At 39.1% G+C, this 230,189-nt stretch overlaps 2 protein-coding genes, 2 non-coding genes and 1 pseudogene across 4 annotated transcripts; 2 read left to right on the top strand and 3 right to left on the bottom strand.

Annotated features, from left to right (window-relative positions):
- Positions 1 to 4,974: 4,974 nt before the first annotated feature.
- Positions 4,975 to 187,961, bottom strand: Ddr (discoidin domain-containing receptor 2). Its single transcript, XM_071708469.1, has 19 exons — positions 186,887 to 187,961; positions 140,292 to 140,354; positions 86,163 to 86,410; positions 80,475 to 80,577; positions 65,640 to 65,871; positions 52,725 to 52,872; positions 50,429 to 50,608; positions 45,955 to 46,094; positions 45,228 to 45,435; positions 40,923 to 41,078; positions 36,290 to 36,465; positions 27,606 to 27,729; positions 26,211 to 26,362; positions 24,808 to 25,121; positions 21,901 to 22,092; positions 18,476 to 18,568; positions 15,952 to 16,093; positions 11,495 to 11,644; positions 4,975 to 10,702 (listed from the first exon to the last, which is right to left on the bottom strand). Exons 3-19 carry the CDS (start codon positions 86,341 to 86,343, stop codon positions 10,541 to 10,543), a joined length of 2,853 nt encoding a protein of 950 aa, XP_071564570.1. The 5' UTR covers positions 86,344 to 86,410; positions 140,292 to 140,354; positions 186,887 to 187,961; the 3' UTR covers positions 4,975 to 10,540.
- On the bottom strand, positions 84,524 to 84,643 carry LOC139773782 (5S ribosomal RNA). The gene has a single exon (XR_011718424.1). It is a non-coding gene; the product is annotated as a 5S ribosomal RNA (ribosomal RNA).
- LOC139773781 (5S ribosomal RNA) lies at positions 107,743 to 107,862 on the bottom strand. The gene has a single exon (XR_011718423.1). It is a non-coding gene; the product is annotated as a 5S ribosomal RNA (ribosomal RNA).
- A 35,996-nt stretch (positions 187,962 to 223,957) lies between the features above and the next one.
- LOC139773754 (putative gustatory receptor 28b) lies at positions 223,958 to 225,084 on the top strand. Its single transcript, XM_071708458.1, has 4 exons — positions 223,958 to 224,098; positions 224,219 to 224,665; positions 224,828 to 224,914; positions 224,989 to 225,084. Exons 1-4 carry the CDS (start codon positions 223,958 to 223,960, stop codon positions 225,082 to 225,084), a joined length of 771 nt encoding a protein of 256 aa, XP_071564559.1.
- A 1,516-nt stretch (positions 225,085 to 226,600) lies between these two features.
- On the top strand, positions 226,601 to 227,634 carry LOC139773753 (uncharacterized; annotated as a pseudogene).
- The last annotated feature ends 2,555 nt before the right edge of the window (positions 227,635 to 230,189 follow it).

Below are 230,189 nucleotides of genomic sequence, written 5' to 3'. Positions count from 1 at the left end.
TTTTCGTTATTTTTTCATTATTTTTTCGTTTGTTGTCATTTCGACGATTACTCCTCGATTTTTACTCCGCGCTCTTGCTCCCGAAATAATAACAAACAAATTACATCTGAATCAGTGAAAAGTTCAAAGTGCAACGCACTGAACGAACCGCACGAGATAGTAGCCACCTATTTTCCACAAGTAGCCATCTAACACGCTTAGGAATTAGTTATAAAATTGATTAAATGTAAGATGTAAGATATATGAGCGTTAGTTATTTGCAAGGTTTGATGGTATTTCTGACAATGGAGGGATATTAACCGCGATATAGACGAAGCGGCTCACGAAGCTGCCGACCTGCTCGAACGTCGCGGCGCGAGTGATAGCGCGGCGACCTTGTGTACATACAATGGCTCGGCGTACGTTACGAAAAACAAGGCCGCACGCGCACCAGCGCGATTGTTGACGCGTTAAAAATGTTTAACGGTTTTATATAATTTATTCACGCTGAATGGCTTTTCAGTCACCCGTGTAAAAATAATGTAAGAGAACTCGAAAATCTCGCGACACTTTATTCCGCGGCACAATGTGCTGTTAACAGAGTCGAATTAATTAAAATTAACACGATAATCCGTCCGAAAATGTACAATTGAAACTCAGCATTGCACGTGGCACGTGCGTTTCGAACGAGCGTAGATGCCGCGAAATACACCACGTATTATTAATAAACAGCCGGCTTTTTCGCGAGTGTTTGAATCTCGCGATCCAGCGATTGATCGTGTATTATTCCGCGCTCGCAACCTGAAAATTACATTAGTTACATACGAGCCGATAAAATGTTTAAAACGCAATGAGATTTTGTGATTAGATTGGAATTCATCCCGTATTCTAATAAATAAGTCACGCCGCTTTGATAATTATGATCTCGATTACGCAATTAATTATTATCGCGGATATCAATTAATTTGTACGGATTGGTAATCGTTAAATATTTATAAGTAACGATCGCGTTTGGTGTTTCATACTGCTTGCCACGATCGCGAAGGATAATGTGACGACACGCGGAACTACCTGCTTGCTTGAATACTTCCGTACGAATGTGCAACGATCTTGCGCATATACCTAATGTAGTACGCTGGAAGTCGTTTAAATCAAGGCCGCGTGCCGATTGTTATCGTCCCGCGAAATATTTGACATTTTGTAAGATAAATTCACACTGAATTTTCGTCGACTTAAATGTTTTTATTGTCTTAATTTACTTATTATTGTCAGAGTGAAAGTGGAGCGATACACAAATATCTATTATTATTCTCGATATTATTGGAGCAGGTAATTTTAGCAACAAAATATATATGGGTATGGATGTATTCCGTATACGATATTTTTATATTTAATTATATATTTTATACACACATATAACAGATATATTATGAATATATTCTCTGTATTATAGATATATTACTTACGTTTTATTATATATTTTGTATACATATTCTGTTTCTTGCATTCCAAATTATTACCAAATGATAAATTATCACCCTTTGCCATTAGAATCAATCGATTCGGCAATTCTGTGTGTTATTTTATACTCTCAATCCGAAAATAATACAAATTACATTTAAATAATAGCGCGGCGCGACACAATCATTAAAGAAATAGTATCGCCCGTAACGGAAGGATAATTTATAATTGCAATTCTCTATTATTTTGATTTCTACTACGAATAATTCGCACGATTGTTAACATACCATGTTTGTTCGTAAATAAGCTTTGCTTTGATATGTTTACGAATATTGTTAATTGTAATATAAAATTGCCAAACGATTACAAGATACGATCATATTTCAAAAATCAAAAAATAACGCGATAACGTACGGGGCAGATTTTTGTGACCAATGGTATCGAGGTAGCGCATCTAAGTATAGATACTTGTATAATCTAGGATGTGCGATAATCTGCATCTAATTTCCCTGATTATGTTTAATTGGATTCAAGGATGTACAATTACGTAAAGCTATACTCTCCGTCATGGAAGGAGGAAATCTATAGCTGTGTATTGATTATGCTGGAGCAGAGCAATCCTTCATTCCCTCGTCGCTACCTTGGGGCCGAGTTTCCGGGTTGTTATCGTACATTGTCGGGAGAATGTAGTAGCCCACTGTTCATAATCCCGCAGGACAACGAGGGATTCGTGAAGCTACGGGTGAAATACTTCACGACGGATTAATATCGATTGCGTCCTTTGGCTTTTTTTCCGGGCAAACTTAGTCATAGCTATTCGTATAGAAATATCACTGCATAATAGACAGCTAGTTGAATCTGACTGAAAAAAAAAAAAAAAAAACGGGAACAATGTGCTCTTTATTTTAACTAAAAATAGAAGCTGAATCAATTTATAGTTGATCTGGTTGCAAACGATATGTATATATCTTGATACTTGCCGCTTATAAATTGATTTAGTAGTGGCATTTTTGCCGTATCCTGTTCCCTTTTTTTAAATAAACGCTTGCAGTTTTCATATCTACATAACATTTTATAGTTAAGGAAGACAAAAATGCCTCATTGGATTCGATATTAATTTCCGCAATTATTATTAAAGAGGACATTTCCATTTTATACATTACGCCTAATAAACTTTTCTACATATTATTGTTAAAATATATTTCTGGCGAAAATATCGAATTTAATATTATACATTTTCTATTATTAATTATCATAGGAAATATCTACTTATATTTTTTATTAATATTTAAATATTGCACGTTTTGTTGGCAACATGTATGTATATTTACAGCTAAAGAAAAGTAGATATTACGATAATATCGAGAGAATTTTAACCGAGATGACAGAAGAAATTGTGTTTTGACTAAGGCTATCTGAATTTGCATAAGAATGTCCTGTTTCTTTGCTGCATCTTTTGGATTGTATTTGGCGTAATTATCATAATCTATCACATCGTTCGATATCCCTGAAAAATACAAATGTAGAAATTTTAAAAAATTTTAACAATTTTAAATAATTTTTTTACTTTCGGCACGTTATGATTTTTCTTTAATTTTATTGTTCTGTATAAATAAGATCTAGACTAAATAAACGAATGAAGAATCTTGCTTCAATGAGTGTGGATAGCGTAAATACGAACGAACTCAATTCGCACCGATAAACATATTGTCATATTCCATCCTTTTTACATCGATGGAACAATGCTCACTACGTTCATTTATAAATAATATAATCGTTTGTTCTTCTTAACTTGGTTTGGATCTGCCTTTTAACATATAAACATATGAATTTAAAATATTAACAATCTTAACGTACAACGTACAACTGTTAGTAGCAATTACAATAAACGAATAAACTTAATAAAGTTCACACACACATATTATATAATAATAACGAATAATTCTAGAAATTTTAAAGCGATCAGACAACCTTTTGTGCTATACGCACATCTGAATTATTATTATTATTAATGCTCCTTTACCTCACGCGGGCATCAAAGCGATCGAATTGCTCGCTTGGGAGGAAAAAGAGCGTTCTGTCGTACATAATCTGAGTGGACGGGAAAAAATTCCAAAGAAGCGTTTCGCATCGGGCTAACAGCGGTGATCCCAGCGTGAGCTTTCACACATCTCCGCGCCCCTTAGCTTTCAATGGTCGTAAAGGTCGTAAAGCACACGCGATATACAGGTATCGGAGCGCTTATTTCGCTCGTTCTTCCGCGAGTTTTCTTATCAGATGCCCAGTCACATCGTGCAAATCCATCGTGATGCCATCTCGATAAGGGCTTATTCGTAGAAATAACTACATGGCGGAGTATCCAATTATACACGCACTGTGTCGTGGCAGGCTCTCTTTGGTCGGTCGGCTCGGTATCGCTCGGTGCGTGTCGCCGCAAGGAATCGCCGTGTCGATGGCTCGAAACGCAATTCGTTTTCATTAACCACTCAGCAAAAAGTTTACGATGGCGAGGCAGCACGAGAGAAAGGTAATGATTTATCGTGTATCCCCCATCGATACAGCGACCGACGCAGTTTGAAAGAAACGCGATATTGTGCCATTGACGTTGATCCAATAGAGTTCGTTGAATCGGTTTGATTGATTTAAAGTTGTTTGAAGCGAGTACGGACATTTTTCAACGAACAATCTCGACAATACGCGTGGCGCGAGCACAATTTGTTGAACAATTTACGTCCGAAATAAAGTGATTTGTCGAAAGAAAGTGTTATTTTAATTCCGAGAGAACCGCAAATGCGACGAGCGATCACGGCGCTACGTACCGAATTTCGATAATTCCGCGACGCTGCGATGGGAGAGAATCTTCGCAACGGAATTTAACGAAACGACAACTGCGTCGCATCTCGTGCCTACCTAAGTCGGTGCGACGGTAATGAATCGGAGTGACTTAATTAAAGGATGTTTTCACGGGGAAAAAAAAGAGAATGTCCCGACGAATCGAGAAACTCGAGCGTGCTGCCCGTTTAAATTAAGGACGGAAAGGGAAAAGGGAAAAGAAATAAGAGAGGAAGTAAGAGCGAATACTTCGAGATAATGGAAAGGTTGCGTCTCTCTGCAGATATATTTTACAGCATAGCGACGTATTTTGGAAATATTTCTGAGAATATTACTCGCAGTAGATACTTCACCTAATTTATGTAATTACATTTTTACCCTCTTTAGAGTGAAAATAATCTTAAAAAGATATATTAAAAGGATGAAAAAAATGCGGAGTTATATCGTTAAAGCATACTGTTCGTGCACATATATGGTAAATGTATTTATCACGCTCGTGTAGAAGGTGGTAACACAGAAGGTAGTACCTAGCTTTCTTGCCCGATATTATCGCGCGTATATCTGACAAGATAACTTAAAGCCATCTTGAAAGCGGAAACACCATTATGACTAATGTACTTACCTTGGTTTCTCGTATTCTCGTTCTGTATATCAGGGTGAGTATCGGGTTGTGGTGTGTGGCAAAAGAATCTACAAGCCGGACCAGAAATCAAAGCGTTGAATATTTATTGAAAACGAATCGCTATGTACAAACGTATTAAATACAGATGCGTGACATTTATACAGGATCGCAAGGGAGGAAGGAGACAGCCGGGGAAGGGTACGTCTGATCGCGTACAGTAGTCAATATGTCCGCCGATAACAATAGATAACTGGCTTTATACTAGTGACCCGCCGTGCGCAGTCTGCTTATTTACAACCCATTTCGCCGTTTATATTTGCACGCAGAGATTGGCGTGTGCCGTTTCGCCGTGCATGTCTAGCAGCCTGGAACGACGATATTTATTTGTCTAAAGGCTGTCGTGGGCGCGCGCGCGCGCGCGCGAGAGAGAGAGGGAGGGAGAGGAAGAGAGGGAGAGACAGAGTGAACGCACGCTTTTTACTTAAATTACTACAGACAACGGTAATATGATAGACGAATGCGAACTGGAGATATATGTCGGGTTCTCTACACGAAATCAATAAAAGCATCTCTTTATATATATCGCAATGTTTATATCGTCTCGAATAACTTGAGATTTTGAGAAATCAGAAGCCAGATCACGCTTACGCGAATATTTTGAAAATAAAATCGTAGAAACTTGTGAAACATTAATTTTTCTATATTATTAAATTTTACGCGATACACAGATGTAATACAGATTTTCTTTTGTTATACAGAATATTTTTAACAAAGAGTCAATCATCAAATTTTCTCATACATATTTTATTTCACTCACGCGAGTATGTCAGTGTGGCTACCTGGAAATCAAAGAATTCCCAAATTGGCATGCGATGCATCCGAACAACAGCGATGTTATACGCGAAATGCAGGAATTTAATTCGATTTGTGTCCCGAACACTGCTGTTCCATCTCGTTCGATTCTATCGTATGTATTTTAAGCAAAAGATCGTGTCTCTCTCTCCGGCCGATACCTCCTCGATCGCATTGAGAAACGAGCGCGAAGAATGAATAGTGAGGGATGAGGCGAACGAGTGGGGAAAAGGGTGGGGAAAAAAAGCGATGGCCGTGTGTTTCGTAACGAAGGCAGCAGATATTAAATTCCATCGGCAAACGCGGAATCCGCGTGTACTCGGGGAGCGTCCGAGTTTCGACTTTTGTTTGCGTCTAACGGCGAGAGGCGAGTGCGCGATCGGGCCGCTGCCATTGGCTGCGTACGCATGAAAAATAGAGCTCGTTTGAGCTGGTAAAAGAGAGAATGCGTTGTTCAACGAAAATCAGACTCCAGAGCGAACGGTGGATACGCTCGAGCGATGCCCGAATAAATTGTGTAAATCTTTTTCGTTCGCCGGAGAAATGGTAAAGTTCTTTTCTCATTGAATCGTATTTCGTACCACTGCCGAAGCGCATCTCGCGATATTGTCTTCCTCGACATATATTGGTCGATGGCATTGAATTGTGTTATACGTATTAGGCGATTAAGCGACGTCGGGCAGTTTTCGAGACGGTATATAAAATCTCATTGTATAAATTTTGCAAACGTTTCTTCTCTCACTTTACTACAAGTCCTGCTTATCTTCGTTTATTATTTAACGTATCTTAATAATTACGCTGTATATCAAGTTTATGTAATATCACTGTGCGTGATTTAAGGAGGCTTCTGCAGTGGATGGAATTTCTCAATTCTGCGGCCTGATCCACTTTCGACCACTTCGCCGATGCACTCGTTGGAAGAAACGTATAATGGCGAGATCCCAGAGTCGATGCATTTACAACAGTTAAGGTTTTTTTCATTATTAAAAATTGTACAAAGTGTTCTCTTCCGTCCGCTTAATAGATTATCGCTATGTTGAGAATAAATAGTCGGCGGAGTCGATTCGATTACGTAATAATCTATAATAATTTTCACACTTACGGTTTTTTCTCTGAACATCAAGGAGAACGCTTCCTACAGAAAGAACTGTCGTTGTAAATTGATTTATTAACATCAATCATCTTTTGAAGTAAAGAGAGACGACGATATGTATGCGATATGTTGAATTTTCAATGATAATTATGATAATTCTATCATCAGAAAGATATGTTCATTATTTAAAGCATATTTTTTTTATATAAAATAATTTACTACACTTTCGTTAAGTGTCAACAATGTAATCCACGATTTTGAACCTTCTCTTTGAGTAAATTAAAAGGACTGATACAAAAATATACAAAAATATACGCGAAAGTTTCTAATTTTACATTTCTTTTTGTAGGAAGAAGTACAATAATGTAGTTTGAGTCACACACGTTCGATCATGCAGGAAGCAGTTGTCTAAAATTATCACCACATAATATATTCTCCCAAGTGATTATATGTATATACATCGGCCCTGTAAAAGATACACCCGTGAATCCTGCAGGATCGAACACATACGGATTTTCTGGCGATCGTATCAATTACATACATTTGAAAGATTGAACATGGGTATATAAAGAATTGAGATATTTTATTAAGTATTGATCGCTGAACCTCGAATCGAAAGGTCGCGATTGATATCACTCGATATATTCGTTTCGCTAACGCAGTGGCAGACGTGGCAGTAGTCCTTAAGATATTCTTAACCTTTATATATTAATTCATCAACGTCATGTCAATATTAGACTTCGCATTTTCACAATTAATCAAGCGACAATCAAGCGAAATCGTGCAAAACTTCCTTGATCCGTCGTTTATTTGTCGTTGTCAATTTACAGAAACTTGAATCTTGATCCAACTAATGAATTTTTAATTAGCGATCTGGATAATGTTTAAATAATGAGAACGAAAATATAAGAGAAACAGATAAAATCATTAATAGAAAATATGAAAATATAAAGATTAACGATATAAAGATTAAAAAATTAAAAAGGACATTTATTAATGGACTCACGTATTGATCTGACAATGAGATATAGTCTTTTTAACTGATTTCGCTTCTGATATAAATCATAGAATAAATTCCACGAAGGACACGTTACAAAAAAGGAATGAGAATCCTTTTCCATAATTGTTTAATCGTACACATTCATCGCTTATATGTTCTACTTTTAATTACCTTACAGATCACGAGCATGAGTTTTTTTTAGCCTGCGCGAGGCTAGGTACCTAGAACAACGTATCGGGATTTACGCGACGTACAAGTTTTTGGACGTCACGGAATATCTCTCGTCGCGTTTCGCACAACTATTGTTTTCCTTTCGCTATATACGTACAGAACCATTCTAACAAGTATATAAGTCTTTCAGTATTTCATACTAACGACAGCCATTTACCTGGAAATGTATTTTACTGTTGGGATATGTGTATCAGGTCGAGTAGGGGGACAAAAGTCCAAAGAATAAATGATGACCTCATAAATTTGATCGTCAAAAGAAAGCATGTATACATAATATATATAGTTAAGCGGATTATATCAAACGTTTATAGTCTATATAGATTGTTTGGAGAGCCGATCGAATTTTTATGCATATCAAATGCAGCAGAAACATTTACCGGGTAAATCGCCCATCTCTATTCCATACTATAAACTTAACATCAGGTCACATGTACTCCTGTTTTCCCCATCTAGAATCACGATATATCCGACATATTACGGCTCTTGCCGAAAGTCGAGCAACGGGGCACGAGAGAAGTTTTGTGTATCGATAGAGCTAACAACCCTAAAACGATTATGCGATACGACCGCCAATAGAATGCCGGTCTTATAGAATGATCTAATAATTTACATTGTCGATTAATCCTTCAACATTCTTTACACACTTTATATGAATTTATACTGCAACCTCTAATGGTATTGTCAAACATTTATGCACTTTGGCTAAGCGCATCTTAAGCTTAAGAGTAGTTTAAGAGAACTTAACGCAGACTTAACGCGCGGCTTAAGAGTACTCCTTTTCCCGTACTCTTCGCGAAAAATGCTTCCCGTACGGCGCAATGATTAATTTTACAGAACTGTTCCTCTTAACCCATTTCATAAATTTTTTTGTGCATTGATAAGCTCCTTGAAGCGACGTTCGTATAATTCTTTCTGCGCGCCGCTGTGGCGAGTGTTCAATTAAAAAGTTAACGAGAGAAATCGTCGTCCGAGTGAATTGGAGGGAAGGATATTGGTCGTGCAATTAAACGGTTGGATGAACGATAATTAGCCTGTCTTTACATTTGTCTTCTCGATAGGTTGAAAAATAAAACGGAGCAAAGGGTATAAGTAGTTTTGTCGCGGGAAACACATTGATTAATATTGTGATCGATTCGGTCGTATACGCTCGTAGATTTTGCTTTCCTAAAAACAACAACGCGCTTAATTGTCTTAAAAATGGCATATGTATACGTGTATATAGATCTAGTCTTTTTTAGAAAAACAAATTTCTTTTTCGTGAACACGTTTATGAAACCGACATATAAAAAACCCGAGAACAAATAACGTAATCCCACGTAAAAGTCGGCGAGACTCCGATCTAAAGGTCCACTTTTTTTCATTTCAAGGATCGGAGTTCAGAAATGACTACGTTATTCGTCGGTGGAAATGTTACGTAGAACGCGCGATTTTCGAGCCCGATCCACGTATATCCCAGAACGTGACACGAGTGCCGTTACGGCGGGAATATCATAAGCTTGTTTGCTGACAGTATCAATTTCGGAACAGCGTATGTGCGATTTATCGAACGTGCTCCCCTCATATTGCCAGCACTAGTGACGTTCCATTTCGTATCGAATGCCACGGATCAAAATCATAATCTATCGATTTCGATTGCACGGACGTGGATACTCGATGTCGTGGATACTCGGTATCATTATCGCTCGGACTATCCGTCAATCCGTAACTTCTGTAGATTGATATAAGAATAATGAGCAAAGAAAGAAAAGAGAAACGAGAAAAGAAGTTGCACGAGAGAACAAGTCGGAAGATCGAGTAGCTATCACGTTAATTAAGCGTGTAATATAATAATCACAAATTTCCAATGATATGTCAATCAAATGATCTATACAAAATTTAATATCTCGCAGATTAAAAAATAGTGTGCTTATAAAATTAATAATCTATCGCTATTGTCAAGCATTGCGCATTCTTAGATTATGCGTATCTCGGTGAGACAGATGTCCATTTGCAGCGATAACAGTCTGCAGTTTTGATTCGCGCAAAGAAATAATTAAAAAAGTAAATTTTGTATAGATAATGTCTTTGTAGTTTCCACACGGACGCTACGGCGTCGGTGATTTGTGCGGTTTATACCAGTTATCGATTAAATTCACAGCGCTATTCACAACGATGTATGTCAACGGCCAAAAAAAATGTGATATTAATGTCGTGAACCGTGGAAAGTTCTTGGAGCGATCAGCTCGTAGATTCCTAACATCTTCGTAAGTGCCATCGTACAATATAGTTATTCATCGACACTGTGAACGCATCCGACCATGCCGCACGAACAATTCATGCTCGTTTATAGCCGATTTACGTATCGTCACCCTAAGTACTAACTTGGTCTGACTTGGTCTAACTTGGTCGATGAAGGGCAGTTCCACCAATTGCCGTTTAACTCGCCGATCATAGAAAGCCGGATGAGGTTCCAGCCTTCCAGTTCTCTATATCAGGTGTCGTTCGACTCACCGGGCTTGTAACCGAGATTTTTTCGTTGCAGGAACAGATGGATCTCGCGAAAGTTTGGTCGGTCGACGTCGTTCCTCTGCCAACACTCGCGCATCAGATCGTAGATCTCTTTAGGACAGTTCTTTGGCAGCGGTAGTATCATCTGTGTAAAAATAAGCGCAAGTCGATTCTAGCGTCATCAATTATATACATCGCGAACTGAACATTTTATGTATAATACATAGAAAATGTGTTGATATATTTTCGCATCGTGCCAAAATGAAAAGCAGATTGCTCTCGCGATCTAATTTTAACAATAATCTCATTATTTAACGCGGTATTACCGAAATAAACGGGTACAAATATAATAAAAATATTTTGCGCTCGTAATTAATCGCAATATTTGTTTTTGCAATTAATCGTTCGTAAATATTAATGGTCTACAAAACCGAGAGAGCGGAATAACAATTCTTACAGTGCGCATGTTTCAAGTACCCTCTCGACGTTGGGGAAATGAGCGCGCGACGGGCGCTCGAGTACGACGCAATATTTATTACATTATATGAATTACTAAGCAAGTAGTTCTGCCATTTTCATGGAAACTCTCGCGACCTACTTTTGTAATTACATGTTCGACATGTGCGCGTTTATTAAACCTGCTTTTTCAACGACATTAATTGTCCTACGGTCCTAGTCTCGGAGAAACAGCATAGTCCACAGACTACTCTTGAAAGAAGTTACGCAGAAAAAAAAGAGGGAAAAAAGGTGCAGTAAGAACCTACGGAGTAAGGTAATCAGAAGTCTGAAAGACGAAATAAATAGCGGCGTTCAAAGCCCTGAAAGCTTCGCGAGGCACTCAACGCGAAATCAAGTAACTGAGTACCTACGCTCATTATATTAAGTACGTCGGACACAATGAGGGAAAGAAGTCGAAGAATTACTCCCGTGCACTTACCCTTCGCTCATCCTCTTGATAAAAGTAAGTCGCGTTCTCCACTATTCGATGATCCGGAAACTCCTCAAAGGGCTGCTCGCGCGCGAACGTCAGAATTTCCCACAGCGTGACGGCAAACGCCCAGACGTCGCCCTTGCACGTGTGCCTTCCCTGTATAATGTAAACACAATCCCAAAAAGTTTATGAAAGTTCGCTCGCTATGTTCGTTAGCTCCGACAGATTTTATTCGCAGCTTAAGAACACTTGGAATTTGTTGAACATTCTGATATAATTGGATAAGTTTGTTTTCACGGTGCAATACACTTGAAATGTATTATATCAAGTTGAATTATTCAAGAATAATTTTTCTTACACATCGCACTTGTGTACGTTTGTGTAAAGGTTGCTTATTAAGAAAATATAACATTGCGACACCCAAGTATATATTTTTTTAATACACACATTTAAGTTAATACTCGTTTTCGGTAAGCCGCAAAAATAATTAAAAGCCCGACTTGCTCGACGCGGAAACCTAATGTTTGAGCGTGAAGGAGTAATTTATGGAAACTGTATGCGCCTTCGAGTTTCCCAAAGTTCAACCGGGTAACTCAGTTAAGCCCAAGCTTCGCGGAACGCCATAAAGCAGTTACACGATTTTACTCTTTTCCTCACATTGACGTGGTTGGATGTACCTTCCGCTCCCGTTGGCATGCGTATGACCCGTCAAGCAAAATAATTGTACGATAAAATATTAACGGCAAGTTATATAAAAGCTTTAGTAGCTACAAGTTTTAATTAATATCAGCGTTGCGATTTATACAACCATTAACGTTTTCTGAGGAAGAGTATAGAAAATTAATGTATTCTATATATCTCTATATATATATAAATGAATGTATGTATGTATGTTTGTCCGCTATGCAAATGTACAGTTTTCAAATTAGAACAACTAAATTTGGTATACTATCTCATGATACTCTAACTTAGACCGTAGACGTATTTTGAGAACCGCATCATTACCGATTTTTTGGGAAACCGATTCCAAAATTTTTCTAATGTCTGTCTGTCTGTCTGTCTGTCTGTCTGTCTGTCTGTCTGTCTGTCTGTCTGTCTGTCTGTCTGTCTGTCTGTCTGTCTGATCGCGAACTACTCATTCATTAATGGACCGATTTTCTGGAAACCGATACCAAAATTTGTCTAATTTTTCGGGGATGGTGTCAATAAAGAATAAATTAATATGAGAAAATAAAGAAAAATAAAAAAAATAAAAAGAGGCCCTCATACAAAATTGTCTAAAAAAGTCTCTTAAAAAAAAAAAATTAATAAATATTACTATTCGGGGAAAAGAAGGAAGAGCTTTGAGCCTGCGCGAAGCGCGGGTGAAAAAGTTAGTATTAATTATAGAAAGAACTATATATTTACTGTTGAGAAAATTTATAATAAGCTCGATCGTGAAAATAAACATTTAGAATTACTTATCGAAAAAGCCATGGGCAGAATGATATAAAAGTAGAATATTAATAAAAAAGAGAAAGGCTTTGCTGTGCAATAACATCGTAATTTTAGATCGATTTATGATAAACGATTGTGTACTTGATGCGAAATTACCTCGACTTAGGTACTTAAATTACATAATCTCTGCTGCCGGTAGTACGCTGGGAAGATTGCATATGCGTGCAGAGTTTGTAGTTCGCGCATGTTCAGGAGGATCTTAAGACATGATTCGATTATTTATGAAGTGCGCGATACAAAATTACGTGCGCATCATTACTTGTACATTAATTCAATTGTTGGAACTAAATAACGTGCATGCGATAAATAACGATCTATGTACAAGCAATAAACAAGTAACAACAATAAATTAATGTTGGTACGTATACCGGTGTATAAGGCAAACGTCATTTGATATAATAGAAAAAACGAAGTGAAAAAGTATCAATATAGCCTATATGTAATATAAATTGTTTTTCTATTTAAAAATGCCGTTTTATTTTATACTCCCATAAATATTCTGGAAAACAGAAAATTAAACATGGTCGCACCGCGATTTAACAAACTCGGTGATGCGCGATTGTCGAATGATTCCTCTTATGAAGAACGATCACCATGATCGCAAGATCGATATGAAACCATTAAATCGACGATAATCCTGGATAATTTTTGAAGCGATATTTCGCGCGTAGGAGCGGGATCGTTTCATTAGCGCGGCACAATGGCGGAAGTTGGATAAATGATGGGCAATAATGAAACATTAATAGCGCAGTCAGTTTGAAATGACGAAGCCAACTAGCTATTCAATACTATATTTCCCAGCCTCATTTCTCTGTTTTGTCGAATCACCATTTTGATATTAATTTGCCATTACACACACGCAGGCACAATAAATATACTATTTCCGTAAATGTCGACAAAGAATAATATACTATCAATATAATATCTATGCATAGTTAATAGGTACTAAAATTAAATTAATATTTTTGATGTATAATTAATTTATCAGACGAAAAGATACTCAATCGTAAACATACGTATATATTAGACAAGTTAAAAGAATATATAAAAGGATAATAATGACTTTATAATTTTTAAAAAAATTTTGTTAACAGTTTATCAAATCCTTTTTATCTTTACATAATATGGTCTCACAAAGATATATACTTCTGAAATCTTGCACTATTAAACATCCAGGTTTAATAAATCCTTATTTTTTATATTTCTAAATCTTCACATGATTAAATAATTCAATATTTAAAGATTTTCAGTCAGTTCATTAAATTTTCCAATAAATGAAATTTCGCATTCAAGTCGCTTTATATAATTTTTACATTTTCGAATTGATGTCTTTTAGATTACTGATATCTTATATTTTATGTGATCAAAATGGTCAATCACATAAATATACTATTATAATTGTGTTATTATTAAATATACTACAATATTATATTATCCGACCGCCATAGTGTCCGACTATAGCGCGGTGTTTTGACTATAGGGCGATTACTCCACTGACACAGCGCACTCGTAAACGCTTTCAAGCGAGCCGGTATAAAAAACCTCGCTCCTTCCGTTGGGGTCCCAGTTGGCACATATTTTTTCCGAATTTTCGCGTAAAGTAAACGCGAGTATCTTCCATTCGTCGTCCACGTTGTAACGCCAGCGGAAACAGCCCATGTTCGACTACGCGTAGCCCGCGAAGCGGAACGATTGTGTTTGGATTGTCGAGCGGTTAAGCCGAAAAAGCCGCTCAACATCGAAAATGAATTTCCAAACGCGTATCGCATATTTTCTCCGGCACTTTTATAGCTCAATGACGCGTATCGCGCGCTTGCAATGGGGCAAGCTCAATTCGCTAATACCAACGTGACCGCAGACAGCTCTATCGGCCTGATGTCGAGCGGTTTCGCGGATCGACAGTTCGACATTGGCGGCGATAATCGAGAAATTAAAGGCAACGTATATTAAATGAAACGTAAAACTTAATTTCCATTCAGAAATAACGGGAATTAAGCTTTATATTACGGGAATTATTCTTAATCTTTTATAAATAACAAACTTCGAAACGTCTTTATTTCCCAAGAGTCGAACGGGGATCTCTAATGCAATTCATTTTACGTAACGGGAAGAACAAATTAACAAGAAGAATAATCAATTACCGTTCTAAATCAATTTTATCGTACATGGCTTGGTATCAAATACCGATTAAATTGCATAATTGGTTTCAAAGATGGAAATATCGGCGATGTATCATACGTATAATCTCATTGGCAACAAAATGCATTTTACCGTTTATTTTATAATACACAGATCTTTGACGATCCATGCGTCGGAATTTTCACCTAACGCTTTTATCTATAAGAGCTTAAATCTATAAGAGATACTTCTTCATTGCAGTACCTTAACCGCGATATGCATTTATGACGGATAGTGAAAAAATAACCTCGACTTTGGGCGGCGCGCGATATGTAATGGAGGATGGGGGGTTTTTACTTCCGGATGCGAAAAACAATGGAAAAAAAGTACGCGTCCGAGCGAGACCGAATTTCATCGCGTGGATGCGTAGCCGTAGTTCGTCAAAACGACGCGACGCGTCCCACCCATGCATGGAGTGAAATCAAAACGACCCGACGCGCGTCCCCGTTTTGTCCCCCTATTTCTATTTCGCTCGTTTACGAGCGAAAGTCGTTTGCGCCAATTTGATTTATCCTCTCTCTTTCTCTCTTTTTTTTTATTTATTTATAATTCTATCGAACTTTCGCATCGCCGATCTTTATTGCCGCTAACGCGCGAGCGCCCGTCTAAATCGGAAGCTTCCGGAAAAAGCGCACACGCGGAAAGCTATGCCGCACGAGCGCTAAATCTCCTGATGCCGAAAAATATCCGTGAGAAAAAGAGAGAGAGAAAGAGAGAAAGGAAGAAAAACGAAGTTATAAAATATATATTGTTTAAATGTACAATATAAGCATTTATTGTACACTCACCATTAACATCGATTCCCATGGCATCCATCGAATTGGTAACGGAGGACGTCCTTCGACACGGAAGTAATCCGCCGCGTATGCGCTCCGTCCGCTGCCCAAATCAGATACCTTAATCGTGCATCCGCGACACACGATGCAATTCCTGAAAAACATTAAAAAAAAAGTTCGTCCCTTAATTTCCGTGAAGCCCCTTTGTCATCCCGCTATGTAACCTATCTCGAAATATTTCCATTTCGCGAATTTTGAACTGGAAAACAATAGAATTACTTTTTTTAAAATCAAATTAACACTTCCATTCTTTTTATTAACGCTGGCCATGAGATCTCTAACTGCACAACTATGCAATATTCGGCTCGTATCGAGTATACCGGCTAAATGAATATGTGTTTGTGCGTTCTATTTTTTATATGCTGCACGTGGCAGCCGTATCAAAAACAAACAGAGTAGTTTATCGAAATAGCGTACGAGCATATAACTATAAACACTAGTTTTTCAGTTTATGATTTTTTTCCTCGTATAGTTGAAAAAAGATTTTAAATTAATATTTTTTACTTTAATTTTATATACATAAGTTATAAATATATTTTGCCTTTCAATACAGTACATATATCAAGACAAAGATGCATTGTAAAATAATTAAGGAAAATAAAAGAGGTGAAATATTAGAGAATAAGCTCTTCAATAATTAACAGATAAATTTCTTCATTAAAATACGACGGCTGTGGGCGGCTGATGCGCAAAATCGTTCCTTGTTTGCGAGCTGGTGGAACCTCGGCGTTTAAGCAGCTCACGGGTAGGTTCATTGCGAGCATGTCGAAAACGGCGGTCGTTCCAAGTTTCGCGCTGATTTGCGCGTAAACCTCGTCGTTTATCGCGCTCCACGGTAAAGGGGTGATTCGTGGGGCGACGAGGGGACGGTTTAGTAGCTGCCACACGACGCTTTTATTTTACGCGCACCGGTGGGTTTCACACCGGTTGTCAACGTCTGCGCACTCTTCCTGATTTGCCGGTTTGCAAGTTTTTCCACTTCTGCCGCCGTAAAAATCTTGCTCATCGACCTTTTTCTTGTTCTCCCCGGGCATTCAAATGCAATCATGCTCTTTTACGAGTTTTTGAATAGCTTCGAAATCGCACGATTCTATGTCTTATACCAGCTCATGTAATTTCGATTACACGCACATATGTAATATACATTATTGCCAATTTTAATACTGGAAAAATGTTTCCCTGCGTATCACAAGATACTCGGAGAAAAGTTAATAAAAATTACAAAAGACGTTAAATGTCTACGCGAAATGACACAATCTGCAGTGTTCTAAGGAAGCGTATAATACTTGGATTTGTGTGACACGAATAAAAAATCGATTTGTCATTCTGTGGACTCATTATTCCTCGCTCCGTTTCCTATTCTCCCATTAGCATAATTCTCAGATATGGTATCCGCCGTTTATTTCCTAATAGTAGAACTATTCAGCCAGTTGCCGCATTCGCTCGTTAGAGTTTAGCCTTGAACCCAATTCTATAAATCACGAATAAATTTCACCCCTTTCGTCTAGCTTCTTGTACCCTCGCTACTGTCGCGACAACGATCGCGCCACGGGGCATGATAATTAAGGTTTACGATTAGAGTTAATAATTCGAACACACGGCCCGAACACCCTTCCGGCCGTACCTATCTCATTCCCCTCGCTTTTAATAGCTCTACGATATTGGTTGCCGTGCCGCGCCTGGGCCGGCGCTGTCGGATTTCAAGAGTTTCCAAATCGCGTGGAGGGTGGAAAAGCATATAGTCTAGGGGCGAGCCGGAACGGTTACGTATATGGAAAGGGAATGAGACGCGATAAAACAATCGACTACCGTAATAAAACAATTCCATCGTAATGCCCAGAGGCAGGCTCGTACGTTTACAGAAAGATCGAATAGAGTATATGCATATCGTTTGTTTGCTTGATGCACGAAACGATTTTCATCTAGCGATCATTGTGAATCACTGCGAGACAAATTGAAGCGTTCTTCTGGAAATGAAATTAAGATCAGCGAAGTTTAATGAATTTCCAAACAAAGACTGTACCGTAGCTATCTTATAATCGAATGTACTTCAATTTATCTCGCAATTTTTTTATACTCAATATATATATAATTATTGTAATCATAAATATGTATGCGAGGGACATTGTGTGCGTATTAATTTAAAAAATCAACATATAAAAAACGTTAATATATTATATATTATATGTCAAAAGTTTAACTGTTTCTCCATACGCGAAAATGTTAAAAAATCGTCTCTGTCACGTTTGTTGCAGCAAAAAGGTACTGGCTAGTTCATCAGGGACATTATTTCGTTCTCTGCATTCGCTCTCGTATAAAAGCTTTGTCGGGGCGAAAAGAAGATTGGCAGGTTCTGCGGTGCACGGTATTTAGTATCGCTTTCAAGACTGCGAACCAATAATATGGCCAAACAACAGCTTGCTCATTAATTGAGCGAGCCCTCAAAGCAACTTATGGGAAACAGTGCAACGCTTACCTTGTGGCAAGATCCCGATGCACGAAGTCCATTTCCTCAAGATACTTCATGCCGGATGCTATTTGCGTGGCCATGTAAACCAATGTGCCGAAACTGCAACACGAAGAACGGGGTCGGTTACGTCGTTGAAGTTTACTTGGAGAAACTCCTCGGTATACATAGAGGCGTTTGTAGCAAGCAACGCCACAAACAGCGGACACTCGACCGTACCAACTCGGCTGTAGTCGAGCAAACATTTTTGACGCAAGTAAAATAAGGTATTCCCCGTTAAATTACTTTACAAAGTAAATCAAGGAATCCGAATTAACTTGTCGAGTTTTCTTCCTTCGAAACATGAAGACATGTTTCGTCTTTCATAACTAGGAATGACGCAAATTATTGCAATAAAAAATACTTTTGTGTTTTTACCATACTGTAAATAATATACCGTTTTCTTGATCGGTCTATATTAAGTGTATTTGATATTTTCATTTGTCAATTTGTAGCAAAAGAGTTAACAGAAAGCTCCTTTACTTTTTTATATATACAGCAGACTTGTTTCTGTATTATTCCTAGTTCCAGCAAAATTGAATTTGAAAATCGAGGCGTACAAACGTACGCGTTAGTTACGATTTAGCGTTAGTATTCGTTCGCTGAGGACGACGGTAGCTAGGTATTACGTTTTTACTATTTACGTTTGTAGGACGCAAACCATTTACATCGAAACAGCTCCGCGTGCTATTTCTGCGAGAGATACGCCGATAGAGTCGTTTCAATGGTAGCATGTCCCTTAACGTTGTTACAATATAAACAATATAAACATAGATATATACTAACAATGTAGATATAAAATAAGAGCAATAATACGTAAAATAATTGTAAGAAAAATCCATATCTAATTCGTTAATTTGTCAATATATTCTTATCTTAAACGTTTGCTTAAAAAATTGGCATATTTGAGTTCGCTGCATACAATATAATACGAAAAAAATGCTTGATAAAACATCATATGTACGTCTCACAATATTCCTTCTTGATATTGATAATAATTTGCAATTTTTTCTTAATGAAAATATCGATATGATTATTATTACATTTAATGGCCTTACATTACGAAACAACATAAGGCGTTAATTATACTTGGATTTAATTCTTGCATATAGCCCGTCCACTGAAACAGAAGTGAATTTTCAATACACACGACGTGTCTAATATCGCGCCACGTAAAAATTTTCACTCACGACGCGATTCTTAAAGCTTCATTTGCGACGTCGGCGAAATGCAATTCGGTTACCGGCGTAGAAAGCGGCCGTACTGAAAGCTCTCGGGCTATTCTGTTGGTCCTGGATATTGGATTCGCTCGTGCGACAAACTGACTGCAGTTAAAACGGCGCGGACTCGCGGAAATAAATGAAAACGATTTCGTTTATGAACGACAGTATACACATGTCGGCAATTTAATTAACTACTTTGGAGATACTGCCGTAGGTGTGGCGCACTGTTAAGCGCAAGTTGTTCAAACCGCGTAATAAAGCCCACGCACGTATGTCGCGTGATTCGCGCGAGCAGCATTAGGTCTTTTTCCGAATCTTTCAAAAGATCAGATTGCTGAAGATATCTGCATCTCGCGTACGATCGCGATAATTATTAGCTCTGTTTCTGCATCTTAATGTATATGTGTTAACCCGAGTCGAAATTTTGATCCTACTTTTGACCTCAGTATTCAATTTAACGTCTACTTTGGTACTCTGAAGCTTCCGAGTTGAAATTTTGATCCTATTTTCGACCTCAGTATTCAATTAATGTCTACTTTGGTACTCTGAAGCCTATAACAACCTCTATTGATTCTATTTAACCTGCAACTACTATTTAAAACCTATAAATTCTACTTGGATGGAATATCGGGTCGTCCGATAGATGGCATCCGATAGAATCCGTTTCTCGTATTTAAAATGCGACGAACGATGGTATAAATGACGGAACTGCAGAACTTGTATCAGTTGTATCAAGAATTACGAAAGAATTATAATCTCATCGTTTGCAAATTGATTTTTTCTTTTGTAATTCTTATAAAGAACGTAACGATAAGATGTAACCGTTGTTTTTACTATTGCAATTGCGAAATAGTAAATGGCGCTACTCGCATTGCATAGGCACGAATGATTGAATATTCCCGTACATCAATATTTTCCGCGGTACTCGGACGGGAACAAAGCGCGCGAATCTCCGGCGGGCGGCTGCTTCATCTCGCGCGAAAGCTGAAAACGTTCGCGCGGGAAAACACGCTTCGCCGACATCTGTCACGAGCACCGATGATCCTCTCCGTCGCTCACCTCTCATTTTCAGCCGATTTCTCGTATTTCGAGTACTTTCCGCGTAGTCCTGGTCATTGCGCGTTTTCACATGCCCTCCGGACTGATTGGAACTGACGTTCTTCGGCGACGGAATAAAACAAAAATTTCGCACGATCACGCTCGTCCGGCAGGCTTATTATGGAGTTGCTCGAATACTATCATCGATACATTTATAACAATGTAAAAGGTAACCGTTCTGTACACGTGCACACGCGGGAATTATTCTTCGTATATTTGATTTCACGATATTGTAAAATATTAGCGGCTTCTCCCGTCAAGAATCTCGATAAACGGACTTTACAATTAACATGGCACACGATAATCTTGATATTTTCATTATCTCAATTAGTCAATTTGTATTAGTCAATTAATAAACATTGCGTTTCAATTCGACGTTAATTAATTAAGCAAATTTATTTCATTAATTTTAATTAATGGATATTTATTATCTATCGACAAATGTAAAGGTGATGCTAGAACAGACGCAACAACTTACGCGGAAGTACGGTGATCGTATCAACGTGAAATTTGGGGCACACGTCGAAATATGGTTCATTGATTTTACGTCAAAATGGTGATGATCACATAATTGCGTATCTATTTCGGATGATATGTTATTTACTTCGAGTGTCGCAATGCCGATTGGCAGGGTGCATTAAAGCGGACATCGATAATGTATCGCTTTTAAAATGATACCGATGGTACCGATGTTACAAATTATTCCGCGCCGCAGTATCAAATTTGCGTTCATTAAATTATGTTAATTACTCGAATAACGACGGTATTCGGGATGCATGTGCATTTTTTGTCACGCACCTCTGACCAAATGCGCGAACCGAATTCCCCAACGATCTCTTAAAAACGTAATGGTACACGTATTTATGAACGACCAAGGACTGTATTATGGGATGTGCCCCTCGGCGTGATGTAATCATCACCGATGTATTGTCAGTGAATAAATATAAAAAATTTTACATAGAATATCATGTACATATACACCCAGCACCGTTATCCTCGCGCAAATGCTTAACAATTAATAGTATCAATTAAACGCGGAAATTAACGTTAGAAAAATATTGTGCTTGTCGGTACCTGAGCGTTTTGGCCGTGTGCAAGTTGGAAGTTTCGGCGATGTGACTCTGCAGGTATTGATTCAAATCCCCGTACTCGCCGTTTTCCAATACGATGCACATGGGATCGTCCTCGAGGCTGGCACCGAGTAGCCGCGCGACATTTCGATCGGCGAGTCGTACCAGTCTCTTTGCCTCCTGTTGAAATTCTATCCTGGAAAACACACGGAGAGCATCCGGAAGTAATATCTTTATTGGTGGTCGCGGTACCAAGGCCGTGGGTATTGAATACGGACGCGGGTATATACGCTGGAAGTAAATGCAGATATTCCGTTGCGGAATATCGCTCGCTTGTCTCTCGGAAGTTTTCGCTGTCTCTCGCGTGGAGGGAAGAAACGGGGGAAGAAAGCGATACTAAAGTGCCAAGGGTAAAAGAGAAACCTATCTTACGGGGGTTATAGCGCGAGTCACGAATAAGAATAAACCGCGAATAAGAACTGCGACTATTGTGCTACACACGTGAGTAAATTCCGGCGAATGCAAACGATGTAGAACATGATATAAACCGCCACATCGAATGGTTTGTTGAATTCGATAAAAACTCGATTGACTGTATGAAAATTGAAACCGATATTTTTGGTCGAGTTTTTTAAATATAAAATCGTCTCCTCATATTATAAATTACCCCGTGAAAAATGATTGCAGCGATTAATGGGTCAATTTATTATTTTATAGTTGAATAATCAATTTTATCTGACCGTAAAAGGTGACCATTTCGTAGACACTTTGGCGCAAGATAATTTCATGATATCTGTGAAATTATTAAAGATTTGCATTTTTATTGACTTTCACGCATTTGCATAGGCGAGAGCACGCTTTTATTTAGAGAAGTAAACACGAATATATTTCGAATAAATGGCGACGTATTATAATATTGAGTTCCGTTGATGAGATACGCGCATTTAGTCGACCAGCACAGCTTTATATTAATTTTTCATCATATTAATTTTTGAGAAACATTTTAAAAACCATCAGTATATATTTTCCGTAGAATTTTTGTCGCGCGTGCACGCGCGACAAAAATTACTTAATTGAAAATGTCAACATGGAAAAATGAAATTCCTTTTTGCATTGAAAAATTCAATCGTCAGACGACGAGAATGTAATAGGATCAAAAAACGAAAATCTATCAGGCAGATTGGATTGATGGACTTTTTCGGGATGCTGTAGCCAACAGAAAGGAGAAACGTGGAAAAGAATAAAGACCAACCGAGAACGATCGCGCTCTAACATGAGTTGCATCCATTTCGCCCCGACAACATGGGTTTCGTGAGCTTTTCCCAGTTGGCAAAATGTGTTTTGTAGACAATGCCATCCGTGATCCTGTCTACGGGGATCATCCTTTCGCTACTGCGACGACAACGCGTCCGCGTCGTCGGGTCAGTGAATCCGGTGCGACGCGCTCCGCTGCCCGTTCCCATCTCTATCGGCCTATTCCGAGGGAAAATCACAATCGTCCGACAAACAAAACATTGTTATAACGGTATCGCGAATGCGATAAAAGGATGTCTTTTATTGGCTGGTGTAGCGCCCAATGATTGAGCTGCGACAATCTCCGTTCATGCGTGGAATCTAGAGTTTTCTGAAATGTTCCTTATATAAAAAAGAAATCCTCTTCGAGGTGTATCGGAAACGGTATCGTGTGCGATATTGCGCATTACGTGCAAAATTACGTAATGACGCGTAATGCGAGGTATTACTCGCCGCAATTTTTATTCATTGTATTTTACATATTCATTAAAGAGCGCGCAGAAAATAATTATTTTCCTCATGCAATATTATCCAATTAAGCATATTGCGTAGTATCGTTCTGTAATCAGTGGTTACTGATTTTCAAATATTTCCACTGAAAAAGCCGTGGATGAAGCACGTACAGCGCATACGCGCTGATTCGTTAAGTAGGTCGTAATGGTGGATTTAGACGGGGACGGGGATTTCGAAAATTGCGAAACATAAATAACATTCAGGATAAACAAGATTATTGACGAATATATTTCATATTGCCGATCGCGCTAAATCGCGTGCTGCCCGCCCGCCCGCCCGCGGAAAGACGCTTTGAATATAGAATAGTATTTTATGTTTCCAATTTTCTAAAGGTGAGAGAGAGAGAGAGAACTCTCTCTCGCCGCGCTTTATGAAAAATTATATTGACGCGGACATGCGCGTGCGAGCACGGACGGAGTTATTCGATTACATGCCAATCATCGATCGCTTAAAGCCCTTCCGCATTATCCGGCCGCATCTACTTAATGCGCGTAGCGTGTCATTACATTCGGAATCACTTTGCGCCGCGTTATTGAATTACGCCGTTAACGCGGCACTCTATAATCTATTGGAATAATTTTCTATCGTCGATGTATATACGTATAACTTTCGCTTTTCGTTTTTATTTGCTGTAGAGGAGCGATTACCTGCGCGAGAATCCAAGCTTTGTATAAAATATATGTTTACTCACAAAAGTCGATGCGTGCCTCGATCCTTTTCATACGATAGAATGCAAATGTCAAGTGATTACATTTAATTAACGTGTCGATGTAATATTGTCAATAATTGCTGGAATTCAATCGACGCGAGGTCTCACGCTATCGCATAACGTTGATATATTAAATATATTATTATCCGTTATCAAAATATTCATCAAATTATAAGGACAGAATATAGAAAAATGATAAAAGTTTTCATTATAAAGTAAATAATAAATCAAATTAAAAATTTTAGAACGTCACTCATCATTTGCGGACTACTGCTGTTTTTCGATTACTGACAAGACGATTGTTCTCCTAAAAAAAATTAAGTATTCAATATACCCACGACTTGCTCTTATATATCTTTGTATAAATTGAGAAAAATGTAAACACATAGTTCTTACCTAAGAGCGTCAGAAGATCCTGGTTTTAAGGATTTAACAATAACTAGATCGCTGGAGGTATTTCTGAAGACCTCGTCGTATCCGGGAAACCTGTCGACCTCGCAGAGGTGAACATCGCCGAAGTATCCGCAGCCAAGATTTTCAACGATGTTGAGTTTTTCCCGTGGAAAATCAAGGACGCACTCGGGTATCTCCTCCTCTTCCTCCGTGAGCATATCCTCCGGACTGTAGCTAGTTACGCTGCTTGAGGCTTTCGCGCTCGTTGGCGGTGGCGTACTCGGTGTCGGCGACGGTGGCAGTGGTGGTAGAGGACTCTGCGATGATACACACACGCGAATTCAAATTATGTCTTCTCGAATTAATACAGTGTAATATCAATATGTCATATGAATATGTCGAAGCAAATAGTTATATGTGTAAATATTCGTATTTTTATCCACCACCGGGCGAAATTATTCGAAAAATATGAAAGAAGCATAATATTGCGATCAATATAAAATGGAATAAATATTTCTTCCTTTCCGATATGAAGGAAAATACTTCGATAAATATTGAAATAAAAGATAATATTGGGATTCATAATCGTGATATACCCTTTTTCAATACAATTTCGCTTCCCTCCCGGTAAATTAATCAAATCTGATAATATAATCAAACAGAAATACACGTACGCTCTCTCCCTTGTAGAACTACCGTAATCAATAACCACGCCCTTTACATTATCGCTCTATAATCTATGTATGCCCACGAAAGATGTTTTCTTCGCGGTAGTTATGATTGATAGTGGCCCCGTTGTTTCCTCGTTTTTCGGTCATTAATCCTCATAATTCACAGGATGAAGTATTTTGCGTCGTGCATATTGTATAGAGAAAACACAACCCCGGTTGAAAACGAGATTAAGTCGGAGTCGATATGTACAATACAATGATATACGCCATTAAAATACATTTTATGCAGCGCGTGATTATCGTGGTCAATGTTTCAGCACTGTGGAAAGATGATCAATAATATAGTGTTTCAAATAATTTACATGAAGAAAAAAAATATTCGACACACTTGCGCGAGCAATATTTCGGGGACAATTTCACGTTGCGCGGTAGCGGAAATATTACACGTATATTTGAAATATCTTAGAGCGTAGAAAGCGTAGAAAATTGAAAAGTCAAGCGGTATAATATTCGAATTAACCTCGCGCCAATTTACATAAGCCCCAGCAGTGGCCGGTTTCGCAAGGTTGCCTCCCTTTCGGCGATCGTGACGGAGATCCGACGCCGTCACGAGACGGCCGCGGCGTTTGACACAGTTTCGCGTTCCGAAGTACCTACCTACCCCTCGCGTTAATGCTAGAGAGAAGGACTTAATCGGCACGGATCGCATGTCTACCGTACATTTTTGCGACTCACCTTACAGATCTCCGTACTGGCGTAATACTTTTCCGGCGGGGGCGGTATGGGCGGCGGGTTAGACGGATATTCTTGGACCGCCGGAATTGGCCTGGCAAGATTGATCGTCGAGTTAAGCAGGAGCGGAATAACCGGCTGCACCTCGTTGATCCCTGGTCCGAGGAGCGGCGAAGGAGAGAGCGAAGCGGAAGAAGAATCAAGAAATTCGACAAAGTTAAAAATATAATCACGGCTAGCCGTCGACGAGAGAGGAATTGCCGCCTGCCACGCTTTTTTTCCTCCCGTTCTCTCGCGCCGAGTTTTCCAAGTTTCGGGAGAGGATCGTTACCATTTTTTAACGAGACTCCGCGCGCAGCGCCGCGAACCTCCCAGCGTCATCCGCGACTGTGCAGCGAATCAAGTTCTTTCGGAAACTCGGAGGTAACGAGGTGGAGAATGTCCCATTTCAATTTATTACGATATTGCCATTATACGCTGTCGTTTCGCGCTCAGGCACACGCCCGCGCACGATAATCGTGACATTTGTGGACTCGCGAAATTAGCGCGACCTGTCGACGTATCACGGCGCGCGCTGTCGTTTCCCGATAGTTAATTAATCAAAGACCTCTAGTCTAATTCGATTAAACAAGGTCGCGCGACGCGACAAACAGTCTCTCTCTCTCTCTCTCTCTGCGGACTGCGGCTACTCCCGCTGTGTCCGGCAAGCTGTGCCAACTACGAGACGCAACGGCATAGTTTGTCGGACTATTCCAACTACGTCCGTGCGGCCACGGGCAAAACCAGGCGCAGAGATTCGAAACCTCGGCTTGACCGTCACTCCCGGGACAGCCCGTTAGAATTCCCGCGATAACACGAAACTATCCGTGTCGAGGCGAGGGACGAAGTCAGCGAATACAGAAGTGGAAACGTCTTTGGCGAAATTAGACGTAACCGGGATGCCAATCAACTTTTGTTGTTATCCCTGCTCGCGGAGATGGTAAATTAATTTTAGAATTTAGTGCACGGCAAATTATCGACGAAATGGAAGAGGAAAGACGAGGAAGAGATAAAAACGTGTATATAAATTAAAAATAAACATAAAGATATTATAAAATATAATGAGAGAAAGAGAGAATGAAACATTATTAACGAAATTGGTGAAGCAGATTTTAAAAGTTAACCGTCCGAAAGAACACTGGTTCGACACAAGTTCGACGATTGCCTTTTAAGGAACGTAATTGAACTTGCAACAATCAGAATTAAAAGAAGTCTTTAGGTACGTGCGTATTTGCGCGGTGCTTTACCTTAACGACCGTAATCCCGGCTAAAAGTGAACCGAACGGGCCGAGACTGTAGACCGCGCGGGCGGAAATACTTAAGCGGCAAGCGCGTATGACTTTCAACATTGGTACCAACCGGTGTAATCCGTGACGGTTTTGTGTAATTGCGGCGTCGTCGTGCTGTAGGTGGCTGGCTGATACTGCGCCGGAAGCGGCGGGCAAATTGGTCCCTTGTCCTCGCCCTCCTCCGGCACGGAGACCTGCGGTCGAATATCGAGCGTTATCGTTAATGCACCTGACATTTATGCACACGCCGACCCGTGTACGTCGCGCGGCAAAAGCGATACACCGTCGGTTATCCTCTCTTATTTGCCACCTCTCCCTCGCGGCCCCCTTACTCATATTCTTCTCAGAATATTCATAACCGACGAAACGAGGAGACACAACGCGGGCCCCGAGGGAGTTGCCGCGCGCGTCTGGTTATTGTGTGCCGAAGCGACGAATACCCGTTAGCCTACTGACTTGTTATGTACCTATTGCCGATTGCGTAATTTTACTTTATGGTAGCGGCGCTTGGCGCACGCTACCGTAGACAGAATGTAAAAGGTAGCGCAAGCTTATTTTCGCCACCGATAAAAAGGATAATGCTGGAATGACTCCCTTGCCACTCGCGAAGTGTATAGTTCCATAAACTTGCGCCCTCTTTTCCCTCCCCAACGTCGTTAGCTTCGAGATAATTTGCATTTAAATACATATTACAGATACGGGTTTCCTTATCCTTCAATTCGTGTTAATTTTAAAAATCGTTAATATATTTTTTCTGTAAATAAAATGGTATCGCTCTCGTTTGCAATAAGTTAAATCCCCCTCCCTCTAAACGTCGTTCGTTTCGAGATAATTTAAATTTAAATATTGCAGATACGAATTTCCTTATCCTTCAATTCGTGTTAATTCTAAAAATTGTTAATATATTTTCTCTGTAAATAAAATAATCGTTCTCGTTTGCAATAAGTTAAATTTATCTCGGGAAAGCATAATGTAAAACAGGTTAGTTTGCAGATAAGAACAAAATCTCTTTCTTTCATAGCTCTGATATATGAATATATTAAATCTTCACATAAGGAATTCGGTTTTACGATCACGGCACGAGAACGGTTAAAGAGAGATTAAACGCAACGAAAACTTGCCGCATCTCAACGACTATCTAGCAGAAATCGCGACGGCATCGGTATTAACGGCAACGTATTCTCGACTTACGCCGTGGCGACTGGCGTAAGTTGCATTTACCTTTCTCCATTAACGGGATTCGTCATGGTAGTGCGCTTTCATCTAAAATGCGACGGTAAAACCGCGCGCGGGTGCCCACCCGTAAAGCTCTTATCTCGCGTCACTTCCTCCCGACGCCTTTATCTCGGTTCGCAAACCTGGGCGAAGGTGCACAAGGGATGTCTGGACGATCGAGCCCGACATGCCACCTCAGGAAATTAGCAGTTTTATTATAACAAACAATCTAGGGGTGTACCCCAGACACCGGCGGCGGGGGTGTTTACGCCGCGGTCTCTCCTCGTCACTTTTCTTCGCACGATAAGACAACTCGCGAGGGATCGTAGAGGGACATGACGGGTGCCGTATGTACGTTGCGCGTCTGTGTGAGTCGCGATATAATATCCATTGATTTTTGCGTTGCTCCAGGCTCCGTGGGTGCCGAGGCTGACTCGCCGAGGACGTAGGGGATGGGTGTTAATTTCCGTTTAGGGAGCGTTAGAGGGTGCCAGACTGGTGAGATGCTGTGGCGCGGCCGTTAAGATAAGATAACCACTTAACCATCGGGATTCTACGCGAATCTCACTACTCTCGCCCTCTTTTGCGCCGCCACGCCGCGCCGGCGTATACACGCGCGCGCATGTACATACGTACGTTGTTACACCATCCCCGTCGCCTTCTATCTTTCCTGATCGCTCGCGTTTCTAGCACGAGGGCTTGCTTCCCGCCATCGGTCTTAACCATCTAAACATCTATTTCTCCATTAGGGCTATCTGAAGTCCTGTCGCGCGCTTACCATACTCTTATGGCCGGGCATTCGAGGCGATGTTGACAACTCGTTTTCGTCGATCGGACCCCGAAACGGCGACGCGACGCTGCGATGGCGGTTTGGAAGTATTATTGTTGCCCGCGAGAGATAGTGATCCGGTTTATGGAACGGCCTTGCTTATCGTCGTGCAAATAGTCCGTGATTCGGATACACCGATGCGATTCTTGATGCAGTTAAAGGGATCAGTCTAAATGTAAAATCGTTGCTAAAATCGTGCTAATGAGGCAATTGATCTGGATCGATGTTTAATTATATGGATTTGCCTTCTGAATACATGAATACATGAATACATGATTGTTGCAACGACTCTTGACATTAACGGGATAAAGTTTATTTTTGAATCGTCGGTCTAGCGTGAGATCTTGTTTGCACGTCACGCTTGCCCGATAAGAGAGAAGAGAGACGCGGCAGGCAACTATTAAGAATTTATTAATACACAAAGTTATGAAAGCCATTATTAACAAAGCTGGCGATATCTAGAACGGTCTGAAATAACTCGCTTATTTTTAACGATAGAAAATAACGTTCCAAAAATAAAGCAGCTTGGTATCGGACAATTTATTTATTGTTTTTCCCCCTATATTATTTAGTTTATAAACAAACACAAGAAAATAAATTTTATAAAGTTTGCGGCTGTAATATTTTTAAAAATACAAGCTACGCGTATATGTAATAGCGCAATGAAAATCTCTGTTCTCACAATCGTATCGTGATATATTAATAAGACCATTAAAGAGAGATTACGAGAAGGAGGTTAAGCCTCGGGAATTTGGAAAGATAGATTTTTCCTGACTTTGCGATGAAGTGATTTCACAGAGTCACTTCATGCATTATTGACACGATCATAAGACGCGAAATACAGCGCCTTTTCCTTTCGCATTGTGGTATATCAATCGGGCGTACAAAAGGATCTCCCCCCTCCCCACGGATCCATGTGTCCGTGATTCCTTTCGCAAATCCGGACACGTTCGATTGACCATACGATTTTATCAACGTATCAGTCGTCCGGCATCGTCCGACGTCGAAGAAGAGAGGGACTTGATATCTTTCCTTTATAACTTTGGTATTCCGAACGGGATATCCGCCTGGCGAAATAAATTACGGGCGTTGCAGCGAGAGCTTACGTGCGTACGGGATTTATCGAAGTGGCGTATTTGTTTAGAGATATTGCGTGTTTGCCCGCATACTAATCGCATATCGAGTTTAACCGCGATTACGAGATCGGCAAACGATAGCGTCGAATAATCTCTTAACGAGGCGGTTGAATTAAAGGTGCGTTTGAATTGAGTGGATTATTGTTAATTTATGTGTACCGATTCCCGTCAATTTCCCCCTTTTACGCGCACGACACCGAATCGTGAAATCTGATTTTAGAAGAAGAAAAACAACGCTTGCCTTATTCGTTTCATGGTATCCGTGATCCGCGCGTTTTACGCGAACACGCGAAAACGCAAAATTTTATTACGCAAAAAACGATGCGCAAAACAAAATGCTGGAAACTAAAATTTCCTGACGCGCGTAATGCATTTTACGTATTTATATATTTATGCGCAACGGTGCTCCATTATTTGAGCCACTTTTTTTTTACATTCGTTTGCGCGCGCCGTACTAATCTGAGAAAAATGTTAAACTTGTTAATGCAGCCGCCGGAAATACAAACAGTGGATGCGAGAGAGGGAGCGCGCTGGTGGGCGTAGAGACGGAGTAGACGAGAATCGAAATCGTGAAACGGGTTACCCGACAAATTCCGTGAAGTGCTAACGAAAAGATTCCGGGCACAAAACGATCCTCCATTAATTAGCACCGGAGTGCTTTTTGCCATTTTCATTACCATGAGTACATCTTCGCCTCGTTTCCGCAAAGGCTGCGCGACCCGTCCAAGCTGTTTGCACATTTCCCAACTTTGTCCAAAAGTGTCTTCCGCGCATTTCACTTGTTTCATGGGTTTTTTTAATTAATTTTTCACGGCACTGACCCGCTTTTAATTAACGCATTCTCATAGTTTTTCTACTTTGGCATATCTTGTTGTTACAAAACGTCCCTTGGATACCGTTATAATTATTACATCCAAAGAGTTTTAGCATTTGAAATTTGCAGCGACGCTTTTCAAACTTCCAAACAAATTTATGACAAGTCTGAAGTGTCTACACAAGAGTGCCGTTTCTTGTTCCTTTTTTTTTGTTTGTTTAAATGTCGTCAGTCTCTTCCAACAATTTAACAGATAATTATTCAAACTATGGAATCGTTGCAGTACGCATACATACGTATATATATATATTCAACTCGCGGTTAGGATTACAGCGCACGAAAATCAGAGAGTTTGTTGCTTTAAATTAAAATAATCTGTTTTCACTCGACTGTCTCTCACACCCTCCCGCCTCTCTCTCCGAGCTAAACCTGGTAATCGCATTAGCACTTACTTTTGTATGGAGTCCTTCCTCCATAGCCCTGCCATGCTCTTTTCGCACGAATGCAGACACACGTGAACGCGCGCTCACAGAGCTGCATCACGCGGTGAGAGCTGCGTCACGTTCGATAATAATAAATTCTATGGATTGAATAAAATTACGCGCCGTATCTGTTATTGTTTGTCCGATATATTTCGCGCATAACGCATATGATTCACGCACATGCCCTTAAGGCAGTGTCGTAAACGGGTTATTTATTGCAACGCACTGATATGTGGGTAATGCAACGTAAATTTGATTTGCTAATTGCTAAAAAATAGCCTGACCCGTAACACGTGGATGAACGTTTGCGTAAATTAAATAATCCTGCGCAATGAAATCTGGAACAAGAATTTGCTGCATCGTAAATTCTCGGATAAGAGAGGGGGAGAAAAAAAGCACAACACTTCGCGGGGCTTTAAGCGATATACTATCCCACGGAGTTTTCCCTCCAACGTTTTAAAGCGGACCGATGGAGCTAAAGTGTCAAAAATGACTGGAGTCCTCCATCATATTCGCTCGAAATGGGATCAGACAGATCGATATGGTGTGTCATCCGCGAAACAAAGTTTAGTTTTCATAGTCCATGATGCCCGACAGATTGTCGAGGTCTTGTGCCCTGTAAATTGTCTTCTTGACTACTCCGGATAGTGGGATGAGAGGAGAGACCGGATCAGTTCTGCGACAGAATGAATGTGCGAACGTATCAAAACTCAATGCTGACAAACGTATCGCGCGAAGAATGATGTCTACAAGCACAAAATCACTCGCGATCGATAAGAATGAGCTGCAGTGATTATAATAAGTTGTAGTTTGCAGTCATAGAGAGATTAATTAATTAGGCTATACTCTAGCTAGTTTATTTTTGCGAACACATAAGAAAAAAATTTTTCCATTGTTGGAGAAGTCTTTTTTTTATTAAAATTGAAATTTTTTTTATACTTCAGAAATTACGTTAAAGATAGGTCTAAAGATTCATAAACTCGAACAGAAAGAGTGAAAATTTTTTCTTCATTAACATTTACGAGGAAAATACTCTGGGGTATACACCCCACGCGAATGCTCATGTTTCAAATTTTGACGCGATCATTCGAGGGTTAAGCGCTGATAGACGATAATACGGTGTTTAGCCAACGAGAGGCAATGAATAATTATGCCGCAGTAAATCGCTGTCTATTTAATTAATGACAAGTACGCGAACAAACAGATCTCGGGGAAAAAAATATCGGTATTCTCGATATGGTTCGAGCGGCTATATCGGCTCGACGTCTCGCCGGATTGAATCAGGTGCGCGCGAGCGTAGTGAGGACAAGCGAAAACGTTGTTTCTCCCCGACCCGTATTGCTCGATAAATTGACAGCGGTTTCTACCTGGCAGACATAATCTGCCATTCTCTGGAGATCCGACGTGGGTCGCAGGTTGCACGAGGGGCAATAGGGTCATTTCGTGGAGAAGGGGGGAAAACGGGGGATGGTGGCTCGCGCAACTTCAAGACGGGACAAGTAGCAGGTGGCTAATGTCGGGAACGTGGAGCAGGGGGGTAAAGGAGGATTGGCGAAGATGGGCGAGGAAGAGAAGAAGGCGCGTTTGGAGTGTATATGACGCCGCTCAGCGGCGGGTGAACGACGAAGATAACGCACGTCTCTTCTCGACGACGGCGTCGCAATACGGCCATCCCGACGGCTCTTTTAATTAAGGAGTCAGCTCGACTACCCGTGCACTTCTTCGGCGGCTGGTAAAAAAAAAAACTTAGCTGTGGAAGATATTGGGTTGTCGAAGAATACTTTGAGTGATGTATGGTAAAGGCGGCTAGGAGACTTATTCATGCGCGTCCACTCCCAGGCTTCGCCGGGGCGAATGAAAAATATTACATAAACGTGTTTTCGTGTTCTTTTTGGTTCCCTACATTTACAGACAGAATTGATCGAACGCGATTAATTAATTCCGCACCGCACATATTTGCTGAATAAATGAATATTATGTTTATTTCCGCGCGTATATCGCACAAATACGATACAAATTATTATTTAAAGTATTATTTTAAAACTGCAAACTCTCTGCTAATAATAGAGCACCAGTTTGGTAGCTTCTTGATTCCTAGAACTTTCTTTCGCCTCATTTATCATTATTAATAATGAGCCGAATGAAATATTCCGAGTGACTAATTAGTCACCTTGATAGCTAATGTCGCCATCGCCGAGTCTTCAATTTATTTCGATAGGTTGTTAGCGTCGTTATTAATTGTCGACTGTCGCTCCTGTACGTTTCTCCAGTTGCCTCCGGTCCGTGCAAACAGTTAAGTTAGGAAAGCTTCAAGGGTTTGCAAGCTCAACTGTCTGGCACTCATTATTTCTCATCGTTCAGCAAGTCGTTAATTACTGTCTTCCCGCTATATCCCGCGAAAAAGGATGGGAGAGAGCGCCGGGGCTGTCCATTTCTACGAACGAACTTCGCTTTGCTATTAATCCGGTTAGAACAACAGTGGCTTGGTAAACATACGCGAAGTTCTCAGAGTTCTTTCTTTTTCCTCCGTCAACCTCACTTTCTTCGCTCCGCTCACAATCCAAGTATTAACTTTTTGCGTAACACGCTCAATTCTCTTCTAACGTTTTATTCCTCATCCTTACTTTCTCGTCTCTCTCCACCAACGGCACTTTTATCTACAGAGATTACTCACTGCGGAATTCACTTCTTACCTTGTTACCCTGCACCTAACCATCACAAATCGTTGGTCTGATTTCGTACTTAGATAACAACCGGCTAATCAAGTAGTGAAAGACGTGTGTATTGGCTTCTTCCCTCGATTTTTCCGTCTTCCCAGTTTTCCCTTTACAAACGTATCTCGATGTTATCTTGAAGAGGCAAGATTTGAGGCATTAACCGATTAATTAATTTTCCGCTATACAAAATAAATGCGATTTCAAGCGAGCGAGTCACCATTGTGCATGGTAAAGAGCTGGGTTTAACGTTATAGACCATACATCGTGAAAGTCGTGCAAACTGTCCACCGGCGCGAGGGTAGTAAACGCGCGACGTTAATAATTCTTGTTGTTCCATAGGACAGGAGTCGGAGCGGAATTTACGACAAAGTTAGACATTCCGCGTTAGAACGAGGTGCGAGACTGAAAACGTCTCTTTTGCCCGGAAAACGTTTCCAGCGGGTCCTCCTTCGCTACGATGGAATGCGACGTCAGAGAAAAATAGCCTTGTCCGCGCGTGCATCGCAAGATATTTCTCGTTATTTTTCTTATTCGTTCGAAGCATTGTGTATTGTAATGGGGGAAGAATTACGAGAAGAATTATTAGGTGCATATAATTTGTCTATCGCCGCTAATCAAGCCGTTCACTAATTCTCTCTATGAGCTTTTTTTCAAACGTAATTTTCGTTATAACGCAAAGTAATTAACGCGTACAAATTCTACGGTTACGCGAAGCGCGCGGGATCATAAAAGGATTCGAGGATAAAAGCGCATAACGAACAATCTCGGAGCGTCCTTTTAATCGTCCTAGCACGATCTCGTTTGCGTCTCTCCGCCTTAAAGAAAATATTTGATCGCCGTGTTTTCTCCTTTAGTTACGCGCGCGCGCGCGCGCTTGTACCTAAACCGACGTACGTAATAAATAGGTATAAGCTGTTTTGCGCGATTGCTCAAAAGCGGCGTAAAGTGACCTGGAAGCATAGAGTAAATAGATGTGCCTGTTCGGTTTATTAGAGCCAGAGAGGCAAGACTCCGGCATTAAATCAGGTCGAGAGTCGGGCAAAGAAAAATCGCGACCGGAGAACAAAATCGTCGTCATTTACCGAATTGTTTAGTATCGCGATAATACGCATCGCTGCGCAAAGGGCTATTTATTATGCTCGAATTTTTGATTACTCTCAATTTTCGTCCTCGTGTGCTTAATGATGCCTAATAATTGGCAAAATGCCTTGCACGTTGACTTGTATGGTAATATTTTACGATCTGTATAAAACAGAATTATATATAATTTTTTTATATTAAAGGAAGATAGTTTTTTTTCTTGTTATTATACGTATATCTATTGTTTCAAAATATCGATAAAACACTAATAAATTACATCTCAATGCGCTAGACAAAAAAAATGCCGTGTTACGAAGTCATCTCTCTTGTCGTGCAAATAAATTTATTTGTATTTTACGTAAGAGAAAATAATTTTACTAGAATAAGGTTAGAGGTTTATATGCATGTGGCTACATATAGAGTACTATGACTTAATATTACGGCAATACTTAATTATGCAGCAGTTTATCTTTATAATAACCTTGAGATCACCCTGTTGATCGTAGAAGTTTGACGGTGCGAGAGCAGCTTTGAGCCTACGGTTCCTATAGAAGATGAACATGATCGCCGCGAGCAGCATCACAATTACGGTCGTCAGGATGCCGATAACTAAACCGACGAACTGCCTCGATTCCGGTTCCTTGCTCTTATCTGGAACTGAGAAGGATGTATGTGTATATGGAGTGTGTCTACATATAGTATGTATGTATATTATATATATAAAACGACTGGGTGTGTATATAGTAGTAAACAGAGATGTACCCGTCATGTTCGGGTGCGGGATACGGAGGAAATCGATTAGCTCAACGATTAACGGTTACACCGCAAGCTTAGTGATCTTGCATATTGTCACTGGCTTAGACTGTGCTCTAGAGATAATTTACATTAATTAATCGCGACATCGATCGTAATTCCTAAGGATTCGAAGTCAGTCTTTAACGTTTGAGTAATTATTTAATGAAATCTCTTTAGCTGTTTTCTTCTAACCGATTACTTGTAATTCATTTGACAATGAATGTAACTGATTCAATTTAATATGAAACTTTGCTTCGCCAGTAAATAATTAACAGTAATGACTTTTATTCGACCTAACTGGCCACATTAAATACAATTCGTCTCAACGTTTCGATTATTGGTTTTGGTCCTTCTCAAGTGTAAATCTATAAATTATAAATTCAATAAGCAAAAGGCATGTAAACTGTAACTCAATTTGACAAAGTTAACTTAAGAACCAATTCAATAAAAATTTTTTAAACTAATAAATACCTAAGTTATAAAATTAGTAATGTAGCCTTTTACAAATATCTCATCAGTCATAACATTGTGCTAAATCAAGTCATAAATCTAAAAGCTGAATTTAAGCTGGTTAGATCAAATGATAGGAGGAGATCACCGTGTAATATGTATAAGTTCAAAGGCTTACATGTTTTGTATGTCTTATAAATCGTAAAATAATCCGTATAACACTGTCTCAAATTCAAATAGATGACATTAGCATTACACATCGTCAACATAGCTGGACGTCAAGAATTAAAACACCAACAAATGTTTTTTATCAAGAAATATAATGGTATTATTAATTTAAAAAAAGGATTTGAATACTATATATGATAAAAAGCGCAGAAATGAAAAGAATCTCAGAACTTATATGTTAAAAATTAAAACATATAGAAAGCACGTGTCAAAGCGATAAAATAATTCAAATGAGCAAATATCAACACAAGATGTAAATTGTTAAGCCATAAATATGCTACAAATATATAAAAACTGAAAAATAAAAACTGAAAAATAAGACTATTACTTTATCATATAGAGCGTTCAAATCCTCGTATCTTTTTTAAATTGACGATGCCATTATAATTCTTGATAAAAAAAACATTTCAGCAATCTCTCTCTCTAGTGTGCTTCTCTTATTTGCATAAAACTTTTGGTTTAGACCAATTAAACTCATGCTCATATGAAAGATGATGTTTGCTTACTACTGAGTGATTGCTTTCGCACTTCCTAATGTTGTTTTGAACTGAAATGTTCCTGTGAACTCGCGTCTCTAAATGTCTCTATAGTTTGTTCTATATATAAAGTTACAGTTATCACAATTAATTTTATAAACTAATTCTGTAAACTGTTCTTGATATTTGATATCGGAAACGCATTAACAAGAAGAAGAATACGAGACAGAAGCTAGAATTATTTAATCGATATATCAATGATTTAATACTCACATAATTTTGCAAACAACAAAACCGCGAACTCTGTAATATATAGATTGTTATCAAAGTTATGTAAATATTAAATTATTTATATATACCGATTTTTATCAAGCAACGCTAGCTCCTCTTTCGTATTTTCTTCTTGTTAACGCGTTTTCATTATTACAATTATTATTAATTATTAATTATTATTTTACAATATATTTAAAAGTAGTCCAAAATAAAACGTCTATGAGACCTCAAAGATATCATAAATCGGATCTTATAGACGTCACAATGATGTCTTTTTGATAGTTTTATAAGACGTCTTATAAAAGTATAAGTCGATTTTAGACGTCTTTAAAGCATCATAATGTTCTCTGGACAACGTTACTAATTTTATGACTTACAATTGGATATTTATTAGTTTAAAAAATTTTTATTGTATTGTTTCTTAGTCATTTACTTTGTCAAGTTGAGTTACAATTTACATACTTTTTGCTTATTAAATTTGTGATTTATAAATTTACACTTGAGAAGGACCAAAACCAATGGTTGAAACGATTGTTTTTAATAAATGTGGCCAGTTGGGTCGAGTAAAAATCAATATTGTAACTAATTCATCTCTTTTTTTATTCTCCTTTCTTTATTTTCTTGTCTGACTCAATTTTGTCTCAACTTTTTTTGTCTCAATCACTAAATTTGTTAGTAATTGTTCAAAAAACGCGTAGCTTTCTATTGATAAAAATAAAGTCTTCCATTCAATTGAAAATAACCACAGTCTCGCAGATGTCGTTTCGAAGCAAATTGAACATCGATAGTAACGGTAGTCATGCTGATAACAAAAGAATTTTCCAAATAATATTTCGAAATCGCTGCACGCTGCAGACAGCTGACCCGCGCTGATATACGCGATAGCGGATTCACTCGCCCACGACGCTTGATGCATCAAGCAACACGACCTATCACCGTAGATAATGCCGCCGAGGTAACCTCGCATAATGTACGATGGAACGATAATGATGATTGCGTTCATCACGAAGCTCGTAACTAGATCACGGTTGATCAGTGCCCGGCTGAACAAAAACAATATCCGCTGATGGCTTTCGTAGTCCACCGCAACAGCCTGATCATCGCTTGAGTATTTTATAAATCAATAAACGAACGGGAAAATAATCGAATAAGACACTTTTTTAGATCTCGTGACATGATTGGCAAAATTGGTTTATATTCATAGTTTTAACATCATTAAATGGTATACAAAAATATTAAATAATGTATACAATTTTTTGGAACGAATGACATTAAAGTCAGTCAATCAATTACCAATGGCAAGAAATGTTTGTCTTAATATTTCTTTACAAAAAAAAAGAGTATAATTTACGCAGAGTATAATTTACAGAGATCGAAACTAAGCTATAAACTTTCTCTGATAAACTGCAATAAATTCTTTTCTTCGTCTTTCCTGCAAACAAAAATATCAGAGAGTTTAATTTTTCGAATAAAAATATATCTGCGATAAAAAAATTTCATCTTGTTTCATGCTCTTTTTGAGTTTTCAACATTTCGGTCTCGTTTCTTTCGCAGACCAATTGCGGCGCAATGTTGCAGAGCATCGGTCGACAAGAAAGCATAATGTTATTCTTCCTAGTGTATCGTTTGTCCTATTAGTTCGCAGATTATTACCCGCGTTGGTGCACATTCGTACCTTTCTGCGCGGTGTAATATGTAATGAGTGTTAGCTATACGTCGCGCTTTAAGCGAGAAAACATCGTCCCGCTTTCTTGCGCTTAACTTTGGGCGAATTTAACAAGCGGACACGCAAAGAGCAGTTCGAGCAGTGTACACAAATACAAACCTATGTTAAACGAGCACGCGAGCTTGAACCTGACAAGTTATGATGAAATTGCAGCAATTCCGACATCGTCACTGTGTGATTGAAAAATTTTCCGCTTATGCAGCGCGAGTCGCGGAACGTCAGTAGGAAGAAAACTTAAATTAGTTATTCGCTGTCCATCTTCGAGAATATCGAGTGTAATCAATTAGCATTAAAAGAGTTTCGTTAACGAAACTCGTGATCTTTTTAACGGCGTCTCGATACCGCGTCTCGACGTCTCAGAAGAGAAAGTTAAAGAATTAATCAGGTTAATTGCGCGGCTTTTGTGAAAATAAAAAAAAAGTATCCTTCTATATTGATTAACAAACTCGACCAAAGGACAAAAGCGACCGCTCTTTTTCTTCCGTGACGTTTCTTTTGCAGGTAATCGAGGACGTCCCTGGGACTACTTGATGTACTTTTTCGCACAAGTCTGTCGATCTCAAGGGGTCTTCCAACCCCATCGTCGCCGTTTTTCCATTAATTGCGGTGTAAGGCGACGTCGCATATAGGAAAGAAGATTCCTCTAAAGATGCAAGTATTTGCCTTTTCAATTTCATATAATTATAATTAAATTTGTGCTGTGAATCTAAGAAAAAAAAAACGCAAATTAATTGCGCGGTAACGTATTTCAGATTTCTCAATAATATCTACTTTTATATTTTAAATATAAGTTTGGCTGCGTTTATCTTCATTATTTAAACTTAATTTCAAATTTTTTAATCAAACTCTCAACTTCTAATAATATCATTAAAAAACTACGTCAATTTTGTATCCGTTCATGAAAAGCAGTTTTACGCTAAGTGCGTATCGTACAAAAAATTCAAATTAACATTTTTCTATGTTAATAAATCGTGTTAATGAATCTAGCGATTATCACGTAATGATCCATTTTTCCGACACACAATTCTTTCGCGATATATCGAGCTCATTGTTATAAAACATGACAAGGGGGGAAAAAAGCTCGGCTGAAAAGAGCGTCAATTACGCGGAAAATTATGAACGTAGCTTACCGGAGTAACAATAGAAAAATCGGACAGTAGACTTACAGGTGTTATCTTTGCTTTCCTCCTTATTAAAAGTAGCCTTCACTTCGTCTCTCTGCAGTGGACCCTCGTTATTTTGATAGGGGCTGCCGGTCGCCAGTACAATGGCGCTCTTGTTCTTCGCCTCCTCGTCCTCGGTATTGTTCCATTCGGAGATAACTGTGCATTCAGGATTAGAGCTAATGAAATCCACCGCCTATCAAGCTCGTATTAAATATTCGAGTGTGTGAAACGTCTATATGTGAGAAAAGCATTATCACACAGTGGGAAAAGCATTGTTGAAACTAATTGAATTAAATTAATAACTCGATAAATTCTATGCTGTAAAATCATCGACGATACACGACTAATCTACCAGTTAAAAGCGAAATCAATCTCTGATGGCATCAGTAAAATCAGTAAAAAGGAACGTGCGATGCTCGAAAATGAGTTAAATTTCGTGCGTCTTTTGACAATTTTATCGAATTGTACCAATGCCCTTTGTGGCCCCGGTACGGATACAGAATTTCATTTGTATGCGGGATAGTTTTCTACGATACATCGATCGTTTGAAAACGAACAAATATCACGACCAGAATTTAATTCGTGTCACACGCAGCTGGAATTTTCCCGTTAGGCAAACTGAAAATTAGTGCCGCGGCAATTTATCGACTAATGGACACCAGAAAATATTCCAATTTTCGAGCAGTTAGACGCGGTTCGTACGCGCAATTTATAAAAAGGAAAATTAATCGGAGTGGGCCGCGCGCGAGCGCTTGCTCTCGGTGCTCTCGCTCTCTCGCGGCGCGACTCGCTCCGGTAGAAAACTCGATGCCGGTGCCAAAACGAGGGACGGGTAAAGGGGGGGAGGGAGGGGGCGCGATATATTTTCCTATCGATGTCGCAGCTCAACGAAGCATTTGTGCGACGTGAATACGAGTTATGTGGTATACAGATGACGAGGAACATTGGTCGCCTCTGGGCGCCGCGCGCCGCGCCGGTCGGTCCAACTTATCGCTCGCAGTTGAGGACGGAGAGCACCGGAGTGCGGACGAATGATTAACGACGTACCCACTCCCGCGCGGTCGGCCCGGTGCAACGAAGCGACACCGAACTTCCGAAAGCTTGCATTACCAGAGACCGGCGGCTAAGTTCCCGTCTCGGATCGTTTGAGACGGATTAAAAGAAATATCGGTGATCGATATGCGGTCGCCCGTCGATGTTGGATTAAGCTAGTCATTGGGGTAAGTTGCCGTAACAGTTGCGTTTTGCCGGCTGCGGAACCGCGGAATCGATCTTCCCGATCGAATTTGATTTGAAAGACTATACCGGGAATACCGGTCTTACTCGGATGCTATATGAGATATATTGTCCGAGCTACAGCTACATCGCACAGCTACATCGCGATGAGAAACGCGCTTTTAATTCCTAAAAAAAATTCATGAACTTTTTCGTTCCTAAAAGTTATAGCGAACAGAAGAGTTTACAGTTTTAATCCTAACTGTTTGTATTTGTACTTAAAGAACCTTTAAGAAGTTCTTAAATAAGCTGTAGTGTAATCGTAGTCTTACAAACTCATAAATGTTTAATAAAGTTACTTGTTCTTATGTAATTCTGATTCAACGCAGATTCCCGATCGCGTTGAATCGCTATTGGTATCGTATTTATATCATATTTTTCGTTCTGTGATATTTTCCGCGTACGGATTGTATAATTCTCTGATCTCCACGAGGACTCGAATTATTTTCTATCCGAGCAAATAATAGTATATTACACTACAAGGGCCGAAAGTTGAATTTTCGGCCCTGCGCGTCATGATGCCCCGAGGCGAAGCCGAGCTCGGCTTCGCCTCGGGGCATCATGACGAACAGGACCGAGATTTCAACTTTTGGCCCGCGTAGTGTATACGATTTTTCTTCATAGCCGGTCGAAAGTACGTTATTAATTTTACTTTTTTTAACTTTAAATGTTAATAAGCATGTTTTTGATGCCTGCCCCCGACATTTGCGGCACGAGCGAAGCGAGTGCTGCTGGTCGTGGGGGCAGGCATCAAATACATTCGAAGAGTCAAGTCTTGTCATATTTTGTTGAAAATTATCTATGTTAACATTGTCTCTTGAATTTAATGTGCTTTTCAAAATTGACCAAACACTCCATAAAGTTGACGGCTTTAATTTTTTAGATAGGTCCTTAAAATACACAATCAAATTATTTTCTTCACAGTTTGACAGTGAAGTTTTGTGTTCTATCTGCCACTTTTTATACGTGTTGTAAACAAGATTGTATCGATCAACAGACTTCTTTGGCAACGTATCTGTATTTATTATCAATCGCGCTTCTGCATCGAAATTTCGTATAACTTCTTCCTCGTCTACGGATTCATCAGATGACATATTGTTCATTTTTGCTAGATTATTGAATTGACTTTAATAATATTTTAATATTAAATTAACTGACGACAGAACAATATTGATGACTATTTTTAAGGTTAAAGGGCGTTAAGGTTTAAGGTTATAGAGCGCGTGTACTTCTCACAGGGAGTAAATGTTAAACTTTCGTCCCTGCTATTAGGGACGAAAGTACGTACTTTCGACCGAGGTATGAAGAAAAATTATTGTTTCTAGAAAAATGTCACATATATTTCAAACAATTAACAAGCAATACATTATTCTAGCTTGTGCACAGAAAAAAAAGGGCATGGTTAAATCAAGACGTATATTCTTGTATATAAACAAGAATCTATAATCTTCTTATAAGAATTTCAACTTTTTTTTCTTGATTAAACTATAAATACCTTCATTCAAACAAGTTTTCTTCGTTTAACGCAATTTATATCTCATTTCAAGATTATAGATTCTTGCTTATATATTGAAGAATATAAGTCTTGATTTAACACTTCTTTTTTTCTGTGTGAGTTTACAAAGAAGATATTCTACTTCGGGTAATATTAACACCATATTGTTACTCTATAAATTGACGCAGCACATATTAATAGAAATTTATATAGAAAAAATTATACGTAGTATGATTTAAGAAAGATAGGGTGACACAATTTCGTACAAACACTACAAACGACGTTCAAAATGAAATACGTGCAAGTTTTATGTGCCACTTGATACGGGCGACAAAGAAAATCACTCGCTTCAGCGTTACGCTGCCGAAGTTATCTTTCGTGAAAGGAAAGAACACAGCGCACTGAGAGAATGATTAACGACGGCTTCGCTCGTCTGGTTCGTGCAACATTCCGGCTTTTCGAGACAAAACTTTTTGAGAGTATATATTCGAATGGGTATATGTGTGTGTATACGTGTGCGGTAAGTAAGTTTCGTTTCCGGTCCGCGACCACGTGCTCTCATTCGCACAACGTGCCGTGGATACTTCTGCTTTTTGCTTTCCACGGTGCTTTAAAGTCGAGCGAACAACAACGTAGGACTAAACGATTTCAGAAACTTTAAATGTTTTCGCACTGTCTTTTGTTCGGGATACGATGCTATTGTCCGAGCAATTCCGATAGTAAATATATGTGTTATTGCGAAAAATATTTTCCCTTAACGCTGATATTACGTCTATTTTGTTATCTATAAAGAAAAGGAGTGAAATAATAGAAAAATAATTTATTCTTGAATTATTAGGAGCAAAACTGTGTTCGTACATTGAACAGTAATAAAGTACATTTTAGTATCATAGTATTTCTTAAATACATCTAGTTATTTCTGTTTAATCGATATTTGTTTATACTAAATATTTTTTTATATCCATGTTCTCTAAAGTAGTGAGATTCTCTACAAAATAAGTTTACCTTATATCAGTTTTATAGCAGTACGCGTGCGTTTACTTTGAAACTACACTACCGTCGGAATAATTTTTCTCTCCGAGCTCCGCGCGCCTGAGTTTCGGGATGATTTTCCTTCCTACCGTCTGCAGTATCACCGCGCGCTCATATCTTCGACGAAAGTATGTCACTTAAAATTGGAAAATCGCGTTGAATCGCGCGGTCTTGAAGCGCGGACGCGCTTCGAAACTATTTCTATTTCTAGATTTCAATTTTCTGGACCGCCTCCTTTGATTTTCCGTTTAACTAAAAGCGCGTCTTTAAATGCGAGGGGGAGAGCGCGGCGGGGAAAAGGGCGAATCCCGGACGATGTTTTAGCTTCGCCATTACTCTCTCGGTCGTTTTCCGACGCGACGGTCGGAGAACGCGGGGAGGACGCGCGAGTGTTACCCCGAAAGTAACACCCAGAAGATAAATTTCGACTGCGCACGTGGGATGGCACGTGGGAGGTAGGTGAGGGACGGGGGAGGGAGAGGGGGGGATCGACTTTCTCTTACCTGATTCGAAGATTACTTCGCTGAGCATGATCCACCGCGCGGCGAAGTAGAGCTGCAACTTTAGGAAACGGCCGGCGCGCGAATGCAGCTTTATGGTGACCTCGCGCGCCTGCTCGAGCACCTGATCGGGGATGTAAGAGAAATGGACAGGCTCGCCGGTAAACTGGTTGCCACCTGTGCCGAGGTAGACCTTCGCGTACGAGAAGACCTGCGAGGGCAGCATAGAGATCGTGTGTACGTGCCGAACGCCTTACGGGAATGGAATCGGGCGATTGGACGACGCTCGAATGAGGTGGAAACAGTCGCGCGTGATCGTATCGCTGCTTCGCTCCGGAGGATGTCGTAAGACGGACGTTCATATCGCTCGTAAAATCGAATTAGATCGAACGTGTATACATATATATGAAGTATTGTTATATAGAAGCGCGAACACTATGCTCGTAATTCGTTTTTCTGAAAGATAAGCCGCCCGGATAGAAATAATTTCGGCGAGAGTGCACATTGAGAAATCCCCCGCTATCGACGGAAGCACTAAGCTCGCGAACAGGCGGCGCGGCGCGACGAACGGGACTGCACTCTGTAAATCGCGGGGAAAATGTTTTTAAAACCGCGTAAAAGTAGCGGAGACATCGGCAAATGTGCAATGTGATCGTGAAATTTACGGTAGTTCCCCGAAGCTCGTAACTTCTGAAATAATAACGGTAACGGGGGCGCGAATGGCCGATACCTGCACGTCCTTCGTGAAGTAATTGTTCATGTGTAGGTGTATGGCAGTGAAGTTCCTCGAGTAGTCGAACTCGAAAGTTATTTCCACCGGACGTCCGAGCATGTTGGGTGTGTCGTTTCGCCAGCCGACCCATTCGTATCCTGGAATCACAAACGAATCATTTCGTTATAACACCTCGCAGCTTTGGAGATTCCTGAAAAAAGATGTGAAGAGTCGTTAATTGCGTGAAATGCATAAACCCCTTATCTTTTAAATTAATAAAACTCCGGTAAATGCTATTAAATTTACAATGAGAAGACGGAACTCTTTTGCCTATTCGGATCTTTAACAAAAAATTCGTTAAAATCAATTTATCAGTGAAAAATTGGTTCACCGTGAACAGTCCATGTATATTAACGCAATTTTTATTTGTTAGCTCAACGTATTATGCCTTTTGATATTTAACAGTAATTGAAGGTTTGCTGTATGTGCTGTATCAAAGTCATTTTTTACGCATGGAGAGAACGTATCCAGTAAAAATTGCTACCTGTATATGTCACATAGAAAAAAGGTTCCGATATATGTATTTGAATTAAAAAAAAAAGGTTTTATGTTGCGGGTTGTATGATACGGTAAACCATTTATAGGTGCGGTGTGCATGCACCTATAAACAAGACAATAAAATCTGTAACGCGAATAGTGGACAATTCGCGCGTGACGTCGAATTTATTTGAATGTTGTAGCGTAAACGGAAAACATATGCATGAAAAACAAATGTCTAACATTCCTATGGTAAATACATGTCATATACGTATCTCTCTCGAATACGTAATAATGACACGCAAGAATTTTGAAACGTTGCAACTTGTTAATGTTTAAATTCCAATTAGGAGGTAAATAGATCACAGGGAAAGAGAGCAGAAGTAAAAGATTTTATTTTTCCACTAAAAACCTAATAAAGACTGATTTTCAATGAGGTAATGCTAAAAGAAGTTTCGTATAACTTAAAGTCTTCGAGAGAGGAGGTACCGTGCCGCGCCGCCGTTTTACAACGAAGATAATTTAATACAGATAACTCGGTAACTTAAATAATTTGCAAGCACGTGACCTTCGCAGTTTTCTTGGGATTTAAAGACGTTTTCCCTGTTACGTATAACGCTGCCAGAAACCGTGCAGGAGTGTTCGCTTAATAGAATTTAAATTACCCGTTTCAGATTCGCAAGTTAAGCTCTCGCGTGGGACTCGTATGCTTCCTCGAAACGTTAATTACGTTTCGAGTTTGTTTTCGTGCTTTCTGTTCCTCTCTCGCTTCATTTCTCCCGGAAATGTTCCGCTCTTGGTATATAGCAGCGCGAGAAGCGTGGTATGCGATACGGAAGAGTTTGCGAGCAATGGAGCAGCCTCAGCAGCCGCGCGCGGCAGGGCAGGTTATTGCGCGCGAGTCCCGCCATTAGATCCCACTATATGAGTACATGTGGAAACACACGTGTCCCGCGGGAATATGCGGATTGAAAATGGACTGCAATAACCCTAAAGCCCCTGGCCGGCACGGCGTGTTATGCGTTTCCAGCGTTTCTCAGAAATGCCCCTGTTACTTTCAACATTGACTCCGAAATCTCTAACTCCGCCGCGTAATATTTTTCCGCTGCATTTGAATGTCATGTATGTACACAAACGCGGCTCATCACTGTTCATTCGTTGCGCAGTACTTTCCGGAATTAATGATGAAAGAATGAAGAAAAAACTCGTATTTGACCCGCTCGCGTTGCTGCAGAAAAAAATGCACTGCGGCATGGTGATTGGATTCTGGAATATTTGGATACTTATATTATTTAGCTTTTTAGAAATTTTAGGTATTCAATATTTATTATAAAATTTTATTCATGCAAACACACATTTTGATTCTTGAAATACTGTGGTTTCAATATATATATATATTTTTTATAAAACTAAATGTAAAAAAAATATTTTATTGTATTTATTTAACAGTATAATCTTTAAATATTCGTTCATTTTTATATTTTTCCTCTTTTTGCTCGATATCGTTTTACATATTATAAAATGTTAATACATAGATCCTAAGCTCTTAGTGCCTTAGAAAAATCCGTTGCTTAAATATCTGTTTTATTTCTTATCTTTGCTTCTCGATAAAATTTCCGAAAAGGAAATAACAAAGTTACGAACGGGAAAGAAAAAGAGGAAAAGATCTTCCAGTCTCGAATTCGGTGTCGTCGCATCTGGGTTTCGACATCGTCGGAAGAGAATCGCGGGTACGTCGTAGCGACGCGACGTAAGAATCTTAGAGTATATTAAAACTTACGGGAATTTCAATCACGCAGTTTGCATTGTGTTGCCCGCACGCGACTTTGTGTTTGGATTCCTGTGCGACAACTACTACGATCGTCCCTTCCGTTTTCCAACAATATACCGGGTATTCGCGCGGTGGCGTTATATCGCTCTGACCTATCCGCTTTCATATAGCCCCCTTCCTCCCTTAATATCGTCCCTCGAGTAAATAGTTTCCAGTTTCCTGTCGTCGCCGCCTTCGGCCGCTATCTACCATCAATTCTGAACCTTCACGAGGATCGTAAGATAACCACGCTGGGCGAGTACGCCGTACAACACCTCCGTCGCCTGATGATTTTCCCCTTTAAAGCATTTCGGGGGAGTACTGTACAGTTACGAGCGTACAATGCTCGTAAACCAGAAATAAGGATGACCGCGACCTGTCAACCACCACAAACGCTTCACCGATACTTTATTAGACAAGGCAGAGACAAGGCGTTTGTTGCGCGAGAACGTTACGCTGTGTGTTTTAAGTTTTAATCGATATAGATAATTATAGTACGCAAGTTCCGTTAGCATTGAGAAAGTTTCTCTTACGATATTCTGGGAAGACTTGGCGTATAAAATTATAAATCGTCGTTGATCGCTTTTTTCTCAAATTCTATACGTTTCGAAAATATGATTAATAAATATTAATATGTAATAAATAACTTCATATGCATTTCTATATATAATTTCCTTCGTTTTTCGCTTCTCGAGTCTTCTCTTTACGTATTCCTCAAGTATTTTTAAAAACTTCCGAATGAAGGTTATACCGGCGCAAATATCGATCTTGAGTGAGAAATTCGTCTCGACCGCGGTAATATTGGACGACGGTGTTTCCCGGTTTAAAGAGACTCGGGCGAAGTTGTACGCAGTTTTGCCGGGTTTAAAAGTTTAAGAAGGCGGAAGTACGACGGGGTGTATCCGAGTGTAGCCGGCGGCGACGGCGGCGGCGGCGGCGAGGGTGTCTCGTGGCATAAATGGAAAGACACAAATGTATCCAGAAGGCGAGTAAACAGCGGGCCGACTGGTTGCAGCCTAGCTCGCGGTTCAATATAAATGTAAATTGGAACAGATTCGAGCGGGCGCTGCGGAACACGTTTGGCTCCGAAGCCCAAGCTCTTCCACCGCGGCCCTCTCTCCGGCTTTTCTAGATTCCGCTGACCCTTTCGACTTTCTCGTTTACACACCTACACACCTGGAGTAGACCGACGGGAAAATTTCATTTTCATTCTGCCGTACGCGCCTCGAAAACGACGGACGCATCTCGCATAGGCGAGACGACGAATATTGCCCCCTGATCAATCGTTTGAAAAACCGCTTCCGTACACGAACACATCCTTCTCAATTAAATTTTGACGGTTATTTGGTTTCCTGAATAAAATCCATATCCACCTATCTGTGTAGAACAGTTGCTATTGGTACCACAGACGACGCGTTATTTCCGGTCGGTGTCGCGCGCATTAATCATTGCTTCATTAAATGGGGGAAAAAACTTTCCCGATTGGTCAAATACATCGAGCAAATCCGTAAAAAAAAAAGGGAAATATATTGGCAAAGTAACATGTGCTTTTGATGCGTGAAATGAAGCGTATGAAACACGTGTAAATTGAAAATTCATGAAATAACGACGCGAATATGTCCGTTCTAAAGCGGAAGATATCCGAGATATTTTAACAGAATTCTCGTCGCACATTCACATATTTCAAATTATATGCGCCACGGTAGGAGGAATGCATTTCATACATAACAGCTAACGTACAGGATGCTGACATAGTGTTTTAACGTTATTCAAGACACGCGTTCTGCGCGCGCTCTTACGTCATTACCCTCTTCTTATTTCGCCACGTATACACATTACACTTAATAGGAGTGTAAGGCGTCCTGAAACATGAGCGTGATCGCTCGAAAGTGGCGTACAGTCCGCGCGTTACAGCGAATTACAACAGTAGTTACCGGGGCCCCGCGAGCCGCTATTTAGCCTCGTAGAAAGAAGTTAACGAGTAAGAGATAGCGTGAGATACCGATAGATTAAGAAGACTAGACGGTTGGCGGCGGGCAGGGCGGGCAGGATATCTCGGCGAAGACGGCTCTATCACGCTAATCTAGACACGATCTAGCGCCGGCGCTAATCTCGTTCCAGCACGAAGTGCAGTCCGTGCCTTACCCTTTCCGTTGCCGCTGACGTCCAATCTGAAGTTGTCGGAACCCCTTTGCCCGTCGACAAGTTGACCAAGTCCCCCGGAGAGGTAACCCGCTTCTTCGCGGCCATCATACGTCCTGTCGGAAAGGTCAACCTCGGAGCCCCTCTTGATTCCTTGGGGCATGGAATACGAGACGAGACCCTCTGGAAGAAGAAATAAGGAGAAGCCCCTGGATATAAGGAATATATAAGCTCCTGAACTATGCATCATCACGTTGCTACGTGGTCGGGCCGTGAACGTTTTCTCCCGACAGTACGTGATAAGATTGCGGACGGTTATACGCGGATAAAGCGCGCATCGTCGGGGAAGAAGTAACGAGGGTCAACATTTTTAATCTTGGCGCTCCGGAGGATTACCGGGGGATCGATCTGAAGGCGGATATCGCGCAATAACTAGACTGGAAACTCCGTGTTTCAATTCTCCTTTCGTTTCCACGATGTGTCGCGCGAGTTTTCGTTAAAAATGCGTCGAAGCAAGCGACTTATGTCAGAGGCAAAATGTACTCGTAGATTGTCAGACGTCAATAAGCACGAATGAGTTACACTCGGTTTGGTACTCGGGAGGGAAATGTCGCACCGTCCCGTCCGTCCGCTCATGCCAAAATAATCGAGCATTTTTCCGTTCAATGGCAGTAAATTGTTTTCACAGATTTCAGTATGAAATATGCACAGAGATATGCTTCTCTCGCGCACTTTGCGATGTTTACGTTGAAAACGGTTGAAAAAGACCATTTTGATTAAAGCGCCGATAAAATGAAAAAATCGATTCGATTTGCGCAGCTTTTTCATCGATGAAACTGGAAATAATAAAGTGTTGCGCGTATTTATCGTAACTATCCGTAGTTCCATTTCCGTCGACGACAATAATGATAAAGCCTTGTCAAACGTAGAAAGTATCTCATTACGATAATTATGGAACATAAATTTACGTCTTCTCTCCCTTCTATGTATCTTCCCTTTGCCATTTGCATGGTTACAGTCCTTAGCCGGTAATGGCCTGAACGTTTGCTAATGCCATTCAGTAAGTCACAATTTATTTTGCAAGTCAATATTATTGGCAGCCGCTGCAATTATGCGTTTAAACGATATAACGATGGTGGGAGGGCTATGCGGATGACACAGTTAGCGGCTGCCGCATAGTTCGTCGTTGGTTGGATTAATGTAGACGCAGCTGTGGCTCACGGCCTACGGTGATCGTAAATCTATGTTAATCTCAGATTCGGGAGAGACTGACGCGTTCCATCGCGTCGGCATCTTGTCAGATAGCCAGCGCGAAGGTTGACGATTCACGAAAATTCAAGTTCCGTCTTGTGGCGAATAAAATGCGAATTAATTACATACGCTTCAATTACGTTGTCATATATTTTCATACGTAAACGACATTGTCTAACACTGATAACAATGTTAAGACTTCCCTTATAGAAATTTAATAAAGTGATTAATTACTTATACCAATTTAATACTTCCAGTATTAAGTTTCTGTTAGGGTTTCTTATTGTGGACAAATCTAGAGATTCAGCGAACAGGAACGAGAATAAAGATCTTGAACTTTACGGTTAAATCTGTATCTGTCGAATACCGGCACTGAATAAAAAATTTCCCATCGTGTTCCTTTTTCGTGTACCTTTTCCCGGGTTCCAACCACCAAGCTAAGGCATAAATTTAAGTTACTGTTGAAATTGTGGTCGTTGCGGTCAGAAAGTTCCGGGAAAATGGACTACGTAACCAATGTAAAATATAAAATGCATGATATGTGGCACGCAAGCGATTCCAAAGGGATTTCTACCGCTTGTTTTCAATTTTATCTTTATAAGTGACAGTGTGTAGTAGGTGTTGATGAAATCACATATAATTGGCTTCACTTCTATACAGCGTAAAATTGATTTGTCACGGTAGTTATTAACACGACGGAGTAACGGCCCTCTAATTTGATTTAAAAAAAAAAATATCAAATTATATCTTTTTACATGTCGAATAATTTTATATATTGCATCACCATTTTGCGTGTTGCGCGTTAGTGATAAAATTTTTTCAGATCGGGCTAAAATATTTTTTTTTCGTTTATTTGCAAGCAGTAAAAATTGTAATAAAAAATATATATGGTAAACATTATGGGTTGAAACGTATGTCGAATCCGACTATATTTTCGCCGCCCGTGTGCGAAGTGGACGGCAAACTGCTTGTAAATAAATAGATGCTTGAGAAACGTGATAAAAATATGATTTAAAAAAAAAGGAATACGTCTATATATTTCACTCACCCGTCCAAGAACAGCCGTAAAGCTCTACGCGCATACACACTGTACGCATGTGAGAGGTGTAAGGGATGAAGCGGATTTTTGTCGCGACTATAGCTGGATCGAAGATCTGCTCCTCTTCCTTATATGGATTGTTATTGCCCAACAAAACCTGTAACAAAGAGAAGAACAGAACAATTGTTGATACGTACATAGAGAAAAATTATCATGACAAAGAGAAGGCAAGAGAAATATATATGACAACGTTACCGAGGAAAGCTGTGCAATTTGAATTCAACAATTTATATCACCGTTGCATACGATATTTTTGCGAGGGGTTTTTATGTTACCATGTATACACAATGGAGACGCACGGTGAAATAGTTAACTTTAGTCACACCCAAATATTTCCGTTCCGGTTGAAAAGCAGGAAAACAAGCGCGCATTTCATAGCATCTGGTATAGAACCTGTTTTTTGCATTGTGTGTATATTTTTTTTTAGTTTATTATTCAGAGTATCGCGAATTTTTTATACTATACAATTTCCCCGAAAGATAGCATTGAAAAAAAAATACACGTTTTTAATTTTATTGCCGCACGGACTACGCATGACATTTCCAAATACGTCGCGATTATAGTATTTTTTTTTCCAAACCTACTGTTTCAATCTCAAAATGACGTTTTAATTCCACACACACGCATATACATATTATGCATCAATTTGGCGTCGCAAATGAATTTGTGGGAAGATAACGTCTACGATTCGTTCATCGCGATGCATGAGGACGCGCGACAGTTGCGTTTAGGGATAGGATCGTCCGATGTTCATTGGAACACGCTTACAGCTTACTAAGAACGAATCTCACGGGCCGGAAGCGCCATTTTCCGGATCCGATTAGTAAACAATGGTCCGTCGTGAACCTCCTCTAAATGTAAATGCAAGCGTTAAATCTGAACTGGAAGCAGGTCTCTTCCTATCCTTGCTTCTCCCTGCGCTGTATACACATTCGCGTCCCCCGCATGTCGTATCGCGTCGCAGAGAGACGTACATATAGGTCGTCGCCATCGACGAACACGAGATTAACATTGAAATACGAACGTCAGCGCGCGTCCGAGGAAGAGATCAAGCACGCCGATATGATCCACCCGGTTGTTTGAGAAACAAGGTCTTAAATTCGACATATGTGTATATTACCGCGTGTACTCTGATAGACATGTTAGGGATAATAATACTGTATCTGCACCCTCGTGTTCGCTTGGAGCGCTATGTAATTCAGTAGCTGTGTCTGTATCCTGTTCTGTTTTGCATTCTGAGCATTTGGATGGATTAGCGGTTCTCATCCCCTCATTATATACGCGTCGTAAAATTTTATCTGTAATTACAAGCTTATCTTAGCGTCCTAAAACATTAATAATACCATTAAATAACATAGCTGTGAATTATAAAGAAGATATTTTTTTTTCTATGATGTTATTAAATATTTATCTTACAAAATAATCAGATTTTCTTTTTCTGGCGTTAAAGTAAAGAAATTAGCGACTAAGTTCTTTCCTTTTTATTAAGCTGGTCAGAAAGCTGGTGTGGACAGATTGATATATTTGTTTTCATATTGACCCCACCGTATTTTCTACAAAATAGGTAGAACAGATTGAGCTTAATAACTGTTTTAACGACTATTTATATTCAATTTTATATGCTCTTTCACATGCATTTCTCAATATTGTTATTTATCAACTATATTATCTTTATTAATAACTTTATCTCTATCTTTAATTTTATCTTTATTAATTGTAGTTTACTTTCTTTTTTTAAAGAAAAATTTATTCAACTATTTTAATTTTTCTCATTTTTTAACAAGCACTTTTTGTTATGTATTATCTTATTCATCTTAAAGCTATGTTTATATTTGTAATTTATTTTATCATTAGTCTTTAAAAAAATTATTAATGATAAATCAGTTTAAAAATGATTTCTTTATACAGAAATTAAAAAGATTGCTAACTAACAACTTCTATTTTTCTTATGCTCTACGATCAATATAGGTATTGCTTAATTGCCATTCACGTTAGTACGAAGTAATCTGTATCGCTGTATAGATTATAGAATCGTGTAGAGAGCAAACATGACACGTTGAATCGTTCAAACACGCTGACCGTCGTCATCCCGGAGAGCAACGGGTCTGCGTTGAAATATGAATATTCGCACGATACCAGGCACATCTCTCTCTCTCTCTCTCTCTCTCTCTCTCTCTCTCTCTCTCTCTCTCTCTCTCTCTCTCTCTCTCTCTCTCTCTCTCTCTCTGTACCGAAAACCGAGTGCGGTCTAAACACCGTGCACAAGCGTAGTAGATATGACACAAACGCTAATATGCTTTACACACAGAAACGGACTCGTGGCTCGAGCTGGACATCAGCGACCATTGGCCTTTGCTTTGATTTGTGTTAGCGGCAGTGCGCCGCGATTAGAATTTCTAACCAGGAATCTGTTATTTCGCGTTAATCATATAAAGCGCAATATCTGATGTCCATAGTCGCTGAGGTAGAGGTCGAAACTCAGAATATCCGCGCGCGGCCGCCAGTAGAGCGTCGTTTTGGAATTTCAGAATTACAGCGTGTAGTGGAATATTTCCACGTATATATATCCCGACGTGAAATATTTATATGATAGTTATTTACCCTTTGTTCATTTATTTTATATCTCTATATATATGTATATACGGGCAACCGCGGCGCTCTCTTTTATTAGCGAGTGTAGCAGAGACTACACAATATTATAAATAGGAATATTATGTAAAGCGAACGTAACAAAAGTAGAATGTAAATTAAGGAACAAAGTAAAACTTGTAAAATTAATTTAAATTTGTCCGAATGTAATTCTTAAATTTTATCGCGTGGACAATACGTAATGTGTTATAAAATCGTGATCTTAATACGTTTATTATAGAAGGTATAAAGAGTCCGCAGCTGTAAACGGCCCACGGAGTTGTAAACGGCACGCAAATGGAACGTGCCTCTCTTAAACGGGTGGGCCGCAACGGCGGAATGGAGTTTCCGCTATATCGGCCGTTTCGAAACGACCGACCGCGGATGCATTATAACTGCAACTGCACCGTGCTGGAATACAAGCCAGGCCGGGATCTACGCGATAGGAATAATTAATACACCTATATATAAGGACCGCCACGGGGTAGGAGACGACGCTTCTACGATATCGTCTCACCGACACATAAAATTGATGTCTATACGCTAGCGGCAAGTGTAGAATCTCTCCTCCTGAACGCTTCGCCAAAGTCTATAATTTGTCGGCGCGAGGCTGAGAATAGTTTCGATTATAGACATCATCATACTAAGTGACATTCCGAATAATATGTCTATGAATAATTGAGGGATGTATAATAATATATCTGTATAATACATATCTCTCTCTCTTTCTATCGAAGTTATCTATTAATATTAAATTACTTTTGGTACCTTTTATATACACATAATGGTTATAGAGCTTTTGATTTTTAGTTGCCCCGAATTCATTCAATATTTTTAAAACAATAGACCGAAATGTATCTTAGGCCTTCTATATGAATTGAATAAACTATGTCGTTTTAACTTTTCTTTATTTATTTGTTTATCGTGCGAAATGATTTTCGTGTTTTTCGCGAAAATATTGCTAACCATATCAATATACGGTTTTTAATAACCGTTGCGATTTTTTCGCATATGGGGGGCGGTTGTTAAATAAAACCGAAGATAAAATTTTGTGGTGTCGTAACGCTTATTGTTGAAACTCCAAAAGTACTTCACCGGTAATACCGGATAATACGATTGTGAAGTGACAGCTGTAAAAAATGTTTACCGGGCGTTGTAGAAATTTTACGGGATTTCACGCTGTTGCGATTATACACACATATGTATATTAAATTCCGCACGTAGTGCTTTTTAATTTCGGTACATCTCCGGCGGCGTTAAAATTCGCATCGTGTCGCGAATACAATATATCGACGAACTTTTAGGCGTGTGTGTGTGTTTTTTACATTCATACAATTAATTCCATCGATTTCGCTTATATCGCGGAACAGTCGACCTCGTTTCGCCTCGGTAATAAAAAGTCTCGCACCTTATCCTGGAGATCTCCTTCCACCGTAAGCGCAAAGAAACAGCTCTCAGGAGAGAGCCTGAGAAGGTTAGTGGGTCGATCGAACGTATTTCGGTGCAAGACAACGAAAGAAGGGAAGTTTATGTTATGCTTGCGCGTTTATGGCCATCTCGCTTAAAGCCGCTCGAGATTGCTCCGTTTTAAACGCGACCGTACACCATGTACTTTAAAACAATTATAGGCACACCAACTTTGCGACCAACAATCTCTTAAAACTATAATTTTCCAGGTAAATGAAAATCGTTCCATCTACTCTCGCAGTTCTCTTTAATGCGCGTCGTAATCGCCCTGTGGAAATCGTCGTAATTATCTTCTCTGACTATTAAAAAAAATTGCCCCGGTAAAATAGCAGAGATATTGATTACCGTTTAAAGTTTTCGAAAAATAATATAACGTTGTTATAACGACGATAATTTTGTTTCTTAATAATACGTGACTTTATATCATGTGATTAAAACATTATATTATATGATTAAAAATTGACACAGAATTACTATTAGAATCGATGATACACCAACTTGGGATGGCTTTCCTTAGCTTACCGAGGTTAGGAGGTCGAAGGCAGGTAACTCGGGCAGACGGATCGTCTTACGGTGGCGAAAAAGCGGAACGGGCTTACGCGGCGCGTCCTATTTCCGCCCGTCCGCCGTGTAGGCAATTACTTCCCCGGGGCGCTCTCGTGGAAAGGAGACCGCTTCTAATCTGTTTGCGGCCGAAATCAAGCTTTCTGCATTTCTCCTCAGTGAAGACGGTTTCATTTTAACGCCTTTAATTTCACACCAAAGAACCATATCTCGTACCGCACGTTTATTGATTTTTATTTGCATCCTCTCTGACTAGATGGCCTGAATTATTTAACACGTTAAACTTTCTTTCAATAATCACTGAGAATCTTTGTTATTAACCCGTAGACTTACCGTTACTCGCGACATTGTGGCAAATGCACGCTCCATTCTAATCTGTCTGTAGCTGATATTAGGTACCCTAATACTCTACTAACGAACAAGTGTTTAATTGTAACATCCCTAATTCAAGGCGGAAGGAACCCTCCTTTGCCTCGGTTAATGCTAATTAATTTAATGTCAATTAAAATAGGATCTTCTCTGCTAAGCGTGTTATTCCGACTTCACTAAAATACGATTTAGCACAAAGTACATGGTTTAATAAAATTAACATTACTTATACACAGCGCACAAATTATATAGACGCGGTCGTAGCAACGTCGTACACACGCGAGAAACCGGGGAGACCACCTTATATAGCCTATCCACGAGTAAACAGAGTTGGCAGGACGAGTCCCTCTTTTTCGTATAAACGAGTGCTTCGACGAGTATAAAACTGAGGGAAACAAAACCCTCTCCGAGTAGTAAGGAGAAGGAGATTTGACCCTTCCGTGAGCTCGTCCGAGTACTCTCGTCCGGAATTGAAATGCTCTTCTATCGAGACCGGATTTCTAACGAGGCTAATGAAGAGAGGGACAGAGAAAAAGAGAGAGACTTGGCGCTTATAAAAGGAAGGAGAAGCACGTACAATGTAACCGTGGAAAATTGTCGCCGGTTCATGCGGTAATCCGCTAATAGCATGTCCGTACGTACCGATAATCCATAATCCATCCGATACCGGGTAGAAGCAATGCACATATGTCCACATGGCAGGGAAAGCGCGCGGGCGTATATATTTTATCTGCACATATTTATGCCATACCTGCGCGGATTAAGAGCAATTTTATGGCGACCTTCCATCTACGGCTATCGATTATTGAATTCCCATGAAAAATGGCAGAGAGAAGCGAGCCAGAGATAGACATGTATATATACGCTTCCTACGTGCAATCGTATTCTTTAATTCCGTCAAACTGAAACAACCAAACGGCATTTTCTTTCTGCTCGGAGAGAATATGGTTGATTTATCAAACGCGTATATATCCCGCAAATCCAGTGGAAAAATAGAACGACGGCTGTTCCGGTTCGTTCGAACCTGCAGGGCTTTCCTTCTTGATTTGTCTGACTAGGGATGGACCTTCGCTACTGACAACTTTAAGAACGAACTTTTCGTTTTCCAAATGGAGTTACTAAAGTTCAAATTTCGAGCGCGCACGTGACCAAATAATAAATTACGCAATTTCGCTATTTCTTCACAATCGCCATGACGTAAAATGTGAAAGCTCAGTGAAATCTAATTACATAGCCGTAAACACGAGTTGTTTAACTTTTGCCTTAAAAATTTATTAGGTGCAAGATATTGTTTGCGGAACCTCTTTGCTCCGCTTGTTCCGCTGAAACTTTTCTCTGTAAAAATGTTTTAACGTAATAACGTAGTGATATCAAAATTCGCTGCGTCACTGGTACAGCCAGCCGGCGGTTACATAATGAGGGCGGCTCTTAGCCATTCCTTGTTTCGTTTATTTTTTAATACCGTACATTCGAGCAATTTTGCCGTGCGCGCGAATACGTACCCGCGGTAATGACCACCACACGTAATGACTCCGGAGCCGAACAGTATTTCGTAATGGTGCATAGCTCTCGCCATATTGCAATTTGAATTTCGCTGAAATCGGTGAAAAAAAGGGGTGCCGGGTGCCGCGGAATGAATATGTTAATTGGCTCTGGAATTGGCTGTCCCTGTCGGTGATTGATTAAAATTCGATACGTCGTGACGCCGCCGCGTTGGTCGACTGAACGACGGACGGGAGAGGGCGAGGAGGGGCGAAAGGGCGGCGAACACGACCGGGTTGGGAAGGGAGAGTTAGCATGACTGCAACGAACCGGCCGTTCAGGCGAAGTTACTTTGCGGATAAACGAGATTGAAATTTCGATGGAAATTACCGCCGATACCTGTGGACTTAAGCGAACTGTCACCAAGTCAAACAGCAGTGACGACTTGTCGATTACGTCAGGGGGTGTGCCATCATCCAACATGCCAGACTAAGAGAAATGGAAAAACGTTTTCGATGTTCGCGCGGTGTTCACTTTCCGATATCTTCCCGCGTCTTGAATTGCTTAAGGAATCGACTGCGGAATTACGCAAGGATTGACGGCATTCGGAAGGAGAAAGATACAATGGTTATTTAAAGTATATTGCTTTCATTTCTTATGAAAGCCATAAAGAGGAATATTTCTCAATTATTTTATCAAAATTAATCGCTCAAATATGATTCCATAAATTGACTCATATATCGAGGATTTATATTGCAAATATTGCAAAAATTGTTAAGTTTTCAATAATCTTGACCGTTATACGCTTTAAAACTTATATATAATACAAGGATATATATTTTGCATAGCAATGCGGTGTGGAATTCTGCTATGCAATAAATCTCACGTATAGGATTTATCGTAGTGCATCTCTGGGAATATTATCGTTGAGAGAAACTGCCGAGTCTTGTTTCTTGTATGCGTCAACATTTTGCTGAAATCCGCAAGGTTCGAGTATACAGAGCATGGCCTAATTCGTGACACAATGGAAAAAATATGTAATTCGTCTCGCGTGAAAAAATAAATAGAAAATTTAGATCAAAATTTTTTACTTTATTATTTTGTGAAAATAGAAAATTATTTTCCGAGAATTAATTTCCAATTTAAAAATTTTAAAAACATTAATATCTGTTTTTATGTAAGAGACCAACTAAAAATTAAAAAAGTTTGTTTAATTTCGAGTTTTATAGTTGATTTAAAAACCAGATTTAAAAACAGTTTATTGGCGCTGTTCCAATCTTAAGAAATACCGAAAGCTTTCCATAAAAAGGTAAACCGGATAATATAAAAGTTGGAAAATATGAGGAAAAAAATATAATTCTACCGTAAAAGAATAAACAAATTCATTTAGCTGCGCCGCGACAGGTAGGTATGTTCAAGAGCCGCAGCGAGGACTGCAAATATTACAGGGGAAGACGTATACGAGTTACCATGGGTGTACCTCTCTCACAAAGCCTCGTCCGTGCCGGTGTGTCGGCGTTAATGAAACACGTCCACCGTTGGCAATTGTCCCGCCGCAGGCACGACAGCGGCCGTCCGAACGTAAAAGGGAGAGGCGCTAGCTGGGCTGGCATGCTGTATTCCGCTCCGTTTCCATCAGGTTGCATCCAGCAGCCCGGGATCCGGCTACTCTCCGGCGTTTCGTGAATTTAGATGAGCCCGGCCTGTCCGGCTTAATTCGCGTGCACCTCATAAGAAGCGAGTCATAATCTCCCTCTCGCACAACACACATACGCGCACACGCGCGCTCACGCTCTATATTTTTGTTACGTTATTGGACGTTATTTAACGTCGCAGCCGGTGACCGTCGCCCGCTTTTTTTGGTTTAAAAATGTAACTGGTTCGTTGCACGCGTCAGCTCGGCGAACGTAGAAATATATCACGCTCCTATGCCAGACTTTTCTGTATTATTCATCGTATTTATCGTGCCACGTCCGCACGATTGTACGAATAATTACATAGTCGCGGATTATCCGGAGACGCAACCTCTACAGTATTGTTCTTTAAATTTTTGCAGAGATCACACGCATGACGCGACATCAGACATGCGTGTCATCCATGACCCATTATTCGCCGTTTTCTTGACGTACGTGACAATCACATCACTCTCATCGATTTCTAACTGTAACGTGTATTTTTGCATTAATTTCACTTGATCTTCACTGCGACAAAACGAGCAAGTGCTTCATCGGATACCGGAAAACCCTCTTTCGCGTTACGTGTTTCGTCTGAGACGTAAGAACAGCGACTATGTCTGCCGTGGAAAAATGCCTCCGGAGAGCTCGAGTCACGTACAATGGCGCGATAACGTAGTCGCTCTTCGTATATTCCTCTCTCCGTCTCTCTCTCTCTCTCTCTCTTTCTCTTTCTTCTCCTCCCGATGTTCGCGCTCATCTCCTTTCGTTTCCTCATTCAAGTCTCGAATGTTCGTTTTCCCCGCCCGTATTCAAAGTGTAAGGAGCAAAAAGAAGAAGCGCGCGTGCACAAAGATCACATGCCGCCCAGATTGAGGCTGCAGGGTAAACGTTCGTGTTCCCCGCTTTTGCTTCCGGGCGTTCTGTCTCTCCTCCGCCTTCTCGGATCTCCGGCTTGTTCTCTCGCTTTGAGCAAATCTGCGTGAAAATGGGAAGAACGTCTAGTACGAACCGCGCTGGGGAGAGAAAGAGCGAAAAGTGTGTACGTTGAATGTGTGCCATGCCTATATACGTGCACGCGTACATGTGGTACGAGCAAGGACCCGAGTGAGAAAGAGAGAAAAGGAGAGAGAAAGAGAGAGAGAGAGAGAGAGAGAGAGAGAGAGAGAGAGAGAGAGAGAGAGAGAGAGAGAGAGAGAGAGAGAGAGAGAGAGAGAGAGAGAGAGAGAGAGAGAGAGAGAGAGAGAGAGAGAGAGAGAGAGAGAGAGAGAGAGAGAGAGAGAGAGAGAGAGAGAGAGAGAGATTAGTGAGAGATAACCATGGCGAATATCAGAGCCCTTCTGATGACGGCCGGGGTCGAATAACGAGACTTCGCCATCCACGATAGGACACGGTTCGGAGTTGAAAATTACTTCCGCGTCACGGAGCTTTTCCTGCGGGGCCAGACGACGACCCTCCGACGAGTACCAGCCGGAGGTGAGTTATGATAGTCTATCGAAGTAAGTTCGTTACCGATGAGATTCTTGATTTTCTATTTATCGGGAGACCGTAAGGCAGCTAGGTAATAAGTCTCTCGTAGCCGTTGCCCACCCCTCCCCCCCCTCTCTCTCTCTCCCCCGGACGAAATTAGTTCTTGAAGGAAATATATTGCGGATGCCGAGGTAAATACTGAAAAATCCCGGCGCTTCAGGTAATCTTTTTTCTATTACGACCGGCAATTTGCGACGAAGCGCGATAAATTCGCGTGAGCGAGTGAATTTTAACACTTATACGTGGTAATATCATAACGCGGGCATTGAATAATGTTCGTGGAAAGATAGAGCGTCGGACGATGAAGCGCGCGCGCGAAAATTCAAGAAAATGATTACGGCAAAAGCAAATAAAGATATCTTATAAAGAATCATGAATGGGAGAATCAACATAGTTAGAAACAAGATTTCGGATTCCATTATCCAGAAATGGAAGGTAGAGCCGACAGTGGGTTTTATTGTAGACTAGGGAGAACCCAGCATGGCAAGGCAGCATTTTCTCGCTCGATCACGGAACTCCAATGATCCTACGTTATTATTAATAAGTTTGCGCGCGTGTACCTTCCGCATAATGGAATAAAAATGTAGTAGTGAGCACGGTGGAGAACGCGCATCTCTACCGATAGTATTTGAAAAATGAACCGCCCTCGTTACGATTGATTATGACTTACCGCCGCTGTTTCGGTAAGCGGAATAAATGCACTCGCTTTATTGTGCATCCATTAAAATTCCATTTACCATGGCAGCTTATGGCTCGTAGGATAATAGAGCTGCAGCAGCACTCGATGTCCGATAGAATAGCTTTAACTACCGATTTTCCGTCTTCAATTATGCTGTTTGATCGATTTAGTGCGAAATTTCTTCTGGCTTTGTGACTAATTCACAAGTCATTTTACCATCGAAATCCTTAGAGAGAGAATGTAGGTTATAATTATTGCGCTGTACAGCTATATTTCGATTTGGTAAGTTTTGCTGTATAAATTCGTGCGATTGTCGCAATGTTCTCTTAGCGGTCTTTCTCTTTTTCTCTTGCGTACTTTTCTATGTTTTTTTTTTACATATCATAGAGCGTAATGAAGATTACGACTTGTATTGATTAGCTTTCAATTCTTCAACAATACATATTTTTTACGAGATAAAGTGAAAATCAAAACCGTTCACGCGAAACGCACTTATCCAACATGAATTTAAGACTTTAAGATTACGTCCGTGGAATTTGCGTAGTTTCGTCGCCACAAGCAAATCGCTTAACCGCCGTGATGTATTTTGACGGGCTAATGGATATCGCGTACGGATTATCATGCTAAAGAGACGTTAATTAACACGTCGCATCCAGTAATGGCCGTTCAACCGGGACAGAGGTTCTCATATATGCAATACCCGTATCGTGCACGGCGTTTCCTAGGTAAAAGGAGAACGGAAATTAACACTAATGGTGTAAATGCCACTAAAATAAGTCTTACAATTCGTGCAATATTTTCGACAAAAACTTCACTGATTTCAGATGACGATCTATACGCAATGCAAATGTTATAAGAATAGTAAAGTAATTAAGAGATATATTTTGTATATAAAATTTTTACACTCTTATATTATAATATTCATAAAATAGTTTACAATTAGACGTTGATTATTATTCATTTTTCAATTATTTGAGAATTGTCTATCGATTAATTGTATATTAAATCGATAAATTAGGTTAATATAATATAAGAAGCAATATAATTAATATAAAAGCAACTCTCTTTACGAAAGGATGTAGTAAATATCCGAGATAATCTCGAAGATTTTGAAAGCATAAATCACGGAATATGCTTCGAAAGTCTGTCGGGCTAAACGGTCGCATTTCTACTTAATGCATTTACTAAAATAGGAACTTCTAAATTCGCACTTTTGTGTATAGAATCATGCTAAAATTGCCATGTATATATTGTTAATATATATGGTTATTGGATCGATAGGTAAATAAAAATCTGTAAACAGAGAATCTTAGAGCGTATATCCAAGAAAATTCTTTTGTGAGATTATTTTATAATCGAAACTTATCAAGATATGAAATGATTGTAGTACGTAGTAAATATAGGGATCACATATTTTAAGTTTATATGTCGGATTAAAAGCAGACGGCAGTATAGCTTTATCAATTCGTAACTTACTATGCTGAATAAGTCAGGAGGGGGAATTTGAGTTAAATCCAGGAAATCGAGCCGTTTCGCGTACGGAATCTGCTAATTTCCCCTCAACATATGTAGCATATATATAAAGTGAAATAAGGACATTAATATTTAGCTATATGTAGTAATTATAAGTAAGGGAGTCGGCCAGATATTCCATTATAACTAAAAGAGCTTCGCATGTGACGGCAAATGGAGATTAGCAAAATGATATATATACGTAAGATTAGTACTGCGCAAGCTGCATTGAACGCTATATATCGGGCAATCCGTCTTTACAATGTGACATGAAATGACGAGATTTATTGGCAGAAAATAAATTTCGTTCTACGATTTTCCGATATTTCATCTTCAATTCCGACCGTATAACGCCTGCATAAAACCTACGCGAGGCGTCAAAAAGAATCGAATTTCGGCATACCGCCGTGAACTTAAAATGAAATTCAATTGAAAAGTGTGATGATTTTTTGCAGTATCGTGCATTGAAATGAATTGCAATATCGAATCTTGTTGCGCAAAATGAAAACATAATTATTCCGCAAAAATGAAAATATCGAAGAAGGAGAAAGCAATTTTTCTGCGAAGATTTTTATATGCAAATTAATCATATACATTCTTGTAAAATCTTGTGGATGTAATAATATAACGGTTAAATGTTGTACAAATTTAAAATTGGCGTAATATTATTTACATGTGTTATTAAAAAACGAGTAATTTAGTAATTCTTTTCATTGGCAAATTTATTATTAATCGTCCGATTTAAATGGTATATAAATTCATTATTAGTTTGTTCGATAAAAAGTACGTATTCTCTTCAAGTAAATCCAAATATTCGTATACCACATAAATAATATCGATGGAGAAATTTGTGAAATCACCTAATATCAGCAGATGTGGAGTCAATTCGGGCTTATGATATCCGGGAAAGAAATCTCGGGCGCGATTCGATCGATGACCTAGCTAGACGGTATAACCTACCTCTACGCCACGTCGATTCCTCCATCGCACCCACTTGTTGAACCCTGGCCGCCAATACTCGACAAAGTACTCCTCGGTGTACTCGACCCCGTTGCCGTTGCCGAATCTGCCCTGCGTCTTGGTGGACGTCAGTAAACGCGGGGTGTGCAGGTTCACCTCCAGGTATTCCTTGCCTTCCTTGGTTACCATATTTCTCGGGCACCAAGCGCCACCGCCCTTGTCTTGTCGTAGCCTGAGAAACCGAGGAATTAGATTAGTCGAGTTATTACGAACGCTCTTGAGGGAAGTACGTCGCGTGAAGACACGCGAGGAACGCACACGTAGTAGACGCGACGTATATACGTTCGCGTGACAAACGCACGAGCACTTTCCCGTTATGCTTTTCTAGCCGCAAGTTGTGGCGAGTGCCTCGCACGCATCGAGAAGAAGGCAGGGTGAGTCATATCCGAATAGAAGATATGTATCTTCCATTCGAATATATCACTTACACTGTACCTTCTTTTCGTGTATATACATATATTATATATATATATATATATATATATATATATATATATATATCTTGATTATCGTAGATTTATTATATGGATGATATAATTAATGAGTTTTCCGTCCTGGTTTCCTTTCAAGATCAACGGCCGCCTGCGTGTAAATTAATGACGCGGCGATTGATTTACGGGCGATCTTTGAATCTGATCACGCTACCTCGTCCGAGGTTCACGCGGTATTGATTATGAATAACTTATTTTGCAGCGAAGCTTTTATCGCGATAACAGCTTCTTGTGGACAGAAGAAAATGGAAGTAATTTTTTCAGGGCTCTTGAAGCTCGTGGAAGGGACTGGTGGTTAATAGATTCTGGGGAGAGAAATTGTAACCATAAAAGATTTATGTACAAATTTAAGAAAAGATAAAGCATTAATAATTACAATAGTTTTATAGTTATAATTCTATATCAATTTCCGTTTCCAATAGAAAAGATATAAGGCATTAATAATTACAATAATTCTGTAGTTATAATTTCATATCAATTTCCGGTTTTAATAGAAACTTTAATGCTTTATTTTGAGATATATTCATCATGAAGCTCGTAAGATTTCTAAAATTTAGAATAAGGTAAATGTACCAATGGTATATTTACTGGGACACTTAAGATCTATGTTTGGACACCTTTATCATTTTAGTTTTTAAATGAGTATAACGCGAATTAAAATCAAAGCTAAAAATATAATACAAGAAAAATATTTTTACCTTTGATTCTTTGATTTTAATTTACGTTATAACGTTTCGACGTACGCGTATGCTACAATATTCTGCCAGTTGATAATTTTTCTTCGCATAATAAAATCGACCGAAGAAAAACGTTAAGAGTTTTGTGTGATTTCGATTATATATTAAATACTTGCAACATAACCCATGGAATACGCAGAAATTGTCGGATGCACAAAGCGTATTCTGTGTCAGAGCATCTTAACTCTTACTTTTCTGGCTTTTCAAAGCTGGTTGCTCCGACAACGAGCCTGCTAAATTAAATTCCGGAAATATATCTTTCGTCAAGAATTTCGCGAGGCATATTGGCATCGTTAATTAAATCTTAGAACGAAACTCCGCGCGATGTACGAAGCGAGTGACGAAGCTTATAAGAGACACGATCGCGTTATTATCAGGTGTTAGTTCCGACACGCGTCACGAACACACGCCTCGGAAATCCATTGAAATACATATATATATCCTACACGCACGGTTGTGTCACAAAGGGAGAGAGAATCTCCATGGAAATATTTCAGCTGGTTCAGTCATGGAGGACTGCCATACATATAGGCGGCATGCCCGCATGTAAACAATAGACCAGGCGAAATCCACTGAAAGCGTTTGCGGTTAATTAGGTAGCAATACTGTTAACAATGTCCTGGCTTTAGCAAGAATGCCCTCCGTAATCTTGCGTAGCAATCCGTCGCCGTCGCAGTCCGTAGTTACGCGGTTCGACGAGCACGCAGGTTTCGTTTAAATGAAGTCATCGCTGCTTATTTTCGCAACCAATTTCGCGATAGCTTGAGAAAACGCTGTTTATTTGACATCCATTCGTGAGTGTCAGCAAAATCGTGCTCAAGATAAAAAGGGACACAAAAATTCGGAATTTCCATAATAGCGTTAATTGCTGCAGTAAATGCACGCGACTATATATATTTAAATAGAGCGGATTGTTTTACAATAAAATGCATAAGTCATTTGCTGTGAATCACGCTTGATTTATCGAAATTTCTTTTTATCGTTATTTGCCCGGTTACACATCGATAATAACGCTTCCTCCTCTCTTCACGTTTATTCGTAGTCGGCATTTTCTATTTATATCAATTCATGATAAAATCCAAACCGAATGTAATATAATTTCTGATATAAAATAACCTGAATTTCGCTAATTCAGATATAATGTATTTTATTATTGTAGTATTTTATTATTAATATCTACAATGAAAACAGAAACTTTATCGAATTCTGTTTTATTTGAATATTCAAAAATATAAATATTATTTCGGAGATTCTATAAAATAAGATCGTTTTCATTATTTCGTTATTTCGAGAAGTGACTTCTGTTGGCACTAGGTACAATATTGACCATGTTGCAGCACTTCCGCCCGTTAATTGCGCCATCAACGTTTCCAGATGCTCCGTAAGTTGAACGTAAAAATAAAAGAAACGGCGTACCGGGAGCCGTAAAAATTCTCTTACGTGCCTTCTTCGAACCTGTAAGATTCATCGTGTAGAAATGTAGAACTGCCCCGTTGTTAAACAAAGAAACGTAAACGTACATTCGATAATGCGCATTGCTCAGAAAGTACTTAATCAGAAAACTTCTATAGGTTTCTGAACGTAACGAGTTTGCTAGGAATATTGGAAAATTTTGTGATTGCAATTTACTGTATGGCTTACTGCCTTGTAGTATTAACTTCAATCTATCATCAAACACTGTCTTTATAAATAAAATAGCTTATTGCAACGTTGATGATTCAAAGAAAAAAACTAGAAGTATGATGATGAAAGTATCATTAGTTTAAAATAATAAAATTTAACGGCATTCCGATAGTGACTCTTTTTTTTCTCTTTTTCCAAAAATATATTCCGTACATAAAGAATATAAAACTTGATATTATAAACATAACATCAGACTTTTTACAGTTTAGCTGCATGTAAAATAAAAAGAAATGTGACAATATGGAACTATTAACAATATCAGATTCTTACTATAAATATTTCATCTCATTATAAGTTTATCGAGTGATTTAATTGAGGAAACGATACGATACTTCGTTCAGCTCCGGTTTTTTTTTTCAAAAATAGATGGAGAGTGCGATCTTAATAGGAAGTCAATAGTCTGTAAGGTACAATTTACGGCAGCCAACCGACGAACCGACCAGCTATCCCTTAGCGTGGGGTACTCCAAAGTAGTCTTCTCGAGAAATGTACGAGAGGTAGGAGAGAGCTCGGCCCACGGGCCGACCAAAAGCATTACGCCGCCTCATCAGTCGAAAGGTGCATTAGCATTGCTAATGACCCGCGATCGTTACCGCCACACGCCGCAGCTCTACCATCCACGCTGCTTTGCGCGCAGCGTGTTTGTTATTTGGAAGTAGGCCACGGCGAGAACGCGGGAAGGAGAAATAAGACTTTTAAAGCGGGTGGGAGAAACGGGGGGGGGAAGGCCGGCATCCCTTCGTTAACCCGCAATAATTTTCGCACGACAATATCTTGCAACGTCACGTAGATATGCGTCCATTTGTTTCATTCGGCTAAAACACTAGCGGATATCGTTTCGGCTCGGCTGACCATAGAAACAGAATTTCCCGTTGCCTTTTACGCGAAAATTCCCATAGCTATTAACAAATTGATGCGTCAAGCTCTCTCCCGTTCTCCCCCCTGGTTTTTTTTTTTTTTTTTTGGTGGATTTAAAGCGCTTCTTGCGAAATATCTTCCGTAATTCTGTAAAATGCCCGACCCGTAATCCATTCAATTAAGGTTATTGTTTTATCACGATAAATACAGGGAATTTACAGTAAAATGAGCGATTTCCAGTTATTAATCGTGAAGAAATATACCGCGTGTGTTTGCAAATGTGATATAATGTGTGCGCAGTAAATATTGGATCGTAAAAGATATTACAGAGCTGAATTACTTACGATCAATAAAACCATTTTGTAATTTGCGCAGCCCTTTGTGTACGTTGTCATTCATAATTTTTCGCGATGATGAGGGAGGTCGCGTCGTTATTGCGAACACGTTCGCGTATGTATACATATTGTATCCTACGACGGTTACCGTCCGATTTCACTTGGTAAACCTGAATTTTCCAGCCGCAACAAAACGTTGCGGCCGATCACCTTCTACCTCTTCTTTCAGGCATATTTGTATTCAGGTCGCGCACGAGCACGCTTGCTTTCTTCTATTATCTCCCAGTGTGCTTCCAGCTTTAGTTTCGAGCTCCCTCCGTCTCGTTTCGACAATAGCTGGTAAAAAGTAATTAAATTTTCCCGTGATATGGCGATTTCGATGATAACCGTTATTACATTTTCGGGAGAGACCGAAACGAATAAAATGGTACATGCGGCTCTTGCACGCATTGCGCGACATTTTACGACCGTTTCGAGGCTAATCCCCGCGCTAATTAGACGCGAAATGAGCGACGATTACGTCACCCGGCGAAGGACAAAAACACCCGCTATGCGAGCGGCGCGGGCTATTCTGGAAACAAATGCTCTTGCACGGACTACGGAAACCCAGCTCGAAAATATGTCACTGTAGATAAACGGTAGGTCACGGTAGGTGACGATAGACACGCTTCCAGAGACAAAAGATTAGGAGATATGACGAGATACTCGCTGAAGATATATGGTTTTTTTTCCTTTTTTGCGCGTATATGCCGCTTTGTTCCCCAAAAAATAGCTTCACTGCAGTGTGATAACAATATAGTGAAAGATATTTATCTTCAGATTAGCATTTATATTATCACTCGATATGTAGTCTAAGTGGACGCAGAAAAAAATAATTATAGCTCCTTTTATTCTTTTTATTCACTCGCCTACATTGCACGAGATACGATAATTTACGAGTTGTACTCGCGCTTGCTGCGTTCTAAAAATTTTCATATACTCCCTACGTTTTGAATAATTAAATTAGCACGCTTCTTATGTCGCGCCATCCAATCGTCATCTGTCGTTACCGCAGGTTAAATTAAAGTAAATTTATCTTATTAATAAATATTATAAAAATATTTACATACTAGTAAATTTATTAGAAATATATTTAAAAAAAATATCGCCTCTCGTTGTAAAAGTATTCTAACACATTGAAATAGTTTCACAACGCGAAACAACATGATGAAAGATATCCCTCTTCAAGTTAATATTGTATTATCATTTGACATATAATCTAAACGGATGCAGTAAAAAATAATCGTAACTTTTTATTCTTCTTACTTATGCGCCTACATTGCACGAGATATTATATACGATAGTTTACGTGTTATACTTGCATTTGTGTGCATGCTAAAAATTTACATATATTTTCTGTATATCTCGAATAATTAAGTTTTCACCTTCCTATATCGCGCCATCCACAATCTTTATTTGCCGTTACCGCAGATTAAGGTAAAGTAAATTTATCAGTTAAAGAAATGTCGCCTACGCGTTGTGAAAGTATTCGTGCAGATCGAACTCTGACCTTATGTGCCAATACCGGAACGAGTTCACAGGAGACCTGATCCTCACGGTTCATTCGCTTGATCGAGCTTTACAGATAACGTGTAGGACTATCATGGACTGCATCTGCAGCGAGCGCACATAGACACGCTCTACCAGCAGCCGGGTTATAACGTGCCGATGTGAGAAAGAACGACGCATATTCCGCGTATTCGCGCGTTCGTCCGTACACACATAGACATCGTACCTCCCTATCTTCCAAGCTTGCGGGCATTGTTATCGAATATGCCGGGAATGCTGCTGCCGAATATGCCATCAGCTAAATGATCCGTGAAAATTCCAGCTGGCCTGTCCGATTTTACGCGGGCGCGAGCATTTTCCCTTTTTCCGTACGCGCCCGCGTGATCGAAGCGAACGGACAGCACCATCGCTGGAAAGAACGGGCGATGGATAGGGGCCGAGATGGTACCATACGAGCCCGGAATGTCGAGCCATCGATATTAAAACGTTCCCGAATCACAGGAACGTTCGGGAGAGTGCTGCGCGAATCGTGCCGCGTTATTATTCCGCGCCGAGGAAGATCACCAATCTCGGAACGCGAAAGCTCATGAACCGCGCCGAAGAATTTTATGGACGATACGCCGTTTGCAAGCAGACCTCGAAGTAAGCACGGGATTAGGCTTGCGTTGGCTAATCGCGATTTTACGCGAGTGGCATAGTAAAGAAGAAGTTAACATAGGTATTTTATTAACGCAATGATATTTCGCTGTTGAAAAATATAAGATATGTAAAATAGCGAGAGGCTAATTTTTCCTGAAACAGAAAGGGCCAGTCATCCGATTAAAATAATTTTAAATACTACCAAAGTATTGCCGCACAATTTAATTTGCGACTCAATCTTAAAAGAGCATCTGTATTGATTCTACAGCCAATCAATAAGCTTCCGTTGGGTATAATTTAATTAAAAAGCGAATATACAATTCCGAGTAAAATTATATTATTTAAAAGGCTTCTCTGATTTCCATTATCTCAATCTATTCTGGATTTCTTTAAAATATAAGCTTCATTAAAATTTTCCAATTAAAACGGTTAAATTAAGATACTTTGTATTTTTTGATTAAAATAATCTAAATTAACATTCCAACGCGACTGCTTTGCGCGCCATTCGTTCTGAGAACTTTTCCAACGTTTGTTTTCTCCAACAACATTGTAATATTATATTAAAACTAATGCGATATGTCAACTGCATTTATAATTAAAATTTAAGTCATTTCAATACTTTCAATATAAAACATCTGCCATCTAATAATAAGAAAATATCTGATAAGTGTTAACGACGTATATAAAGTCGTCGTTTAAATTTAATGGCAGCCGTTGCATTATATAAATTACATGCAGCTCCTATCTTCTCTCGTGGTCTCTATTTTTACTACCAATCTTCCATTAATGTAAGATGTTCTCTCTTTTCTGTCTTTCACAATAGCTACTGTATGCACGTTAGCTCCAACCACGTCAATCGAGGGCCTTTTTTCATAGTCTGAGCATCAAGAGCGATAACTGAGATAAAGCGGTACTGGCATATACATTTATAATACCGCATCACCTTATCTTGTCGCCCTTGCTTAACGCGAGCAAATGGGAGGGAGAGTCAGGATACATCCGGGTCGATCCCACGGGAGACGCCTTCGAGGAGTCAAACTCAATCTGCAAATGGTACAATCCCATTTTCGACGCTTCGACGGCGCTTGATCACTCTCTTTTAAAGCCGGGTCCGGTAATGTGCCTCGTATATTTCTCTTTACGGCGCAAAATGACATGAGATGATGTGTTTCATTGTCGTGTATTCTCCGTGCTAATATACCCCGCGTCAGTTGAATTATTATTCGCGGCTGGGACCGTAAAGATGGGCCGTGAGGGGGCTATTTAAGTTATACGACGGTATCAACATTTGAATTTCTCCTGAGATAATTAAAATGTTTCGACCGCTAGAGTGCGGTCGTATATTTCGCAACATTCTCTATATACGAGATAAGGATTATCATATAAAACGGTGTCGGCCTGTATTGTATTCCTACTTCTGTAGGTATATTTCTATATACAATTTCTACGTATTACGATATAGAGTTGAGAATTGAGTCTTGACTCTCCTCGTTTAACATCGGAAATTTTCTATCATTACTGCGAATCTCGGCCGCATGATGACCCAAGTTCTACAAAGCGCGTTGTACGTCGCATAAATAATAACAATTTGATTAATCCTCCGACGATTCTATATCGCAACGGAGAACAAGGGAACATTAATATCCGCAACAATTTAGAAACTTTTCTACAAAACCTCTGTACGGCATGGCGTCCAGAATGGCGATGAAAATTGTCTGGGCGATCATATTTCAGCGCAGACAGCCCGCACAATTCGCCGTCGACTCGACCGGAAACTATCTCGGGGCGAATATTTGTCTCGCGGGTCATGTTAAGCGACCCAACGTTTTTTCGTTGCGCTACGCTACACTGACAGAATTCGGCGTTGTCAACGAATCTAAAACTTCGAGTCATGTAGCGAATGTATCGATATCCCGCGCGGGCGGCGCTCGGCGGTCGTTAGAGAGAGAGTTTCGTGATTTTTCGGAACAACGAGAACTGGAAAGTTCCCTCTAACAGCGCCAGCGCACGATGTACGTATATGAAAAATCGAGTCCGTCGCTAACGAATAAGGGTACCTGTATTTTTATATTTTGGCCAACATTGTTTTAACAAATGTCGTCATACGTGTACGTCTGATCAATACTCGTTAATAACTATTATCGAAAAAATATAAAAATATGTTTTCTTGCAAATATTGAAACATGCGCCTCGGAAAAGTAAAAAAATTACATTTTTATAAAAAATTGTACGTGCGACTAAATCTATCTGCGATTATAAAGCTATATTTTATCAATTAGATATAATATTTTTGAAAGATACGCTTTCTGGCTAGTCCGGCTTGTCATGTCACGTCATATAATTCTTTTTCCATGGGACAATACGATGTAATACACTTTCAGCGTATAACAACTTCAGAATCAAGTTTATGGTATACTACTGCTAAGCCTAAGTCTTGTTTCGCTATGATGTATCTATCAGTAAAGATATTCAACGGTGAGGATTTCTTAGCACCGTATTATCGCTAGAGATATTTTCGGTTTAATATGTGTAATTTTTAAATTTTTTAATACCACAATAATAATACTAAACGTGGAAATGTACGTTTTCTGATATCACGGTGAAAAGTATGAATTGCTTTATCAGGTGCAGAGTATATCGCGCGATCTTCTAACTACCCTTTCCCACAGAGAGAAATAAATAAGCTCGCTATACGAAGCGAGCGATCAGAAAATGTGCATTTACGCGCCGATGTTCGCGAAAGCTGATGGGAAAATTTGAATATACTTGTCAAATCAAGCGCGCCCGTGAAAATTTGAAAGGTGAGTCACGCCCGCGCGTATCAATGACGATTTCATGGGCGAATCTCCGCGATCGTTAACGGAGAATTCGTTTCGGTTGCTCACGATTTCCTGACAGTATGAGGAATAGAGAGAGAGATAGGAAGCCCCGATATGTCAACGTCGCTGATATTCGATGAATCGGGGACTGAAAATCGCGCCCGTGTACACGCACGCATACTGAGGTATCGTATGCACATAAATGCATATATATATATATATATATATATATATATATATATCTACGTCGCGCGGATATATGTGTATTACGTGCGACGGTGCAGGTGTTCATGCACGCGGCATCATTCGTGTGTGCGGCTAAATATAGGGAGCAACGTTCACACGCTCGACACGGAACGTGGAAGCGGCGAAATAGATTTTCGTTATCGCCACGTTCTCCCCCGATTCGCATAGGACAGAATAATATCTCTCTGAGGCAGATCGACTGCCGAACTTCTCCATGGGAATTCGATATCGCGATACCGCCTTCTGCACTGATATTTTAAAAGAGACGCGAGATGCAAGATATTTTCGTACGATCATCAGATGTATCCGCGGAAAGAAGTTGGCAGAATTCTTAACAAATAACTTTTTGTCGAAGAGGCATGCGTTCGAGAAAAAAATCGTGGATTCGCTTAAAATGCGAACTTTCGAGGTTGCGCGGCATTAATGTGCTCCGCTGTGAAAGACGATTGAAATATGGAACCTTCACCACAAACAGATGAATTAATAAGACATAATCTTCGCGGCGACCTAGTTGTATTTTAACGACTATGTTAATGCAGCGAGGACAAAAGTTTTCTGCGATTGTTATCAATTCGACTGCGAGGGATAGTTTGTCTTTTCTTCTTACTTCATCCGCTTTAAACCAAATCATTCTACACAAGGAAAATCTTTGGGTCGTTAAGTAATGAGTGTTACATCAATGAAAAGATCCATAGCTAATGGAAGTAGTAGAAGAAGAAAAACTTCTAAAATCTGAGAAGGTCGAGATAATTCACAGAAATCATTATTTATTAAATCTCAATGATAAATATCATGTCTCTGGAGTAAAAAATATGATTTCCAAAGTTATGATATTGTATTATGTATAGAAAAAATATTAATCATATCGTTTGAATAAATAAATATCGTATAAATATACATGTATATGCTTTTATCGAGGAGAAATATGGAAGAAATATCTCTGCGCAATCTCTTCTTTGAAACGATCGTGTTGATTTTTGAATTATTCTTCATGGTTTCTCCTCGGCATACGTCATCACGCCAAGGAGTATGTTTTGCGCACGTTGCATATAAATACAGCGCGTCGCGCGGAATGCTTGCTTCGTTATCAAAAGAATTCCTGTTCTTGGCCCGGGTTCCAGAGAAACGGACGACCGGAATTAGATATCAGCGCCGTAAGACGGAGTCGGTCGCTGCTCAAGGCGGGGGTACCCTCGAAACCCTCCCGAAGATTTATACCACGAAAGCACATCGTCACGCGAGCGGCGAGGCCTAAGCCACGAAATGCGCGGCACATTTCCGGTGGCGCGATACGATGCAGCCAAGTGCCTATTTCATCAGACGACGACGACGACGACGGCGACGACGACGACGACGACGACGACGGCTACGGCGGAGGCGTACTTGCTCGAGCGATACAAACGCGAGAAAAAACGGGCGAAGATACCGAGGGAGGAGGCGGTGTTACATAAATCACCGAAACGAGAGAGCTACCGGAGGCACGGGGGTTTTCGAATCGTAACAAAGTGGAAGATAGCCAGGCTCGAAGGCTAGGAGAATATGGCCACCCATTTTTCCTCGGCTTCGGCTGCTGAAAGCACATGTAACGGCGTAGGACAGTTTATGTCCGCGTGATTCTAGCCCCCTCTCCCCCCTTTACCCGGCGATTCCTCACCCTCCTACACCTATAGCTCCTTCGCGCGTCGAAGATTTCGGCTTGTCACGCCTCTGGGGTCTTCGCACTCCCTTACTTCGTATCCGTTTTTTCTTCCGCCGTCTCTCTCGTCCCCCCTCGTCGTCCCTCGTTCCACGTCCTCCCATCGCCTCTTACATCGAGCTGCCTGCCACCTCGTACGCCTCCTTTTCGTGCCAACTCTAAAGCGATACGAATGGCCATCGGCACCACATACACGAAAACGAAAAACTTTTTCGTTACACGTACCACGGCATGTGCTCGTCCACTTTTCCGTCCGGGCCTTTATCGATCGTGTCTCTTTTGTGCGTGGACGCGCTTTCTCGCGCCGTCCCGACTTCCTTCGTGCTTTTGTATTTTGTACACTGCCTGCACCTCCATTGTCTGCCCCCGTTGTCGTTACTTACGCGGACGTTGCCACTGTACACTGATCATGACTACGTAAAACGTATATTAAAAGCTAAAGCGAATGTGGTTTCATATGATAAGCCTCAACACTTCAAGTTAATATAAGCAAGAATGCAGAATCGTGAAACAGCTGAATGGTTTACGCGTTGTTTAACCGAGCGCGAGTTTACGAAGAAACGAAACGTCGCGCGGAACTAATTGACTCGCGAAAAGCACTACCGCCCGGATGACAAACGTAATTACGTTTTCACATTTATTTACCACGTATATCCTACTTATCCGTCTGGCGGAATGGATATAACAATGACCTTAAAATGTTGCGGGGGCTGCCTTGTCGCGCAAACCCTCTCTAATAAAATATACGATGCAATTTCGTTACCGCCCGAGAACCCGACTACATGTACTTTGAAATGCGGTACTTTAACGCTACGTTGTATAACATTGTATCATATTCCGCCGGAGTAGCACACGGCGAGGCAATATCTTATCTCGAGTCCCTTTGCCCCTCTAGGGGGCAGTCCCCGCGACCTCTCATAATGGAAATCTATCTTTCATCTGTAATTATAATCGTGCGTTGGCGTGCATGATGCATTTCGCGTTATCGCGGATCCCGGCGCGATAACACGCGTATATCGCGATAAGCATCAGTTACTGAACTCTATATCGCGGCTGAAACTAGATTTAAGGCTAGATGCTCGTGAAACACACCGCAAGTGTCTTCGCTCGAACACCCTCGCGCTTCGTGACACCGAAAAGATTTTATCGCGATGAGAGCTTCCAAAGTGATTACCAACGAGAACCGGGAATCCTCCAATTATACAATCGCAATTGATAGTTACGGCTGATACGTTCGCCGTCCTCGCGATGCTAACTCTCTAATCGTATTAGGATCTTTTCTCAGGTAAACTATTTTTATATTGTTTCGTAATATATATATACGAAATATTTCATGCAATATAAAAAAGAATATAATAAAAAATTTATGTATATTCCAATAAAATAATAAATCCATGTAATGATGTTACTTATGTGTATATAATTTTTTATCACGATATTCATATAAAAATTAGCGATCTATGTTGAATAATGTGAGAGAAATAGAAGTTATAAAGGAAGTGTAATAAAGAAAACAAATTTAACAAAAAATTTAAATTAATATAATAAAAAATTATATATATTCCAATAAAATAATAAATCTATGTAATATCACTTATATGTATATAATTTTCTATCACGATATTCATATAAACATTAGTGGTCTACATTGAGAGTAATGTGAGAGAAATAGAAGTATAAAAGAAGTGTAATATAAAGAAAACGGAGTTCAACAAAAAATTTAAATTAAAAAAAAGAAACAGAGGATATTTGGTAGCGTCCATTGGAACGTGGTGAATAACATCGCAGACAACATGGCGGACGAATCACGGTCCTGAAAAATTAACCGGTCCCGGGTGTCGTACCCCTTTTGCGAGTGGGAGCGGCGCCTTGCTCTAATACAGATTTATTGCCACCTAAGAGCCGGAGCCGGGCGTTCTAATACAGGTATTATGCTGACGCAGGCACGAGGAATTTACACGAAATTGGAGGTAATTTGTAGGGGTCGAGCGCGCAAACCCCTTCTACCGCCGCGGCCGCCGCCGTCGCCGTCGACCCCCTTTCGGCCACTACCACTCTATACCCCGCGCGTTACATCGTGCCGGACTTGTGTGCGCGGCTGTGTATCCCGCCGAAACTCTCCGGTAACGACTTGCTCGAAGGACGTAACTCTCCAGCAAGGGCTATCTACCTCGAAATATGCAGCCGCATAGGCCGCTTTTTGATTTACGGAGTAGATCGTTAATTAAAACGTCACGGCTGATCGGTCTCGCGCGTACGGCGATTTAATTAAAATTTTTTAATTGCCAAGCGTGGCCTACGATAGACGAGCGATCTCACCGCGACGGTCTTCCAAAAAGTATCTTGCTCTCTTTTTTTTTTGTTATCATCGACGTTGTTTTTGATGGCACCCTAACGAGGGTATCGAAACACGAAACCGGTTATTATCAGAGATCGTGTCATGTGGGCGCAAAGAGCCTACCGTAAATTGTCGCGTATCGTTGACGAGATCGATCCGTTCGGCACACAGCTCGCTTCTGCGGTCTATGTGTTCGGGATAGGAAACTCGTTGTTAATGATGGGAGTGTGAAGAGACTATACGTACTAATCGCGGATGATAATCCTCCAATTTAATCAAAACGATCGATCTTAATTTCTTCAGCTTCGTTACTGATTATAGATTATTATTTATGGATCGATTAGAATATTCATGACTATCCTGTGAGACGCATGACTATCTTTGTTTTACAATGTTTACTTTTCGTATTTCTCAAGAAATAGGTATATTATGAGTATAAAAATTTCATGATTATAGTTTTCATAAATCATAATTATTGATAAATAAATGAATGCGGTTAAAAGATCGTCATCATGCATGAGCGAGAAGAATAATAACGATGCTCGTAAAATTAATTTACCATTTACTGCGCGAACAAATCGAAAGGTTTTCCACACCTCTACATTCTTCCGCTATCACCATTCGTTTCTTGATAACAAAGTTTTACAACCGTGCTTTTGAGGCCGCATGTTATTTAAAATTTTAATACACCTAAGGCGCGGAACGCAAACGCCGTACTAGTTAGTGATTTTAATCTCGGTGTTGTAATAAGAAATAAAGTGAACCATGTAGCAGATTCGCTAATGCCATTGCGCGAGAGACATTCTTTCGTGTCACGCGATTTACATTGCGCGAGGTTAAAAGAATTTCGATAATACGGCGTGATGCGAATGGCAATTACCTAATTTAATTTTTACATGAGACGCGTGACACATATATGTGTGTGTTACGTTATATTTTATCTTAAAATCTCTTTTGAGATAAACCATAATTTTTTAATTAATTAAAAAGTGCAAGAAAGAAAAATCATTTTACTTTTTAATTAAATGTATAAGTTTTTGTTTCTTATATTTTTTAAACTAACCGCTTCAAATGTACATTCCAAATTTAATGGAAATATATCCAGCCATTTTTTATAACATGAAGAAATAAAAGGGTACGATAAAGTAAAATTGTATGAGAAAACAGAAATACGAAATTATAAATTTCAATAACAGAATTTGCAATTATTATGAAAAATAAGTATTCGAATTTTCTATCGAGAAAATATGATAAGAGGATAATGGAAAACCGCTATGAGAATAAACGGACTCGATGATTACAAAAGCCGGATATTCGTTTCTCTGAGATATACCAAAATAGTCGACTTACTTGACGGCAGTTTCGTGATACGATTGTTCTCTTACCTGGCATGTTTCGGTCCGAGGCTGGGATCGTACATAGAACTCGCCGAGATGTCTTCATCAGGGATTTCTCCGCTCTCCATGCCCAACGCTGTAGTGCATTGTCCTGGAAACAATTCACGATGGCATTGGACAAAATGCAATATCAATCTTCATTTCGTTAACGTCGCGCATTAAAATGAAAATGAACAAGTTGAAAGGGACTTTGAGAGTTGATGGCGCGGTTGATGGCGCATAAGTTAACGTGATATCGATCTTTAATAACTAGGATACATAATTATAAATCGGACATTTCGGCTGCGTTATCTTCAGCGATCCGGTAACAATTTAATCAAAATAATCTTACTTTCTCCGACGAGAAATAAGTAACTTCAATGATGAGTAACTTTAAAAATTGATGGCCTAAAAATAGTGTAATTTTCTGCGAGGAAATCTAAATAAAACTTATAGCTAACAATAATTTATTATATGATTAAATCAAAATGACAGTCATAATTTAAATTAAAAAAATTCACCTACCAGCTCAGAGAACGCGAGAATAAGCATTGAAGCCGTGTGGTAAGAAACACCAAGAAACAATACAATTTGTAAATAGAGAACGCCGTTACAATTGAGACAATGGTGCACTTAAAAAGACAGTCCTGATTCCAAATGTTGTCATTTCCCTCTCTGTCAAACGGTGACTGAGATCAGGAGGCAACAAACAACCAACTTTCATCATACAAGATTGAAACCATTAACTTAGGCACCGTCAACCGCGTTGAACTCTCAAAGCCTCTTTTTACTTATAACTTATTAATTTCATTATCTAGAGTTCTTCCTTATTTATCAAATTATTAAAATGAAAACTTCGAGTAGAAGATGGGAGGTGACATAATAGATTATTCCCGCGAGGATTCAGCCTTAGCAAATCATATTATTGAATAGTTAATTCTACGTATTTGCATTTCCATTTGCCGTCAAAGATTCTCGACGATTTTATTTTGGCGTGCTTTCGTTTTCAACAATCTCGTCCGCCACTAACAGCACTATATCGCAGAGATGTGCAAATTCTGCAACGAAATCCTTGGAAACGCCGCGGCCGGTCGCCACAAACATGCGACTTCGTATTCCGCTGGGTACACACGAGAAGCAATTTACAATCGTGGCGAGTATGCTCGCGTCACCTCTATTTTCCGATTTCTTTTTTCTCCGGAAGTCAGTGGCTATTTTCACGATCACAAATAAAATGATATGTCCGAGTTATAATGTAATAATGTAGAATGTCTATTATAGTTAATATGACATATTCGATATGACCGACTTTTTTCTCGTTTTGCCGTTACGAGACAAATGTTGGTAAAAAGCACATAAGAATAAAGTTTCATTCAAAACATCTTATTGGCATTTTGATTCGATGTAGACACGGGCATTCTTTCTATTCTCGTTTCGACATCCGTGAAACGGAAACGTCGGAGAGACGAGAGATATTCGTATAAAATAATGCATAAACACTGCCGATTATTCGCGCGAAATGACAATAAAACGGCGTTTTCCGATATCTTTTTTTCGCCGTTTGTATGAAATGTCAGCGCGACGTCACCGCGACCGAAAAATCGATTGCAGGAATATCAACTGGCAATGGCCACCGCCCGGTGACAATGTCCGCGTATATATATATATGTGGGACATGATAAATTTTCGAATCCGCGGGAGTCAGAGCCCGGTCCGGTATATAGCTTGTCGCGCGCGTGCGACGCCGACGTCGCGCTACGCTTAAACTATACGGTACTGCAGTTACGGTGGAAAGTTTCAAAACTGCAGAATGCAGCGGACGTGGGATTAGCCTGGCCTCCGGAGCTACTACCGGCCCGGCCATGGTCTCCATGAGCCGGCATTACGGCGAACAAAACTTCGTTTGTGTTTGTAACTGTCCCCTACGTTTCACCTACCATCCATTATACCGGTGAAACCTGGTTCGACGTGTTGCGGTAGCGCGACTAAAATCTGCGTTCGATACGCTTCAAAGATGTCGAGCGCGTTTATAAGTCTTTTGTAATTACATCGCAATCGATAACAAAAATCCACATCTTTATCACGTATATCAATTTTAGTAGCTTTTAAGTAGAGTGTCAAGAGGATTCTGAAAAGGCAGACAAAAATTCATTCGAGCGAGCGAAATCAATGAACTAAAAATCCTGCCCAACTGGGAGAATCTGATAAACATTCAATCAAGTGAATGGCAGCTAAACAATTCGATATTTGTATTCAGTGTATCACATGATGCTTACAAATACAGAAAAAAGCGATATAAAAAATATAAATTCAATCATGTCAATTATGAACGAGAGTAAATTTGTTGTTGTAAAAACGCGCGGATGAAACGACGAGATTAAGAAGATAAATATTACAAAATTACATTTCGCAGATTGTGCTAAATATTCTTTGCGTTGAGATAGTTAATATATCGCGCGCAAAATTGTTGGCAATAGCATGTGATTCATTTAACGAGGTCCATTTAGCAGAAGTTCCTTCCATTGTGTTTGCTGTTTTATTAAAAATTTTACAAATGGAAGTTATGACTTTTACAGTGCGCTATCAACCGGCTTCTTCGCATTTTTTTGTCATAAAACTGGCGTGCTTGTCCTTTGTTATCAAGACTTTATTACATTTTCTTTATATTGCCCTTTTTAACTTAATAATAAAAATTATTACACACTTATGCTTCAAATTATTGTTGAGATTGCGCTACATGTACCTGTCAATCTTTTTCATTAATTTGTGTCTTTAATATATTATGCCGATCGAAGATAACGTGTTCCAAAAAGGGGCAGTATTGACTGAGATACGCGTGAAATTCGATAATTAACTATTCTATTCTAGATTTTGAAAGTTTTGAGAAAATTTACATTACGTTTTCGCGGCGCGCGCGCGCATGTGTGTATATGTGTATGTGAAAATTATTGTTTAATAAATGTTAAAGTTCCTCTCTCTATTCAGACCGCGCAGTTTCGATCGTATTTGCATCTATAAGTATTCGTCTTTATATTGCATCCGTTAATGCGACACGGTGCGACTGAGATGAACCGTGCTGTAATTATCGAGCTAACCTGGATTTAGCGGGCCACACACTTTGCATCGTGCATCCAATGTTTCGCGTCCGAAAATTATCCAGCAATCGAAATGCTCGTCGTAGTTAATCAACCGTTGTATTGTATTTTTCGGACAAAACGGATATGCAATATGAAGAGCGTGAAAATATCGGTAGATAAAACGATGATTTTTCTATTTACTTCGAGTTTTTCGAGTGGAGTTAACGTTTCCCTGTCTCTGTTCGTAATATGTGAAGTATTAATGGTAATTTTAAAAGTGCAATATATTCTGTGTGTAATTTGTACATTTTATCATTTGTGCATTTGTGTACTTTGTACAAGCGCGCATGGCGTATCGTGTACATTGAATATCCAATGTATACGACGATAACGGCTATGAACCCGAGCTTTAGTGTCATGTCCCAAAGCAATAAGTCAAGCTGACATATTGGAATATCCTAGATGCGATGTGTTTTCACGCAGCATGCGAGATAATGAACGATTTCAATGATTCGTGGCATGATTGACAGTCCAATTCACCAAAAGCTCAAATATATTCAGTAACGATAGTCAATAATTAATAATTAATATTTGTATAATGTTATTAATTATTCCAATTAAATATTAATGATTAATTAACGTATGGAAATTATATTAGTTAGAGAAATGCATGATGCTGGATGGAAGACCTTTAAATACATCTAATGATAATTTAATACTTTATAAATTTAAAACGCGTATAAAAAAATATTTAAAAATTCACTCTTAAAAAAGCCGTGTAAAAGATTTTTTATTGTTGACGCTTTTCCGCGATTGGTTCTCTCACTGTACTTATTTCGTGAGTATATCTGTCATCGCATATTTTGACAGTTTTATGTTTTATTTATCAAGGGGTTAATAATATAATGCAATAGTAATAGTATAATATTAAAGCTAAATAGCGCGCGTCTGTGTAATAATCAAAATGCAAAAAAAAAAAATTGGTAACATCACACGGTGTTCCCAAGCGGTCACCCATCCAAGTACTAACCGTGCTCAACGTTGCTTGACTTCAGTGATCGGACGAGAACTGGTACGTTACAACGTGATATGAACGTTACCCTGACGTGTGAGTTATTTATAATCAGTTTTATATTACGATTCTGTCCCAAAATTTCACTTTTTTTTATACAGCAATAAATGTCATAAGAATCGTTAAATCGTTAATGTTACAACATTAAATAACTCTCATTTTGTTAATGACATAAAGCAAAGATTTATGGACATCAATACGAGCTGCAAATATAAGCTAATGTATATTTTCTGTTTTATAAATGCTTCCATTTAACGCAGCATCGTCTTGCAAGCAACAATTAATTTGCATAAAAATATAACGGATGAGCGGTAAACAACGAATCAGAAGCGCGGCACGCCAGAACGAATCGGCACAATGAACTGGCTTCTCGCTCGTCTGCATCTGAGCAGCTATTAGATAGTATTGTTAATTCATCGTGCGGCTGACATTTCATTTACGAGGGTACAATACCTTGGTGAGGCCAGGTGTATATAGGGATGGTATTATTGCGTACGCGCTTCAGTGCCGGGGAAAAAAAAAATTATTACGCACGGGTATCCTCGGTGCTTGTTATGCCTTTTTCGTTCGCGCAACAAGAAGAACTGGAATCTTGTTCGCGAATTTCCTTATCAGCATTCTAATTTTTTTTAATTTTCTATATATTAAATTTTTAAATTTGCTAAATATTAATTAAAAGCTGATATTAACAATTAACAATCGGTTCACGTTATTGATAACAATTAACTAATTGCAGCGCACGCACATAAAATATATGGTGTTACGTCGGCGTTTCTTTTTAGTCTTCACAAAACGATTAAAAGAATTTTATTCGCGAGAAAAAACTTTGGCAGATCGTGCTATGTGATACGATCGTGAATGATAGGTAAATATTAAATCAAAGAGCGCAAAGTAAAACGAGAGAACGATAAGTAATTGAGCAATCTTCCAAGCAATTAAAACTGATGATGCTGTAATTAACTTATAAATACGTTGCCGGCGGCAGTTAGTTTATTATGGAGTTTGATCTACTTAATATTTCATCATACGATTTATTCCCTTCTTAGACAATTTGCAATAATGCGTGTTTGCAGCAGGAACGACGTGATTTTAATTAAACTGAAATCAACGAAATTGCAAAATTTGTTTATAAAATTATATTGTAAATATTAAATCTTGTCACGCTTTAAAATTTTTGTATTAAAGAAGAATTTTAAACGAATTTGTTATATGAGTTAGCTTCTTACACACAAATTAAACTTTAAGTGAAAAATTGTATTTGAAGAATTATAGATATATGGAGACACATATTCGTATTTGTTCCGAGGCTATAAGCATTTTAGTTTTGAGAAACTCGTGGCTGTCTCCACGGGATGCTTCGTATAAGATTTTCAATCGCAACCCTCCCGACTTTCGCGCGACGACGACAGTGCGCTCTGGGACAATGGGGAAGATTGTAAAGAGAGTGACGGAAGTTGGAAGGGGTCAAAAAAGAGTGTCAGCACTTTTCGGAAGTCATAAAACTTGGAGGTGTGTGACGCGTACTACGGGAGTTCGGATTCGACTTACCTAGATCCGTGCAGCGACAACGCGGCAGGGACAATAGGACGAAGATGGCGATCAGAAGTCCTCGAAGTGGAGTTGGATCGGCGCTGGGACCAAGGACTGGCATGTTACTGGTGACCTGGGCCGTCGGCACGCCGATAACTTGCTCCTCCTCATCACTAACTATCCGCTGTCCTGACCGCATCGGTCATCAAGCACGTTCCTGGCATCGTGATGGTCGCAAGGTGGTCACAGGCCCGTGTGTCGATGTCCTGAGCACAGAATAATCCGTGTTAGTTGTCCGCAGACACCTCGGAAATGTCTCGTGGATCGAGTATGAACTGTTATAGTAATACAAGCGGTGATATTTACAGACTTTGGACAAAAATAAGCATTAACGGTCGTCTCGCGCGTGACTTCCTTCGCGTACGTTCGTTTAAATGTAATCATAGCGCCCGATTGTCTTCCGTCTCATTGATAAATTTATCTCGCGGTTCGTGCAACGAACTCTCCATGAAAATAGTGTCGATTGCTATCGCGAAAATGTATTGTAGCTAGGACGCTACAATGGAAACTACTGCCAAGGTAAATTTACCGGCACGGAATAAAAGAAAGTAACTTTTATCGTTAAAAAGTGAAAAAGTTGTACTGCTATATGTATCTCTAGAAACATTTCTTAAATTAATAATTATATATATATTTCTTTAATTGAAAAGAAATTTGATTAAAAAATATGTAACATTACAAAATAAGGTACATATATATTTTTCGAGGCTTAGATTTGATTAAGAATTGCACGAATTAACATGTAACTAATAAGTATAAAATAAAACGCACAGTTTATATTCCTGTCAACAAAATCCGAATCGGTTTTCCGATGTAAGGCTGATTGCCACTGGCACAATGGAACGAACATATTTACGTAAATATCATCGCTAGACCTTGCATTTGTCGTATAAAGCGGAACTCTTATCGCGCTGTTACGGCAGCGTAGACATTTGTTATCATTTTTGCAAATAGCGCTCTCCACCCGCCCTCTCGTCCGTCTTCATTTTACGTCGCGCGCAATCTGCACGATAAGAGGTCTATTTTGCACGACAAATCGGCCCCCTAAATATTGCGCGCCCGTGAAATAAAATCGCTTACAATCGTCCAACTGGCACTTGTTAGTTAAAAAGCGGCCGTTATATCCAAGATTAATTGCGTTACCGTGAGCAGGCCGCGATATCAACGGCTAATCCGTGTCACCCCTCGTACGCGGATTATGCGCCAGCTATACGGGTCGTCGACGAATAGTGGAAACATTACCCATGCCGCGGGTCATGAAATTTTAATTGCGCCGGTGCTATTAGTAAACGCGATCGTTTTCAGGAAAGAGGTTGAGAGCGTCTACGCCGTGCTGCTCTGCCACTGCTGCTGCTGCTGCTGTTGCTGTTGCAATTGTATCGCGCTCATATGTACCGCGCACAGGGGATATGGTATAAGTACGCGTGTTCCATATGCTGTGCAATTGCAACTGCAACACCGCACAGATTTCGCGTCACGCCTCATGCATTATTCACACCTCGCCGGAGGTGAAATTATTTTTCCCCCTCAGCGTTAGTATTATTAATTTTAGGCGTTAGAGTCCAACGTGAAACTCTAAACCGCGGGAAATCCGCCCGGTGCATTTGAGTGTATTCACGCAGTCGAGCGTGACAAAAACATTCGCGTTTCTCGTTCGAGGCGTCATCGTTCCTTCGAAACCACGTAACAGCGTTATGTGCTCCATTGTCAACTTTCTTGACATCTCCGTGAATTAACGATCTACATTTTAAGCCAATTTTTTTTACTGATTCTTAACTTACCAAAACATTTTGAATACTGTGTCATTAGACATCTCCCCATCGATCTTTAAAAAAAAAACTATTTTATTTGCTGAGCTGTAATTATAATTACGTCGCGTACTTTCGTTGTTCACCTTTTTATAAGCCCCAATTATATTCTCTAAATCCCTGCGTGTTTCCTTAGAAATTACATTCATTGCATTGCATTAGATAAAAAGGAATATAAATAATAGTAATATATATATTACAGTTATGTAAAAAAACAATGTAAAACAGAATGTAAGTCCCAAGATATAATTAAGAAACGGTTATTTTGTTTAATATTTTGATTGTTTAACATAAATCAGGGTGTTACGTTGTATTGTTATTTAAAATGCAAAATGTATATTATGACTTGACATAGCATTTAAATATGTAACAACAAGCTATAACATAATTGTATTATGCTGTTATTAAGTAATTTTTGTTTTGGAGAAATATCTGTTGTCATAAAATCGAGTTGTAAATATAATATACTGGCATATTCCGACCATAAGGACTCTATATGCTTTTCGTGCCACGTCCAAGATATAGACGCAGAATACGAACGAGGCCCTAAAGCCGTCAGAAACAAGTGTTGCGCTCGGTATTGAAGTTGTAAGATACGGCAATACGTATGCACCAAAACCTATAATGGAACTCCAGATAGGTTGCTTTGAATACTCGATGGAGCTCGAGAAAGCTACATATATGTTGTACCTTTCAGCGAAACCCAGCAAAACTCAACGAGTACGCGTATTACGTGAAACGAGTAAAGTCATTGACTTGAAGTCACAGGAGTAAGCAAGATAATGGAAACGTGCTTTACACCGGGGACCAATGTTGAAAAACGAGTAGCCTCTCGGCACGTGGGGTCATTAATACTCCCCGCGTACAATGCCATTTTTTTCAAGATAAAGTACACGGTCATTGAGCTCTTGTCGAGGCACCCACCGCCGAAGGGGCACGCCTCGTCTCTCTAATTATTTATAATTATCGATCGCTAACGAGCAGTGTCCAGGAGAGATCGCATTACGTTCGCCCCGAAGCCACGGCAACGTCTGCTCCACTCTTTCCCTCGTAGAGGCTATTATGGCATGGGTGCGTGATTTTATAAAATTCGTCTAAGAGAAATAGAGAAAACTAGAAAGGTAGACGACCATGTACGGCGCATTTGCGGCCAGCCGTGCCTGTGTGACATAAGTAAGATGGAAAATTCCCGACGTATTACGACATGAATATTACGATGAGATTAAGATTTATTCACGGAGGAAAATTATATCCGATATTAAAGTTTAATCTCGGATTATATCTGATAATGTACGCGACATGATATAGCGATAACACGACAATAATTTACATTTCAAGTATATCTTCTTAATATATGCGGACTGAACTGAAGATGGAATAAATATCTCTCTTTAAATATACCTACTTTATTCCAAGTTTAAACTTCTTGAAACCAGTATGCCAAATCGCAATGCAAAAATAAATTTTATTTTCTAAATTATCATAAATACTGAAAAGTTCTTCAATTATTTATGTCTACAAAATATTATGTGTATTAAATTGTGCTACGGTTAAGCGGAGCATTAATGTGAACATTTTGGCCGCATATTGCTTTACGTAAGAAGATTAGCGATCTGCTAAAAAGTGTGTGAAATCGATTGATAAGTATCAAAGGTAGCTACTCGGTCGAAACAATAGCTCGGTTACTCGTTCCCATTACACGGGCGTGATAAACGTTTCACGTGCGGCAGTTAAAGCCCTAAAAATTCCTGCTTCATAGGTCACTACCTTGCAGGTCCCTTTTCTTGTAACGGGGCGAGCCGCAGTGGCTGAAGGAAGGAGCGAGCGAGAGAGATTGAGCGAGGGTTGGGGATCTGTGCGAAGTGCAGGAGGGGAGAGCCACCCCGGGTCTTTTGTGTGCATTCGATAGCCCGTGCAAAACAAACAAGCCTACGAGATACAAAACAGGATCCACGATGCAGAAGCGAGTCCCGCTTGTCCAATGGACGTTCCTTCCTTTTCTTCACGGAATACCGAGCACCGTCATTACCCTGTATATATACGAATAGCCCCTCCACGCTCCTCCTTCGCCGTGAGTGAAAGAGGGAAGCGACGGTGGGGAAACACGGAAGTACGGGAGGACGGGGTAAACGGTAGGATTTTGCGATGCAAATTTCATTCCGCTCTCTTCCCTCCGGCTCCGCTCCTGCCCCGACCTTCCTAGTCAGCCCTTTCCACCTATTCTCCGTTCTTTTATTTCCCCACTTCTAGTTTTCTTTATCTACGACCGCCTGTGCCCCCCCCCCTTTTTTTAAAATCATCCCACGGGGAGTCCTCTCTCTCGTGTCGTCGAGCACCCCGACAGAATTATCGCGATCGCCTCGCTCGGGCGGACACGCTTTTTCGCGGTTCGTCGCGATTTTCACCGAGGGAAAAGCTCGGCAAGCCGACGTCGCGGTCGGCGAGGATGGCCTAGAGGAGACTTGTCGCGGATACGGCGGTCGGAGCCGGGGAGAGCTGACGGCGCTGAAAGAAACGGAGGTGGAGAAGCGCCAGCGGAATTAATTAATTCTGAGGGGCTGCTCACCCACCCGTTCTTTTGAACGACAACGTGTCATCACGTCCGTCTTCGTCGAAAGAAGCTTTCCCTGTCTCTGAGACGGAGAAGAATCACCCCATTCGATGCGTTGATTTCAACCGAACAATCGTCGATTAAAAAAAATAATAATTATAAATGTCGGGCGGGACGACATCTTTTTTAAAACTGAAGCTAAACTGAAGGAAACGAATAAAACAGTCTCGTCTGGAGATTAGAAGCAAAGTTTCCAACTCATCACGATTACTGCAATGCGGATTCATCAATCCCGCAATGTATACGTTTCGTGAGAAGATTAGTTGACTGAAATATCGATGTATTATATCTCCGCAAGACAGCAACATTTCCCAATGACTCTTACTCGCGTAGTTTGAAACTAATTAGAAAACGTCCACAACATCCTTTTATCTGTCAGTATCTTTTTATATCAGTATTAACCGTTATCCTTTTCAATTTTCAAGTTTGCAGACTTTCATAAAAACAGGGAGTCCGAGAGAATAAAAAAGTTAATTACCTTCCGTAAACTTGTAATAAATATAAAAGATGTTTAAGAAATGAAATTATTTTATTAATGTGGAGCAAACATCGTGTACCCACGCTTTGAGAAGATTTATTTACGTTTTTTCCACAAACGCCACGTTACTCACTCTAAGTTTATTTATCATAACAAGTAGCAACACGAATTAATGTAATCCTCGTTAACGACCGCAGAAACGACGCCAGACATTAAACTCATTGCTCTTTAGGGGTCGCAGCTAATCCAGTATGGATTAGGTGCGAGAGGAAAAAAGAGCGGATAAGGAACACCGGACGCGCTTTTCTCAAGAGAGAAGAAAGCGTACACGGAAGAGAAAAAGTGTATGAAATTTAAAAGTCCACCGAGTCGCTCGTCATTAAGCAAGGGTTTAGCGATTCTTCCGAGAAGATAAGAAGTGCATGTAGATGCGACGGGTAAATGTGGACCCGGGCTATGCTTACCTCGCTCCGCGGAATCTATAGCTCCCCCGATAACGCGAGCATCGTTGCTCGTCTCGATGGAGACGATTCAGGTGAGGCTTCGCTCGGAATTATTCGGTTTGTACCAATTTCGAGCCCATCTCGTCTTCCCTCCGCCATTCTCCTTCGCCGACTACTACCACTTGTGCCGCTACCGCCTTCACTTCTATTCCAGTCACCATCCCTACCCTACCCGCAGTACCCGCCGCGTTCCTACGGCAGTTCCTACGTAACCGAACAATCGTACTCGTCTCCTCAGGAGGAACCGAAGGATTTGGGAAAACATGGTTATCGGATCGAACAGCGCCACTTTGCTACGGCAGAAAATCTCGCGGGAACCCCTAAAAGCTGATCGACGTTTACACCTCAAAGAGAAAACTAAGGGGATTCCTTCTCAGAGCGAAAAAATCCGATTTAAAATTTCGCTCCGCGTTAACCACGCTATATCCATTTAATTACAGATCGTTTACTGTCATAAATATATGTTGTATAGAAATTTTTACGTAGAGCATACATTGATGTTCACGTAATTACGATTATCATGTTATGTATTACATAGTCTTTTACTTTTATTTGTATGTATCTTTTTATTATTTACAACGTATTTAAAATTTCGTAAGCAACGCAGAAATAATAAAAAGATAAGTGAAGTAAAAAATATATAATACATAACATGATAGTGTTAACATCGATGTGTAACATACATAAAAATTATGTATAACATCGGAATATTGTATATACACTGAAAAAAAAATTTGCTTACTTTTAGTAAATATATTTACTAAAATTAGATTTACTTAATTTAAATAAATAATGTTAAAATATAAAACTTATTAATTTGACTATAGTAAACTAAAGCATTAAAATCAGAAAATGTTTTCTTCTTGAAACGTTTACTTGAATCAAATTCAGGTTTACTATATTACAGTGTAATAGTTATTGAAATATAGTAAATGAATTTTTAAAATACTAAATCCGAATCTTTTAATTTTAGATATGGCACTTTAATAAATATTTGCTTAATTTCACGTTTCCAAAGTTATAAAAATAATAAATAGAGTACTTATAAATAATAAATATTTTCTCTAGTGCAATTTATTACATTTAAGGAAACGTATACTGAAATAAAGTTAATATATTCGACAAAAAAAGGAAAAGAATATTTTATTTGTAAGCATTTTTAACTCGACGGAATCCTATAAGTTCGCAACGACGCGCGACGCTGCTAGGTGGCGTATGATGGGAAACGTTTCTCAAATTTAAAATATATCCAACCATAATATATAAGCAGACTCCCTGCGAGGCGAAAACCACAGAGTCCACTGTCGTAAGACTCATAAGTGGAAGAATCCCTTCTCTACAAGGATATCTCTTGGCGCTTGGACGCCAATTTATATGTTTTAGAAAAAATTTTTAAAGTTTTTACTTATAGGTAAAAATAATTTATAGAAAAATTATTTTTTTTAAATTAAATAAATATTATTAGAAAATCGTTAACTTATAAAACATAAGATTCATATCTCTATAAATATTGACTATATTGTACAAAATACTTCTTAAAGTTTATGAATTCTTTATTTAATGAAAAAATGCATTTTGTTGAAAGTAATAAATATAATTAGAAAATTACTAATTAGTAAAAAATAAAAATTATATTTCAATAATTATTAACTGCATTGTAGTAAATACTTGTTATAATTAATTAATTATTTCCTTTATAAAAGAATTATGTTGTTCAAATAAATACATACAGTTTCTTATTAAAAAAAAATATGTTCACAGTTGTATGCAAACTCGCCATTTACTAAAATTAAGGAAATTTTCTTTTTTTTAGTATTTTTTTTTTTCAGTGTAGAGAATTTCGTTTTATTTTATTAAACCGCTGAGGCGAGAGAATTTAGCGTTTTTGAAGACGTTGACATTTGTGAGGCCGGAGACCGGAGAAGTTGAAACTATCTCCACTGTCAAGTTAAGTACGCCACTTATCGCCACTCGTCGCGGCTCTTGGAAACTATGAAGTTTTCGAGAGCTTTCTGCTCGAAGAAGAATTTCGCATGCAACAGCATAGCCGATATCGAATGCGCCACTCTCGTAAAACTTGTTGGGCGTTTCGGATTTCGTTATTGTATAGAGAGACGAAAGAACGATGCCGTTGATATTAGAAATTTTCACAGAGTCAGACAAAATCCGTGGCGATCGAAAAATAACAAAATTATATAATGATGAAATGATATTATGATATAATGTAAGTAATTGTAATAAATATCCATTAATGTGATAATTTAACTAGCTTTTAAGTCAATAATTTAATTTAAATTTAGAAAGCAAATAAATTGTGATTTAATTCATTTAATTGGCAAGAATAGAGATTAATATTCTGATGAAGTGGAAAATCACACGCAGCGTCGCTGAATATAAAAGAAACATGTTTCTTTGGTGCGGACATTTACGTTGTTTCGCGATGCGTCATATTTTTATGCAATTTCTTCCATAAAATGGTTATTACCCTACAAAGTAACCATTCTATGTTTATCGTTTAATTGTAAGACATTTCTTTTCCTTTAAAATTGCTCTTTGCTGCAATTACGTACATCTTTTTCTCCTTAAAATGAAACTGCGTCTGAGTATATTTCAACCGAAAAAAGGGTTAATTATTTCATAATGCGAAGAGAGAGAATAATAATAAATTGTCGTATATATAAATGATATTAATTTTTAACTGAGGGAGAGAAAAAAATGGCATAAAAAATTTAATAAGAATTCAGTGAAATCTTCCATATTAAATTTCGAATTTGACGAAACCATATCAAAGAAATGCTACTCGCATTTTAGTATCAAATCGCTCAATTGCAGATATTATGTAAAGGGATTCCTACTGGAAGATATATACACCAACAAAACGACATTCGAAAGACTTTTGAGCACGTTAATGATCAACATTCATTTTATTCGGCCAAACACGTTGGATTTCCGCCAATCAACGTAGCAATTAGCAGGATTCACTGAACGTGCTTACTCCGTAATCGGGTGACACTAGCTGCCTAGTACTTCGGAATATCAACAAAATTATACAGCATACAGCAGAAAAGAATGTTTACACAAGCTAGTGATTTATTTATCGTTTTTAAGTTAATAGCTTTTAGAGATCGTTAGCATTTAAAATTAAATAAATATTTCCGTTTAATAAGAAACAAAAATAAGAGGTAAAAGAAACGCGATACATATACCTACCTACATTTAATCGATTAGTATCGGTCTGTCTCAAAGGATCTGTTTCATTTTTATTTGTAGATATTATTTGCATAAAAATACGAGCGAAGAATGAAACTTTACTCCGATATGTCCTAGTTCGAATCAAGGTTTCCCTTTAGCCGTGGGCTTTATTGTTATCTCACGGAACAGGAAAGTAGCCGTACAGAGACCTCTCTGTATTTTGCCTAGAGCGTCAAAATATCTGGGTTTAGCGGCCGTCCTTTGTGTGTACTCTGCACGCTACCGATATCTGCGCATTGTACGCTATAAAGCACTCGTGAATTCACGATATTTTAAATTGCTAGTTGTTCGATAACAACTACCTAAACGGCTTGAACGGCTTCAGACTAAAGCGTCAGATGGGAAATATTTCAATGTCTTCCGATGTTATTCAATATATCGTACCTATTGTTTGTGAGAACGGTAGCATTGCAATTATACTTAAATGACGCGAAAATGTTGTCATAAATCCGCTGTTAGAGATTAAAAATCTTATTTATACATTTTATAATAACCAGAATCAATAAGAATGTGCAAGTAAATATACAATATTCCAATCGTAGATCATTATTTTAGAAAATATTTAGAAATTATATTTTATAGAAAATGGAAATATGTATATGTATATAGAAACTTTAAAAAATAATATCACATATGTATATATGTATATATATAAATATAAATTTAAAAAATTATCAGCATTATAAAAAAGTGTTTTATTCAAGCATTCTGCTATCACTCTTTTTTGTCATTCGGTTATTATTATTTAAAGAAAACATACGTGCTCTTCTGAAAGTTGTAAGTTTTAGGAATAAACCCGAAAAATATATCGTACAAGTAGGCTAATATGACACCATATTCGTGAAATAAGCGTGCTTTCGTAATGAGAAATGCCGCTGTTGGAAAGACAATGAAGATGATAACTCGTGAAGCCTGACATTCGGACATCTCCATCTCCAAGCCTCGCAGCGCGACAATAGGGCGCATTTGCCGCAGTAGCCTGTCCTTCTGTAAATAGCACAATCCGAGGACACCTCGTTTTGCTATTTAAACGGTGTCCGCCCGTCTATAGCCTCCATACGAGCACGCACACTTTGATTGAGGTATTCATGGCAGCCCATGAAAAGCGACCCCGGGACATTTGCACGTGGATTTTCCTCGCCACGCCGCTCTCTCTCTCGAGGAAAATGGCAACGCGCGGAACAATAAACGCCCGACCAGGTGGAGGAAATATTTTAACACGGCATTCTGCCAACAAAGTGAGCAATTATCCTCTCTTTAGAAACGGCGCCAGCGTGATTTTACGCTTGAATTGCGCTCCCGCCTGGATATTTTTTAATCGATGTATTATTGACAATTAGTTGGCGAATATTGAGTAAACTGTGATATAACGGGAAACGCATGAAAAATGTTTGTGTATAGATGCAGATTGTTATATTTTTCAAGAAAAATATTTTTCTCCAGAATAAAAACTGTTATTACAAAAAACGAGAAATTTATCTCTATCGATTAGATCGCGAAAGCCAGTATTTATCGAAGTAATAACGATATGATATTTCCGTATTGTTTAGAAAGCGACGAGTAGCGTAACGGTAGTAAAATATTGTTTCAATAATAAATAATTGCTAACAACAACTGTGGGCACGGTGCGGCTCGTCATCGTGGCAGAGTGCACCGTTGCGATAACATTAGAGTGCTATTACGGAAAATCGAATGTTAAGCTCGGTTTGACGTTATTTGTTTCGGTCTGATCCAGGAATTACCATGTAACGGCGATCAATAAAGCCGCGGGGTCCTCGAAGGTCCGCAAGAGGAGCGTATTCATCGCTGAGGGAAATGCAAGATACAGCGCAGCGCCTCATGGAAGTCAAGGAAGCGTAAGGAGCTAACTTAGAGAATGGAAGGCTCTTCAAGGAGTAGACCACGGGTAGTAGAAGGAGATTGTCGGGAACGGGGTCTCGGAATAATCTCTTTAAGAGCTCCAGGTATTGAAGCGCAGTTCGAACGGAAGTCTCTCTCTTCTACTCGACCGCAACCCCTCTCGATGGTTGTCCCGCGTTCACAAGCGTGAACACGGTCCTAAGTTGGCCCTAGTTTATATGCGATCGTTGATACGATACCGTCGTGAAATAATTTCTCTCTTAACCATTAACAAGCTATATTTTGTGCGGGCGCGCGCGATCCGATCAGCATATATCTCACAGTGATTATCTACTTTGTTATTTTAATGACGTAAATATCGTGTTACCCAACGACAGCGCGCCCAGCGCACCAAGCTGAGAATTAATTATGATGGATTATATCTAATTAATTACAAGGAGAAAAATGCTTTATTAATCGCCCCTTTTTAAAAACGACGCCGTACACGCGGATTCTTATCGGCGGGCGACCTCATTCCGGGTTAATTGCGTGAAAAGTACACCCGGTACATTGTGCGCAGGGGCGAACTTGGGAAAGCGGCAACCATCCGGCGTAATTTGGTGGATGATGGGCCTATTAAGAGCCCCGCTGAAATGTTGCGCCATTCTGGACAATGTATAGCCGCTTCCGTTTTACCTTGTCATCGCTATATTTCGTACGCTCGGTGACGTATCTTACATCGCGGCTCATTAATGCCGCGGGCATGAAAAATGCGCCCGGTGAAACTTAACGAGGGAAATGCGTTAATAATGTTTTAGCGTATTAAAAAAAAAAAAGGTTGACGTTGGCTCGTGTCGGGAAACGTCCGATTCCGTGACTACGCGTTTTCTTGCGCGCGCGCGCGAATGCCGCGAGAACGGAAGGACCGTGTTTATGCCTTAATCGTAACGTTTCTTGGAATACGTTGCAATTCTATTATGTGCTTGCGAGCAGTGAAAATGGCGCTTTATGACGACAGTCTGGAAACTTCGGTAACGTCCGCGAAGCGACACAACTCACCCTATAAAGTCGACTTTATGGGAAAACTAGCGTCCTTTCCTGCCGGGGTGCACTTCTTCTCCCGCGAGGAAGTTCCGCGGCAGTGGCTACAGCTTGTAAAAAAATAGCTTTGTTTATCGCAGTCAGTAAACAGATCGCTCTCGAAAACAGGCTACGGTCGATTAATAGAGGTTTACAAGACTTGTGTAACGTTTTACGTCGTGTTATGCCGATAGTGATCGCACGTACTCGGTCGTAATCTCGTTTTTCTGCGTTTTATCAGCACGAAAAGCGGTGGGATCGTACTTAAATTTATTTCGAAAGCAACGCGAGGCACTTCGTAGCGTGATGACCTCAATCTGTGGGAGTTATCAACACCGGATCTCCACCGCGGAGAATTGATTTCGGTTGTGAAGGACGAACGCCTACCATTACTAAAACTTTAGCATTGTGGACGCGGTTGGAAAATCTCGGACGGGCTTCGAGAAATTAACGCGTGCGATAGCGAAAACGCAAATTAAAATTTGATTCTCAGATAACAGGGAGCTTCGCGCCGCCCGGATATCCTTCTTCCTCTCTTTTTCTCTTCATTTTACTCTCGCGCTTGTTTCTCAGTCTTCCGTCTCGAATGGATCGTGACCGGTTACCAACGTTCAATTTGACTCCGGAACTTTCCGCGTTCCTTTTATTCGGAGAAACTCGCGAAACTTGAGCGTCGTAGGGTAGAGAGAAAACGGCTTGCGGTTGGAACGGGCTCTAGGCTGGGAGGCGCGGAAGATGAATAGCGCGCGAGAAGGAACGACAAATAATATGAGAGACGAGCGGATAGCGTAAGAAAGACCGAGGGACAGCGTGGATAGGAACAACCTCGCAAGGATGGCTAAACGACACTTCATACATGAGAGATTATCGCGTCTGGCGGGCGCTGATACCAGGGATGTTTCATCCCTCGCGTCCTCCGCTATCCCGCCTTAGCTCTCCTTAGGGCGCCGCCACGACCGTGTCCTGTCTCATCTTCAGCCCCATCATGCCCGGGTTCATTACTCACATGCAAATAACGGATGTCCTCGGCTAGGAATTTCCTATTTATACGCATCACCGCGGCGTCTTTTAAAACTATATCTCCCTTTTTGAACTGCCCTCTCTCTCTCTCTCTCTCTCGCTGTGCCCGGCTTTCTTTCTCCTCGCCGCGACCCTCGCGCGACCTTCTCGTTTCATTCTTGTCGAGGAAAAAAACCGAGACTCTTATAACAAGGAAAGGGGAATGAGCGTTATTAGATTTCCAATATTTATGAAGCGCGCGCTACGCCATGCAGTACCTCCGAGGGAAATACAATAATCGTTTCCGGAACGACGAAGTTCGTGGGTTTGTAAAATCTAGTTACGCGGTCCCGAGCGTAAGTTAGATTAAATTAAATAAGGACCGGCAAGAGCGGTGCCACGAATCAACCGCGAGCGCGCTTCCTTGCGCGTCGCGCACGCCGGAAGAACTTCCATTCCGTAGAGATCGAGAGTTACGCGGCGGAGTCGGAAAGCCCGTCGGGACATTCTTTGTGCCGTGATTCAAGGTATATCATATAAGCGTCGGCATTACGGAGCCGATTCTCTTTCCGCGCCCCGACTTTTCCTCGAGTCGCCTCGACGGCCACGAAGAAAGTATGGTTTTGACGGCGCGCGGCGGAGAGAGTCCATAAGGGGAAATTCAGCCATGCCAATCTTACGGCGATCGCATTAACCGGTCGGGAACGGGAATGTGAGTCACGTAAGAACGGGAGCGAAATTCGTCGTTTAGCTTTCGTCGACGCAGCCCTGTCACCTCGTACGTATAAGGGCGGAGAGGAGTGGAGTGTAGAGAAAAAAAAATATATATAAGGAGAGAACGAGAAAGAGAGAGAGAGAGAGAGAGAGAGAGAGGGGACGGTAGCGTGGCGGAAAAATAAAAAGAGCAGACCTAGCGAGAGGTAAGAGAGGGTACCGTGAAAGAGGGATGCGGGAGAGACGGCGCTGGCGGGGGAGAGGGTTTAGGCGAGACGTCGTGCACGGTACTGGTCTGGGAAGGCGAGATCTCTGTATTCTCGGCAGGAACCCGAACACTCGATAGTGTGCTTTAGAAAAATTCGTGACAGAACTGCTAAAGCGAACGGCGCACAATTTACGTTATTAAATCGGCGGAACGGCTCGAAGCACCGGACGAGTGCTGCCTATTCGACGTTATTCCACGTTTAAGTTCCTTTCGACTCCGCATTTGCCCTCCCCCGTTTGCGCGCGTCCCCGTGGCCACCACCGACCGCTTATACTTCAACCCCTTCGTCGCCCCACTAAGGTGGTGCTCCGATCTGGCGCCCGTACGTACCGACGACGACGACGACGACGACGTTCCGCCTCCCTTGCTTTTCACGTACCTCGATAAGATTCTGCGGGGTTCCGGTGCGGGGCCATAAGGCGACCTGGATTTCCGCCGAAATTCAGGACTATACGTCCGTTCGGTGGTCACGTCCGCGCAACGGGACGAATTCGGAACTATTTCTTCGAAGCTACCCAATGAGACGGTTTTGCGCCATCCGACTAGTGCATTCTGACGGTTATCGACGCGTTCAAGCGAGTGCTGATTTACCATTCGATACCTTTACTATTAAAATATCGTTATACGAAATGATGCTAATTTCTGTGACAGGTTCCTACAATTACTTGAAATGAAAGCAACACGTTTTCTTTTTTATCAGCTATACCATTATTTTCGTTAATTTTTCTGCGAATAAATCTGTAAATATGCGAAGAATAGCTGCAGGGAAGATGCATATACAAAATATATACACGAGTGAACATGTGAATAGGTAGCTTATTCTAAAGCATTCTGAAAAATGTCGATTTATCTTATCTTCTTTTTTTATGCTAAACTCATAGAAGTTATTATTTCACCAAATTTTTTTGTTATGAAGTTACTACGTTAACAATCATCCGCGAAAAATATATAATTAAATCACTAAAATTTCTATGCAAATTGCCCAGATCTGTGTATATATAATAATGTCGATTCATGATATTTAATTTACGTAAAATAAAACGATATTATATTAAATTGTGATATCGAAATATTCTCATTTCTCGTTTGTAAACTTAATATCCTGCACAAGTCAATCGTGCAAGGAAATACATTGCTATTACACTGATTGAAATTAGTATTTTTGAAAGAAATTTTTTCCATCATTCTGTGTGAGTAGACTTAAAATAAAACTTAAACAATTAAATAAACATAAAGAAATATTCGATACGCCGCCATTGCACCGTCCATCGCTTTGCCACCCCGAAGTACCCTCTCGGCGATATATTTCCGGCGAGCAGAAAAATCCCTATTTGAGTTTCCAACAAAACTATTTGCCACCGTTCCATTGTACCGCGAGTATACACAGATATATTTCAGCGGTAAACAGTTCGTCGCGACGGTGATAGAAACAAAAACAAACGCTAGCAAGGATGGATCGTCCCCATAAAATATGATAACGCTCAGAAACCTTATAGTTTCCAGTGGATGTGCCGTTGCAAAAACATCATAAATATGCAGTACGGCGATCCGATGCGACAGGTTCGTTCTCAGGAGGTACCGGTCTCGGTTTACTTTGCATAAACCAGTGTATAAGAATTGCTGCTCGACGTACCGCGCGTTACGGTGTTTAGAGTTTTTACCGGCACTCGCGGACACTACCGTCAAATTTAGTTGTCAAGTATAAGAGCATTGAAAACATCGTTGTACATGAGTACACCCAACTCTCTTTTGATGTGGTAGATACGTTCCGCGTAAGAAGAAATCGCGTTATTTGGAAAAGTTTGCTAGTCACAAGTCACTGTATATATAGTGAGCAACTAACAAGGAAAGGGTCCTAAGTGTCCCCCTCCGATTTTGATGAGCTTTTAATATGCTGTTTTCTAGACGAAAATAAAGGACACATATTATTTTATACGTGCCCAATCGCATGTTTAGGAAGTGAAACATCCTTTGAAAAAAATCGGATTTTCTCTTTCGGGGCAAGTATCTCCGAAACTATAAGAGATAGAAAAAATTTTTTAAACAAAACAGTTTTTAAACAAAAGTTGAATGGTTTGAAGAGTACTTTTAAAACAATGACAAAAATGTTTAGTGGTGGGGATATTTTCAAAAATAAAAAAAATTTTGTCATTGTTTTAAAGTACTTTTTAAACCATTTAACTTTTGTTTAAGAAACTTTTTTCTATGTTTTATAGTTTCGGGGAGTTTATCTATCTATCTATCTACAGTTTCGGGGATATTCGCCCCGAGAGAGAAAATCCGAGTTTTTTCAAAGGTGTGTTTCCTCTAAATATATGATTGGGTATGTATAAAAAAAATACCTATCCCTTATTTTTGTCCTGAAAACAACATATAAAAAGCCCATCAAAATCAGAGAAGACTCTTTCCTTGTAAGAAGACTAAACTGAAACAATTGCGCAAACTTTAAGCTTTTATAGTTTAATTACGCGCACTCTCTTCGGTTGAAGGTGCATGTGTCATGTACATGATTTCTAATCTTATAAAAAGGAGAAAATATGCGCCCACTGTTTTGTATTGAAAACTGTTTATTTACGACTTACATTTTCTTCTTCATCTGACTATTACAAGTATTTGTTACGTGTTTGTTAGGACAAATACTTGCATATTAAGATCTGTGCTTTTGAAATTGTATACTAATTTTGATTCAGTAATTTGATACGCAATATTGAGATAGGAGTGAATAAATAACCATTAATTCAATTTGGCTTGACGCAATTCAAATAAATTTAATTGCGACAATAATTTCTGAAATTGCGATCGTAATCAAGTAGACCGTAACTTAACGCATCCAATTATATCACCAAGAAATATGTTTTGTGCGCATTATTATGATACCTATTTTGCCTGCACGATATTGCAGAGTACATACGTATAGCGCGTTTACAATTTCCGCAAATAGTTAAACCGTTCAATAGTATTAAATGTGTTGCGTGTACATAGCTGTATTATATGGACCCTCATACATGTGCAAACATTTGGCAAAATCTATTTCATCGCAGTTCACCGTATTAACCGCAAGCAGGCCGTGGAACGGCTATGGACACGACACGTAAAGCTCAATTTATTATAGTATAGTATAGTATTATAATTTCGCGTTCAAAAACCGACGTTGAAATCGATTGGACGCCAAGATCAATATAATGTACATACGTGCAAAATGTAGAGGTCAAAACACGTAGAGAGACACGCCAGGCTCACGCCAGGCTTCCTCTACCCTCCGTTTCTTATTGTCAGGGCAAAAGGCGATTTCTCTCCGAAACGACGTTACTCCGCATTCGGAGAATTTAAAACGAAGTCACGATTTCCCATATAGAATGCCGGGTATCTACTCGCGCGAAATACTTCGGGATAAAAGCGCGTAGAGGAAAGCTCCGTGCCGATATATAGAATCTGCCGATATCTCTACCTTCTATGAAACATTTCTACCAAAAGCAAAAATAATATGCGCTCTTTACTGAAGTTATATGTGATATTGTGCGAGTCAGCGTTATTTCGTGCGAATTTGTGAAAAAAATATCGTATCTAAAATTTGCAGATTTAAAATTTATGAAGTAACAAAATAAAGATATAATAAATGTATGAATAATGCTCGTTTTCGGAAGCACGTTAAACAATCATCACATTATCAAATGTATAAAAAATATTGTTGTTACATATTATGTTTTCCCATGATAAATGGTTGCAGCAGAGTGAAAGAAAAAATATATGTTATTAAAAAAAAAAAGATTAATAAATAAATCCATATATATATATTTTTTTCTTTATATACATATATACTGTAGACAAATGTTTCATTTTCTTGAAACTTTCAAGGAAGATTGATATATTTCATACAGCTCGTAATTTGGCGGCCTTGCTTTTTGAAAGATGGTTATAAGCTCAAAGCGCGTAATAACAATAGCCCCATTTAATTTTCATGCGATTCAAAGCGGATGAAACGTAACTAAAAGAAAGTAAAGGGTATACAAATTGCGAATTTCGTTGCTTGCCCGCTTTCGACAATTTCGTGGCGCTGAAGACCAAAAGCTCGCCAAATCCTTTGACGCGAAACAATTCGGCGTTACACAGAAGAGTAATGGTTTAATGCGTAGAACTTACTCGTCACGTACCAGCCAAATGATCATTGCGGGATTATCATTGCTTGTGTATTAGTTCTGAATCTATTTGTTGATTGCTCTTGCGTACATCATACCACAAAACATCATAGGCCAATAAAAAATTTATTAAGTATATAATTTGTAATTTATAAAAATATATTTTCTAATTTATAAAAACTTGAAAAAAAAACATATTAAGCATAATGACATGATTATTTTAATAACCGCATTATCGTTTCCCTATCATATGGAAGAGAATGCTAAATTTTGGCTAATCAAATACCAAATTAAATTTATTTATTAAATTAAATCTATTTTTGCAACAAGTGTGAAAATTTAGCCCAATATTAATAAACACAAAATTGCTGCAGTAATTTTCGTCATTTAATAAAATTGCAAATATTTTAATATACACGTTTTTTATGACAAATTTGTAGACGCGCTTAAACATTTCTATAACAATATTGAAATTTGTGATAAGGCGATTATGATTTGAATTTATTTTCAGATGCTATATTACGGCATGCACCTATAAGTTAAAAAGTAGCTATTATCTTACTAACGATAACCAAATGCCGATATTTTTCTCTCATAATCTCCATTTTCCGGTGGCTATAAACGACGATGCGACTGATTGGATTTTATCTTGAATATCGAAGTTTCTGATATAAAGTCTATGTAAATGTTCTTACCACGCTTATTTTTACCTATTGTATTCTAAGTGTTTAACATTTTCAAATAGAGGAAATTCAAACGAAGATTTAATTTAACACGTGCAATATCTTAAAATAAAATCTGCTTTACGATTTTAATTTCTGGATCTACATATAAAATCTAATATGTGGGTAATCAACTTGGAGATACATATTAAACTGAGTAAACGAATATATAATTATCTTTATAAAAAACTATTATATTTATTCTCATATAAGCGCACGGGTCAATTATAAAATAAAACGGTTCCGTGTATAGCGAACTTATGATTATTCAATAAGTTTTTTAGCAATTTCGTTTATAAAAAATAGCCGGGTACATAAATCTCATCAAAGAGAATAAATCAATGCCTGCAACTCGAGAATGGATACATTCACATATTGCCTGACAAAATGAAAGGTTAAGAGATTGCTTGCCGGATGAGTGAGAATGAACGAGACTCTCCTACTGTCCGAGAAAAACGACTCAGGAATCCAATTATCTCGCTCTCTCTCTTTTTAACTATTCTAATTAAACGCTCAATTCCATCTCGGATGCGTTGAGCATTTCAGAGTCCGCGCGATTTAAGTTCGATTTTTATATCACTACCTAATTTACATATCAATAATGTAAATTGTAAAATATAAATGGACTAAAAGTTCATATAATTAATTGACTAAATAATGTCTATAATTATTGTAATGGCTAATTTCATATGTGCAAAATTTGTAAGAAATGTGTTGAAATGAGGAGTACTGTAGTCAAATTTTGTAGTATAGAACAGAATGAAATTAGATCGTAGAATAAAGTAATAAAATAAGATGATTCAGGTATTTTAGGCATGTAGCGCAATATGATCGTGTTGATTTATCGCGGAAAATAAGTGCTCTAACAACTATTCATTTTCACAAAATATTTAATAATAAAGCTTGTATCCAAATAGAAACGTTTTATAATTTTCTGCCCACTACTTTTGTAACGCATGCGAATAATAGGATCGATCGTGAATAGGTACAATTAAAGTTAAAAGGTTAAATCATTAATAATATAAATGAATAATACAAGACTTATTTTTTATAGAAAGTCTTAAAAGCGAATTCGCTTCTAAATGAGACATTTTGCTCGGATTTTTTCTGGTGATACCCCTATGATTAATGTATTAATTATTTAGTCAATAAAAGAGAGAGGGAGGGACCGTTGGCACGGTGACGAGACGCGTAATTTCAAAACCGCTACCAGAGGCTGCGAGTTTAAAACGAATACGGAAATTCTCCGCGGACGCGGCGCACGGCGTAACAACATCAAGCACGGAATCAAGCACAGTGTGTGCAGCCAGAATTTGAGCGTTCCTTTGGGATTTTCGCGCTGCATCGAACCACAACACGTAGGTACCGTAATAACGCTCGAATTTTTGAAGCGTATACATAGAACCGTGATGGTACAATATTGATCGCGCGCGCGATTTGTTCGTATTGTTTATTCCACTGCATTTTTTAAGCACGAGAAATATTTCGTTGCTCATGTATGATTTGCTGCCATTTGCCATTCTAATTTTCCGTTCTCTTTCCATGTCATATATCTTTTTTTAATTCTAAAGATTCTACGAGATATTATTGGAATGTATGCTCGGAAAAACACGCGTTAGAACCATTCAATTGAACTTAAATTAAAAATGCAGTCGCTTCCGCGTTCACAACCTCGTCCGACATTACAGTCCGACAAAGATTCATGAACTTTCGCATCACAACTGGCTTCTATTTTTTGTTTATGACCAATCGGACATTTGCAGTTCGCTACTGGTCCTTTTGCGCATTGCGACCTGTCCTATTTTTCCTTCTTTTTTTTCGTTCTGCCATTCGATGTATTTCGCAATTTACAATTGCATTCTCTCACGTTACCCCATTTTTTTTCTGTACAGATTTGCATGACGCAAAATGCGCGCGCTTTGAGTTCACAAAACCGTAACCTATGTGTATCTTTTTGTTAATAAAATATAATTTACACTTCTCTTCGCTCTTTTAAATTTAGTACTTTTACTGCAGCAATGTATGTATCTTGCCGATTATTATATAGATACTAATGACATCAGATAATCCCCATAAAGAAATTACATAATGACGATACATAATCAGGCAATACATATCGAATTGTGATACTATAGCATAAGGATATTAAATAAAAATATCAAACTGCTATAAAATAATTTATTAAAATTAATTAGAATTAAAGGCAATCAGTCAAAACATAGAATTGTGATACTAAAGCATAAAGATTAAATAAAAATATTAAGCTATTATATTGTAAAATAATTCATTAGAATTTAAAGAGATTTAACTTAATATGAGCAAAACAATTAAAATTAATTAACCAAATAATAATAGTTATTACATAACTTCGTTATTATATATATTTGGATAATAAAAATAATTAATTATGAATAATTTATAAATTCACTTTTTTCTCTCGTCATTTTTGATTTTTATATTTTTCTCGTGTGTATAACGCACAAAATGAAAGAGAGGAAGAAGGAGGGAAGGGGGAGGAGAGAGAAAGAGAGAGGGAGAGAGATTTGGGGGATGCTTTTTTTGCAACAGCAGTACGGTTTTCACAGAGGATAATAATCAGTCCTATTCGCGAAAATTGTAAACACATTTATTTGCGCGCGTTCAATGGGATTTTCCGCCGCGTTGCGTGTACGGCCTTGCCGCTTTCGTTCCGTTTAATAGCTGGCGAGAGCTACCATAATCCGCGATGATAAATAATTCCTATACCGGCGAAAATCCTTTTCAGCTTATTCACCGCGTATTACTCGTATATATGCGGATTAGAGTATCTATCTCGACGAACGGTACGTATTGGTCCTTATTTTCCACGTTTTGCTATCGTTTTATGACCTAAATAGCTAAGAAACTCTTATCCGATTTATACGACAGATTTCCCATAAAAAACTGCGCTTCCACAGTCATTGGAGTTATAAATGGCCTTCCGAGCGAAGACTTTTCATTTCGTAATGTAGGTATCTGTCATCGCATATTTTGACAGTTTTATGTTTTATTTATCAAGGGGTTAATAATATAATGCAATAGTAATAGTATAATATTAAAGCTAAATAGCGCGCGTCTGTGTAATAATCAAAATGCAAAAAAAAAAAAATTGGTAACATCACACGGTGTTCCCAAGCGGTCACCCATCCAAGTACTAACCGTGCTCAACGTTGCTTGACTTCAGTGATCGGACGAGAACTGGTACGTTACAACGTGATATGAACGTTACCCTGACGTGTGAGTTATTTATAATCAGTTTTATATTACGATTCTGTTCCAAAATTTCACTTTTTTTTATACAGCAATAAATGTCATAAGAATCGTTAAATCGTTAATGTTACAACATTAAATAACTCTCATTTTGTTAATGACATAAAGCAAAGATTTATGGACATCAATACGAGCTGCAAATATAAGCTAATGTATATTCTCTGTTTTATAAATGCTTCCATTTAACGCAGCATCGTCTTGCAAGCAACAATTAATTTGCATAAAAATATAAGCCCCGGTCTCCCCTACGAATGTATTCTTTTAAATAAATAATTTTGGAAAGTGTGAACAATTAATTAAAATAAATTTCTTTCACTGTACGATCTCAAATTACCGATTAATTATATTGATAATGTATATGTTACAACTGTCAACTATGTCAAATCTGTAAATCATTAAAATCGAGAATCCAGTTAATGCACAGTAGGAATGTTCAGTCGCATTAATAACTCTACATTTCCGCGAAGGATTACCTGTCGATAATCCGTTATTTCAGTCGATGCACAGTATCTAATATGAACGTTCTGCATATTCTATCGCTATATGGACCCGTTAATTTTTTAACAGCACTTCCGGCGATTCTATTGTCGCGTCAAATTATTCAATATTTAACACAGTACTTCGTTCATTTGAAAGTAGATCGATGACCATGCGCGTGTTCTCTCGACCATTTTATCGAATGGTTTAAAAATCTAGTGGATGTGGAGGGGCATTTTTTTCAATACGAATATGTGTAAAGCTGAAAGCGAGAACGAGAGATAGAAAGGAAGACGAAAGATGAAATGACAAGAGTCGAGGCGCGGAAACGCTCATTAATCTTTCCTCGGTTCCTTTTCAATTTTCCCTCTCTTCCCTTTTGCGTATACGAATGTACCTGTGGGGCTGTGGCGTCCGACAATATATACACGATGCTTGCTCCTTGTACTCTGGAAAATATTCCTCCCCCCAGAAGGCAATTCTTGCAATTTATTAACGTCTACATCTCGGCATTTAACGTAACAACTCGGACTTTCTACGATACGGAAGGAAACTCGGAGATGAATTTGTCGTGGTGCATCTTGAATCCGCCAAGACTGCTTTTACTGCGTAAAGGATGAATGTTATATGACGTCATAAATTTATAACGTTTTCCATTTTTATGATGATATCTCTCTCTCCGCGAGCTCGACAAAAATTAATTCTTTTTAACAGCGTTTTGAAATATTTGTGTTAAAATAGCGTTATGCGCATGTGCGCATGCGCGCATGTGTGCATGTAATCATGTATGCAATCACAGAACTAATCTCTTACAGTTAATAAATAAATATGGACCAAATATACGTATAATATAAAATAAATCAATATTAATATTTTTTATTTTGTTGAATGAGAGCTTATATTTAATAATAATTTTTGTAAATTTTATTACATTCCGTTTTTATTTCCGCTTTAGAACCACGCACCAATTACTATTCGGTCTTGAAACACAGTTTTATAGCAAAGCTGGAAATGTACTATCACATTATTATAGATCAATTAATATTACTGATGCTGATAAGTATCTCATACAAGAAAGATTAAATTGTAATCACTAATGCATTACAGACGCATGATTCGAAAGCATAAAAAAGCGGGATGTATAAGATATACAAAAATTTTTGTTAGGCATAAAATTCGATGACTGAAAATGTCAGTATTGATTTATTCTGACGTTCCTATGCTATATTTTAAATAATCGATACATTATTTCTAAAGCTGACATAATAAAAGTCGTAAAAAAAAACAAGAAAGAGAAATACAATTGAACATTTTCATTATCTACACATATGAAAAATGACTTTTAAATTTGGCTTTATCTAGAGTCGGCCGGCCTATTCCATTGGATCGAAAGTAATAAGGTTGCGGAACAATCTTGGCTGGAGGGTGAAGAAATCTCACAGAATGCAGAATCGGAGATGGGGAGGAAAATAGGAGGAAACCGGAGGGAACAGAGCCCCAGTGCTCCTCCACTTTTAATGAGCGGTGAATCTGCCTGTCCTATAATTGAAGCGATGTTGCAAGCGCAAATTGCAGAAACCCGCGACTTGCGCCACGCGGTACGGCGGAGAGAAAATATGGCAGCTAAAAACGCAGCCAGCTAAAAACTTTTCGAGTGGCCGGGTACTCGGAACTTGCAGAAAAGTTCAAGCATCCCTCGCTTCTCATTTTTATTTACACACTTTTATGTGTCTATCAATGAAAATTTTTTTAATCGCTTCTAATTGGTTGCCAGATGTTGATTCGCGCGAATATTTCTCGCTTAAGTAACTGAAGACGCACGCATACCAAATTCAACAATTTAATTTAAAACAGTGAAGCTGAGAGAAATTATATTTTTTAATGTCTAATTGGGTTTTTTTCTTCAATATTATTTCAAACAAATTCTCTTACAGAAATTCGTATATGTAAAAAGGCAAGGAAGACAAAGAAAGAAAAGAGCAATAAGAAAATAAGAGCAAAAAGTTACATTTATAAAAAGAAGGAGTTTATCTTCATTTGCAGTTAGAAAATGCGAAATATGCGTAATAATCGTAAAAAGTAATTTTTTAATCGACTTGTATCCTTGTTAGTCGTGAAAAGAGTAAATCGTGCATTACTTAAGCCAACGTTATAGCGCAAATTTGCATGTTCTCAGAAAGTTTATTACTTTATGATCCCACGGTGCATCTTAAATTTTAAGAATACCACGTGAGTATAATTTTAATTAAACACCTCTACACTTTCTGTCGAAAAAAACTTCAGATTTTTTAAAAAATATCTGGATCAAATATATGTGCATATTAAATACATTTCGTTGAGCATAATGCGAGAACTATTATACATATTATCATTTCTCTTCGCCATCAATGGTATAAATTGTATAGAAATAGAGTATTAATTGATAGATTTAATTTTTTACTAGCGAGAATTGTGGTGGCATCAGAAATCAGACAATCGTCTTTGAGTAATGGATTCAGCACATGGAACTCATCAAAGATTACGGCGAGTCATTCGAACCAGCGGATCGCTGCTGAAATGCCGTAATAAAAGGGTTTTATTGGCATCGTGAGCCAATATCGCTTATATTTTATTCTTATACAAAAACGGCGACGAATTTCATCGAAGAATAAAAGAAATTGAATTTATTGCAAAACTTATATGTCATGTTAATAAATATCGCAAATATTAGCAACAACTCACGGCGGTAATAATAATAGTTGTCACTTTTTATTCTAAACGATAAAATTCAGAATGAATTCTGTCTCTAAAACGAAAGGATTTTGCATGCTGCGAATGAATGATACGAATGATAAGAAAAGACACGGAAAATTCAATATCAGATTCGTATACTCGCATAGCTACAGCGTGCAACTGTGACATGTATAATATCCTGCAAAATGCAGCAAATATTAATAATACAGTTTTTATCACGCGTTGTGTTCCGCGCGTATTACTAAAATGAACTTTTCCCGTGGAAAAAAAAGCGCGTGACTGGTGTGTACACGTCATTTGCAGAGACAATATTGTCACAAATAGATGGAACGGATCGGCGAATGATAAACTATATAGATTCATTCGGCTAAAAGTGAAAAAGTAGTGTGACTGGTTGACGGTACGGCATAGCGAGGCGCAGCATATAACTGATTAAATTGGCGGTGAGGGTTCGCGGCAACATGTGCACACAGCAACTCGTGCGGAAAAACGTTCTGGTAACACGAGCTATCCGTCACAATCAATCAGCGCGCGAGGAATGTCGGTTAGAAAAAATGAGCACTCCAATATCTTTGCAGGCTTTAACTGCGGCGTCCGGGCTAATATTACGATGCGAGAGTTGTGAAATTTTCTTGCCAGACATCCTAATCATGAAAAGCTCATCGACTTCCTTCTACAGAAACAGAAATTTTTCAATCCTCTTTCTCGTTTTTACGTCGTACTTTCTCGACGTTTTTACGTCGTAAAGAAAGAGAAACGAAACTAATAGAAATAATTCTCGAAGATTAAGGGAAAGTTGGGAGTCAAGTTTCTTCCTTTTTTATTGCGTAATCATACTCATTATAGAAATTTCTCGTCAGATTTAATCACTTTAATTGACTTACAGCACGTTAAAATACGTGTCGCCTGTGAACATTTGAAATTTTAACAACAGAGAATTATTTAGTCCATTAAAAGAGTAACAGTTTCTCAAAATTTATGAAATCTTCGTGGTCTTATCGAGCCACCAAAGTTGTACGTATGTCGCGTATACGGCTACGGTATGACGTGACGTACGATATCGCGCTGGAAATATCGATCGAGCAATTATTCTGATATGAGTTACGACGGACAACGATCGTGAATTAGATTAAGCCGGTGACACATGGTGATATGAGTTACAGGATCATGTCCGACGTAGACCAAAGCGCCGTGAAGATAATATGGGAAATGTGGAGTGCGGCGCACTATCTCATCCTTTCCCCCTCTTTCGTCTCGGACACTCCTCTCGCTTCGGCTTACTCCACTAGCTACCTACGAGCAGTTCGGTGTAAACGGGCTATCCGGAACGGGTCAGCAAGATTAGCCGAATCGCATGGAAGCACGAAACGGTCGGTTGGCAGTGTAATAAATTCCATCTGTTATGAATTCTGGTTTCTGGTTCATCATAAACGGATTCGTTGTCAGGAATGTCGAACAAGTTTCTATAAAGATGTTTCAATATTGGGTATATCAAACTATATTAGGTATCACGGAATAATAGAGATCACCTGTCGTATATGTACAGATCTAATATCAACATATTACTGGATATTGACGTAACAGTGCAGTATCAGAGAATAGACCGCCGTCATCAAACGACATAATACGTCTCGTGAAAGCTTAACATCGCCAAATATTAATCATGATACCCGGACATATTAATACATCATACCCGATTCACATATAATCGTGACATAATAGAAAGTATATTGAAACTCATTAAAGAAATATAATATTTGTAAAACCGCTTACGCTTGACATCAGCGCAATCACGATCTGTCTACATTCTACAATATAACATTTCTTCGGAGAGATTGTTCCTTCACTTTTCCTTCATACTTTTTGCTTATGTTTTATTTATATCATTATACGTTCTTTTAAGATTGGCCTATAAACAACTAGGTCAGAAGACTTAGCTGGATCAGCACGTGTGTGTATACACTGTTGGAAAATTTTTGTAGGTTTGTTAAAAAAGGTCCTTGTTAAAATTTCTGTGTAAAATAATCAACACATACATGTGTAGATTTAACATATGCCTGCTATGTTAATTGACCTTAACAAATTAAAAATGTAAAATTATTAAAATAATTAAAAAAATATGTTAAAGTAACACAATTTGAACGTATTTATTAAATGTGTTGAAATTTACAGAAAAAGAGTGTTGATTTTACTCTATAACAGAAATGGGAATAAAAATTTACAGAAAAGAGTGTTGATTTTATCTTACAATCTTAACTTTAACATAAAAGTTATGTTAATTGTACACATAATTAACCTCAAATTACGATCAGAATTACATTTCCTTTCTATTGAAATATTTTAACATAGTATCGGTGCATAGCATTCGATAACATAGCATTTAACACATCCATATTATGTTAAATTAACACAAAAATTTGAGTGGACCGTTTGGGACATGTAATTTATGTTATATTTAACACAAATTTTCCAACAGTGTATATATATATATATATATATATTGGAAAATTTGTGTTATATATACAGGGTGGCCCATTTTAAAAGATGCAGGCAAATATCTCGAAAAATATGAAACATACGGAAAAACGTTTCAGACAAAAGTTGTTTGGTTCGAAGGGGGACATAAGATGGTGTCATTGGTTTGACCTCGGATGGTCGTTTAAAGCTCACGTAAACGACACCTTTAATTTCTTAAATGGAAACCCCTATTTTTCAATGCATATTCTTGTAGCTAATCTCGAGAGCTTTTCAAAGCACTATAATAAAGTATTTTTTCGTTAAGAACTTTTGGAATTATGAGGCTTGAAAGTTCTAGTATTTTGACATAAAATACAAAATATCTTGTAAAACATTAAGTTTTCGGTAATGTTACCTTAATACTTTTATGCGCAGAATAATGAGACGAATAAATTGGTATGAAAAAAAGACCTAGTTGCTTTTAAGAAAAAGTATGCAGATGCGTGTTGCAAATTACATATTTTTTCTTAAAGGAACTATGCCTTTTTTTCATACCAATTGATTCGTCTCATTATTCTGTGCATAAAAGTATTAAGGTAACATTACCGAAAACTTAATGTTTTACAAGATATTTTGTATTTTATGTCAAAATACTAGAACTTTCAAGCCTCATAATTCCAAAAGTTCTTAACTAAAAAATACTTTATTATAGTGTTTTGAAAAGCTCCCGAGATTAGCTACAAGAATATGCATTGAAAAATAGGGGTTTCCATTTAAGAAATTAAAGGTGTCGTTTACGTGAGCTTTAAACGACCATCCGAGGTCAAACCAATGACACCATCTTATGTCCCCCTTCGAACCAAACAACTTTTGTCTGAAACGTTTTTCCGTATGTTTCATATTTTTAGAGATATTTGCCTGCATCTTTTAAAATGGGCCACCCTGTATATATATATATATATATATATATATATATATATATATATATATATGTGCGTATTTAATAAGTACTATATTATAAGATACTAAATTTTATATATATATTTCTGTTTTTCATTGTGCTTTAAAAGTAATATTGTAATATTATTCATGCAAACAAGCGAGAAAAAAATTTCATATAGTATCATACAATAATAAATGAGATAAAAACCTGGCATAATATAGTTCGATCTTTTTGATATTTTTCTTTCGTTTTCCCTCATTCTATTGTCCTTCTATATAACAGTTTAGGGCATAATGCCTTGGTCGGTTTAGTAAGATTATCCGGATCACATTGAAAGCACAAAGTTATTTTCGATATCAAAGAAACCACGATCTATTTTCTATTCTCTGTAACAATTCTGACAAAAGCGTACATAGCCGAAATATCTAAAAAATAATAATACTCGCATCGAGTTTCGATCGATTGAAATATAACTAAATATAAATTAGTGAAACAAACTTTAGTGAGATGACAATAGCGTACATATTTATGCGTGCCAAAATTACCTCAAAAATAATAATATACTCGTACCAATTCTTGTTTATCACTATCATGAAATAAAGTCAATGGCTAGATGAGTCCGACAGCGGAAAAATGTGTTAATGTCGGGAAATATATATCTTGTTATAAATATCATGTGAACTCGTGAAATCCTACCATTTTTATCTTTGACTACGTAGATATATGATGTACATCGACTTTCAACTTTATTCTTTTGTCTCATAGCCGAGCAATCTTTTCTCCTGTTCTAAATCGAGACACTATGCTTTATTTGGGTTCGCTCGGCAATAATTTTTATCTCAATTTAATCGAGGGATAACTATTGATTGGTTTTGACTGATGTAAAAGCTGAATGAAGATTTATATTCACAATTTATATTCGTAAACGGATGGTTCTCGTTGCAATTATTTCGCTAACGAGTCCTGATGCGATAGCTTCAAGTCTGATTGAAGGTATTCTTATGTATACTGTTAATATATCGTTAATACCAAATTATTATCATTAATAAACCCCTTCGCGAATCATTAGTTATGCATTACAGCACAGAACATTGTGGATGTGATATGTTTCAATAAAAGAACGCGAAATGCACATAAAACATAAATACATTTTCTGTACGTACTCTTATCGGTTCACATTGATTACAGGAAAAATGCATGAAGCGCGTAATAACGTAATTGAATCCGGCGGTTGAATAATTGCGGCGAAAACTTAGATAGATATATTTACGATGGTATTAACCCCGGGAAATAGTAGCGCATCTCATCGAATATCGATCGTGTGCAATCCAGGTGAGCGCTCTCCTTTTCCTCGCTTCTCGCGTCATAAATTAGCAGCGAATTCGTTTCAAGTAAACCGAAAGAGGGAACCGTGAGGACTTCGACGATTAGACTCGTCGGTCGAAAGTTGCCCAAGTTTTCTTTCCCCCGGCCCACTTCGGCACCTTCTTCCAACGTTATAACCAACCATCTACCGCACGCTTTCCCGTGAGCTCCCGAAACTTACTTCCGTCGAGAGCACCGAAGAGCGAGCGGACGAGCGAGCGTGTCCGCAGAGGAGAGGGAGTGGAGAGCGCATCCGCGTTGAAGAAAGATGGAAAGAAGCCGCGGCAACTTCTCGCGTACCTCCCACGCGCTCCTCCTTTTTCTTCCGCTTCTTCCCTCGAAAACTGCGTTGGCAACGAAAAGCTTGATCGTACTCGCCGCGGAATCGAAGAGATGAAAAGCTAACTTCGAGGCGCCATCTGATAATATACCTGGGGCAACGGGATCGAGGCCGTAATTGGCCTGACTTCCCATCGATGCGGAGTCGATGGAGCCCACGCGACGGTGCCGACGAAGAAACTTGGCTCTATCGATTGCTTTATACCGGCGTGGCGGCGTGGCGGCGTGGCGCGGCGCGGCGCGGCGTGGCGGCTGGGCCGATCCGCGGGTCAGCGATTCGAGTGCGTTTCCCACTCTCGCTTCGACTTCGGTACTCCCCCGACTTTACCATCCACTGTTTCTATTCTCGCCTCCAAAATTTGATCCCTCGATGCACCCCGCTCCTTATTCCTCTCCGTCGCCCACGCTGCGAGGACTCCGAGAGAGCGTGTTCGCATAATTCATAGGATTTTGGCGTTAAAGTGAGAGAATGGAACTTTCCCGGCTGGGTCCCCGAGTAGCGAGAATTCAGCTAAGTGATACGCCGGTGCATTCCCGTCATAGATTCTCCTCGTTGACAGCGACAGCGCCAACGAACTGGGTCGACTTTGGAGCACCCGGGGTCTCTGTCCCTTGCTGTTCTCTCGGCTGTTTGTACATTGTTGAATGCTTTGTAGCGAATTCCGTAGATAACATCACTCGCAACAGCAGGGAATCGCTCCAAAATCAAGCAAATCAAGTAGTTATTTCCTTGTTTAACGATTGTTTAGGAAATCTGACTGGGATTTGCTTTCAAAGTTCGCGGACAGTTGTTCACAAAGTTAATAGATACGCTAGTTTAGCATGAAATTGGTAAAGGTTCTCGTATTTTTGCTACAAATTGGAATGCGTAAATTCCAACTTTCTATTTTTCATGTAGTATTATGACCAATACTTTAATATTCTTAACAGTAGTATCTAAACTAATCCCTAGGGTGCAATACTAATCTGTAATATCTAGCTGTAAAAAGTTAAACGGGTTCCTCAATAATTAGCCATAAGCAATCAAGGAAAGAGCAAGCACGCGATGCAGATGTTTAACAATTACTATTACTATGTACTTATTATACTGTATGTACATTGTATCTCGTGCCTCGAACAAGGTGCTCTATGTTGTTTTATAGCAAATATTGTAGACTAGGTACAGCAAATAATACGGATCACGTGAAAGCAAGACAATTGAGTAATTATTTATTAGGCCTTGGCATACAGCATCGCGAAGTCTACAATTACTGGAGATTACCTAAGCGTGCTTACCGCCGGACTTTCGACCAAAGACCTTCATTAAGAACAATACCGCCAATGAGCTTAGTCGAATTCAACACTCCGGACTATTGTCTTATCAACGACTGAATGCATGCAGTTTACTGCTTTGTAGTCAATGCTATGTATAAGTACAAAGCATTACACAGAGAGACCGCTGCAAGTGGAATAGCCGAGTCTCGACTTATGCATTTGAAATAATATAACATAGATACTTTATAAGAAATATAATTACAATTGTAAAGATAGATTACTAGCCGAAAACACATTGTATACTTGATCCTTATTTAGAAATCATATTAAAAGAATTGCTATTAAAAAGCGTTGAGTCATATTCGTATTTTTAACTCAATGTCGGTTCCTAAAAACATTACACTTGGATATAATAATAAGTAGAATTTCCTGTCTACAGATATCAGTTTAAATATAAATGTAAAATTTTTTTCAATTATTTTAGAATTATTGAATTAAATAATTGTTATACTAATGTCCATTTCTACCAATGCGGATTAACTTTAATCTCGGTTTAATTTATCTTTAATTTGTTTCTAATTCTCCAAACTGGAAAAGAATAAAAAGTATAAAAAGTAAGTTAAACCGAGATTAAAGTTAATTGGCATTGGTTGAAATAAACATAAGGGCAAAATAGACATTTATTGGCCAGACCGAATAAGTAACATTTACTTCGCCAGTCAATAATTAACACAATTGAGAATTTAATTGACTATACTGGCAATGATTATAATCATGATAACGATGATTATAATCGTCGTGACAAATCGTCACCGAGTTTCGACCAAGGATTCTGGTCATTCTAAAGTTGATGTAATTTTAGATGCTTATAATATAAGCATCTTAATTAAATAATTAAATTTATTGCGAAAAATATTACCTTAGCCAGGGTTCGAACCTGGAACCTCCCTCATTCCGTGACGGGTGTCGTAACAATTCGACCACTGAGGCATGTGGTAATATTTTTCGCAATAAATTTAATTATTTAATTAAGATGCTTATATTATAAGCATCTAAAATTACATCAACTTTAGAATGACCAGAATCCTTGGTCGAAACTCGGTGACGATTTGTCACGACGCTTATAATCGTTACCACGATTATAATCATTGCCAGTATAGTCAATTAAATTCTCAATTGTGTTTATTGGCCAGACTCTCAAATTATCACGAAATTTCGCGCAAACTCGTAAAAATAATGCATAAATAATAGAATTATAAATTGAATGATAAATTGATAGAACAAAATGCATCAATTAAGAGAATTAAAATAATGCTATTGAGATTCATTAACAATTTCTCAGATTACTAGTCCAGTTTCTATTTAGTGCGTCCGTTAAGCTGCTTATCTCTATATTTGATAGAAACTTATGTATTATTATATAATTATGTATTCTCTCCACTATCCTAAATCTCCTTCGTTGACAACAACACCGCGAACGAACTGGGTCAACCGAGCTTTCAACTCACCCCGCCGCGCTTGTCCGTATCTCACGGATTGTTCCACATTGCCGCTTCGTAGGAGATTCTGAGCACGACGGTCGATATCATGGAGAAATAGCGGGACGTGCATATATACAGAGGGGAAAAAAAAGAGATGTAAAAGAGCTCATTTATCTGATTTTTAAATCCCTACGCGTCTGTTGCATTCGATGCAGATATACGTTTGATTGAAACTAGCGATGCAGATTTAATGCGGATTTAATGTGCGTACGAATATATACAAGTTCTACAATTTACGGATTTCACGTCATTGTCCGGCGAATTTATCATCCTCCTCTCTTACTTTACTTCCGTGTCTGATAATCAATGCGATAAAAATATGGTTCGACATTATATGCGCGGGGACAGCTATTGCATGTCGACGAAGAATTACATCGTATTTTAAATTGATGAATACCTCGTCTGTCTCATATCGGTACAAATTTAATTAAAGTTCAATTAATACCCGTTAAATCCGTATTAATTCGGAAAATCAATCAGATTTAATTATCGCGAATACTATTGTACAGTTTAACCCATCGCCAAAGCGAAATATTAAACGTGTCAGCAAACGCGTATCGACGTGAGTCATTACTCGTTTATTACATTTTCTTCGCGGATTCCAACGGGCGCAGCAAATTCTCTGAAGAAAATAACGCTTATTTATCTCAGCGTGTAATACACTATTTAGAAGTCGATGTGTATTATTTCATACCTCGTATGACGAGACGAAAAAATTATATATGAATATCCCAATAATAAACTACGCATTTTGTAGTTCGACGTAGATACTTTCTGTATTCCACTTTGGACTTTAAAATAAATCGGGATCGCCTGAATAAATTTTGTGCTTTCGCATCATAGTAGAATTTGTTTGTCTTCGTGGAACATTGTCGAAAGTGGTGGACAAGTTTGCGTGTCGATCGGCCGATCAGTATTATACCCGTGAAACGTGCATGGTACGCGGCAGGACGGCCTACGATGCGAGCTCGTAAAATCGCCGAGAGATTCGGACGATAACCAGTGTTTTCCAATTTCCGCCACGTCAAACAGCCAGCCAGATACAGATGCACACACGGCGATGATACTCGCCAATAGCTCGAAATCTCCGGTCCATAAAGAGGCTGCTCCATTTTGTCAAAAATAGACAGCGAATACATTCTATGACATCTTCTATTGGGTTCTGTCTCATTTTTTTAGGTCGTACCGTTCTTACATTTATATATGAGAAAATTTAAAAAAGAGAACGAAAATAGCGATAACGAATATCGTAAAGTAAATGCGCACGAACAGTATCGACTGTTGTCAAGAATTTTACAATAAAAGCCAATTCTAACATTAAAACTAATTAGCCAAGATTGTTGCTACAACGCAAAGCTATCGGAATGGGGACGGCGAGATGACAAGCTCAGCGCAGAGGGCAGCACCAAAAATGGAGACTTGTCATAATGTTTACGTTTAATGAGTAGAGAGGTTTGGAGAATTTTTCAACATACCGGGGGAATGTGTGTGGCACATTAATTTTATTGTAAACTAACTACTTTCAAAGCCGGTGGTAATATAATCCTCAGGTCTAAAGTGGTTTGTGCACAGCGAATTTGTATTCGGACATAAATCGCGTTTTATAGCAGTGATTCACCGTTTTTTCATCATCTTGTCCCTCGGAAACCGATGCCCTACCTTATTTTTACATCCATATGCCACACACATTCCCGGCATATTAAAAAATTCCAAAATATTCACGTTTATGTACACAGATTTTCTCGTTAACGATATGCTCGGTACTCGGTGACAGCTCGGTGTGTCTCCAATTTCGCTAGCGCCCCTAGCGGCTAAGAGTGGCACGCGCCGTCCCTATAGTATTTTATTATAATGTTAAATTATAATATTAAATTATCAATATATGTTTGCGTAGAAGACAGATTTATCGCGAGATTTCGCGCAAACTCGTAAAAATAATAATGCATAAATAATAGAATTACATATAGAACGAATAAAATTACATAAATTATATAATACAAAAATTACTATGCGTTGATTTGAATGAAATAATGCTATTAAGATTCATTAATAATTTCTCGGATTACTAGTCCAGTTTCTATTTAGTGCGTTAAGCGGCTTATCTTGGCCGATCAGATGTAAAAATATCAACAGCGGAAAAATTTTCTCGCACGATAATAACATGATCAGGTTGGACTCGAATGGAGTTAATGATGGAGTTAACGATGGAGTTAAAGAGGATGTTAATCGCGACGAAAATATTCTCCCAGGATTTTCAGTTTATTTCTCCGAAAATACAAGCGGCTGTGGCATGGTGCGGTCGTGCGCGAAACACAGGACGGTACGTGTGGTAGCCGCCATCAAAGTACGACCTGAAAATTAACAATAACCGTGACGAGGAAAGCGGAGGTACGGCGCTTGTCACACGGTGGTTCGTTACGTTTTGCATTCAGACTTGGAGTGTTCGACGTATAACCAATTCGTCGTGCACCTATGGGAGAAAATGGATATACATCGAGTTGGCCAAGGTGAGAAAGAGACATCGGAAAGTTGGCTACTTTCCTGGCGCATGGCCTCGTCGGTGCCTCTCGCTTATACGTCACGATATACGGGAGGATATATGGTAAACGAACATTATGCAACTTACTTCGTGAAGGGTGCACACACGCGCGTACTGCGAAATCAGAACGGGTTATTTCCCGGTGACAGGTGATACGGGATCTATCCGCGTTGTATGCAACCGGTGCCAGCGATGTGCCACTGCGATGCCACCGGTATACAAAGACTCACGAGTGTGTAGGCACACGACGATGGCATGTAAGTAACGTCGGACAACCGAGTGGAACGACACGAGGGGGTACGGCATTGGACGGAAAGCTGAACTTTGTGTACCATGGCCGAGGGAAATATTCCCGTGAGGGCGTCGTTGAACCACTCTGTGTCACGCTGTGAATGCGAACGCTCGTTTCAACGACAGGTGACAGGGTTACATCTGCCGAATGCGCAAAATCACGAAGAATGGCGAGTTTAAGTAAAAAGTAAAGAAATCTGTAATAATATCTATATAGAAATATATGCGATATTACAATTAGTTTAATGAACTTGCGATACTACAGTTAATTTAATGAACCCAATTGGATAAAACACGAAATCATACGCAATGTGATTAGACGTTTTTCTTGGAAATATCGCAAATGAAAATCATTTCCACATAAATCTATGCTCATTGTGCTATAAATTAAATTGACAATCACAAAATTATTGTATAAAACGATCAGCATATTGAGAATATATTTTCTAATATGTGAACTTATTATTTCTACCGGCTACATTTATTTCTAGCATTCTGTATATTTGATGATGTTATTAGCTTGATTGTAAAGTAGCTTTGAGCTAGTGTCCCTATGTTAAAAAGATTCTATAAAGTCGGAAGAAACTTCAAGCACTCCAATCCTTCAAACAATGTGTGCGGGCAATTGCTTGAATCACGTACTTGGGAAAGAAGAAAATTCGCTATCTTAAAAGAAAGGAACTACTTAACTCGGTAGCTCTGAAGGATGATAAAGGAAATGACCCCTTCTTAAGAACCGACGTTCTCTTCCTGCCATTTCGATATTCTACAAACTGCGGCAGAGTAAACGAACCAGCGATAAAGACAGATTAAGGGAAAATTTATTTAGCCGGCACCTATGTTAAGAACAGCAACAGCATTGTAATAAAAGAGAGAAAGAAAAATAGTTTGATCTTTGAGGAAAACTGATTAACTTACTAGAATTGATAATAGAATCGTAAAGTCAATGATTTTAATTGCATGACAGAAAAAACGTAATAATGGAGCAAAGAACATCCAGGAAGCATCAGTTTAATCTTTCACATGTTCTTTGTTTTCTAAAGAAAGTTGCATTCAAATACAGCTAAACGAAATTATTCATTTTTATACTTAAATATTTAAACGATTCGTATGATGGACAAGTTTCGCCAAACGGGAACGAGAAGAGAAAGTGTGTACTTACCAACACAGCCCGTAGCAGGGCAATAAATCATATGCGCGGTATGTATCGCCACCTACGTATCGTCCAATACATGCGCGTCCAACGCACGCCACGCTAAGTACCAGCCAGACGTTATTTAGCACTAAAATATTAGCACACGGCGAAGCCGCTGGTACGACGATTAAATTACGACGCCGCCGCAAGACTGCGCGCCTTCCGCTAACGCGGGATATTTAATTTTCACGGTTGGTTTCGATGGTGAAACAAGGAGATTAAGTAATCTCATTTCCCAGATTCTAAAGAGACAGACAAGCCGCTTGTGCCTTGGACGAAAGTAGATGGGTAGATATACGTAGGTAGGTACACACAGGCGACGGATAGATAAAGCGACTTTTGTGCGACAACTCCAAGTTCGGATAGGGGGAGAAGACGGGCGGGAAATGAAACTTTTCGGTCTTATACCGCGCGGAAAAGGCCGCGGGAAGTGTCGAACGGTCTCGAATCGCCGGCAAATCATTCCGAGATTAACCAAAGCGACTCGCGTTTTCGATTCCAATCTTCGTACCCGCCTTATCCGGCCGAGAGCTCGTTCGCCGCTTTCGGCGGGAGGAGGGATCGATTTGTACGATAATGAAGTTCTAATCTCTGACACGGGCGGGCTCCACGGCGTGGAAGACGTCCGGCGCAATATCGGAGACGCGTTGCAGGAGGCGATCTACACGTAAGGACGCCTGGAAATTGAATTATAAATTATATTCAAAGGCGTCACTTAAAGTCTCTCGGCGGGGCAAATGCGCGGCGAATAATGTTTCGTCCGCTGGGATTTAATTACGCTGGCGTTTCGAAGTAATTTAACGAAGGGTATTGCCAACTTCGTCCGTAAGGAAGAGAGAGAGAAAGCGCGCATAAAATTACGCCGTACATCTCCGCGCTTAATGCAACTATTTTACGGCGGAAATATCAAATAGAAGTTGTATCTATGTGGAGGTATAGTGATTGCCTATTTTATACGTTTCTACGTTTCTTCATATTTAATAAGCGTAATCAATGAAAAGTTTGTTTCTTGATGAGAGTGTTTCATTATAAATTTTCTTTTCTTGACAATCGTTTGTAAACGATTTTGTAAATTGCATTATAAATTTTTATCAAAGCGAACACATCAGTTAAATAAATTGTATCAAGATGGAATTGTCAATAACGTATCTCGTTGTTATTTCATGACTTCTAAGTGCCATCTCGTTAATTGTTGCCCATGGCCCCGTTCGAATAACCCTGTTCGGCCCGCCCTAACAGCGCAATAATGAACTCCGTCCTTCTCGGTTCCCGATTATTAATGCACATTCCCTTCTCGCTGTTTTCGTTATAGCCGCAGTTTGCAGTAGTTTGTTAATGTCAGCCCTAAACGGCAGGCACGGCGGTTCTATTATATCGCAAAGTACGACGCCTGTTACGCGCTCGAACCGCGCCATTAGCGCGACGTCTTCGGCGAGGAGCGGAAGAAAATCGCGGCGAAATTACTTGAATTTAGTGGAAGACGTCGGCACTCGAATATTTCATTGCCTGAAGGCCCTGAAGAATTGAAAATCAGAAGCTTTCCCGGCGCCGCGATTTTTTCCAAAGATAAAATCTTAATCCATCTATTCATCCAATCCACTTATTTTGACGCATCCTTGCGAAATGCGTCCAAATGATTCTGCGCATTATCATTCGATTATCTGAATTATCGAGACAAGGTAATTGTCGCTTTTATATAATTACGAGCTGTTGAACTTTTCGTTTGTTCTACCGAGGATAAAGTATCCAGACGCGCCGTTAACGTTCGGGCATCCTTAAGAACGAGATTCGATTCGGTGAAAATATCACCGCAGCCGTGCCGAGCGGTCTTGAGGCAGTTCTTGTTAACGGACGACGAAGAGAAACGATCGGCCGTAACTCCGAATTGCCGAGTTGCCCAAGACCATTCGAGAAACAGGCAGCATCGCATCGCTCGGCCAGTTTGGGGATAACAGGTTGCATCGATGTAGCGCGTAAAAGGGACTCGGGGAGAACCCGAGCGACGTATGCAAATCGAGTGGGCGTTGCTTTTAAATCAATGTTCTCGCGCATTATGTGACCGCTACGGGACGTTAGCCGGCTTGCGTGATGGCACGGTGTGTGCGTTCTCGCCGAAATGGCCCCGATACGTCGATATGGTATTCGCAGGCCGCAGCTCGCCCGGCGCGGCGCGGCGGGCGATGCCTGGTCGCTTGGGACCTTACGGAAATGGCTTTTCGTGCTTAATGACCGGCATGAGTGCGGCGACGTATTTAGAAAATGTTATGAAAAGTACACGATCGCGTGACTACACACTAACACTGCGTCTACATCGTCATCACCAACGATCGCATTTTTGTCATTACGGACTCTTCGGCACGTTAACATTGAGTGCTTCTCCGATTATTGAGATTAAACTCTATCATAGATTCGTTGTTATATTATAGGAAATATGTTCCTCATAGAAAAAAATGCGTGAAAAAATCTTTTAACCAAGGATTTTTTGTTAAAATAAAAATTGCTTTAAAAGTTATTCTTATTTAAAGTAGAAATCTTTATTAATTCTAAGTATAAATCATTTAAGTCGATCCATTATGTCGACTATGCGAGGAGTAGATAAGCAACGTTTCTCACATTGTCTTCGAACTGAGAGCTTTGTAGAAGTCGAGGAAGAAATCATTGGGTACTGTCCATCGAGATTTTGCAATAAGACAGGAAGCATTAACATTGTTGCGTGACAAAATTTTAGCCGGAGGAGCAACATTTTCGAAGGTAAATCCCGCCGCATGTAAATTTCTTTGCCGAAATATTACCCCAGTTTCCCTATATTGCCCGCTTTCATTTACGCAAAACGAATTTTTACACGTGTGCGCTAGGACGCCAGGAGAATCGAGTTTCCACCCGAGCGAAAGTTACTCGACACCGTTGGCGCAGGTAGGTATAGGACGAGGGTGAGAACGAAACACAGAAGCAAAGCAAAAGAGCAAGAGAAACAGGGAAAATGCGAGCGGAGAAATCTTTTACAGCGCGGCATGAACCGTCGACGGGTCCTCCTTTTTCCACCTACTGACGCCATATAGCGACATTCAATTTCCACGTTCGGCACGCAGCACGGTCCATCTATATGTACTTCTAAATACCGTGTGTGCGTGCCCATGTATAAATAGATGTATATAACTATCAACAATAATTCGAATACGCCCGGGTAAGCATACGCGCGCGGTGAAGTTGCGATAAACCCAGGTCCCGGTCGTTCGCACGCATACGCGCGCGAACGAGCGAGCGAGCGAGCGAGCGGTCGGATGCGTGCAAGAGAACGACACACGCGCCCGCGCACCATTGAACGTGTAACGCTCTCGATAAGCTTGTGCAGCAACGTGCGCACCGGGGCCGTTACTTCGTCCGGCTAACAGGTATGTCTATGCATTCGTGTTCACTACATTGCGTGTCGGGGGCGTGGGGCGATTCACCGCAAGTAATTAGGTGATGTGTTTATCGCACATCAGTTATCCGCCGTAGTATCACAACGTGACGGACTAACTAGTGATAATCGATTATCACCCTAGAATCGAATTTTTCACAGTTCGACGGCGCGTCGCGGTTACCAACGCGTGTGCACGCGTGTAACCGGATCCGGACACGCGGTTATCTTCGCCGCGGACGACGCGCGCCATTGGCGCCCGATGCTCTTTGTCCGTTTCAAAGAACGCGTTCGAGTGTTCATTGATTCGATAACGAAATCTTCTTGAATTTTAGAGCGATCGACTGCACCAGATTACTTATGAAATTTCGGGGAAAAACGGGATTAAGTACTCATTTGTTATTTGCCCTCATTACTTACTTGTATTTACTCATTTTAGCCATCAATTTTGTTATTTAAAATAAAAGGCGCTCTAAAAGTTATTCTTATTCGAAGTAGGAATCTTTACTAATTGTAAGTATAAATCATTTATGTCGATCCATAATGTCGACTGTGCGAGGAGTAGATAAGCGTTTGTCAACGTAAATATTCAAAAACGAGACTCCGCGGGTATAGCTGCTTCTCAAGACGGAACGGGGTGATCGATAACTTTAAGATCGCGGTTTTTTCTGGGTCACATCGATCCGCGCTGATAAAACTACTTTAGAAAAACTCAAGTCGAAGAAAGAGCCCCGCTATCTCTTTCTATCTCTTCAATCCTCTCGGTTACGACCGCTTAAAAAGCGGAAAGAAGCTGAACGCCCGGCCGGGGCAAAACGCGTATTACTTGGAAAGTGTATGTCGTTCCGTAACCAAGACGAAACTTTAGTCGAAAAATTGCGGTAAGTAGGTAATCCCGAAATCGATCGGGGAGGGCTTCCTACACGGCGAACTTTAATATCGCGTTTGACGTCACACAGAAAGGTATCGTAAAAATTATTAATGGAAAACAGAAAGTGTTTTTTGATACCTTCGTATTCGTCAAGACAAAATTTGATACTGTAATATGTCGTGATGAGAGATTCTCTTTAATTCTTCTCTTTAACATTGCCTCTAGAATGGTGAGCAACCAAACAACTCGGTATCTAGACGCTTCAGATGGTTACATAATATATGGTGCTCATAATAGATAGCTTTAAAGTTTCAAGAAAGAAATCTAATTATATCAATAATTAAATAAAGTGTCATGTAATTAGATATTAAAACTGATATTAAAACGCTGCTTTCAAATGTATTCGAGAGGAGAAAAGGCAGATGTTTTCCTTGATTTTCGTACAAAAACGATCGACAGACAATGGGCCCTCATTGAAAATTTGTTATTCCGGCGGTGTATTAAAATTCAGCTATAGTCAAGAAAGCGTGAATGTTTGAGTGAAGGTAGTTTCAACATCTCGTATTGTTTAACTGGAAAGTTTCCCCTGCTTGAATACTCGCCATGATTAAAGAGCTGCCTCGTCGGTGTTCTCGCAATGAAACTCGCCGTTTCCAGGACAGACATTGTTCTGAAAGTCCCCGCCGCACGACGAACGCGAATCGACTGTTAAACGTTGCGTTCGCGTGGGGGCGGCATAATGCGCGCGGAAAAATAACCCGGTTAGCCCGCGCGAATACGCAATGGACCATTTACAGAAACGCTAACCCAGTTTTGCATTTTAATATTCCTGTTGTCAACTATCCGCCATGTACATTGTCAATGGCGGCAGCCATCGAAAGCGGACAATGCGATTGTGTTTTAACAATAACGCATTAAAAGATACAAGCGTTTAATGGACCGATGAAGTTACAAGGACAATCGATGAAAATGCATGTTTATAACATGCAGAATCACTCGAATGCTTTTAATAAGGAAGACCGGACATTATAAGTTATATATTTTATCTGGCAAATGCTTGAAACATTTACAGGTGGAATAAATTCGGATAATCGCTTCATTTTATTTTTATACAAGATGATTCTCGGTAATAAAAGTGGATGAGGCTGCAGTAATAAAAGATTACATTCGAGCCATAAAAGTTTTACTTGAAGACAAGTGATGGGAAAAAATAGAATTTTTAATAAAATACGTCCAAGATCGCCGCGAAGATCGATATATGTAGATATATATCTGCAACATGTAAGACGTGATGAGCTTCACTACTTTAGTTAATTAATCACTTTGTATTTAAAAAAATTATTTAATAAATTAATATCATGAAGAATATAATGTGTACGACTCGCAAATCTGATTCACTAACATCGCATGCGGAGGAAGAATTTTTGCGGCTCCGAAAACTTTCACGTAGAAATTCCTTTTTCAGACATTTCCGCAAAATCTCCTCGTCACTATTCAGGAACCTCACTCGAGTTTCAAAGCTCAGTACGTGAGATTTTTTAACACGAATATCTACTAAGGTCTATCTAGTCGATGTGTTTTTAATGACATATCATGTCGATCTACTTTAAAACGGAAACTTTTCAAAGCGAGCTTTGACTTGATACAATTAATCGATATCTTCTTGAGAGGGGAGGGCGAAGAGAAATTTATTTTTTAAGATTATTATTACTGTTCCAGAAAATATGTTAAAAAGAGAAGACCTATAAAAATATTATAGCGCGACGAAATGTTTTACGGAAGGGAATATATGGTCAGGTTTTCCGGAGTAATTTCCACAATTGTACAATATACCATAATTGGTAGTCGCGTATTTGCTACCTCCGCCGTGCCGCATATTCCTATAAAATTGCAAAAGGCGCGAGTATTGCAGGGATATAAATTGTCCGTCATTATTTTTCACGTTTCATGTCTGATATAGCTGGGAGTGCTCGTGGCGCATTTCGACGCGACAACATTTATGATCTTTCGGCGAATATATACTCTCGATTGGATATTTCGGACGAAGTTATTCCACAGAGACGTTGCGCTACTTTATTGATGCGCGAGTCAGCCGGCAATTGCTGTTTTTTATCTTATTATGAGTCGAGAAAAATTAATTATTATACGAGGCAGTCCTACATCGATGAGATTAACGACTTCTGCACACACACATACATACCTAAACGAGCTCGCTGCCTGCAATCATCGAGGTTGGCAGAGGACACAAAAATGGCGGGCGAGACATTGTCGCACCAACACGACACATAATTTATGTACACCCCGTCGCGACGCTACGATAATGAAAGAGTCACGATGCGAGTTAATTAACTCGGCGAAACCGGAAAAAGGGACGCCGGAGTCGATTAGAGTTGGATATACTTTATCTGCTTACTTGAGCGCTCGTCTTTTTCTCCTCTTCTCCTTTTTTTTATTACGAACGAGACGCGTGGAAACTTTTTGATTTATACCGTGCAGCGTTTGTTCGTATTTCTTAAAAAAGAGTTTTTCCTTCATAATGCAAAAGATATACACCGGCGCTTAAGTGCCGGTTTCGAACAGTTGCGTTAACGTAACGCGAATTGGTTTTTTCCGTTTCTCCGTTTCTTGTTAAATTTTAAATTACATTTTTCCTCAGGCTGCGAAATATTTTTTTTTTATCTCCATCCCCAAAGCGCGTCTCGCGGTCGTACCATTTGTTCGCCGAAACGGATTCCAGAGCGCTATTCGGGCTGAGTTAACAGAGACTTTGCACGAGCCTCGCAGTTTACGTGAGAGGCACTCCTTTGGAACACACACGCACTTCTCCAATTTCACTACTTGCGGATTGTGAATTCAGCTTAACTAACCTAACTCAATTTCTCTCAGTGCACTAGGTCATATCGGTAAATTGAAGTTACTTGTCTTTCCAACACTATGTCGTGTCTCTCAATTAGTCGTTGGCGCGCACAAGAAAGCCTCTGACCTTCTTTGGCGCACAAGCGCACGACTTCCGGAAGAATCACAATGAGCTGCGGTAACATTCTATGGTTACTGTAAACTCCCCGGGAAAACTTTTTGGTCCGAGCCAGCAGTCTTGGAAGTTGTAGCTCACACTATTAGAATGCGGAATGTATTTGAAACCACATAATTGTATCTTTTTATTTCGAAATAGCGGTAAACGTCAATTAGAAGATTTTAATTTTCGCGCGTTCACTTCTCTATCTTATCAATGGTACCAATAGCGAGGGCAACATTCCGTATCGCGTGAACAAGAATAAGCAGCGGTGAAAGTTGTGATACAAAAACAATTTATTTTAGCCTGTAAGGCGGAATGCAGATAAAGGCAATAGGAAGCTTTATAAGCTGAATAGGATTATGAATAATTAACAAACTGTCTTGGCCGTTATATAAATCACGTCTAATGGATTTTGTATAGCTTCCAATGCAATTGCCTTCCGCTCCTGAGAATCTCTCTCTCCGCGCGCGCTTACAAGCGCTACCTGGGTACCCACACAATCCCCTCGGTGAAAATTCCATCTCGCTCGAGGCATTGCTATTCCAGCGAACAAATTCCAGCGCCACAGCAATTAAATTCTAAGACGGTGGCGCTGATGAATCGAGCTTTTTTTAATTACAGGAAACGAGTGCGGAATAAATTCTAACGAAGCTCTGAGGCGCGTCCGACGCGCCCGCCCCCCTCGCGATAGTCGGGGTAACCGTCGTCGAGACGATGGCGAAGGAGGCGGTTACACGGACGGAAATGTAGACGCGCATTCCAGACAGTGATTTTAACAGCGCCGTTTCGCGAAACATTAGGATTACTCGCGTAGCGCTGTCGCAGTTTAACGGCTTCCACGTTCGAAAGTAATTAGGTTAATTCCGCTAAAAGCCCGCGTGGCCGGAGGCCACGCCGAAATTATCAGCAGTTTTACTCGAGTTCAAGCGGAAAAATAAGATTAACTCGGAAACTACTCGGGAACAATGGACGAGAATCAAAATAAAGAAAAAGATTAACAATCCGCCAGCCGGCTAGACGGACGCAATTAGCCGCCCTTTATCCATCGTCGCATCTGTATCCCGCGTTTTAGCAGTGCGATTCGCGCTCTCGCGTGAAATATGAAAATATTCACATGCGCCGAAACACTCCGATACCGCTTATACTTCCTGGTGGCTTTCGCGGCATTCTTTCCGGACACGTTTCGATCGGTTGAATTCCTGACACGTTTTTATTCGGAGTACATTCCCATCGCGCTATTCGAATGGATTTTCACCGTGGCGAGATGACGTGGTACCGCCGCGCCGCCGCGCCGGAGAGGACGGAATTATCGATGTCACGAATGTACTCGTGCACGACAGCTACTTCCTGGCGCATTACGGCCCGGTCACTGCTACTACGGCGCCGGCGGCGCAAGTTTTTCAATTTCCAGGCCTCGAAACTCGAAAGCCGCCCGTTATCATCCGAAAGGCTGCGTGCCGTTCGCAGGAGGGGACACCCGGGGAAGGGCCACGTCACGCTAATCCAGGAGCCGTGCCCATGCAAGTGAGTGTAGCGACATCGTCTGTAATTAGTTTCGCCATTAAACGACTTTGAAGTTTGCCCCGGCGATAAGCGCGGCTTACATCGCGCCGGCACCTTCGCCATGTAATGCCTGAGACAAAAGCCCGGGCAAAATTCCGCTGATTGCTTCGTCGAAAACATTTATTGCCAGGGAAAATGCTATAAAGTTGGAGCGATATTTAACGATAAGAATCGACCGACGTGGACTTTTAATTATGGCGAATGATTACGCCGCGCGAGAATTTTCGTGACGCTTTCCCGCGGCTGTTTTTTCGCTACGCTAGGCTTTGACAATACGAAAATCATTGGCAACAAAACGCGACGATACGCTAGAGATAAGGAAATGAATTATTGTATAGCAAATGGCATCGACAAATGATTGTTATTCGCTTATGAACCTTACGGATCAATATTATTGATACTGCGTACACATTAGTAGCGCGCATCTCTACATCGGCAAAACACGTCACGCTTTTCTACACAAAGTAAAATATAACTTTCGCTTCAGCGTATCTCCGCCTCCCGGAACATACAATAATTCTCTGCTACGACACCGAGGCATCCTGTCTATTCGCTTAAGTTTGCCCCGAGCGAGCGCTACGACGAAATGCTCGAATAAGTATCTTGGTGCTCGTTGTAAATCTGATCACGATTTGTCTCGGTTGCGATGGTTACGTCGCGATGACGCACATCGAGGCGGACGCCGCGAAGACTATTCGAGAAATTTATCCGGGAAAAGATTAAAATCTCGTCCACGGAGGGACGAGAGATTAAAAAATTATAAATTTATTATTTTTCGCGACCAATCGGTTTGAGAGTAAAACGCCGCGGACTACTAATGGAATGCAAACGTAACGAAAAGTAACATGCCAATACGTAGATATATTCGCATCAACGATAGTCACTGCGCGAAATTACTTCTTATGAAAAGTTGTTCGGCGAAGGCGCTCGCGGTGAGTCGGGGAAAATTGTCGGTTGGGCAAAAGAAGATTGCAACGAGACCGATAAAGTACGGTGGGAGATGGTGGAAGCGCAAGCCGCGCGCGCGGCAGCAAGAAAAACGAGGACGAAGAAAAAGTAGATGAGGAGTCAACTGAATAATATCGCGTCGGTCTGTGTATTTGCTCGTCGAAAAGTTTTCGGAGTAGTCGGTCGCTTCGTTACGCGGCTCCACTTACGAGTAATTAGTCTAACAAGCATCGAGCCGAAGGCGAGGCTAGACTGGTAATCCAGTAAGGATTATCCGATCGCGGATAATCGCGTGAACCCCTCTCGACGTTTCGATTACGCTTCGAGATCGATCGACGGATCGTAGTCTCGAGGCTCGTATAATCTACGCCAAAACTAACGGGTGTTGTTTTTTTTTCCCGGGGGGAGGCAAAGCAGCTTGAAGGCATATATTCGGGAGTCTCGTTAGGTGATAAATTATCGCGCGATCATCGCTCGAAAATTTATTGCCGCGTTTCTCATCGCTCATACATCTGCAACAATGTGCCGGCTTATATTGGACGTACTTTACTGTAGAATTTTATTTTATCACCGGAAATATGCTTTCACTCCAAACACAAATAAATCAACATGGAGTCAAATGGATCACGTCGCTACGTAAACGTTTCGTTTTTATCGTACACCTGTATACGTTTGCATTCCATTACGCGCCGAGATCAACGTTACGCGATTACATTGATATTCGATTTAACGCGCGCTTGAGAATGCGCGCATTGCAAATCAGATTCAGACGATTTATCTGATTCTTCACTGTCCAACGTACAATGGAGGAAATACTGACTTTTAGGACTCTTCCCCGCCGACGATTCGTTGTTGGAGAACTCATTATGTGCTCACATTGTCGGGGTATATGGATATAATGCGGCAAAATACGGGACGTGCCGGCGGCAATTTGCAAAATTTATTTCACTGTCGAGCCAACCAACGACGGTGGCGAGATAGTGGCGAGAGAATCTGGGCGATTCTCTCCTCATCCTATCCATGGCGATTGCTTCGTGGTGAGAGCTCACGTTGCCAAAAGCTATGTAATCTTCAAGCCACACTATTAGCGAGACGCGAACCACTATTGTGTGTGCGACATATTTTGTGGATTTAAAGTTTAAACATATTTCGTAAAATACCACGCGTAAATGACTTGCGCGGTCTAAGTAGCCTAATTTTTATTAAACTTTTAAAGTGAGTGAAAGTATCTAAGCGGTAATATGTAAAAAGCAAATTTTGTGAGCGTACAATGAATAAAATCGATCATGGTGTCAATAGAGAAAACAAATAATTAATTAGAAGTTCTAATTAAGTAAATTTACGTTTGCGAAATTGCTCTTGCAAATTTTCAGAAAATATAAACTGCTTTCCGTCTGTCGATCGTAGATCGGGCAGACACGCGTAAAGGTATGCTCTTCAGCGTTACAAAGAGATTGCGGCGAGAACCATGGTGCTGATATCTCGCTCGCCGCACATTCGGCACGCGAAAGCTTCTCCTCCTCGGCATTCTCTCAACAGCACTTTGCGTTGCACGGCGATGCCGAACGTGCAGCGCGAAACTTTACCTACGTCGGAGCGCATAAAGCGATCGAACGAGAAACACGAAACGCCGAGTACACCGGCCACGTCGATCCGTGGCTCGTCGTTGCTCTCAAGCCTCCGAGACGACCTAATAATCGGCCGGCGGACATCCACGGTCGAGAGGTCGATCGAGATGGCGTCCGATGGCGGGCCGGGATTATACCCCGGAGGGAAATCGCCGAGAAGGAATCAGCACGATCGCGGTGAACGACCTACATGGTACGTATACGTACAATGCTACCGGAATCGTTCCGGATTACCTTCGGAGATCGGCAATTTCGATCTCGGCGCGCCACCGACTACTCTCTTACATCGCGGGAGAATTCCGTCGTAGCGGCATCTCGATTCGCGCGACAGATTTCTTCGAGAGGCGTAGGATGCAATTGTTTTCTGCTTTCAAAGGCGCATCTGGTACTGTTTCGCTGTGATTTCCTCGTTCTCCTTGTATGTTTCGAATAAAGATTTTTTTCTCGTAGTGTGAAAGAAAAGCTTTCGAAATTTACTAAACACGATTTTAGTGAGAGAAAATAAAATAGTGTTAACGTAGAACTACCAATATCTAGTTTTTGGATAATCTGTAATAATTTATAATATTTTTTCTTCAAATAAGTATGTTATTTTAAAATATTTAAAAATAACTTTCTTTAGGTTTCTTTAATTACTTCTGATTCACTTCTTCTGTAATAAATAAAGAGAGGAGATTATTATTTACTCAAACTTTTCTACAATAAGTAGTAAACTTTTTAGCCTGGTACACGTATATTATATCATAGCGCTTATCTTCAGCATAAAAGACGCACCTGCTTTCTTAACTTTCTTTAGCTACATCAATATATTAAGAAACTATGTCATTTATGAAATTAATCTTTCCTTTACGCGTGCATTATACGCGTAGATTACAATACTTTCTTCAAGTTAACCTTTGAATAATAAAGTTAAAATAAAATAAAGACTATACTGATATTTCTGTAAGTTTCTATAGAAATTATGCATAATGGGATATTTATGAAAGCTCTTTGTTTTTTAGAGCTCATCAAAAATAACACTATAATTCTCAAAATAAATCTCAATAATAATCTAGTTCCGTTATATTAAAATATTCACAGAAAACTAATATAATATAAAATATAAAATTAATGTACTATTGCATTATTTATATAATTATTGCATTCAAAAAACTTTACAGAATGTATGTTGTAGTTTTGTTACATATTATTTAATACATTATGCTGTATTTCTTTCACTTTTCAACGTTCCTAATTGTACCAGTACAAATACCAAGATGTTATAATTGTGCAACAAGATCCACTGTTTCATCAGTTTCATGCGAAACTCTAGTTTATAGCGCGTACTTGTCACTTGATATTGTACCTTCGTCGTTCAAAATCAAGAGCGGATCAGATCTACTGTAAGGCAACACTGTTGTACGGAAGCAGATCTTGATTCAATCAGGAAAAATAGATATATGCATTTGCGCGTCTGTGAAACTAAGCGAACGAAGTTGGTCGATTGTCCGTCAAATTCTCTTGGCATTTAGGTAACACGAAAAATTTCATAAAATTATTATGAGCTATGTCCACAAATATTGAATGTAAGTTAATTAAAATTTAAATGCAATTATTTCTTATTTAAGTTCTCGTCTCGCCGGTCTCGCGGAAAGAAGCAAATAACAAATTAAACCACGATTGACGTTAACCGACGTTAGTAGGAAATCACGGCGTCTGGTATGGCGGTAATATTATCCTGGTATCCTATCTGGTTGGTCAAAGCTCATCTCATAACACGGCGGCTCATCTTGAGGAAACCGGCTTTTAATTCGCATGTTTCTCGCCGCCTGCCTGGGCGGCGGCTTATAACCGTGTAGCAGAGGGTGTAAGCTGAGAACAATGGTGCCAGTCATATCGTCCGCTTGGTATTCGTGGCACCTTCCACTCCCGAAGCACAAGGATAAGAGATGAGGAGATTTAACACGGAAATAAGACGATTACGGCTTAGCTTAACGCTGCTGCCGCTAAAATCTTACGCCTATCCCCCCTCTCGCTTTGACTTTAAAGCGATATCGCGAATGAAGAACGTGTTTTACTTTAACTCTTTGATCCCCTGAAATGGAATGTCTATTCGTCAAACGGAATTTAAATTGTTAAGTTTCTCGATATTTCGATCGCATTTCATTATCGTGAATAGGGAGAAAGATCTATTTATATGTACCTACAATGGAAATTGTGTAGGCAACGAAATCAATAGCAGGAATCTCTTTCGCTCAAAACTGGTTACAATGCATCAACAAACAAAGGGAAAGCGGTGACGGATACCTACATCATCGCGAAATAATATAACCATGGGTTCGGAATTGTTTAAGTATCTTCGTAACTTTGTCATACTTAATCTATACATACACACACTTGCACCTCAGTCTCATTTCTTCCGCATTCGCCAGATGTAATTAGAGTCTCGTCCACAGAGAATCATCCGTATTAACGAAAGCTCCACTTCTCACTTTTTATCGATCGCCTTCTCTCAACCCGCGTTTCTCACGAATCGCTGCATCCCCGAGGCGATCCTATGGTCACCACGTTCCGCGAGATATTATTGGTTTGCGTGGAGAAGAGTGTATGTGTGTGTGTGTGTGTGTGTGTGAGAGAGAGAGAAAAAGAAAGAGATATATATATATATATATATATATATATATATATATATATATATATATATATATATATATATATATAGAGAGAGAGAGAGAGAGAGAGAGAGAGAGAGAGAGAGAGAGAGAGAGAAAGAGAGAGCACAAGGGTGGACCGCTGTCCGATCGGATAAGTTTAGCAGGACCAATTGGAAAAGTCGGTCAAGTGCTCTCGTGCTGTCCGTATTTGCGGTCGCAAGGGAGGATCGTCATCGGGTGTCCAATAGGGTGATTCCCACGAGGAACCGCCGGTCAGCTGTGAGCTTATTATTTCTGATAATAACAGGTCAACCGATATATCGGAGGCGGACGGTTCGCGCGAGGGATTCCCGACGTGAATTCCCTCGTAGACATATAATCCGTTGGTCCGCGGCTTGATTGGACCGGCAGCATCGGCAGGTCGCTCGATATATTTCTATTTAAATCCGCGTGATCGTTCCCGTCGGTTGGATAACGACGGAAAGAAATTCTCTCATAAAGTATGTTATCCGTTGGAATCAATTTTAATCACAGTTCTGTCGCCCGAATCTATTTACTTGGAGGATTGATTGCAATTTATAAAAAGAAGAAAGAATGTGCACGTATGCTGTAACGTGTATGCAAAATATGATCGATGATAACGAGAATTATACATGATAAATGTCAATATTTTGCAACTGTAAAATGATTACAGATCTTTCTCAATTGTAACATTAAAAATTTATGCTCGCTCATGAGATTATCGTTCGTTATATGTAACGCTTGATTTATTTGAAAGCTTTCAAAATAATATCTATTTATATCAAAATAAATAATATTTATATCATTATACTTTTTTTCAGGAATGCATATCCTTGATCTTTATTTCAGAAAGGCTAAGCATCTCTCCATTTGTGTAATAAGGTTGATATAATTTATTAAAGAGACGCAGAGACGTGCGAATAAGTTTCTATTCATGATATCACGATAAATTAATGCGTTTCCATTAGTCCCAGAAACCGTGTTTTAGCTCGGCAATGTCCATGGAGCATCCGCGAAACGGGAAAACGCTGAAAGGATTTCTCTCCGGTTCCGTCGCTCTGGTCGACTCTTTTCGCTCCAGCAAAGAACTTCCGTAATTCGCTTACGCATTCGCAGTGGACTTATCCTTGCCTCCGTTTTGCACGCTTTCCCAGGGTTTATCCGACCAGAAATCTCAGAAAGAACTTATTATGTAAAGGGTGAACGAAAGGAAAGAAAAAGTACGGATAGCACACAGAGAAGATGAGGAAGAGATCGTTAATTGGCTTCTCAGATTCTCTCCCGTATACGACATAGGTACCGTTGTTTCAGCTTTCCACTATTCGTCTTTGCACCATGTTCGGATATACTGCTTTCTTACTATCGCTCATTCTTATCTTTTATTTGAATCGCAATCGTTAAATCACGTTTGACCCATAAAACTGCACCTTCATATTGAAATAAGAGCAAGGATTTACTTGTTCCCATTTATAAAGAGCTTGAGTTTATATACTTATAGTGAATGGATTTAAATAAGAGAAGATGAGTATTGTGCATTTTAATTCTAAAAGTCCTATAACCGGAGTCACGTGATATATCTTATTTCTTGCTGCGTACAAAGTATTTGAAATCGAGAGGTAAATAATGAGCACGATTTATCTGCGTTGCATTTGTCACGTCGCAAAATCCAGTCACGGATATTGGAAAAACATTCGGAACCGGCGAAGATGCCGCCAATAAGATCGATAAAACTTGAGATGCGGTAACGACGTGAGAAATCTAGGTAAAAAAGCGTAGCGCGGCTACGACATTTGCGTTTCTCGTAAAGTTGGCGATGGTCGTGGTGACGATGGAGGTGGTGGTGGTGGTGGTGGTGGTGGTGGTGGTAGAATAGTTTGAGGGGGTTTTTAGTATTTCCTCATTTTCTGAAAGGCACTTCTGTCCTCTTGGAAAATGCGAGACTTACCCGGACTAATGCACGGTAATCGCACGGCAGCTGACGAAGGCTCCACAAGTCTGACCCCACATCGTCATGAATGATTCAGTGAGCGGACGTAGTAGCGGAGGGTCATTATCGTTATAAAGGGGAATGAATTTTACACGAAACACCGCAGACGTTGCGCAATAACGCGTGATGACATTCATCGCCAGGGAATAAGCTTCGTCGCGCGCCAATGAAAAAAGCTTGGATTAATAAATAACGAAAGTAAATCATTCCGATATTATCAAACTATGTTTATTACGCGACACGAGAGTAGAAGAATTTGACATGTATGAAGAATTTGTATGTACATATTATTCGGTACTATATCCAAAATTACATTTGTCTAGAACTAATTAGAAAACTGAGTTTATATTCATATTGAAAATAAGTGAATTATCTAGCGTATTTAATTTTTAATAAATACCTATTTGCATAATCAAGTCAATCTCTTTTCTTTGCAAAGAGAGATTCAATTTTCTTTCGCATAATTAATAATTCGTATTTCAGAAGTAACTGTCGTTCTCCAATTCTAAATCAGTGAAATCGAAACGATTATGGAGCGAATATATGGAAAATAGCGCGATCCGGGTTATGAACTTTTGTCCCTCTTATTTCCAGGCGCTTAAAAGCACCTTCCGTTCTCCCTTTATGAAATTCATGTTATAAGTCTCTCAAGTGAGTTGATTGGATTGGCTCGTGCGGCCGCGTGGTGTAACCCCCATTTTGTGGACGCGAAAGCCGATCGCGAGATTCCATAGCACTATGCGAGATATGGACGCCATAGCTTAGATTTCGATTTTGACGAAGCTTTACGCGAGCGCCGAATGGTACCAATTTTCGCGGGCCTCGTGAAACTCCCGATGTACAGGACGGATGAAACTTTATGAAATTCATGAGGGACGTCGGTGCACTTACCGACAGCCGAAGTAGCTTGGCACGAATATTTCTTGGAAATCGTCGCCGCAGGGAGTAAGAAACTTTTCATGGATTTTTATATAAACTTCGGATCTTTGATTCTGCCCATAAAATTTTCAACTGCGAATGAGCGACGGTATCGGGAGCTGAATATCTTCAAATCGTTTCCTGAATTTGTATATAGTTCGCGTCTTGCTAATCGACGAAGCAACTCGTCCATTTAAACTTATTTTGCACCGCGTTTTGCATATTGTTAAATTTTTATGTGATAAATTTGAAATTATATAAATGACTCACCGAACGTGATAACTTCCGCAAGAGCTGAATCCTTTACTGCATCTTCGGCGTGCGTCGTTAATTCTGTAAGCATATTATTACATTACATATAACGATATGATATAATAAGTTAGATGCTTATCGTAAAAAAAAATACGAGCTCATTCATTGAGAATTTTAAGTTAATTTTGCTAAATAAAATTTTATATTCTTTTATAAATTTTTATGTTCTTTATTAACACGATTGCTTCTTAAATAACGATCGATGATTCGAAGGAAAGACTATGGTCCGGGCACATTCACAGCTTTATAAACTTTAGTGCGACGAAGTACTTGAGAACTAAGAATGACCAGCAGTAAGAAGTTTTATCCACAGGACACGTTTAAAACGAAGAGGAAGTGAGTTTGCGGTACGAGTGCAAACTGCGACCGCACGGCGAGGATCCTCGTAAGCGATCGCGAGACTATCGCGAGAGAAAAGGTGTTGGGAGGGTGCGCAATGCGCATTGATTTCAGATGAAAGGCGGGCGACGTCGGTGATGGTGCGTTTCCATATGTATTCCTACATTTCAAAGTGGTCGGGCCAGTCAATACCCTTCTTTATCATTTTTATGGTCGAGTAGGAGGTAGGAGGCCGTGGCGGAAACGTCCGCATATTTATCCGCCGGTGCGGTGGCAATAAAACACAGGCCTGCGCGGCATATCCGGCTATCGTGTCGGTGGTGTTTTCCCGGCGGCGTATAATATCTCGCTCAGGAATTTCGCGGCGGCAAAAAGTTTTGCGGTATATGCGCGTGTGTAAAAGCACATCTGATTCGAGTAAAAAATGAGGATGAACGGGTCGGGATCGCGGACGGGCCGCCTAGCAAACTTGATGAAACGTTGGAAGACTATTCCCGGCAGATTCATCGGCTAACTTTAGCCGCCTTCTTCGCGCGCTTCTTCGGTTCCCATCGAAGTTGTCTAACTTCGTAGTGGATGTGTTTGATAATGGCATACCTCGGAGCACCGAAGTTGCTCTACGTACTGCCGTGAAGCGACTCCGACGCGTCTATACTTTCACGTATACAAATACTTTGATAAGTAAGGAAAAATGGCGAACGCGTTTCCGATACATTCACTTGTACGTATTGTAGCGACGGACAAGCTTAACATAAGAAGAAGCGTACGTAAGTCCGTAGGAAGTTATTGGTATTAAATACGCGAAAGAAACTATCAGACGCGCGATGTTATAGTATTAACTTGAAAACTTTAGTCAGGATCTATCTAAACATCCTTCTCCATTTTTACCGGGAATGACCATATCAAAGATTTATCTACAGATAAAGATAATCCTGTACGGTGCTCTCGGAATCGACATCCAAAGACAACACTTTGACAACAGAACAACTGTCTTGTACAATATGTACGATTTCTAGTTTGCCGGATTATCAGATCGATTCTTGAATTATACGTGGTGTAGGTATTAGATTAGACGTTAATGGCGCTACATGATTTATTCAAGTCGCACTCATGACAATAAGTCTGACGATCGAGGATAATAGGATACGTTTGTCGCTATAATTATTTTGCGTTTCAAGGACAATGTCACATACACGTTTTACACATTCTTCATATGCGATAACGTTTTAATGTAAGAAAACGATTGAATCAATGAAAACTGAGGGTTACTTTTGTGAAAAGACTCGTTAAAACATTGAAATCAGAATATTTTCTTTGATTAGAAGTTTTTCAAGTTAAATAGTTGAAACCAAAAAAAGAATTATTTATGTGTATAAATTAGCCACCTTTGCAAGGACTTCGTCACGGTAGAATAAATAAAAGTATATAATATCCGTATATTATATATATATATAACCTTTCATATTATGCGATTTATAACATTTCATCTCGGTATTCCGTCTTAACTTAAATTTCACGTCGCTGTACAGTACCTATTCTTCCTTTTACACCCTCTGGGACTTCCAAGTAATCGCAAGTAGGCGGAAGTACGGATCTGGAGACGTAGAGACAGACAGACGACTAGAAAGCAAGCTATCGCAGTACAGTAATCCCAGCCGTGTTTTCTGGGTCGGTTGCATCCGGGATTGCGGTACCCAGGGCGCATTGTCTCCACGAAATACGGTCGCGGAAGGAACGAAAATTATACCCCTCTACCGTCCGAAATGCTTTATTTCCTCCGTCGGCTGGTGCATTCGCACATTTCTATTCCTCTCTTTCTCTCTCTCTCTCTCTCTCTCTCTCTCTCTCTCTCTCTCTCTCTCTCTGTCTCTTTTCGCTTCGCGCGGTCGAACGCACCGGAAAGTAACAGAGGACGTTTGCCTTCGCGGAAGTCTCGTAAAAAGACCGAAGACTTAATGTCAGAGAGAGATCGTAAAGAAGCGGCGCGATGTAAACGCAGTAGAAGAAAACGAGCGGAATGAAACGCGAGCGACATCAAAATTAGGCGGTCAAGAGAAGACGGAGGACGCGAAGCAACATATATCGGTGTTGATTCTCGTTGCGTAGAAGGTAAGCATTACGAATTAAAGGCTGCATCGTACTGCACCAGCAGCAGCAGCAGCAGCAGCAAGAGCAGTAGCAACAGCAGAAAGAAGTAAGTTTAAATAACGTAGATCAGACGAGGCACGACAGAAAGAGAAGCAGGAGGAGAAAGTCGCGTGCCACGACTCTGAGATACCCTCTCCCATCTTATCCCGATCTCAAGGCACGCGTATCCCTCTTGCTCTCTCGCTAAGTGGATATCCTTCTTCGTTTTTTCTTTTCCTTCACGTCTACACAACCTGACATCCCCCTTGCCATCCTCCGTTCTAACTCCTTTTCTTTATGCCGTTGCCTCTCATCACCCGCTACTCGATTTATTTTCCCGATCGAACCTTTGACCGGCTTCGAGCGCGGAAACCAACTTGGCTTATCGATTACTACCTATCGAGATTCGACGGAGTCGGCGGAAGAAAGTCGCGAATTAATTTCAGTTCCCGCGATATCGAGGAATCTTGTCAGGTTGAATTACGCTTGATAATTTTTGAGTCAACGCGGAGGATATTTCGTTTGCAAGTATAATTCTATGCTAAACGCTGTAATATTAAGCGCAATAATTAAAATCGCGGTTTTACCGCGGGCTGGAAGCGACCTGCAGAAGCTAAAGACGTCTCTCGGCAAACGAACGATGCAAATGACGAGGATTACATATTGCGAATTCTTAACGAGATACCCTTTGTTTCATAAATCACGAAAAACTTGGCGAATATTATTCATCGATAATATATACTATAGGTATACATCCTAAGTTCTAATTTTTTTTTTCCGGTATCGTGTGCAATAGTGTTTAATTTCGCATATCAAATGCAAAGCGAAACTGACAAGCAATATCTTATAGTCTCGTCCCTCCGCGGGATGTATTAAAGCTTTTGTTAATTATCATTAACAGATCGGCGCATCCGACCATCTGTGCATTCGTAATCGGCAACGGCATCATATCCATAATCTATGCGCGTAATGCGAGTCGAAAAGTGATTGTCGATATCAGCGTGAGAATTCCCAGCTTACGTGCATAATTAAGCACAAATATCGTCGCATAATTGATCGTGTACGTTATATTATGCAACATTATGCGGAGCACGATAACGGTGTAATTCAATGTATTCTGATTACAGCCTCTCCCTCTAACCCAGTTTCGGGATTCTGATTGCAGGCCTGATTATATTTCGCAATGCCCACACGCGCGCAGCCCGCTTTTTGACAATTGAACCGAACTAGTTACGACCGTAATCGATACATCGATGCTACAATAATAAAATACCTTGCGACTGTTTGGCAGAGTAGCAAACGTCAGGAGATACGTATCCATTTCACATGAAGCTCTCAGCGACGCGGAATATAAGCGCTAAAGGTAAAGTGCAAAAGTGTCAATATTAGTCGATGTTCATTGATGTCGTAGAAATGTTGTTTTATTATTATAAAATCTAAATTTTTGCACTTGAAACTATAGATTTTTTCTTCTTTTTATCGAAATATTTTCCTCGCTAGAACAATCAGTATTAGTTAACAAAAAGACGTGATCCAATAACACTTTATGTTAATTTGCAAAGGATCACTGCGTGATATTGTAGCCATATTGTTACTATAACAATGCAACTAAGAGATCCCATCACATAATAATTTGATACTGACAGCCTATGGTACGAAGCCCTTGTATTCTTGCCGTCAAGCAAAATAACTAACGTCAGAGTGAGTAACAATTTGAATACATCGAAACACAATGCAAACCGACGGTAAACCACCGAACGGTGAACCATGCATTTACCGGCTTTCATGGCTGTATACCGTAAGCATCACGTTATATCAGTGTATCACCCAGTCTTAAATTAGTTAAACATTAGTTTACATCAATACGATCTTTCTTTTTCGTTTCCATGCCCCATCCCCTTCGTCACCATCAATTTCGTCAAAATGCAGCTGCACGCGCGCAATCGTGAACTTGTAAGAAGTGCATCGTGCATTTTTCAGCGTTGTCGCTGCGAAATACGTCGATCCATCTGTTATATATACTTCGCAAGAACCTCGCAGCGAATCGTACACGTACGCCTGTTCCAATCTCTGCGAGACGCACAACGAAGCGCGGCGCGCGCGATCCATCCCGGCAGGCTCGTCGAAACAAACAAGCACGCGGTATACCGCGGGCGACGTCTTCGCGGGGGACGCGGGCGATGCGAGAATCTCCGCGCCGAGAGCGCGTTCTCTTTCCCCGTGGCTGGAAAGCCGTTGGCAGGCTCTTCTCTCTCGCCGACGCGCGACGAAATAAGATACTTCGTGAAAGTAATTTCGCCGAGAAAAGTAAGTTTTCGCCGAGTAATAGCTTCTGCGCCGTTTCCACCGACAGCGGCGGCACTCCACGCGACGCGAGCACGCGAGGAGGAAAGGTAGGAGGAGTCGAAGGTACGCGGAGAGCGGCCCATCTCGAAGGCAGGTCGGTTGATATTGCCGCGGAAGAGACTCTGCACTTCGGGGCATCGCCGCTGGTGAATCGAGGGCTGAGGTTAAAGATCGGAGTGTAACTTTAATCGAGGGGAAGCTTCGCTCCCACCTTTCTATCGTTGATCTCCTTCTAAGTTCACCCTCGAATATTCTTTGATGTCTTTTCTAGGGTAACTATATTGGCTTGATTATTGTACATATACGTAATATCATAATTCGTTTGAACAAGTAGCCCGTTAAACGTTACTACGAACATAACTCTGTATCAAATATTTAAGGATCATTATCTTGCATGAAATATAATTGCACACTGCTATTTTGATGTCAGTTTTATTTAACAACGTGACAGATTATCTTGTATAAAAATATAATTGTAGGTTGGTATTTCGATGTTAATTTCATTTGACAACATGACAGATCATCGACTTCGTCAACACTGATTAATGAATATTAGTTTAAAAATAATTTGTTTTTCTAATTCTCTTTCTAAAGAAAAAAAAATCGATTAAATTCAAATCAGCCGATAACATGAAAGACCCGTTCATATGCGATGGAAAACTGGTTTTTCTTGAATTGTAATTTGGATTACTGATAGAAGGATCAATTTTTCATGTCAATGACACGGTGGAAATACATACCGATACGATGATCTGTATATACGATGAGTATATACCGTAAGATTTACGCATGATACGTCACGTATACAAATACGAGCTTACATAGTCTGTCTTATCTGGATATACTTCGACGTTCCCGATGGTATCTGCGCATAATGAAACAATGTAGATTTTGAGCGATATCACCGCGCCCTATGAACCTGACTATGAGTGACCATTGATTACTGATTACTGTTTGAATACAGCGAACCATTAATTACTGCCTGAGCGTGCCCGATAATGCCCGATTGTGTGCTAAATCTGACAGCCTGCTAGGACAGAATGTTCATCCGCGCCCAAGCAGGCGTAATCTAGAGCAACCGCATCGCTATCGTCCGGCTTGGCGGAGCGTTGTTCATTTGAAACATTATCGATCCCGACACCAGTCATTTGGCCGGGCATAGAGGGACGAGTAATTAAATTAGGCAACACCGTCGCTGCTGAAAATTTCGCAAGCTCCGGACTATTTTCGTATTTAAATACACACAATGTATGATGTATGTCTATTCCAATTGCCGCGCGCGCAAAACGGCAGGGATACCCTCATGTGCTTTTTCTAACCGCTCACGGTTGGAAGTGGAACATAAACGCGAATTTTGCGATGTTGTAAAAATAAAAAGAAAAAATATATGTATATGGCAAGTTTACACATTCTCATTTTAAGCGCGGACGCGGGGGATGGGGGGGGAGGAGGAGACGGGGGAAATGTCACCGTACGCGCACTAAATTTCGCCCGAAAGGCCGTACTTTTTACTGCTTTTCTAAGCATTGTGCCGGACAGAGTTAACGTACAATAGCGCGGAACGTGCCTGCGACGTAGCAAACGCGCGTGCGGAGCAAGGTGTGCAAACCGCTGACTCATTCCACCCTTCCGCTGTCTCCCTTCACGCGCATCGTCCACGGCAGATAATAGCGTAGCACGCGAAAAGAATGGGAGTGAGAATGTATGGGTGACATGTATAAGGGTTGCCGTGCAGTCGCGCACACCCACGCACACGTACGCACATTTGGCATTTTTTGTAGTTAATTACTTCTTTATTGTCCGAAAGTATTTTTTAAAGCTTGTGTAGCAAGTCGTAAAGTGACGTAAAGCAACGACATCATATTTAGCTAGCCGTCCTAAACTGTTATATGCAACATGCAATATTGTCACGTTAGGGTGACACATTCGAAGTTGATATGTACGGTTTTGTCTACAACGCAACGAAACTCAAGGGAACAACGAAGGACTGCGACGAGAAGTTGAATGTTCGGTATATAGCCGAGACTGAGACTACGCTATTTGCCGACACCACACAGTGAATGTAACACGAAGCCGGAATTAGCGTGCTCGCTATACTCCTCGAGTCCCTGATTACGTATTCCAATCAGAGCAGCTGATGAGAATCCTCACTTTTAGCGGGAGCGGTAACATAGACGATATTAGAAACGTCCGCGGATTTGGCTGGATCTAATTTATTACGTTGATTATATCACGTGCGCGGTGCGATAATCCACGGAAACTCGTTTCTGCCGAAGGACTAATAATACAACGTTATTCGGACGACGTTTTATTGCGTACCCTACGGCCATTGCTAAATCTAGTCCAAGTTGATTTATAGTGAATAAGATGGATGCGAAGTACGAATCGCGGAGATAGTTTCGCAATATGCATATATTATTTTGCATGTAATCATTTAAAATTGATACGAACGTTCCTATCTATGTGACGTATAGTTTCACTTCAATGTATACATTTTGGATGTTATAAATAAAGATTTATGATAAAACATATTTCCGCAATAATTTTTGTCACGACAGGAAACGATAATACGTCACCACTTTTAATTGACAGTGGAAACATTCTAGATATTGCTACATATCTACATTTTGCACGAAAAAAAAGTAAATGTATACATATAAGTTATATCAAATATGATATTTAATTTAAAATAATTAAACTTACAAGGGTATGTTTGGAACTGTCTTTTACCAATTTTGATGGACTTTGGATATATTGTAAAGTAGCGAAAAATAACAGACACGTATCCTTTTTATCGGTTTCGAAGCATGTTTAGAGATTGAAACAACCTCTCGAAAGAAATTCCATATATTTGATTATGAGTGAATATCTGAAACCGTGAGGTACGTGAAAAAATGTTTCAGACGAAAGGTCACGGTATTAAGTAATTGAAGGGTGGAGGTATGTTAAAAAATATGACACGATAAAAAATATGATACTATAAATACATGATTACAGAGATTACTTAATACCGTGACCTTTCGTCTAAAACATTTTTTCACGTACCTCACGGTTTCAGAGATATTCACTCATAATCAAATATATGAAATTTCTTTCGAGAAGTTGTTTCAACCTCTCAAAATATATTTTTGCAAAAATTCAACATTAAAAAATATCTAAATACACATAATTACAGAGATCATTTAATACCGTAACCTTTTTGTCTAAAACATTTTTTTCAGATGGAATTTCTTTCGACTCTTTCGAGGGATTATTTCAATCTCTATATGCCTCGAAGCCGATAAAAAAAAATACGTGTCTGTTATTTTTCGCTACTCTACATCATATCCAAAGCCCATCAAAACCGGTGAGGGACAGTTCCAAAGGGAACGTTCCCTTGTTAGCTATACAAAAAATTTTGCTTAAGCTTCTAATTACACTTTTTTTTATTATACAACCCTTTCATTATACTTCGCGTAATTGGCACATCCGGAATTTTGGTGACCACGTATGACTCAGCATGCAGATGACTCATACGTCTCGTCTGCATCTTAACGCAACGGAAATGCGTTAAGGTACGTTAAGATCGAACAAAGAGTTTCCGGTCCATGAAAAAGCCAAGCAGAACACATTAATCCTGTAAAGTCAAGCTTCTTATTATACCGGTCTTTCTGCTAATTCTCGAAAATAAAAACAATCGATGAAAAAACTCAAGTTGTGTTTACATTTTTATTTCACACCGATTTTGTAATTAATCGCGGAGTTCAAAGATCATCAAATGATGGAGGGCAATGTGTTTTTTTTTCCCAAGGAAAAGACGAAAACGTTAAATTGCAGTCGACATAATCGATACAGTCTACGCAAACATTTTCTCAAGGTTTGGCAAACTTTTTTTTTTTCTAAAAACGTCGTATATTTTAAAAGTCGAAGATTCGTTCTAGACGTCTAAGACGTAGTGCCTCGGGTTAAAGGTATGTGTGCTAAGCAAGACGCGTGGCGCGTGCAAAGCTGGGATTTTCCTCCCGCTGGCGGGAAAAATTTTCATTCCGTGTATCCTCGTGATCGAAAGATTACCTTACGGTGGTGTGCGTATGTACCGGCAATACATCCGACAGGAACGTAAAAAGCTACAAGGTAGAGCTTCCGAAATCCTGTGCTTGGGCTGGAGCGTAACTCCTAAGGTTGGATCTCGCATATCGCGTGGCCGTACGTTACGACGCAATAAACCCCCATCCTGGGAATCATGCCAGACATCTTCGAGATTAACCTCCTCCCTGGGCCCACCCCCATTCTCTCGACAGTTTCGTTCACCCTTTATGTCGGTACCACCGACGGTTGTTCGGTCCGTCTCGTAATCTCGAACTCACTTAGCGGTCGGCACGCCACCGACTTTCCCAGCCGGCCAGTTTTTACGCTTATACCAGCCGGCTGCAGACTGCCCCCCGATCGTGTCGGGATTTATCACGCAATGGATTCCGGTTGCAAGGTGTAAACGGTCCTCCTTAAATCGGCTCTCGGAGAACGAACGAGATGACCAGGCTATACCGGGAGGTGTCGTAAAACCTGAAGCTATCGCGTTGCGCGCGCGTGTCCACGTAAGCTGATTATGTTTCGCCTTTATATTGCGAGAGTCACGCTGTGCGCAATATTTTTCGAACAGCGAGGCCTAGCTCCAATTGCCGGTGAACTTTTTTTTTCAGCGCGCGAACTTATTTCCGGCGCCGGTAACTACCGACAATTTCACCCGTGTCCTCGTACAACGGCAGTGGTAAAAACTAAAGCAAACTTTGAGGACTATCCTCGTGAAACGGCGGCTCGCAACACGTACTGTATTTTAGTATCGCTTTCATTTCCAGTAAATTGCAGCATTGGGAAATAAGGTAAAAGCGTTGTTCCCATGGGTGATGCTTGCTCAAAAAGGAATACAACGCGGTGATCAATCTTCATAACACGCAGTAACTCCAGCGCGCATTTCGGAAAATAACGCGAATACTCGAACGAACCATTACCCAGATTCGGGTAAAACGAATGTGATATCGCGTTCGAGGAGCGCAAAATTGAATGATAATTTCGGGAAAAGCAAGAGAGAAAGGGAGGGGAAGAAAGTGTGAGAAAAAGACAAAACGGTCGAGTATAAACCGTGGCATGATGTTATAGGATCGTAAATCACTCTCTTAACGAAAGTCTTTGTTGTAATTTATGCGGAGGGAGCCGGTAAATCATTTCGCGAACCAATGGGGCAATTTATAACAATTAAGCCCACGGCTGGCGTGGGTGCTGCGTGCCGGAAAAGGGACGATATCCTTGCAGTGAAAAGGATCCTGAGACTGGCTCCGGTCGTAAGAGCAATAATAAGTCTTAATAAACAGCAGTTGCGGCGCGCGCTTTGAGAAGCTCCGAATCGTTTTATCTTCAACATTTTTTAATTTTGCATTATTTTTTTTTCAATACCCTGATAATCGGAGCTCAGTTGTGCTTGAGTGATATATAATTAAATTTCAATCTTCTCATCAATCTTGTTAATTTTGCTCCAGTAGACGGCATAATAAATAAGTTGAATTATTATCTAATTATAAATCTATCAAGTATATGATATATAACTGCTTCGTTAATGTCAGTCGCTAAATTATTATTGCTTAATTCTAACTGATAATGCGAAATCAAAATCAGTTATGGTAGATACAAATTTTTCGTGGATACATTAAGCCAGGATCCCTCGAGATTGTAAAGATAGCTTGACGTATGTATGCAGAAACTGGGGAAGAAGTTATTTCTAGCGCGCAAATGATAAATTATACCATAGCTGGGACTGCGCGTTTCTACGTTCACCAATTTCGAAGGCAACATAAGAGAGAGAGCGAGAGAGAGAGAGAGAGAGCCGTGAAGGTCGACGCAGGAAACAGTACATTTGAGAATAAGCTTCCACTGAATTTTCCGAACGCATCTGAACACGGGAGCGTCCAGATTTATCGGCGCGCAACGAGGGGAAAGGTAGCTAATGGAAATGTAAATCGGCCTTAGTGACTCGTTTGCATCGTAGGCGGAAATGCACGGACGGAGGAAGTGCATCGGCGTGCGTGAGTGCGCGAATCAGAGAGTGAAAATAAATGTCGGGAGGATTCGATTGCGGCGCCAAGTGAGGAATGGTTTGTGTAGCAGTTACAACGTCGTTTCGCTAGGATAGCTTTCCGACGATCGCCAAATGAAAGAGCCCCGGGTGTACTTGCGGCGTTGGAAACCGCGCATTGAGCTTTTACGTGCGAACATACGAGTATAAATATCTATTGAAAGCGCGATTTCGTTTTAGTTTCGGCGAATTAGCATCTTAATTGCGCAATAAATGGTATTTTCGTGTACATTCGTAAAAAATTTGCCCTTTTAAAAAGAAAAACAAGTATCACATATTAATATTTATAACAAAATATCTTGAGATATTTATAACGGTATGATTTTTAACTCCTTTACAAATTTCATACAAACTGATAAACATTTTGCAAAAGACATTTTATAAATGCTTATTTACGATTGCCAAAAGAATAGAAGACTTTCTTAGTATATTTCTTGGCAGAATTGATCCGGTCTATTTATTTTAGAACGGAAAATGGTAGAGGTAGCCTTAGCGATCTCGGTGGTCGCGTCAATGGAAGGATCAAGGAGTCGCTCGTTTGTCAAATACTTATCTTCGGCATTGCTATAAAAGGACCAGTGAAGTTCTTCAAGAGTACACGGATGATTCGAGTACCATCGTTTCCATTAACCGACACTCTCGTGTCGTCGTTAGACGGACTTCATTCACGAGGCTCTCGAAATCTTGAATTAACGAGAAACTCTCATCGTGATCTGAGCTAGCACGAAGGACTCAGATTGGTAAAAAGAAGACAGAGAGAATAAGAGAAGGAGCTATTTGAGTCAGTTAGGTTAGGTTAAAGAAATAATCGGATAACAATTTTTGAAAACAAAAAGTCAGAGCCAAAAAACTCGAAAAAACCAAAAAGCTCCATGACCCAAAAAGCTCCTCTTTACCCTGAAAATTGAAAAGCCCCTCTTTGTCATGAAAATTTTTTATCCGTTTTTTTTTTAAACTGACTCCAAAAGCCCCGCTTTATCCTATTATCTCTTTATCCTATTATCTATTATCTCATTTCCAGTCCAGTTTTGATTTCCAGTTTTATTATTTACATGTTATTCACATACTCAATTATCAAATTAGTATTTAATAATATTTAATATTTAATATTTAATATAATGATAATTAATATTTAATAAATCAAAGATTGTAACTTACAAATAAAGTTTATATTGCCAAATTTATCGAATTTATTTTATCCTGAAAACTTTTCATCCTAAACAATTTCGGTAGACGAAAGATATATAGCGTAATTGCTCCTATTCGCGATCTGACATTGCCCGAAATAAAACGTTCACGATTCTTCCTGTACTATTTGTTTTTACGCGTACACTTTAACCAGCCTTTACGGCGCGGCGCTTTTCGCTCGAGCCGCAAAATTGCGAGAGTAACGAGCTAGCTCAGCGCAGCATAAAGTTCTGAAGCGTCGAGGCGGAATAAAGTAATAACTGTAATTGATCTGATAAGTTATTACGCTGACCGACCAGCGGACGCCGCGCCGCACACAAAACCGCCGCGCTTACCCCCTTTGTTGCGCCCATGCGTGTAAATGCGCGACGAACAGAACGGCTGCAAAAACCACCCCCTACGATGCTCACCCTCCGCGAGGGAGTGCACGCTGCAGATTATTATGCAATAACGCTGCCGCGCTCTTTTCGTTCCTCGGGTATCGGCTCGTAAAATCGTTAACGAGCATTCTTCCGGCCACTTCGCTTCTTATCGAACCGCCGGCATTTTACCTATCTATCCGCAGCACAACAGTCGGGGGGCAGAGTGCCTGGAAGAAAATTAGGAACACTTCGCCGTGAGACGCGAATATCGATATTCTTTGGTGCGAAAAAGCGCGGGGTGCTATTAGTCGACTCGGAGCACGTCGGAAATTCGCGCCACCGATGTATACCTGTCAAGCTCTTCCGCGACGACTGTGATTTATTAATATCCGATTTCTCCAGTGACAATTACATTGTGAGCAACCAAACTAAGTATCCCAGATAAATCGAGAGAGAGCTCAACACAAGATTGAAGACAAGTATATATTACATAAAAATTTGAAAATGGTTAAATAGAACAAATCGTTTCGAAAGAGATGAAAAGTTGACATTTTATTTGTATATAGCGGTTTCTGAAGTTAAAAATTTCAAAATTCCTGAACTTTTTCATGAATAAATTTTGCGAGTATAGCAAAATGTATGGATCCCCAGCACATTTAATTTTCGGAACGTAGTTTGTCGAAATGTAGATACAATCTAAAGCGTGGTACGGCAATGCTTCACTGTAAAGCGGCAGTTATTGTCCTGGGGCAAATTTGAAAATTTCGTTGCGTTACCTGCAACGAACGATACTCCCATTAAGGTATTCCCGCCTGCAGCTACCCTATCTGTGCGGCGTACACTGCCGTACACACATAAATCCCCGTTCGATCGACGTTACCTTTAGCTCAATTAGATATCCGCAAATCCATCGTTTTGCGCCGGTGCGCGTTGGTCGTTGTACGGTTTTGCGCAATCTGCGGTGAAACGCGAAATAACACCCGAAAGCTCGACCATGATGGTTGCTGGTTGCATTATATTATGCGCTAATTGCTCCGAAGTTTTCGGTACACCACAAGGCACATGTAATTTTCTTTCGCGCAGTTTTCGTGTAAAAAAAAGATCGACTGTATTTTATTAAAAAATGGCGAAATCTTCATTGCATGAAGTGTGATAAAAAAATTTTTTATTTTTCATGAAGCAAATTTTCAATTTTCATTAAGCGAGTAGTTATTACGTTATTTTGGCAGCCGTGTAATTGTCCATTGCCAGCAATATTTAAATAATATTCTACTTGTATCTTGTTCAACTTTGAAAAAAGTAAAGATAAATGTAATTATGTTGAATAAATGTACTACTATTCGTGATTCTTTTATAAATTTACATAAAAAAGATCAAATTTTCATTGTGTGTGTCTCACGAATTTATCCAATTATTACGTAGATTTTATGAAACGAAATGGATCTATAATAACGTGATTAATATCTACTAGTCAGAAGATGCTGTCGTTACCGGTTTCCCTACGGTCGTTCATAAGAAGAGATTAGTGCGACGAGGAATCTCAATCAGGCGCAGCCAGCCTGCTAGGAAAGTTTCTTGAATCGCGTCCACTTATTCATGCTCGGAGCAAGATAGAACTTAGGTAAGAAAGAGGTTAAAGGATGAAGGGATGAGTATTCAAGGCTGCATCATGAAGCAATGGCGCCACTGGAATACTCAACATTAGGATAAAAGACGAATAATCTTTGACCTATATTACGCAAAAGAAGAAAAGAAGATGTGATAACGTAGAGATTTTCGTCACTTTTTATGACTGCCAATATGTATTATACATAAACATATCTTTATTCATACATGCAAATTTAGAATTTGTTAGCAAACGATCATACAATAAATTTTATAATACCTTTATAATATTGTTACCTTAATTATTATAGTTCCAAAAAATTGTGGCAAAATAAATAAAAAATATGAAAAGATTCGTTACAGTGATTTAATTATAAGAATGCTGATTAGCAGCGAAAAATTAAATCAATTATCGATTTAAGTATGTGGATTTACTGTTCCAACAAATAAAAGCTGTGTTTCAAGACCGACAAATAATTACTTGACGCGCAGTTCACTGAGTTGGAATAAGTAGGTATACAAAAATTCACACAGAAATATTATTTTCGACACTGCACCCTGTTATAGCTCTAAGTCCCCTTTTCATTAAGTGATTTATTAATCATTAATCGACCCTCTTTGTATTTAAAAAATATGAAAGTAGATGTTGACTCTATTTTATGTTTTAATTACGATACAGTTTTATTTAATAAGTTTAATAATGCATAACTAATTGCTATTCGCTAAGCAGTCTATTAACTAACTAACTTTTAGCGGACACAATATAAAGTAAAAACAAAGAAGAATCTCGAGGGGTACTTCTTCCTTGTTCGTTTTTATTGCATAAAACTTTCTGTTTAACTTGCGCCGGATTGAACGGCGACGACACAAGAAGGTTAAAGTGAGTTAATCTGCCCCATGGAGACAAACGTTTACTTTGGCACGTTAGTTTGGGGTCATTCATCTTGACTAAGAATGAATAAATTTATAAACTCCCTCCACAACGCGGAACCTCGGATATGCTTGTGTAAGTATGTAATTTCAAACGCGGTGGTGGACGACTATCGGTTTCTCGCGATCGTTCTCAAGCAGGAATTAACGCGATGAAGAATCTCAATCAGCGGTGAGCCGTCCAATGAAGAACTTTCCTGAATCGCCTCCACTTATTCACGTCCGCTGGATGAGAAAGAACGGGAGATAGATAGGCAAATGGAAGGAAACGAACTTGGGGGAGGGAGAGGTACCGTTGAAGCAATGAGGCCAGCTGCGCTGGCAGTGAAACGCCGCGCGAATAAAGTGACTATTCTGAATATCCGAACGAAGTGGACTTTATGAAAACAATACGCGCTAAATATCGCGCGAAACTTGTAGAAAATCGTTCGACAATCGACAATTAACTCTTAGTAAATCCTTCCACACTTTTTTTTTTCGCGAAAATTTATTTTCGCTTATAAAAGTGAACGAGGTAAAGAGAATGATTGTTGCATCTGTATCCAGTGAAAATATTCCGCGATATTAGATTATATTAGAACGAGAAGAGAGCAGGTCCGACTGTCTAATATGTGAGAAAGAAGATATACGTGAACCCCACGGAACATCGGGATATGAGTTTGTGGATAGGCGGAGCACAAACGAGAACGTAGTATGGGAAGCGAGTGTGGAGAACTCGTGCCGAAGTTCGCGAAATTGTCGTTCGTCCCTCGTGATTTTCCGAAACGTGGTCCGGATGGTATCAGTAAAATATACACGCGTATGAGAGTGCGCACGTAGACGTCGGCATCCCATGTGCCTCCTCTCTTCGGTGCCTGCTCCCAAGATCCTATAGACTTCCCTCTATCGCCCTTCGTTCTCTAAATCCTTCCTTGTCTGACAAACTTATGTCTTCAATAGCGGGTCTGTAAATAAATCTACGGATCTTCCCGGGGAGGTTTTACGGGCTCTTGGGAGTATAAAGGGAGAAATTGAGAGAAATCGACGCCGCGACGGTGTATCGCGCGCGTATCGATAAAGTAATTACCGCGGGCGGAGCTTTCATTACGACGCGGCGGCTATCGATATCTCGTGTTTAAAGACGGACAGGCCGAAACCTGACCCCCTGACTGAGAACCCTCTTGAGGGAATCTCGCCGCTCTCTTTACGGAAAGCCGAGCAGCATTGTGCCCGCGTTAATGAAAACATTCTTGCGGTGTTCGCGACAGCTCGCGCACGAGCAAAATTAATACACACGTTTATTCGAATGAAATTTACAACAGCGATGGAAAAGCGATCGCCTTAATCTAATGCGCGCGTAATGACATGGTAATGTCAAGAGTTTCCGATCCTCAACTTTGAAGCGCTGAACTTAACACGAAACGCAGACCGAAAATTATGCAAGTTTCTATCCTCAGATTAGGAATTCGCGATGTATCTAATGGCGTTATTAGGGTCGTTGCTAGGAAGTGGTGCGCTTCTCGAGAGTAGTTGATCCCAAGGTAGTACTAAATTTCTAGCTTATAATGCGAGCTAACTGAAGTATGAGGGGAAAACGGGGTAACGTTGTTGCACTTCCACGTGTTTCTCTGTATTCGTCCCCCTCGTTTCCACGCCGCGCAGCGCCGCGCCTGTAGCAGCATCTTCCCGCCCTATTTTCCTTTTCTCTCTCTATCTCGACGAATATATGTAGACCTATGGGAATGACCTTTGTCTAACACGCAAACAAATACAATGCCTAAAGCGTGTATTGCATTCTGCATGCGCAAAAGCGTCATAACATTTCCACGGCGTTCCGCCTCTCGTATACAAACACTAATTAGAATTTCCTCCGTTCTATGAAATTCCGACTTATGGATATGACTACAAAGATTTAATTAACCTGTCACGTGATATCGGGCCGTTAAATGCGAAATGCACCAAATCATCAAAGTAATCCAGCGCATTTTGTACGTTTCGCGCAAACGCGCTATTGTGACTAACACTAATTATCTCGAACGTGAATATAAGCCAAAAAAGGAATCAAATTATAAACTCGTTGCTAAGTGATATTTTGCACGACTAATTCATAGCGGATTCTCAAAATTGCGTTCGGTTTTTACGATGCAAGAAACACCAGAATATAAAACTCTCCGATATCCGCGTACAATCAATTATAATCGTCACATTCGACGAATCAAGAAACTATATTCCGCGTAACATGCACGCCACGGTTATAGAGACTCGAATCATCGACCAAGTTCATCCAATAATCGGTCGACCGCCGCACTACAAAGTGCACGAGGAACATAACGAGAATCCGGTAAAGCTGGTATGAGCATGGTCGGCATGGTCCAATGTAACAGGTTCATTTCAGCTTCGTGCGACCGGTAAATGGGGCAGACTCATTCCGCGCAGAAGTCGATCGGACGTACACCGCGATAAGGAGCGAAGGGGAAAGAAGAGGGGCGCGGACGGCTTACGAGTGAAGAGTACCAAATGGGAACTTGCGAATAGAATGGAAAAACCCTTAACATCGTCGCTACGACGATTAATAATGATTGTAGCAAAGATGACGTATTATTTTGGAAATGGACTTTCGTACGGGCGCAGCGGACCGACGTAAATACACGGTCATCTGTTAAATCGAAACTTTCTCAGCGGGATATGTCCAAGGAACCGGAAACTTGCCATCCGCCCTTCGCCATTCTACTTAGCTGTGTTGCTCTCGGTTAGATCCGGCCGCCCGGGCTCTCACAAATGCCGACCCAGTCACTCAACTACGAGCGGGAGGGAGGAAGACAAGCGACAGTGGAAAGAGGAAGTTAAAGGGCCGACTGTCAGACGGTTTCCTCGAGTCATAACGCCCGTTTGCTTCTCGCGACGAGAAGCTGCGCGCTTCTTCTACTGCGGAAGAGAGGCTCACGGAGAGGAATAACTGTTCGTAATAATGCAAAATAGCTTCGTGACTGCCGTCTGACTCTCAGGGTAAGAGCTTCGAATATTACGCCCCGGTTGTACTTAGTCCGATCTATCGTCTTATGAATTCATGCAGATGCCATTTTTATTACGCGAAACATATTCCGTGGTATCTCACTGCGAGCCATACCGGAGACGCTATTTGTTTATTTGCCGGTGCATTAAAATGATCAAAGTGCGCTTCGAGACATAAAGATGCTAGTTTAGTACCAATAATGTTGAAACGTTCAAAAGTAATGGATCGTACAACAGCATAATAGAATAGAAAGATCGCTAGGCAAAATTATTATCGTTTTACACTCGCGTTTGCATTGATAATAGAGCTACCTTATATTAACCACTTATATTAACAATTGAGTAATGGTAGGTTTTTAGATGTACGTAGATTTTGTACGTAGTATTTAATAATTTCATTCCTGAGCAGCACACTGTAAAGCACTAACAACTTTGTTACTTGATATGATCTTTTTACTTCCAATTTTGCTTCTGACATTTACGTTGCAAGATACGTTAGATCTTTGCTAAACGAATTAACGCTGTTGCACGAGTCTGATCTCTTCACGCTGTGTGAACGTCAAAGAGGGTAAAAACGTAGTCAGAGATAGTATTACTGAACACGTTAACTGCATAATTAAGCGGTATATAAAAAGGGAAGCCAGAAATAACTATCTGTCCAACACTTTTGTCGAACACCCTTTCAGAAAGGTCGCAATTAGCAATAAAGTACGAGCTCATCGAGGACCGAGCGTGTGTGTGTGAGTGTGGATTAGGTGACATTGTAGCGTCAAGTATATAGTTAGCTCGACTTATCGTGATGTACATACTCATTAAACTGCTCGTACGGTCGCAGCATCAATGTCGTGGCGTTTGTCTCGTCCCGTTATCTTCGTCTCTGTGGAACTTGTCTCCCATTTTCACGTGCTTCCTTCAGTAAACCACCATTGTATAACTTGGCGTTTACACTTTTGATGTGCTATATCGATGTATACCGTATCGCAGTTCATTTACACACAACCCGCATAGTCATTAAGCTCTTCTACGTCACTCACTTCTGCTTTAACACTTAACAAACATTGTTATGTTTTAGGGTGTGCATGCGTATGAATTAAAGATATATTATTTAACAGTAAACTGCTTTCAATATATATAACAAACTGTGTGCTCAATATTTATTTTCTCAAACTTGTACCCGCAAACACTATCCCTAAAGGGCGTTGACTTGCATTAAGTTTTATCTTGCACCTAACACTTCCTTTGTTCGCAATTGTTTTTAAATCTCTTTTTTTTTAATTTGTTACATTAGGCAATGTGCAGAGACATAAAACTGAATTATCGATGACCGAAGTAACATGGCCTCTGCACATGCGACTATAATTTGTCGGGAATATGGGGGATATCGTGTACACAAGCGAAAAATGCCCGATCGCAGCTCGTACGTATCGATTGCAATGTCACTCGTGGGAATCGTCGAGGATAAACTCGCGAATAGCACGGCACGGCGCGGCGCATCCGTTTCGTTTACCCTCTCATCTCCCGGTCGCTATTTTCTCTCCTTCCTCGGAAGATGTGTCGGCACGAAAATGCTGATGTTTCGGCTATCTATGATAGGCGATCATGATTTCCTAGCCGCGCCACGTTTAATGTCAAAGACAAAATACCTAATATTCTCGCCGGAGCACGGAAGTGGAATTTCTTGCTCGCGTGGAAGGAAACCGCTAAACCTCGTGTACTCAATAGTAGCTTAAGGCGCCTGCCTAGGTAACCTTATCGTACCTCGAGGTTCACCAGCGAAGCGTGAAATTTAAACCCACCTCAGCTACCGCATAATCAACATTGTAAAATCAATGGGTTGTTCCAAAAACTGCATTGTGATCAATAGACAGAATAATTCAAAGTTAACGCTTTTCCTAGTTACGTCGGTTGAATCTCTCTCTTCTCTTTCTCTCTCTTCTCTCTCTCTCTCTCTCTCTCTCTCTCTCTCTCTCTCTCTCTCTCTCTCTCTCTCTCTCATTACATCACTAATTGTACGACGATTTTTTAAATTATTTAACACGTAGTAAGGATAATTACATTTTTAATACATGTCGTTAATAGCTTACCATTATCTCGCTGTGAGTGTTGGTGAGTGTTATAATTATTATTAAATATATATTGACTTGCAAATTAATTTATGTAGTCAGCCAAAGAGGTTTCGGATATAGAACATGATCGTGCATTAATTAGAAACTTTCCATTAGATCATCAAAATTCTCGTTGTGGGAGGTAATTATGAATAGATTTCAGCGCTTTGTGTAATCCGGCGAATGCGCGTCTAAGCGAATTTATTAGAAAGTACTTTAGATAAATTAAATATTATTATGCACAAGAGAATTGATTACGAACTGCTCGAATTCATAAGCACCTGGGAATATTACAAACTACCGCGCCGCGGTTAAAACTGTACACGTGTAAATTCCTCGAAATGACAATTGAATCGGCTGCAAGTAATCATACGGCATTTTATACTTTTCATTTTCTTTCTTTCTCGGCTTATTGCTGCTTATAATGAGAATATGCTAAGGCTAAGCGCAAAGAAAGAAAAAGGACATAGTTTTATTACTTTTCTGGAACAAAATTGCACAAGCCGCGCGGACTACACATCGCGAAACCCATTGGCTGAAAGTAGAAACAGAGTTAACTAGTCGGCCATAAAGTTCCGTGCCTCGCACGTAATACGCTTCACCTCGTGGCTTCTGACAGCTCTTTTCATCGAGCAAATTCCGACACTTGGACGTCTCTCTTTCGCATGATTTGTTACGATCATGATTTTTCTCATTACGAATATTAAACGCTTTCAGAAATGACGTAAAGCGCGCGAAATGGACGTGAATTATGATTATCTTTCATTAATTCTTGGGTAAACCAATATTTAACAAAATATTTTTAAAAATATTTTGTTTCTCATCTATAAAAAATTAAACAGTTGTTTTTATATTTACCGATTTTCTGTGTTTAACGACATAGTATTGTGACGAGCGATGCGAATTCCGACGATCTCGTAATGCAATATTACATCATAACCAGTAAGCATCCAAATTTAGTGAAATATTATTACAAGCCAAATGGAGATTAGCTCGAACGAGAGTGGATACTGAGGTCGTCGCTTGAGAGTAATTCGAGAAATGAAGCTATAAGATTCCCACGTGTGGAATAATAGGAACCCTCGACCGGAGTTGCCTTCACGAAGCCGTTTATCAGTGGTTAAGGGTTAACTAATCCGTCGTAAAGTTCCACACCCGCGCATGACCTGGCTTCCATAATTCACGAGAAGATGAGATCTGACTTTGGTCAGATCTGCGTTAGTAGCATTTCATGCATGATATAATTTAATGTGACTGCAACATTACTGCTGATTACGTACGTCATATATTATACAGCTATTATGTTCCGCGTAATTCTTGATTTTCACAACAAATGTAATATTCCACCGTCAAGTTGATAATGTGAGACAATATTATAATAACGTTCATATTCTATTACATATTGCTTTATTTTTACTTCCAATAAAATCACCATAAAGGGCGAAATAAATCCAGATGGAAAGCGAAAATATAAAGTGACTTTCTCACAATGCGATATATTTGCAACGTTTGAAAAATCCGTTTTCGTTTTTATAAAGGACCTTTTTTCATTTTTATAACGCAATATCCTTAAAACATTTTACCGCAGGTACAATACCGATCGGAACGGTCCGTTATTGACCTATCGATAAATCATGAGAGCTCCTCAAGGGACTTTAAGAACCGAAATAGTTTGTTCAGCGAACTCTGATCCGCTGTAATACATCAAACATTATCCCACGAGAAGCTCCGGCGTTTCTTCGATATGAGGAGTTCCTCCTTTCATCTTCGGATTTATTAAATCTTATCTCTCGAAAGATGCCAATACGAAGCCTACGACTTTGACCCAAAGTGCATTAAAATTTTATTGTGTGGTAAACTAAAGGGAGATAAACAACGTAATACGTTTAAAAAAAACACATTATGATATAATATCATTTACGATATACATATACTTCTTTGACAACATTCTACGTTTCGAATGACGCGACCATATATTCTCCAAGACTGTCTTTCGTCGACAGATTGTTTCATCACGCAGAGATGAGAAATTTTTTAACGCGGGATCAAGTATTGATTTTCTGAAGGCAACCGCACGCGAGCTTAGATACCGTCAGGATAACGAGAAAGTTCAAAAATAGGCATTCGGATCGATGCAGGTACTGGTTGGTCCTTAGAACGGAACTAAACGAATGAAATATTATTCTAATTCTTGCTTTTCTTTCCTTTGTTTTTCTTTCTTTTTTAAATTACCATACCATTACATTTGTAATATAATTTCTATTAACGTAGGCTGAATACATCTTAATTTTAACTTCGACGTATTAAACGCTAGTAAAGCAACTACAGGTGAATCACTACTTTAATCGTAAACCGATTTACAAGGAATAAATAAATCAGATTGCTACTAATCTAAAAGCAAGTAAGTGGATAAGAATAACCGTATACGATAAGAGACAGCCAGAGATAATTGTCATTTTTCTGTTCGATATAATGTTGCTGATAATAAATGTCGCGAACACCACGACAAAAAGAAGAACGGAAACAGCTGAGAGAGATTCCACAGAATGACGTTCATTAAGGTGAGACGACAGTTAACCAGAGAGGGGGAAGGGAAGAAGCAAGGGGCCCTCAAACTAAACCATCGCCACAACCCCGCAACCTAATCCAATATAAATCTCCAGGTATAAAGCTGTTCCGATTAATGGCTCGACAAACCAATGTGGTGGAGACCAGGCTACGGCTATATAACCAGGACCAACACACCCCCGAAGCGCAACCCCCCCAACACTCTCCCTTCCTTACACTATTCGCTCTTCGCGAGCCACTCCTACCGCCATCACCATCAGCGTCGCCACCGACACGACCACCACGATCCCTGGCTAGATCCTGAGGTAGTTCGATCGTAAGGAAGGAAGAGAAAGTACGTCGGCAGGAGAGGGGGGAGGAGGAGGAATCTACACTCTCAAGACCTACCGCCAACTTTATTCGGAACTTAAGAAATGGCAGAGCTAATGAGCTTTTAAATTATTCCGTCCTGGTACGAAAAAGGGGCGTCTACACAGGGTTAAAATTGGCAAGTAGAAAGGGGTAGAAATAACGAGAGGCAATGTCAAAGGAACAGTCAAAGGAACCATGGGAGACGACAAGAAGTGAATATTTTCGCTTCACCAAAAATATCATCCGAGAATCTTTCGCCAATAGTCGATTCATAACACGAATAAATTTAACATCACAACTTAATTATAATTACAACTTATTAAATTAAATTGATTTTTAAAAATTCTATTAAAAATTAAATTATCTCTCACGAGTTATTCATTATCTAGATATTATCGAGAACGTTCGGGACGTTAATTTTTTAATTTAATTGCACTGATAATCTCGAAATAAAATCTTTAACGGATAAAGAAAGTAGTCCGAACATACATATACAGCAACGTCTAGAAAAGGCGATGAAAAGTAGAACATGTAAAAATATTGACATCACTGAAAGATCGCGTACACAGAAATCTCTGCAAACGGTTGTACGCGCGGGTCATCCAAATGACGAATCGCCCTAATAACCGTGAAAGGTAGCCAAAGAGCTTTTCGTCTCTTCTGTCAAGGTGTTCTGCCCCTCTCGATCATTTCACCGGACATCATCGAGATTTCCCTTCGAACTACCCTGCTCACCCTGTAAACGGGGTGAGCAGAGAGCAGAAGCGGATCGATTACTCAAAGCTAAGGTCGCGACTGGCAGTCTTATTTATTAAGAAGACTACGAAGCAACTAGTCGTCACGATGTCACGACAATATTTCACTGTCAAAACGAATCTGCGTGTTTATGGGTGATAAAGAACCAAGGGCTTACATGCCATAAGTCGCTGATGATTTACCGCAAGTGGAGCATAAAACGGCCGCTTGTTGGTTAGATCGAGCTACAAATATTCGTATATCTCTTTAAAGGATCAATAGTTAGAAAGATTTATATTCGTATATAAGGTAGTCGTCGATAATAAGCATATTTGAGAAACACGATATCTCTCGTTTATAGACGTCAATTTCGCAACTCTATATTTCGCGATTAAACTTTTATTACGTATTATTATAACTTAGAATAATTGACATTAAAATTTTCTATGTTACAAAAATTTACTAAATTTATTAAATTTGTGACATTTTTCGCCAATTTTGTCAAACTTATTATAAAACTTTAAATTCATCCTACGATGAATTGAGAAAATGCATCAAACTGCGGAGTAAATCCAAAGAAAATAGAACACGTATCAAACTGCTACGTACTTCGAGTATCAGGATAAAGGAAATTCAGTCGTGGGTAGAAAATATATTATCTTGCTACTTAGACGTACGTATATGAATCCCGATGGAACGAACAAGCCGAGTGCTCGCCGCTCCTTAGAACCCGAGATCGAACACAATAAAAACGATCTGCCAGACTGTTTCCCAGCAAATAGAGGGAAAAGTTGCGTAGCAACTCCAGATAAAGACGTAGCCGCTGAATATAAAGGATAACCCCCGAATACCGGTAGCAACGAGAAAAGAACCACAACGTAAAACCAGAAGTGAGAGTGAAACGCGGGAGAAAGAGAGAAGAAGATAGATGCTCGAGAGCGAGGGGGAGGGGGGGGGAGGAGAGCTCGAGATGCAGTTATATACATCTATCTCTGAATATTGGAATAACTCGAATGCCGCTTTTCCGACGTTTGTACCTCAGCGCCTCTATATACACAAAGATATTCGGACGATTGCCAGGAACACGACATTCTTTACGGTTGCGAGGTCCTTTTTTCCCCCGCAGAAAGGTGGTACGGGCAAACGCGAACGGTGGTGCGGCAAGCGACGACGGTTAAAAGCGACGATAAGGAATTCCTCACCTTTTGTCGAGTATCAAGCCGGCGCGAATCGATGTCTCCAGCTTCGTTCGGGAACCGAGATTCCGCACGATCCGCGGCTACCCCATCTTTTTTCTACCGCCTCGTGCTCTTTGTCTTTATCCGATGGCATGAAAAGCGGCTGTAATCTCAATTCAAAGAACGAGCGCGCGAAGGACGGGATATGTTCGATCGATCTCTCGACGAATTCATCGTCCTCCGCAGCCGGCGGCTGGGATTGGTGGGAAAATTGTGCCGTGCGCGCGCGAGAATGAGAGAATCGAATTCCGTCGGGCGTTTACATTTCAACGTCTATTTCTGAACATTCCGTTCAGAAAGCTGTGCGCGACGGGACGGAGTACGGCTAAATCACGAAATCGGAAAAGGTCGATAAAAACTTCGATAATCGTTGGTATAAACAACAAAAAAGTGACCTCGCGCGGAGCACGAAAAATAATCTCGAAGCGAGACGTGATGAGAAGAGGGCGACTTTCGTAAAATACTTTTTCAGTATTTTTTTTAGCATACTTTTTTTTACAGCGTGATTGTGTCCTGTATCGATATGAGTATTTTTTTTTAATATTTTCAATATATCATTCTATCGCAATGTTATAAGTATTAAATTTGTATGCACAATATTTATATATAAAATCAAATATGTAATAAGAGAAAGTATAAAATTATCTTCGTAAATCACAATATACCTATATATCCACATATACATATCCATAACCATACTCTTCTTCATATTCATATTTATATGTGTATCCACATACGCGCAGTTATATTTATTAATACGTTAAAAATGCAATTTTGTACGTACCACGGATATTTAATGAAATTGTTATAACAGTATTAGCATGTTTTAGTCGTACAAAATTTTTTCTAATTTCTCTGCTACTACAGGTATAATGTAATGGCCTCTTTCAAGGCATCTTAATATTATGCATTACGTAAATTACATATTCATACATTTAAAAAACCGCAATTATAAGTAACCATAGCATTAATATCCTCGTTCATCAAATTATTAACATAAAAATGGCCACGAGAATAAATAGAAATTCATAGCAAAAATAAATGGCGAAACAATAACACGAATAAATGTTTATTACAAATGTCTACGCGGCTTTTATTTTTTTATCGAAAGTACTTCATTCCGTATCTCCGTTTTATTCATGGAATAAAGTTCTTATTGAATGCGTTATGCCGTTTTGATGTCGGATTTATGTAGTTCCCCTCTAAAGTTCTTTTTCATTATCTGAGTTGCTAGATACAATTTTTAACTCGTTAGAGCTTATTGTTCCAGAACTTTGATACCAGGTTTTGATACATAATGTTGAGAGAGAGTGCTACACATCATAATAGTTTAAATAGTACAAATAGTAATGCATATTCCTCGATAATTAATAACATTTAAAGCGATACATTTTAACTTTTGTTCGTATTATTAAAACTTTTAATACAAATGCAGCTTTACAGTAGTTAACAACCATCGCTAACTGCTACTAGCTTCGTTTTAATTTCAACGAGTGTAATATTTAAAATAATAATTATTCACTTTTATAAACTTTCAGAACATCTGTCGAGATTACGCTAATGTAACTGAATTTGAATCGCGTCTATATCGGATTATATTAAAACTACGATCATATTTTTAATTTTTGCAAAAGAAACGATGAGAAAAGTTCTTTACTACATTATAAAGTTTAAATTTTTTACACGATAATTTTTTTATCCGTGCCAAATGATAATTGTCCATGATAATCGCCCGAGATAATTGTCATAATCTTATATAAATCGTGTCATGATTTATTCCATAACTTGCTAAAAAGGAAGATATATGAAACTGAAAAATGTCATCGAAGATAAGTTACTGTCACTACTGCTACGTTATTCTTTGAACGCGATTTATGCCCATGATTTGTCCGTAAAATTCCATATCCAAGCTATCGACAGCTTCCTCTTAGGATATTCCGTATTCTTACGTCAGGCACTACTTCCGGTTTCGGCATGATCCGACGACAATTCGCGTTAGATTCGATTCGTTCCTCCGCGTAAGTCCGCGGTTGACCTCACTTTCCGTCAAAAGTCTCGAACGTAATATGTGAATTCGACGCGATTATTCATAGTCGGAGACAGATAATCGATATTACGTCAGGGCAGACGGGTGGCGGTCGGTGCGAAGTCTCGCCGACGACGTCGCGTCGGGATTCCAACGTCGGAACATTACGAAAATCGATAATCGTCGAACAAGTGCGGCTAGACGGGAGGCGTCGTCGTGCCGACGTTTGAATTATTCCCACCAGCGGGGATGATCGACGTTTGACGCGGTTTGAAGAGCGGCCATTGTTTCGGATATGCACTCGGTGCTTGATTAAGTCTATCGCGCGTCTCGCAACGCACACGGCGAAATAATTGCACGCGTCGTAGCGATTCGGAGACGTTGAATCGATATCGACTGACCGATCATTCTTGCATTAAAACGTAATGCTTGATAAAAAGCGCGATAAAACCGTCAATGGGCTCGTAAAATGCATGCCGAATCACCGGGTTGGGATTCCGAATTCACGTTCTGAAGCTTTTTATTCTACTTACACCTCGCCGCGCGATACAAACGTACGCGAAGAAATGAGGCAACATAACTTAAGGACAAAGTGGAATCTCTTTGTCCTGCACCTATGACGCTTGGTACATCACGCGCCATTGTTAGCAGAGCTGTAATTCATTCCCGCAGAAGGAGCAATTAAATATTGTCGGATGGTACGCTGCCATATTTCAGTTCGGCTTGACAAACGTTTTCCGGCAAGCATAAGGCAAGTGGAGAAACCGGAGTTTCTTGCATTTGTCAAGATTGCGAACGTTCATTCGTCTTGTTGTTTGCCGTGCCGTCTCGTCGTCACGTCGGCTGGAAACACCGACGAAATTATATTTTATCGAGCCTGCACAAACACCTTGCAGCAAAGCGGCGCGCGGGTCACAACGAAACCTATCCCAAATGAAAGTTATGATGATTTCTTACAACAGAATGTGCCGGCAAGAACTCGTAGCTGCATATAGTTGAAATATAATTGAAGAATACAATCAATCTCACACATCGCGACTTGACTATTTCTCTTTATAAGTTCTATCTTTTGTACTAATATTAGCATCAATTTTGTGATACTATGACATATTCCTCTAAGACCATAATAATATATCCAATAGAGGAGACCGGGGCTCGTTGGCACAAGAGGCAAGTTGGCAATGCGTTCCGTTTATGTATTTATAGCGAAAAAAACAATAGAAAAGTTATCACAAAATATCTTTTTTATGACATAGGTACTTTTCCCAAAGTTTTATTCAAATCAAACAAGTATTACAATAGAAAAAGAGAAAACTCTGATTTAAGGGGTGGCAAGTAAATTTTCGAGCGTTTCAAAATATCATATTAATGTTCTTCAGCTTGAGAAGTAAATCAAAGTGACGTATCATTAGTTAAAAGAAACGTTTCTGTTACTATACGACATGTTATTTTGAGGAACAACAGTAATTTATTGTAATAAAATGACTGAAATCAAACGTATATAAGGATGGGGTATGTTGGCTCATATCAAGGCACGCTTAGCTTGACTTGTTGTTGCCGCGCGCGTGAGACCTGTGTGAGTATGTGATTTGCTACCTACAATGCTGATAGAAGCTTATAGATATATATTTATATTAAAATTTTATGTTGAAGAAAGCTACATCTAAAATAGTTTACAATTGTTTTTCTGCAACAGCATTTTGCTATTCGATCATTACAAAATAACTTTAAAAGATACAATCTTTATCAAGAAGTACATATCTGTTACTCGTTTTGTGTTTCTATTACATTTTCATTAATTTAACATGGACTTTTGTCGCATAGCCAACTTACCCTACTATCGGGGCAAGTTTGCTACAATGCAGCATGTTCGTATTTCACTTATTACAAAGAAACTATACAGTATACAGGAGCGTTCCTGGCATGAAAATGTAGAGAAAGGTTCTCTCTAACATATTAGTACTGTTTAATCATGATAATTAGTTGTTTAAAAACTCAAATGCCGAAATTGTGAAAACAGTGCCAACGAGCCCCGGTCTCCCCTAATATATATAATAATATATCTAATAATATTCTAATAATATTCTAATATATCTAATAATATCTAATAACATTCAATAAAATATGTCCAATAATATATCCAATACTTCGAAAAGCTAAGTTTATTATTAAAAGTTTATGATGTACCACCATTATTTAATCAATATATTTTAAGATTTGATATGTATAAATTATAATAATTTCTACAATCAATTATATCTGTATTTTCTTTTATAACTTTTTATAAATCAATCAACATTCAGCAATATATTTTACTTTTAATCACGTTATGATGCAAATATGTTTCTACTAAAGATAAAATTGTAATTTAACAAAAAAAAAACAATACCGAATACATTTTCCAATTTTTCATAGAATGGAGATACCTCATAATAAATTTTTTCAAAGCAATAGAAATGCCGAAATACAAATCAGGTCGTTTTACTCTGCTAATACCAGTTTTTAATCATTATTTCGTGTTGTTTTTACGTCACCTCACTTTCGCGTGGGACATAATTAGCAAGTTTAATAGTTCAAATTGTGCGAGAACGCACGTCGCGTATTATTTTGCCACCGGAAGGTAAAGATAATCTCGCAGCATCTCCGATATACTGTGATTATATATTAGGCGCTCTACGTATAGCGAAAATAGTTCCCAAGAGCAAAATGAGCGAACGCCTCAAGTTTCTTCCTTCGAAGCTCGCATGAAACGTTGACCGTAAGTACAACCATGCATGGCATTATGCAAATGCATTTAATACCATTATTCCAAAAATCAGAGGAAACTATCCTCTCGCTCATCTCACAATTGATCACTGAGAGAAATTTAAGTGACAACAAAATTTGATTTGCTGCGAGAGCAAACTTTTTGCTATTGCAACAAAAGGTTTGCTACTATTGCTAAATTAATTAGCTCTCCCAGCAAACCAAGTGTTTGTTGTCACTATAGTGACAAATGATTTGCTAATACAACAAAAAATGTCTCTCAGTGATAAGCGATAATTACGATGCACAGTTACTTCGATCTTCTATAAATGCTTAAACACTTTCTTCAATTAATTTCATTTTTCGTATAATTATTTTATTTACTGGTCGGAGACGCTCATTCGAAAGTTTCTACATAATTCCGCTTGCATTTAATCGCTTCAATGTCAGTTTAATACGTATTTGATAAACAGATTTTTCCCTTTCTCTCTCTCTCTCTCTAGCTGTCGTCTTTCAAGGTTTGCACGGTACATATAGCAAAGTAGTACAACTTCACTGTGTAATTATAATTAGACGTGATATGCCAACAGGTTACAACGAGTTGTATTACTCCATTATTCAAAGGGAAGCCCTTCCGCGTGATATGAATGTGACATTTCTAGATATATTCTCAATTGCACAATCAACGCCTCGCGCATCGACGGAAATTATCGTGGGAGCGGTAATTACAAGTTTCTGCTTTGATAGGATGCATTGTGTATACGCATACACACTCGCCGTATGTTGTCACTATAATTATTACTAAACAACGCCGTTCTCGCTATTGCCGGTGCGACGGACTGTGGCAACAATGCCGCGTCAAAGCCATGTCAAAATATTAGCTGGTAGTTGCGTTTGAGTGCAATGATCACCTATGCAGCAGAAACAAGGTTCCCCGTTGCAAATTGTGACAGTAACTTGCGTTAGAGCGTCAGCGGGAAACGTAGGAAAATTAATCGGCGAATCATACGTGGGGCTATCGCAAGGGAGCGGGGGGACGGGGGATAGTACAAAATTTCGATAAATCATAGGCGACGATGCGGGATAAAGAGCGGAATAAAATCGACTTGTCAATAGCACAGGGAAATCAATGTTAAATCGAGTAAAACGAATTGACGATCGGTCCTGTCCCACAATATCACGATGGACAAAATAATTCAGTAAATTGGTTAATCGATTAATCCGTTCAGCAAGTTAACCGGTTAACCGCACAACATCGGATATATCGAGCGCTGCGTGCATATGGCTAATTGTAAGCTAAGCTACTGGCAAAGTTCCGGCTTTAAATATCTGCGCACGTGTATCGGCGCACCGTGTGCATATGTTACACGTTGATGTACGTGGAAAACGACGGTGTTATTATCGTTAACCGACGTGCCTGCACGGTTGTAATCCGTCAGTGCGTTGCAGCTGACGCGTGGATATGACGAATTCCCCGTGCGCGAGCTCTGGACAATCTGGCCGAATCCAGTAACAGCAAAATTTCGGCATCCGATCCAAACGGCGTGCAATTAAAAAGATAATGCGCAATAAATCTTACTACTATTCATTGCTTATTATAACGCGACACTTGGTCGTTTTTATCATTATTCATGTGTCTTTATTTTCGCATAAATGTATAATAGTTTGCCTAATTATAATTAAAACAATTCTATATATTATTAAAGAAAGTAGGATAATTTATTTACGTATATTCTACTATAGTATGAATTGACTTATTTAATGTTGTTTTCTAAAATTATACTTCCTTTAATAATAACGAATGATTAATGCGTTCGGCTCGAAAAATCTCAAAAATCTAAATTTATTGAAACAAAATACATCTCTATAAATCCGGTATTCCGGCTCTCTCTCCTACGTACATCAGTGGAAATAGTTCGAACAGGATATCAGTATTACGCGTGTCATAACCGCGAACAAGCATCGAATTGGCGGTGTTATAATTATCGTTAAACAAGCCGCTTCATGTGGTTGTAAACCGTACGCGGGCGTCGCGCAGCTGTCGCAGCGAGCCGACGATTCCGCACCTGCGGGCAAAGCTTGCGCGTCAAAGCCCTGGTGAAGTATTACCTTGTGCATTCGAGTGCAATGATTACCGATGCAGCGCAGCGAGACGGCCTCGCTTTGGAAAATTTTGACGGAGTGCTGCCGCGAATGCCAGTAAAAGCTCCGGAAAAATGGATAGTGATGGAGAGACCGTTACCGGTAGGTATAAATTCAGTTTGCCTCACGAACTGAATTTCATCATATTAAAGTTTCGTACCCGCGACCAGTGTGACGAGTATCACGTAAATATTTTTGACAAAAAAAGAACCCGGAGCTCGTAGCTGCCGTTCCATATCAGCGATTTGTCCGGCGAACGATCCTAATTTGCCTTTTTTACCAGCGATTTGTGACAGTAAAGCGATATTATACATTATTGACTAATAAATCGATATTAGAACTTATACATTTGTGTGGCAAAAACAGAAGCACGAATATTTGCAGTAAAAACTCTTCAAATTGGCTTGTCTTCATTCTTCGCGTCAAGTACCCATATCAAATCTTTCATACAAAATAAAAAGATCAGTTATTCTTATGATGAAGACTCATAAAGTATAAAAAGTATAAAAGTATAAATAAAAGTATAAAAAGGATAAATTAAAGTAGACGTTCCAAGTATTTTCATCAAAAAAAAGGTTGTCAAAATGAATATTTCTCAGCCATACATAGCGTGTATAAATTAGAGCGTGTCTTGAAAGGTACAACAAATGGTTTCGAGCGAAAACCGCTCAGCAATTATTAGTGAGAAATGCTGATTACCCTATTGAGCGAGAAGCTTCAGTACGGTTAGAAGCTTGGAATATCTATTATCTCCTTGGAAAATTCCTTTACTAGACAAGTTACGGCATTTTTGCAAAGAATGTACGCGCTTAGGTATTGATCGTTAAATTCATTCCGAAAGTATTCGTGCAGCCAATGACAAATTTTCCCCCTATAATCAGGGAAAATCATAATTTCACGAGCATTCTATTGATCGTGTGTCACATAATGCATATATATTAATTCTTTAAAATTAACCGCGAACAAAGCTGGAACGTGGTGCACGTAACGCGATATCGGAACGCATAAATGCACTCCGTCGGGATCACAGAGAGAAACACGTCCCGCGAATTTATATTTCGTTAAATTTCAGTCGGTATGAAATTTGTTAACGTTAATTGATCAATAATCGAAACGTTAATTTACGTGATCTCGGTTTATCGGCTGCGCAAGGATAACGGATCGATATCGTATTACTTCGCTAATTATAAACAAGTTGCTTATGTAGATTTGCACCGTGAGGTGATTGGCACGTTATCGAACAATTTCATCTCCTTCGACGTACCTACGGTTCGACGACGTGAGATGCAGGTGCAGTGTGGTACGAGGAACGATTAGCGTGGCGCGAAAGACGTTGACGATGTCGCGAGAAGAGCAGAGGGTGCACCCCGGGAGTATCGGTCGCGTTAAGTAGCGTTTAATTGAACGACCCATTCGAGTTCGTTAGTACACGGTAGCGGTTATAGCGCCGTAGAGCAGCCTTGGGCCGACTATTAGTAAGAGTTTAATTATAATTAAACGAGAAGCAACGTAATATCGGCAAGCTTATCGGCCTACGGTGTAAACATTCGCGGGTAATCGCGATAAAAAATACCAATGCCGTCTTGTTACAAGCGACAAGATATGCAGGCGCTTTTTAAGAGATAACCTGAAATGATCCATCAAGTCGTTCGTAAAAAAATCCGCGCTAGTGGCGCGGTCTCTTTGTAGAAGTTCTAGAAGGGACAAGACGTATATGTTGCATATATGTCTCGCTTAGAGACATCATTTTGTTGATTGTGAGCGATAACTCGCGTTTAATTTGCATTTTTGTAATGCTATCTCTTACCACCACTGTCATATAACTAATTAAGTCGTCAGGCTAGTAACATCTGCACGAGATTCATCATTTCGTTTCAAATTAAGACTAAGTATCCGAGTATATTAATAGAAGAATTAAATATACATGTAATGATAAATTAACTGGTTTTGTCTTTGTTTCTCTGTGTGATACAAATCGTACAATATATTAATAAAAAATGTAGCTCTTTATATATGCTTTGCGTGCAAATATCGTTTTGTAACATTCACAGGTTGTAAGAGAAATGTCAAAAGTTTGAAAAATCCCAATAATGATCCTATAATTGTTACAGTCTGAAAAATATTTCGCAACTTCATGTTTCGTTAACGAAACAGAATCCAGAGATAGGTTAAGAATAACTCTTCTCTTCAATAACTCTTCTTTTGTAAATCTGTAGCTAAATTACATCTAAAAGACTGAAATCCAATATAAAGAAATATTAAAGAGTTTCCGTGAAACGAACAGTTCTATTTCGACATCTCTAAAAATTGTCTTTAATCTCTGCCCTGCAATTTGCTATTGTCGCGCGAGTCGCGCGAGTCGCGCGACGCCGATTACTAAAAAAAGTGAACTTTTTTTTTTCAAGATATCTACCGTACCTCGCTAACGAACAGTGTTCAGGCACTTCGGAAGAAGCTTTTAGAAAATCACAATCTGGGGTGAGTATGAGAGAACGTATGTTGTACAGTCCCGGGAGGAGAAAGGAACAAAGAGAGACGAACCGGGCGACCGGAGTCGCGAGGAATAATAAAGAACGGAGAAATGTATGAGAGAGTCGAGGGAGAGTCGTGGCGCCGGACGGCAGAGACGGGCGCGGCGGGGCACGAAGCAGTTCGGCCGTGTAAATCATGATTTTTCTGGCCGCACTGTCACTCGCAGAACTCGTCGATATATCCCGATCGATGTCGAACAAGGCCACTTGCACGAATCGGCCATGCTTCACGTGACAATTAGAGCTACATCGAGCGCGATTAATTCATCCCATCTCCTTACCGCGAATTATTCTTACCTCTTACGTTTTTACTTCGCACATTAGGTTTCTTCCGCAAGGAAAATCACAGGATTACGAAGCCGTCAAGAACAAAATAAGCCGCCTACGTATCTGTATTGCGCGAGAGGAAAAATACGGAGGAAAAAAGCGACAGATTACGAGAAAGGTTGAGCCACTTCGCTTAAGCTGGTATTAAGCACATAAATAACGCAATAAAGGGAGACGCAGGAGGAAAATAAACTGAGAGAAAGGGTGAAAGACGGGAAAAGGACGCACTACTCACCCTTTATAGTTAATGTACCGTAACTGTACAACGCGCGCCACCACATGGTAATGGATTAATTTTAAAAAAGAGATTCTACCGTTGTTTAAGTCATGCGAGAGAGAATGATTTCTATTTCAGAATAGCAAGAAGTGCTCGGCAATTTGCGAATTAAATTAGTTCGTTAGAAATCTTCAAGAATAAGTAATGTTTTTCATATTTATTAGAATTCCAATATTCGATCAACAGATAAAATAACTTAGCTAGGTATGTATTTCTTCTTTACAGATTTAACATCAATGGTAAAAAAAAGAAAAGTTCATGTTTCTTCATTATTATTTATAATTAATAAAAAATCGACAATAATTAGCAAAGAAACAGCTCACGTCAGTTGAAAAACTTTAAAGATAAAGTTGAAAGTTGAAGCTATTCATATACATTATATTTTTAACAGGCAAAGCAAATATGATTTTCAGAATATAGAACACGAATATAATGTAATGTAATGTAATGTAATGTAATAAAGCTAAAAATCCAATTTCGATTTTTCGACTTTTCAATTTCTCTTATACCCATTTATTTTCCACAGATACTGATCTATTATTTCAAGTGAAAGAGACAAGCGTTTTCGTTAAACCAATAATCATTAATTCCCGAAACAATTGACATGTGATTTACGAGATTATTAACTGCATACAGAGAACGTGTGTGTGTGTGATCTATCTCTTCAGATGAACAAACGAATACAAATAGCATTCTTTGCGCTCGATGTGATTTATCGCGTAATAGAGCTTCCTTAGCCTGGAAAGGTTCGTTAGCGACTGAAATATCGGCAGCATTCGCGTATTGTATTATTCACTTGCGTCGCAATCCGGCCGTTGCCCCGAGCCATTACTGTAAACCTCTCGTATTGGGCCGTTTAGCTCGAGCAACCGCGAATCGATATTTGGTTTGATAGCCGACCAAGTCTTTGAAAGAAAAATTGGATGATTCGATGAATCTACTCAGATGACGCCGTGAAAATATACCGAATAACGTGTGTCGTATGTATATCGGGCGTTCTCAACGAACACGCAACCACTAGCGATTTAGGAAATAAATTACTGTCTGAATGTATAAAACGTCTACCTATGGCTTTTCGGATTAATCGATCCGCCAAAGTACCGTAGACATTTAAGCATTTATAATGCAAATTAGAATGCTAGAGAAATCAAGCGAATTAATACCATTATAATTAAATAATGCAAAAAGCTACACGCTGCATACGCGTATGCAAATCGATGAATTAATTTATTTACTACTTCGTTCAACCGCAAACGGCATCGGCTCTTCGAACGGGAAATACGGGCCGCTCGTAATTGAAGCTCGCACTCGCTTGCTTAATTTACTATAATTACAACGACGATAATTATTCACGATAATAATCGATTTCAGCGATTAAGAAAGAGTTTATGAAAATTACATTCCATTTTCCTTGTCGATCTAATACACGTGGAATTTTCTCATCAGCGTAAATTTACTTCGTTGGCCCGCGACCCGGCCTTACCATCTCGGTTGCTTAACCATAACTCTCGCGCGTGCGAGGAACCGTGTAAGCTCTACATCCGGGCAGCTTTGTTAAGAAAAATAGCATATTGTGAGATATGAATTTATGGTAAGAGAGAAATAATTTTACGAGCATCGTAAGAGAAATACGTAAAAAATATTACGCTGCAGAGAAAAGATTTATAATTGATGCTCAGCTGTAATAAATTATGATTAGCAGCTTCGTGGCAATTCAATGTTTAATTTTGTGGACGGTTTGAACAATTATTAATACGCACATAGTTTTTTGAACTCTTAATAATACACCGTATTGCAAATTTGTCATAAAGATTCAAATTGTATAATTGGCGCGCGATACAATTCTACACTCAATTGTATTTGCGACTCTCATTGTTAATAAAAGGGAACAAATGACAAATTAAATGTCACCATACGGGCTTGAAAGCTGTCGATTATAATGGACGTAATAGGGAACAGAAAGTGAAGACGAGCGGTGGAAATGTTCCATCAGACTATTCAATGAATAGAGCGAGTATTCAATCTATCATTGAAAAGCTTTAAAATTCGAGTGCAACAAAGATGTCGATTCTCTTTCACGCTGCTGCGCTGGTTCGAGGACGGGATTCGGCTTAATTTAACGATAACTACATGGTCGTACTTCCTGAAACATCTTACGTGACCATTGTAACTTTCTAAAGAATAAGACGTACAAACAGTAGTTTGAACGAACTAGCTATTTATCTGCTCTACCGTGAGAAAGAAGCGTAACGTTTTGAAGAGAGACCCCGGCGCAAATTCTGGTTTTTCGCGCTATCATTCATGCCGCTGAATCGTGAACGCGCAGCGTTATCCATGCAGAATCTTTATTTGCCTCGCGATGCGATTTATGCACAAAACGATAGCAAAGACCGGGGGTCGAATAGAACGCTGTTGCTGATCGAATGTAGCCGCAGAAATTTATTATAACTGTGCATCGTTTATCGGACGATACGCGTGACACGTCGTGTCCAAGGTAATCAATCATGATGTTACTTCGATTGCCACCGGGAAGGGAATGAACAATTTTCACGGTATAACAATAATGGCTATATTCAATTTATGGATATGAAGTAATGTTGGCGTATCTCCCTTTTCCTCCAAACCTATCTCTCGTTCAATTAGCGCGATTCATTTGCGCGACATTTCTTTTTCTTGCTCTTCGAGTCGCGTCGTCCAAAACTCTTTTTAAAATATTATGTCAAAATGGCAGCGAAATAGCGGAGGAATTTATCTTCAATATATCTAAAACGAGCTTTCTATTTCTCGGTATATCCAGCTGCAAGAGAGAAGCGGCATCTCAGCGAAACATGTTCGCGCTATCATTTATAGCGCCAGCGCGTGTATGCTGTACTGGTATCAGTTCGCGTAAAATATTTGCGCATCTCTGGGTTCTACGTAAAAAAAGAAATAAATAAAAAAAGGGACAAAGGAAGAAAAGAGGGACGCAAAACGGAGAAAGAGCTGCAAAGGCACGGCAGAAAATGTCTGGCCTAGGAATGGGCTATGCGAGCGTGCTCCACTTTCCACGCTGATACGGCATGTCCGCCGTGTAAAATAAAACGCGTCCACGGCGCACTTTGCCACGACCGAAATTCTCAAACGGTCCATGATACCTTTTTTTTTTACTCCCATTTCGCTTCCGTACCAAATTGGCCAGCTAGCACCGTTTATATCGCGTTTAATATTGGCCCGCGCGGTGACGTTAAAACGCGATAAAGCTTCAAGCATGGTGGATATTGTAATTTTTTCTTGCATGCCGCGTAATACAATGGCTACACGAAGAGATTAGGCAGAAAGAGAAAGGCGGAAAAAAACGTATAGCAGTCCATGGTGACTGATAATCTCACTCTACCTGGCTCCGGACGAACTCTTTTAGGGTTTTTTTTTTTACGTTCTATTCGTACGAGCGTGCACGTATACGCTTTGTGCTTTGCTACGATATCCGTTAAAATCTTCTCACGTGCCAAATCAAGGAACAGAGTGCAGCGTGATACGAAACTTCGACAAGTTTCGGTCTAACCGACTAATTTCTACGGATCGGAATCCCGGGCAAAAGTTTCGGCTGTACGGTGCTTTTAAAGCTATGATTGTCAGTTTAGCTTACCTAGTTTACTGACTTCGTCTACCCTTCCTGTCCGCCGTCAAACGAGTATACCTACCGCGCGCGCTAACTAGTTTCCAACATAAACAATAAGAGATCGTTGGCACGAATTCTCTTCTAAATTGCGGTGCGTCCGAATCGTTATCACCGCAGGAATCTATTTTATCTAATTGCTACTGATTTTACTCGAAACTTTTGCATGGCAGTAAGAGTAATAAATATAAAATAATTTGTATTAAAAAAATGAACAAAAGCAAAACTGTATTTACAAATTCAAATGAAATAAAAAAGTCTTGCATTACTTTTACGAGACACATACCTACATTAAAGTATGATATATTAAAAGTTGCAAACAGAAGATACAATAATTTTATTTAATTATTTTAATAACTTTTCTTTAAAATTATTTACGTAATTTGAACATTTCATTCGAAGAAATAATTTAATAAGAAAAAGTTCTACATTTTAGAAATGTGTCAAATTAATATTTATATTGAAATAAATAAAATTGTGCTATTATACTCTCCTTCTAGTGTTTTCACTTTGAAATTCATATTATACATACGTGCTGATGTATTACGTTGTAAGATGAACAATATTTCAGACTTACCGAAAAAGATCGTGTCCAATCTTTGGTAATAACTACTGTATAAGAACGATGACGCGACACTTCACGTTCGCTGGATAACAATAAACGTACCGGCTTGTTCCCGAAGTGAAGCGTGCACGGCGCAAAATAGAGAAAGCGGAAGAGAAAAAGCTTATCCCAGGAGCGATCCCGGTCGCACGTGATAAGGACACTCTCGTCGGTCGCGTTGCGGTCACAATTTCCAAACTCGCGCGACTACCCCCCCTCCCCCCGCGCGAGTCCCTTATTTAGGAGGAAGTGCTGTCCCTTCCCACGGGGGCATCAATTTCTCGAGCACGCGCGATGTACCGCAACGTTTACGCGGAAATTCCGTGCACAGCGCTCCACCAACTAACTTGTCCCCAGGAGCCTGTAAGACGTATCTCAATCCTTGCGACGCGGCCGCCCGTTGCCCCTCGTGTTAACTCATTTTTCCAATATCTGCTTTATTACGAAGTGCCAATAACGATATAGGCGGCTGCATCGGTATCGATTATTTTATTGCTGTTGATTAAACGCGCAGCATCTTCCGAGCGATATTAGCTCGTTATTCACCACCGGCTAATACACACCATGTCATATCCAGATTTCTCTGCATTATCGATTAAATGCTTGCTTGCAAATAGTTCTTTGTTTTTTAAGTATGTTGAACGAATAATCTTTTGATATAAATATGTATAATCGTCTATATAACACAATTTTTATTGTGTTTCTTGAATTAATAATATTAGAAAATACTTAGATATATTTTCTAATATTATTTAGATTTTTGAATTGTTTAAATTTCGTTTAGATTTTGATCTGTTGTACAATACGATATTTTTTAATATTATGTTGCACAAAAATAATGCTTGAAAAAAAGTGCTCGCAAATATATAGGGTTGTGTTGGGTAATGAAGGTTTAGATTTAATGCATATAGGTAAGTGCAAGCTGTATAAAATTTTCTTGATTTACTATGGATAGGACGTAATAAATGTAAATTAATACATTACATGTTATATTATTGTATAGTTACTTAATGAACTATATTTTCGTATATGTAGCTGTTTTCTTATCAAATTAATTGCAATAAGTATTGTGTAAACAACAACTTTTCACGTTCTATTATTATAATATACAAAGTCATATCTTTTAAACAAGACTTTCTTAATTTTGCATTCTCTCTACATGGAACACAAGTAATTCTTCCTCGCTTTACTTCTTTTAAAATTTGAACACTTCGCTTTATTAAAATACATAAATAATTTTTCATGAGAGAAAGAGAGAACTTTCTCGAGATTGCGAGCACGAATGGACAAATAACCGGGCTGTTTCATTTGCGTAACTTTATTAAATATGATCTTGGCGGAAGGTATATAGAACTACGTGAATGCCGGAGACGAACTTCGCTGCCAAACTTGTTCTTACATCGACACTGTCAATTTTCTCTCTGGGAAAGGATTTCTCTTTTGCACGACGCCTCGTGTCTGTTACTTTCGACCAACGACGAAGATATTGGCGCGGTTTCTAGCTGGCTACACAACGGAACTCACCTTGGGGTTACACGCCACATGGCCTCCGGCGCTATTGCAGGAATACTTAAAAGGGGTGGCTAAAGTATGCGCGTCCTTGGTCGGGGGGGGGGGGTTAAACACACGAGCTGTTGCGACGACGTCGGGCCCGTCGCCCGTGTCGTCTCGCATACGGATTTTCAATAACGCCCGCCTGGATCCCCCGTCGGTATTAGAAAGAAAAGCACGCGAGCGAAACGCGCCCTTCCAGGAGGAAACGCGTTAGTACGATCGAGCGTTCACACGCGCCGATTCTATCTCGGTCGCCGGAATTTTCCCGTCCTCTATGTCGTTTGATATTAAAAATCGTGAGATAAATAACTCAGCGTTTTATATTGAAGAGAAACCATAGTTTTTATTCAAGAACTAACATGGCGTTTTGCATTACGAGATCTCTGGTCTAAACTCGTGCGAAAGTTGCGCCTTAAGTTTATGTATCGGCACGTTAACTTAGCCAATCCCAAAAGTTAAATTGACAATAAATCAGTTCTTAAGCCGTTGGTAGCATATCGTGCTAGACATAAAAGAAAGGATATTCTATATACTATCGAACATATAATACCCTTAAAGTTCGAAATCAACTCTATTATGCGTGATAAACTAAATTCACTTACGTATAATGCTAATTTATTTAATGTTATTCAAAAAAAGATGTTTCCTTTCCGCGTAATTTTTGAATAATTAAATATTAATGAAAGTAATAGAATAATTAAAATGTTTGGTCATGATCATGCATATATGTATAGCTGTTCTGTCAGTACGAAATATAATGTCAACGTTGTTTTTAAGAAATCAATTTCTCGATCGTAATATTAATGCGCGATATAATTGGGTGTATTCTGCGAATGAGGTAAGTAAAAACATTTTCTTGCAAAAGGGTCTTTTCAATTTTCGTCACCTTACATGCGAATGGCTGACCTTTATCCTTGATTACTGTATTAAGCACTCGACTACTTTTCCTAGGTCGTTATACACCACCCTCATAATGGGAGCCCAACCTAACGAGATCTGGCAAGGCGCATAAGGAACTTAATGTAAGGATAAAGTAGTACAAAAAACAGACGGAATTCTTATCGACTTCGCAATTGCTACTCGTGTACGCGAAAGTTTTTTCACCAAGTTTGATAGTTTTTCTGATATTCAAACAAGAACATATAAAATAATACGCTAAAAGTTCTTTTCTTGTATTATTTGAAACGAAAGAGATCAAAATATATGTAGATTTCATTCAAATTAAAATGTAATAAAAGAGACATTGCTATAATACGTAATTAGATAATTATGACATTCATTTTAATTCAATTGTTGGTAATAATCAAGCGTTGAAAAATTTTCCAAACTAGTTGAAATAACATTTCGACAGATATTGCCACAGTCGACAGTATCTTCGGGGAATTTTTCTATTTCGGTCAAGTGCTACCATTATACTTCAAAACACTTTTACGCGTATCTTCCTTCTTCCTCGTAACAATGGCGCAACGAGACAGTAGATTCTACTTGGTCGGCAACCCCTTTCGTGCGACGATGCGTTCGCGCCGATACGAATGGCTGCGTGCAGCAAGTAAATGGAAATTTTAAGTGCACCCGCCGTCGAAATGTACACAGGTTGCTGTCGGCTTTCGTGTGGCCAGTTGTAAATGTAGCCGTCTACCCTACTATGGCGCACGCTAATGGCGACAACCGCGACAAAAGTCTTTCCCTCTGCCTGCGCTGCGAAAGCAAATGCTGCCGCGGATTCGCAATGCAGTAGCGCGCGCAATTCAGGATCTCGCAAAACGGCGGAAAAGAAATTCCCTGCCGGCTGCATCGGCCTAATAAAAACGTCGCGCGAAAATGCCGCTATACGCTCGGCGGTCGTACTATGCAAATGGGTCGTCGGGGGCCATGCCGCGCCGGGGCAACGGTACGTCACGAGAAATTTTCGCGATATTGGTATTCACTCTGAGTTTAACATTGAAAATATGAAATTGTTTCGTGGATGGCTGGCGGATGGCTGTGCGCGCTTACGATGAAATTTCAAAGCGAAGAATGTACGCGAGCGCGGGTGTAATTACCGACGAATTAAGCATGGCTACGCAGCGAATAAATTCACATTGGGAGCGGAAAACGCGGGAAAGGAATTCATAACTTCGCATTCCATACTTCTGTGATGTCGGAATGCTATTAATTTCCCATAAACACGATGGATTTGTATTTGATGTCGTTCTTACAAAGAGCGACGTTATATTAGTCAAAATATTCGCCGTCTATGTAGCTATGTACAATAATATGTGAAATTTTGTTTTGCGTCGTCCAAGCATTCGGTGATGAATAAAATGTAAAACGAACAACTACGTAAACTCTGTATTAATCACGGTTACGCGTTTTATAATTAATTAATTCATAACAACGCCTTATGCTCGGGCTACACTATGCGCGTTTTCGCGAATCGGATTCGCGAATCGTGCATTTGTATGCCATTCGTGCTAAGCACACATCCGATTCGCGAAAACGCGCATAGTGTAGCCCCAGCCTTAGTCATTACTCGCGTATACATGTCGAAGAATAAATCCCTATATCACAACACACCTGTATGTTGTATTCGTTGTACTTCTTACATAAGAAATAAAATAAAATAAAATTTATAAGATTTAAGTTCTGCTCAAGACAGATAAAAAATGTCTCAATGAAGGAAATCTGTAGGAAATCTGTAAAGTTATTAACACAGACGTTGTAACTATACATCGGTTTAAAATTAATAGAGAAAGAATCACACGATCATTCCCGTGACCTTAAAGACGCGGAAGATGCAGTTTAACATCTTCTTATCTAGAATTTTTCAATCTCGCGAGCCACTTGGCGCGAGAAGTACGGCTCACGATAGCGGAAAATGAATGCCTCCGCGCATAAGTGTATTCTCGTGTAGTAAAGACGGGGGTGTTAGTCATTCGGCCTCACGTGACTACGAACTTACATGTCGGTGGCGAGCACCGCGGCGCCCTATCTGGAATCTTTCAATTTCTCATACTTTCTACGTGCGAGAATCGAATCACGGTTGCCGATCGTTTTAGAATCGTGCGCTTATACGCAAGAGATTCGAAAACCAGGCTCGATAACGCTTTATATTTGTAGTCACGTGTGGAGGATATCCAGGAAAAAGGCGTTGCAGAAATTTGAAAGAGCCCTCGAGGCGCAATATGTTAAGATAAGTATAAAGTATAATGCACAGCAATATTTATGACACAGCGGTAAGGCCATAATCGTACCGTGCTTTGAAACTCTACATTTTTTTAAGGAGAACGCGTGCTTCTACTCTCATTATTTTGTAATCTTCAGTTAAGTCGCGGAAAACCGCAATTTTGCGAATTCCGCCGCGTACACTTTGCATACACGTGTATTAAGTCCGTCCCGGCATATAAAAGCGTAATTACTGTAATATTCAGTAAATACGCGTACAATCCAAACAACGGAACTCTCGGTAAGCTGATCATCGATTTACTCGTATTACGTAAATTACAAAATTGCTTGTAGAAATTAATTAACATAGTACAACATAGCTAAGTTCTGCAAATGAAATTTAATAATGCAATATACGTAAACGTCTATTGGAGGTAACTTCGAGGGTTCGTTTATTTTAATGTAATCAATTTCGTAATATCTCATAAAATTACGCCAAGTATATTTTAGAAATCAAATTTAATTACAAGGGGAATAGACGGTCTCTCTCTTAGATCTGAAACAAACTTTTTTTTTAGAATAATGGAGGAAGACGGTCCCCTTTGTCGCCAAAGTAAACGTCGACTACTGCTAATTGCAGAATCACGTGCTTCGAGGTCGAGGGATGTATTCGCGATAAGGTCCTCGCATGACCTTAACGAGACCCCTAGACGAGCAAATCCGACGATCATGCGAGAAAGTACGCGCGTGCGATTAACATCAAAGCGGCAAATGTAATTTCGTTGGCTTCATAATTGTTTCACGTCTATTCTAATGAATAAAAAAAAGAATGACATTTCTTTTTACGCGAGGCACAATGATATATCTTTTACATCCCTAAGCGATCGTGTAAATGAAACCGCAACAACCTCGCTAAAAAGATCGCGGAGGACTTTTTTCCCCTCCCTCGTTTCTTCCTTCTCGCCGGTTGATAGCCGGGTTTTAATTCTCTCTTCGCCTCCCGCGCCGGAGAGTATAGTAATGACGGACATTAACCAATTAGCGCCAGCGCTGCCCTCCTCATCTTTCTACGCCGGCGGGTTACTCCTAAACGGCGGCCCGCAGAAAGACGTTCCAAAACGACCGACTATTTTCGGCGCCATATGCCCACGAGATATGCGGGTGTGTTGGACCCATTGCGGTTCGGCGAACCTTTAAAGCGCGCGGGCGGATATATTATTTCTCTGACGACTGCGCCTTTTTGCACTCGAGCGCGGTGTCCTTTGCGGACGCAATTAATCTCTACGCAGTTTAACTTTTTGCCATGCCTAGACGTTCCGAATATCGTATTTTGTTCCTCGGAATTCCGTATGCAGATGAATTGAAATTCTATCGTATTAATATTAACGATCTGCTTCATTTACTATTCTTTATATTTTCTTTATATTTTCCTCTTCTTTTGCATCAAAGAAAATACTAAATAAAGGGAATGGCGAAGATAGCAAAGGATTAAAGATGAATATTTCAAACATGCCGTCCGTCCTGGATCCTGGAAATATACGAGGCGATGAGACTGTTAACTAAATTACATGCAGATCAACTCCGAGAAATCTCATGATTGAAAGCATAAGTAATAGCCTCGGTAATAGCTAAAAATGTATTTACTAGTTCAAAGCTCTGTGTGACGCTGAGACGCTTCTTTACTGATGGTTAAATATTCATGTATGTATTATATACCTGTACTGTGACTAGTATAATTGAATATTTATAGATGTTCGAGATAAAAGGTTCAAAGTCTATATTTCTACGGCATATATTCTATGCCCTTTAAATCCATTGAAAAATTATGTGTGCCGGACAAATAAACCGGAGGATTCGGGAACCGTATTTTATAATATGGCATGCGTTGTACAATAGGTATACAATGAGCCAGCTGCACAAAGTGCCGCGATTTTTGCTGTTGCAAACGGTCTAAAATGACTGCAAAAAATATTATAAAGAAAAGAATTGCATAATAAATATACACGTAATGCTATTGTGAGATGAAAGCAGCTATTTTTATTTTGTATGACGAATATACAAAGCTTTTTCTAGCTTGCATTAACTTGATTCCGTCCTTGTTTTCCCTTCATTCTAAATTAAAACAAACATTCTCATGCTACGCTACGCAGTATGCCGCCGCTCACGTAATACTTTTACCTTTTTCGCCAAAATCCAATTTGCAACAAAATAAAATAAATCCAAAATGGACGATGTTAATCAAGATTTCAGAACGTTCTGAAAAATTAATTGCGAAAAAAATTTCTCTAGGGAATTTAATAATACGCCCACGCACTCAAAATTTAATTAAAATAGTCGCAAATTACAATTCGCGACACCCTGTCGCATTGTTATATCGCGCCGTGCGTTTCGTAGCATCACTCTCTCTCTCTCTCTCTCTCTCTCTCTCTCTCTCTCTCTCTCTCTCTCTCTCTCTCTCTCTCTCTCTCTCTCTCTCTTGTAGAGGGGAGCGACTGGCCGATAATTTCTCGGCGCACTGCTTCAAAATGTTGTATAAGTAGCATGGTATATTACTCACCTCCAGCTAATGCGCGAAGTTACACCCCATCCGACGGGACACAGTTTGGAAGAACGGCCGCGCGCGCCGTCACACACACTCTCACACACACGATAAGCCTGGGAGACGCGACGGGGCGGGGGGGGGGGGGGGGACGAAGAGACCAGGTGGAGTTTGGAGCTAAAAGTTAGGCTAGGTCACGTCAACGGCAGATTACGTCGAAGACGATCTATCTCTCCCGCCGTGCGCACATCCGCTGAAAAGGATCCTCCTCGTAATACACGCGAGAGGACATCTGTACGGCGCGCGAATTACGGGGGCGTCCTGGCGTCTCGCGTCGCGTCGCGTCGCGTCGCGTAGCGTCGTTGGCTCGGAGCATCCAACTCCGCCCTATATATATCCCTTTGAACGTCAGTCGATGTACATTTGATCGCCGGTGATCGTCGACGCGTGGATGACGAATTCGGTACAATCGTCTTTTGAAAGAGAACGCGCCAGCGTTCGCGCCGCGCTCGATCTCGCGGAGTCAAGTGGACCTTTTTCGCGTTTCGTCGTCGTCCTCCTCCTCCTCCTCCTCGTCGTCGCGGCGTTCCTCCCGAATGGAAAACGATCCGCCTTTATCGAATTTTTCATTCGCTCGAGCGTGCCCCGTCGTGCGTTTATGCGGCAGTGGATATCGAGGACGGCTGCGAGCTTCGACGAACGACAGTTTCGTCGGGTTGCTCCATTTAAATGAGCGATGGTTTCGCGTGACAGCTCGGAGTGGCGCGCGTTTACGCGGATTGCGTTGTACAGTCAATCGTTCTGCGCGTTCTGACGAATAATTTATGATTGAGCAACGTATCTCGGCTCCGCTCGGTCCGCTCTGATTTTCTCGCGACAATTTAAAATCACGGTGACCTGGAGATCGCAGTGACTCAAAATACTGTCCGTGGACTCACTCTCACGCTTCGTATCTGTCAACGCGTGTCCGAGGCACAACCGCTCGGGGAGACGTACAACGTGGTACGTCTCGCATGGCAAGCTGACGTATGCGCACACGCACACAACGGAGCCGCGAAATCGCGAGAGAGGGGTAGCACACCACCCTGTCCGATGCGCGGTTCGAGTACGACTGAGCGAGCCGACTCGAGCTCGGCGAGCCGAAAGCCACGAGCCGCGTCAACCAACCGGCGACGACGGACCAATCAGCGCTATCCTCCGCGCGAGCAGCCAGATACTCAATGATTGACCATATGCTCGCGCTAGCGTGCGTATCCTCATACGGAGCCTCGCGTATAAGTGAATCAAGAGTGAATTACAAAGGAGATAATGATACCTTGTTAAGACTTGCGTTAACGGCTCTTTACGAGTCTCTCGTTTAAAATAAATATATTTAATTTAAAAATAAGATCTAGACTTAAGGCCGTGGCACAGAGAAAAACTTAAGCAGTAACCAAATCAGCCAATCACAGTCAAAAACTTAAGGCACGGCCCTAAGCGGTAGCGAATCCATACCGTTGATTTCCTTACTGCTCAAGTTTTACTGTTTAAGTTTTTCTATGTGCCACGGCCTTTATTTATATAGAAAGAGCATTGCAGTAATTAGTACGCATATACAATATTATAATATAGACAAATTTAATAGGATTAGTCGACATTTGCCTTTACTTCTTTGTTCTGAAAGACGATAATATAAGTTAGTGACTATCTACAAACTCTGTTTTAACTGTTTGACTGTGTTAAACTCTGACCGTATTTTGAGTTATAAGTTGTTAATGTTATGCGCTGAGGATGACTCAAAGAAAGAGTCGAAATGTGTAAAAAAGAGTTGCATATGTAGTTGCATATTGGAAATTACATAATTTTTTTTTGCAAAGCAATGTGTTTTCTTTACACTAATTGATTCATCTTATTATTCTGTACAAAAGTATTAAGGTACAGTTACCAAAACATGAATAGTTTACGAGATATTTTATATTTTATGTCAAAATGTGCCAGAATAAAATATTAAATATCTCGTAAACTATTAATTTTTTGATAACTTTACCTTAATACTTTTATATGTCGAATAATTAGAAGAATCATATTATATATATTGAAAAATCATACAATTCAATTTAAAAGAATGACGATCTTTAGAACTAAAAAAATCGATTTTTTCGAAAATTGGTTTTACCATTATTTGTCCCCCTTGATATTCTATAACTTTTGTCTAAAACGTTTTTCGATGTCTTCCATATTTTTCGAGATATTTGCCTGGGGCATTTAAAACGGCACACGGAAAAAAAGGATTTGCTGCAACAGCAAATCTATTTGTTAAATATGGGACAACTAACATTTTTTGCTACGAGAGCTAATTAATTTTGCAATAATAGCAAAATTAATTAGCTTTCGCAGCAAAAAATGTTAGTTGTCCGTATAGTAGCAAATCCTTTTTTTCCATACACACCCTGTATAATTTTAAAGTCCCGTAAATTTCGTTCTATATATGTCAACATTAATCTGTAAAAGAATGAAAAATTTATTTCAGTTTTATTCTTGGAATTATTTCATACGTGTATTCCTTATAGGATTAGTTTCCAACCGTCATTACACAGACCGTGTACAAACCGAGATACGATTTTAAAGTTCTACATAATTTACAGTTAATTTATAATAATATCTCGAATCATATTAGTTATCCTAATCCGCAGATCGGCTAAAGAGCGAGATTCTGTTTAACAATAATCATAACATGTACCAGAAAGAAATCCGATGAACTTAAATTTGATAGCCAAAAGATTAGTTTTTAATTTATCTATTAAGAAAATTATCAGAAATAAATTACTTTTAACACTTTAATGGCCGATGATGCCGTTATTTATCTGCTGACCGTTAACGACCGTTAACTACATTAATGTCAATTTTACCAGTGGCCACTTTCACCAGTAGCCAGCCCTAATTGTTAATTCTTGACAAAAAGGGCTGGCTACTGGTGAAAGTTACCTACTCGCGCAACCTACTCGGCTATGTATACTTAGTGTTGATACATACTAAACTTCACTAAATTGTAATTGTAATGTTATTTATGGATTAATTGTATCATACATTACATACAACAAAAAATGTATAAAAGTTCAAAGTTTTACAAGGACTTTACAATCTATTATTATAAATTAATTAAAGAAAGAGGTCCACTTATTGAAATCTATTTTGCGTTATGAAAAGTCTGCGTCATTAGACTGTAGATTGACTTTTATTTCTTCTAAATTCGTCATCAAGTGGCATTAACCCGTAATTTTCTGTGTTACCTGTTCGTATAAACATATACTGTTTTCTTTTACGCAAGTAAAAAACGACTCGCGTGTGCAAGTCAATATCGAGAGTGCCGGATGAAGTACCGTGTGATCGCTTAGCCTATTTCGCTGTGTGCGCGATCGTATTTCACGTTGGCATATTGCCGTACATTCCGAATGACCGGCGCGCATATGTAGTACGTACTTTGAACAGAATTTTAAGATATTACATAGATTACAATAACTAATACAAGCATACAAATAAAAATGTTTTATGAAAGGCTCTCGTTTGAGATTTTTGATTTAAAAAATATAAAATTTTCTAAGTATATCATATTGTATTACGAGAAGAAAATATTTATAATAGTTTTCAGTTTTGCTTTTGTACAACGCTAGGAAAAATTGAATCATACCACGTTGCGTACGTTTCTCATGTTTTTATTTGCTAATTGAACGTGGAAATAAACGAGCGTACTGAATGCAATATCAGAACGATATGATCATAATATAAATGATATACGTAATAATATAAATGAGATCGCGTACATTTGATATTATGCTGATATTATGTGTATACTTTTTTTAATAATTTATATTCGTGTAAGAGAACGCGTCCGTATGAAGTTGAAGTAAAAAAGAGTAGAAGTTGGTACAAAGGATGAAACAGCTGGCGGCGATACAGCAGCTGGAGAGTAAATTTATTCGGTGCATGCAGATGATTTAATTATAATTTTGCTTTAGCAAATGAAAAGTAGAAGTTGTGCAATCTTGGGAAACAATAAATTTTATACGGATATGAAATCTTCTTAGATAAACAATAGCGCAAAGTTATTTTGAAATAATGTAAAAAAACAATACAAGTTTAAATATTTTTTAAATGGATTATAACCAATATCAATAGCTTGTTATTACAGTACTTTTATTCATATTTACTTTGCATAAAAAGCGTTCAAATTCGTTTCGAGTCGTCCTATTAATTCTAAATTTTAAGTTTAATCTGATATTATATTAATTTTATTCATATATTTTTCACGTTATATTATTATTTGAATGTTTTATTAATCTTTAATTCTACCTATTGCAATCCAGTATGTATTTAGAGAAGCTATTTCCGTGTTCTGTTAAGTTATATTTATCTTTCTTATACTGAGCGTTTGTTTCGATAATTTTATTAGGGAATTATATTAATCATAAAAGATGGCACAAGCTCGGATTAGCTTCGCGTACGATAGAATCGTTGAATATTGGATAATATCGCGATCGATAAAAAACACTTCGAGATAATATATAAATATATTATTAGGTACAAATGCTGATTGCCACAAATACAGTTATAATAAAATCTTTGAGATTCAAACTATATTTAAACTACTAAAATCTCTTACGCCCTATTTTAGGTTCATATATTATGCTAGCTAAAGATTTTATGGCACATAAAGCATATACTGCTTATAACTCATCCCGCGCGCGCGCGCGGCGACGAATATCATGAAAGGAGCGCAATCTGTGGAAGCTATTTTGATACCTTAAAACGCGGCCGGGAAACCAGATAAGGGATTTTACTGTAGCCTGACGAACGACAATGTAGCGGGCGAAACGAATCAGGGATTTCTAGATTCCGGAAAGAAACCGATATCATGGCGCGGAGTTTTGCGGACGCTCATGTATATGTACATGCGAAAGCGCGCGAAATACGGGGATACGTGATGAAATTCGAGGCGGGATACGGTGCGTCTCAACGACGAAAAATACAGTCCAAGGGAAAAAGAAAACTTTCCATTAGGGACACGGTCGCGTATATGGTAACGTCGGTACACGTTTTCTCCTACGTGACGACGAAGGAACGGATTATCGGAATATACGGGAATTTCTTACCCGATACGATATATGAAAATGTATCCTCGCGAAAGTCTCTTTGTCATCGATTCATATTCGCTTTTCAATATTAGTATGCGAATTCGTATGTCGAAAGTACCTTGTACGATATAATTTAAGATGTTCCAGTGCTTCTACGGTGCAAAAATAAAAAAAAGAAGATACGAACATATCTCGTAATACGCATATCTTCCTGACAATTCTGAGAGATAAATATTTGTATCAATATTTGTATTGATCGTGGGCAGTGATTTATTCGCGATAAATAAAAGCATTATGAGAGCATATATTTTACACTAACGTCGAATCTAGTTGAATATCGCGTATTTTGGTATTTTATTCCGTTTAAACGGAATGTGGGGGTCGCATTCGCGCGGTGACAACATGCTTCAGCGTTTTTACCTTCGGCGTCGCTGAACCGATAATCTATTTCCAGAAATATATTTCCCGCGCATGGCATCTCGCTCGCACGACGATCGGATTGATATCGCGAAACACGCCGTGACGCGTCGTTTATCGTTTTCTCCGCGAGTTTTTCCGGGCATAGGTTACGTGAAAAGGTCCGCTTTCCCGGGTAAATCTAATATCGTTTTTACCTGCGTCTTGCGAAAGAATGGAGATGCGAAGAGTAGCGAGCAGAAAATCGTGGATTTTGAAGACTCATAGGATATCCGAAAAAATTCTTTCACAATTCGCGCAACCTATACGTGTGCAATGTGAACGGAGGGAGATGTTATGTGTTATTTAAATAAAGTAATCGTATCAATATCGTTACTGCATCCAGTAACTGGGTTATTGACGCGGAATGAAAACCAACATTAACATCTATAATTATATTCGCCAATATTATCAATATGCGCTGTACCATCTATCGTTCAAATAATAAGTCACAAACAACAAGTGACGTTACATATTATGTATTAATGTATACTCAGCATGATTATTTTGTCATAAATTTGGCATGGATCTTTAGTCTCAAGTGTTAAAAGACCGATGGCCATATAATTCGATATAAAAATGTTTATTACGTCGAAATAAAAGACAATCAAAGATATAGATATGATGGGTTGATTCATAAATTGCTAGATATTCATCATAAGAAATTTTGTTAAGTAGTGATTAGATTCATTTAGATTATTTAGAAAATGTCAACAACAAACGCACATAATTGCGGTTTTTTAACAATGTGCTCTAACTTCAAACGTACAACTCATTCTTTCCTTATCGTGTCTCTTTACGACGTTCGGCAATTAGATTTTACAAATGGAAAAGGGAAAACAAAGTTATTTTAATATAAGCTTTGTTCCACTTCCTTTATTCTATTTTTACCTCAAAGAAGGTTAAGAGCATGTGCCACATAAATACCTTCTTCTCCTACTTAATATAAACTAAAAGGGCACGGATAATTTACCTAATACATTAAACAAAACCATTTAGATCTGTTCACGTTTTCTTGGCACTTATTTGTTCGCTTTTTCCGTCTACAATACTCCATTCGGTCTATAATTATTTAATTATTGTATTCGAATAACAAATACACAAGTTCGGTATATGGTAAAGTTAAGTACGTGGAAAACGATACGACGGAAACAAGAAGGAAACGGTAAATGCCAACGCCTATCTATGTACAATTACGTATACACGTATCTACGTACGGTTTTCGCGTACATACTGTACAGTGCATGCACACGAGTGCACACGCGAGGCTCGAAGAGTAGGAATCGACGGCCCTGTCAACATACGAGCAGTTCGCCTCGTTGATTAGCTGCTCGCTTGTAGGTACGCCGCTTTCACTTGCTTGCTTCACCTAAATCCAATACAATTAATTTCAATACGTTACGCAATCGAGACTGTTAATTCTTTTGCGGCCGGAAAACATTTTACGCAAAGAAGAGGGAGAGAATCTGAGTAGTTATTGAGAAAAGATCGACTTTAGGAGTCGTTATTAAAAATTTGACAAGCTATTTCTGAATGATATATATGTTATCTATAATAGTACATAATATATTCCAGAAGAAATAGAAACGTGGATTATACTTGAAACTCGTAAAACGAAATTATCAATTAAATCGACTACTTATTATTCAAGAGTTCGCTTTTATAGATGACCGATACTTTTGTCCATTTATATTTTTCCATGTTTTTTTGCTGTAACTTCTTTTGTACTTCTTATATATAGAAACACTTTATTTACGACGTAATTAAATATTCCAATATCTCAATTCAAGAATAATCTTTTATGTATAATAAATACAAACAGAAGCACTTTTTTCTCATTTTACTCATATGCATCATAATTTTACGAATCTATCTATAAAACGTGCATTAAATCATATTATGTAATTAACGTAATACGAGTTGATAACACATGGAATATTCGTCGTAGAGAATACATTTGTATGTAAAACCTCACATAACAATCGATATTATTATCATCATCGGTGCATTGAGTTTCGATTATCTCGTTTCTCGATGCCCAACTACATCTTAATCGAATTCGCATAACGTATTCGTTAGTCTAACTTGGGCGCATATACCGCGACTTCGATATCGGGCCTCGCCAATGATTGGTTCACTTGGAGGTGGAAACTGAACCACGCTAAATCCATGCGCGATGGTTTAACCGGGTCGAATAGTACCTCTATAATCGAAACGTTATAGCCATGCGCGGAAGTGTAGATCATGTTATACGATCGCCTCCATTAACATACATATATACTTCTACGCGGTGTGTGCGTGATTTTGCGCGAGCGTGTATCGTGCCGCGAATGCTTGCGCGATCATAGATGCATGCCATTCCATGCGGCGCGGCGGCGGTCGGCGCCGTTTTTGGCCGATAAAAGGGGAGTTCATAGAACACGGGGACTCATCAGGATATCCGAATAGCTCGTCTGGCTATATCGACATTCCGCGCGTTTCTGTATCAAAATCGATTTACTGAAAGGATCAAAGGAGATCCATGCAAATACGTTATTATGCGAGACGCTCCGGTAGCCAGAAATTGATAAATATGCGACACCAGGATGCCGCATGCTAATCAATCTCGCTGCACGTATTTGCAAGTATTATGTCACGTATCTATATCAGGAATCTATACGATTTAATACTACATTACAGTAACATAGCATAACAGATTAATAATTTTATTTTCTTTTATCTTTGGTATAGGAGTTTTATTTTTTTATCTCTTTAGATATCTATTTTCAACAAAATGCCATTTACAGAACGGTCGAAGAAATTTTAGAATGTATAAAAATAATATGTAAGTACAGATATTAGAAGTAAATTTGTAATTTTCACACTTCTAAAATTTCAGATTTAATAATTCTGCATTTTGGAGCGTTTACGTGTATTAACGTGTATTTATAAATCGATGGAAAACATTAAAATGAATTTACTTTAATACCAATTTAATCCACCGTTGGAGAGAATATTCTCATTTTAGCTGTATATTTATATTATAGTATTATTGTATACGTATGTCTCTCATATCATATTTTCTGTTATGAAATCTTAATAAAGTGCTTTTTATTATTGCTACCTGTGAAAATTCTCTTTTAGAACATATATTGATACTTATATGTACATATGCAGTATAACAAGAATTATTATACGCTAAATACGACTGTGAACAACAGCGAAATGATGGAACTTGATAGATTTAAATTTTATGACTTATAAATATAAAAATTGCAACAAACATCTAGCCCTCGTGTAAGCGGTATTTCGCATTTTCAATATTATTTAGATTTAGTTAATTGGGATTCTGCGACGAGACGGGGGAAGTGCTAGAAGGCTAGTCGTCGAGCGCGGTGTATCGCATCAGGAAGGGTATGCGCCAGGAATACAGTAATTATGATTCTCGGACGCATCGCATTCAGAGGGAAATGAACTTCGCGCCCGGACACGCGACTTCATTAACGAATGGCCACGCTGAATGGACCTAAACACACTAACTCCTTGATTCGGGATTCCCAGTTGTCCCCGCGGGAAAAGAGGGATAAAGGGGTCAAGAAGCATGATTAATTGCTCGTCGTCTAATTACCAATTACGACGACCGACCGAGGCGCCATTCAATGTCCTTACTTTTCCAACCATTTTCTCCTCGCGATTTATTAGACTAATTATTGTCACACGATGTTACCGTCCAACTCATTCGGAACACGAGTTCGGAATTCGCTTTCGCCGATGGAATGTACATTAATTTGTCTCAATTGTGGAAGATTGCGCGGAGAAAATTAATCCGGAATAAATTTACTTGGTACGATGCCAAGCGGAAGGTTCTTTTAAATCGATTGACGACATCGATGATTACGCTTTTATCGCGAAATATATCCTGCTTGCAATAAAACTGAGAGAATATATATGTCGCGAAGAAAGATTGGCACGAAGTATTTAAAAAGAGCAGTGTGGTTGTTGTATAATGTTTACCTTACGCATGCTTGTGTATGTAATAAGATTGAATTTGTATAAGTATGATAAGCACAATATCGAACAAAAGAAATACACACGTGATCACGTGAATAAAAGTCAGAGAACTGTTTTTATAGCAAGAAAAATAGGTTTTCTCGATAAAAGTAACGTTTTATATATGTCAAATATCGCTTTGTCACAACGAAGATTGAATGGCTATTTAATGAACAATAGAATAGTGAATAATTTAATATACACGTACAAGTACTGCAAGTACACATAAGTTTGTTTCTTAGATTCTAAATAATTTATATCTGCAGGTGGCAGTGTGATCTAGTGGAAAAGTGCCAGACTGAATAAATAGTGTCATAACTGACAAGTGAATCGCAGCAAACCTCTTCAAAAAACAGTATAAATTTCATTGTAACAAATGTCATATTATAATTGCGTTAGTTGTCTCACAATTCAAAAAATTGAATTAATTTGTTTTTTCTCTCTCCTGATCCTGATGAATAAAATTGTGAGCTTTTGAGTTGTGACAGCATTCTTCTCGGGGTGTGATATAATAACACGAGGTCCGAAAAAGCGTCCGGGCATGACCAAGTGAATTCGTAAAGACAGTACGGACGACGAAAATAAAGGTAGAGTTGTCCAGCGCAACTAATCGATCGTGAAATTGTCACTAATAATTATTGTCTCCAATATATAGTTTGTTAGTTTTCTGTAATATATTTTATCCTTTGACCTAAAATTACTATCATTTATTTATATTAAAGTAAAAAACCACACATTACACCCCTCCCACAATAAAATTTATAATTTTTCTAATACTTTCTCTATTTACAGTACAAATGTGTGCTACTATAATTTAAAGTACATGTACATAAAAAAGTACAAGGATGAAATAATTACGTTAATAAACAACCATGTGACATTTTGAAGTATATCAAAAAATGACGTAAAGTTGTCACGTTCCTTTACTCTGTATTCAAATCAATATCATTGAACACTGGCAGCATACGCGATCACCTGAGTATGCGGAAGGGCGCACGATAGGCGCCCAGGGCAAAGGGCTCCTCTTCCTGAAATATTTATGCGTTTGCCACGGAAAGCGTAAATATTGTATGGGCCTCGATACCGTTGGATGCGATAGGACGATAGGATATATACGTTCCGGCGAAAGGGAGGATCGAGAACACAGGCGGCAGCTCTCCCCTTTCGGCTGAATCAATTTTCCTTATTTATCACCGGCAATTGTTTTTCGATATCGCTCCCTACGGGGAACATCGGCACATTTGGCTTACGGCGCGTGTCTTGAACATCGCTGTCCATCATAGATATTAAAAATATATGGAAACGCATTCTGGATCATTTATATTGGGACATGTTTGGTGTGTCTTTTCTAACGCGTTTCAAGATTAAAAAAACAAATGTTTAAAATAAGAAGATGATGAAACAAGCTAATGTGCATTTATCTAAATTATTGATATGCAAATCCATGATAAAAACATTGTCGCGTGTATTGTTATATTTGCTCTAATTTGTTTGAAGTTCTGGATTTTCTGGATTATTTTATTTACGTGTTAATTGTATATGATTATTGCAGATTAATATTTTATGCCTTTGTTAATATTTTCAATCGTATAATTGGTCATTAAAACAATCTCATAATTGGTCATTAAAGCAACGTGATAATTATTTATTTTCTGAAAAATTGAAGAAGAAGAGAGAGAAGGAGAGGGGGGAGAAAGAGAAAGCAATGTAAATGATTGTGTCCTCATACAAGGTAAGGCTACATATAAATTATATTTTTGAGATATTATTAAGTATTTTAAATTTAGAAGAAAAGCTTCGTCCAACGTTCACTTAATCTTCAAACGTGTCTCGTCAGTCTCGTCACTACAGGTCTTGGCACGTCGCGCACTTTTCCATAAGCTCCAGCTCTAGAAAATCCTTACTGAAAGAAAAAGATAGAGCTCCCCCATTAAGTAAAATGCCGAACAAATAAGGATTTTCCCTTGAAGCGAAGTACCTTTAGCTTTATCGGAAGTCAAACGAAATTCGAGGAGGCGATGCGGAATAGCATGCACTAACAGTGTCTTACTTTATTCATCGAAGAACGTTACTTACATGTAACACAATCTCATTTGTAGCTTCTTATATATTTCCGTCATATCCTTTTTTTCATTAAAAAACGTTAACATTGTTTTTCTAATAGAGAGAGAAACGTAATCTTATATATTGACATTATATATCGTAAATGTAATTTTTCCGTAAATGTAATTAATTGAATATAACATGATGGCGCATGTTATATTACATTTGTCCAATATTTAACGGGAATAAATGGTACATTAAAATTAACGTTAAACGCGTTAATTATGAATAGCATATTGACATATGGCCGTATAGCTCGTTGTGATAATTAAGTGGACGCTTTATCGTGTCCTGATTTGATAATCGGGTTTGGCTTATGACAAAGCTATATTACGTTAATGGTCCCCTTTCTCTCTCTCTCTCTCTCTCTCTCTCTCTCTCTCTCTCTCTCTCTCTCTCTCTCTCTCTCTCTCCCTCCTCTCTCTCTCCCTCCTCTCTCCCTCCCTCCTCTCTCTCCTCCTCCTCTCTCTCTCCTCCTCTCCTCCTCTCCTCCCTCCTCTCTCTCTCTCCTCCCTCCCTCCCTCCCTCCCTCCTCCCTCCCCCCATCTCTTTATTTCCTCCTTTATAATAGATATAAATTATTCTCATTATTTTCATCTTACGTATTCTCGCCATTTTCCTTTGATAAGGCACTTTTCTTTCATAGAAATAACAATGCTACGCGATAGACAATACAGAGGTAAATGTACCAATAACATATTTTGAATGCGCGAACACATTGTCTTGCGTAGAAGATGACATCGTTCAACAGGAATTTTCTTCGGGTTTATTGTCTCACAGTTTACGAAGCACGAGCTTCGTTCGTTGCGTCTCCACATAACTACAAAATTCAATAAGATACGCAATGTCGGTATGTATATTCATAGTTTATACATAAATTGTGCTTGTGACGTTCGCTCCAATGCACGAATATCTCTTATACAAGATAAAAACTCAACTGAGGAGAATAATGAATTAACTAAATGCACCGTTATAGATCTAACGAAACTCAGAAAAGTTATTTTTTCATATCAGAGAAACGTATATATATAACATCGAATATCTAATATTTGCTGGAATAACATCGTCCCTCGAGAAAATTATTAGTATATCATTATAAATTTAGTTTTAATTTATGATCCGCCAGCTCTCGGTATTACGTTGGTTATTTTATTATTTTCAAATTGATCAATTCTGCAAATTAAGTCGATATTTATTTTCGTGTAGAGCGCGCGAACGAGACGAGGCAAAAAGTGAGCAAATATACGTGACTTCGTAAGTGCCGTTCCATTTCGTGTATATCGTACGAATTCGGTCCTCCGCTACATAAAGTCCAAATAACTCTCCCTCGCTTTCACCATTTTCCATCGGTGCACGTTCACCTCAGATGTCGTCTCGCTAACAAGTTGGCTGCGAAGTCGTGTCTAACTTGATTAATGGAATACTTGACTTATAGTTACGTAATAACCGAGCCTTCGTCCTTTAACCATGTACTTCATCACTCTCGTCGGCACTCGACATGTCAATGATGATCACGTCGAAAGTTCGCCCGAGAACTAAATTAAAGATCACGAAGGTGGATTTACGTGTCCATTACATTTCGCGTGATATTTTGTGAAAGTATTTGATTATATATATATATATATATATATATATATATATATATATGTAGTTGTACGAGTTATAGTACGTCAACCAATTTGTAGTGTGACAGAATTTTATCCTCTCCCAATGCAACCATAACATTATCGATAAATAATAACGATTTATGCCAAGCGATTTACCCCGAGGTATTGTATCGCAATTAGGTTTCTGTGGTCAATCAAAAATGTAAACATGCGCGATTGTCACATGAATTTACTCGCACGCGTAGCGTGTAGCATGTTTTACGAAACAATTATCGCATTTTATATATTATATTGTACATATTATTTTACGCATTATATACAAATTATTTATGATAATTGTGGAAGCGTATTTCGTCAATATTTTGCATATATTTAACGCTATGCGTGGTATTCTATATATTCTAGCTCAGATAAGTTGATAAGTTTCTTCCAGCGTATGCGAGGTGACTTGAAAATTTCTGAGATATATTCGAAGTTTACAGTCTCGAAATAGTCTCGGTAGTTACTAAGCTACCACGACTGAGCCTTCCAGTTTCCAGTTTCCAGTTCTGATATAATTTACCTTAAGTCGCCGTCTGTACTAAAAATTAAAAGTTATTTGAAATAAGACTAGAAACAAACTATTTGAAATATAAGCTGTTTCAAATAAGACATCAGTATTTGTCTTGAATAATGCGTCGCTTCGATTCTTAATCGTCAAATTGCAAAAATAAGACGTGTGTAGATTTAATGGTAAGCGGGTCACTCGTAAAAACATTACGGCCTGAGACTTTACGACAACGCTGGCCATAAAAAACGCGAGTGTTCGGCTTTATTAACCCTGCGCAGTTAAGTCTCTTTATATCTACTTAAGAAATTGGTCCTTCCACGCTGAAATCCCGACGATATTTAAACCATGGAACTATAGCTTAACTACTTCCTGACCTTGAGCCCTGGAGCTTCGTCGGAGCTCTCTGGCGCAGATGCTACCGGTTACCGAAGCAACCGTCGCGGCAACTTGCTACCGATTTTTCAGAGCGTGCAGGAGGGTATTTCTCGTTAAATTTAAATTCGGATAAATTAAGGGAGGCGGCGCCTTGTGGAAAAATAAGATTGGAGCCGCCGTGTAGGTTGGTATAAGAAAGTCGTCATTCTCTCTCCATCTACCTTTCCTGCGCATTCTCTCTTTCTCCTTCTCCTAGCTTCCCCAACTAAAGGGCAATGGATAAGTTCGCCGGAAGAGAGGTTGGGCCATCGGATACAAGGGTATTTTTAACAGAGTTGAGGTAAGGATTTGCATAGACAATAAGGGCTCCGCGATATATTGCGAGAACTTTTAACGTGCGAGCCTTCTCTCTAAGCTTCGCTCACGGTATGAATAAGCCGTAAATAATTTTCCATTCGACTTTCCCTCTCGAAAAGCCTGGAGTTGATTCCTACTGCGAAGAGATTCTCGACAGAACTGATGTTCTCTGCAACATTATAATTTTAAATTCGGATCTTTTATGAAATGACTCTCAGCTATTTCATTTCTCATTATAAGAATATATTGGCAAAACGTAATACTTATAATAAAAAATATACTAAATAATAGCTCTTGATATAAATTATTCTTTCTTTCTTTTAATATGTATTGAACTTGCTATTTTCCTCATTACAGAAAAGAATTATTTAGTATCATCTATAAGTTAGAACTTTAACTTTTTTTTATCCAAAAAGAAAAAAATATTACCGTAATTACATAATAGCTTATGATTTTAGCTTTATAAATTTAATCAAAATTTAACTTTGTGAGTACTCTTGCACGTTATAAGATACAATCATTAATTTGCTCTATATTGTTCATAAAATTAAAGTTTAATAGTAATTTATAGATTTATAAAATAGCATACTCCCTCTCGCGCTGGCTGGATGTACCAATAAATCCCTGGAACGTTTTCGCTAAATTGTCGGAGCAACTGTGGAAAAGCCCGACTTGATTCTGACCAAGGGTGGAAACCCTAGACGGTTGAACAATTTCCCGAACGGCGGCGCCACGAACTACGAGAGGTAAATTTCATCCCTTTAATCGCATCGCCATCAACCGCCCGTAACTTTATTTTTATCATTTAAAGATATAAATTGATATAATTTTTCAAATTATAAAAATTTTTTATGTTTAATGGTTGTTATCGTGGGAAATAATATTATAAAATTTATCAATTGATCGATAGTTTATATCTCCGAGAAATTATGTTACTTGTACGCAATAAAATTTTGCTTTCTTTTCCTCGCACATTGTTTTCGCCTTTCATTTATCTCTTTTAATAGTTGTATAGAAGTTAACGACGCCAGATAATTAACAAGCTGAGTGCGGATTTATTTAATCTATCCCGCGTACGTTCAATTTAAAATTCAATAAAAATTTATGAGGCCCATTTGCTGCTCACGATTACCCCCATAATTACTGATTCCATCTACACAGGTTGCAACGCCGTATGTGTCAGTATTGGAGAGGTTTGGCGGGACTATCGATCTCCGCAGGTCCCGCCAGTGGCACAACCTGCAAAAGTACATCGGCCGATTCGCCGAGAAACGGAGAGGACGGGTCGCGAGAACGGCGTCATTACTCAAATTCTCATTAGCAGCGCTAGAGCCGAGCCATCCAGCGAGTTTACTAATTAACGCAGCCAGGGTGGTCCCTTAATATTAGAAGGAGGATCTCCACAGAGAGAAGACGCGACAGTAGGATATATCGCTGCCAGTTTTCATTAGCGAGGAGACAAATTCACGATCGACGTGGCTGATTGAAGGTTACTTATAGTTCCTCTGCGTCCGTTTATTTCTCCTATTAATTTACGAGAGCGTAAATTTCGCGAGAAAGCTTTATTTTAGAATCAGATGTGTATTTATGATCCTCTATAATGAAATTAGTTTCTTTTATAAATAATGAAATTGTTATAAATATTAGAAAGACGTAATTAAACTAGAAGTAAACATATTATGCTTTATTTTTGCGATTAATAAAATAATTATGATTAAAGAATAAAATATTTAAAATAAAACATAAATAAAGTTTCAATACGTGCTATAAGAAAGGATCGAATAAGTTATTTATTCTGTGGTCGTAAAATTCATTAACTTTTCTGAAAATGCTAAGGCATTCTATTACGCGAGAGTGACGGAAATTTCTGCGCGCCTGCTGTGACGGTTTGTAAATAGGACTTTGAAATGAGATCTCATTTAGCCCATTAGAAACTGAGCTATGCACGCTTCTCGTGTGTAATTTACACATTTGTACACTTCCAGAACCCTTTTAATTGATACTAGGTTCTGTTGTTTTCACACATCGGAAACTGTATTTTATACTACTTTAGCGAATAATAAATATTTAATTATTTCTATCACTGCATGTCATTGTCAACGTTGCTAATTATCGAATACTTTTGCGTGCAATCTATATTATTCTATTTTTAAAAATATGTAAAAAAAATAAATACAAAATTTAATAAAAATCAATCTCTCCAACTGACTGAAGCATCTAATATTTTATATCATATTCTATCCCTGGCTATTCAAGAGGAAACAGAGTTAATCTCATGCCCCGCGACTATCAGCCTCAAAAAAGCGTAGCATGCCCCGGAGGTGTATTTCTCTTTTTCCCGTGTACTCGACAACGTCACAGGCATGTATACGATGTCATAAAAATCGCGCGGCGCAGAGGATTCTCAAGAATGGAGTATTGCTTTCCAGATATCCTATACTCGTAAAATAGCCTTAATGCACCCCGCTTGCAACCGGTGCTATCGATCCTCGCTCTTCGGAGACGATGTTACTACACGTATGCCGTCGCTGGCGCACCATAGATGACTGTGCATTTCGTGTATGGCAACACATATTACGGTAGTTACTATGTCACAGCGTATCTTACCTTCTGCCTCCTCGCTGGAATTCGCACGAATCTAAATAACATAGCACACACCCGCAAGCAAGAGTCTTAGAAATCTTGGAATCTCTCGGAGAAATAACGATGGAGATACAACGCTCAAAAAGTTAACAATATCGACGATTCACAAACTGCTTTCAAGATATTAAGCAACATAGTTATAAAAGAAAATCACATTATATAATTGCATTTAATAATTAAACATGCAAACAAAATGATGAAATACGATTGATATTAGGAACGGCTATTGTGTGTGAAAATATACTAAACATTCAACAAAATAGCTTTCTAGGCAGCAGATAAGGCAAAATTATATCGGTTTATTCTACTTTTAAGAAGTAGATGCATATTCTTTCGCAGCGTAACAACGATACAAAGTGCGACGTGAGCAATAGCAACGTCGGTAGTCCTTACAAATGTGCGCGTTTCCGTTGCACTGTACGATATCTAGACACCTGAATAGCATCATGAACAGTCTCATGAGGTCGTGCAGCATGTTTTCTATGGCATGATGCAGCGTTCGCCTGAAAAATACCTCATTGGATCACTACTTTTTCCATTTAACGTTTTCTATTTTTTTCTCCGTCCGTTTTCTCCCTCCTCTCTCTCTCTCTCTCTCTCTCTCTCTCTCTCTCTCTCTCTCTCTCTCTCTCTCTCTCTCTCTCTCTCTCTCTCTCTCTCTCTCTCTCTCTCTCTCTCTCTCTCTCTCTCTCTCTCTCTCTCTCTCTCTCTCTCTCTCTCTCTCTCTCTCTCTCTCCCTCTCTCTCTCTCTCCCTCTCTTTCTCTTATACCATAGTGAATGATTAACGATCGGTGGCACAGAAAAGAAGCGGACGAATAAAAGTGCACGGTTTCCACCCCACCTGCCCATGCTCTCGCATGGAATTTTGCTCTTTCGCGTGTGCCTGACATGTTTCCACCGTGTTTGCTCGACTATTAATGCTTGCCGCGAAATAATAACGATATAAATCATCCAGCTTGGCTGAAGAGCGATTTGTCACGGTGAAATGAGATCCGTCGATATATTGTCTCTCGGTAATGTTCAAGACAAAATTACATTCTTACTAATCAAAATAATCTAATCAGATCAAGCAATAATTAGAAAGAAAGGAAACAGTTATTTTCCTATAAATTTCTAGCAAATATTGGAGATTTTGTGATGTCTGTTAAACTTATAATAAAATTATAAATAAAGTTATATTAAATAAAATCTTTGTTTTCAATCGTGTCTCATTTTTTCGTTTGTCCTGATATGTATACCTATAGGAATTTGCGTTTCATAAGAATTTGCAGTACTATGATTACTATGATATGCGTGATTTTCAAATTAGATATTCAGCATATTCTGAATAGCTTCTGCATGCTTAGATTGATGTTCTCCAGAGCAATATCGTCATAAAGGGCAACCCATTAATCATTACGGCGGCGTTAACTTCACCCTCAAAACAAACTCTAGCTTCAAGCTTCGCAGCCTGGAGATTCTGTCATCCAGATTTATCCCTAACAGAATGTCCAAATTTTCAATCGCTGTCTTAGACGTCATATACTTTGTTTCAATTCAATGTTCAATTATCTCTACAAGTTTCTTTTTCTTGTCAAAAATCAAGAGAGTATAATAAGAAAAGATAGATTATTCATGTCATTCATAACAGCTACATAATAGCTGTTATAATCATATTACGTACAAAATTAAAAAATAATATCAGCACTAATTAAACAGCATCAAAAATATTGATTACAAGTTCCATGCTCTCAACAATCTATGTAGTGTCGATAAAGAAACGTGCAATCTTTTATGCAGATAAAGTTTGCATAAAAAAATTAGAAAAGTGCCTTAATTAAAAGAATTATAAAAGAATATATATATTTATATGAAAAACCACAAAATTATAACGAAAAAACCAATTTAAGCAAAAGTAATAAACAAATAACAAAAGATAAAGAAGAGAGCAGAATAAAATCTTCACAAAAACGCTGATATTCCTAAGATTTGTGGTAAAATATACAAGTGTAAAAACTCTCTCTAAGATTCTTGACTGTAAGAATAAAATAGTTTGTTAATAGTCGAGGCTCAAAAGTGCTCAATTAAACTCCGAAGTATTCGTGCGTACTTATATATGTAATTACAATTTGTAATATTTAAACGAAAAATTCCTAACGACTGTTTCTGCGTTTTGTGCCAAAATGTACAAGTGCACAGACATTCTCCAAGATTTATTACGTTAAATGAAACAAAGCTCCTTAACAGACGAGGCCCGGAAGTGCTCCGTTCGATCCGAAGTACCCGCGCGAAGTACTTGCACATGTAAGATAAAAAATTCCTAACAACTATTCCTGCGTTTTGTGCCAAAATGTACATGTGCGCGGACTATCTGTAAGATAAGAGAATAATAGTTTATTAACGCCGAGGCCCAGAAGTGCTCCGTTTAACCCGATGTATTCGCGCGTTTTTCTTTTTTGTTGTTGTATTTATTATGTCTTTATCTACATATGTTTCTTTGTATAATCCTTTTTAATTAGGACAAATTTATAATTTTTGTTCCAAGAACGCTTCAAATTTCAGCTACAAAATCTTCTTCATTTAATTCTATTTATAATTCTAAGTAAAAACAATGCATATTAACGTAATATGTTGAAGCTTTTAGCGCTAGGAAGTTTTTAGAGTCAACGAAGCGGATGGTCTGCTTGAAAATCATTAGGCCGGTGTTACTGATAATGGTACCCCGTTAGCAGTGGTATTGCGGAAGGAAGATAGCAGACGCGACTCTTTAGTGTCGGCGGATGAAACGGAAAGAGGGTGAAAGGGAGGCTCGCACCTTCCTCACCGAGATAAAACGTATAGCCTCCATCAAAGTATCCCGTTCTTTTTACGACACGTTCTATTTAAGCATTTCAAATGCAGCCGTGGCGATTTGCGTTTTTTCTCTTGATATTTCTCTTCACCGGCACTCAGCCGACTGATTTCAAAGGTTTTAATGGCGCGGGTGAAACGACGTATAGCAAAATTTAAGCTTTTCTTTTCATCTTTTGTTCGCGATCATGCTTTTAACAAATGATTACTACGCTAAATATATGTAGTCATGGAGTAAATGAGTAATGGACTCGATTATGTAGCTCAATATATATAGCTGATTAAATATCTTAATCGATCTTCGCGGAAAAAAATATTATAGTTTTATCAAATTAAATATAAAACTATATTTCTAGAAAGTATGTCGTTGAAATATAATAAACTGCGAAATAATGCAGAATAATCGCTTTCGAGATATATTCATATAGCAAATGTTGCCATATATGTTTATTACCAAACGCTACAGCGAAAGAAGTTAGTCGATACAGCAGATATACTTAATGCATCGGTGGGTGAAACTAGAGAGATGCAATAGCATAGAGAAATTCCAGAGAAAGACAAAGAGAGCGAGGAGTGTGAGGATTGTGCTGGGCCACCGAGGGGTGCCAGCAACCAATAGGGGTTGCATAATTCATAGCCCCAGCTACACCCGTCCCGGAATTGCGCTCCGCTTTCGTTGTGTGTTTGCGTAGTGTCAGAACAATATCGTCTCGCGAAAGTTTTGCGGTACCGAGAATGCGATTTACGTCTAAATTGGCAAGGTTACAACGCGGTTACTACAGTTTATACGCGCTTGCACTGCTGCCGCACAAGCACGAAAGAATGCACACCGGTGACGTAATATACGTACACGTAACAAGATGCGACATAAAATCGTCGAATTTGTGAATGCATGATACTGCCGCAATATATCAGCAAATGAACATTATCTTCCGTACAATCAGTTATAAGAATATTTTGTAAAAATAATAAAAGTAACGTTTATAACCCAAAATAATTATATAATTATTTTTTAAAACACAGTAAAAAAGCAAAAAGCATGCAATAACGGAATATCTTAATCCTAACGTATTCTTGTTTACAACATACTGCAAATAGATAAAAATATTTGTTATTAATAACAATGGCGTATTAGCATAATGGAGTAGCATTCAAAATAATGGAGGTGACTTAAATCTCCGCGGAGACGGTAAAATTCCCTTTTACGGTGACAAGAAGAAAAAACCCATGGTCCAATAGATATAGCTTATATACAGTAATAATAAAGTATCGATTGTGTAACATTGTGCAGTGCGAACGAGGATAACATCGAGTGGTCCCGGTTCATAAAGAAGATTTTACGCTCCATGTATAAAGCGTTCTCTTAGTAACAGCTATCAAGCATTTCTTTACGACGCACATAAACGATACTGAAATTCTTAACTTTAGCGGACTGAATATTCAACTATAAATTGGCCACGCAACAAAAAAGTTACCCGGCCAATATAAAAATGGCGATCATCATTATTTATAAAATTACCGTGTCCGTAATCGTAATAAAATTATAAGTTTGATTTTAAATAATCTCTTTGCAATACGTACTTTGCTTGAATGTATCAAGAGACACGACAGTGTCTCGCGCCAAGTGTGAGCGCTCACAACACGGGCAGTGAGACCGGAAGTGTCTCTATACCTCAAGCATCGAGTAGAACGGAAACAATGGAAACATGATGGTCATATCTAAAAAACAGCTAAGCAGATGAAATTTTTAATAGGCTTAATCGATTGCTTAGGGTTATATTATACAATAAAAGTGTCTCTATTTTTTTCTACATCGAATATTAAACAATAACCTTGCAGTTACTTTGTTGGTTGTGACAATATTTGGTGAAATTGGTTGTGGCATATCTCTAAGGCTGCATCCCCATGGAGAAAGAAATAGCGGGACAGAATTAAAACGGAATTACTCTGATTAGCTAATCTCTAGATGGGATATTAGCCAATCAGAATAATTCCGTTTTAATTCCGTTCTGCTATTTCTTTCTCCATGGGAATGCACCCTAAATCTAATGAATAATTTAAATTCACGTGAAGCGCGCACTTTGGACAGTTCGAATCATATAAAATCAACACATTACTTATAAGACGTTCGATACTACAATAATATAATTAATTTGTAACAACGTCAAGTTTTTCTGACGAAATATTCTGTTGTTTTAAAATACATAATAAAGAAAACAACTATCATGATAAACACAATTTTTTTTGCTCAACACAATCAAGTTCTTTTGCATTAAATATTTTATTATTCTATTAAGTGATAAATGAATTAAAAATTTTGTGTGATAAGAAAATTAAATTTCATAATGTGTATAAACTCATGCTCACAGTTGGTGCGACGTCTGATAACACTTCTTTTATAACAAAAAAGATTAAGACAACATTGTTTCACACAATAGTTATTTTGGGAACACTTGGCATTTTTTTTACCTTTTTTAAACAGATATTTTTTTGATATTTATAAATACACAGAGTGTACCGAGACAAACAAGCTTTTTTAGGACAATTAAAACTGAAAAAGTCTTTTGCGCGCGGCGTGATCGCGCGACGCGACGTCTGCGGTAGCATTAGCGGAAAACTTTCGTCCCTTTTGTGGCACGTTTGCCGGATAAATCCATTCTGCGGTCAGGTTTCGCTTTCATCTGTATGTCGAGAGGATAATGGTTGTATTCCCAAACGGCCGTAGCAGCGAGAGACTCGCTAAGAGAACGCGGCAAAGTGAGCCACACAGACGCCGATATATGGCCGAAAGAGCGAACTCGCGCTGCTCTAAATCTTTTACACCAGATGCGAAGATGATCAAAGGATTCTTTCGTCCAAGTACGTGCACTTTTTACTTACACATCGTAACTGAGATATATAAGGGAAAAAGATGTTACACGTTTCTTTCCTAAAGCCCCCTATGTCGTTACAATTTTATTGCCTCTGTATATATACATATGTACATATATACATACATATATAGATACGTATATGCACGTTATACATAACAATATATATTGTTGCGCCCGAGACTCGCGTGATTTCCAAACCCCGCACTCGTGGTCCGCGCCCGCGCACTCCCATACACGCAGAAGTAAAGGCACACGGCTTACGGTAATAAACTATAGTTTATTCAGTAGCAATGTAGGTACAACAAAGTGCAATGTAACATGTCCGAACGGCACAATAGCTTAAAATGGCCAAAATCTCCATCTCCGTTTATCCCGGAGAATGCTTCGACTAGAACCTAAGGGTCAAGCGCGGGCGTAACAGTATATATACGTATATCGTCTATAAATAAACAATATCACTTATGAGACATTTTTTTCCAAATGCATTTTTTGGCTTTGGGATTATTCCGTATCATCATTCTACAGGGTAAGATCGTAAATGATCATACATTTTATTATAAAAATAAGTTTCATGTTTATTCAAGAATGTTCATTACATAGATAGTTGTTTGTATATTCCACTTTTGGCACAGTTTCTTTTATCTCTGCTGAAAACTTTACTAATTGTCACATAAGCGGTAATGAGCATAAAGAGTGCAAGAATCTGCTGCCCAGATCACTGGTTAATGGACTAAATTCGGTGACGACTAAATTTTTACGCTATCAAAGATAATAGTGCGAGAAATAGCTTGCAACTTCGGAAATGCAATAGTCAATCTGTCGCTATGTCATGAAAAATAAAGAATAGTCTTTTTTATTTTTTACCTTTTTAACGAAAGATAAGACTTAAATATTTTAAGTCCTTGAGAAGGGCCAGATTATGGTTGAAACGTCGTGAGTTTTAATAAATGAGAATTGGCCAGTCGGGTCGCTTAATTTTTTATTTTATTTTTAATTATTTACTGGCGAAGAAAAGGTTATTATCATTGTTTTTAAATATTTTAGATAAATCTTTTTTTGAAAGCAATTAATATATGTATAATACGAATATAACTATAACAAAAATAATTTGGTGTGAATTCTAGAAAATAAAATATACACGTGAAAGTTTACTTTGGCCTACATATTTCCTGGTCTTTGTATTTCAATATAGGAAAAAGATGTAAAGGAGCGACTTCAAAGCTTTTGACCCTCTTTACTTGTAAAAACATTCCATCAGTACTCGTGGGAATAAGGACCCCATATGTTACATTCAAAAACTTAATCAAAATATAAAATATCTTTTCTCACATGCGAGTTGAACTAAACCGAAGCGTAAAACGAATTCATTATTTAATTAAATATTATACTACTATGAATATTAATTAATTATTTCAGGATGTGTTACATGTCAGAAATCTTACTCAATATAAAAAAAGATAGGCTTTCTTTCCTTTTATATATAGCAAATTAAATTAAATATTTAATTTCTTTTATTACAAAAGAGATGTATTCGGTCGTTCTATATTCTAGGTTTGCGGCATGCAAATTCATTCGCCTCGCCTTGTTTTCGCTCTCGTGTTCTTGCACAAAATTCAACGACGAAGTTCGCAGTTTAGTTTTCTGAAGTTTTTCACGAATAAAGTAATAAGAATAAATCAAAGGCACAAGCAGATGGTGGGGTAGCTGACAAGGATGTTGCGGAAATGAGATGGGATGGATAATCCCATGGGTGTTGACGGAGGCCCAGCAGATATACGGCGGGTGTTAGTGCCCAGATCGTATTTGTTTTTGACTAACAAGTCCGCACATCTTATATCCGATAAAGATTTCTTCTGACGTATGTGCCTGCTTACTGTTAACTTCCGCATGGTAACTTGATCAGACATTTCTGAACGACGAGTATGTTAGAAAAATTATTTCTAGAGCAAAATCTATATTGCAATAAATATATATCTTAAAACGCATACACTTTAAGTGTGTGTATATAGGTATATGTAATTCTCAATGTATCCGAATTGCATTTTTTTTTAAGAGATGTTCAACAAATTGACAATTATATTTTTAAAATTGCAATCTACCTCTCACTCTCTCCTTTTCCTTTGACAGCGAATTTAATTATCATCCAAATGAGTCCATCAGTCGCGATTTAAGGGACGGATTTTCAGCGCAGTCAAGGTATTCGCCGTCATCGACATTGTTCTTGCTTTACGGCCGAGTCTAGACCACCCTCAAGCTAGACGAAAGTTTCACGACGTCTTCCTCTCTCCTATTTTAACATCCCAGAGAGAACCTTCGTTCCCTTCACCTTTTGTTTTCAGACCGGGCCGCGAGAGCAATAAAACCTTATTATACCCGACTGGAATTTCAATGGCGCGAGCGTAGTGCATGGTGGACGTGGAAACGCGAGCCAAAGAGGGCTGCGAACGATGTGATCGATGGGGACATACGTCAACCTAGCGGGACGGACAGCACGTCGACGCGGAGACAAGATGAGAGGCACGAGGGAGGTGAGAATGTCAGAACGAAAGGAAGAGAGGAAGAAAAGGTGGATGCGAGTCGGAAAGAGGGGTGCACGCGGACTGCCAGGTGGCGGGACAACACCTAACTTGAATACAAATTATCCTTCCGCCCTTCCATTGCTAATCTTACGGCGCTTCATCTCACGAACTGATGCTGCCAATCATGTCGACCTTCGTGGATTATCGTCGTCGACGAGGCACCGTCAGAGCACGTAATTCGCGATGGATTATTGCGTCGCGTCGCCTCAATCATATCATCGATTCCTTCGCGGAAATCACAAATGTAATCGCGTGATTCCCTAAGAGATTCACGTTACACTAGGTATTGTTTCGAGAAGACGGTAAAGAGTAAAATTATTTGTGTAATATCTAATCAAATTAATTAAACGTTTGAAAAATATAATTAAATAGATACGGAATAGATTGTATTAATATATCCACTAACTATAATGTAACTACTAAATGTAATGTATTAATAAACAATTCAATAAGAAATCGGTGAAAATTATAAGATGTCTGAAAATAAATTTAAAACATTCAGTGTAATATTGTTAATCAAAGAAAATGCGGATAATGTTTAATCAATATATGTCCGTAAAGAAACTACATCGCAGATGTTGTAAAGCTTGTCGTGTTCAATAATCATAAAATTACTGGTAGAAAGAAATGCTGTATTTTGCAAAATATCTCATTAACTTTAAATCGTATTAGCGTGTCATAAACTGCACGGAAAAGATTATCAGCGAACCCGCAAAGATTCTACAGGCTCGAATATCATTTTTAGTCACGTTTTGGAGAGAAATTAATAAAAGCGCATAACGTACTTCTATGTGTCGTATACGACATCGATACGTGACCCACTGAATGGACGCGTAGTAGAAATCGAAACTGCCTTTCATAAATCTCGCCTGTAATCTGACAAATCCGGTGCTAATACGTCAAGAGACTCGTGCCGTTCGCGAGGTGATGGTGTATGTCGCGCGCATGCGATGCAATATTGTCCGCGAAAGCCTCTATTGTTCGGCCATTCGCATCAATCGGCGGCAGAAGCCAATATAGCCGCCCGCCCGGCGTATATGTGAGCGCGCGTGTCTGTGTCAAATGTTCCGCCACAGATCCGAGCATTGTAATGGTTTGTTTAATACGACATTAGAAATTTGTTTCCGCCGACAGCTGCGAAGGCTGCGGCCATTGTGACGGCACAATGGAAACGCCTCGAATTCCCCGCGGTGTTCGGATAGGGTGGGATAAAGAGAGAAATTTTCGTACGCGTATATGTCGGATAGAGAGGTGCGGCGGGATCGTCCGGGATGCAGAATGGAGGATAAATGCCTTGATCCGACCCTCGAACGAGTCCCCGAACTACGCTTAGCTCCTAGTGCACGTGTGCCATGCCGTTTCTCCATCTCCACGGTACCGTTTCCTCGGAAATCTATATTTAAAATTTTAAGGTACTACTCTCTCGCATCTACGTCTATCACCTTCTATGTATCCTTCGTCTGTTCAAAGAAGTGTACGCTATTCTTGGATTGGACGGATGTAACCTGCTTGGATCGATGGAAGTTATCAAACAGCTGTCGATGGCGATTTTGAATGAAATTGAATTTATAACTATATCTTTTAGAGCAGAACGTTAAAGCAAATATGGATATTCTAGAATTTTTTAGAAATAAAAAGTGTTTTCACTCATTCACGGCTATAAAATCGACAATAAGAGGAAATAGAAACAGCTAATTTGGACAAAATTGTCCACATTTTAAGCGACGGATTAAACGAGTAAACGGAAAATGAATATATGAGTTACATGCGATCTAGAGTTCAAGCCGAAGTACATAGAACTTTCGTACTTTCCGTCACTTCGTATAAGTTTCGTAGATCGATCGATATTCTCGCAACTTTCTTCGCAGCGCACACGCGAGTCCCCCTACACGATCGCGTTCTAGCCCGTTCATACTCCTCGGAGGTAGACGCTTTTCCAATTTTCCAGCAGCCATGAACGGGCTGGAACAATTTAGGTAACGTCGAGTCTGATCAAATAATATGGAGAACTCAGTCTCCGATATGGAGAGCGCAGTCTCCTTTTATGATCGTGTTCCAAATAGGTTCACTCGAATGAGCACCGCGCCACGAGACGATAGATTTTTCCTTCGGAACGTGCCTCTATCGCTGAATATCTCACCGAGTCTCATCTTTATGCTCTGAACGGCCCATTCTCGTCGATTACATCTTTTCGCGCCTTAAGCGCATCTAAATGAGAATTCGGTATCGATGATACACGTTTGACGATCGAGTTACCAACCAAGCAAAGGAGATCGTTAGTGCGTTAAGAAATGCGCTTTACGGCATGCCAATATACGCGCGCGTTAAATCATCAAAACAATTAACATATTAACTGGCCGAGAACATCGATGGGGGGGGGGGGGAGAAAGGGACACGGCAGGAGCGGCCCGAGAAGGGTCCCTAAAGTATGCCAAATGAATCGGAGCCCGGGCGCGATGGAACGCTTATCTCAGGAGAAATCTTGATTTAACACTGCCGGATGTTCGACCGGAATGCAACCCGTTGGCTTAACGAGTCGTCAATGAATTAATTGATATATGTAAATCACGTTAGGAAAGGCGAGAACGTTCGGGCGAGATGAAATGCGTACATCCGGTGGAATCGAGGTAATCTTAAGGCGAGCATCTCTTATCGATAGAAACATGTCGGAGAAAATGTTATTATCAATGGGCGGTGCAATAAAAAGTACAAACGCAGCTGCGTTTGTATCTGATGTTTCGATCATGCGGCACGTGAATATTTATTGAGCGGTTTATGTTATGCGGAAACATTTTTTTTTTATATTCTTAATCATGTCGTTATAATCACACGGCGAACAGTCAAACATACACACGTGGCAATTTGCGGGGAAATATAAATCACGACAGTCAATTAGTGTGCCGGTGTGCACTATCTTTATACATCGAACTCGGCTATAAATTCAACGTTATAAATTATCATGCGCAAATAGCTGAGAGCTGCATTGGCTCTTTGACGTTTAATATAATATGACGTTTCTATAATAATACGTTACATTTAAATATTCATTGAACCGATTAATAAAATTGGAAAATTCTTACTATTTCTATTTATTTTCGTGGTGCTATAAAGACAATTCACAGACGGTAGCTATTCACCGCTTTTTACTGTTGGCTATATACGAAAGAAGTATATTTTTAGAGAATAACCCGAGAGTTTAAAAGCGTTGCGTCAAACGCGCGTTATAATTTTTACATACGGCAGGCCAACCCTCTCTTGCAACATGATATTTAAAATCTGCTGTTCATCTGTTGCCACACATGACACGTGACGTATCGTCGTTACAGTGCCATTGAACGATGTGTTCCTGTAATCTTATACCTGCAGCGTTGCTGAGATGTAGTTGCCGGTACTTTTTTATAGCCACCACATCGATGAGGAAATATCAATGAGACTGCATATCTTTTAGTGTCAATACCCACTATTCTCTCTTTTTGGCATTTAATTAGACAAAAAATAGAAAAAGTTTAATCCAGATACGTTAAATCGAAATCAAGATAGAGATGAAGCAAATCAAATATATGGCTTAGGAAACTTTTTCAAATCCTGCGTGACAATTCCCTGAGGTGAAACGCTATTAGCAAATCAAATCGCGGCGGTGACGAATATAAGAATCATCTCGAGGGCGTACCATCGTGGGGCTGGCGAATCGTTGATAGAGCAACGAGAGAGCGAAAGAGACAGTTTAGGACAATGAGATTATGCAAGGCGTCGCCGTTCTGTGTACGCGCGCGTATACACAGTTATGTACTTGGTACATCGTCGCGAGGTGCGCCTGATGAGACAATGAATTCAAGATCACGTCTCTTATCCGGTAGGCGCGAACTTAAACCGAGTTACGAAATTAAGTAATTTATATTTATGTATTCACTGAGAGTGTAACGAGATAGGCGCGCGCGCACGAGCTCGTTCTTGTCGTTTGTAAAACAGGCGGATACGGTCCGCGTATATAGCTTTTCGTGTTCACGTTGTGGCGAAATCCCGGCGAAAAGCCGGTTGATTCCAACTTGAACTCGAAATCCATCCCCGTCATATCGCGAATCCGTGCCGTGCAAACTTATCTTGACTTGGATCGCTATTTGAAGTCGCGCGCGATGTGAAAAATGCGCAGCTATGCTCGTGTACGAAATCTATGTGGGGAAAATTTATAAACAATAGCTCATAATGTTGGGGGTGACAGAAGCGTAGTGTCAAATATGTTTTAAAAATTCGTGTCCATGCGCGAAGTGCGGGTTTATCCGAGATTCGAGTAAACTGAGCGTATCACGAAGAAAACCTAATAAATCCCAGACGGGATCAAACCAATTTCCTTTGTCTTATTTAATAACGTGTTGTAGTAAAGCTCCATTTGTCTTTGATAACGTTTTGTACACCGGTGAACGAACGAACGAAATTAGAAGATAAAGATACACAAGGCGTTATTTTCTCTATCTTGCCGAGTCCCCTTTTTCGCGAAAGTTCTTAAGCGACGTGAAGACGATCCCACGGGTAACTCATCGAGAGAGCCGATGTGGGAAATTCGCCCCTCGTTCGTCACACCGTCAAGGTACTATCCACGTGGCTGGGAGAAAAAGGATCACGGTTGCGTTCCCCTCTAGGGGAGCGCAGAAATACCCTGTCATCTCCTTCGTTGTCCTCGCCTTTCGAAACAGATCGTGCCAAAATTACGTGTCGGAGAGCAAACCCGAGGCATCATTACTTTCAAGAGACAAAAACGGCACACTAGCCGTAGGCATCGCAGAAATAAATGCGCCTCTAAGATGAGGAAACTTGCCATCGCTCTCAACGAACCGTGAAATACATTGGAGATTTTGCAATTCGTATCGATCGTCTAAATTTGAGAGAAATTGGCCCATGATGCACATTTGGATGCGATCGATTATGCAGCTTGCGACTTGAAGCATCAACCGAACGGTGGCGCCAGCCATCGCGAAATCATACAAAATTTTACCATTATCTTTTAAGTACCTATTATCATTAAACAGATTTTTTTGTTCATAATAACAGTCTAATAATAAATACATAAAATAACTGTTTAAATTTCGGATACGACATTGGAATAGATTTTAATTGTATTACCAATATATATGTTTATAAAAATTCAAGTTTCTATTCTACCCACCTAATTATTAGAAAATTTACTTATTTAAATAAACACACTAAGAGAGAGAGAGAGAGAAGACCAATTTTTTAAAATTAGTTTAGAACATAGGATAACATGAAAAAAATATATAAATTATAAAATTTCATAGCTGTGATGGACGAAATGCCAATAACGATCGATAACGCGTCATTTTATTTTCTTTTATCTCGCAAACCAACGGGCGGAATGAGCTTCAACGTTATTAATACCGCTTGTCCCGCGAACAACGCACTCTTTGTAACCCTCTCTCGTCGGCTCTACCTGGTCCGGTATTCTGCATCGAATACCGGCCGCATAATTCACAAAACGATATAAGCCACGTAATAAAAGTTGCGTCATAGCCGATAGACGGGCGGGTTTAAAGAATGGGTAGAGATGAGAACAGCGGAATTTTTTTCTCGGCCTCTCTCTCTCTCTCTCTCTCTTCCTCTCCCTCTCTCCTCCATCATGTATATGATCACGCAAACGTGATCGTGACTCGGTTTGCCAGTTTGGATTATTTACGCAACGATGTCGATGCGCGTTGGAGGATGGGCTACGTACATATGTACCGTATACACGTAAGTCCGGGCGAGTATATGCAAAACATGGGCGGAGCAGGCACAATCTGCACTGTCATCAACATACGCCAGAACACGACGTGGCTCTTCGTGACACATTGTATAGACGTCGTCCTATGTCAGTTACATTTAACCGTAAATGAATAATCGAAGTACTTCGTGCAAATTTCTCAAGGGTTTCAACTCTTTTTAAAAACTAATCATTAAAAGGAAATTTTTCAAAATTACAATTTTAGTATTTAACGTGTCGGCCGGGTACCATTGTTTTAAAAGCAGATGTATAGAAATGTATTTCATATAATATTAAACAGGAACGTTGATAAATCAGTTAAATAAATACTAATAATTCGCTAAGTAGTACATCAGGAAGATCTAATACGCGTTTACAACATCAAAAGTATAGCATGTCTGCTACCGGATCAAACACAAGGAACTGTACGAAAGCACATGCGGAAGAAAGGGTTTGTCCTTGCTGATGCGGAGGGACGATTTCTCGTAGCTCGCGATTACCCGTAGGCAAAACGTCAGATCTTGTATATATTAGACTCGCGACCACACACAGTTTTGCCGGTATATGCGTGCGTATAAAACTTGCGTGTGAGGTACCTCGTCGCGCTCGGCACATACCCCACCCCGTCCATCTTATCTCGAGTCTCTTATCGACGGTGTATTTGCTCCCCCGAGGGCTCGGCGACCCGCGGGATTAAAGCGTCGAGCGACCAACAATGAGCCAAGAAAATTCGTGCCCGCCGATGGAGCGATACTTCACGCGACGCGCAGAGGTGAACGTACACCCGATAGGAGTGGACGATATGAAACTGACCACGCGCATGTCAGAGAATCATGTAACGTGCTGATGCGTCCGACAACTTTTTTTTTCTTGCGACTTTTTTGCAGCTGTCGCTCCCGGCGTTCGAAGCACGCCACAATCTTTTAAAAATGCGCGAAAATGTTAAGCTTTTTATATAACTGCAATTTTGCAGTTATATAAAATCGGATTGGTTTGAGAGATGCATAAATGTGATTGTGTGTGTGTGTCTTTAATATTATTCATTTAGTTTTATCGGTTCTCTAATTATAAATTTGTATCCGCGAAAAATCTACGCAAATTTTAAAGTTTAAAGTAGAGTGTATGTATATTCAGTTTGCATTCACTTTGTTATCTTTCTAACAGCGATTCCAATAACGGTAGCTGTAAGGATAATCAAACTTAACGAAAATCTACAAAGCACTGCTACGCAATGTAGCATCGCTACAGATATATAAAATTGCACAAAGCGCATACGAATAAGGGAAACAGCGGGAAAATACGCAAATAGATTTCACAGCTGAGTCTCGCTCAGCACGCGAGTTATTCCCTCTCCAGCGAAATGCTTTGAAAGCAATAAAGACACCGCGCGGATTTCCGCCAGCGCTGCGAATCGCGAGACGCGGCTGAGTCATCGCAGCGCAAACACTTTCCTCTCTCGATTCCGGCAAAAAAGCGAAAGAAACGCACGAGCGGCTAAACTACTTCTCGTGTTCTCGCGTCGGACGCGTCGTGGAGATTCGAACGTGTCAATTGCAGCCAAAGTAACGGGGACGTCCTGCAAGAAGGACCATCGCGCGAGTAGATAAGCGAGCGAACTCGGCTCGTTCGGCCATTAAACTAAATTCTCGCTTCGAGCTTCGACGGCTCGTTAGCTGTGCGCACGAAAACGTCCTCGAAAAACCGGCTTCGATGCATTTCTGTTTTCACGATCAAAAGCCCGCCGCTCGAGTTTCCTTCTTTCTTTTTTTTGATGATAACCTTCAAGCAAACGACTACTCTTTTCTTTAACGCCCTCGAAAAATCTCATTGATCTATCTATTTAGCTGAGATCGATTATATATTCTCCTATCGCTTCTAGTTTCGATCTAGTGATTCTGGAGTTATAACGAAATATTTAAAACAAATTGTATATAAATACTATAAATTGTATAAATTATTTTTTGAACAAACTTTGCATTCAAAAGGATTGAAATGACGAAATGTATTAAATATATAACAGTGTCGTAACAGTTGATAAATTTTAAAGATCGTCGAGTAATCACTCTTCTTTTTAACAAGCATAAATTTCCAAAAATCCCATCAATCTATCTATTTGACTGATTGTGAGATCGATTATAAAGTCTCTCTCTTATAGCTTTTAACATCGAACTAGTTAATCTAGATTTATAGCAAAATGTTTAAAAACAAATTGTATAAGTTATCTTTTAAATGAAATTCACATTTAAAAAGTTTAAAATAATATCTTAATGTATTAAATATATTAAATGTATTAAATGTATAACGACACACAATAGCTAATACTTTAATACATGTTTTTGAGAAATAATGATACCTATTCAACGTCTGTCTAAACTGAGTTTTAATTGGGACTTCGTAGCATAATCGATATAAACTAACGAACTCGCGGTTTCCAATTCGAGCGATCGTCAGAATGGTTACGTTGTTCTCCAACTCAAACCCGCCTCCTCGCTTTCGTACCTCGTTAACGGGCAAACTACGAAGAGGAAGAAGAAAGACTCCGAAGATAGCACGGGCCGATACAGAGTGAGCTATGCCCATCGCGAGTCACCTTCAAGAGAAACTGGAGCTCCTGCTTTCCCATTTATCAATGAAAGTACACCATGGAGGTAGAGGTAGAAGATGAAGAGAGGGAGTAGCAAAACGGTAAAGAAAGAAGAGGAAAAGAGGCAAACAGCGCGTGAAGAAAGAGATAGAAAATAGGACCATTGCAAACTCATTCGATCCTGGAATAGCTACTCGTTATTTATTAGCTCTGGTAATAGATCCGGGTCTATAAAGACACCCTGCGTCTAGATAATGGAGAAGAAACGAGTTTCTAGTAAGGAAATTTTAAGAGAAACGAACCTATGTTGATGTTCTTGAGAATACCTTTGCGCTATGAAATATTATCGCCTAATAGTAATATTGTTTATTGTCATAATTAAGTGATTAAAAGTGTAATTCGCGAAATTTTAAGAGAAAAACCTAAATTGTAATAAGTTAGAAATATTCGAAAAAAAATAAATTATATTAATGATAAAATTGCAATTATGTGATGATGTATCTTATATTATAGAGGTATAACAAGGAATGATCGCAAAAAGATTTCTTTGTAACGAAGCACTTTGCTTCGATTGACCGCAGGCCAGCTGCGTAGTTTTACGAAGCACTTGATGGTGAGGAGAATCTGTTTCGCAAATTAATTTATTGGTATAGGCTCACAGCTGCTTCGGTAACGATTCTTTTCTCTTGCGCGGTTTCAATGATCGCACACATTATCTTTATTTTTAGATTAAAGTATTCTTCTGGAGCTTTAGTCTCATCAAACCCAAGGATTATTTGATTGATTCGCGCAATTCTTTAATAGTGCACACATAAAAATAATCATTCTACAGCCAAGAAAAGCACTTACTTATTGTATTTTATTTCTTTTAAGTAAGCTTTTTTACAACAAAGAATATTTTCTTACTAATATAGTTTTCAAATATCTTGACACAAGTCTTTGAAAACCAGAATATTGTTTTGAGTAAATGTAATGCTTATTAAAGGTTTATATATAGATAATGACTTTATATGCTTATAATGACTATGTATCCGCAAATCTATACCATAAAGTCATTGTAAGCATTACATTTACTCAAAACAATATTCTGGCTTTTCAAAGACTTGTGTCAAGATATTTGAAAACTATTAGTAAGAAAATATTCTTTGTTGTAAGAAAACTTACTTAACTTAAAAGAAATAAAATATATAAATGCTTTCCTTGGCTGTAGAGTGATTATTTTTCTCCGTGTTGAGTATCAAATCCACTAATCAAGTGAAACGGATGAGGTCTTTATTTAGAAAAAGTCGAAAGTAAAATTACTGTTTCCAATAATTTAAAAATACTTATTATTTTTAATATATTATTTTTAATTCAAAGCTATTTTGTCGAATAAAGTATAATAAATAAGCAATTTGAATTTTAATCTAATCAATACTTTCGTAAAAAAAATAATTAAATCGCATATCTTTAAATAAATTTAACGAGTATATGCGCTTATTTCTTCAGTTATCGAATTTCGATAGCTAATCTTGAATCGTACATAAACTCACTCATTTAATCCCGTGAATAAGTAATTATGCAACTCACCAGTACGATGTGCAGCAGCGGAGTTGCGACTACGATGCATCTGCAAAATTGCTAGATCAGGGAATTTGCAAGAAAGAAATATATCTTACTAACAATAAGTCATAATCAAAACAACAGATATAATGCTTATTCGTTTCGTCGAATAAAATTCTGATTTATAACTGAATAGAGAAGAAGTAAGCATAAATGATGACGTAAACTACATTGCTAGTCCTATTTATACTCATTGTCAGAGAATTCAAGTTCAAAATTGCGAACAATTGCTGCCTCAAGCGAGACAAGGCTAAAGGAATATTTTGTTATGCGTCAAGTAACCATGGTGCTTTTCGATGGACTGTGCTCTCGAGAGTCAATGTGTACAATAATGATGTGTAATTGTCGCGATCTATTAAATTAAGTATGCAAACATGAAACAGATAATATCGACTGCACAATATCCATGCGGATGAGTAATTCTCTAAGATAATGGTAGTTTCCTTTCCTTCGACTTTTTGCTCCAAAAATCCATGTCCTTATTGCATGTATAGAATATTCGATATTTTTATGGCACGATGTTGAAATCTATTTTTCGTGTTTTATCTCCATTCTAATTTTCATTATACCAATATCAACAGTCCTTAAATTAATATATATAATTTAACCTGCTTTAAGCATAGTTACTATCATAAGCATAATGTCTAATTTCAATAAAAGATAATGGAAAAGAAATACGAGTATAAGAAACTTTTAATTTAATTAATTAAAACATTATATAGCATGTATATTCACAAAATACCAGAAAGCAGTAGAAAGTAAGTGCATTGCTAATAATTATAGCCAACCGGAAAAAATCTTACCATATGAGTCCAACAGCAACATTTATGTAAAGTAAACGTTTGCCTTTTTGTTCTTGAATTTATATCAGCACGAGATCTATCTGCTATAAATTTTACTTACCTATATATGAATCTAATGAAAAATTGTGAAATATCTTGATAATGTTCGTTCGTTTTGTACAAGTTCTAGATGCGCAAGATTATGAATTATGTGACACAGCAATTACACATCATTAACTTATGCGTGCTTCGGAGATGATAAGCAAAAAGTCGTAGTTACATTATGACATAAAAAATTCCTAAGTTCTGTTTTGCAACATGACACAATAATTGTTAGTTAGTTTTAAAATTAAACTCGTCAGGTGCAGATAGACTGCAATTTCAGTTTATTTATTAGTTGTAGGAATACAGCAGAAAGTTATACACTTAGAAAAGAAATTCTTGTAAACACGTTGATACAAAAGTGTTCTTCAATAACGATTCAGTGAACATGTTCAACACGTCATCGATGTTCCAAGGACTCAAAGGAAAAAGAAAAGGAAAAATATGGCAGCTATTCCGTGCTATGGATTTTGAATCGTTGATGTATCCCTGCTTCATGTTTTGCTGCATTCTGGGAACATTTCCATACAAGATCAACGCTTCGACCATCAAGACTTGCAAACCACGCTATATTCTTTCGACTATCATTATAGGCGTTTTTTGCATCTTCGAATTAATAAATCTCTATGATTTCAATATTTCTAAAAATAGTTTAAATAAAGACGTTGAGACAACCAGGATACTTCAACATGACTGTTTCTCCATTATTGGTGTTTTTATGGCAGTCACCGCATTCATTCTGAGTGGACCACGAATGCGTTTTCTTCAGACCTTGTTGGAGCTCTCTTTGAAATTACCTTCGGAATCATATCAGAAATTATCTAGGCTGATCCATGCCAAGGACATTCTAGGATTCTTCTTTCAAGTCGTGCTATTGCTGATGTGTATAATCAAAGTGCTGTATAGTCAGGGTAGTGTCTGGCGCCAGCTTCTTATAAATTACATTCTATTCCTGACGTTTCAGATGGATATGCTATATATGAATTGTGTTTGCATATTAAAAACTTGTTTCAAGCAAATCAACGACAATCTGGTGAATCTGCGAAAAGTCGTGACAAATGGTGAGCCATATCTCTTGAGCGGCACCTATCACAAGCAAAGAATTCCATTTATACTGATGGAGATTATAGCTTTAAAAAAGCAGCATCTGGCAATCAGCGACGCAGTACACATGCTAAAAATGGTCTTCAGTTTGCATCTTCTTTCCACGATACTTATGACTTTCACTCAAATTATCTTCCATCTGTACTTTTACTTAATGCAAATACACCTGGGTGTATATCTGAGCAATGAAGCTAGACAGACTGCTCTTGAGGCCTGTATTATAGCTGTAACATATTACTCTATAAAATTGGTGTTGATAGTGTGGGCCTGCGAAACCGGCAAGAATCAAGTCATGGAAATCAGTAGCACCGTTCACGACGTGTTCAATAGTGCCAGCAATAAGCAAATAAAATATGAGGTAAATTTTTATAAAAAATTATAACTTTAGTGGCATATTTTATATAAATCTTCCTAATTATGCGTCGCATATACTAATGCAATTTTGAATATAATAATTTTTCAAATTTATAATTACATCTTTTAATCCTGTTTTTAACAATTATTTGATCTGACGTTGCAGATGCGACTATTTTCCTTGCAATTATCGCATTGTGAAAATACGTTCTCCGCAAAGGGGCTTACTGTGGACGCTACGCTCCTCACTGAGGTGAGCAATCACTTATTTGCTTTTATTAAATAAATGTATATTTAGCTTTATTTTATGATGTTGTTCTCTTTTAGATAGCAGGTGCCATTATCACCTATGTATTGATCTTGATACAATTCCTGTTCATTTCGAGTTCTTGCGGTGGAAAAACTTTAAAGGATACGCTCTAGTTAACAAAAAGATGCATTTAATCGAACACACATGACCGAACATAGAAAAGATATTTTTAATATTTTTTTTATATCCTTCTAAGTAGGATATCGTTGTGAGTAGAGTCTCTCGTGGTGCTTTATGGTTATAGAGAAACTTGCATATACTTATGTAATACATATACACAGAGAAAATCTTATATCACATATGTGTTAATAACCAGTTGTAAAGGGGACGTTTTGTTTATTTAAGTGCATAGTCAAACTATATACGTAATAAATGCATAATTGAGCATTCTATTTGGATAATCGATCAAACATTCTGTTTGAATAAAAATATAGACTTAAAAAATGATTAGTCTTTATTAATGGGACCTTGAGACAGTTCTTGATCCATGTGGATAATATGCAGTGTATGTCTTATGCTTCGTGTATGTACGAATGATTTATATTGGTTAAGCAATTACACATTATTTCTTTATGTTTACGTTCCAATGATGACAAGTGTCGATCGAAGAGCGCCATGGTTACTTCACGACTAACAAGTGACCCATTGAGTCCTCATAACTTGACACTCTTGCAGTTTTAAATTCAAATTCGGTATGCATAAATCGACAATAAAGAGTTCATATCGGTATACATATTTGTTGTAAAAAGAAAAACTCTAAAGCCATACACCAAGAATGAAGCTCTCTCAATCATGATCTATTTGATAATAAAGTGGATTTATAAAGTAATTAATAATCTTTAAAATTTTTAGTTCTTCAACGACACTCCACTAATTCTGTTCAGCTTGTCGTCGAAGTTACAAGACCACGGATTTCGAATCGTTGATGTATCCCTCATTTACCTTTTGCTACGTTCTTGGAATATTCCCGTATAAAATCAATGCTTCGGTCTTCGAGATTTCTAAACCACGTTACATTCTTTCGACCGTCGTTATGTGTGTTTGTTTATTAAAAATTTATAAAATGCTTTTATATATTAAACAAAAAAACTTTGTTTTATTTAAATTAAAAACTTGCCTTTTTGTTCTTGAATTTATATGGCACGATATATATTTAATTACTATAACTCTCTCTATTTACCTATATATGAATCTAATGGGAAATAGCGAAATATCTTGATAACATTCACTCGTTCTACATGTTTCAGATGTGCAAGGTTATGAATTATATGACAAGGAAATTATATATCATTACCTTATATATATATATATATATATATATATATATTATAATAATATATCATTACCTGCGTGTTTCATAATAAGCAAAAAAAACCACATATACATCATAACTCACAATTTTATGAGTCCTGTTTTGCTACACGACGTAAAAATTGTTAGTAGTTTTAAAATTAAACTCGTCCGGTGCAGATAGACTGCGAGTTTATGTCAGTTTACGCGTTAGTCGTGTGAATAGGCAAAAATCTACGTTTAGGAAAGAAGTTCTTGTAAACACGTTGATGTCACAATGTATTTACGGCATAATTAATATCTCTCAGATTATCGTTCATCCTAAATGCTTCGGCGAACATGTTCAATTTGTCATCGATGTTCCAAGGACCGAAAGGAAAAAGGAAAGGAAAAATATGGCAGCTATTCCGCGCTACGGATTTTGTGTCGTTGATGTATCCTTGTTTTTCGTTTTGTCGCATTCTGGGAATATTTCCATACAAGATCAATCCATCAGGACTTGCGAACCACGCTATATCCTATCGACCATCATTATCTGCGTTTTTTGCACTCTCGAATTCAAAATTCTCTATGACATCAATATTTCGAAAAATGTTGCATTCAAAAGCATTGGGACACCCAGATTACTTGAACGTAACTTCTTCTACATTGTCGGTGGTTTCACAGTAGTCACCACATTCATTTTGAGTGGACCACGAATGCGGTTTCTTCAGACCTTACTGGAGCTCTCTTTGAAATTACCTCCGAAATCATATCAGAATTTATCTATACTGATCCATACCAAGGACATTCTTGGATTCCTCTTTGTAGTCGTGCATGTGCCGGTATATTTTTCCAAAATGCAGATTAATGTCTCGATTTATAATGGATATGCTGTATATGAATTGTGTTTGCATATTAAAAGCTTGCTTCAAACAAATCAACGATAATCTGATGAATCTACGAGAACTCGCGACGAATGATGAGCCATATCTTTTGAGCGATACCTATCACGAGGAGAGGAATCCATTTCGACTGATGCGGAGATCATAGCTTTGAAAAAGCAGCACCTGGCAATCAACGACGCAGTACAGATGCTAAAAATGGTCTTCAGTTTACACCTTCTTTCAATGATAGTTATGACTTTCACTCAAATCATCTTCAACCTGTACTTTTACGTAGTGCGAATACAAGGGGGTTCATCAATGAGCACTCAGGAAAGACATTAGTATGATATGGCCTTTGTTACAGCTGTAACATATTACTGTGTAAAAATGTTGTTGATAGTATGGGCTTGTGAGACCGGCAAGAACGAAGCCATGAAGATCAGTAGCACCGTTCACGACGTGTTCAACAGCACCCGCAATAAGCAAATAAAATATGAGGTAAATTAAAGAATTAACAACTTTAGTGGCATATTTTATATATTCTTTAAATTATGTCCCGCATATACTAATGCAATTTTTAATATACTAATTTACCAGATTTATAATATTTATGAGATGTTTCAACCTATCGAATGAAACATTTCTTAGATATTTCTGAAAGGTTCCTGTGCTGTATGGGAAGAAACACATTGGCATCGAAAACTAAAAAAAAACAATTTTCTCTTCAGTTTTTTCTACCCCTATTTCATATATAATTCATTAACATTTGGTTGATTAGATCTAGTTTTATATGCGACCAAAGGTCCATATACGAAGTTTATGAAAACAAAGCTTCCTCTATGAGGAAGCAATATAAAATCCAAATTATAGCAACGGTCGAAAGATAAAATAATATTTCGAAAAGTGATTATCGCGTGCATCGAATTCTTTGCTTGTTTTTCTGAATTTAATAAAATAATTAGTGTTCCAAAAATAGCAAAATAATTAACAATTAACAAGGGAAAAGTGGACTTTGAGAATTAATTCCAACATCGAAAATCTTTACTTAATTAGTCATTTATTAATTTATATAACAAAATAATTATATAGTTACCGAAAAATGCTCTCTTTTTCTTTCTCTCCTTAACTCTTAGCCCCTGTCTATGGATAATTTGTGTCCGACCAAAGATCCATTACCTGTAATATCTTGAAACTCAGCAGTGGTGACGCCATTTGTAGTAGCTGAAAAAAAAACTCCAAGTGAAGAACTACTTATTGTTTCGTATTCTATTAAGGTTCAAACATGCTCCATGAATTTTTTCAGATTTTTTAAACATTTTTAAAGTTATTTAATAAGCTCAGGACGCGAACAACCCATGGACAGGAGTTTTACGTTGATCGAAAACAAGAGCAGGGGCTGAGGGTTAATTATAAACTTTCGTAAACTTTATACATAAAAATGTATTTTTCAAATTCTTACTTAAGATGTTCACATAAATTATTTGGATTGAAATTCAAATAAATGGGAATAAATAACTAAATGCGCAAGTAGCAAGTAACACATAAATAATAATAAATTACACTCACCCCAAGATCGCTCCGCCGTCGCCCGATGCCTCCGAGGCCTGCTCCTCCTCTCCGACTCCTTCATTGCACACCCACGCACACGCTCAACACTCTCGCGAAAACACGGTTAATTAATCGCGCGGCACTTTGCATCGCACTCCCGATATTAATATACGCGCACGACGCGCGTCTTATTACGTCGCGAAAGAGTTAACGCAAAGAAACGGAGATCGCATGAGATTACGATTCGCTCGGCGAACTCATTGTCAGCAATGAATGAGTCTTGAACGGAGAACGGCCGTTAACAATTCACCGACGTATGAACGCCCGTATCTCAGCTCCGTGTGTCGCAGCCGACGGAAATTCAAACGCGGGATTATATTATTACGATTATTATTACAGCGCGTTGCGACGGCACTCGGCAAGATAACCTAAACATTTGAATTCAACGGTTGACAACCTTACCGCACGCAAGACGCAAGTCGACTTCACAGCATAGATAAAGCCTATTCTACAATGGATGCAAAACGCAAAACGCTATTCGCAACGTTGTCGCGACAGCCAATCAGAAGCGTCAATGGTACAAGGTCGGTTCTACAATCAGTCGTATGGAACGCAGCCAATGACCCAATGAGAGAATTTCTTTTTCGAAAACGAATTTTTCCTCATTGGACCATTGCGCATCGGCTGCGTTCCGACATCCGACTACGACATACGATTGATTGTAGAATCGGCCTAGAAATAAAGTATACGTAAGAATATAATCGTCCTCGGAAAATATGCGAAAATATACGAAAATATGTGAAAATATGACCGCTTCATCCGTGCAACACATTTCGGTCGCGTGAACTTTTCGAGATACGAGTATCTCGTTGGCAAAAATTCGATGTATCGCGTCACTTCGTTTCTCGCGTCAGATTCGGCGACTCGCATAGTGTCGAATGAGTCGCGCAAAAACATCTAACTTATTACTAGGCTCGCAAGTTGTAGTGGCCGGACAATCGTGTCGGGTGATAATCGTCGATTTTCGGGGAACAGTCGCATTACGGAATCGGGGTCCCGGAGCCGGCGGCAACACAAGTAGTAGACTACGCACCACTACGCACACCGAACGCGCACCGTACCTAGTCACCCTACCCCCCACTCTATCCCACACTCGTGTTGCCGAGAAGCCGTTAGCCGCGCCGCCCGCGCCGCCCGCGCACTTGATTAACTTGATATGGTATTTGGTAATGCTCCCGAGTCTCGACTCCCGAATCGCAGCGTGGAGTTAAGGCCCCCGCACAACGAAAAATATAAGGAACAAAAAACAGATATTAACGATTATTCACGTGTCGAGTCGGGTCCAGCGGTTCAGATTACGGAAAACTGTGATGTATCGACAGTTATTTAATATACATATGTGCTTCGCGGAATTTATACGGATACCGAGGTATAAGATATTCATTGTTCAAAGTGCGAAAAGTACGGGTGTGGCGAGCAGGAAGTGTAGCGTCCTCGCGACGCCCGACACGGTT

This window comes from Temnothorax nylanderi, unplaced genomic scaffold (assembly GCF_030848795.1).
Source record: "Temnothorax nylanderi isolate EJ_2023f unplaced genomic scaffold, tnyl_v1.0 TNYL_tig0068_pilon, whole genome shotgun sequence".
Taxonomy (NCBI): Eukaryota; Metazoa; Arthropoda; class Insecta; order Hymenoptera; family Formicidae; genus Temnothorax; species Temnothorax nylanderi.
This window is presented reverse-complemented; position numbering and strand designations above follow the sequence as displayed.

Coding starts and splice junctions, on each gene's coding strand:
- Ddr (XM_071708469.1), bottom strand. CDS start 86,343: ATGCGGTCAGGACAGCGGATAGTTAGTGATGAGGAGGAGCAAGTTATC. Junction 46,095..50,428: donor CGTCAGCGGCAACGGAAAGG/GTAAGGCACGGA, acceptor TTGTGATTCCAG/GATACGAATGGGTCGGCTGG. Junction 41,079..45,227: donor CGAAGTAATCTTCGAATCAG/GTAAGAGAAAGT, acceptor CTGAATGCACAG/TTATCTCCGAATGGAACAAT.
- LOC139773754 (XM_071708458.1), top strand. CDS start 223,958: ATGCGTTTTCTTCAGACCTTGTTGGAGCTCTCTTTGAAATTACCTTCG. Junction 224,666..224,827: donor ATAAGCAAATAAAATATGAG/GTAAATTTTTAT, acceptor CTGACGTTGCAG/ATGCGACTATTTTCCTTGCA. Junction 224,915..224,988: donor ACGCTACGCTCCTCACTGAG/GTGAGCAATCAC, acceptor GTTCTCTTTTAG/ATAGCAGGTGCCATTATCAC.